Source organism: Ursus americanus, chromosome 26 (genome assembly GCF_024610735.1).
Source record: "Ursus americanus isolate L20-20 chromosome 26, mUrsAme1.1.p, whole genome shotgun sequence".
Taxonomy (NCBI): Eukaryota; Metazoa; Chordata; class Mammalia; order Carnivora; family Ursidae; genus Ursus; species Ursus americanus.
Window position 1 is genome coordinate 45,184,769 of NC_142152.1, and position 279,800 is coordinate 45,464,568.

At 57.5% G+C, this 279,800-nt stretch overlaps 1 protein-coding gene, 3 long non-coding RNA genes and 7 gene segments (V, D, J or C); 1 reads left to right on the forward strand and 10 right to left on the reverse strand.

Annotated features, from left to right (window-relative positions):
• Nucleotides 1-14,526: 14,526 nt before the first annotated feature.
• TMEM121 (transmembrane protein 121) lies at nucleotides 14,527-17,954 on the forward strand. Its single transcript, XM_045799288.2, has 2 exons — nucleotides 14,527-14,584; nucleotides 16,519-17,954. Exon 2 carries the CDS (start codon nucleotides 16,674-16,676, stop codon nucleotides 17,628-17,630), a length of 957 nt encoding a protein of 318 aa, XP_045655244.1. The 5' UTR covers nucleotides 14,527-14,584; nucleotides 16,519-16,673; the 3' UTR covers nucleotides 17,631-17,954.
• Nucleotides 17,955-54,377: 36,423 nt separating this feature from the next.
• Nucleotides 54,378-213,633, reverse strand: LOC123793498 (Ig alpha-1 chain C region-like). The segment is given in 4 exon segments: nucleotides 54,378-54,817; nucleotides 54,971-55,321; nucleotides 55,512-55,817; nucleotides 213,576-213,633. Coding segments are annotated over 4 exon segments (1,095 nt in total).
• On the reverse strand, nucleotides 67,108-68,886 carry LOC123793499 (immunoglobulin heavy constant epsilon-like). The segment is given in 4 exon segments: nucleotides 67,108-67,560; nucleotides 67,633-67,953; nucleotides 68,044-68,367; nucleotides 68,547-68,886. Coding segments are annotated over 4 exon segments (1,311 nt in total).
• LOC123793496 (uncharacterized) lies at nucleotides 76,790-80,139 on the reverse strand. Its single transcript, XR_006780015.2, has 2 exons — nucleotides 79,936-80,139; nucleotides 76,790-77,996 (listed from the first exon to the last, which is right to left on the reverse strand). It is a non-coding gene; the product is annotated as an uncharacterized LOC123793496 (long non-coding RNA).
• On the reverse strand, nucleotides 81,883-213,302 carry LOC123793501 (Ig gamma chain C region-like). The segment is given in 7 exon segments: nucleotides 81,883-82,363; nucleotides 82,472-82,795; nucleotides 82,930-82,974; nucleotides 83,263-83,541; nucleotides 212,404-212,643; nucleotides 213,046-213,166; nucleotides 213,252-213,302. Coding segments are annotated over 7 exon segments (1,392 nt in total).
• Nucleotides 111,807-116,646, reverse strand: LOC123793503 (uncharacterized). The gene is made up of 2 exons (XR_006780016.2): nucleotides 116,267-116,646; nucleotides 111,807-113,047 (listed from the first exon to the last, which is right to left on the reverse strand). It is a non-coding gene; the product is annotated as an uncharacterized LOC123793503 (long non-coding RNA).
• On the reverse strand, nucleotides 117,855-122,794 carry LOC123793502 (Ig gamma chain C region-like). The segment is given in 5 exon segments: nucleotides 117,855-118,332; nucleotides 118,441-118,758; nucleotides 118,894-118,935; nucleotides 119,222-119,500; nucleotides 122,728-122,794. Coding segments are annotated over 5 exon segments (1,020 nt in total).
• LOC148107735 (uncharacterized) lies at nucleotides 147,519-151,796 on the reverse strand. The gene is made up of 2 exons (XR_015721936.1): nucleotides 151,661-151,796; nucleotides 147,519-148,761 (listed from the first exon to the last, which is right to left on the reverse strand). It is a non-coding gene; the product is annotated as an uncharacterized LOC148107735 (long non-coding RNA).
• Nucleotides 153,211-159,979, reverse strand: LOC123793510 (Ig gamma chain C region-like). The segment is given in 5 exon segments: nucleotides 153,211-153,688; nucleotides 153,795-154,118; nucleotides 154,249-154,314; nucleotides 154,602-154,880; nucleotides 159,913-159,979. Coding segments are annotated over 5 exon segments (1,050 nt in total).
• LOC123793508 (immunoglobulin heavy constant delta-like) lies at nucleotides 188,803-198,098 on the reverse strand. The segment is given in 8 exon segments: nucleotides 188,803-189,074; nucleotides 189,375-189,523; nucleotides 193,926-194,237; nucleotides 194,351-194,677; nucleotides 194,897-194,965; nucleotides 196,338-196,427; nucleotides 196,728-197,018; nucleotides 198,071-198,098. Coding segments are annotated over 8 exon segments (1,275 nt in total).
• LOC123793509 (Ig mu chain C region-like) lies at nucleotides 203,243-211,995 on the reverse strand. The segment is given in 5 exon segments: nucleotides 203,243-203,773; nucleotides 203,876-204,193; nucleotides 204,454-204,792; nucleotides 204,873-205,190; nucleotides 211,890-211,995. Coding segments are annotated over 5 exon segments (1,413 nt in total).
• Nucleotides 213,634-279,800: the final 66,167 nt, after the last annotated feature.

The window sequence follows — 279,800 nt, forward strand, 5'->3', positions numbered from 1 at the left end:
ACTTCCAAAACCTGGGGCCCCCGGCAGAACGTTCTCTCAGTGGCTCTTCCTGCCTGGCTGGGGGTGTGCTGCAGCAACATCTGGGCTGGTCTCAGCCACCCCGGCCGCCTCCCCGTCCCTTGGGGCCCTCCCTCGGCACTGGTCAGACCAGGCACACTGGTCAGGAGTGCATCCCTGACCTCCTCATTGGCCTGGACCCTGGAGAGTCTCTGGCCTGGGGTCCCTCCCTCCCTCCAAACCACAGCCCCCCTCCCAGCTCCTCCTCGGGGCTCCAGCTGTGCTCCAGGGCACACGGGGCCCCGACCCTCTGCCTGCCGACCTCCAAATGTCTGAAGTCCCTTCTGGAGTCCCTGCGGCCGGCCCTCTCCGCCTGCCATGCCCTCAGCTGTCCTGACCACCGGATGGGACCCTTCTCATCTTGGAAACAGTGCACTCAAAACTCCCTGCCGTCCAGGGACTGCTGTTGAGCCAGGACACCCGTTGGCCCCTGGGAGCTTGACGTTTAGAAGCCAAATGCAAGCTCGGTGTCATGGAGCTGCCGCCCTTGTCAGACCCATCTGCGGATCCAATACAACCCCACTCAGAACCCCATGCGTGTCTGTGCGGCTTTGGTGTGGACTCTGGGTCACATGGGGTGGGACAGGCCCCGGGAGGCCCAGTCTGTGGGGGGCGAGGCGCGCTGAGGTGGCCCAGGGAGCAGGTGCACTCTGGCTGCTGAGGACACCGCGGGAAGGTGGCACACGCTCCGTGGCTTCAGAAGCACAGATGAAGGGTTGCCTTTCTGTAGGCGGTAGGAGGCGCAAGACCAGCCACGTCCGTCCCCCCGCAGGCTGCGGTCTGTGACGCTCTCCCGCCTCCCCTGTGGTGACACCGCAGGTCCACAGGCCTGAGGCAGCCCCTGGGGCAGACGCAGGTGCCGAGCTTATGGGCACACGGCGGCCCGGCCAGCGGGGGCAGCAGGGGGCAGGCGGGTGTCTGTGAGCACGGCTCCCCAGGGAGACGTGCAGGGCTGCGCAGCCTGCGGGAGGCAAGGGCACCACACCCCAGAAACCCGCTTCTCAGAAGACCCCACAGAGACAAGGAGGGCCGAGCCAGAGCAGAATCCCCGTGACGCTGTGAGGACCCAGCGTGGCGGACACAGGCAGGCACCCCACAGAAGAGGAATCGGGATCATCGTGTGACCCAGACCCGCTGGGTGGGCGCAGGGCCTGCGCAGGGCAGGGGTGGGCTGCTCCGTGACCTGTGAACTTGCCCCGCACAGCAGCCGCCTCAGTAAGAGGACCAGGCCTCTGGGGAACGTGAGAGGAAGGACCTACGAGGAGGCCCTCAGAGCGAGGAGGGGCCTCCGTGGCGTGGCCCGCCGGCTTTGCAGACCTGTGTGCCGTACCTGTGCTGGCCTCTTCGGCGTTTTATCGGATACGGCGCCAGCAGGTGCGTCCGCTTCATCTCCGGCACCCGCGGCTACCTTTCCCGTGCCAGCTCCCGCCTCCTGGCCCTGACCTCACCACCCACTGGCCAGCTTCCTGTCCCTTCAGGTCAGGGTCTTCTCACGCTGTTGGTTGACCTTGGCCAGACCTGGGCTTGGGGCGGGGTGCGGCTGGCTTGGCCGCCGGCCGGTCAGGACGCCTTCGGGTGGACACCTGTGGGCGGGGTGTTTCCAGTGTCCTGCTCTCAAAGTCCAGATTCCGGGGATGCGACGCTTCTCGGCGGCACATAGGAGAGAAATCCAGCCGGAAGGGCACAGCTGGTGGCCTGGTCCACACCCAGCCCCTCGCCCCCTGCCCGGGTCCTGCCCTGCCAGTTGTCGCCCCCAGCCCTGCCTGGGCCCCACGCTCCTGTGTCCCCCACAGGGTCTTGGGTACTGAGTGTGGCCAGCCGCCGCCCTCCCCTCTCTGCCCCTGCTTGGCTGAGCTGGCTGTTCCCCACTCATCCGTCAACCAGGATTCACGCAGTGCCCTGGGGTGCAGAGAATGACCCTCATGAACAGGGCGGCCGTGGCCGTGTGATTGGGGTTGAGGTGTCAGAGAGGGTGGTGGTTGGAAGCCTGGAGGATGGGCACTGGTGACCACGGAGGATGGTCAGACAGAGGAAGCAGGGTCTGTGTGGAGGGGGGCAGCACAGCAATGAGGGGGGACAGGGAGGGGCAGGGGCTGCAGACTCTCCCGGCCGTTGGGCTCTTCCTGAAGGCCCCCTGTGCTGCTGGGTGAGATGTGCTGGGGGTCACCGCGGGGGCGGTGGGGGGGGGCAGGCTGGGGTCGGGCGGGTTCCGGTAGATTTGAGGTCCGGGGTCGTGGCTGTCTAGGTTGTGCGGCATGTGAGCTGACAGCGCTCTTGTTTTCCCGTCTGGTTTATTCAGATGATTATTTATAACAGCCAAGATTTGTTCCCTCCCCTTTTGGGGACAGTTTTAAATTTTGGTGGTAAAAAGCTAGCATTAAATTTACCATCTTAACCATTCTTACGTGTATGGGTCAGTACTGTTACGCACATTCACCCTGCTGTGAATTAGATCTCCGGAACCTTCTCACCTTCCCAAAGTGCTGCCTGGCCCCATCAACACGCAGTCCCCTCCCCAGCACTTTGTGTGGACTGGATTCCTCTAGGGACGTCCGAGGAGTGGAGCACACAGTGTCTGTCCTCCTGGGACTGGCCGAGGTCACTCAGCATGATGTCCTCGCGGTTCGTCCTCACGGTAGCAGGTGTCAGTCTTCCTCCCTTAAAGTAAGACTGAAGAAGATTCCATTTATGGACAGACCACATTTTCTTTCTTCTCCTTCTTCCAGCTGTTGGCTATTGTGGATAATGCGGTGGTGAACGTGGGTGTGCAAATACCCCTCTTCTGCTTTAGTTTTAGGGCTGCCTGGATCGCCAGGGGCCAGATGTGGCCATGAGGGAGGGCAGCCCCCGCGACGCTGGGCCGTGCGCAGGTGCAGGGACCAGACGGGCCTGGGGCTTGTCTCCCTGGGGGGGAGCTCGGCAGCAGCAGGCGGTTCTCCCCCAAGGTCACGTCCTGGGGTCTGGCGTTGCCCTCCCTCAGGGCTCTTCACAGGAGAAATGTCTAACATTTCCTCAGGGCCCAGCAGTGTAACATGTATTTAGTCCTAACACCACAGCCGCAGTTCAGAAAAAAGCAAAAACCCAACTACCCGCACACTGAAAACACGAACTCTTGCGTCACTAGACTGACCTGCGTAGGATAGCAGGAACTGTGAGGCTCTGCGCGCCTCTGGAACCTCAGTCAGGTCGCGCGCGCCGTCGGAACCGCCGGCCTTGCTGACTCGGGCTGGTGTTTGCTCTTCAGCACAGATGACGGCAAGGGCCGTGAAGCTAGGTTTGTGCAGGTGCCGTAGGAGGGAAAGCAGTGCTGCGCCTTCCTGGACTCTGAGCTGTCTGGTAATTCAAATACCTTGCGGTGCCCCCGAGAATTCGCTGTGGCACCTTTGGGTGCCTTGGCACACAGTCTGGGAACTGTGGGTCTAGGCAATGCAAGTTTTTGTGTTTTCCCCTTCTGTTTCCCTCCACTGGTGTCATGTTTTCAGATCTGTCCTTGAAGCTGTGTGTTCAGCCCATCCCTGCTTCTGTCCAGTGGGTGACAGCCCACAAGTACCTGTCCACTTCCCACGGGGGGACACCTGCTGCCACCAGCTCTGCCACCACAGAAGACGCCGCCCTCCGACGAGCCTGGGAGCCCAGGAGCAGAGCAGCGGAGCCCTGCACTTGGCTGGGGACACCTGGTTGGGCTCCCTTCCCGCCCACACTCCCACCAGCTGTGACATCCTTGTCCCCGAGACCCTCCCTCAGCATCGTCCGGCTTCCACAGGTTTGCAGGGGAATGGGCATTAAGTGGTCTCCGAATTTACCTGACATCTGTCCACTCACTGCCCGTGAGCATCTTCGCCTGCACTTCTCAGGTTCCCTCCGATGCGGCTGTCTGCTCGAATCCTTGGGTCCCTTGTGTCTGGGACGGCACACCCCTGACTGGTTTTACTCATCACAAGTATGGTCTCCATTCTGCCATCTGGTTAAACACTCGCTCATGGTTTCCCTTTGCTGAACAGAGAACTTACATTTTGTTTTCACCCAATCGATCATCTTGTTGCTTCTTGGTTCTCACGGCGAGCGTCTGGAGACACGCCGCCTCTCCTACCTCATATTCTCCTGCGTTTCCTTCTCTCGGATTTTTCCTTCACGCTCACGTCTTCCCTCGTCCAGAGTCCACCGCGTGGATGGTGTCATGGTTTCCTACACGTGAGCCAGTGCCCAATACCGTCTCCACACGGACGCGCCCTTTCCTCATTGATCTGCGCTGCCACGTCCTCCAAACTCAGTTCCTATCTGTCCCAGGGCTCTGTTTCTGCGTCAGGACGCACCTGGAGGGCACAGGCTGGAGGGGCTCCGGCAAAGGGACGGAAAGCCTCTGTGGCGGCTGCAGTCTCGTTCTGGCCACGTGGCTAACACTCCACCCATCAGCAGCGGGACGGCAGGCGTCCCTATGTCCCTCTGCCAGGACGCATACCCAAGGCTTCCCCATTAACTGCTGCGCTCACTGGGTGCTTTCTGTGGAGTTTTGGGACTGTTAGAAAGTTTTCTTCTGCTCTTGTTTTCCGAAGAGCTTTTTTAGATCATAGATTTCAAATGCTTTGTCTTCACAAATCAAGACAATCACAGGATTTTCTCCTTCTCCCCTTTGTAATGAAATACATTGCATTAACTACACCAACACTCTTTCGCACGTCGAGCCATCCTTGCATTCCTGTAAAAAGCCCTATTTTAACTTTTTTTTTTTTTAAGATTTTTTTTATTTATTTGACAGAGAGACAGGCAGCGAGAGAGGGAACACAGCAGGGGAGAGGGAGAGGAAGAAGCAGGCTCCTAGCCGAGGAGGCCGATGTGGGACTCGATCCCGGAACGCCGGGATCACGCCCTGAGCCGAAGGCAGACGCTTAACGAGTGCGCCACCCAGGCGCCCCCTTAACTTTTTTTTTTTTTAAAGAAAGATTTATTTATTCAAGAGAGAGAGTGAGCATGGGGGGAAGGGGGAGGAAGGGTCAGAGGGAGAGGGAGATGCAGGCTTCTTGCTGAGCAGGGAGCCCAGCGTGGGGCTGGATCCCAGGACCCCGGCATCATGACCTGAGCCAAAGGCAGACACTTAACGACTGCGCCGCCCAGGTGCCCCATGAATGTGTTTTCTTTAAGATAACCGTAAACTTTACTGAAACCATGAGTACCCTTACGAGTCTCTTAGATTCGTTTCTGCTTTTAATCCAAACATGTTTTCAAGTAATCCTGTCGTGACAAACTTTCTGGGCCCCTTCGTGCCTGAGAATACCTTTGTTCCCCCCCCCCATGTGAGTGAAAACCTGCTTGGATATAAAATTCTAGGTTCATAGTTATTTTCCTTTATTATTGTTGTTATTTTTAAACATGTTGTATTTTCTTTTTTTTTTTTTTAAGATTTTATTTATTTATTCGACAGAGAGAGAGACAGCCAGCGAGAGAGGGAACACAGGCAGGGGGAGTGGGAGAGGAAGAAGCAGGCTCATAGCAGAGAAGCCCGATGTGGGGCTCGATCCCAGAACACCAGGATCACTCCCGGAGCCGAAGGCAGACCGCTGTGCCACCCAGGCGCCCCTAAACATGTTGTATTTTCAAGTGATCTCTACACCCTCCCCAGGGCTTGAACTCACGACTCCGAGATCATGAGGCGTATGCTCCACCACTGGAGCCCGCCAGGCACCCAGTTATTTCACTTTAATACTTAAAAACGTTTTATCCACGTGGCGCCTGGGGGCTCCGACCGCAGGTGAAGCATCTGCCTTCGGCTGAGCTCATGATCCGGGGTCCTGGGACCCGGCCCGTCAGACGCGGGGAGCCTGCTTCTCCCTCTGCCCCTCCCTCCCCTGGTCTCTCCCTCTCTTTCTCTCTCAAATAAATAAAATCTTTACAAAAATGTTTTATCCATTGTCTTCTTTCATTAATCTTTTCCTTGGTGCGTTTTATTGTGGGCGACGGCACGCGCGGGTACGGAAAGCTGCGGATACTCGGCGCGGAGCTCAGCGAACGAGCCCCGGGGACTTCGCATGGCACGGCCGGCGGCAGGGGAAGGACACCGCGTCCGGGGCGCCAGCGCTTTTCCGCACGGCGGACAGCGAAGCTCGCACCTGGCAGCGCCGTCCCTTAGCTCCGTCCGGCTTTGAGCTCTACGAAGTCCTACGCTCAGCTTCCCCGTGTCCTTTCCCCAGCGACGTGCTTGTGGGCTTCAGGCGCGCTGCTGCACGGAGCCGCCATCCCTACCGCCGGACGGAGCGGCCCGGCTCGCGCTGGGGACGTGGGGCTGCTCGCCGTTTTCAGCGATTTCGGGCAATGCGTCTGCGGACACCGGCGGCTCATGCGCGCACGCCGTGCCGCCCTGCAGTCGCACCGCGGGCCTGCGCTCAGCGGCAGGGGCGAGGCCCGTTTTCCTAGGCGGGTGCACCGGCTCGCACCCCATCGGCGTGCACGGCTGCCACGGCTCCAGACCCCGGCCCGCACTTGGCCCGCAGCCGCGCCCGGGGCTGTGCGCTGGGGTCTCACTGCGGCCCCACCCACGGCGAGGTCTTGGCCATCTGCTCACTGACACTGCGGGACGTGCCTGTTTGCGTTCCCCCCATTTCCCCGTTGGGCTGCCTGTCCTCTCTCCGCTATGCAGAGGCTGCTACTGCGTTCCACACGGGGGTCCCCCGTCCCTCGTGCTGCAGAGAGCGCCTCCCGCTCTGAGACCGGCCTTCTCGCCGCGTCGGCGGGGCGCCTCGGTGCCCGGGCGCGTCCGCCGCTCTCCCCGCCCCCGTGAACGCGCGCTGGTAACCACTCCGGCCTGACCACCGTCTCCACCCCGTTAGCTAAGTTCGTCATCCTGCTCTGCCTCACGGAGGTTGTTCTGTTTCGTCTTTGTTTTAAGCAGGCTTCACGCCGTGGAGCCCAGCGCGGGGCTTGAACTCACAATCCTGACATCAAGAGTGGGACGCTTAACCGACGAGCCACCCAGGCTCCCCCTTCACGAAGGTTTTGAGTCTGCCTGGCCCTTTGCATCTCCATACACATTTTATAATCAGTTTCTCAACTATTGGGGAAAAACTGTTGGCTTTTCGCTTGCAATCCCATGGAGCGTATAGATGCGTTTGTGGAGACGTGACCGGTTTATAACGTTGCTCCTTCCAATTTATGAACACATCCTAGGTGTGGCGATCTCATTAATGCTTTCTGGTTTTCAGATAGAGCTGAAATACCTCCTTCGTTAGATTTGTTCCTCAGGATTACAAACAGCACGTGTAAATACGTGTGCATGGATGTGATACACAAGCACATATGTATGTTATACACACACACAGATTTTCTAAGTCTGCTGAAAGCTACAGAAATACAACTCACCTCTGCGTACTGACCTGGTATAAACGATCTCGCTAAACTCACTTGTCAGTTGTGAACACTTTCCTATGGTTCTTTGGACTTTCCGAAGCACCCAGTGATATCACCTGCAGCAACTGAGGGCTTCATTTCTTAATCTCCAATTCCTATTCCTTTGGTTTCTTTTTCTTGCTTCCTGAGAGAAGGGGCTGCTTCCGGGAGCTCCTAGCACAATGCTGAGTCGACGCGGCCGACAGGGCCATCGCCGGCGTCTGTCCGCGTGTGGCTCAGAGAGAGGTTCCAGCTCCTTACTGGGACTGCTCTTTGCGACGGATTCTTGTAGACGCGTTTTATCGGATCAAAGCATTCCCTTCCACTCTTAGTCCCCTGAAGGTTTTTTTAAATACGTCACCAACAGTTATTGAATTCTCTTAAGTGTCCCTTCTGCATCTATTGATATAATCTTATTTTTTCATTTAATTTGTTAATGTGAAGAATTACGTTTAAGAAATCATTTCAAATAAAAAGCCTGCAGCGGTATACCCATACCTTCCGTACGCCTTCACCCAGATTCCTACACTTTACCCCTTTGTTCTCGGTCTGCACACGCATGTAACACGTACACACGTGTGATAGGTGCGGTATGTGTACGTTCACGTGTGTTTGTACACATGTGCTTCTTCTGTACCTTCGGGGAGCAGGCTGCAGTCACACGTCTGTTCCCCTTACACCTCGGAGTATTCCGGAAGCAAAAGGACTTTCTCCTACATAACCTCAGTTCCACCTTCAGAATCAGGGAAACACCGGGACCCAGCGTCCCCGTCTATTGGCAGAGGCCACGCAGACTCCCCCACGGTGCTGCCGACACCCTTCGTGGGTCTGTGACCAGGCCTGGCTCGTGTGTGCATCTGGCCGCCACCGCTCCCTCGTGTCCCTCCACCTGGAACGCTCCTCCGTGTGTTCCTGACTTCCATGACCAGTCTGTAGGATGCCTCTCCATCGCGTCCCCGACTGGTGGGCATGGATATTGCTCGAGGGAGGCCGTGCCTTCTCAGTGCGCCAGCTGGGGAGCCCACGGGGGGGCCAAGCTGTCCCGCCGTTGGTGCCACTCATTTTTATTACTCGGTGAGAAAGGCATCTGACGGATCCCTCTACTGTAAAGTTAACTAAAATGTACGTTGTCCTGGTTAATTCATACATAATTAAGGCAAAGCATTCAGTGCTTCTGTGTCGCGTCAGCTGTAGCTTTTTCTGGTTTGGTTTCGTCGTTGCTTTTTGTAGGTGCGCCTCTGTCTCCTCTGCTGTGAGCACTTGTCATGGACGGGCGTTGGATTCCGTCAGGAGCTTTCTCCGCAGCGATCGCTAGGATCACACGCTTTCTCCTTTTGACTGTTAACATGGTGGTCACGCTGATGCGTTTCCTGGATTGAACCAGCCTTGCATTCCCCGAACACCAGCCACGTGGTTGTGCTACTTTTTTTGTCATGTGGACTGATTCTGTTTGCTGATGTTTTGTTAGGGTTTTGTCCCATTGGCCCTGGTGGCTTTAGATTTCCGCTTCCCCTGTGGGTTGGATTTTCCTGGTTCTTCACATGCAGAATCATTTTGGATTGTATCCTGTGCATTCAAATATTATGTTATGAATACCCGATCTTCTGAAAATCCCACTGAGAATGTTGATGTATTTTTTAAAAAATATTTTATTTTTTTGATAGAGCACAAGCAGGGGGAGCTGCAGAGGGAGAAGGAGAAGCTGACTCCTCGCTGAGCAGGGAGCCCGATGGGGGACTCGATCCCAGGATCCTGGGATCATGACCTGAGCCGAAGGCAGACGCTTCACCATTGAGCCCCCAGGCGCCCCAAGAATGTCGATATTTTTGGTTTAGCACACGATCAACCCAGCCTTCTGTGGTGTGGTTTCAGCATCCGCTCTGTTTTCAAACCCTTTTCAGTGTTACTTGGATGGTCCTGTGTGAGCACGACCTGGTGGCCAGTGTGGAACCGGGCCGTGGTCTGTCCCGTGGCTCCACGTGCAGACTGGGCACGCGTGCACGGTCTGGGCGCAAATGCCACGGGGATGCTTTCTGGAGCGCCTTCCCCTCTGCCGTCTCTCCAGGAATTCCTGGCTCCCTGGGGCTCCCCTTTCCAATCCTCTGTCAGAAGTCTGGGGCTTTAGTCACCGCCCCCGCCCCGACTACACACTCCCCGTGACCGTGCCTGCATTTGCAGACAGAGAGCAGGGCTTGGCTCTCTGCCCTTCCCCTCGGGCAGGAGGGTCTCACCCTCTGGGGACCACGTCTCCTCCCACGGGAGATGAAGGTCGTCCCCCTAAAGGCGCTGGTGAGACTGTGTCTCCATTGCCGGCTGGGTGGGGTCGCCTAGGGGCAGATGTGAGGGACACCCCGACCCTCTGCCTGCAGCTCCCTCAATCTCCGTGGGCTTCGGGTTGCCCCTTTCATTCCTGCCCCCTGGGCCACCCTAGAGGGCTTCCCTGGAGCTTTCCCCGCCCCGGTCCCCACCCTGTTCTGGCTTTCAGGGTGGGCTGAGGCCAGGCCGGGCAGTTGGAGGACGACCCTGAGACCCACCTCAAATTCTGGCTCTCCCCACAGCCTGCCTGTTCTTATGCGCTTTCCAGAGTCCCCTCAGCCCCACTCACCGTGTTCTTTCAGAGCTGCGCTGGGTGGGAGAGGCAGGGCCGACGGCGTCTGCTTCGTCTCTCCTGGGGAGGGAACCCAGGACATGAGAGGAGCAGCGCAGGGAGCAAGCCTGCGGCCCTGGCTTGGGTTCAGCAGCTCTTACGCCCGAGCCCCACGGGGCTGATCCTGACTGGCGCCTGCGTGTCCTAGGCCTCGTGGAAGTAAAGCGCGGGCACCGCGTCACCCTGAACACTCGTCACGCACCACTCAAGAGCGGGAGTGCTCTCAGCAGGCGCGAGGCCGTCTGCGCACCGACGGCGGAAGCCCTCCCGTGCACCACGCTTCCTCCTGCGAACGTGAGACGACGCCTCTTCCTTCCCTCCTCGTGGTTTACATGCGTCCCTGGTAAACGGATGCATTTTGTTCTTTAAACAAAACTCAGACTGACCGTCTTGGCCTTTCCGTGGGCACGTTCAGGCCATTCACATCGGATGTGATCCCTGCTAGGTTAGCGTTCAATCTGCCATTTTAAACGCAGCCGCTTCCTCCCTCTCCCTCCCTCTCTTTTCTTCGGGCTGACTCTGAGGACACTTCCACGGGGCTCTCTGCGCTCCCCTCCCCAGAGCTCGCTGACACCCTCTCCTGTTTGTTTTTGGCCTTAGATGCCGCGGCCGGTCATGCTTTAATTCTGCGTTTTCCACACATCCTCATCCCTCAGCATTTCATCACAACGACCACATGCTCTCAGCTCTTCATTCGTCCTTGCCCCCCCCCCCCCCCCAGCCTCGTTCTGCAATTATTTTCTTTGCCGGGACGGCATCTTTTACACTTGTCTTGCCGCTGACGCGCTCGGTTCCTGTTTGAGGGAAGAACTGTTGTAGGCCGGCAACCACGTGGCTTACCTGTCGGTGCTGTAACGCGGGCCACACGTGGCCCACACTGAAAGCAACAGGACGGACTGACCCCCTTGCAGGTCTGGGGGTCAGCAGTCCCACTGGGCGAAAATCCTGGCCGCTCCTTCTGGAGGCTTTGCTGTCCTGCCCTCCCAGCTTCCAGTCACATTCCTCGGCTCTTCCCCGCACCGCGGAGCCCTCACGGGCTCTGACGCTCCCAGGACAATCGCCCGTGTCAGGGCCGTACTCCCATCACAGCCGCGGCATCCCGGCTGCCGTGCAGAGCCAGCTGATCCCAGGTTCTGGCGGTTGGGACGCGGACGTCTCTGGGGCCGTTATTCCCCTCCAGCGGAGTGAAGACATCACCCCGTTGTCGGGTGGGCTCTGCTGTTGCAGCCGAAAAGTCAGCCGTCAGAGAGCTCTCAGACCTCCGACGTCCGGCCGCTTTCAAGATTCTGCCTCTGGTTTTCACCAAAGACAGATTGTATGAGGGGACCAGCTCTGGTTTTTTTTTGTTTTTTGTTTTGTTTTTTAAAATAATGCTAGGGGTTGGCTGGGCTACTTGGATTCGGGGTTTGGCCGCTTTCAACAGACAGAAACGTCTCAGCCACGTCCTCAGAGTGCCGCTGTGCCTTGGTCGGGGCGCTGGGCTTCCAGTGACATGCGGGGTAGAGCTTCCTGCCACTGCTCTCCATCCTCTCCCCTCCGTGGCCCCCGCCCCTGCCCTCCATGCCGCCCTCCCTCCATCCTCGGGGCTCACCCAGGCATCCACTCTGCTCGTAATGCTTCCTCTGATCCTCAGTTTTGGTCACCGTGTTTCTGAGTCCCACCATTTCTGCTTAGTGCGTCTTCCCCATCTTGTCCGTGGCATCGACAGTTTCCAGGGCCGGGTCCTGGACCCCGCCTGGCACCTCCAGTCTCTGTTGGCTTCTGTCTGTGTTTCTGCTGGCTCGCTCCTGGAGCCCAGTGTGCTGGGCTATTGTGTTTGAACAATGACTTGTGGGACCAGTGAGGGCTGTGTGGAGATCCCTCCCTCCCTGAGCGATTCCACGTGCTTCTGCCGGGCCCTGGAGGTGAGGCCTGCCCCGGTCACCTGCAGCCAAGGTCAGGGCCCGAGACCCCAGCCCTCCAGGCCAAGCTGCTGTCACCCTGGGCCCTTCCAGAGCTTGATGACCCGCTCTCAGCTCATCTGGCATGGCCGCCAGAGATGTGGAGTTGCTCCTGCTCTCTCCTGAGGGACTCCGGGCACCGCGGGGCTCCCCGCGCTCTCTCTGTGGGCTTGGATCAGCTTCACCAGCCTTCCAGGCGGGCTGGGGGCATGGAGCCCATCCTGGTGACTGCATGGACTGATGGCCAGTGCGGAGGGGCTGCGGCTGGGGCAGGCAGCCAGACCCCAGAGCGGAGGCGGCAGCTGGCTGGAAGCCTGGCCCGGAGTGAGGTGCGTGGGGTCGGGCTTGCCGCCCAAAGCGAGGGGAGCCCCAGGACAATGTGTGCGGCAGGGAAACAAGACCTGGCCAGGCTACGAGGGCTGTCATGAGAGACATGGCTGGGGGGCTGGCAGGGCCAGAGCTGGCATGTGGGGGGACTTTAGAGCCAGGCCTAGGAGCTGGGGACGCACGGCAGTGAGGGGAGACAGACTGGCAGGCTGGGAAGGTGTTTCTGGGTTGAACTATGTCCCCCAAAGGTACGTTCAAGCGTAAACCCTGGCGTGTCCAAAGGCGACCTTGTTTGGAAACAAGGGCTTTGCAGATGTTGTCGAGTTACGATGAGGTCACTAGGGTGGGCCTTTCCAACATGACACGTGTCTTCACGACACGGAAAAGGCCCCTTGATGTCCAAGGCAGATGGGAGTGGTGCGTCCACAAGCTGAGGAAGGCTAAGCATTGCGGCTGAACCGGCAAGGAACAGACTCTGCCCTAGGAGCCCACCCTGCCCAGGGTCCCAGCCCCAACCACTCTGGGCCTGCCCTCAAGGGCCAGCCTGCACCCCCCACCCACTCACCGCTCCACCCCCCACCCGGAGAAGATGGAAACACAAAGAGTTGGGGGGAGCACCAGTGAGGTCAGCACAGACACGGGCCTGGGCGCTGCCTAACTGGAGACAAGAACAGGATGCTGGGGTGACGGGAGTAGGGATGCAGCCTTGCAGGTCTGGGGCTAAAGATGGGGCTTTTGAGCATGCCTTTGGGGGATGTGGGGGAGGGCAGAGGGAGAACGGCTGCTGAGAGGGGCAGGGGGACCTGGGGGGCAGCCCCTCCCTGAGAGTGGAGGACACAGGGAGGTGCTTCTGGCTCTCTTCCTACTCCACCTGCCCCTCCTCGGCCTCCTGGGCCTGCCAGGGTGGACCTGTCAGGGGGCAGCTGATGCTCCCTCCCCTCCTCCCTCCATATGCTGCATGTGTGGCCTTTCAATGCAGGTCCTTTGTCCCTTGAGGCGGGGTGGGGGGGGGGGCTTCTGGAGGCATCCCTGGGGGAGATGAACCATCCCCGAGGTTTGTGGGGGCTCTTCCCTGGGCACAAAGGCAGGGAAGGAGAAGCAGCTGTGTGAGTGGGTGTGGGGGCTGCTTTCCCAACCAGCTATCCCGAGGGTTTGAGCTTCTCACAGCACCTCAGCTGTGCTGCTCCTGGATGGCCATAGCGGCCAGCTATCCTCGCTTACCAGGGGCACCGACATGTCCTTGGCCCCCGGCGTGGACGGAGGGTGGCGGGCTGGGTCACCTGCACAGACCCAAGAACTGCTTAGGGCCTCGGTGTCAGCAGACGTGGGTGTGAGTCATGCTTCACCCCTGTGCATCAGGGGGATCCTGGGAGATCCTGCGTCCCCTCCTCTGTTGGAGGGATGGAGGCACCTGGAAGCGGCTCTGGGGAGAGCAGCAGGTGTACTCCCCTCCTCCACCCTAAGGGCAGATGGCTGGGGTGTGGGTGTGGGGGTTCAGGGTGGACAGGCTGGGGTTGGGGGAAAGCATGCCCCGGGATGCTGAAGATGAAGACCACCCAGCGGCCCTGCCTTCCACCCTCAGAAGAAACCCAGGACTCAACCTCCTACAATGCTAAGATCCTTTTTCCTACTATAGTGCTAGTACGTCTTACATGGGTATCAAAGCCTAACATAATCTGAATTAACACAACAACCTACAGCCTGCTTATCAGTGGGGCGTCTTTGAAAGGACACGGCGCGGCGCCCGGAGGCCCACCGCACTTCTCCGCCCTCAAAGGCCACTTGCAGAGGGCCAGTGGTCAGCACGGCCCCACGTCGCGATCAGCTAACGGGGTCCTCGGGCCATCTGTCGAAGGTGAGTGGGGTCACCCTGGTGGGCGGCCTGGGTGGGGCTGCAGTAGAATTTCAGGGGTGAGCAGGACTGAGGGCCCGCGGGGCGATCGATCCTGGCTGTGGGGTGAAGCAAGGTACAGAGGCTTCCCGGGGACGGCGCGCGGATCTGGCGTGATCCAGCTCCCCAGGGCCACCGGTCCCCGACCCCGCTGCGGTGCAGGGCTGTCGCCGTGGCAACGGGAGCTGCGGGGGGGGGGGGCGGGGCGCCGGGACCCCCATCGTGCGGGGCGGGGCCTCGGGCAGGGGCGGGGCCTCTGGTGGGGGCCTTGCAGAAGAGCGAGCCGAGCGAGCAGAGCGGAGGGAGCGCGGCCTCGGCCCGGCGCGGAGGCTCCGTGGGCCGGCGGTGGGTAGGCGCGGGGCCGGAGGCGGGAGCGGGGCGAGCGGGGCGAGCGGGGGCCCGGGCGCAGGGGCTGGGATGCGCAGCGATGCTGCAGGGCGGGCCCCGGCTGGGGGCGCCGGCGGTGCGGGCAGAAGGGCGGAGACGCAGCCTGCCGCGAGCAGCCTCGGTCTGGTCGGGGCTGGCGGCCCCTTCCTGCTGGCCCCCACCAGTGGGCACTGAGGAGGTGGCTAGGGGAGAGGGCGGGCAGGGGGCATGCAGGGGACTGCAGGGCCGGATCAGGACAGCCAAGGCGAGGGCCTGGGACCAGGTCTCCAGGGAGAGGCCGGGAAGGGTGTGCGGGAAGGGTGCTGAGGCCCTGGCTCCGGCTTCCTGGGGCAGGGGCGGGGGCTTCTCCTGCGAACTCCCGTCGGGACGGGGTCTGCCCTGGCATCCTCAGCCCGGGTTTGACGAGTGGCTAAGAGAGGGAACGAGAACGCTGAGGAGTAGAGGGGGAGGGATTAGCGGGGCAGCGGCTCTGGCTCTTCGGCTACGTGGCCTCGCCGGAAGGCTGCTGCGGCCCGCGGAGGCCCCAGGTGGGAGGGGTCTCCCACCTGGTGGGTGAAAATGGGGTGAGTGGGTGGGTGGGGAGCAGGAGCTCCTGGAACTGTGGAGGTAGCCGTATAGGGCGCTCCCCCAGATACCCTCCACTCGAGGTGTCTGAACTCAGTGTGGGGGTCCTGTGTGTGGCTGCAGGGTCCCCGGGGGGCGGGTGCTGGGTGGGGCAGCAGGCTTGCTGAGGTGGGGAATGGAGGTGCCTGTTTGGAGGAGGGCCTCCTTCCCCAGTCCTGGGGGCAGTGGTGTCACCAGGGGCAAGCTGAGCACTCGCTTCACAGTCACGGGTGACATTAAATTTTATGTTCTTGTCTAGACAGGGCAGTAAACAGAGCCCAGGGCCAGGGGTGCTGTGGAAGGAGGAGGCGGGGTGAGGGGGCCTGGCTGGAAGTGAGTGCAGGTGACGGTCAGAGGGTGCGGGCGGGCGTGCGGGCCCAGGTGTGAGGACCCAGTGGACTGTGGGACACCGACCAGCACAGTCACAACAGTCTGTGCCAAGGCTGGGAGAGGTGCAGGGGGCTGCAGAGCCCAGAGAAGGTCCGGGTGGGCGACAGTGGAGGGCGGGCTTCCTGAGATGGCCCCAAAGGTGCGGGGGGGGGGAGTGGCCAGGGTCCACCCCTTCACAGTAGCAGGGCAGTGTGGGTGCGCGGGCGCGCAGGCGGGGCCGTGCACCTGGCGGGAGACGCTGCTGGGACGCGAGCCTCTGTAGGCCGGGGGGGGGGGGGGGCTGGTGGGAGCGGGGCTGGGAATGGTCCACACGGCCTGGGGTGGGTGGACGGGTGAGTAGGGGACACTGAGTCGGCCGAGGCAGGGAGAAGAGATGCAAGGCTGGGGTAGGGAGGCTTGTGAGAGAGGGTCCTCAGTCCTGGACCAGAAAACATGCCGGGAGCGCGGCCGCCGCGCCGGGGATGGGGCCTGGGCCTCCGCGGGCCTCCGGCGCTCCCCGAGCGAGCGCGCAGAGCGGAGGCCGCGGGCCCGACTCCCCGCTTAAGCAAGGCGCCCGGGGAGGGGGAAAGGACGCCGGAGGGCCGGCGGCGTGGGCCCAGCAGGGACAAACCACCGGGGCCCCGGGACGCGCGCGGCGGCGAGAAACCACTTCCGTTCCATTTCCTTCCTGGCGGCGCGGGAACCAGGTCTCGGGTCTCAGGTGGGGCTGCAGCGCCCCCTGGAGGCCCTGCTCCCCCTCCCGCTCCCGGTCCCCCGCGCGCTTCGGCGCGTGCGTGCCACAGAGGCCCCGGGCGCCCGCCGAGGGGACAGCGCCCCGCGCAGGAAGCACGTAGCGGGGGCCCGGGAGGGCGGAGGCTGCCCCCGCACTGCGTCCTTACTGTCCCCTCTGGTCTCCCCAGGTTCCGAGCTCGGCAGTCGGCAGCAGTGGCGCCCTCAGAGCGGCTGGACAGGCCACGTCGCGCCATGCCCGCGGGCTGAGCGCCGCCGCCGCAGGGCCTCGTCCCGCCTCGCGTGGGGGCCAGGTGAGCCCAGGCCGGGGTCCCGGCGGCCGACCATGGTGCTGCCGCCCCCGGACCGGCGCCACGTGTGCCTGACCACGCTGGTGATCATGGGCAGCATGGCGGTCATGGACGCGTACCTGGTGGAGCAGAACCAGGGCCCGCGCAAGATCGGTGTGTGCATCATCGTGCTGGTGGGCGACGTGTGCTTCCTGCTGGTGCTGCGCTACGTGGCCGTGTGGGTGGGCGCCGAGGTGCGCACGGCCAAACGCGGCTACGCCATGATCCTTTGGTTCCTCTACATCTTCGTGCTGGAGATCAAACTCTACTTCATTTTCCAGAACTACAAGGCGGCTCGGCGAGGCGCGGCCGACCCGGTGGCGCGCAAGGCGCTGACGTTGCTGCTGTCGGTGTGCGTGCCCGGGCTCTTCCTGCTGCTCGTGGCGCTCGACCGCATGGAGTACGTGCGCACGTTCCGCAAGCGCGAGGACCTGCGCGGCCGCCTCTTCTGGGTGGCGCTGGACCTCCTGGACCTGCTGGACATGCAGGCCAATCTGTGGGAGCCGCCGCGCACCGGGCTGCCGCTGTGGGCCGAGGGCCTCACTTTCTTCTACTGCTACATGCTGCTGCTGGTGCTGCCGTGCGTGGCGCTCAGCGAGGTCAGCATGCAGGGCGAGCACATCGCGCCACAGAAGATGATGCTCTACCCCGTGCTCAGCCTCGCCACCGTCAACGTGGTGGCTGTGCTGGCGCGGGCCGCCAACATGGCGCTCTTCCGCGACAGCCGCGTCTCGGCCATCTTCGTGGGCAAGAACGTGGTGGCGCTGGCCACCAAGGCCTGCACGTTCCTCGAGTACCGCCGCCAGGTGCGCGACTTCCCGCCGCCTGCGCTGGCGCTGGAGCTGCAGCCGCCGCCCCCGCAGCGCAACTCCGTGCCACCGCCCCCGCCGCTGCACGGCCCGCCCGGCCGCCCCCACGGGCCCTCGCCCACGCGTGACGCCCTGGGCACGTGACAGTGCCCGCGAGGCTTGCATGGGATGGAGTGGGGGCGGGCTCCCCACAGGGCCCGGGGGCCGCGGCCACTTCTTCATCTCAGGAATCCCTCGGACCGTGGACTCGCAGCCCCGCTCCCCCAGCGCGCGGCCGCCCCAGTGCGTGGGCCCGTGTGTGCTTGGCCTGGGCGCACCCCTCCTGTGGGGGCCTGGTGGGGGGAAGGGAGAACAGAGCGGGCGGAGGTCCCGTCCCTCGGGGTCCCTTGGTGGGGGCCTCTGGCTCAGAGTTTGGGGCCAAGGAGGCCTCTCATTTTAAAGACTCGTGTTTACAGTTTTGTATCCAAAGCCGCCGTGCCCTGCGTGTTTCCTGAGCCTGTTTCTGACAGCCGGACTGGGTGGGAGGGGGACGTGGGGGGGGGGGCGGCAGCGGCGAGGGGTCTGGGCCAGCTCCTGGCTGCGCGACCATTGCTGCGCTGTCACAGAGACCCTGTCCCAGTTCACCGTCCCCACCCGCACAGGTGCCAGAACGCGGACTCTGGGCTTCCTGGGGTATCTTAACCACGTGCGCGCGTGCACACCTGAGGGCCAGAATTGACCCGAGCCCCGGGTTCTCTCCTCAGCGTCAGGGGTGGGAGGTGGGGTGGGAGGTGGAGGTGGGATGGGGGGGCGCGGTGTGGGACCAGGTGCCGGCTTTGCTCCCAGGTGGACCTCGTAGGCTGAGGCCAGGAGCACGGAGCCTGGCCCCACCTCACCTGGGCCTGGTGGGGACAGATACCCATGGAGCCCACAGCAGCGTGGCCCCAGTAGCTTGGTGCCCTGGTGGGGCAGAGGGGACGCCTCAGGCTGTCTGACCTGCCTCTGCCTGACACCAAGCCCTTGTGATGTGGCCCTGGGCACCCACCCGGCCAGGGACAGTCTCCATAGCGTTTGGGGAAGGGGCTCTTTGCCTCAGGGTTAGCAGGCTGTCGACGTGGCTGTTTGAGGACGCCTTGTGAGATTCCTGGCTGATGGCACCGTGAGGCTAGGCCTGCGCTCATGCATTCGCGTCCCTGCTGGGGGACAACGCCCACCACCCTGTTGCCTGACTGTGTCTAGAACCCACAGCTCCCAGAAGGGTTCAGAGGAGTGGGCGCAGAGCAGGGTCCTGTCCGAGCTCCCTTCCGCCAGCCGCTGGTCAGGGCTTGGCTGGCTGGTCGCTGGGCCCCCTTGGCAGGGTGTGGGTCCCCGCTCCCCTAATGTCTGGCCTCCCCCAGCTTGAGGACAGTCCCTGTCCTCAGATACGCAGGGACTACTCACGGCTACAACACTGCTCTTGTCTTCCAACGTGACCGCTCGGCCCCGCGCTCTGACCACAACCTCGGCAGTGTCTCTCTGAGCCTGGGGAGCCCAGCTGTGGAGCAGGGGTGCTCTGTCCTCCTGTGTTGGCAAGTAGAGGGGGGGAGGGAAGGGGGAGGAGGAGGTGGTGCAGAGGAGGTGCTAGTGGGGAGTTGCCCGGCAAAGGCCACAGGCGAGGCCCGGAGAGCGTGAGGGGCTGCAAGGGGTCCAGCCTGCGAGTGGGGCAGGGGGTAGTGGGGCAGGGTGTGGGTGCAGTCTTGGGAGTGTGTGGTCTGGGGTGGGGGCAGTGGGTGAGCTTCAGTGTTGCCCATCCTGTCCCCTCCGGTCTCTGTGGTGTGTCCTTGGTGAGTCTGTGGAAACAGGGATGCTGTGAGGGGTGCGTGGGGGGCTGACAAGTCTAGGCTCCTGCCACCCTCTCCCCGTGGCCTGTTTTGACTCTTACCCTGGAAGCCTGTTCTCAGAGGAGCCCCTGCTGGCCCTTGGGTTGGGGAACATTTTGGGGGGTCAGCTTTGCTGTGAGGCCCCTGCGTCCAGTGTCAGAAGTGAGAACTGGTCAGACTCCCAAGTAAACCCTCAGCACTGGTCACTGCCTCCCATCTCTGCCTCCGTTGGCCTCCCCAGGCCATTGAGTGCCGAGGACACTGTCCCCACCCCATCCTGACTTGGTTTCCCATGTGCCCTTCCGATGGTCTCTGAGGGCATCTGGACAGATGTGGAGGATGCGAGGGGCCCCTGGCTGCAGTGAGGCCTGTGGCCGGCGTCCACTGTTTTCATGACAGAGCTGGGCTCTGGCTGCAGCAGGTCTGGGAACCGGGGGCGTTTGGAAGGCTTGTGGCCTGAGGTGTCTGTTCTCTGGGGTCTGCCTTGGCAACAAGATGCGGACGGCCGAGTTCCAGCCTGCCCTTCTCTGGCTTCCTGAGGTGGCCTGCGTGGCCAGATGTGGCAGAGAAGCCAGCCCCTGGTCCCTTGCCCCTCGTCCTCTTGCTGGTGAGCTCCCAGGTCCTGATGCAGTTCTGCAGTGGCTGAACTGACCAGCCCTGTGCTGGTCCTGGTGCTGAGCCCAGGCAGAGGCTGTCCCTGTGTAGGTGGGGGGCGGACTTGGGGGGCGGCCAGACCCTGCGGGACACTCTTGGAGGGAGAGGTCGGGTCTGGGAAGAGCGGGGAAGCCGTCCTCAGACGGTGTAGGGGCTGCAGTGAGGGTGGTGGGCTCTGGGCCAGCAGGGCAGGGACTGAGAGGTGGGCCGGGGGATGTGGGGTGGACTGACGTCCATGGGCCCCCGGGAGACCACTGGCGACTTGATAAAACTGCATCCATGGATTTTGGGTGGCGGCTGGTCTGGGCTGCTCAGGTAGGAGTGGGAAGGAGAATGAAGAGGGGTGAGGCCAGCTCCGTGGGGAGGGGCAGCAGGGGGGCAGAGGGGAGGACCTGGGCAGTGAGGTCCAGAGAGGGGGTGTTTCTGGGAGCCGTGCCCCTCCCATGGGTCTAGCCTGCCTGTCTTGCAGCCCCTTCCTGCCGGGCCAGGTCAGATGCCCCGCCCTTCCCCACCCTCTGCCAACGGGAGAGTCCATGGAGGGTCCTAGGAGAAAACCCCGATATGGTAACGGCTGGACTGCGATCTGCGCCCATGCCCCAGACTGGGGATGCCCTCCTCCCAGCGTGGGCTGTCCTAGCCAGAGAGACCCCCAGTTCCAGCTGCCTGGGGAGCTGGCCCCAGCAGGATCTGAGGTGCCGTCCCGAGCCCACCAGAGGTGTCGTGCCTGGACACGTGAGGTCCCCAGCAGGGCCTCGCTGCTCACCGTGCTGCTCCAGCCCTAGCTCTGCGGTCACCTGGGACGTCAGGGCCACTGGTCCCGCTCTGAGAAGGCCCCAGCCTGATAACCTCCAACGAGAGCTCGGGCTTAGCTTGCTTCAGGTGGGAAGGTCAGACTGTGGCCCTGAGGACATCGGTCACCTTGTTCGGAGTTTGCGACCAGCCCTCCCAGGGTGTCTGCAGCAGGTTGGCCACGTCAGGCAGCAGCAGGCTCTGTCTGACTACTTCGCGTTTTGGAGGGTTGGCGATGTCTCCCTGGGTCGTCCCAAGGTCCACACAGCACCATGCAGACATCTTCTCAAGAACAACGTCCAAATGCAGGAAGAAGAGGGCTGAGGCCCCTCCTGTTGGTAGGAAAATCTTTCTCTGGTTCCCTTGGGCCCCACGGTCCAGCTCTGGCTCCTGTGACAGCCCCTCCACTGAGGGCTGGCTGTGGGGCCTGGAGGCCGTGACTGGCCGGCTCCCCGGGTCCGAGACAGGGGACTTCATTACGGCGCAGCAGGAGCTCCAGCTTGCCACCTGGTCCCTCTGCCCATGGCCCGTGGGGGGGCGCGGGGAGGGCCCGGTGGGTGTGGCACCCTCCCTTTGATGTCTCGGTGGCATCCGAGGTGTTGGCCCGGGGGCCCAGCTCCCCCGCAGAGGCCGGGCGTGCGCGCACTGCCTTTGACCGGGTCAAAGCCGTACTCATCCCCGGTTCCATTGCTGAGACTTTCCGCGTGATGCCAGCACACGTCCAAGTCCCCAGACGAAGAAATATGCAGGGAAGCCCCCAAAGGGCCCCTCGCTGTGCAGGTCGCCCACCGTGTGAATCACGCCCCTTCCCGAGTGCTCCCAACAGCAAGACTGGAACTGCTGCTGGGCCTCTGGGCGGTCCTGGGGTGTCCCTGGCTGGAGCCCCACCCACCTCCGAGCCCCGTCCTCCCCTGGGCTGGGGGGCAGGCCCACCTTCACCTGCCTGTGGGGTCACTCGGAAACAGAAAACATGAACGTCTGACTCTCCACATTCCACCCAAAGCACATTCACACTTTCTGTAGCAAAACGGCCTCATAACAGTAGAACAATTTAGCAAAATTGAACCCACTCGTGTTAAGTGACACCTGACACCTCACACCATCAGGTTCATTTTGTGCGGCCGGTACTAGCGCTCCACTCGCCGACGGCACAGGAAGAAAAGCCGCCAGCACCCCTGTCCAGCTCAGGATGGCCCCGTGTCTTCTGCCTCCCGTGGCGGGGGAGGGGGCGGGGCTGGTGGCCCCAGGCCAAGGACGAAGGACACTGTGGTCACCTTGCCAGTCTTGGCAAGGTCACTGCGTCTAACCAGCGAGACTAAGAAGACACAGCCCGACCAGAGTACTGCGCGAGGGGGTCAGCCTGGGCTGGGGGCTCTGATGCGTGAGCAGCCGCGTTCAGAAGGATCCCTTCTGGGAGCTGGCTGCAGGGAGGGCTGCGCCGGACGCTGAGAGCGGAGGGGCAGGGGCTCCGGAGGTGGGCCTCAGTCAGCGTTAGGCGGAGACACAGCCACTGGGACAGATGGAGACACACAGAAAGAGATGTGATGAGGACCTGGGCTCTGGGACATCCCCCCGCCCCTGCCGAGTCTGCCAGGTGGGGTCCGACTCAGTCCAAGCCCGAAGGTCTAGGGACCAAGGGCCCCAGTGTCTGTCCGAGGGCAGAAGACGGGGTCCCAGCTCCAGCACGGAGTCCTCCCTTCTCAGAGCCTTCTAGCCCTTCCTGGTGCTGGGTTGGGCGGGGCTGCCCGTGCTGGGAGGGCTGCCTGCTTCACGCTGTCCACGGACGTGGTGCCCATCGCTCGTGGAGGCACCCTGTCTGACGCGCCATCCTCACACCCCGGGGCCCTGACACATACGAGTAAGCTGCACAGGTGCGGAGGGAGGACCGTGGGGTTGGCAGCCCACGCGCGGACGGCACACCAGAGGGAAGACTGGGTGCTGGAGGAAGGTCGGCGCGGGTGATGCCCGCTGGGCTGTGAGTCGGGCATTGCTGTGGATGCCCCGTGGTCACCCCTGCGTCTCTCCTCAGCCCCGTGGTCAGTGTGGGACCCTCTCCATCCTCTCCAGTGATCACGGCTCTGTCTGTCAGTCACTAGGAAAGGTGCACTAGCCTCCCACTGACTGTGGCCTCGTCCATGTCCCCTGGGATGGTGGTTGCTCAGTGACGTGCACATTCACACACCTCTCGCATGCGAGTCTGGCAGGCTGTCCAGGCTGCTGTCCCCCCCAGCCTGGCAAGGACACACTCCTCTGTGCGAGGCCTGCTCCCACGGTTCACCTTGAAAGGGACCCTGGTGGGATGTCTGCGTGGCTCTCGGAAGTTGGGGAGAGGCCCGTGGCTTTCACCCCACTGTCCTGAACGTGGACACGTGGGCACATTGAGCTGCGGGGTGCCCAGGTGTCCAGGTGACATTCTGCTTCTGGGTGGGGGGCACTTACTGGTCTGCAAAGGAGCAACACCTCAGAATTTGACCCCAGTTTTTAGTTTTTTCCCTCCAAAATCTTTGTCCTCATTTACGGTCTCGGTGGGAGAGTGTGGGGGTTCCAGCAGCTCCGCCCCGCCCTCGCCTGGCCTTGAGAGTTCCGGAGGGCGAGCATCTGTGCCTCTGGAGACACCCCCGCCCCGCATGAGTCTCGATAATAACTGCATGGAGCGAGCCTTGTTCACCCCGAGGCCAGGAGCCTCCTTCCGCACAGACCGAATCCATAAGCATCCTCGCGAGCCGGCCTTGGTGCCAGCTGCTTCTGGCTTCCTGGAAAGGGTGTCGTGCTCTCTGTGTCCTTCTGTGACTCATCTCTTCCGTCCGTGTTTTACGAAGATGTGCCCGTGTTGCCTGGTGTCTGGGTTAATTCCACGGCATGCTCATTCTCCTCTGGTCCACTCTGTCCCCGGGGCCGGCCGTGGATCTGCCTGTGGTTTTGCCGGTGTCAGCAGCGCTGGGCACTGCAACGGTGAACAGCCCTCCTGCGGGCGAGCTTTCTTGGTGGCACACGTCCAGCAGTCCGTCAGTCTGTCTGCCAGGACGCAGGTAAGGGGATGGTACCCGTCCCGAAGCAATGCCACGTGGCTTCCCAAGAGTGCTGCGTCAAGGGACACCCGGCATCGTGCATGGAGCCCGCGGCCCCGCCATGCTCTCAGACATGGTATTTTTGTCATCCGTGTTGCTGTCGGAAACTCTCCGGTGAGTCTGAGTCTTGAGTCTTCGTGGGGAATGTGTCTGCCGTGGTCTCGGATGTGCCGTGCTGTGCGCAGCTCTGCTTCTCTCCCCCGTTGGGCCTGATGTCTCTGTGCCAGGAATCGAGCGGCGGTGAGGTTCCGAATGCCATCGGTGCCAGTTCTGCTGTCTGAAGGACGGGTCTTGGTTTTGGGCAGAAAGCTCCCGTGAGATCGCGGGTGTCGTGCTCGGTGTGGTTTGCTGTGAGCTCCTCACGGGTTCAGCTCCAGGTCCCTTTGTTACGGTGAGCGTTTGCGGCGGTCCCGGTTTCCCCGGCTTCGGCCTCTGCCTGAGCTCTGCCCACCAGCTTGGCTTCCCCTGGAGTTCGCACAGCAGACGGGTCCCACCCTCTGCCTCAAACGCTGTGCTCCGGGTGGAGCGCCTGTGTCTGGAAGCCACAGCCGAGTCGGTGGCTGTCTTGCCAGGGTTCTTACGGCATGCCGTTTGGGAGAGAGCACGAGTGACGCACACGGTCAAGCCTTTAGGCCCTACTGGGAGTCTCAGAAAACAAACTTTCAACCTTTTATTACGTCGCAAAGGAATATCGAGCATGAAACGGTAAACGCATCGACTGACCGACGGAGTGTTAAGTCCGCACACAGGAACGCTTGTTCCGCCAGGCCTCGGCAGGGAGGCCACAGTGTCTTCCCGGAACTCAGTGCTGCAAGATTTGCCCAGGAAGGTCGCACTGGGCAGTCACGGCGGCTGCAAAAGAAAGCTCACAGTGACAGAAGCCTCCATTTGGCGAGACGGGGTGTGAGTGGACGCTGGCTGCGAATCAAGTCCTCACCGTACACTTGATAAGGAAGAGAACCGTTATTATTTTAATGAATGTGGGTGACAACGGAGGGTACTGGGAGTGGCGTGAGGGCAGTGCGGAGAGAGCCGAGGACGGTGGCTTCGCTCCAGGAAATGCCTCCCTGGGAGAGCGGCGTGAGCGGTTGGTGCCCCATCCAGGCGGCTGTGAGCAAGGAGCCCAGCCCACGCTCAGATCCCACCCCGGCCTCCCGCCCGCCCTGGGGCCCTGAGCCACACACGCGTGTGTGTGTCCCCCAGGCTTGGCTAGAACGCCCCTGAGGCCCCGCCCCCGTCGCCTCTGGGCGTTGAGGTTGTGCTGATTGTCACTCCCGGGGAGGTGAAGCTCTGGGCCTGGGGGAGACACGTCTCGTGCAGGCGGGTGGCCAGTGCGATGCAGGGGAGAGCAGGGGCGTCATCCCCACTAGGGGATGCTTTGCTGGGGCTGGACCAGGGGGGACAGGGGGCACGGTGGGGGGGAACCTTGTCCTGCACACAGCTCAGGGGCCCCGGGGCCCCAACCTGCAGGCAGATCATGCAATGGCTCAGGCTGGCCACAAGGGGGCTCCAGAGCCTCATCTCTGCCAGGCTGGCCTGTGAGTCACAGGCCACAGGTGCACCTGTCAGTGAGACCCTGACTCTGGTCTGCGCGGTGGTCGCCGGACCCCCGTCTGCTGCCCTGTTGCAGCGAGGCCTGGCCAAAGGGCTGAGGACAGAGTGGTGCGTATGTCACATCTGGGCTGATGTGTAAGCTGTCAGCCATCTTGTGACCTGCGATGTTGTGAGCTTGGGGGTCCGCAGAGGAAGGGCGACCTCCTCATCCTGGGCCCCAGAGGGGCCATGTGGAGCTGATCCTGCAGACCCCTGCCAGACACGGACCCAGGGCAGGAATACACCTGGTTGTTTCTGCCTGCGTGTGTCTGTGTGTCCGTGTGTGAGCGTGTGAGCCTGCGTGTGTCTGTGTGTCCATGTGTGAGCGTGTGAGCCTGCGTGTGTCTGTGTGTCCGTGTGTGACCGTGTGAGTCTGTGGCTTGTCGCCCGACCGACCCTCATCATAGACCAATCCCCTGAGCTCAGCTGAACATGGACTTGATGCTGGTCATGCCTGAGCTGGAACCCTGGCCGTGGACGTGGCGTTCGTCAGCCCTGGCGTCCGTGGCAGCATCTTAGCTGTGCCCTGCAGAATGCTAGTGGCGGGGCGCTGTGCGTGCTGGGTGGAGTTCTGTGTAAGCACACCTGAGGTTTAGGGCATGTGCTGAACTGCCCACTGGACCCGGTTTCTCACTGGTGTCGGGCGACGGGCTGCCCGATGGTGATGGTTCCTTAAGTGCCACCGTGTTGGACAAGTCTTAGCTGACCTAGCGAGTTCCTTCCCAGTACAAGTCTGGGTGATGAGTGACAGCACGAGTGCAATCTGGTGACCCCAGTAACCTGCACGCACAGAGCTCAGGGCGTGGTAGTGAGTCAGCAACGGACACTGCGGTCAGTGCACGGTGGCCCCCTGGCCTCCCCGCCAGGCCCGCCCGCCACGTGACCGTCCCTCCTGGGCGTGTCCAGGGCCCCGCCCCGCGCCCTGCTGCGTGTCCGGGTGCGGCTCCTCCGGGTCCGCTGTCCGCTCGGGCTTCAGGGTTTTCTCGGGCGCCGTCTTCCTGGCTTCGGGCACACCGTTGGTCGTGTGAAATGTCCGCTTTTGTCCGGTTCGCGTAGGCGGCTCTGCGGGGCGTGGGCGGTGGCCGCAGCAGCCCCCTGACCTGTCTGGCTGGCGAGGGGCACGTGCGGTGGCGCAGGATGGCCACCGGGGGGCGCCCGAACCCCACGGTGTGGCCGCGGTGACCCGGACTGCTGTGCATGGGGCCCTGGCCGCGCAGGCGGGTGACCGAGCGGACTGAGCCCTGGCTGCCCCAGCCTCAGCCTGACCCCCGCACGGCCTGTGCCCAGAGCCCGATGTTGGGCCACGGTCTTCCGTTTGGCCTGTCCTGGCCCTCTGAGCTCCTGGGACACTCGGAGGTGTGAGGCCATGGACTGTACTACTGCAGGTCTTCCCTGGGGCTGAGCCCCTATGCCCCCTGCCCCTGGTCTAAGCCCGCTGCCCCTGGTCTATGCTCCCCGACCCTGGTCTGTGCCCCTGGCCCCTGGTCTATGCCCTCAGCCCCTGGTCTATGCCCCCTGCCCCTGGTCTATGCCCGCTGCCCCTGGGTATGCCCCCTGCCCCTGGTCTATGCTCCCTGCCCCTGGTCTATGCCCCCCCGCCCCCTGGTCTATGCCCCCTGCCCCTGGCCTATGCCCGCTGACCCTGATCTATGCCCCCTGCCCCTGGTCTATGCCCCCTGTCCCTGGTCTATGCCCGCTGCCCCTGGGTATGCCCCCTGCCCCTGGTCTATGCCCCCTGCCCTGTGTCCCCTAGTCTATGCCCCCTGCCCCTGGTCTATGCCCCCTGCCCCTGGTCTATGATCTGTGCCTCCTGCCCCTGGTCAGTGCCCCCTGCCCCCTAGTCTGTGCCCCCTGCCCCCTGGTATGCCCCCCTGCCCCCTGGTCTATGCCCCCCTGCCCCCTGGTCTGTGCCCACTGCCCCTTGGTCTGTGCCCCCTGCCCCTGGTCATTGCCTCCTGCCCCCTGGTCTATCCCCTGCCCACTGATCCATGCTTCCAGCCCCTGGTCTATGCATCCTGACCCTGATCTATGCCCCCTGCCCCCGATCTATGCCCGCTGCCCCCTGATCTATGCCTCCTGCCCCTGGTCTGTGCCCCCTGCCCCCTGGTCTATGCCCACTGCCCCCTGGTCTGTAGCTCCTGCCTCCTGGTCTATGCCTCCTGCCCCCTGGTCTGTAGCCCCAGGTCTGGGAACACCTCTGGTTGGCAGCGTGCATGCAGTGCTGCTGATGGCCACATGAGGGCAGCAGAGCTTGGCGCGCGCAGGTGCCTGAGGTCCAGCTTCCCGGACTGCTGTGCTGGGCGCCATCTGGGAGTGGGGCAGAGGGGAGGCTGCACTGAGGCCAGTACCAGGCCCACCTGACCAGGACCCCAGGTCCCCCAGCGCAGGCACCAGCTGACCTGACCCAGGCCCCAGGTCCCCCAGCTCTGGCCCTGGTCAGGCCAAGCTCAACGGCCCTTGGCCTTGCATTGAGCAGTGTGCACCCTGAGGGCTGTGGTTGGACACCTCTGGGGACGCTGGGCCCCTGGGCACTGACGTTGGTGCTTGGTAAACAGGGTGGAGGGACCCCACTCCTGGTCACATGTCCTGGGCTGGGCCCTTCAGGGTGGGGGTCCCAGGAGGGCAGGAGGAGGAAGTCTGGGCCTGTGGGGGCCGCTTGGGCCTCCAGGGGAGGGTCTGGTTGGTCAGACCCAGAAGGGAACCAGCTCCTATGCGTCAGGAGCTCTGGGGCCCCCAGGGATCCAGGTCTCAAGTTGTGCACATCTGCACACAGCTGTGGGGTTTGCCCTTCCGAGGGCCAACAATTCGAGCTGAGAGTGCCGCTCTTGGTTCTAGAACAGTAGTGCCGAGTCATAGCTTGTACGGCTGCGAAGGCTCTGACAATTACAGCGCCTTGCACGTGCATGAAGAGGAGGACCGTCTGCGTCTTCCGTGGAGACGCCGGCTGACCTCTGGTGACACACGCGGGCTCTGGACGCTGCATCACCAGCGGCCCGGTCTCCTGTCTGAGCCGCTGCCCCGCATCAGTCTCAGGGGTGTGGACAGGGCTTCAGGCTTCGCTGGCATCGAGTGCGGGTGCTTGCTGGTGGCTGGGTCCTCTGAAACCCAGGCCGGCTCTTCGGGGCCTCCCACCCCCAGTGTCTCCGGCTGGGAGTCTGGCAGCTCACACAGCAGGCCGCGCGCGGTGTTGCGTCGGCGGCTCTCCGCTGCAGACAGCAGGGGAAGGACGCCGCCTTGAGCCCCCCGTAGAGGGGGTCACACTCGTAGTCCATTTGCGAGAACGGGCCCCGAGGAATGGCAGTGCGCGCGTGCACACTGAGATCATTTCAAAGTTCAGAAACTTTGCAGGCACTTTACAAACATATATGCCATTTATTGATTACTGCCCCGGGACTGGGCAGAGCCAGGGTGAATACACGCAGAGACGCAGGCACACGCACGCAGGCGTACCTGTGCGGGGCTTGCTCCGCGGAGCTGGGGCCGGACCAGTCTCCGCGCACCACCTGCCCCGCCCGGTAGGGCATGCAGTGACGCAGGACGGCCACAAGGGGCGCTCTGCGGGAAAGACGGTCTGACAGTGAGGTTACCTCCCGGGAAGCCCATGGTCCGCGGAAAACGTCCTAAACCAGAGATGCGTGCCCCACACTCACCCTGCTGGGCATCACAGCCCGCTTTCCACGCGCTCAGAGTGCTCACAGCGCACAGCTGAGCAAAACGCTCTAACTCGGAGCCTACGCCTGGTGAGCGCACGCTGAAGGCCCCCGCGCGCCCCCGTACGGTCCGCTTGGTCACCTGCCCTAAAGCAAGGGGAGCAGGATTATCACGCACGGTCGCGGCCCCAAACTCAGCAACGTCTTGCCGCGCGGTTAGCCTGCTTGAGGGGCCGGAGAGCGAGGGGTCTGACGGCTGGCTGCACAAACCCTGCCCTTAGGAGGGGACGCATCCGTGAGTCCTGGGGCCCCGCAGCCCTCGCCGCTCCTGCTGGCCCTCTGACCACCAGCTGACCGGAGGGCCGCCACCCCGCGCTCTGCACTGAGCCGGCGGCCCCGGTCGTGACCTTGAGGTGCCGGGGAGACAGCGCACCCACAGTTCAAAGGGTGCTTTTCCGAGTGCGTAAGGCTTCCACACCGTCGCACAGTCGGAACATCTCAGGGGCAGGCATCTAGGGCGGGGCGGTCTGTGCCCTTTGGGCAGCGCAGAGGGGAGCACTCGCTCGACAGCCCAGCGGGAATTAGGGGCGTCAGTCCTGCCAAGAAGCAGAGACGAGCGAGCGGCGGCTCGCTGCAGAACGGCACGCGCAGCGGGACAGGTGAATTCCAGGGCGCACCACACCCCCTCCCGCAGCCGCCCACCCAAATTGTTTGGATTCCCAGCCCGGAAGATCTGTGTCTCCCGCTCAAGGAATCTTGTATTCCAGGATTTGCTTCCAGCAGGGCGGGCGCGGCAACTACTTTATGCTTTGGGCTCGTCCCGGGCATGACCAGAAGGGACGCGCATGCTCCCAGCCTGGCCCCGGGGGCGCATCGGCTGGGGCCCGGGTCACTAGGCTGATGGACACTGCGGTCAGTGCACCGTGGCCCCCTGGCCTCCCAGCCAGGCCCGCCCGCCACGTGACCGTCCCTCCTGGGCGTGTCCAGGGCCCCGCCCCGCGCCCTGCTGCGTGTCCGGGTGCGGCTCCTCCGGGTCCGCTGTCCGCTCGGGCTTCAGGGTTTTCTCGGGCGCCGTCTTCCTGGCTTCGGGCACACCGTTGGTCGTGTGAAATGTCCGCTTTTGTCCGGTTCGCGTAGGCGGCTCTGCGGGGCGTGGGCGGTGGCCGCAGCAGCCCCCTGACCTGTCTGGCTGGCGAGGGGCACGTGCGGTGGCGCAGGATGGCCACCGGGGGGCGCCCGAACCCCACGGTGTGGCCGCGGTGACCCGGACTGCTGTGCATGGGGCCCTGGCCGCGCAGGCGGGTGACCGAGCGGACTGAGCCCTGGCTGCCCCAGCCTCAGCCTGACCCCCGCACGGCCTGTGCCCAGAGCCCGATGTTGGGCCACGGTCTTCCGTTTGGCCTGTCCTGGCCCTCTGAGCTCCTGGGACACTCGGAGGTGTGAGGCCATGGACTGTACTACTGCAGGTCTTCCCTGGGGCTGAGCCCCTATGCCCCCTGCCCCTGGTCTATGCTCCCCGACCCTGGCCTATGCCCCCCGCCCCCTGGTCTGTGCCCCTGGCCCCTGGTCTATGCCCCCTGCCCCGTGTCCCCTATTCTATGCCCCCTGCCCCTGGTCTATGCCCGCTGCCCCTGGGTATGCCCCCCGGCCCCTGGTCTATGCTCCCTGCCCCTGATCTATGCCCCCCGCCCCCTGGTCTATGCCCCCTGCCCCTGGTCTATGCCCGCTGCCCCTGGGTATGCCCCCTGCCCCTGGTCTATGCCCCCTGCCCCTGGTCTAACCCCTGTCCCTGGTCTATGCCCCCTGCCCCTGGTCTATGCCCGCTTCCCCTGGTCTATGCCCCCTGTCCCTGGTCTATGCCCCCTGTCCCTGGTCTATGCCTTGTGCCCCCTGGTCTGTAGCGCCAGGTCTGGGAACACCTCTGGTTGGCAGCGTGCATGCAGTGCTGCTGCTGGCCACATGAGGGCAGCAGAGCTTGGCGCGCGCAGGTGCCTGAGGTCCAGCTTCCCGGACTGCTGTGCTGGGCGCCATCTGGGAGTGGGACAGAGGGGAGGCTGCACTGAGGCCAGTGCCAGGCTCACCTGACCGGGACCCCAGGTCCCCCAGCGCAGGCACCAGGTCCCCCAACCAAAGCCCAGCTGACCTGACCCACCCCAGCCTTACCAGACCCAGGCCCCACCCTTACCAGACCCAGGCCCCACCCTTACCAGACCCGGGTCCCAGCCTTACCAGACCCAGGTCCCAGCCTTACCAGACCCAGACCCAGTCTTACCAGACTCAGGCCCCAGCCTTACCAGACGCAGGTCCCAGGCTTACCAGGCCCAGGTCCCAGCCTTACCAGGCCCAGGTCCCAGCCTTACCAGACCCAGGTCCCAGCCTTACCAGACCCAGACCCAGTCTTACCAGACCCAGGCCCCAGCCTTACCAGACCCAGGCCCCACCCTTACCAGACCCAGGTCCCAGCCTTACCAGACCCAGACCCAGTCTTACCAGACCCAGACCCAGTCTTACCAGACTCAGGCCCCAGCCTTACCAGACCCAGGCCCCAGCCTTACCAGACCCGGGTCCCAGTCTTACCAGACCCGGGTCCCAGCCTTACCAGACCCGGGCTCCAGGCTTACCAGACCCGGGCTCCAGCCTTACCAGACCCGGGTCCCAGCCTTACCAGACCCAGGTCCCAGCCTTACCAGACCCAGACCCAGTCTTACCAGACCCAGGTCCCAGCCTTACCAGACCCAGGTCCCAGCCTTACCAGACCCAGACCCAGTCTTACCAGACCCAGGCCCCAGCCTTACCAGACCCAGACCCAGTCTTACCAGACTCAGGCCCCAGCCTTACCAGACCCAGACCCCAGCCTTACCAGACCCAGACCCAGTCTTACCAGACCCAGGCCCCAGCCTTACCAGACCCAGACCCAGCCTTACCAGACCCAGGCCCCAGCCTTACCAGACCCAGACCCAGTCTTACCAGACCCAGGTCCCAGCCTTACCAGACCCAGACCCAGTCTTACCAGACCCAGACCCCAGCCTTACCAGACCCAGACCCAGTCTTACCAGACCCAGGCCCCAGCCTTACCAGACCCAGGTCCCAGCCTTACCAGACCCAGACCCAGTCTTACCAGACCCAGACCCCAGCCTTACCAGACCCAGACCCAGCCTTACCAGACCCAGACCCCAGCCTTACCAGACCCAGACCCAGTCTTACCAGACCCAGGCCCCAGCCTTACCAGACCCAGGTCCCAGCCTTACCAGACCCAGACCCAGTCTTACCAGACCCAGGTCCCAGCCTTACCAGACCCAGGTCCTAGCTTTACCAGACTCAGGCCTCAGGCTTACCAGACTCAGTCCCCAATCTTACCAGACCCAGGCCCCAAGCTTACCAGACCCAGGCTCTAGATTACCAGACAAAAGTCCCAGCCTTCTGAGAACCAGGTCCCAGCCTTACCAGACCCAGACCCAGTCTTACCAGACCCAGGCCCCAGCCTTACCAGACCCAAACCCCAGCCTTACCAGACCCAGACCCAGTCTTACCAGACCCAGGTCCCAGCCTTACCAGACCCAGGTCCCAGCCTTACCAGACCCAAGCCCCAGCCTTACCAGACCCAGGCCCCAGCCTTACCAGACCCAAGCCCCACCCTTACTAGATTCAGGCCGAAGTCTTACCAGACCTAGATCCCAGGCTTTCCAGACCCAGGTCCCAGCCTTACCAGACCCAGGCCCCAGCCTTACCAGACCAGGTCCCAGTCTTACCAGACCCGGGTCCCAGCCTTACCAGACCCGGGCTCCAGGCTTACCAGACCCGGGCTCCAGGCTTACCAGACCCGGGTCCCAGTCTTACCAGACCCAGGCCCCAGCCTTACCAGACCCAGGTCCCAGCCTTACCAGACCCAGACCCAGTCTTACCAGACCCAGGTCCCAGTCTTACCAGACCCAGGCCCCAGCCTTACCAGACCCAGGCCCCAGCCTTACCAGACCCAGGCCCCACCCTTACCAGACCCAGGCCCCACCCTTACCAGACCCAGGTCCCAGCCTTACCAGACCCAGATCCAGTCTTACCAGACTCAGGCCCCAGCCTTACCAGACCCAGGCCCCAGCCTTACCAGACCAGGTCCCAGTCTTACCAGACCCGGGTCCCAGCCTTACCAGACCCGGGCTCCAGACTTATCAGACCCGGGTCCCAGCCTTACCAGACCCAGGTCCCAGCCTTACCAGACCCAGACCCCAGCCTTACCAGACCCAGGCCCCACCCTTACCAGACCCAGGCCCCAGCCTTACCAGACCCAGGTCCCAGCCTTACCAGACCCAGACCCAGTCTTACCAGACCCAGGTCCTAGCTTTACCAGACTCAGGCCCCAGCCTTACCAGACCCAGGCCCCACCCTTACCAGACCCAGGCCCCAGCCTTACCAGACCCAGGTCCCAGCCTTACCAGACCCAGACCCAGTCTTACCAGACCCAGGCCCCAGCCTTACCAGACCCAGACCCCAGCCTTACCAGACCCAGACCCAGTCTTACCAGACCCAGGTCCCAGCCTTACCAGACCCAGGTCCCAGCCTTACCAGACCCAAGCCCCAGCCTTACCAGACCCAGGTCCCAGCCTTACCAGACCCAAGCCCCACCCTTACTAGATTCAGACCGAAGTCTTACCAGACCTAGATCCCAGGCTTTCCAGACCCAGGTCCCAGCCTTACCAGACCCAAGCCCCAGCCTTACCAGACCCAGGTCCCAGCCTTACCAGACCCAGGTCCTAGCTTTACCAGACTCAGGCCTCAGGCTTACCAGACTCAGTCCCCAATCTTACCAGACCCAGGCCCCAAGCTTACCAGACCCAGGCTCTAGATTACCAGACAAAAGTCCCAGCCTTCTGAGAACCAGGTCCCAGCCTTACCAGACCCAGACCCAGTCTTACCAGACCCAGGCCCCAGCCTTACCAGACCCAGGTCCCAGCCTTACCAGACCCAGACCCAGTCTTACCAGACCCAGGTCCCAGCCTTACCAGACCCAGGTCCTAGCTTTACCAGACTCAGGCCTCAGGCTTCCCAGACTCAGTCCCCAATCTTACCAGACCCAGGCCCCAAGCTTACCAGACCCAGGCTCTAGATTACCAGACAAAAGTCCCAGCCTTCTGAGAACCAGGTCCCAGCCTTACCAGACCCAGACCCAGTCTTACCAGACCCAGGTCCCAGCCTTACCAGACCCAGGTCCCAGCCTTACCAGACCCAAGCCCCAGTCTTACCAGACCCAGGCCCCAGCCTTACCAGACCCAGGTCCCAGCCTTACCAGACCCAGACCCAGTCTTACCAGACCCAGGTCCCAGCCTTACCAGACCCAGGTCCCAGCCTTACCAGACCCAAGCCCCAGTCTTACCAGACCCGGGTCCCAGCCTTACCAGACCCAGACCCCAGCCTTACCAGACCCAGACCCAGTCTTACCAGACCCAGGTCCCAGCCTTACCAGACCCAGGTCCCAGCCTTACCAGACCCAAGCCCCAGCCTTACCAGACCCAGGCCCCAGCCTTACCAGACCCAGGCCCCAGCCTTACCAGACCAGGTCCCAGTCTTACCAGACCCAGGTCCCAGCCTTACCAGACCCAAGCCCCACCCTTACTAGATTCAGGCCGAAGCCTTACCAGACCTAGATCCCAGGCTTTCCAGACCCAATTCCCAGGTTTACCAGATCTAGACCCCAACCTTACTAAACTAAGTCCCAGGCTTACCAGAATGAGATCCCAGCCTTACCAGACCCAGACCCCAGCCTTACCAGACCGAGGCCTCAGCCCTACCAGACTCAGGCCCCACTCTTACCAGATTCAGGTCCCAGCCTTACCAGACCCAGGTCCCAGCCTTACCAGACCCAGGCCCCAGCCTTACCAGACCGAGGTCCCAGCCTTACCAGACCCAGACCTGAGCTTTACCAAACCCAGGCCCCAGCCTTACCAGACCCAGGTCCCAGCCTTACCGGACCCAGGCCCCAGTCTTACCAGACCCAGGCCACAGCCTTAACAGACCCAGACCCCAGCCTTACCAGACCCAGATCCCAGGCTTATCAGACCCAGGTCCCAGCCTTACCGGACCCAGGTCCCAGCCTTACCAGACCCAGGCCACAGCCTTACCAGACTCAGTCCCCAATCTTACCAGACCAAGGTCCCAGGCTTACCAGACCCAGGTCCCAGTTTTACCAGACCCAGATCCCAGGCTTACCAGACCCAGGCCCCAGGCTAACCAGATACAGGCCCCAATCTTATCAGACCCAGGCCCCAATCTTACCAGACTCAGGCCCCAATCTTACCAGACCCAGGTCCCAGCCTTACCACATCCAGGCCCCAGCCTTACCAGACTCAGTCCCCAATCTTACCAGATCCCAGTCTTACCAGACCCAGACCCCAGCTTTACCAGACCCAGATCCCAGTCTTACCAGACCCAGGCTCCAGCCTTACCAGACCCAGGCTCTAGAATTACCAGACCCATGTCCCAGCCTTATGAGACCCAGGTCCCAGGCTTACCAGACCCAGGTCCCAGGCTTACCAGGCCCAGGCCCCAGGCTAACCAGGCCCAGGCCCCAGGCTAACCAGATCCAGGCCCCAATCTTACCAGACCCAGGTTCCAGCCTTACCAGACCCAGGTTCTAACATTACCAGACCTAGTCCCAGCCTTATTAGTCCTAGGTCCCAGCCTTACCAGACCTTTCCCCATGCTTACCAGACTTCTGTCCCAGGCTCACCTGGTCCAGCCCCCACCTTACCAAACTAGGTCCCAGCCTTACCAGACTCAGGCCCCAGCCTTACCAGACCCAGGCTCCAGACTTACAAGACCCAGGCTCTAGGCTTACCAGACCCAAGTCCCAGCCTTACAAGACCTCTGCCCCAGACTTTTCAGGCCCAAGTCCCAGCCTTATCAGACCCTGGTCCTAATTTTACCAGACCCAGGTTCCAAGCTTACCAGTCCCAGGTCCCAGGCTTACCAGACCCAGGTCCCAGCCTTACCAGACTCATGCCCCAGGCTTACCAGACTCAGTCCCCATTCTTACCAGACCCAGTCCCCAGGCTTACCAGACCCAGGCTCTAGAATTACCAGACCCATGTCCCAGCCTTATGAGACCCAGGTCCCAGGCTTACCAGACTCAGGTCCCAGTCTTACCAGACCCAGATCCCAGGCTTACCAGACCCAGGCCCCTGGCTAACCAGATTCAGTCCCCAATCTTATCAGACCCAGGCCCCAATCTTACCAGACTCAGGCCCCAGTCTTACCAAACCCAGGTCCCAGGCTTACCAGACCCAGGTCCTAGCCTACCAGACCTAGGCCCCAGCTTTAGCTGACCTCTGCCCCAAGCTAACCTGATCCAGGCCCCATGTCAATCAACCAGGCCCCACCTGATCTGACCTAGGCCCCAGGCTTAACAGACTTCTCCCCAGATAGGGCCCTGGGAGGGAGTCCTGAGCCCATGGGGTGTTAGGGTTGGAGTAGGGGGCTGTTCCAGAGACCCTGGTGGAGACACAATGCTACTGCCTGTGTCTAATTATATTTGGAAAGGTATCACACTGGATGCGTGGAAAAGGCTGGAGGTGTGCTCTCCAGTGAGGACACCCCTGGGGGCTTGTCTTCCTTTCCCTTCAGGACATTGGATCGCAAATGGTGCACATGTCTGCAACTTGTGGTATATGGTGTCAGAGTTTTATGAGAGCAGTGTTGGAAGTTAGTGTTTTCTTTTCTTTTTTCTTTTTTTTTCTTTTAATGATTTTTTATTATATTATGTTAGTCACCATACAGTACATCCCCGGTTTCCAATGTAAGGCTCAATGATTCATTAGTTGTGTATAATACCCAGTGCACCATGCAATACGTGCCCTCCTTACTACCCATCACCGGTCTATCCCATTCCCCCACCCCCCTCCCCTCTGAGGCCCTCAGTTTGTTTCTCATAGTCCATAGTCTCTCATGTTTCATTCCCCCTTCTGATTACCCCCCCTTTCTTTATCCCTTTCTTCCCCTACCGATCTTCCTACTTCTTATGTTCCATAAATGAGAGAAATCGCATGATAGTTGTCTTTCTCTGCTTGACTTATTTCACTTAGCATTATCTCCTCCAGTGCCGTCCATGTTGCAGCAAATGTTGAGAAGAAGTTAGTGTTTTCAACACAGAGAAATATGACACAACATCGGTGTTCTAACCGTGCAGGGAGAGCCTGAGGCAAGGCCAGGTGAGCAGCCCCCATTCAGTTTCAGGATGGCGGTTCCTCCTCCAGCCAGTCCTGGGGGTGTCCCAGGGCTCCTGTGTCATATGCATCCCCTCCCTCTCCTGGGTGGAGCAGGGCCGGGGGCTAAGCAGGAGGTTTTGGAGGGGGGCACCCTCCACTCCCAGGGTCACCAGAACTTCCTTCCCATCAGCCAAGGGACAATGGGGGAAGGACTGGTGGGGAGGAAAGAGCCGAGAGTGGGGCTTTCTGGGCGGTGCCGTGACCCGCCATCCCATGGGACCCTTTGAAGTCTCCCCTGGCCCCAGCCTGCCAAACTCACTGAAGGGGACCCGGGTTGGCAGCCCGTGCTTCTGCTCTGCCCAGGATGGGCTTGTCTTCCTTTTCTCTTATCTTAAAGAATAGAAGTCCCTTTTTGTTGTGAAATGTCCCATTCTCACAGCACGGTGCCCCAAGCCAAGACGCACACCCACCCCTGGCCCAGCTGGAGCAGCCCCATCCTCCCAAAGCACCCAAGCCTTCATGGCTTCAATTTCTGAGGGGCCCTTGTACCCCTCCAGTCCCCTGGAGCCTGTGGGCACAGGTGACTGTGGGAGAGCTTGGCCTCTGCTTGGGTAGTGGTGGCTGGTGACGAGGAAGCTTCCTGCACCAGGGTCCAGGCTGGCTGGAGGGCAGCAGGAGGGGACCAGAGGCAGTGGTGATCATGCCTGCACCTGCTGCCCTCGGCTGGGGCCCTCACAGCTCCATGCACAGACCTTGCTTCAGAGACCCCACCAGCACTGGTGTGTGGAACCAGGGGGCTGAGGGTGGCTGTGCAGGAGGGCAGGGCTTGGCCAGGATTCACCCCAAGAGTGCTGGAGGCCATGGTCTGCTGTGGGTTCTGAAACAATCCCCAGGGTGGCAGATAGGAGTCAGGGGTGCTGCAGGCTGAGAGCCCTACAGGGAAAGGGTCAGTGTGGGTCCATGGCGAAGTGCAGAGCCTAGCTGTGGGGAGACACACACTCAGGGTCTGAAGTAGACTGACTCAGGACAGCTGGACCGTGAGCCGGAACTGCTCGGCCCCTCGGGACTGCTGGGGTCTCAGGGGCTGCTGGCCAGCCAGCTGGGCTCTGTGTGTGCAGGGTGGACATGTGTTCACAGCCCGAGCCATCGCCAACTCTCTGGGTGTGGACCCCATGCTGGTGGATGTGTGTCTGAGGGGCTCTGGGTGTGGGGTTGGGGCACTGTGTGTCCCGTTCTGGAAGTCCATCTCTGGGCCCGTGTTCCCAGAATGAAGCCAACGGGAAGATGTGGGACAACAGGCCTGGGGGTCTCTGGGCTCAGCAGCTTCTCCCTCGGGCTCCTCAGGAAATCCATGGCTATACCCACCCCAAGCTGCATGTGCGTCTCTGGAGAGAGAGTGTGTGTGTGTGTGTGTGTGTGACCGTGTGAGCCTGCGTGTGTCTGTGTGTCTGTGTGTGACCGTGTGAGCCTGTGTGTGACCGTGTGAGCCTGTGTGTGTCTGTGTGTGACCGTGTGAGCCTGTGCGTGTGTGTGTCTGTGTGTGACCGTGTGAGCCCCTGTGTGTGTGTGACCGTGTGTGAGCCTGTGTGTGTCTGTGTGTCTGTGTGTGACCATGTGAGCCTGCATGTGTCTGTGTGTCTGTGTGTGACCATGTGAGCCTGCGTGTGTCTGTGTGTCTGTGTGTGACCATGTGAGCCCCTGTGTGTGTGTGACCGTGTGTGAACCTGTGTGTGTCTGTGTGTCTGTGTGTGACCGTGTGAGCCTGCGTGTGTCTGTGGGACTCTGTGTGACCGTGTGAGCCCCTGTGTGTGTGTGTGACCATGTGTGAACCTGTGTGTGTCTGTGTGTCTGTGTGTGACCGTGAGAGCCTGTGTGTGTCTGTGGGACTGTGTGTGACTGTGTGAGCCTGCGTGTGTCTGTGTGGGACTGTGTGTGACCATGTGAGCCTGTGTGTGTCTGTGGGACTGTGTGTGACTGTGTGAGCCTGCGTGTGTCTGTGTGGGACTGTGTGTGACTGTGTGAGCCTGTGTGTGTCTGTGGGACTGTGTGTGACCGTGTGAGCCTGTGTGTGTGTGTCTGTGTGTGACTGTGTGAGTCTGTGTGTGTCTGTGTGTCTGTGTGTCTGTGTGTGAGCGTGTGAGCCTGTGTGTGTCTGTGTGTCTGTGTGTGACTGTGTGAGCCCCTGTGTGTCTGTGTGTAACCGTGTGAACCTGTGCGTGTCTGTGTGTCTGTGTGTTACCGTGTGAGCTGCGTGTGTCTGTGGGACTGTGTGTGACCCTGTGAGCCTGCGTGTGTCTGTGTGTCTGTGTGTGAGCGTGTGAGCCTGTGTGTCTGTGGGACTGTGTGTGAGCGTGTGAGCCTGTGTGTGTCTGTGTGTCTGTGTGTGAGCGTATGAGACTGTGTGTGTTGGTGGGACTGTGTGTGACTGTGTGAGCCTGTGTGTCTGTGTCTGTGTGTGACCATGTGAGCCTGCGTGTGTCTGTGTGTCTGTGTGTGAGCGTGTGAGCCTGTGTGTCTGTGGGACTGTGTGTGAGCGTGTGAGCCTGTGTGTGTCTGTGTGTCTGTGTGTGACTGTGTGAGCCCCTGTGTGTCTGTGTGTAACCGTGTGAACCTGTGCGTGTCTGTGTGTCTGTGTGTTACCGTGTGAGCTGCGTGTGTCTGTGGGACTGTGTGTGACCCTGTGAGCCTGCGTGTGTCTGTGTGTCTGTGTGTGAGCGTGTGAGCCTGTGTGTCTGTGGGACTGTGTGTGAGCGTGTGAGCCTGTGTGTGTCTGTGTGTCTGTGTGTGACTGTGTGAGCCCCTGTGTGTGTGTGTAACCGTGTGAACCTGTGCGTGTCTGTGTGTCCGTGTGTTACCGTGTGAGCTGCGTGTGTCTGTGGGACTGTGTGTGACCCTGTGAGCCTGTGTGTGTCTGTGTGTCTGTGTGTGACTGTGAGCCTGTGCACCTGTGTGACTGTGGTGTGTTTGTGGGAGCCTGTAGGACTCGTGGCCGTGGCAGGCTATGTGACTGCCGCTCTGTGAGCCTCTGGTACCTGTGTGTGTCTGAGTGTATGTTCATGTGTGCTTGTGCACGTGGCTGTGACTGAGTGTGTCTCCGAGTGTGGTCAAGTGGCTGGGAGGTGTCTGTGTGTGTCTGTGTCCGTGTGTCTGGTCAGTGGGCACCTCTGTGTGTGGAAGCCTGTGTACATATGCGTGTGTTTGTCTCTAAGAGTGTGTCTCTAAGAGTGTGTCTCTGCCCTGTGTGTGTGTGTGTGTCTGTGTGTCTGTCCATGTGGCTGTGTGATTCTGTGTGGCTACGTGTGTGGGAGACTATGTGGAAGGGCCACCACACTGACCCCCGTCATCTAGGCCACAGTTGGACACCCTCCCGGAGACCTGGGTCAAGTTTAGGTCTTCTGTGGAGGGTTCTGGCCTGGATGGGGAGGTGGGTGCAGGCAGAGACCCCTGTTCTAGGTGGCCGAGGTGGGGACCGGCCCGCCCAGTCAGGACACTGGGAGCCCACGTCCTGGAGCTGGGCCTCCGCAGGGTGTCCCTCAGCACGGTTGTCATGCCCGTGCCGGTCCTCCAAGGCTCTCAGGCAGGGGTGCTGGCACCAGGGGCAGCTCTGTGTGTGCAGCTCACGGGGCCTCCACAGCCCACTTGGGGCAAGGGCAGGCCTGCATCCAGGGTGGCCAGCTGGGGCAGGCCCTGAGGGTCTCTGGGCCGGGGTGGGAGGGGTGCCCTCAGCAAGGGGCTGCCTCCTGAAGGCACACACATTGGCCATGGAGGGGGCAGCCCGTATTCTGGGCACAGCGGGGACAAAGGTTGGGGGCAGGATGGACTGTGAGGGGCCGTGCAGGTTGGAGCTGAGGGGTGGGTGGAAACTGGCTATGGGCCAGGGGCTTTGTCCCCTCCCGCCCCCAGCAAAGGGAGGCCCCTTCCAGCAGACAGTCCTCTGGGAGGCACCCCGGGGGCCTGGCCACTCTGGACCTGGTCCCCTGGGGGGATGGCCAGGGCAGGGGGACAGTGGTCAGGAATCGTCCCAACTAGCAGCCAGCTGGCACCAGCCTCCCCCCCTCCCCAATGCAAATGCTGCAGGGTTCTGGCCGGGCTGTTTCAGTCTCAGGGGCCAGTGGGGCTTTCCATCCCGGCCCCCACCTGCTCTGCGGTTCCTGACCTTGGTGTTTTTAGAAATATTTGCAAGTGTATGTTTGTGCCCATGTAGGGTGTGGTCGGGAGCCGCACCAGTGCCCACGGGGTCATGTTTTTCAGACTGGGCTGGGGGGAGGGGAGTCCTGCATCCAGCCTCCACGGGGAGGGCAGTGAGGGTCCTGGTGAGGCCCCAGGGTGTGTGTCTCCACTCTGGGCAGCAAGTGGAGCCCAGGCCTGGGTTGTGTCTTTGGTGGGGAGGCCCTAGGGGCCAAGGTGCCCGTCCTGGGTGTGGCCCAGGGCCCTGCCACCCAAAACCTTCCAGAAGCACTGTGTCCCTGGGCTGAGGGACAGAAGGAAAGTGAGCCTCAGTGGCAGGCAGGTCCCAGCTGCACACTCATAGCCCGTGCATGTGCACACACTTGCTGCACCGGCCTCCTGGGTGTCCTTGAGGTGAGGGTGACAAGAGCTGGCCTCTTGCCGTGGCCGCACAGCTCTGACCTCGTCTCTGACCACGGAGACCCAGGGGGGCCACTGTGCCCACTCAGGCAGACTTCCTGCCCCAGGGACGGACCTCAGCTCCACAGTGCTGCTCGTGTGAGCGCGAGTGTGCAGTGAGCACACGAGTGTGTGTGCCGAGAGTGGGGCGAGCAGGGCCCGTGGGCATGCGTGCGTGTGCACAGATATACACAGGGGCTTGCGGTGTGGAGGGTGTGCAAGATGTGTGCAGTGAGTGTGTGCACAAGCCGGCGGTGGGCGCCCCTCTCACTCTCCAGGCTGGCTCATCACCACACTGCCTCCGGGACAACCCTGGGTCGTCCTGGTTCTCCCTGTGCCCCCCAAGCCCCGTGGGCAGTGACAGGGCTGGGCTGGTGGTCAGGGCCATAGCCAGGCAGGGACAGAGGCACTCGGTCAGCTGTGGAGCCCTGGGGGGCAGGGTGAGTGGAAAGGGTAGGGTGGGGGGCCCTGTGATTCAGCCTCCTGGGGGAGCCTGGCTCAGGTCAGGTGGCCCAGACCTACACAGAGATGGATACTTGGAACCCACTCCCCGTACACACCACACGAAACATGCAGAGACACTCAGCCCCCACCCACCCTCCAGCTCCAGGCCCTGGGGGCTCAGGGGGTCCCTCGCTCAGGCCTGGCCACTCCCTATAGGGCTGAGCAGCACACCCAGGTGTCTGGGGCCCAGCCTCACCACTCACGAGACCTGCACCCTCGTCCAGCCTTGGCGTCCCATCTGTGAGGTGGGCACATGCCCTCTGCGCAGGGAAGGCCCCCCCCCCCCCGGCCAAACGGTGCAGGAGCTCGTGGGCAGAGGTCAGCCAGCAGCGGGGAGCAGCCGAGCAAGCCCTGGGACAGAGCCAGGGGGCTGTGTGCAGGTGCGGACAGAGCAGCTTGGGGACCCCAGTGCCCCTCGGGGGTCCGGCCCCCACGGCCGCTGGGATGCCCACCCAGCCCCGTGCGCTCTGCACGGTCACTGCCGGCCTGAGCAGGCCCTGGAGCCTTGGGAAGAACCCCGCAGGCCTGCCTGAGTCCCCAGCAGGGGGCTGGGAAGAGGGGGCCCCCGAGGCAGGGGAGGCACTGGGACTCCAGCTGCGAGGCTCAGGCCTGGGGCCAGTGCAGGTTTCCCCACAAGGAGCTGACAGCCAGGGCCGTGGGCCTGCTGCCCTTCTGGCCGGTGCCTGGGGGACAACCAGAGAGCAGGACGACCACACAGCACAGCCTGAGGACAGGGATGGACGCTGGGAGGTCATCAGGCCAGAGGGACGGGGTGACTCCCAGAGTGCTGGGGGCCCTGGCAGGGCCATGTGTGGGGTCGGTGTCCGTGGGAGGGGTCCAGGAGCAGCCCAGAGTGGCCAGGCTGGGTGGGGAATGGGGGCAGAGGAGCAGTGAGGCGGGGGCCTCTGGGGGAGGCTGACCTTGCTGGCAGGGAGCTCAGGCCCAGAGGGGCTGCCACGTGGGGAATAGCCCTGGAGCGCGGGTGGGGGCAGGGGCATCGTGGGCAGCGGTTGGGGGTCCGGTGGACTGCAGGGGCGCGGGGCGGGGGCCAGACCGGGAGGGAGTGTGGAGGTCAGCGGGGGTTTGGACTGCTCAGAATGGGTGTTTCAGACGTGCCCCAAGAAGAGCAAGCTGGTGGTGGCGGGGGCAGGGGCGAGGGTCAGTGGCATGGATTGAGGTCACGGGGATGAGCGCCCAGCGCGGGAGTGTTCTCACGGGCACGGTGATGGCGGAGTGGGGCATGGGTGCCGCCTGCACTCCCCAAGGGGAGCGTGAGTCCTGTGCAGACCTGGGTGGACTTGTGCCGTCACCCTGTCCCGCACCTGACACCAGCGGGACGTGGTGTGTCAGCTCGGCTCCGTAGGAAGTAGAGCCTGCCCCAGCCCAGGTCCCACCACCTCGCATGTCAGAGTCCCTGCAGCCCCTCCTCTCCTCCTCCGCACCTTTGGAGGCCCATCCGAAAACCCTTGCTGAGGAGGGCGCGTGGCGGGGGGCTAAGGGTCAGGGCATGCCCGGGCTCACACCCTGCCCGCAGCCCCAGACGCCCCAGAGCTCACCTGCGAACCCTCCGCGTGTGCCTCTAAATCCCGGGGCCTTTGCAGGCAGCCAAGCTGTGCTGTGCTCACTGCTCCCAGTGGCGACCCCTGACTTCCCGGTGTCCCCCAGGCCCACTCACATTCCCCCTCCGTCCGGATGGAGTCCGGTGGCCGCCCCCCTCCCACCCACCACATGCACGTCGTGTCCCCTGTCCTTGGCGGTCCCACCCGGACCCTCGCCCTGGTCCCCTGTCCCTGCCCTGCCGTTCCGGGGGTGGGTCTGGGCACGGGGGCAGCCCCGGCTCCTTGGACCCTCCATCCCATGTGGTGAAACCCCAGCTCTCTCTCGAGCTCACGGAGCTGCAGGTTTGGGCATGGTGGCCACTGGCCATCGCTGCCCCGCCGTGCCCCAGACTGGCCCACCGGGTGGGTCGGCATCAGGAGACTCTAGAGTCCCCCGTCAGGACCACTGGCCTCGGACACTGTCACCAAGGGCCACACGACGCCTTGGGGCGTGACCCTGCTGTGACCCCATCCCTTGGCTGCCATGTGCAGCAGGGACCCGGGGTCCAGGCAGAGGCAGGGACACCCTTTCATTGAGGGTCGGGGGTGGGGTCTCCCACTTCATTCCCTCTCTGTGTGTTAGCCAGGAGCCCTCCAGAAGAAGTTCCCTCGTCTGCTGAGCCCTCCAGAAGAAGTTCCCTCGTCTGCTTTCTAGCTGGTGGTTGTGGAGCCCAGATCCTTCTGGAAGGCGCGCTCTGAGCCGCTGGGATAAGGCTGCCTTCCCCCCACTCATCAGTTTGAGACATGAAGAGACACCACTGGAGAGAGACAGATGTGCAGAGAGAGACAGAAAGACAGAGACAGAGAGATAGAAAGAGACAGACAGAGAAAGAGGGAGACAGAAGCAGAAAGACACAGATAGGGAGAGACAGACATATAGAGAAGGACACAGGGAAAGAGAGACAGAGAGAGGCAGAGACAAAGAGACAGAGAGACAGAGGCAGAGAGAGAAGGGGTGAGAGGTAGAGGGGAAGACAGAGAGAGACATGGGCAAGGAAGAGGCAGAGCCAGAGGTTCAGATGCAGGCAGGGTGTGGACAGGTGGGATGGGGACGAGGACAGGCCCAGGCAGGGACAACAGGCTGACCCGGGCTAGGTGCTGTGGACACCCATGGGCCCACAGGCTCGGGGGCCCTGGTGCCCATCCCCACGTGACCTCAGGCCAGCTCCGTGGCCCTGCCGAGCCTCCCTCTCTTGGTGTGTAGCGTGAGGACTACCAAGCTGATGGGGTGGCCGGTGCACGGGGCACAGGGCCCCTGGGCTTGTCCTCAGCACACCTTCTCCTCACCCCCTCTTGCTCCCTCTACACCCCACCCACACTGGAGCTTGGAGCACCCCAGTCTGGCCTCCGGGGCGCCTCCCTGGGGACCCTGGTCACAGAGAGGAGACACGCTGAGAACCATCTTAACTCACTAAAGGCACCATTTGCAGGGCAGTTACTGTGTCAGTAACCCAAGGTGGGCCTCTGCCAGCTGGGAGGGGTGGAGGGCTGCCCCGAACCCTGAGGCCGGGGCTAACCTGGCCGTGCTGTGGGGCGGTGGCTGGGGCTGCAGGTGGGGATGGGTGCAAGCTATTTCTGGAAACAGCCCCCGCGGGTGAGAAAGATGTTTTTCAGTGTGGAACAAACAGCCATTTGCATGTCCCCTTCAGGGCCAACTTTGCCCAAAATGAGTAACTCGGGGAGACACGGAGGCTGGAGCCCTGACACCTGTCTTGGGTGGGGGTGGGGTGGCAGGGGTGGGCGCAGTGTCGGAGCCTGGTGTGGGGACCGGAGACCCTGACGGTGCAGCCCCAGCCCCGCACAGTCGTGCCGGCTCAGCCCAGGGCCTCAGAGGCCGACTTGGGCTGGGACCAGGCCACGCTAAGCCGTGGCCTCGCTGCACGCCCGTGGCCAGCCAGGATGTGGCACCCTCAGGGGGCAGGGCAGTCAGAGGGAGCAGCCGTGAGACCCCGGCTTGCCCTCTGGGGCTCCCAGGCAGAGTGAGGGTGGGGCGCGTGACCAGCGAGGGTGTGAGGAGGTGGGGGTCCTCAGGCACCGCCTCAGCACTCGGGTCTGTGGGACCCCGGCCGGCGCGGCTCCCCCAGCAGCAGTTGTCGCTGGTCCAGACGCAGGGCCGTGCCCAGTGCGGGCGATGGGAAGGCAGGGAGGCCAGAGGGCTGGCTTGAAGGGGGGCACCATGGCGTTCATGTTCCAAAAGTAACCCTTGACACTTGGGACCTGATTCCTTGTTGTGAAAACACGAGTGGGGGGAAGGCAGCCTTATCCCAGCGGCTCAGAGCGCGCCTTCCAGAAGGATCTGGGCTCCACAACCACCAGCTAGAAAGCAGACGAGGGAACTTCTTCTGGAGGGCTCCTGGCTAACACACAGAGAGGGAATGAAGTGGGAGACCCCACCCCCGACCCTCAATGAAAGGGTGTCCCTGCCTCTGCCTGGACCCCGGGTCCCTGCTGCACATGGCAGCCAAGGGATGGGGTCACAGCAGGGTCACGCCCCAAGGCGTCGTGTGGCCCTTGGTGACAGTGTCCGAGGCCAGTGGTCCTGACGGGGGACTCTAGAGTCTCCTGATGCCGACCCACCCGGTGGGCCAGTCTGGGGCACGGCGGGGCAGCGATGGCCAGTGGCCACCATGCCCAAACCTGCAGCTCTGTGAGCTCGAGAGAGAGCTGGGGTTTCACCACATGGGATGGAGGGTCCAAGGAGCCGGGGCTGCCCCCGTGCCCAGACCCACCCCCGGAACGGCAGGGCAGGGACAGGGGACCAGGGCGAGGGTCCGGGTGGGACCGCCAAGGACAGGGGACACGACGTGCATGTGGTGGGTGGGAGGGGGGCGGCCACCGGACTCCATCCGGACGGAGGGGGAATGTGAGTGGGCCTGGGGGACACCGGGAAGTCAGGGGTCGCCACTGGGAGCAGTGAGCACAGCACAGCTTGGCTGCCTGCAAAGGCCCCGGGATTTAGAGGCACACGCGGAGGGTTCGCAGGTGAGCTCTGGGGCGTCTGGGGCTGCGGGCAGGGTGTGAGCCCGGGCGTGCCCTGACCCTTAGCCCCCCGCCACGCGCCCTCCTCAGCAAGGGTTTTCGGATGGGCCTCCAAAGGTGCGGAGGAGGAGAGGAGGGGCTGCAGGGACTCTGACATGCGAGGTGGTGGGACCTGGGCTGGGGCAGGCTCTACTTCCTACGGAGCCGAGCTGACACACCACGTCCCGCTGGTGTCAGGTGCGGGACAGGGTGACGGCACAAGTCCACCCAGGTCTGCACAGGACTCACGCTCCCCTTGGGGAGTGCAGGCGGCACCCATGCCCCACTCCGCCATCACCGTGCCCGTGAGAACACTCCCGCGCTGGGCGCTCATCCCCGTGACCTCAATCCATGCCACTGACCCTCGCCCCTGCCCCCGCCACCACCAGCTTGCTCTTCTTGGGGCACGTCTGAAACACCCATTCTGAGCAGTCCAAACCCCCGCTGACCTCCACACTCCCTCCCGGTCTGGCCCCCGCCCCGCGCCCCTGCAGTCCACCGGACCCCCAACCGCTGCCCACGATGCCCCTGCCCCCACCCGCGCTCCAGGGCTATTCCCCACGTGGCAGCCCCTCTGGGCCTGAGCTCCCTGCCAGCAAGGTCAGCCTCCCCCAGAGGCCCCCGCCTCACTGCTCCTCTGCCCCCATTCCCCACCCAGCCTGGCCACTCTGGGCTGCTCCTGGACCCCTCCCACGGACACCGACCCCACACATGGCCCTGCCAGGGCCCCCAGCACTCTGGGAGTCACCCCGTCCCTCTGGCCTGATGACCTCCCAGCGTCCATCCCTGTCCTCAGGCTGTGCTGTGTGGTCGTCCTGCTCTCTGGTTGTCCCCCAGGCACCGGCCAGAAGGGCAGCAGGCCCACGGCCCTGGCTGTCAGCTCCTTGTGGGGAAACCTGCACTGGCCCCAGGCCTGAGCCTCGCAGCTGGAGTCCCAGTGCCTCCCCTGCCTCGGGGGCCCCCTCTTCCCAGCCCCCTGCTGGGGACTCAGGCAGGCCTGCGGGGTTCTTCCCAAGGCTCCAGGGCCTGCTCAGGCCGGCAGTGACCGTGCAGAGCGCACGGGGCTGGGTGGGCATCCCAGCGGCCGTGGGGGCCGGACCCCCGAGGGGCACTGGGGTCCCCAAGCTGTTCTGTCCCCACCTGCACACAGCCCCCTGGCTCTGTCCCAGGGCTTGCTCGGCTGCTCCCCGCTGCTGGCTGACCTCTGCCCACGAGCTCCTGCACCGTTTGGCCGGGGGGGGGGGGGGGCCTTCCCTGCGCAGAGGGCATGTGCCCACCTCACAGATGGGACGCCAAGGCTGGACGAGGGTGCAGGTCTCGTGAGTGGTGAGGCTGGGCCCCAGACACCTGGGTGTGCTGCTCAGCCCTATAGGGAGTGGCCAGGCCTGAGCGAGGGACCCCCTGAGCCCCCAGGGCCTGGAGCTGGAGGGTGGGTGGGAGTGTGGCTGTATGCATGTGCGTGTCTGGATGCCCACGTGTGTGGACAGGAGTGTGGGAGCTTGAGAGTGAGGAGGTCAGTGTGTTCAGAGGCACGTCCGTGAGTGCACGCATAGCAGGGCGCGGGTGTGTGAGTGTACATGGGTGGGCTGGTGCTTGCGGGAGGGGCTTGCCCCGGGGCCTGTACCCGGCCCTGCCCCTCTGTCTGTGTGTCCTGGTCCTTGACCTTTCCTTTGTGGCTCTCCAGTCCTTTCTCCTTTCCCATCTCTGCGTCTCTCTCCCTTTCTGTCTCTGTCTCTCCCATTCCCTTCCTTCCTGGACCCTCAGCGTCCCCAGGTGTGGGATGTGGGTCTTGCCGTGAGCCTCATGGAGAGTGTGCCTGTCCTGGTCCACAGCCCAGGCTGTGTGCTGTGCCCACCATCTGCCCTTGGTGGGAGAGAGGGAAGGGTGCGTGGGTGCAGGACCAGCAGAGGTCAGTGCCAGGCTGTAATGCCAGGGTCCCAGCCAACCTGGCTGCTCTGTGGGCACAAACCTCACAGCCCGTGGGGGCCGCATGCTGATGAGTCCTGTGGCTGTGAGAGCCCCACTGACCTGGCCTGAATGCCGTGGATGTCAGAATGATCTGCCCAGATCCTAGCGCGACCTTGGCTGAATCTGGGCTGACCCTGGTGGACCCTGCTGACACTGGCGACCTAGGATGACTTTCGTCTAATTCTGGCTGAACTTGGCCTCTCTAAGGCCTGACCCTGGTGCACCCTGGCTGATCCCAGACTGATGTTGGCTATCCAAGGTGATCCCAGCTGACCGTGGACGGACCCTGGCTGACCCTGGCTGATGGGGGCCCACGTGAGGTGGGGGCTGGGGCGTTCTGCAGTCTTTGGGAACCTTCCTGCCACCACATTGCCCTCTGGGCTCCAGCCCGCCGCCCAGGCCCCAGGCCCATCTGGCCAGGTCTCGGTTTTCGGGTCTGATTCTGGGAACAGCGGTCTCGGGTGGGGACACCTGGGCCAGGCCGCGCTCACAATGACTCAGCCTCCCCAAGGCTATTTTGGGTGTTCAGCAGGTGAAGCCTGAGAAGAAAGAGAAAAACAAGAGAACGCAAACACCATCGCCTCTACCCCTGTCCCCACCCCTGCACCTGAGCCCTCTCCCCTGGTAACAACCTCCGTATGGGTGACCCTCATGAACTGGGGGTCTGGCTCATGTCCCCCTGGGCCCTGGACTTGGGCCGATTGTCTTTTCCTCAAGTCTGCACCTATATGCCCCTCTGGGCCGTGGAAATGGTGAAACCAGACGTGGGGGTCAGCACCTCATTCTCCATCCAGTGCCCAGGCCAGGAGGGTCTTGGGCCTCCCGGGAGGCTCCCTCTCCTTCATGTGGTCACTTCTGATGAGGGTCAGGACTAAGGACCCAAAGCATGGGGACAGGACTCCAGATCTAAGTGTGATGCAGGCCGTGAACAAGGGCTCCTATTCAGAATAAATGGGCATTGGGTCAGGACTACACCCTGTACTGAACACTAAGACCCAGTTTTTAGGACAAGGGCTCAGTGACCAGGAATTGGGATTAGTGACCAGGACCAGGGGAGAGTGACTGGGACCAGCACCCATTGATCAGGACTAGGGCTCAGTGATCAGACCAGCACCCATTGATCAGGACCAGGGCTCAGTGACCAGGCCCAGGCCCAGTGATAAGAACCAGGGCTCATTCATGAGGACTAGGGCTCAGTAACCAGGACCAGAGCTCAGTGACCAGAACCAGAGCCCAGTGATAAGAACCAGGGCTCATTCACAAGGACTAGGGCTCAGTAACCAGGACCAGAGCTAAGTGACCAGAACCAGGGCCCAGTGATGAGGACCAGAGCTCAGTGATCAGTACCAGGTTTCAGTGACCAGAACCAGGGTTCAGTGACCAGAATCAGGGCTCAGTGACCAGAACCAGGGCTCAGTGACCAGAATCAGGGCTCAGTGACCAAGACCAGAGCTCAGTGATCAGAACCAGGGCCCAGTGATGAGGACCAGAGCTCAGTGATCAGTACCAGGTTTCAGTGACCAGAACCAGGGTTCAGTGACCAGAATCAGGTCTCAGTGACCAGAACCAGGGCCCAGTGACCAGAACCAGGGTTCAGTGACCAGAATCAGGGCTCAGTGACCAGAACCAGGGTTCAGTGACCAGAATCAGGGCTCAGTGACCAGGACCAGAGGTTAGTGACCAGGACCAGGGCTCAGCGACCAGAATCAGGGCTCAGCTACCAGGACCAGGGCTCAGTGACCAGGACCAGGGCTCAGCTACCAGGATCAGGGCCCAGTGGTCAGGATCAGGGCTCAGTGACCAGGACCAGGGCTCAGTGATCAGGACCAGGTTCACAATGACCAGAACCAGGGCTCAGTGACCAGGACCAGGGCTCAGTGACCAGAACCAGGGCTCAGCTACCAGGATCAGGGCCCAGTGGTCAGGATCAGGGCTCAGTGACCAGGACCAGGGCTCAGTGATCAGGACCAGGTTCACAATGACCAGAACCAGGGCTCAGTGACCAGGACCAGGGCTCAGTGACCAGGACCAGGGCTCGGCTACCAGGATCAGGGCCCAGTGGTCAGGATCAGGGCTCAGTGACCAGGACCAGCACTCAGTGACCAGGACCAGGGCTCAGTGATCAGGACCAGGTTCACAATGACCAGGACCAGGGCCCAGTGGTCAGGACCAGGGCTCAGTGATCAGGACCAGGGCTCAGTGACCAGGATCAGAACCCAGTGATCAGGACCAGGGCTCAGTGACCAGGACCAGGGCTCAGTTACCAGGAACAGGGCCCAGTGGTCAGGACCAGGGCTCAGTGACCAGAACCAGGGCTCAGTGGTCAGGATCAGGGCCCAGTGACCAGGACCAGGGTCCTAGGTACAGTGCTTGGGAGTGGTCTTGCTTCATACTATCCCTGGTGAAGGATGGCTCTTGTCCCGTGTCTGTGCCTTATGCAAGACCAGATCAGGTGGGCTCTAGGTGAAGGGGGCCTCCCTTTGGGCCATGAGGCCAGTGTTCCCCTCTCCCAAGCCTCTGTCCCTCTCCTTTCCCTTCCTCTCACTCAGACTCTGAGAACTTTTGTCTTTGGTATCACTTTATTGCACCAGCAGGGCCTGTGTGTGGGGTGGGTGGGCAGCTTCTCAGCAGGGCTGAGCTCTGGCGTCCAGCTGGGGTTCCAGAAGGCTCCTCCGGACTCCTCCCTGCAAACACAGTGGGGTCAGGGCCCAGGGGAGCTCCTGGGCCTTGTCCCCAACCCTGCCTGCCTCAGGGGAGATGGATTGAACCCTGCAGTGACTGCCCCTAAGGTTGCTAACTCCCAGATCCTGCTGGGGGACATTTCAGCTCTGCCCCCAGGACTGCCTGTATTCACAGCGTCTACGAGGGGGGACTACCTCCTTGGAAAGTCAGATGCCCAGGGGTGGGGAGCAGGCAGATGCTCTGGTGGCCGAAATCCCTGCCCCAGCCAGCCCAGGGGTCTGCCTCCTCACCCCTACCTGTGCCTGGCTGGCCTCTGCTCAGTACTGGGGGCCCTCTCTGCTGTCGGCTGGGCCCCGCACACTTGTCACCGTCAGTGCTGTACTGTAGAAGAGACTCAGTAGGAAGAGGGTGAGCAGGGTGACGGTGGTGGGCCACAGGCTGGCTCCTGGGGTGTCTTCCTCCAGGTCCTCCTGTGGCAGGTCCAGCACCAGCCAGGGACGTGGCTCCTGGCAATCTGCAAGACACTGTGGGTCTGCCAGACCCATGCCTGTGTGGGTGGGGGCCGAGCCAATGCCTTCCCCTCCCACACACCCTCAGGGTCGGGACAGGGGCAACGGGGGTGCCATTTTTCAGGTCTGAGTCTGCCTCAGGGAGGATGAGATGACAGATCCCCAAAGGACACCCATGTTTAAAGGAGTCCTGGCAGAACCTTAGGGAGAGAGGCCTGGGCACTGGCTTTGCTGCTCTAAATAGAGCCCAAGCCCAAGGACTCCTGGGCCCCAGCCCCATGGACATGCTCAGCCAGCCCTCACCAAGCCCTTGCTCTTGCTTGGCCTTGGTCTGGACCCTGGCTGTGGTCAGAGAGGACCAGACATGGACCCTGAGGGTGCTCCAGGTTGACATCTAAATCTGCGACTGGGGTTCAGTGTGCCAAGGGCTGGACGGGCATGCTGCCTTTCCAGGGAATGTGGCTGATGAACTACAAGGAGCATGAGGGAGACCCAGGTGAAGGCCACAGGCTGTTTCCAGAATCCCAGGCCCCAGACCTTCTATGTTAAATGGGATTTGGACCCACTTGTCATATGCTGACACATCCAATCATCCATCCATCCGTCCATCTGTTTGTCCATCTGTCCATCCATTCATCCATCCGTCCATCCATCCATCCACCCATCTGTCCATCTGTCCACCCATCTATCTGTCCGTCCATCCATCCATCCATCCATCCATCCATCCGTCCATCTATCCATGTATCACCCGTCCATCCATCTATCCACCCATCCGTCCATCCATCCATCCATCCATCCATCCATCTATCCACCCATCCATCCATCCATCCGTCCATCTATCCATGTATCACCCGTCCATCCATCTATCCACCCATCTATCCATCCATCCATCCATCCATCCATCTATCCATCCATCCATCCATCCATCCATCCATCCATCCATGCTTCCATCTGTTATGTGTCTTATGATCTGTCCATGTGCTGCCCACCCATCTATGGACCCTTCCTCCCCTCCCCATCTCTCTAGAATACTCTTTCTATGGGCCAGGTGCTGGCTCCCTTGCTGGCTGGAGTACCTTCTCTATGGCAGCACTCCCCCCAATTTACCTGTTGCTTCCCCTATTGTCCTGTGGAGACTGGACCCTTGAGAGGCAAGCAGTGGGCATGCGGGTAGGGGTCCCCACCTCACTTTGGTCTTGGGAGCAGAGGGAGGAAGCCAGAAGGCCAGGTCCCCTGGGGAAGCCAGAAGGTGTCTGAGACAAGAGCAGGGGCCCCGCTGCCCCCTTGTGGGAACTGTGCTGCCAGCTGCCCCACGGTGGCCACGGTTCTGCGTCTATGCTCCGTCTCCCCAAACCTCCCTTTCTGCCAGAAGCCTCCAGTAGGAGCTGTAGAGGGGCCCTGGGTGGGGGCTGTGTCTGCTGACCTCTCCCCAGCCTGTCTCCCCATCTATGGTTTGGACCATCCTTGGGCTCAGGGAGGGGTGGGAGACCTGAGTCTGGGGTCAGGCAGGGGGCAGGGGCTGCCTGGGTGGGGTCTGTGGAATTGGGCCCTGAGCTGTGCCCAGCGGGGCACACAGGGAAGGGCCTGGGCAATCTGGCTGGGGCTGGGTCTGGGTCTGGGCCGGGCACTCCCTGCACCTGGCGGGCACGCGAGCACGAGCATGGGGGAGACCGTGTGTGCAGAACAGTGTGGAGCAGGCTGGCTCCCTTGTCTAGTGCACCGGTGGAGCCGTCCCACAACTGTGTGCGCTGCACCCACCGAGGGCGGGGTGGGCCCTCCTGGAATCCTGCCCTCCCCCCCATTCCTGCCATGACCCCTGACAGGGACACCGGCCCCTGCTCCCCTGCCTCCCTCGGGTCCCTCATGGCTGCCCCTAGAGGCATTTTCTGAGATACAAGCAACCACGTCCCTGCCCACGGAGGGCTTTGCTGGCGCCCCTGCTCTCAGGACCCCCTGCTGTGCCCCTCGCTGATGGTCAATCCCAGAGTTTGCTCGCGGCTTGCCTGCCATGGACCACGCGCTCACACTAATGCTCACACACTCACACGCACACGAGCCCACGGTGTGAAGGCTGGGCCAGGCGAGTGAGGCCCAAAAGGGTCGGGGAAGCAGATGCCCTTTCCTCCTCGGGCCCCCCCCGCCTCAGTGTGCCACAGACCCCGAGTATGGACAGACAGTGGCCTCATGGAAGCACGGGGCTGCTCCGGGCGAACATGCAGTTTATTCAGGGAGGGGCGGGCGGGCGTTTCAGTAGCAGACGCCGTCCACCTCTGCCATGACCACAGACACATTGACGTGGGTGGGTTTACCCGCCAGGCGGTCGATGGTCTTCTGGGTGAAGGACAGGGACAGGGCCTCATGGCCCACCATGCAGGAGAACTTGTCTCCCTGCTTCCAGGCCTCGGCGTCTACCCGCAGCACGCTGGTCACGGAGAAGGTGGGGACGCTCTGGCCGGGCTCCTTCAGGGGCTTCCAGGTCACGTACTTCTCTGGGGGCAGCTCCTGGGTGCCCTGCAGCCAGCGGATCAGCACGTCCTCGGGGCTGAAGCCCCTCACAAGGCACGTCAGGGACACCAGCTCGTTGAGGGCCAGCTCCTCCGACGGCGGCGGGAGCAGGTGGACCTGGGGCCGGAAGGTGTTTCCTGGAGGGCAGAGAGCCTGTCAGGGATCTGGGCGGGGCCTCAGTTTCCCTTTGTGAGCTGTGGGTGGGAGCCCCCAAGCCCAGGGGGAGAGGGAGGAGGCGGCCTCAGGAGCCGCCTCAGAAACTTATGGCTCCGGGCAGGGTCTGTGCTCACCTGTGGGTTTCTTGATGGTGGCGGTTAATGAGCTCTTGGACTCAGGGTGGGTGGCCGCGCAGGAGAAGGTGTCCCCACGGTTCCACTGCTCCGCACAGCCCGGCAGCACACTGGTTACGCTGTAGCAGCCGCAGGAGTCTTGCTCAGGGCTCCTCTGGATGGCGTCCTTCCCGCCTGAGGGCTTCCAGGTGAAGGAGGCTCCCGTGGGGTCTTTCAGGCCACTCAGTGTGCACGTGAGGCTGGCGTTGGAGCCCAGAAGCAGATCCTCGAGTGCGGGCTGGCGTAGTGACAGGCGGGGCTGGTCGCACGAGGGACACTTACAGGGGGGAACAACCGGACACGGATCTGGAACTGAGAGAGAGATTGGAGCAGATCAGTGGGGCCCTCTGCCCGCCTGCCCTCCGACCCGCGGCTCCTTCCTGGGGGCCCCATCTCGGCAGCCCACCCTCGTCCCAGTGGAGCGCCCTCAGGGACGGTCCCAGGTGGCCGGTCAGAGAGAGAAGGTGGTGGCCCCGCCACCCTCCCCAGCCTGCCCTCTGACCTTTGCAGGGCACAGACACAGGTGGGAGGGTGTTGGAAGAGTGCTGCACTTGGCACTTCAGGACCGAGTCGTCAGGGCACTGGTTGGCCGGCAGGGTCAGCTGGCTGCTCATGGTGTACGAGGCCCCCGCCTCGGCCTTCACGGGAGGGAAGTTCCTGACGGTTGCATTCTCGTTGCTGGGGCTCCAGGTCACGCTCACGGGCTCCGGCGGGAAGAACCCCTGCACTAGGCAGGCGATGACCACGTACTCGGCTGCGGCAGCGCTGCAGAGGCCCAGCGGAAAGACACTGGGGCTGGTTTTGGGCTCTGCAACACAGGACGCTCTGTGAGGCCGGGGCCCGAGTGCGGCCCGGACCCCTGACGCAGCCTCACAAGCCTGGCACGGAGCTGGTTTCTTCTGTGCACTGGAGGAGACTTGCACAGAGATGGCCAGTGAGTGCCCCAAGGTCACGCAGCTCACGTGCCAAGCTGGGGTCAGAACCAGATGCCTGAGTCCAGCTGTGCTGTTTCTGAACGTGGTCCTCAGGGTTCTCGCACGACCACCTGGACAGGCTCCTCGGGGAAGGCCTCGGGCACAAGCCACTCCCACACAGGATCCGGGCGCACGTGGCCCTCCCACGCACTGGCTGAGTCTGCAGGAGCTGCTGGGGCCTCAGTTTCCCGTGTGCAGCGGGCACAGACACACTTTCTGCTGGGCTTTGGGGCTCATGAGAGGTGGGCCCTGAGGGAGGGCACAGGCCAGGACAGAGCTTGAAGCGAGCCTGCGCCTCGGCCTCTTGGGCTGTGCAGGGGGTGGCACAGGGGAGGAGAGAGCCCGCTCCTCCTGGGACCCCCTTGCCACTTCCCAGTCAGGCTCCCGGTTGAACCACTCACCCCTCACTAATCCCACCCCCAGCTTCCCTGTTAGCGACAGTTGACCTCTGGTCTACGAGGTTTTGGAGGTCAGAGGCCCAATTCCAGCTCGGTTAGAGGATGTCCCTGATGGAAAAGCCAGAAAGACAGTGTGTCGTCTACCTACGTGTACAGGACCAATTCCCTTCAGGGCACAGGGGAGGGGAGAGACAGCATCATGGGTACAGCCTAAGTAGCATGCCCCCATGCACCCCTTAGAACACAGGGAACAGCCTGGCTGGAGACTCGATCTCGGGGGTGGGTCACAAACCCAACCTGCCCCTTCCCATTCACCTCGGTCACTAGCCCACTACAGCCCAGCCCAGCCAAGCCCAGCTCAGACCATTTCAGCCTAGCTGCCCAGCCCAGCCCAGCCCAGCCCACCTGAGCCCAATTCAGCCCAGTTCAGCCCAGCCCAGCCCAGCCCAGTTCACCCCAGCTCAGCCTGTTTCAGCCCAGCTCAGGCCAGTCAGCTCACCCCAGCCGCCCACCCCAGCCCAGCCCACCTGAGCCCAATTCAGCCCAGTCCAGCCCAGCCCAGCCCAGTCCACCCCAGCTCAGCTCGTTTCAGCCTAGCTCAGGCCAGTCAGCTCACCCCAGTCCCCAGCTCAGCCCTGCCCAGCTCAGCCCAGCTCAGCCCAGTTCAGCCCAGCTCAGCCCAGTTCAGCCTAGTTCAGCCCAGCTCAGCCCAGTTCAGCCTAGTTCAGCCCAGCTCAGCCTAGTTCCCCAGTTCAGCCCAGCTCAGCCCAGGTTAGCTCAGCCCAGCCCAGACCAGCCCAGCTCAGCCCAGTTCAGTCCAGTTTAGCGGAGTTCAGCCCAGTTCAACCCAGCCCAGTTCAGCCCTACTCAGCTCAGCCCAGTTCAGCCTAGTTCAGCCCAGCTCAGCCCAGTTCAGCCTAGTTCAGCCCAGCTCAGCCCAGTTCAGCCTAGTTCAGTCCAGCTCAGCCTAGTTCCCCAGTTCAGCCCAGCTCAGCTCAGCTCAGGTTAGCTCAGCCCAGCCCAGCCCAGCCCAGCCCAGTTCACCCCAGCTCAGCTCGTTTCAGCCTAGCTCAGGCCAGTCAGCTCACCCCAGTCCCCAGCTCAGCACTGCCCAGCTCAGCCCAGCTCAGCCCAATTCAGCCCAGCTAGTCTAGTTCAGTCCAGTTCAGCTGAGCTCAGCCCAGTTCAGCCCAGCCCAGTTCAGCCCTACTCAGCTCAGCACAGTTGAGCCCAGCTCAGCACAGCTCAGCCCAGCTCAGCCCAGTTCAGCCCAGCTCAGCCCAGTTCAGCTCAGCTCAGCCCAGCCCAGTTCAGCTCAGCTCAGCCCAGTTCAGCCCAGCTCAGCCCAGTTCAGCTCAGCTCAGCTCAGCTCAGCCCAGTTCAGCTCAGCTCAGCCCAGTTCAGCCTAGTTCAGCCCAGCTCAGCCCAGTTCAGCCTAGTTCAGCCCAGCTCAGCCTAGTTCCCCAGTTCAGCCCACCTCAGCCCAGGTTAGCTCAGCCCAGCCCAGCCTAGTCCAGTTCAGCCTAGTTCAGCCCAACTCAGCCTAGTTCCCCAGTTCAGCCAGCTCAGCCCAGTTCAGCCCAGCCCAGTTCAGCTCAGCTCAGCCCAGTTCAACCCAGCCCAGTTCAGCTCAGCTCAGCCCAGTTCAGCTCAGCTCAGCTCAGCCCAGTTCAGCTCAGCTCAGCCCGGTTCAGCTCAGCTCAGCTCAGCCCAGTTCAGCTCAGCTCAGCCCAGTTCAGCCCAGCTCAGCCCAGTTCAGCTCAGTTCAGCTCAGTTCAGCCTGGCTCAGCCCAGCTTAGCTCAGCTCAGCCTAGCCCAGCCCAATTCAGCCCAGCTCAGCCCAGTTCAGCCCAGCTCAGCCCAGTTCAGCTCAGCTCAGCTCAGCCCAGTTCAGCTCAGCTCAGCCCAGTTCAGCCCAGCTCAGCCCAGTTCAGCTCAGTTCAGCCCAGCTCAGCCCATTTCAGCCCAGTTCAGCTCAGCTCAGCCCAGTTCAACCCAGCCCAGTTCAGCCCTACTCAGCTCAGCACAGTTGAGCCCAGCTCAGCCCAGCTCAGCCCAGCTCAGCCCAGTTCAGCCCAGCTCAGCCCAGTTCAGCTCAGCTCAGCTCAGCCCAGTTCAGCTCAGCTCAGCCCGGTTCAGCTCAGCTCAGCTCAGCTCAGCCCAGTTCAGCTCAGCTCAGCCCAGTTCAGCCCAGCTCAGCCCAGCTCAGCCCAGCTCAGCTCAGCTCAGCCCAGTTCAGCCCAGCTCAGCCCAGTTCAGCCCAGCTCAGCCCAGTTCAGCTCAGCTCAGCTCAGCCCAGTTCAGCTCAGCTCAGCCCAGTTCAGCCCAGCTCAGCCCAGTTCAGCTCAGTTCAGCCCAGCTCAGCCCAGTTCAGCCCAGTTCAGCTCAGCTCAGCCCAGTTCAACCCAGCCCAGTTCAGCCCTACTCAGCTCAGCACAGTTGAGCCCAGCTCAGCCCAGCTCAGCCCAGCTCAGCCCAGTTCAGCCCAGCTCAGCCCAGTTCAGCTCAGCTCAGCTCAGCCCAGTTCAGCTCAGCTCAGCCCGGTTCAGCTCAGCTCAGCTCAGCTCAGCCCAGTTCAGCCCAGCTCAGCCCAGCTCAGCTCAGCTCAGCCCAGTTCAGCCCAGCTCAGCCCAGCTCAGCCCAGCTCAGCCCGGCTCAGCTCAGTTCAGCCCAGCTCAGCCCAGTTCAGCCCAGCTCAGCCCAGCTCAGCCCAGCTCAGCCCAGCCCAGCCCAGTTCAGCCCAGCTCAGCCCAGTTCAGCCCAGCTCAGCCCAGCTCAGCCCAGCCCAGCCCAATTCAGCCCAGCCCAGCCCAATTCAGCCCAGCTCAGCCCAATTCAGCCCAGCTCAGCCCAGTTCAGCCCAGCCCAGCCCAGTTCAGCCCAGTCTAGCCCAGCTCAGCCCAGCTCAGCCCAGTCTAGCCCAGCTCAGCCCAGCTCAGCCCAGTCTAGCATAGCCCACAGTAGCCGTAATTGTGCTCATTCTAGTTTTCTGTTCTGTGATGTCTATGGCCTCCCAGCGAATCTTCCTTCCTTCCTCGGCTCTGATGTGGTGCCTGTTCTCCATCCTCTTGGGCCCAGCAGGGTTCAAGACGGTCTGACTGAGGAGATAAGGTCTGAACCACATTGGGACCCACCTGCTCGAGACTGCCCGGGGGTCCATTACCTCTGAGAGGCCAGGCCTGCCTCCCTTTGCCCGGTGGCCCAGTGCTGCACGTCCACCGGCCTGCCTCCCCAGAGGATTGGCGTGAGGATGGAGGCCACGGCCTCCTGTAGGCCGCATGGTGGCTCTGTGGTCTCAGCAGCCCCCCGCCCTGCTCTGGGGTATTTGCTGCTGTAGGCCAGCTGAGGCTGTGAGGGGTGGGCTGGGAGGGTTTGCATGACTGCGTCTGGCCCACAGATGGGGTCACTCGCCCACTTCCTGTCCCACCAGTGGTGGCTGCTCGCCTCCACGTCATGTCTGGTCTGTGGTCTGGCTGTGGCGGGGCCAGGTGTATGTGGCCTGGCCTGTGCGACCCCCGGGAGCCTGGCTCTGGTCTGAGGCCATGTGGGTTCAAGGCGGGTGCCCCGGTGGAGGTCATGGCTCCATGCGACCGGCTGGGGACGAGATGCAAGGAAGCAGAGGCTGAAGTGGACACTGCGAGGGGCTCAGGGACACTGGGGTAGAGACGCTCTAGGAGGAGGGGATGGAGAGGCGGCTGGCAGGGGTGGGGCCTGGAGGGACACGGTTTACCCAGAGTGACCCCCTGGCGAGCCAGCAGGCCTCAGTGGACCTTATGGCCACAGGTGAGGATGTGAGGGTGAGGAACCGCTCCAGTCTGGCCGTGACCAGTGGCTGCCCTTCCTCGGCCAGCTCTCCGGCAGCTGGGGTGGGTGGGGGGCAGTACCGGTGTCTGGGAGCCTGGAGCCCAGGGGGGCGGGGCAGCTGAGGGGCCCCCCGTGCCCCATGCTTCTAGCCCAGGGCTTTCCCGCCAGTGCCCGAGCCGCACCATGTTGACTGCCCCCCGGACCCTGCCTTGCCCTCCCAGGGGCAGCGTGGGTCCAGCTGGTGTCTGTGCCCATTTGATCCTTCACTTCTTCAAGCACGCCCGGGAGCCGATGGTCTGCCCCCAGGAAGGACACCACCAGGGGAGCGGCGACAAGCTTCAGGGTGAATGGAGGTCTCTGCCAAGCATGCTTCTTCCCTGTGGACTCGGGCGGCCTGGTCATGGGAGAGGAGGAGACGGATGCAGGGAAGGGAGCCCAGGGGGGTGCAGACACCCTGTGGCCTAGCTCAAGGGAACTCTGGGGTACTATTATAAACCTGGGATCCCCGCAGCATCACCGTGAGGGACACCCCCGCACACCCTTGTGAACACCTGTCTGTGTTGCAGGTGACTGCCCCTGGAGCTCGGCCTTGCAGCCCGCCTGTGAGTCCCTGGGCTCTGCACCCTCTGAGGCTCCAAAACACTCAGGACCCCCAAAGCAGTCACCGCCCCAGGGACCAGGAGGAATGAGAATCAGCTTGGGCAGCACCCAGTGGTTGGGCAGACGTGGTGGGCCGCCTTCTCCCTCAGCCTCACTGCTCCTCAGCCCAGACACTCCCATGCGTCATGGGCACACGAAGCCTGGAACACAGGGCAGACGAGGTGTCGTTTGGGCTGAGATATGACGTCATCGTATCGCCCACCTGCCTGCAGCAACGAGTGGAAATAGCTGGAACTCAGGAAAGAGGTCTGACGTGCATTCTTCTAAGATTGACCCAGCACCTTCCACGGGTCAGGGTCCGTGCCCAGCGTGACCCAGCGCCTTCCATGGGTCAGGGTCCGTGCCCGGTGTGACCCAGCACCTTCCACGGGTCAGGGTCTGTGCCCAACGTGACCCAGCACCTTCCACGGGTCAGGGTCACCTCTGGGCTTCTGTACCCACTCTTCCCTCCCGTGTCTCCATCTTCATGGGGCTTCTCCTCTGTCTGTGTCTCTCCTCCCCAGCCTCTTGTAAGGACACCTACCATCAGATTTAGGGGCTGGACCATCTCACCTGAAGGTCCTTAACGTCAATCACATCGGCAAACACCCTTTTGCAAAGGAGGTCGCATTCACAGGTTGCAGGGATTAGGCAGTGGACATAGCTTTTGGGGTCAGCATTGAGCCCACTGTGCTGGGTTCATAACAGAAGGAAAGCAAGTGGGTCTGTGGGACCCTGAGAAGGGAGCCCCTTCCTGCTGGGAGGGACCGTGAAGGCAGCATCCCTGGCAGTGTCCACCCTGCGGCCTGCTCTCAGGCTGTGATCCCCTTGTGCCAGGACCCCGCTGGCCCTCCTGACCAGTGACAGACACACTGGCCTCCCAGGCTTGTGGGAGATGCATTCTGCCATGTGCAACGGCCTCTGGCTCTCAGGGCCGGTGTGAGGGAGCCCTTGTTTTCCTTGTGCTGGGGTCCACGGGCCAGGTCTCCTGACCTGGGGCACCAGTCGAAGAAGGAAGACAGTCAGCTCTGCCCTTGGGGGACCGTCAGTCCAGGAGATGGGAGGAAGGCACCCAGGCCTGAGTTCGGAGAACCTTGCTATTGGGTGTGGGTCTTGTCAGCTCCAAATGAACAAAACTCCCTTAAAATTGTATTATTTCTATCATCTATCATCTATCTATCTATCTATCTATCTATCTATCTATCTATCTATCTATATCATCTATCTATCTATCTATCTATCTATCTAATCTATCATCTATCTATCATCTCTCCATCCATCCACGTATTATCTATCTTCTATTTGTATCTATCTATCATCTTTCTATCAATCATATATCTATCATCATCATCTATCTATCATCTATCTATATACATGTATCTATCTATCCATTTAGCTACGTATCTATCATCTGTCCATCCATCCATCCATCTATCTATACTTCTATCATCTATCTATCTATCTATCTATCTATCTATCTATCTATAATCTATCATCTCTCCATCCATCCACGTATTATCTATCTTCTATTTGTATCTATCTATCATCTGTCTATCCAACCATCCATCAGTCCATCCATCTAACCATCTCTCTCCATCTAGCTATCTCTCTATCTATCTATGTGTAGTTTTGGGCGTTATCCAGGTTCCAGGTCCGTGGTACTTTCCTCCCCCCTTGCTGTGCTCTCATGGGCCCTAGAGCCCGTGGGGAGAATACAGGGCATGTTCTAGCATGCACCCCCTTTTAAAAACTGTAAGGGAGAAGGAGAAGCATTTTCCTGGAGGCCCAGTGAGGACAGCCCTGGGACCCGCGCTGGCCCTGGCAGCAGCATTTAGGGCAGGGTTTCTCCCATCGGAGGTACAGATCTTCGTGACCAAGGACATTCCAGAAAGCTCCAGATCATCTCTTGTTGCGTCTGTGCGAGGCTGCATGGCTCCGACGTTGTGAGGACTTATCTGGATGTTTCCTGCAGGTTGTCCACAGCCAAAGCTGACATGCAGAGTGTGCTGGGGGCAGAGATGGAGCCCCTGCTCTGAGGTCTGGTCACATCCCTGTGACTCTGGTCCCAGTTAGAGTAGAGCCTGGCTGGGTGCTCCAGAATGGCCTTAAAGCTGAAAATCTCCTTTATTTGATCAGTGTGGGGTGGGTTTCCTGAGACGGCGTGTGTCCCTGCATGAGTGCCGGGTGGGGCCGTGCCGTGGCCTCGTCCTGTTTTCAGCCCGCACCCCTGCTTCCCTGATGTTCTATTTAGACCAAACCCTCCAGGTCTGGGAATGAGCCTCGGAGCTGCCGGGTCCTGGGAGTTGTGCCCCGGGTGGGAGGCCAGCGGCCAAGGTCCGACCCCCGTCAGCCTGCACGCTAGCCTCGCTCACTTCCCTCCCTGGTCCGGGACCGAGTCCGCCTCTGAGTCTGTGTGACAAGCGTCAGGGATGGAGCCTGTCTCCAGAGGGCCGTCCCCACGTGTGGAATCTCCCGTCCAGAGGACTGGGGATTTGTGCGCTGGACGTGTGGCCACGGGCCCTGAGCCGTGGTACCTACAGTTCACGCGCCCCAGACAGGGCCCAGAGGGCGCCCCGGGCTGCTCACGTCTTTCCTTGTCTTGGGTCCTGAGCACTCTTGGTAGATGAGGGAATCCTGCCTCTCATCACGCGTGTTCACATAGTCTCCCCGTTTCCAGTGGACTTTGCAGAGACCCGAGTGGGACGGGGTCTCCAGGCCGGGAAACCACCTCTTTCTTCTGAGAGGGGCGCAGCCTCAAGCCCAACACTGCCTGGCCAGCTGGCCGTCTGTCCCGCACCTTGGCTCCTGCGTTCTGGGCTCTTCAGGCCTCTTCTTGAGGACGGCGGTGGCCAGCCCCCGACAGCTCTTGCTTCGTGTCTCGCTCAGCTCATGGGGACCTCCAGGCTGGCTGGCGGGATGGGGGCCCAGGCTTGGTCTGTGTGTGTGCGCTCAGGGGGTGGACAGCTGGGGGGACGACCGGCGGTCCCTGGAGGCCCATGGTGGCTCTGGGCTTGGTGCTTGTGCAGCTGTGTTCCTATGGCCTCCTGCGCTGACCACGGAAGTAGCTGCTTTGGGTGTGTCCAGGGGAGACCGTGCCTTTCATGTCGGCGTGGGAAAGGGTGGTGAGTCTTGGCTGGAGACCAGGAGAGCAGGTGCAAGGGACTGAGCTGGGTGCCTCTGGGGGTGTCAAAGGGACTGTCGCAGGGAGCAGCCGGCTGGCCACCTGGGCCTTCTGCTCCCTTCCCTCTGGACGCTTGTCCACATCGTTGGGGGGGCCCGCCCCCCAGCCCCACAGGTCGGTGGATACCTCTCCCAAAGCGTGCTCGGGCGGCATGGGATTTGTAAAAAGGAACTTTACTGAGGGACTCAAAAGGAAGGCAACAGGGCTGCCAAGCTCGGAGTGAGAGGGGAGGCCAGGGTGGATGGGGTTGGGCGCTGCTGGCTGAGGCGGGACCCCTGGGAAGCTCCTTCTGCTGGGAGACCCCTCCTCCCACCCCAGGAGTCCTGGCCACAGCCCCGAGCCGTCCCGTGGCTTCTCCCCAGCAGCTCTTCTCTGTCCTGGCATTGTGCAGGGTGGGAGCTGCCAGTGGCCGGCAGGAGGGCTGGGCAGGGGCCCGGGGCTGGGCAGGGGCAGGGCACTTGGACCCGGTGCCGGGGAGGTGGGAGTCAGTGTGGGAGCCGAGGTCCCGCACTGGACTTGGACTGTGAGTCCCGGTTTGGCTCTGGACTCTGAGTGGTGGGCGGGCCATGGGCTTCCCCCTCCCTGTGCTCTGGGGGCTGTTCCGTGAGAGCAGAAGTAGCCCTGACCCCCAGGACCAGGGAGAGCCCAGGGGCCAGCACCCGTGCCCAGCTCAGGTCACTGCGTGGGAGGGGCTTGTCCCAGAGCGGGCTGGGGTCGGGGCTGTGATTGGCAGGTGCCCGTGGGGCCTGGGGCCTTGGAGCTGAGCTGGAGCCGTCTGCGTGTCTGCGTGCTGGTCAGCGTGTGTTGGCTGTGGCCTCGCCTCCCACGGCGGGCAAGCTGACCGCCTGCGACACGGGGAGGGGAAAGCAGGGCCTCGTTGCTCTGTGCCCGGGCCTAGTCTGCGGGCCGCACGACGTTGGCGTAGTCTCGGCTGGCCTGGGGCTTCTCCTGCAGGACGGCGGCCAGGACCCACCTCACCTGGGGGCAGGGCACGCGCGTGAGGACGGCTCCTTCGGGCGCGCTCCCTCCCTCCGGGCCTGCCCCGCCCTGGCCGCGGGCCTCCAGGCTCCCACCTTGAACAGGCTGGCGGTGGCTCCATAGCTGACGCTGACCAGGAAGAGGATGACGAAGACCAGCAGGCTGGCCCACAGCTCGTCCAGCTCCGTGCTCTCGGCGGCATCCGCACAGAGCTCCTGGAGCTCCAGCTCTGCGGGCACGGGCCGGTCAGCCGGCCCCGGCGCAGCCTCCGCACGGGCTGGTGGGGACGGCAGGCCTGGCCCCCCACCCCGAGGAGGGGAGAGCATCATGACGCCCTGGCCTCCGCCGTCCTGCTGGTGGCTGCAGTGGCAGGCCGGCCAGTCCAGCCGCCCAGCCCACCCGCTCTGCATCCGGCCCTGGTGGCCGGGGTCCGATGCCCCGCGGGGCTGCAGGTGTGGCAGGGACCCGCTCTCTGTGGGTCCCCACCCGCAGCCCTGGCCCAGACCGCCCAGCGGCTCTGCTGTCCCTGCACGGCCCGTGGCCCCCGGCCCGTCCCCCAGCCCCGTCCCCACTCAGTGTTACTCCCGCCAGCCTGAGGACCTCTGTGACGTGTACACGCATTTGCAGCCTGCCCGGAGCCCTGAGGGGCTCAGCTGTGTAGCCGAGCTCACAGGACCTGGGGTAGCCCCGCGAATCCATGACGTGGGTGCTCCGGGGGGCTGGCTGGTCCGTGCGGACCTCGCGGAGGCCCGAGGTGCCCAGAGCTGCCCCCGGCCCTATCCCGGGCCCCCGGTGTCCCCGGGCTCTTCCTCCCTGGCCCACCGTCCCCTGCACAGTGGGCTTCCACGCTGATGAGTGAGGGTGTGGCGTGTGCAGGGCCCTGGGGCTCCCGCGTGGCGCGTCGGAGCCGGGTGCCTCCGACCTTGTGTGCGTGGAGTGTGGGCCAGGTGTGTGCCGCTTTTCACATGGACGTGTGTGTGTGTGTGTGTGTGTGTGTGTGTGTGTGTGTGAGCACGGCTGGAACACGGGGCCTAGGGCTGTCGGAGACTTGCACAGAGGCGTGGTGACGGCAGGGGTGGGCTTGGAGCCTGGCTCTGGCCCCTCAGCCTCCTGCCCTGGGATGGGGCCCGTGGCCTGTTTGGGGTGTGGTGCAGTGAGGGAGGAGACAGAGTCCACACTCTAGCCATGTGCGTGTGGGTGTGGGTGTGTGTGTTGGTCCCTGGGGAGAGGATGACAAGGAGGGTTTGGACTTGGGAGGCCAGGGTTTGGAGGAGACTGCCAGGTGGGGGTAGGAGGCCTCTCCACGTCCATCATGGATGCATTGGTCCAGGTGTGACAGTGAGAAAGGGCTAGGGAGTAGCCTGGGTGACAGGACAGGCCGTGGGAGGCCACGAGTGACCACGTGGGTGCTGGTGGTCCGTGGCGATATTGGAGCTTCCCTAGGACTTGGTGTGGTTGAAGGGAGACTCGTGTGAGCCCTGGGGGTCCCGGGATCCATCAGGGTGGAACGGCGGTGAGCAGAAAGCAGGGCAGAGGGTGTTGACCCCGCCTGGGTGACCAGTAGGCAGGCAGGATGCGGCTGGAGGTGGGGTGTGGGTCTAGGCTTGGCACTGGCCACAGTGTGCGGTCAGAGGCCTGCCCGGTCCGCGTGTAGGAGGGAGGTGACAGCGAGGGGACGGACAGGTGGGGCAGTGGGGTTTCTGCGTGCAGGTACCGGTGTGGGGGTGTGACTTGGTCCATTTCTCCACTCAGAGGGCCTGTGTGCAGCTGGGGCTGGCGATGGGGACTTGTCTGTGTCCAGAGGGCTGGCAGGAGACTGGGGAGGGGGCTGGTTGGAGGCTGAGGCCTCTGGGCCTTCAGGAGAGGGAGGGGCTATGGGGTCTGTAGTCTCTGGTCCCTCTGCGGGGACCCCAGCCGCCCCAGCTCTTCGGACTCCTTTGAGTGGGCATGACCCCTAGTGGGGTGGCAGGGAAGGCCCCATGACTTGGATGGCGATGGTGGGCCGAGCCCGGCCTCATCCCTGCTGCGCCCCCTCCTGTCCCCTCTGCTGGGGGCCCCTTCCTCTGTGCCAAGACCTCCCTGCTTGCGACCCTGCCTGCCCGCAAGAATGGCTGTGCCCGGGGCTCTGAGCGGACACTGCAGTATTTATTGAGAATGAGGGAGGGAGGCCTGGTCAGCCCCGCCCCTGCCCCAGCAGGAGGGAGCCGGGAGGGGGGCAGCGGGTGGGGGAGGGGCGTCATTTACCGGGGGTCTTGGACACTGTTTTCTTGAGGATCCTAGAGTCGGACAGCGCCTCGTGCACCACTTGGCAGGTGAAAGCGTTCTGCTCTTCCCAGTCCGCCCGGCTGACCTCCAGGCGGCTGAACACGAAGAAGGCGGGCCTGGAGCCCGGGACCTTGTGGGGCCACGTGGTGGCGTCCTGGTCTGTCTGAAGGGGGCTGTCGTTCCGAAGCCATTGTACCGAAATGTCCGCAGGGAAGAAGTTCTGGATCAGGCACGTGAGGGTGACCTTGTCCTTGGTCCCCTCGTCCTCCTCCGGGGGCAGGAACACGTAGACCTCCGGGGCGGCACGTTTGCCTGGGGACAGGTGTGGGGTCAGCCCAGGCTCCCGCCCGGGAGGCCCACCCCTGCCCTGGGCCTGTGGCTCACCGGGGGCCTTGGCGATGGAACGCACGAGGTCCTTGGGCAGGTCTGGGTGGGTCACCGTGCAGTGGTAGGTCTCGCCCTCGATCCAGTCCTCCGTGTCCACTGGCAGGGTGGACGTGACGCTGATTGTCCCGTTGAACTGAGCCCTCTCCTCCGGTTTGCCTGGGTGCACGGGTTCCCCACTCTCCCGGGACCAGGTCAGGCTCATGCCCTCCGTGCTGGCCAGGTCCACCACCAGGCAGGTGATCTTGGGCGACTTGTGGACGTACAGGTCAAGGGGGCTGGGCGGGGTCAGGTAGCTGCTCACGCCTCGGGGGTCGGACTCTGCATGTGTGGGAGGGGCTGCGTGAGGGCGTGCGGTGGCCCCTCTCTGAGCCCGAGTGTGTGGGAGTCGGTGGGGGTGGGGGGCCGTACCTGTGCACTTGCGAGCGTTAGCATTAAAGGTCAAGCCTTGATAGACGACCTGGCAGGTGTAGGTTTTTTGGGACACCCACTCGCCCTGGGTGATGTTGAGCTCGCTGTGGGTAGAGGTCACGTTGCCCTCCTGTGTGCCGGGCGCGGTGTATGAGAACATGTTTGTGGCCTTCTGCCCGTCCACCAGCCAGATGACCTCCATGTCCCCCGGGACGTAGCCGGAGACGAGGCACAGCAGCTGGATGGTGGTGTGGGTGTCGCCGAGGGGGTTGCAGGAGGAGTGGAAGAGCTTCACGGTGGGCGGAGTGAAGCTCCTGGCACATGCTAGGGTAGAGGTGGCAGCATGGCGTTGGCCTCCCTGAGCCCAAGGACTCGCCCGCCAGCCTAGGCCCCATGTGGGCCGGGCACTACCAGGCATGGCAGTGTGGGAGCCCACGCACCGCTCCCGTTCAGCCGGTCCCTCCTCCCTCCGGGGTCGTGTGGGCAGCCCAGGCCTGGCTCACCTCGGAAGGTCTTGTTGATGGCGGGGGACCCCGCGTGAGCCACGCTGCAGGTGAACGTCTGCTTGGCCCACTCGCCCCAGGTGGTCACCTGGCCGATGGCGCTGTGGAGGCCGGAGGTCTGGTGGAAGGTGGTGGGGAGGGTGGCAACACTTTTGTTTAGGGACCCTGTGTCCCAGGTCACGGTCACCGGCATCGGGAGGTAGCCCGAGACCATGCAGCCCAGGGTCACCGAGGGGGTACTGGCGATGTCACAGCAGGAGGCCAAGGGGAACACGGACAGGTCCCGGCTGGAGGCTGTGGGGATGGGGCCAGTGTCAGTGCCCATCTTGGCACGATCACCCCGTCCAATGCCGGGCCCACGGCTGACCTGGGGCGTCCCGCTCCCAGGCCCCTGGGTGGGGGTCTGAGAAGAAGCATGGGGCAGAGTGGAGGAGGCTCTGGGACCCCTTGTCCATCCTGGGGGGAACCTCCCTTATTCCCGGAATCTGCTGGGAACCGGCATTCCCTGCCCTCAGCCCTGAGGGGCAGGAGTGTGGGGTTCTTGGGGAGTGGAGGTGTGTGACCCCTCCTCTCCTGACCAGCTAGGCCTCTCTGGTCCTTGCAGGGCTTTCAGGGAGCCTGACTAGTGGCCCCGTTCACAGAGGAGAAGACACCATAGCACTCCTCCCCCAGCTGGTGACTTGGGTTTGCAGCCTGCCTGTGCTCCCTTGGCCTTGGAGCTCAGACCCCAGCTCATGCTGGCCCTGCCCCTCAGCTCCACTCTGCCAGCCTGTGCAGGGAGGCCAGTCCCATGGCCTTGTGTGTGCACCGCGGAGACCAGTGAGACAAACCAGCCTCACTAGCTCTGCCCGATTCAGGTCAGCTAAGGTCAAGGGGCCCACCTTGGTCTAGCCTGGCCCAGGTCAGCCCAGGATATCCCATTTCAAGCAAGACAACTCATCCGAGTTCAGTCCACAAATTCAACCAGATTCATTCAGCTCGGCCCAACTCAGCCCACCAGCCACGTTCATCCCACCTGGTCGGTTGCAGTCGTGTTGTTCCCATGACCCCAACCACTGGGCCTACACCACCCTTTGTGCCTCAGGGAGCCCGATGCAGCCAGGCCAAACCAACCAGCTGAACCCAATTTAGCCCAGCTAAGCTCAGTTCAGCACAGTTCAGCCCAGATCAGCCCAGTTCAACCCAACCCTGTTTAGCCTAGCTCACCTCAGCCCAGTACAGCCCAGCTCGGCTCAGTAGAGCCCAGCCCAGCCCAGCCCACTTCAGCCCAGTGTAACCTAGCTTAGCTAAGCCCAGCTCAGCCCATCACAGACCAACCGAGCTCAGCCCAGTGCAGCCCGGCTCAGCCCAGTTCAGCCCAGTTCAGCCCAAGTCAGCTCAGCTCAGCCCAGTTCAGCCCAGCTCAGCCCAGTTCAGCCCAGTTCAGCCCAAGTCAGCTCAGCTCAGCCCAGTTCAGCCCAGCTCAGCCCAGTGCAGCCCAGTGCAGCCCATGTCAGCTCAGCCCATCCCAGACCAACCCAGCTCAGTCCAGCTCAGTCCAGCTCAGCCCAGTTCAGCCCAAGTCAGTTCAGCTCAGCTCAGCTCAGCCTAGCTCAGCCCACCCAGTTCAGGCCAGTGCAGCCCAGTTCAGCCCAGTCCTGCTCAGCCCAACTCAGCCCAGCCCTGCTCAGCCCAACTCAGCCCAGCTCAGCCCAGCCCAGTGCAACCCAGCTCAGTCCAGCTCAGCCCAGCTCAGCCCAGTTCAGCCCAAGTCAGTTCACCTCAGCTCAGCTCAGCCTAGCTCAGCCCACCCAGTTCAGGCCAGTGCAGCCCAGTTCAGCCCAGTCCTGCTCAACCCAACTCAGCCCAGCTCAGCCCAGCCCAGCCCAGTGCAGCCCAGCCCAGACCAACCCAACTCAGCCCGGCTCAGCCCAGCCCAGTGCAGCCCAGCTCAGCCCAGTTCAGCCCAAGTCAGTTCAGCTCATCTCAGCTCAGCCTAGCTCAGCCCAGTTCAGCCAAGTTCAGCCCCGCTCAGCCTAAGTCAGCCCAGTGCTGCCCAGCTCAGCCCAGTGCAGCCCAGCTTCTGCCCAGCTCAGCCCAGTGCAGCCCAGTTCAGCCCAGCTCAGCCCAGTGCAGCCCAGCTCAGCTCAGCCCAGCCCACCCAGTTCAGCCCAGCTCAGCCCAGTTCAGCCCAGCTCAGCCTAGCTCAGCCCAGTGCAGCCCAGCTCAGCCTAGCTCAGCCCAGTGCAGCCCAGTTCTGCCCAGCTCAGCCCAGTGCAGCCCAGTTCAGCCCAGCTCAGCCCAGTTCAGCCCAGCTCAGCTCAGCCCAGCCCACCCAGTTCAGCCCAGCTCAGCCCAGTTCAGCCCAGCTCAGCCTAGCTCAGCCCAGTGCAGCCCAGTTCAGCCCAGCTCAGCCCAGCTCAGCCCAGTGCAGCCCATCTCAGCTCAGCTCAGCCCAGCCCACCCAGTTCAACCCAGCTTAGCCCAGTTCAGCCCAGTGCAGCCCAGTTCAGCCCAGCCCAGCCCCGTGCAGCCCACCCAGTTCAGCCCAGCTCAGCCCAGCTCAGCCCAGTTCAGCCCAAGTCAGCTCAGCCCATCCCAGACCAACCCAGCCTAGCCCAGCTCAGCGCAGCTCAGCCCAGTGCAGCCCAGTTTAGCCCAGTTCAGCCCAGACCAGTGCAGCCCAGTTCAGCCCAGCTCAGCCCAGCTCAGCTCAGCCCAGCCCACCCAGTTCAACCCAGCTCAGCCCAGTTCAGCCCAGCTCAGCCCCGTGCAGCCCACCCAGTTCAGCCCAGCTCAGCCCAGCTCAGCCCAGCTCAGCCCAGTTCAGCCCAAGTCAGCTCAGCCCATCCCAGACCAACCCAGCCTAGCCCAGCTCAGCGCAGCTCAGCCCAGTGCAGCCCAGTTTAGCCCAGTTCAGCCCAGACCAGTGCAGCCCAGTTCAGCCCAGCTCAGCCCAGCTCAGCCCAGTCCTGCTCAGCCCAGTGCAGCCCAGTTTAGTCAGCACAGCCCGGATGAGGCAGCTATGCCCACGTCAGACAGGCTCAGCTCATTTAGGTCTAGGTAGCCCCTTTTTTTGCCAACCTCGTCTTGCTGGTCCCTGGTTAGGTGGCCCAGGTTTTCCTGACTCAGCTCTGCTCAGCAATGCTGTGTGCAACACAGTTCAGGTTAGCCTCGTTCAGCTAGTTGAGCCAAGGTGAGCCAACCCAGGACTGTCCTTCCAGGCTGCCTCAGATCTCCTCAGTTAAACCTGCCTGCCCTATCCATCCCAGTTAGCCCAGCCCAGGACGGTCCCCACCGAGGAGAGCATTTCACCTGGGTCAGGCTCTATCCACCCAGCTCGGCTCAGATCACCTTGGCTCCGGAGAGCCCAGCTCAGGCGCGAGTGCCCAGGCTGGTCAAGCCAGGCTTATGCAAGGCCAGGGTTTCCCACCCCACCCTGTCCACCAAGCTCACCCCAGCTTAGCTCAACCCAGCTTCCCCTAGCCCACCTGGTCCTGTAAAATCAGCCCAGCCTGGCCCGTCTCAGTCCAGTTGGGGCAGCACAGCTTAGCGGAGCCCAGAGAGACCAGCCTGGGCCCACTGAGCCAGGGATAGGTCAACCCCTTCCACATAACTCCTTCTACTCCAGCTGCATGGGGCCTAGCACAGACAGCCTGGCCCACCTTGTTTAGGCCGGCTCAGGCCAGCCAGTTCACACACCTGAGGATGGGCGCCAGTCCAGCCTGCCACCTAGTCCAGCATAGGGATAGCTCCCTGGTGCTTTCCCCTGGCCTTGGGCTGGCGGTCATTGCCCTGCTTGGTTGCAGGCAGATCCATGCTCAGGGCCCCGTCCACGCCCTCTGCGCGGTCCTTGACCGTCTCAGCCCTGGGTGCTGCCCTAGCCCTGTCGTGTCCGAGGTTCTCAGCCCCTCGTCTTCTCCAGGTCAGCTTTGGGCAGTCTCTTGCTCCCATGTAGCCATGTGCAGGGAAGAGACATCTGGGAGATGAGCAGTGACCAGAAGGCTCTGTCCCTGCTGGGCGGGCAGGGGCCTGGTGGGATACCTGAGGTTCCCGGTCCTCCATTGGGGCCCGGCCTGGCTGTCTGCAGCTCCCTGGATGGGCTCCGGGAAGGATGAGGTGAATCATTAGTAACCATGGCTGTTACTTTTGCGTCCAGATAATAGGGCCTGGGGGGAGGGGAGCTCTGCCTCAGTGCCCTGGCTAAAAATGGGGTGGGAACCCCCAGGGGCCTCAGCAGCCCTGGAAATTCCCCTTTCTTTAAGTTCTTGGGAAGTCAGTCTAGCAACATTGGAGTCACAGGTGAGGCCCCTGTGCCGTGGACGCAGTGGGCTCCTGTCCGTGGCCCCTGCTGCCCAGCTGTGGCCTCTGTCCCTCGATGGCACGGCTGACTCGGTGCCCTGTGACACACGCTGGTGGTCACTGGGGTGCCCCAGGAAGGGGGGACATGGGCACGAGAAGCCACAGCCTCGTGGCCACGTGCCTGAGACGTGGATGCAGGGGTCCTTGTGGCACGTTCCCTTGTTCCTGTGTCCCACTGCCTGGAGGAGAGGCTCTGGGGGTGAGTGTGCGGGGCATGAGTCCCCTGGGGACAGGCGGCCCCCCCTGGCCTGGCGTCCCACTGGCAGGGGACCTCAGCCATTGCCCGCACACTTCTTCCCGAGTCCGTGTCCTGCAGCCGGGTTCTTCCTGGGGCTGCACCCGGGCGGTGTGTCCAGGGAGGGCCGGCCGGGACTGTGGGCAGGCTGGACCGGCTGTGAGGCTGGCCGGTGGCTCTGGAGGACGGCTGTTGTGCCGCAGCCCGGGGTGCACTGTGCCGTGGGTGTGTTCTGTGGGTGCTCACCACGGGGGGCGTGGACGGGCATCTGGCTCGGGTGTGCTGGGGCAGCTGTGAAGCGCTGTTCTGGGCCTCACCCTCATGGTGCACTCATGTCCTGCAGGCCTGTGCGTGCCCACAAACCCCTGCCCGCCAGCCTGGGCACACATGCAGGGGAGGCCACGGGGACCTGCCAACCCCGTTCACAGCGCGAGTTCCTGCGAGGCCTTGTGCCGAGTTTCGCAGCGGGACATATCAGGATCCCTCCCTCCTGACCCAGGATGCCCAGGGCCAGCAGTCCCTGTGCGGGAGGCTGCGTGGAGGTGGCCTCGTCAGTCCTGGTGCCCTCGGAGGGCCATTTGGGCTCATTCAGATGACGTGGACGGGCTGCTGCGGGGTTCGGCCGGGAGGCATGGGGCAGAGCCAGGGCTCTGGGAGGCCTGGACATGAGGCCTGGGAGAGACAGGGCCCAGCCCGACATCCCTGCCCCCCAGGGCAGTGTGTCCCGGTCTGTCCCACCCCGCCCTTGGCCCTGGGGACAGGTGCTGCGTGGGAGGCAGAGGGGGGAGCGCCCAGTTCCTTGGAAGGGCCCACGATTCTGAGAGAAACCACAGGGCAGGCAGAGCCCCACCCCGGAGCCTGCTGCCCCCGTGGGCCCAGGGCTGGTGCTGCCAGGCCCTGCAGCCTGCTCATAGGGGAACAGGCTGTGCTTGGGCTCCGCTGGCAGCCCTGGCCACCCTGGCGTCCCCCTACTCCTTCTTCCCCTGGTGTGGGGCCGAGGGCTCCGTGCCCAGCCGGTCTCCTGACTCTATGCTGAAGGTGCAGGATGCATCCTCTTGCTGCTGGTGGGCCCTGTCTCTAGTCTGGACCAGCTTGGGGTCCTTGGTCTTGGAGGAGAATGGCTCTCATGTCTTCCCCATTCGCATAAGGGTGCTCAGCTCTGAGCATTTGAGTCTGTGCTGTCCCCGCTCTGCTGCTCTCTGGGGCTGTGGCCCTGTCCTGGCCTCCAGGAGCCACTCTTGCCCATGCCCCCTTCTGTGCTGGAGTAGACCTGGCTGTTCCACCCAGAAGACACCGTGCCCTCAGCCTCCAGGCTGCCCTGCTCTGGCATCACAGCTTCCTACCTGCACAGTGCCCTACAAGGCCCCACAATGCTGCTCCTTTATTCACTGACCTGGAACAGACTCTGCATCTGAACGTGTTTCTCAGCTGTGCTCGTGTGTGTGTGAGAGCCTGTGTGTGTGTGTGCGTGTGTCTCTGTGTGCACGTGAGCCTGTGTGTGCGTGGGAGCCTGTGTGTGCGTGTGTCTCTGTGTGCACGTGAGCCTGTGTGTGCGTGGGAGCCTGTGTGTGTGTGCGTGTGTCTCTGTGTGCACGTGAGCCTGTGTGTGCGTGGGAGCCTGTGTGTGTGTGCGTGTGTCTCTGTGTGCACGTGAGCCTGTGTGTGCGTGGGAGCCTGCGTGTGCGTGTGTCTCTGTGTGCACGTGAGCCTGTGTGTGCGTGGGAGCCTGTGTGTGTGTGCGTGTGTCTCTGTGTGCACGTGAGCCTGTGTGTGCGTGGGAGCCTGCGTGTGCGTGTGTCTCTGTGTGCACGTGAGCCTGTGTGTGCGTGGGAGCCTGCGTGTGCGTGTGTCTCTGTGTGCACGTGAGCCTGTGTGTGCGTGGGAGCCTGCGTGTGCGTGTGTCTCTGTGTGCACGTGAGCCTGTGTGTGCATGGGAGCCTGCGTGTGCGTGTGTCTCTGTGTGCACGTGAGCCTGTGTGTGCGTGAGAGCCTGCGTGTGCGTGTGTCTCTGTGTGCACGTGAGCCTGTGTGTGCGTGAGAGCCTGTGTGTGTGTGTGTCTCTGTGTGCACGTGAGCCTGTGTGTGCGTGGGAGCCTGTGTGTGTGTGCGTGTGTCTCTGTGTGCACGTGAGCCTGTGTGTGCGTGGGAGCCTGTGTGTGTGTGCGTGTGTCTCTGTGTGCACGTGAGCCTGTGTGTGCGTGGGAGCCTGTGTGTGCGTGTGTCTGTGTGCACGTGAGCCTGTGTGTGCGTGAGAGCCTGTGTGTGCGTGTGTCTCTGTGTGCACGTGAGCCTGTGTGTGCGTGGGAGCCTGTGTGTGCGTGTGTCTCTGTGTGCACGTGAGCCTGTGTGTGCGTGAGAGCCTGTGTGTGCGTGTGTCTGTGTGCACGTGAGCCTGTGTGTGCGTGAGAGCCTGTGTGTGCGTGTGTCTCTGTGTGCACGTGAGCCTGTGTGTGCGTGGGAGCCTGTGTGTGCGTGTGTCTCTGTGTGCACGTGAGCCTGTGTGTGCGTGGGAGCCTGTGTGTGCGTGTGTCTGTGTGCACGTGAGCCTGTGTGTGCGTGAGAGCCTGTGTGTGCGTGTGTCTCTGTGTGCACGTGAGCCTGTGTGTGCGTGAGAGCCTGTGTGTGCATGTGTCTCTGTGTGCACATGAGCCTGTGTGTGTGTGCATGTGTCTCTATCTCCTACCCGTCTTCTGTCTCCTCTTGGATCCTCGTGGTAGGACAGCATTGGAGGGTCTCAGGTGGGAGCCTCAGGGCCTGGTGGGTGGTAGTTCTCAAAGAGTGGGCATTCTCGCCCCGAGGGCGAGGGCACAGTTGTGCCAGTGCCTGTTGCTCAGCCAGGAGAGCATGGGGTCCACCTGTTGTGGGAGATCCTGGCATTCGCATGTGGGGGGGTGGGATGGAGGCTGATGTGTGGTCCAGGGGATGGGAGTGGGGGTAGCCCTGGGACCGAGAGGAAGAGGGGGCTGGGCAGGCCGCGTGGTCCATCGGCAGATTGGCTTCTAGGTAGATGTGTAGGGCGAAGGGGATGGAGGGTGTGGAGTGACCCTAAGAACGGCAGCCTGAGCCCCCAGGGTCCCTGAGGGTTGGAATGTTCTCCCGTCCCACAGCTGTCCTAAATTGTGCCCCCAAATTCGAGTCTTGAAGCGCTGACCCCAGGACCTCAGAATGGGACAGTATTTGGAGATGGGGTCTTTGGAGAGGTGATAAGGTAAAAGGAGGTCATTAACCAGCCCAGTGTGGCTGGTCCCCAGTGCGGCCTCCTGCTCTTGTAAGAGCAGACGACGAGGACACAGACACACACGGAGGACCGGCCACGTGAGGACAGGGGCAGAGACCCCAGGAGGCGCCCGCTCTGCGAGGCCTGCCTCTCTCCCTGCTAGCTCCCAGGATTGTGGAAACAGACACGCATGAGGTTGAAGCCGCCAGACTGTGGCTCTTTTGCCCGGCAGCCCGTGCTGACTAATGCACACCTACCACATGTCTCTTGCTTCTGTCCACGGCCCAGGCGGCCCCTGGCCCTGCACTGTTCCCGGCTGCCTTCCTCACCCACTGGGAGCCCAGAGCTGTGGGGTGCTGGCCCCCCACGGCGGGAGGGAGCCAATGCACGGCGCAGCCAGGCTGGGCATCCCACCAGGCGCATCGACAGAGGAAGACTTTCCCCAGCGAGTGCTGGAATTTTTAGGATGTTTTATTGTCATTAAAGAAAGGGAGAAGCAGCAGTAAAGGACATTATTACACTCCAGAAATTTCAGGAGAAGAAAAGAACTACCCAAGCTACAGCAGTGGGTTTCCTTTGAGTGGTGGGTGTGCATTCTCCCCCAGGGGGCATGGGGGCTCCGCTTCTCCTGCCCTGCACAACCGTCTCTCCCATGCAGGGGCTCCGACCTGGCACTCGCTCTAAGCCCGGGCGGAGATCGTCCTGGGGGTCCGCCTGTCTCAGGCCCCGAGGCCACGGGCACTCTCTGGTCATCTTGTCTCTGCCCCCATTTCCCCGGAGCAAGCAGGCATTCCTGCCCAGCGTGCCTCGGGGCCGGGCCACAGGACGGTGCGGGCTGGGCCTGCTGTCCTGGCCTCCCAGCACCCGTCCACCTCTGTGCACCGAGGCTGCGTCCTGCCTGCCTGGCGACCAGGTCAGCAGGTGCCTCTGCAGGAGGCCCATCTGGCTGCCGTCACTCCTTCCCCGGATGGTGCCGCCTGTCCCTGTGGGCTCTTGCAGTGGCTGCAGGCCCGGGGCCTTTTCCGCATGTTCTCCACTGGTGGAGAAGGTCTGACTGACCATTCATGGCACGTCGGAAGCTTCTCTGTGGGGCGATGGTGGCCCGTGGTTTCCTCAGGATCTGAGACAACGTGCCTGCTCTGGGGGTGTCCTGTCCTCTGGAGCCTGGCCGGGACGGGGCTGCACGAGGCCGGTCCCAGCCAGCCAGACCCTGGGATCGCGGGCCGTCCACCTCCTCCAGGATGACCGCGGATGCCAAGCCCGGGGTCGTCCCGGTGAGGGCCATCCTGCCCCGATGGGGAGGGGTCAGCCAGTGTCTGTCAGCTCAGGTTGGGGGCACAGCCTGCTGTCGCGTTGATCCTCCAAATGGGGGGTCTGGGGCAGGGTGCAGCCCACGGTGTCCACGAGCCCGGAGGGTGGAGGGGCAGGCCCAGGGTGGCGGTGGGGACAGAGGGTGGTGAGGTGGGAGGGCAGAGGAGCAGGCCTGGCAGCAGGCTGAGCGGCATGAACGGATGTAGCTGGTTCCTGTGTGGGGTCGAGGGCAGCCCTGGACACCTGCTGCAGAGGGCCGGCCCTAGGCCCCCTGCCCGATCATGTTCCTGTAGTCGGGGACGATGGTGCGCTTCAGCTCCACCACCGAGGAGAAGATCCACTTCACCTGCAGCGGGCGGGCCAGGGGGTGAGCGAGGCCTGGACCCCACGGACCGCCTCCCACCAGAGCCTGCCACCCACACCCGGGACCGCGAGAGTGCGTGGGGTGCCTGGTGGGGAGGGCATGGGGACAGCGAGGGGGCAGTGGTGGGCAGCGGGGGGACAGCGGGGGGCAGCAGTGGGGCAGCGGGGGGGACAGTGAGGTGGACAGCAAGGGGGCAGCGGGGGGGACAACAGGGGGACAGTGATGTGGACAGCGAGGGGGCACCTGTGGGACTGCGGGGGCACGGGGCGGGGGAAGGCGGAGGTATAGCAACTGTGCAACGAGGTGGAGAGCGCAGGGACAGTGGGGGGGCAGTGGGCGGACTGTGAGGGGACAGTAGGATGCAGTGGAGGCCAGCGAGGGGGCAGCGGGGGGACAACGGGAGGACAATGGTGCCACATGATGGGGCAGTGAGGGGACAGCAAGGGGGTAGCAAAGGGGCAGCTGGGGGACAGCGGGGGGACAATGGGGGGACAGTGGGGGGCAGTGAGGGGCAGCAAAGGTACAGCAAGGGGACAGTGGTGGGCAGTGGGGGGACAGCGAGGGGCAGCAGTGGGGGAGTTGGGAGGACAGTGAGGTGGACATCAAGGGGGCAGCGGGGGGACAATGGGGGGACAGTGATGTGGACAGCGAGGGGGCAGCTGTGGGACTGCAGGGGCACAGAGGGGGGAAGGCGGGGGGATAGCAACTGGGCAACTAGGCGGAGAGCACGGGGACAGCGGGGGCGCAGTGGGCGAACAGTGAGGGGACTGCAGGATGCAGTGGGGGCCAGTGAGGGGGCAGCGGGGGGACAACGGGGGTACAACGGGGCCACATGATGGGGCAGTGAGGGGACAGCAAGGGGTCAGTGAGGAGTCAGTGAGGGATCAGTGTGGGGAGAGTGGGGAGAGTGAGGGCATAGTGAGGGGACAGCGAGGGGACAGTGAGGCAGCAGTGAGGGGTCAGTAGTTTGGGAGAGTACCTGACAGTGAGGGGACAGCAAGGGGACAGAGGGGCAGCGAGGGGATAGCATGGGGACAGCATGGGGACAGCATGGGGACAGCATGAGGACAGCATGGGGACATGTTGGGATAGCATGTGGACAGTGTGTGGACAGCGTGTGGACATCGTGGGAACAGCATGGGGACATGTTGGGACAGCGTGGGGATAGCATGGGGACAGTGTGTAGAGAGCATGGGGACAGCGTGTAGACAGCATGGGGACAGCGTGAGGACAGCATGGAGACATGTTGGGACAGCGTGTGGACAGCATGGGAACAGCATGGGGACATGTTGGGACGGCATGAGGACAGCATGGGGACAGTGTGTAGACAGTGTGGGGACAGCGTGGGGACAGCATGGGGACATGTTGGGACAGCGTGAGGACAGCACGAGGACAGTGTGTGGACAGTGTGGGGACAACGTGAGGACAGCATGGGGACAGCGTGTAGACAGCATGGGGACAGTGTGGGGACAGCATGGGGACATGTTGGGACAGCATGAGGACAGCACGAGGACAGTGTGTGGACAGCGTGGGGACAGCGTGAGGACAGCATGGGGACAGTGTGTGGACAGCGTGTGGACAGCGTGAAGACAGCATGAGGACAGTGTGTGGACAGCGTGGGGACAGCATGGGGACATGTTGGACCAGCATGGGGACAGCATGGGAACAGCAAGAGAACAGCATGGGAACAGCATGGAGACATGTTGGGACAGCGTGGGGACAGTGTGTGGACAGTGTGTGGACAGCGTGTGGACAGCATGGGAACAGCATGGGGACATGCTGGGACAGCGTGGGGACAGCACAAGAACAGCACGAGGACAGCGTGGGGACAGCATGGGGACATGTTGGGACAGCGTGGGGATAGCACAAGGATGGCGTGGGGACAGAAGGCCACAGTGAGGGGACGTGTGGGGACGCCCACCTTGAAGAGGGTCACAGTGGCACTGTAGCACACGCTGAGCAGGAAGAGGGTGATGAAGATTGAGATGGTGGTCCACAGCCCGTCCAGCTCCCCGTCCTGGTCCTCGGCACAGCTGTCGTCCAGGAGCAGCTCTGGACAGGAAGGGGGTGGTCAGTGCCGTGCCTGCCCGTGGGGGTGATTCCCTGGGGGACAGTCAGAGCCCTCTGCAACCTCAGGGTCCAGCCTCAGCACCCCCAGCTCTCCAGCTTGGGACTGGCCAGTAGGGGACCCCCTCCCTCTCTGCTCTGCCCTGTGCTGGGGACCCCTGGGGGAAGGCGCCCTGACTGCCTTGTGGCCTCTTCCCCTGGGGGCCAGGTCCAGAGGGTGGGAGGGTCAGCAGAGTCCAGGGAAGGGCTGGTCAGTGTCAGGGAGTGTCCTTGAGAATGAGTAGGTGGGAGTGTCAGGACAAGCTGGGTGTGGGGGTTTTGTGGGTGTTGGGAGGGGTGCAGGTGCCCTGGGGTAGAGGAGGGCTGGTCAGTGTGGTCAGGGTGTGGATGAGCTGCTGAGCAGCTGATGGGTGTTGGAGGGGGTAGGGAGCAGGCTGGTGTCCATGGTGAGGGTTCCCGAGACCGGCTCTGGTCTGGGCCCATGCCAGTTGTCCCGTGTGAAGCCCAGTGTGTAAGGCCTGTGTGCATGGACGTGCATGTGTGAGTGTGCAGCATGTAGCATGTACCCGAGTTTGTGCATGCATGTATGTATGCATGAGTGTGCACACATGTGTGAGTGTACATGTGCGTGTGTGTACACATGAGTGCACATACACGTGTGCATGTACAATCGTGTGTAAGTGTGCATGTGTGCATGTCTGGGTGTGCACAGTGTACATGTACAGGCGTGTGAGTGGGCATGTGCACGTACATGTGTGTGAATGTGAGTGTGCATCCATGTGTGTACATGTACGATCACGTGTGAGTGTGCATGTGTGTACGTCGTGGTGTGCACACGTGTGTGTGCACATGCACGTGAGCGCGCACACATGTGTGCATGGACGTGCGTGTGTGAGTGTGCGTGAGTGTGCACCCATGTGTGTGCATGTACAACAACATGTGAGTGTGCACGTCACAGTGTGCACATGTGTGCATGTACATGCATGTGAGTGTGTACACACATGTGTGCATGGACATGTGTGTGTGAATGTGTGTGAGTGTGCACCCATGTGTGTGCATGGACCCGCATGTGCACATGTGTGAGTGTGTGTGTGCGTGCAGGTGGCGCTGCTCAGCAGGACAGGCTTGTTTTCAGTGGGTGTGGACTCAGCGTCCAAGTGGGCCTCTGGGGTGGTCCCTCCCCTGGGCACGCAGGGCCCCCTGCCTCTGCACCTCTGGGGTTTGAGGAGGAGTGTCCCTACGAGTGGACAGGCCTGGCCCCAGGCAGGATGAAGCCAGGCAGGACCCCCGCACTTGAGGGAGGGTGGGGACCTGTTCGTGGAGTGCTGAGGGCAAAGGAGGGCCTGTCCCCACACACGGGTCAGGCACGGCTACTGCATTGGCACAGAGCTGGCACACAACGTCTCAGGAGGCCCAGGGGACAGGGGGCCCAGGGCAGGAGGACAGGCCAGCATCCCACAGCTTGGGCTGGTACAGAGGTGGGAAAGAGCGTGCGCTCATTTCCCTGGGGGCTCTGGAGGGGCTTCTGCAATCCCTGTCCACACCCTCCAGCCCTGGGTAGCCCCTGGCCTGAGGGATGGCCCGGAGCGCCTGCCACCTCTGAGAAAGTCCCCTCTCCTGCCTCAGGCAATCCTGGCCACACGCTGTGGCAGCCTGTGCAGACCTGCCCACTCGGGGTCCCTGCCCCCGTGAGTCCCGCTCTCTGCCACCAGTGGTGACCCCTTAGCCTGGGAGCCGGCCTGTCTGTGCCGCCCAGAGGCCTGGGTGTCCTGAGCCTGCCTCGGAAAGAACCATGACAGTGTCGCAGGGTCCCAGGGCAGTGCTGGGTGCTTTATTTCATGCAGGGGTGCCTGCCCGGGAGGTATGTACACAGGGGTGGGGGCTGCGGCATCCTCATGGGACCCTGAGAGCCCGTGGGTGGTGGGCTTGCAGGGGTGCTGGGCATGTTGCTCATTTACCCGGAGACTGGGAGAGGGACAGCTCTATGTGGTGGTTCTGTAGGGCTTCATGGAGCACCGCACATGAGAAGGTTTCTCCCTGCTGCCAGCGGTTCTTGTCCACCGAGAGCTTGCTGTAGAGGAAGTAGGTCCCATCCGCGTCCAGCTGGGGTGGGGTTGTTTGGATATTGGTCTCTGGTTCTTCCTGTCCATTACTCAGCCACTCGACATCAATGTCAGGTGGGTAGAAGTCTTTGACCAGGCAGGTCATGCTGACAGTGTTCTTGGATGCTATCTCCTTCGGGGATGGCGGCAGGACGTACACATTGGGCTGTTGGGCCTGCCCTGTGGGTCAGAGGTCAGCACACATGGTCACTCCGAGGATGAAGGGCTGGTCTTGGTCTGCAAGGCCCCCACCCCGGACCCTCCCTGCACCCCCACCCTGCTGCCCACCTCTGGCCTTGGAGATGGTCTTCACGATGGGGGATGGGAGGGCTTTGTTGTTGACCTTGCAGGTGAACTCCTTCCCCTTGAGCCAGTCCTGGTGCTGGATGGGAAGGACACTGACCACACGGTAGGTGCTGTTGAACTGCTCCTCGCGTGGATTCGTCTTGGCCGTGCGCACCTCCTGGTCACCCACGAACCAGCTGATCTGGACCTCAGGGTCTTCTCGGCCCAGGTCCAACACCACACATGTGACCTCAGGGGTTCGGGCAATCTTGAGGATGTCCTTGGGTTTCGGGGGGAAGATGAAGACCGAAGGCCCTCCCAGCAAATCTGGGATGGTAAGGGAGACAGAGTGCAGGGGTCAGCGTGTGGGTGGGCTTCCTCTTGAACATCCATTCCCCCCACCAGGCTGTGGTGTGTGTGGGCCATCTGCTTGGGTGGAGAGCAAGGCCCTGCTGACTCACCTCGGCATGGGGGCTGTGGGGTCACACAGTTGCAGTCTTGGATCACTGTGGAGAGAGCAGACTGGGCGTTACTGGAAGCCTGGGGTGGGCACAGGTTGGGGTGGGTGTAGGTGACAACCAGGTCTTGGGGGGTTCCCAGATCAGGGACTGCAGTGGGGGTAAGCCGCCTGTGCTCTCAGTGGGCCAGGCTGCAACACCCAGAGGACCTCCTCCCCGATTTGGGAGGCCTTCAGGTGGGGGAGACAGCGGTGCCTCCCCTGTGCCCTGGGGTGCAGTGGGCCAGCCGACCTGGCCTGTCTTCCAGCAGACACACTCCCAATGGCCCATCCTCACCTTTCTTGACAACGTTGGTGTTACTGGCCGGATGGGCCACGGTGCAGGTGAAGGTGTCACTGGGCCACTGGCTGGAGGGCACTGTTACCATGCTGCTGAGAGAATAGAGCCCTGAGGACTGCAGGACGGACGGGAAGGTGGTCACGGAGCCGGAGTTCCAGGACACGGTCACTGGCTCGGGGAAGTAGCCGGACACCAGGCAGGCCAGGACCACTGTGGAGCCGGTCGTGGCCCCGCAGCCGGAGGCCAGTGGGAAAACCGATGGGGCCGTGGTGGAGGCTGCAAGAGAGGAGGCTGTGTGAGCACCAGAGTCTCACCCCTGCCAGGGTCAGGGCAGGACAGCAGCCGCCCAGGCCTGGGGTATCCCTGGGCCCAGCGCCCATGTGCTTCCTGGATGTCTCCAGACCAGCTGCCTGGCTTAGCTCTCTGGGGCCACAGGTGCCAGACTCATCAGCCCGGTCAGCTCTGGGTGACCACCTGGGTCAGTGCTGTGGGCCTCAGGCTTCCTCTGGGTGTCCAGCCTGACCAAGCCCTCTGTCTGAGCCCTGACCTGTGGCCCTTGTTCGCAGCCAGCTCCTGCTGGTCCCCTGAGGCCACTGCCCTGCTGTCCCCTCCTGATTCTGCCTTGGACCAGGGGGAACGTGTGTCCACCCACTGCCCGTGACCCCTAGCCCAGAGCCCTCGTCAAGGTCTGCCGACTGGCCTGCAGACCCCACATCTTCTGCGTCGGCTGTGCAGCCAAAGCAGCCAGGCCCCAGCCCCTGTCCCTGCCCCGAACCCACTGGTCCCTCCTCAGGCCTTCCAGGCATGGCCTCCCGAGCTCACTGAGGGCCCCTCCCATCAGTGCCCCCAGCCTTGGCCATCCCTGCTCTGGGGCCTTTCCAGCTCCTTGCCGTCCCCAGAGTCCTCCTTCAGCCGATGTCTTCCCTGAGCCTGTCTGACCCTCAGCGTGGTGGAGGGGAGCCTTGCCGTGCCCTGGCTGTCCTCCCCTGCGTGGTGCCAGCACCCCAGGGCACCTCAGACCCCCAACCCCAGCCAGGCCTATGCCCTCTGACCCAGATCCCCTCTGCTGAGGCCGAGGGTCCTGCCTGACGTCCCATCCCACCCACACCCCAGGCTTGCAGCCCTGCCTCTAGCTCCGATCCGGCCCCTGATTCTCTCCTCCACTGGGCCCACTGCCCCGTGCCTCCCCGCTGGCATGGGCGTGTCGACCCTCTGCTCCTCGGCCCCAAGAGCGTCAGGCACAGGACTCAGGCCCTGGGACAAAGACCTGTGGTCACCCTCGGCGCCTCAAAGGTGGCCACTCCTGCCCCTTCTGCCCCAGAGACCTTCCCACCCAGGCTCTAGTCTCCACCCTAACGTGTCCACCTGGCCCGGCCAGCTCACCCTGTACCGCATGTGCAGGGACGCTCACCTGGGCCCGAGCCCTCAGCTGTCTCTGTCCCCTGCACCTGCTCAGCTCACAGCAGGTCCAAGCTCCTGTGAGCTCAGTCCTTCTGCCTTCATACCCGGAGCCCTCCGGGGGCAGCTCTGTCGCCCCTGCCCTCCCAGCTCACTGTTCTCTGCAAAAGCAATGCCTGCTTCCCTGAGCCCCTGGAGCAGCCCCCTACCCCTCCTGCTCTCCCACCCGCCCCTGCTCACCTGCACAAGCTCTGGTGCTCCCCTGAGCCCCTGGGGCAGCCGCCTGCCCCTCCTGCTCTCCCACCCACCCCTGCTCACCTGCACAAGCTCTGATGCTCCCCTGAGCCCCTGGGGCAGCCCCTGCCCCTCCTGCTCTCCCACCTCCCCTTCTCACCTGCACAGACTCTGCCTGCTCCTCTGAGCCCCTGGGGCAGCCGCCTGCCCCTCCTGCTCTCCCACCTCCCCTGCTAACCTGCAGGAGCTCTCCCTGCTTCCCTGAGCCCTGGGGCAGCCCCCTACAACTCCTGCTCTCCCACCCGCCCCTGCTCATCTGCACAAGCTCTGCCTGCTCCCCTGAGCCCCTGGGGATGCCCCGTGCCCTTCCTGCTATCCCACCCGCCCCTGCTCACCTGCATGAGCTCTGCCTGCTCCCCTGAGCCCCTGGGGCAGCCCCCTGCCCCTCCTGCTCTCCCACCTCCCATGCTCACCTGCACAGGCTCTGCCTGTTTCCCTGAGCCCCTGGGGCAGCCCCCTGCCCCTCCTGCTCTCCCACCTGCCCCTGCTCACCTGCATGAGCTCTGCCTGCTCCCCTGAGCCCCTGGAGCAGCCTCCTACCCCTCCTGTCTCCCACCCGCCCCTGCTCACCTGCATGAGCTCTGCCTGCTCCCCTGAGCCCCTGGGTCAGTCCCCTGCCCCTCCTGCTCTCCCACCCGCCCCTTCTCATCTGCACAAGCTCTGCCTGCTCCCCTGAGCCCCTGGGGCAGCCCCCTACCCCTCCTGCTCTCCCACTGGCCCCTGCTCACCTGCAGGAGCTCTGCCTGCTCCCCTGAGCCCCTGGGGCAGCCCCCTGCCCCTCCTGCTCTCCCACCTGCCCCTGCTCACCTGCACAGGCTCTGCCTGTTTCCCTGAGCCCCTGGGGAAGCCCCCTGCCCCTCCTGCTCTTACACCCTCCCCTCCTCACCTGCAAGAACTCTGCCTGCTCCCGTGCACCCCTGACAGCCCCCTGCCCCTCCTGCTCTCCCACCCGCCGCTGCTCATCTGCAGGAGCTCTGCCTGTTTCCCTGAGCCCCTGGGGAAGCCCCCTGCCCCTCCTGCTCTCCCATCCGCCCCTGCTCACCTGCACGAGCTCTGCTGGCTGCCTTGAGCTCCTGGCCCATCTCCTGCTTGTGTTGCCCTGTCAGGCCCTTGCTCACCTCCAGCTGGTCTTCCCTAGTCCTTGGAGCTCATGGACCACAGCAGCCCCCTGCCCCTCCAGCCCTATGGTCTTTCCCACACAGGTCCCTGAGCTCAGCCCCAGACTTCCTTGTGTCCCTAGGCCTCCCTGGCCTCTGCCTCCCGTCCCAGACCCTTTAGCCCAGGTCAGGCCTCTGACGCCGACACCTGGGGCTCCTGCAGCTGTTGAGCTCCCTGCTCAGCCTCTGTGCTGTCTGGGCTCTGAGCCCACGGGAGCCTTGCCAGGCCCTCCTGCTCTGCTCTGCTCTTGTCCTATTCATGGGATGCAGCCCAGGGTCCCATAGGCAGCTCCTCTGACCCTGTCATGGGGCTTCAGCTGGTTCCCTTGGCCTGGACAGGACCATTAGCCCACTTGGTGGCCTCTGCATCCCCTGTGCTGAGCCAGCCCCTCCCTGTGTCCTCACCTCAGACCCATCTGTCCGCCTTGGCATTCGTCCTACAGTGGTCAGGCTGGTCCAGCCCCTGGGCTGCCAGCACCGGTGGGTAAGGGCAACCCTCAGGCTTCTGTCGACCGTGCCTGTCATGGTTGGACGGTCCCCGTCCTGGGTTCCTTCATCAGCGTTGGTGCGTCCAGCAGTGTTGGCGTGGGTGAGCCCCTCCCCTGCCTCCCTCGTGCCTGCCCTGGGTTGGTGCCACGGACCCCGGGCAGCCTGCCTTCCCTGTGTTGCTTCAGCTGCTCCAGCCCCTGCATGGGGTCCTGAGGGCCTGGTCTCCCGTCAGCTCCTGTAGCTGGTTCTGCTATCCCACCTCACTCCCGCGGTCCGGGCTCCGTGCAGACCCCACTCACCATGGTCGCAACTGTGGAAGCGGCTCCCCTGCAGGCATGCTCGCCCCTGCATGCTGCCTCCTCCCTGCCGTGGTCCAGGCACACGTGGCTGAGCTCTGTGCCCACAGCCCTGCTTCCTAGCGTCCAGGCAGCCCCGGGAAGACTAAGAACAGGATTGAAACCAAGAGGCATGGTTTGCTTCCTGAAGTTCCCTTTTTTTCTGGGTGTTTTCTGTCTCAGAGGGCCTGGGGGGAGTCCGGGCACGGCCAAGGCTTCCCCAGGTGGGCGTGTGGGGTGGGGTGTGGCGGGTGCCCGGGGGCCCAAGTGAGAGCAGAGGAACCTCCCACCATGTGCTGCTCTTGCTCTCTGCCTCCTGCAGGGATATGCCTGCTTCCTGTTCCCCTGCAGACGAGTCCACCCTGCTCTCAGCTGAGCCCTGAGCTGCCCCAGCCCTGGTGGGCTCCTCCTTGTGCCCCGGCCGACCCGCAGCCTGGGCGCACACGGTCCCAACCGTAGTCTGCGGACCAGCCCCGGGCTTGTCCTGTCCACACAGCAGGTTGGTCCCCCAGGTAGAGTTCTGTCCACCTCGGGCTCTGTCCATGGCTGCAGCTCGAAATTACGTGACCTCAAAGTGCATGTTTGGAGGGCGGCGTGTCTGAAGCCGCCGTGGCCCGGGTCCCCTCAGCCAGTGGAAACCGTGGCAGCAACCTCTGTGGGTCTCGCCGTGCCCCCCGAAGCAGAGCTGGGAGGCCCGTGGGAGGGTCTGCCCTTGCCCCCCGACTCCCCTGATCTGGGAGCCTGTGTGGTTGGAACGCCCCCCGCCCACCGGAAGCGCGTGGGCCGGCGGCTCCCCCTGGGCCTGCCCTGCGGCCCAGTGCCGGTCTGTCCACGCCTTTTAGAGTCTCCAGGAGAAAGAAGGAGCGATTTGCTCGAGGGCACGTGGGGGCTGCCCGGGACACCTGCCTGCAGCTGTTAGACCGTGTCTGGAGAAGGAAGGCCTCGCACGGGCTTTTGGACTTCCTTGCCCCGCCAATGCTCCGGAGCGTGCCGGGTAGCACGGAGGCAGGGATCCGGAGTGTGCGTGGAGGAGCGCAGGAGGAGGAGCCTGCCGAGTGTGGTAGGGACAGCGGGGTCTCCCTCGGACACCGATTTGGAAGGCGGGTGCGCAGTGCACGCGTGGGGGCCGGACTTCGGGCCTCGGGGGAGAGCAGCCTGTGCCCCTTCGTGCTGACGGGGAGAGAAATCCACCGTGGCTTCCCTTCCGCGTCAGGCCGCTGGGGTTTTCTCTCTTCGGGATTGACGGGGGCAGAATCCGTATGGGCTCCCGAAAGCAGCTCCTCTTCCAAGCAGTGGCCGTGGGCTTGGATAGTGGATATTCCCCCCACTGGGAAGCGAGTGTTCTGTGGCGAAGGTGGAGCAGGGCTCCCGCGGCCAAGGCCCCCGCACGCCAGCCTCCTCAGGCCCGTTCCTGAGGAGCCGCCCGGGCCCTCAGCCCCCGTGGGCACATGTGGACCCCACTCTGGCCGCGGCGTCCCGAGTCAGGGGCCGGCTGGAGAAGGCTCCACGCTGCCCCATCCCCATGCACCACGTCCGGGAAGCACGCTAACCACGAGGGCAGAGGAGGCGTTTCCGGGCTTGGGCGGCAGGGCGAGGAGGGGACGGGGAGCAGAGGGAGCTTCTGTGGAGGGGGATTGCTGCGGAGGCAAGGAGATGGGGCAGCTCGACCGGGCAGCACCACGGACAGTGCCCTGCAGGCCGGGGCCCGGGCGGGGGGGCACGGGGTGCCTTGGTCAGGCTCACCGTCGGGGCCACCACAGGTGCTGAGCCCAGCGGCAACCGTGGGCTTCGGCGCCCCGGGATCTGCTTAGGCCGGCTCAGCGTTGGTAGCAAACGTAGCGTGACGCGAGCGCGTCGTCCCGGCGGAGTCTGGGACATGGAAGGCTCCGGGGTGTGTGGAAACGCTCGTCCGTGCTCCTTGTCTGTAACCGAAACTTGTGTGAAGGAACACGGCCTTCCGGTCGTAAGAGAAGGAAGTCACGGGGGTGACGGCACAGTGATGGCGGAGTGGGGACGGGTGCTGCCTGCACTTTCCGAGGGGAGCGTGAGTCATGTGTAGACTTGTGTAGACTTGGGCCATCACCAGGAAGTAAGGAAGGAGATTGGATGTGCACTTTGTTCTCATCGACTGGAACCGTCCACGGGTCAGCGTCCGCGCCCGGCGTGACCCAGCCCCTTCCATGGGTCAGCGTCCACGCCTGGCGTGACCCAGCGCCTTCCACGGTTCAGGGTCTGTGCCCGGCGTGACCCAGCCCCTTCCACGGGTCAGGGTCTGCGCCGGCGTGACCCAGCCCCTTCCACGGGTCAGGGTCCGTGCCCGGTATGACCCAGCGCCTTCCACAGGTCAGCGTCCATGCCTGGTGTTACCCAGCGCCTTCCACGGGTCAGGGTCTGTGCCCGGCGTGACCCAGTGCCTTCCACGGGTCAGGGTCTGTGCCCGGCGTAACCCAGCGCCTTCCACGGGTCAGGGTCCGTGCCCGGCGTGACCCAGCGCCTTCCACGGGTCAGCGTCCATGCCTGGCGTTACCCAGCGCCTTCCACGGGTCAGGGTCACCTCTGGGCTTCTGTACCCACTCTTCCCTCCCGTGTCTCCATCTTCATGGGGCTTCTCCTCTGTCTGTGTCTCTCCTCCCCAGCCTCTTGTAAGGACACCTACCATCAGATTTAGGGGCTGGACCATCTCACCTGAAGGTCCTTAACGTCAATCACATCGGCAAACACCCTTTTGCAAAGGAGGTCGCATTCACAGGTTGCAGGGATTAGGCAGTGGACATAGCTTTTGGGGTCAGCATTGAGCCCACTGTGCTGGGTTCATAACAGAAGGAAAGCAAGTGGGTCTGTGGGACCCTGAGAAGGGAGCCCCTTCCTGCTGGGAGGGACCGTGAAGGCAGCATCCCTGGCAGTGTCCACCCTGCGGCCTGCTCTCAGGCTGTGATCCCCTTGTGCCAGGACCCCGCTGGCCCTCCTGACCGGTGACAGACACACTGGCCTCCCAGGCTTGTGGGAGATGCATTCTGCCATGTGCAACGGCCTCTGGCTCTCAGGGCCGGTGTGAGGGAGCCCTTGTTTTCCTTGTGCTGGGGTCCACGGGCCAGGTCTCCTGACCTGGGGCACCAGTCGAAGAAGGAAGACAGTCAGCTCTGCCCTTGGGGGACCGTCAGTCCAGGAGATGGGAGGAAGGCACCCAGGCCTGAGTTCGGAGAACCTTGCTGGTGGGTGTGGGTCTTGTCAGCTCCAAATGAACAAAACTCCCTTAAAATTGCATTATTTCTATCATCTATCTATCATCTATCTATTATCTATCTATCTATCTATCTATCTATCTATCTATCTATCTATCTATCATCTATCTATCTATCATCTATCTATCTATCATCTATCATCTATCTATCTATCTATCTATCTATCTATCTATCTAATCTATCATCTATCTATCATCTCTCCATCCATCCACGTATTATCTATCTTCTATTTGTATCTATCTATCATCTTTCTATCAATCATATATCTATCATCATCATCTATCTATCATCTATCTATATACATGTATCTATCTATCCATTTAGCTACGTATCTATCATCTGTCCATCCATCCATCCATCTATCTATACTTCTATCATCTATCTATCTATCTATCTATCTATAATCTATCTATCATCTCTCCATCCATCCACGTATTATCTATCTTCTATTTGTATCTATCTATCATCTGTCTATCCAACCATCCATCAGTCCATCCATCTAACCATCTCTCTCCATCTAGCTATCTCTCTATCTATCTATGTGTAGTTTTGGGCGTTATCCAGGTTCCAGGTCCGTGGTACTTTCCTCCCCCCTTGCTGTGCTCTCATGGGCCCTAGAGCCCGTGGGGAGAATACAGGGCATGTTCTAGCATGCACCCCCTTTTAAAAACTGTAAGGGAGAAGGAGAAGCATTTTCCTGGAGGCCCAGTGAGGACAGCCCTGGGACCCGCGCTGGCCCTGGCAGCAGCATTTAGGGCAGGGTTTCTCCCATCGGAGGTACAGATCTTCGTGACCAAGGACATTCCAGAAAGCTCCAGATCATCTCTTGTTGCGTCTGTGCGAGGCTGCATGGCTCCGACGTTGTGAGGACTTATCTGGATGTTTCCTGCAGGTTGTCCACAGCCAAAGCTGACATGCAGAGTGTGCTGGGGGCAGAGATGGAGCCCCTGCTCTGAGGTCTGGTCACATCCCTGTGACTCTGGTCCCAGTTAGAGTAGAGCCTGGCTGGGTGCTCCAGAATGGCCTTAAAGCTGAAAATCTCCTTTATTTGATCAGTGTGGGGTGGGTTTCCTGAGACGGCGTGTGTCCCTGCATGAGTGCCGGGTGGGGCCGTGCCGTGGCCTCGTCCTGTTTTCAGCCCGCACCCCTGCTTCCCTGATGTTCTATTTAGACCAAACCCTCCAGGTCTGGGAATGAGCCTCGGAGCTGTCGGGTCCTGGGAGTTGTGCCCCGGGCGGGAGGCCAGCGGCCAAGGTCCGACCCCCGTCAGCCTGCACGCTAGCCTCGCTCACTTCCCTCCCTGGTCCGGGACCGAGTCCGCCTCTGAGTCTGTGTGACAAGCGTCAGGGATGGAGCCTGTCTCCAGAGGGCCGTCCCCACGTGTGGAATCTCCCGTCCAGAGGACTGGGGATTTGTGCGCTGGACGTGTGGCCACGGGCCCTGAGCCGTGGTACCTACAGTTCACGCGCCCCAGACAGGGCCCAGAGGGCGCCCCGGGCTGCTCACGTCTTTCCTTGTCTTGGGTCCTGAGCACTCTTGGTAGATGAGGGAATCCTGCCTCTCATCACGCGTGTTCACATAGTCTCCCCGTTTCCAGTGGACTTTGCAGAGACCCGAGTGGGACGGGGTCTCCAGGCCGGGAAACCACCTCTTTCTTCTGAGAGGGGCGCAGCCTCAAGCCCAACACTGCCTGGCCAGCTGGCCGTCTGTCCCGCACCTTGGCTCCTGCGTTCTGGGCTCTTCAGGCCTCTTCTTGAGGACGGCGGTGGCCAGCCCCCGACAGCTCTTGCTTCGTGTCTCGCTCAGCTCATGGGGACCTCCAGGCTGGCTGGCGGGATGGGGGCCCAGGCTTGGTCTGTGTGTGTGCGCTCAGGGGGTGGACAGCTGGGGGGACGACCGGCGGTCCCTGGAGGCCCATGGTGGCTCTGGGCTTGGTGCTTGTGCAGCTGTGTTCCTATGGCCTCCTGCGCTGACCACGGAAGTAGCTGCTTTGGGTGTGTCCAGGGGAGACCGTGCCTTTCATGTCGGCGTGGGAAAGGGTGGTGAGTCTTGGCTGGAGACCAGGAGAGCAGGTGCAAGGGACTGAGCTGGGTGCCTCTGGGGGTGTCAAAGGGACTGTCGCAGGGAGCAGCTGGCTGGCCACCTGGGCCTTCTGCTCCCTTCCCTCTGGACGCTTGTCCACATCGTTGGGGGGGCCCGCCCCCCAGCCCCACAGGTCGGTGGATACCTCTCCCAAAGCGTGCTCGGGCGGCATGGGATTTGTAAAAAGGAACTTTACTGAGGGACTCAAAAGGAAGGCAACAGGGCTGCCAAGCTCGGAGCGAGAGGGGAGGCCAGGGTGGATGGGGTTGGGCGCTGCTGGCTGAGGCGGGACCCCTGGGAAGCTCCTTCTGCTGGGAGACCCCTCCTCCCACCCCAGGAGTCCTGGCCACAGCCCCGAGCCGTCCCGTGGCTTCTCCCCAGCAGCTCTTCTCTGTCCTGGCATTGTGCAGGGTGGGAGCTGCCAGTGGCCGGCAGGAGGGCTGGGCAGGGGCCCGGGGCTGGGCAGGGGCAGGGCACTTGGACCCGGTGCCGGGGAGGTGGGAGTCAGTGTGGGAGCCGAGGTCCCGCACTGGACTTGGACTGTGAGTCCCGGTTTGGCTCTGGACTCTGAGTGGTGGGCGGGCCATGGGCTTCCCCCTCCCTGTGCTCTGGGGGCTGTTCCGTGAGAGCAGAAGTAGCCCTGACCCCCAGGACCAGGGAGAGCCCAGGGGCCAGCACCCGTGCCCAGCTCAGGTCACTGCGTGGGAGGGGCTTGTCCCAGAGCGGGCTGGGGTCGGGGCTGTGATTGGCAGGTGCCCGTGGGGCCTGGGGCCTTGGAGCTGAGCTGGAGCCGTCTGCGTGTCTGCGTGCTGGTCAGCGTGTGTTGGCTGTGGCCTCGCCTCCCACGGCGGGCAAGCTGACCGCCTGCGACACGGGGAGGGGAAAGCAGGGCCTCGTTGCTCTGTGCCCGGGCCTAGTCTGCGGGCCGCACGACGTTGGCGTAGTCTCGGCTGGCCTGGGGCTTCTCCTGCAGGACGGCGGCCAGGACCCACCTCACCTGGGGGCAGGGCATGCGCGTGAGGACGGCTCCTTCGGGCGCGCTCCCTCCCTCCGGGCCTGCCCCGCCCTGGCCGCGGGCCTCCAGGCTCCCACCTTGAACAGGCTGGCGGTGGCTCCATAGCTGACGCTGACCAGGAAGAGGATGACGAAGACCAGCAGGCTGGCCCACAGCTCGTCCAGCTCCGTGCTCTCGGCGGCATCCGCACAGAGCTCCTGGAGCTCCAGCTCTGCGGGCACAGGCCGGTCAGCCGGCCCCGGCGCAGCCTCCGCACGGGCTGGTGGGGACGGCAGGCCTGGCCCCCCACCCCGAGGAGGGGAGAGCATCATGACGCCCTGGCCTCCGCCGTCCTGCTGGTGGCTGCAGTGGCAGGCCGGCCAGTCCAGCCGCCCAGCCCACCCGCTCTGCATCCGGCCCTGGTGGCCAGGGTCCGATGCCCCGCGGGGCTGCAGGTGTGGCAGGGACCCGCTCTCTGTGGGTCCCCACCCGCAGCCCTGGCCCAGACCGCCCAGCGGCTCTGCTGTCCCTGCACGGCCCGTGGCCCCCGGCCCGTCCCCCAGCCCCGTCCCCACTCAGTGTTACTCCCGCCAGCCTGAGGACCTCTGTGACGTGTACACGCATTTGCAGCCTGCCCGGAGCCCTGAGGGGCTCAGCTGTGTAGCCGAGCTCACAGGACCTGGGGTAGCCCCGCGAATCCATGACGTGGGTGCTCCGGGGGGCTGGCTGGTCCGTGCGGACCTCGCGGAGGCCCGAGGTGCCCAGAGCTGCCCCCGGCCCTATCCCGGGCCCCCGGTGTCCCCGGGCTCCTCCTCCCTGGCCCACCGTCCCCTGCACAGTGGGCTTCCACGCTGATGAGTGAGGGTGTGGCGTGTGCAGGGCCCTGGGGCTCCCGCGTGGCGCGTCGGAGCCGGGTGCCTCCGACCTTGTGTGCGTGGAGTGTGGGCCAGGTGTGTGCCGCTTTTCACATGGACGTGTGTGTGTGTGTGTGTGTGTGTGTGTGTGTGTGTGTGTGAGCACGGCTGGAACACGGGGCCTAGGGCTGTCGGAGACTTGCACACAGGCGTGGTGACGGCAGGGGTGGGCTTGGAGCCTGGCTCTGGCCCCTCAGCCTCCTGCCCTGGGATGGGGCCCGTGGCCTGTTTGGGGTGTGGTGCAGGTCTGCCCGGGCCAGCCCATTCCTGCCTAGCTTGGTGCATCTGAGCCCAGCTCAGCAGGGAGCAGCTCAGCTTGGCCAGCATGGGTGGAGGGGAGCTCTGCCTCAGTGCTCTGACTCAAAATGGGGTGGGAACCCCCATGGGGCCTCAGCAGCCCTGGAAGTTCCTCTTCCTTTATGTTCTTAGGGAGTCTGTCAGCACCGTCAAGGTTGTACGTGAGGCCCCTGTGCCGTGGACGCAGTGGGCTCCTGTCCGTGGTCCCTGCTGCCCAGCTGTGGTCTCTGTCCCTCGATGGCCGGCTGACTCGGTGCCCTGCGACACACACTGCTGGTCACTGGGGTGCCCCAGGAAGGGGGGTCACGGGCACGAGAAGCCACAGCCTCGTGGCCACATGCCTGAGACGTTGATGCAGGGTTCCTTGTGGCACGTTCCCTTGTTCCTGTGTCCCACTGCCTGGAGGAGAGGCTCTGGGGGTGAGTGTGCCGGGCATGAGTCCCCTGGGGACAGGCAGCCCCCCCCCGGCCAGGCGTCCCACTGGCAGGGGATCTCGGCCATTGCCCGCACACTCCTTCCCGAGTCCGTGTCCTGCAGCCGGGCTCTTCCTGGGGCTGCACCCGGGCGGTGCATCCAGGGAGGGCCGGCCGGGACCGTGGGCAGGCTGGACCGGCTGTGAGGCTGGCCGGTGGCTCTGGAGGACGGCTGTTGTGCCGCAGCCCGGGGTGCACTGTGCCGTGGGTGTGTTCTGTGGGTGTTCACCACGGGGGGCATGGACGGGCATCTGGCTCGGGTGTGCTGGGGCAGCTGTGAAGCACTGGGCTGGGCCTCACCCTCACGGTGCACTCATGTCCTGCAGGCCTGTGCGTGCCCACAAACCCCTGCCTGCCAGCCTGGGCACACACGCAGGGGAGGCCACGGGGACCTGCCAACCCCGTTCACAGCGTGAGTTCCTGCGAGGCCTTGTGCCGAGTTTCGCAGCGGGACACATCAGGATCCCTCCCTCCTGACCCAGGATGCCCAGGGCCAGCAGTCCCCATGCGGGAGGCTGCGTGGAGGTGGCCTTGTCAGTCCTGGTGCCCTCGGAGGGCCATTCGGGCTCATTCAGAAGACGTGGACATGCTGCCGTGGGGTTCGGCTGGGTGGCATGGGGCAGAGCCAGGGCTCTGGGAGGCCTGGACATGAGGCCTGGGAGAGACAGGGCCCAGCCCGACCTCCCTGCCCCCCAGGGCAGTGTGTCCCGGTCTGTCCCACCCCGCCCTTGGCCCTGGGGACAGGTGCTGCGTGGGAGGCAGAGGGGGGAGCGCCCAGTTCCTTGGAAGGGCCCACGATTCTGAGAGAAACCACAGGGCAGGCAGAGCCCCACCCCGGAGCCTGCTGCCCCCGTGGGCCCAGGGCTGGTGCTGCCAGGCCCTGCAGCCTGCTCATAGGGGAGCAGGCTGGGCTCGGGCTCCGCTGGCAGCCCTGGCCACCCTGGCGTCCCCCTACTCCTTCTTCCCCTGGTGTGGGGCCGAGGGCTCCGTGCCCAGCCGGTCTCCTGACTCTATGCTGAAGGTGCAGGATGCATCCTCCTGCTGCTGGTGGGCCCTGTCTGCATCTGTCTGAACTTGCTGTTTCTTAGCTGTGTCTCTGTGCGTGTGTCTCTATGGGCATGTGAGCATGTGTGTACGTGGGAACCCGTGTGTGTGTGTGACGTGTGTCTCTATGTGCATGTGAGGATGTGTGTGCGTGGGAGCCCGTGTGTGTGTGTGCGTGTGTCTCTATGTGCATGTGAGCATGTGTGTGCGTGGGAGCCTGTGTGTGTGTGCCTGTGTCTCTATGTGCACGTGAGCATGTGTGTGCATGGGAGCCCGTGTGTGTGTGCCTGTGTCTCTATGTGCATGTGAGGATGTGTGTACGTGGGAGCCCGTGTGTGTGTGCGTGTGTCTGTACGTGCATGTGAGCATGTGTGTGCGTGGGAGCCTGTGTGTGTGTGCGTGTGTCTCTATGTGCACGTGAGCATGTGTGTGCGTGGGAGCCTGTGTGTGTGTGCCTGTGTCTCTATGTGCACGTGAGGATGTGTGTGCGTGGGAGCCTGTGTGTGTGTGTGCGTGTGTCTCTATGTGCATGTGAGCATGTGTGTGCGTGGGAGCCTGTGTGTGTGTGCCTGTGTCTCTATGTGCACGTGAGGATGTGTGTGCGTGGGAGCCTGTGTGTGTGTGCGTGTGTCTGTACGTGCATGTGAGCATGTGTGTGCGTGGGAGCCTGTGTGTGTGTGCGTGTGTCTGTACGTGCATGTGAGCATGTGTGTGCGTGGGAGCTTGTGTGTGTGTGCGTGTGTCTCTATGTGTACATGAGCATGTGTGTGCGTGGGAGCCTGTGTGTGTGTGCGTGTGTCTGTATGTGCATGTGAGCATGTGTGTGCGTGGGAGCACGTGTGTGTGTGCGTGTGTCTCTATGTGCATGTGAGCATGTGTGTGCGTGGGAGCCTGTGTGTGTGTGCCTGTGTCTCTATGTGCACGTGAGCATGTGTGTGCGTGGGAGCCTGTGTGTGTGTGTGCCTGTGTCTCTATGTGCATGTGAGCATGTGTGTGCATGGGAGCCCGTGTGTCTGTGCATGTGTCTCTACATGCATGTGAGCATGTGTGGGCATGGGAGCCTGTGTCTGTGTGTGTGTGTGTGTCTCTATATGCATGTGAGCATGTGTGTGCGTGGGAGCCTGTGTGTGTGTGCGTGTGTGTCTATGTGCATGTGAGCATGTGTGTGCGTGGGAGCCTGTGTGTGTGTGCGTTTGTCTCTATGTGCACGTGAGCATGTGTGTGCGTGGGAGCCTGTGTGTGTGTGTGTGTGTGTCTCTATGTGCACGTGAGCATGTGTGTGCGTGGGAGCCCATGTGTGTATGTATGCCTGTGTGTCTCTATGTGCATGTGAGCATGTGTGTGTGTGGGAGCTTGTGTGTGTGTGTGTGTGTGTCTCTATGTGCATGTGAGCATGTGTGTGCGTGGGAGCCTGAGTGTGTGTGTGTGTCTCTATGTGCATGTGAGCATGTGTGTGCGTGGGAGCCCATGTGTGTATGTATGCCTGTGTGTCTCTATGTGCATGTGAGCATGTGTGTGTGTCGGAGCTTGTGTGTGTGTGTGCATGTGTCTCTATGTGCATGTGAGCATGTGTGTGCATGGGAGCCCTTGTGTCTGTGCATGTGTCTCTACATGCATGTGAGCATGTGTGGGCATGGGAGCCTGTGTCTGTGTGCGTGTGTGTCTCTATGTGCATGTGAGCATGTGTGGGCGTGGGAGCCTGTGTGTGTGTGCCTGTGTCTCTATGTGCATGTGAGCATGTGTGTGCATGGGAGCCCGTGTGTCTGTGCATGTGTCTCTACATGCATGTGAGCATGTGTGGGCATGGGAGCCTGTGTCTGTGTGCGTGTGTGTCTCTATGTGCATGTGAGCATGTGTGGGCGTGGGAGCCTGTGTCTGTGTGCGTGTGTGTCTCTATGTGCATGTGAGCATGTGTGTGCATGGGAGCCCATGTGCGTGTGTGTGCATATGTGTGCGTGTGTGTCTAAGTACATTGAGCATGTGTGTGGGCTCCTCGGTCTGTGTTTCAGAAGCTGGCCCTCTGTTCCTTGACTTCCTGGCTGCCATTCCTGCTGGGCCCTTCTTAGTTTCCTTACGGCTGCCCAGTCAAGGGATCAGCCCAGGGCTTGTGGAGCGTTTACATGCAGAATTTGGGGTTCCCCCTAGGTGGCTTCCTCTCCTGAATTCCCAGCAGCTCGTGAAGTGTGGCCCCGAGCCGCATGCCTTGGACCCGGGATGGCGGGGTTTCTGCCTGCCCTCTGGCTGCACCTGCCGCCCCACCGGGCTTTGCCTTCAGAACATCTTTGCAGGGAGCGATCTTCTCCAGTGTCGGCTTGCTTCTGGTGTTTCTCTACTGTCCTCAGACCTCTGCTGGCCGAGCAGTGTCTCCGGGTTATACTCGCTGCCTGCGACGTTCACTCCGGTAGAAGCTGCTCCATCGCTTTTGGAAGGAGAACCGCTTTCTCTCCTGCGGTTTCCCAGCAATGATCACTTCCTGTGTAACGGGGGGGCCCAGCATCCTTCCCATATGTGTAACGGCCGTTCGGATCTGTTGTGAAACGTCTGTTCAATTCTCGTGTCCATTTCTCTCTCGACTTGTGTGATTTTGCCAACTGATTTGCAGGAGTGCTCTGTGCATCCTGGGCGTTCTGTCAATGACAAACGATTACAGGGATTGTTGTGCAAGACTCTGAATCGGACCCAAAGATGACCTCTTACGTCGTCAGTGGAAATCAAGGCCTTGTGTCCTACACCCTTCCAGGTGGGCTGATTCACTGGGGCTCTGAGCTTCTCACCGTCTTCGAGCTATCTTACAATCCCATGAGTTGTAGGCAATGCAAAGTGTCTTCTGGGGAAGCATGGTCCATTCTTCCTGTCTCCCAAGGAGCCAACCGGATGCCTTTGAAAGTGCAAAGAGTAGACATGCTTCTTAGCATTCTTGATTCAACGATAGGAATGAGATACTTTGATTCTACTGAATTAATGAGCTAAATAAACATTCGAAAGGCATTTGTTGTGTGTCCATGTGGGAGTCAGGAGCATACCGTGTTTTGGAAACTATCCTGTAACGTGGCACACAGGTCTTCTCCCAGATGGCCTCAGTTCTCCTGGGTGCAGGAGGGTCTGTGTCCTGGGCGGGCAGGAGACCAGGTGCAGGGGAGCGGCCCCGGGGCAGCGGCACTGCTTCCTCCAGGGGCTCTAGTCAGGGTGCTCCCTGGGAATGTGGGGTCTTCTGTTAGGGGAGCCTCAGGACCCCGGTGCTCTCCACGCACGGCACTTGTCACGATGATCCTTACTTGTTTGTGGAATGAGTGACTTAACGTCTGCCTTTGCCCAGGTCTGTCAGTCCCTGGTGCCCAGAGACCGTACGTGACTCATTGGCACAGTGTGCTCGGGGCTGGTGTTGACAGCACAGTTGCCCTCTGGTAAGTCCTTATCCCGTAGATCAAGAGATGGCATCTTCAGAGGCTTTCCAGGGCTTCTGTCCTCTCCCAACATCTCTGGGCTCCAGGGACCTCCTCCTGTGACCCGTCCGCAAAGGCAGGGATCGGACTAGGAGGTTGTTCCAGAGCCTCTCCAAGAGACAGTGTGGACAGTGGACAGCACAGGAGCGTTGGGGTCAGAGGACATGGTGCAAACCCTGGCATCCTCCCTGCAGGCAGGGAGCTGAGGCCCTCTAAGGCTGCAGTTCCTTCCAGGTAAGACCGAGACAGTGACCCCACCTCTTGCGTTGTGAGCACGAAGTGAGAGGAGGTCCAGGTAACGGTCAGTTTCCCACGCTCACTCAACCGGGCTATTCGACCAGATGGCGTTCTCCCTGTGCAGGTGAATCAGTGCCCTTGAGGGAGAGGACATTATCCTCCATAATGTGGGTGGGCCTCATCCAATGTCGAAGGACTGAAGAACAATCCCTGAGGTTTCCTGGAGAGGAAGGAATTCTGCCCCAAGACGGCAGTGTTAGCTCCTGCCTGAGATTCCAGGCTGCTGGACTGCCCTACAGGTTCCCGGTGTGCAGGCCGACCCCCCAAGCACGTGAGCCAGTTCCTGGAAAGAGATCCTGGTACGTCTTTGTGTCTGTCTCCAGCTTAGTTTAGCTGTATTTGGTGCAGTGTCTCCATGTCTCACCTCCCATCTCCCTCCTCCTCGTTCTGATACTCTGGGTCTCTCTCTCCTACCTGTCTTCTGTCTCCTCCTGGTTCTGATACTCTGGGTCTCTCTCTCTCTCTTTTTTATGAGCTACAACGTGATGCTGTTTTTTATTATGTTCAGTTAACCACTGTATAGTACATCATTAGTTTTTCATGTAGTGTTCCATGATTCATAGGTGGGTATAGCACCCAGGGCTCATCACAGAATGTGCCTTCCTTAATACCTATCACCCTGCTACCCCATCCCCCCAGTCCCTCTCCTCTGAGACTCTCAGTTAGTTTTCCAGGGTCCATAGTCTCTCATGGTTCATCTTCCTCTCTGATTTCTCCCCTTTCAGATTTCCCTCCCTTCTCCTATGGTCCTCCACACTATTCCTTCTATTCCATATATGAGTGAAACCATATGATTATTGTCTTGCTGTGTCTGACTTATTTCATTTAGCATAATCCCCTCCAGTTCCGTCCATGTTGATGCAAATGTGGGTAATCGTTCTTTCTGATGGCTGAGTAATATTCCATTGTGTATATGAACCAATCTTCTTAATCCAGTCATCTGTGAAAGGACATCTCGGCTCCTTCCACATTTTAGCTATTGTGGACATTGGTGCTATGAACATTGGGGTGCATGTGGCCCTTCTCTTCACTATGTCTGTATCTTTGGGGTAAGTACCCAGTAGTGCAATTGCTGGGTCGTAGGGTAGGTCTATTATTAATATCTTGAGAAACCTAAATATTGTTTTCGAAAGTGGCTGTACCATCTTGCATTCCCACCAACAGTGTAAGAGGGCTCCCCTTTCTCCACATCCTCTCCAACATCAGTTGTTTCTTGCCTTGCTAATTTTTACCACCCTAACTGGTATAAGATGGTATCTCAATGTGGTTGTGATTTGAATTTCCCTGACGGCTAATGATGTTGAACATTTTATCATGTGTCTGTTATCCATTTGTATGTCTTCATTGGAAAAGTGTATGTTCATATCTTCTGCCCATTTTTTGATTTGATTATTTGTTTCTTGGGTGTTGAGTTTCAGAAGTTCTTTGTAGATCTTGGATACCAGTCTTTTATCTGTAGTGTCATTTGCAAATATCTTCTCCCATTCCATGGGTTGGTTGCCTCTTAGTTTTTTTGACTGTTTCCTTGGCTGTGCAGAAGCTTTTTATCTTGATGAAGTCCCACATGTTCATTTTTTCTTTTGTTTCTCTTGCCTTTGGAGATGTGTCATGAAAAAGGTTGCTTTGGCTGATGTCGTAGAGGTTGCTGCCTATGTTCTCCTCTAGGATTTTGATGGATTCCTGTCTCACACCGAGGTCTTTCATCCATTTGGAGTTTATCTTTGTGTATGGTGTGAGAGAGTGGTTGTGTTTCATTCTCTGCGTGTAGCTGTCCAATCCTCCCAGCACCATTTATTGACTACATTGTCTTTTTTCCACTGGAAGTTTTTTCCTGCTCTGTCAAAGATTATTTTGACCATAGAGTTAGGGTCCATTTCTGGGCTCTCTATTCTGTTCCATTGGTCTATGGGTCTGTTTCTGTGCCAGTACCATGCTGTCTTGGTGATCACAGCTTTGTAGTATAGCTTGAAATCAGGCAACAAGATGCTCCTAGCTTTGTTTTTCTTTTTCAACATTTCCATTGAGATTCGGGGTGTTTTCTGATTCCACACTAATTTTAGGATTGTTTCTTCCCCATTTTGAAAAATGTCATTGGTATTTTGATCGGGATGGCATTGAAAGTATAGATTGCTCTGGGTAGCATAGACATTTTAACTATGTTTATTTTTCCAATCCATGAGCGTGGAATATTTTTCCATCTTTTTCTGTCTTCATCAATGTCTTTCATCAGTGTTCTGTAGTTTCTAGAGTATAGATCCTTTACCTGGTTAAGTTGATTCCCGAGATTATCTTATGGTTTTTGGTGCTATTGTAAATGGGATGGATTCCCTAATTTCTCTTTCTTCAGTCTCATTGTTAGTGCATAGAAATGCAACTGATTTCTATACATTGATTTTTTATCCTGCCACGTTACTGAATTGTTGTATGAGTTCTAGTAATTTTGAGGTAGAGTCTTTTGGGTTTTCCACATACAGTATCATGTCATCTGTGAAGACAGACAGTTTGACTTCTTTGCCAATTTGAACACCTTTTATTCCTTTTTGTTGTCTGATTGCTGTTGCCAGGACTTCTAGTACTATATTGAATAATAATGGCGAGAGTGGGCATCCTTGTTGTGTTCCTGATCTTAAGGGAAAGGCTCTCAGTTTTTCCCCATTGAGAATGATATTCGCTGTGGGCTTTTCATAGATGTTTTTTATGAGATTGAGGAATGTACCCTCAATTCCTACACTCTGAAGACTTTTAATCAGGAAAGGATGCTGCATTTTGTCAATTGCTTTTTCTGCATCGATTGAGAGGGCCATACGATTCTTGTCTCTTCTCTTATTAAGGTGTTCTGTCACACTGAGTGATTTGCAAATGTTGAACCACCCTTGCATCCCAGGGACGAATCCCAGGGACTTTGACCCAAACATTCTTAAGCAGGATGGTTCTTAGCTTCTAAGTGTTTGAGTTTCTTCCAAATTTTTTCTTGTGATTGAGCTCCAGTTTCAAAGCATTGTGGACTAAGAATATGCAGGGAATAATCTCAGTCTATTGGTATCGGTTGAGACATGTTTTGTGACCCAGTTTACCGTCTATTCTGGAGAAAGTTCCATGTGCGTTCAAAAAGAATGAGTATTCAGTTGTTCTGGGGTTTAGTGTTCTATATATGTCTATGAGGTCCATCTGGTCCAGTGTGTCATTCAAAGCTCTTATTTCTTTGTTGATTTTCTGCTTAGATGATCTGTCTATTGCTGAGAGTGGAGTGTTGAAGTCCCCTACTGTTAATATATTATTATCTATACATCTCTTTATTTTGGTTACCAGTTGGCTTATGTAGTTGGCTGCTCCCATGTTGGGGGCATAGGTAATTGTTATTGTTAGATCCTCTTGTTTGATAGACCCTTTAAGAATGATATAGTGTCCTTCTGTATCTGTAACTACAGTCTTTGGCTTAAAATCTAATTTGTCTGATATATGAATTGCTTCCCCAGCTGTTTTTTGAGATCCGTTGACATGAAAAATGGTTCTCCATCCCTCACTTTCAGTCTCGATGTATCTTTCCATTCAACGTGAGTCTCTTGTAGACAGCATATGAATGGGTCATGTCTCTATATCCAATCTGCAACCCTGTGGCATTTGTGGGAGCATTTAGGCCATTCACGTTGAGAGTGGTTATTGAGAGATACGATTTTAGTGTCATGATGTTGTCTGTGAAGTCCTTGTCTATAGATTGCCTCTGTAGATGTCTGTTCTGTATCAGTCTTGGGGTCTTTCTTCCTTTAGTGAACCCCCCTTAATATTTCTTGCAGAGCCAGCTTGGTGGTCACATATTCTTTCAGTTTCTGCCAGTCTTGGATGCTCCTTGTCTCTCCATCCATTCTGAATGACGGCCTTGCTGGATAAAGTATCCTTGGCTGCATGTTCTTCTCACTTAGAGCTCTGAATATGTCTTGCCAGCCCTTTCTGGCTTTCCAGATCTCTGCAGACAGGTCTGATGTTATTCTGATGTTCCTCCTTCTGTACATGAGGAATCTCTTCCCCCTGGCCACTTTCAAGATTGTTTCCTTGGATCTAAGATTTGTGAATTGTACTGTATGTTGTGGTGTCTGTCTTTTCTCATTGATGTTTGGAGTATTCCTCTCTGTCTCTTGGACACGAATACTTGTTTCCTTCCCCAGATTAGGTAATTTATCAGCTATGATTTGTTCAATTATATTTAATAGACCTCTCTCTTTCTACATCCCCTCAGGGATCCTGATAATTCTGATATTGAAATGTTTCATTGAGTCAGTAATCTCCAGTATTCTAATTTCTTGAAATTGGAGTTTTTTAAGCCATGTTCCCTCTTTTTCCTTCTTTTCTGTCATCTCATCTAATTCGTTCTTCTGCCTCATTTTCCCTGGCTGTGAGAACATTCAGTTTAGACTTCAATTGATTCCTAGCATTCTTAATTTCTGCCAGATTTGCTCTCATTTCCACCCTTAGAGATTCTATATTCTCGTTAATATTTTTATTAATATTTTTTTCAAGCCTACACATCATATTGACCATTGTTACTCTGAATTCCATTTCTGACAATTTGGTTATATCCCTATCCATCAGTTCTGTGGCAGAGGCCATCGTCTACGTTTCTTTCCTCTGCTGGGGGTTCCTCCTCCTTGTCGTTCTGATGAGGAGAGGTTGTGGGGATGTACAGAGCCCAAATTATTGACCGGGACCCAAGAAAGGTGCACTTGCTTTATAGGGACTTTAGGGATGTGGGCTTCTTGATTTTTCAGCCTGCCTTCTGGGGAAGGGGCCCGCCGCGCTGATACTCAGGCAACCCTGTTTGGGCAGAGTTGCCCTGCCCCCGGTGGGGGATGGGCTCAGTGAGAACCGTTTTTTGGGGGCTTTTGTCCTCCAGCTGCTTTCCCTGGCAGCTTTCTGTGTCTCTTCTGAGATTCAGAGCAGCAGTGACCATATCCAAGCCTCCGTCTCAGAACAGAGAGATCACGGTATGCTCTCCACTGTGCTATCCAGGCCACTCTGATTCCGTTTCTTTCGGTGCTGCTACGAACCCGCAGCGTCCCAGGTTGTGCGCCCCACAGCTGCTCTCCTAGTTCTCGCTCCCAGGGCCAGCATGCCTCTGCCCTTTGTGCTGCTACAACCGCCGGCCGCCCCTGGTTTGCACACTTGCTACTGAGCTACAGGTTTCAGTCTGGTGCGGTGTCCTAAAGACCTTTCCCCGTTGCTACTGGTCTGTGAGTCTGTGCCCTGCTCCAGCGCGGGAGGCTTTTGCCTTCCTGGAGCAAGAGCATGGAGGCTCCCTCGCCTTTCCCTTTATCTTCCGATATCTGCCCACAGAATCTTGGCTCTCCACTTCATACCTCGAGACCAACTGCCGGAGGTGTTCTGTTTGTGGAGATCCAGATATATCTTCTTACACCTCAGGCTGATTTCATGGATGTTCAGGATGGTCTGGTAGATATCCAGCTCGACTCAGGGCACCAGTTGAAATAGGGTGTCCTACTCCTCCGCCATCTTTACCCCTCCAAATCAAGCTTTTCTTTTATTGGAACTAACTCGAGAGAGCCTCTGTTCTTGTTAAAAGAAGGCGTTGCTACAGTGTAGGGTGTGAAAATCTCAGGTGTGACCCCTGGCTGTCAGGTCAGGACAGGGCTGCACCCCTCCCATGGGGTCCTGGAGAGGACGTTGTCTTTTCTTTTTTTTTTTTCCATTGGATATTTTTTCCTGATTTGTCAAAGATTAGTTGACTATAGAGTTGAGGTTCCATTTCTGGAGTCTCTATTCTGTTCTAGTGATGAATGTGTCTGTTTTTGTGCCAGTACCATGCTGTCTTGGCGATCACAGCTTTGTAATAGAGCTTGAAGTTGGGCAACCTGATGCCCCCAGCTTTGTTTCTCTTTTTCAACATTTCCTTGGTGAACTGGGGTCTTTTCTTATTCCATACAAATTTTAGGGTAGTTTGTTCCAGCTCTGTGAAAAATGTCAATGGTATTTGGATAGGGATTTCACTGCAAGTGTAGATTGCTTTGAAAGGGAGGATAGACATTTAAAAATGTTTATTCTTCCAATCCATGAGGAATGTGTTTCCATCTCTTTGTATCTTCCTCAATTTCTGTCATAAGTTTTCTGTAGTTTCTAGAGTATAGATCCTTTACCTCTTTGGTTAGGTTTATTCCTAGGTATCTTATGGTTTTTGTTGCTATTGTAAATGGAATCAATTGCTTAATTTCTCTTTCTTGAGTAACATCGTTAGTGTATAGAAAAGCAACTGATTTCTGTGCATTGATTTTGTATTCTGCCACATTGCTGAATTGCTGTATGAGTTCTAGTAATTTGGGGTGGAGTCTTTTGGGTTTTCCACATAATGTATCATGTCATCTGTGAAGAGAGACAGTTTGACTTCCTCTTTGCCAATTTCAATGCCTTTAATTTCTTTTCGTTGTCTGAGTGCTGAGGCCAGGACTTCCAGTACTATGTTGAACAATGGTGAGAGGAGGGATCACTGTCGTGCTCTGACCTTAAGGGAAAAGCTCTCAGTTTTTCCCCATTGAGGATGATATTACTGTGGGCTTTTCATGGATGGTTTTCATGATACTGAGGAATGTTCCTTCTATCCTTACACTCTGAAATGTTTTTTTTTTAATTTTTAAATTTTTATTTTTTTTGATGTAAAGTTCGATGATTCATTAGTTGCATATAACACCCAGTGCACCATGCAATACGTGCCCTCCTTACTACCCATCACCAGCCTATCCCCATTCCCGCACCCCGTCCCCTCTGAAGCCCTCAGTTTGTTTCTCAGAAGAGTTTTAATCAGGGAAGGATGCTGTATTTTGTCAAATCCTCTTTCTGCATCAATTGAGAGGATCATATAGTTCTTGTCTTTTCTTATATTAATGTGGTCTATCAAGTTGATTGATTTGGGAATGTTGAACCACCTTTGCATCCAAGGGATGAATCCCATTTGGTCATGGTGAATAATCCTTTTCATGTACTGTTGGATCCTACTGGCTAAGATCTTGTTGAATATTTTGGCGTCCATATTCATCAGGGATATCAGTCTGTAATTCTCCTTTTTGATGGCGTCTTTGCATGGTGTTGGGATCACGGTAATGCTGTCCTCACAGAACGAGTTTGGAAGTTTTCCTTCTGTTTCTATTTTTTGAAACAGCCTCAGTAGAATAGGTATTATTTCTTCTTTAAGTGTTTGGTAGAATTCCCCTGGGAAGCCATCTGGCCCTGGGCTCTTGTTTTTTGGGAGCTTTTTGATCACTGCTTCAGTTTGTTACTGGTTGTCAGTCTGTTCAGACTTTCTACCTCTTCCTGTTTCAGTCTTAGTAGTTTATAAGTTTCCAGGAAGGCATCTATTTCTTCCATGTTGCTCAGGTTGTTGGCATATGGTTGCTGGTAATAATTTCTAATAATTGCTTCTATTTTCCTATTGTTAGTCGTGATCTCTCCCCTTTCATTCATGATTTTATGCGTTTGGGTCCTTTCTCTTTTCTTTTGGGTAAGTCTGGCCAGAGGTTTATCGATCTTACTAATTCTTTCAAAGAACCAGCTTCTAGTTTCGTTGATCTGTCCTACTGTTTTTCTGGTTTCTATTTCATTGATTTCTGCTCTAATCTTTATTATTTCTCTTCTCCTGCCTGGCTTAGGTTTTATTTGCCATTGTTTCTCCTGCTCTTTTAGGTGTAAGGTTAGCTTGTGCATTTCAATTTTTCTAATTTTCTGAGAGAGACATGGATGGGTATGTATTTCCCTCTTAGGACCACCTTTGCAGTATTCCATAGGTTTTGTACTGAAGTGTTTTCATTGTCATTAGTTTGCATGAATTGTTTAAGTTCTTTAATCTCCTGGTTGATCCAATCATTCTTTAGCAGGATGCTCTTTAACTTCCAAGTGTTTGAGTTCCTTCCAAATTTCTTCTTGTGGTTGAGTTCCAGTTTCAAGGCATTGTGGTCTGATAACATGCAAGGAATAATCTCAATCTTTTGGTGTTGGCTGAGACCCGATTTGTGACCCAGGACGTGGTCTATTCTGGAGAAAGTTCCGTGTGCATTTGAGAAGAATGAGTATTCTGTTGTTTTAGGGTGGAATGGTCTGCATATAACTATGAAGTCCATTTGGTCCAATGTGTAATTCAGAGGTCTTGTTTCTCTGTTGATTTTCTGCTTAGATGATCTGTCCAGTGCTGAGAGGGGAGTGTTAAAATCTCCTACTATTAAAGTATTATTATCAATATGATTGTTTATTTTGGTTAACAGCTGACTTACATAGTTGGCTGCTCTTATGCTGGAGGCATAGATATTTACAATTGTTTGATCCTCTTGTCGGAGAGACCCTTTAATATTGATATAGTGTCCCTCTGCATCTCTTAATACTGCGTTTGGTTTAAATTCTAACTTGTCTGATATGAGAATTGCTACCCCAGCTTTCTTACGAGGTCCGTTGGCATGAAAAATTGTACTCCATCCCCTCACTTGCAGTCTAGAGGTGTCTTTAGGTTCAAAATGAGTCTCTTGTAGACGGCATATGGATGGGTTTTGTCTTTTTATCCAATCTGCAACCCTGTGCGGTTTCATGGGAACATTTAGTGTGGTCACGTTGAGAGTAACTACTGAAAGATATGTATTTATTGCCATCCTATTGTCTGTACAGTCCTTGTTTCTATGGATTGTCTCTATAAATTTCTGGTCCATATTACTCTTGGGGTCTTTCTTCTTTGATAGAATCCCCCTTAATATTTTTTGCAGGGCTGGCTTGGTGGTCACATATTCTTTCAGTTTCAGGCTGTCCTGGAAGGTCTTTAACTCTCCATCAATTCTGAATGACCACCTTGCAGGATAAAGTATGCTTGGCTGCGTGTTCTCATTTAATACCCTAAATATGTCTTGCCAGGCCTTTCTGGCTTTCCAGGTCTCTGTGGATAGGTCTGACATTATTCTGATGTTTCTCCCTCCTTAGGTAAGAAATCTCTTCCCCTTTGCTGCTCTCAGGATAGCTTCGTTGGTTCTATGATTTGCAAGTTTTACTATTATATGTCAGGGCGTTGGTCTGTTCTCTTTGATCTTGGGAGGGGTCCTCTCTGCCTTTTGGACACGAATGCTTGTTTCCTTCCCCAGATGAGGGAAGTTCTCAGCTACAATTTGCTCAAATATATCTTCTAGCCCCCCCTCCACCCCCTTGGGGATCCCAATAATTCTGACAGTGGACTGTTTCATGGCCTCATTCATCTCTTTAAGTCTGTTCTCATGGGCTTTTACCTGTTTATCCCAGATCTCCCTGGCTTCGTTCTTTTCTATCAGCTTGTGTACTAGATCACTAATTCATTTTTCTGCCTCATTTTCCCTAACTGTTGGAATATCCAGTTTAGACTGCATCTCATTCATAGCGTTTTTATGTTTGGTCTGATTAGATCTCATTTCTGCCCTTAGAGATTCTATATTGTCACTAATGGTTTTCTCAAGCGTGGCCATTGACTTCATGATTACTATTCTGAAGTCTATCTCTTACATCTTGCTTATATCCATATCCATTAGGTCTGCGGGAGAGGCCACTGTCTCTGGTTCTTTTCTTTGTTGGGAGTTCCTTCTCCTACTCATTTTGTTGAGAGGTGGTTGAGGGAATGTGCAGAGCCCAAAATTCAACCACGACCGGGCAAGATGTGCCCTAAAAAAGTCTGGAGTGGTCAGAAGCCACCGCTGAAAAAGCAAAGCCAAAATGAAACCCAAGAATAACATTCATAAAATTATTTTTTTTTACAATTAAAAATAAAAAAAAGGAGAAGAAAAAAAGAAAAAAAGAGAAAAAGGGTTGGTGAGGGGAGCAGGGTCTATTATCTCTCAGTGTGGGCGAGGTGCGGTGTTTACGTTCTTCCTGGGTGTATTTTGTTCTGTTTGTTAGAGGACACTACTTCCCAGAGTTACAGGGAAAATAAAAGTGGTGTATATATAAAGATAATATACATAGGGAAAAAAGCACTATATTGAAGCATGGATCTCTATAAAAAATAGAGGTGTGAAAAAAAACAAGGTAAAAAGTACTACGAAATATGTTATTTTAAACATCTAGTTGAAATGAGAAAAGGGTAAAAAGAAAAAATCAGAAGAAACATAAGAGAAAGAAGAAAAAGAAGAAAAAGAGTTGTATCTGAAAAATACACAAGCTGTGAGGAAATACCTGGAGCTCAATATACTATTTTCCCCTGGTGTTGGGGTTTTACAGTTTTGTGGGGGCCCCCGGGTTGGCGTGTTCTTGTTCTTCCAGCCCATGTTCTGGAGGAGGGGCCTGCTGCGCTGTTTCTCAGGCAACCCCGCTTGGGCAGAGTTGCCCTGCCCCCGTGTGTGTGGGGGCACTGGGCTCGCTGGAAACTGGTGTTCTGAGCTTTTGTTCTCTGGCAGCTTTCCGTGCTTTTTCTAAGGAAGAGACCAAAAAAATGGCTGCACGCAGACCTCTGTCCCAGAAGAGAGAAATCATGGTGTGCTCTGCTCTGAACCCTCCAGAGCACACGGTCCCCGTTTTCATAACCGCTGCTGAGAACTGCAGCCTCCCGCGGGCAGTGCGTGCCCACAGCAACCTCCTCAGCCGTCGCCCCACCAGCAGCACTGTCTCTGCCCTTTGTGCTTCTAAAACTGCGAGCGGTCCCGGTTCCGGAGCACGCCCCACAGGTCCTGGATCATGTTTGAGCACTATTAGAAAGCCATTCCTGGCCCTGCCGCTCTGGGAGTTACCGCCCGGCCCCCGGTGTGGGATGCTTTTGCACTCCAGTGTTATATCACTGTCCGGGGTCGGCTTGTGGCGGATCCGTCCCCCTTCTGCTTATCTTCTGATATCGGCCCACAGATTCATGACTCCTTCCTTCCTATCTTGGGATAGGGGGTGTTTTTCTGTGTGTAGAGATCCAGATATATATTCCTACATCTCAGGCTGTCTTTGTGGGTGTTCATGATGGTTTGCTAGATATCCAGCTAAATTCAGGGGACCGGTTGAAATGGAGTCCCCCACTCCTCTGCCACCTTGCCCTGCCCCACTCTGTGTCTCTATCTCTTACCTCCCATCTCCCTCCCCCTGGTTCTGATACTCTGGGTCTCTATCTCCTACCCGTCTTCAGTGTTCTCTTGGATCCTCATGGTAGGACAGCATTGGAGGGTCTCAGGTGGGAGCCTCAGGGCCTGGTGGGTGGTAGTTCTCAAAGAGTGGGCATTCTCGCCCCGAGGGCGAGGGCACAGTTGTGCCAGTGCCTGTTGCTCAGCCAGGAGAGCATGGGGTCCACCTGTTGTGGGAGATCCTGGCATTCGCATGTGGGGGGGTGGGATGGAGGCTGATGTGTGGTCCAGGGGATGGGAGTGGGGGTAGCCCTGGGACCGAGAGGAAGAGGGGGCTGGGCAGGCCGCGTGGTCCATCGGCAGATTGGCTTCTAGGTAGATGTGTAGGGCGAAGGGGATGGAGGGTGTGGAGTGACCCTAAGAACGGCAGCCTGGAGCCCCCAGGGTCCCTGAGGGCTGGAATGTTCTCCCGTCCCACAGCTGTCCTAAATTGTGCCCCCAAATTCGAGTCTTGAAGCGCTGACCCCAGGACCTCAGAATGGGACAGTATTTGGAGATGGGGTCTTTGGAGAGGTGATAAGGTAAAAGGAGGTCATTAACCAGCCCAGTGTGGCTGGTCCCCAGTGCGGCCTCCTGCTCTTGTAAGAGCAGACGACGAGGACACAGACACACACGGAGGACCGGCCACGTGAGGACAGGGGCAGAGACCCCAGGAGGCGCCCGCTCTGTGAGGCCTGCCTCTCTCCCTGCTAGCTCCCAGGATTGTGGAAACAGACACGCATGAGGTTGAAGCCGCCAGACTGTGGCTCTTTTGCCCGGCAGCCCGTGCTGACTAATGCACACCTACCACGTGTCTCTTGCTTCTGTCCACGGCCCAGGCGGCCCCTGGCCCTGCACTGTTCCCGGCTGCCTTCCTCACCCACTGGGAGCCCAGAGCTGTGGGGTGCTGGCCCCCCACGGCGGGAGGGAGCCAATGCACGGCGCAGCCAGGCCGGGCATCCCACCAGGCGCATCGACAGAGGAAGACTTTCCCCAGCGAGTGCTGGAATTTTTAGGATGTTTTATTGTCATTAAAGAAAGGGAGAAGCAGCAGTAAAGGACATTATCGCGCTCCAGAAATTTCAGGAGAAGAAAAGAACTACCCAAGCTACAGCAGTGGGTTTCCTTTGAGTGGTGGGTGTGCATTCTCTCCCAGGGGGCATGGGGGCTCCGCTTCTCCTGCCCTGCACAACCGTCTCTCCCATGCAGGGGCTCCGACCTGGCACTCGCTCTAAGCCCGGGCGGAGATCGTCCTGGGGGTCCGCCTGTCTCAGGCCCCGAGGCTGCGGGCACTCTCTGGTCATCTTGTCTCTGCCCCCATTTCCCCGGAGCAAGCAGGCGTTCCTGCCCAGCGTGCCTCGGGGCCGGGCCACAGGACGGTGCGGGCTGGGCCTGCTGTCCTGGCCTCCCAGCACCCGTCCACCTCTGTGCACCGAGGCTGCGTCCCGCCTGCCTGGCGACCAGGTCAGCAGGTGCCTCTGCAGGAGGCCCATCTGGCTGCCGTCACTCCTTCCCCAGATGGTGCCACCTGTCCCTGGGGGCTCCTGCAGTGGCCGCAGGCCCGGGGCCTTTTCCGCATGATCTCCACTGGTGGAGAAGGTCTGACTGACCATTCGTGGCACGTCGGAAGCTTCTCTGTGGGGTGATGGTGACCCGTGGCTTCCTCAGGATCTGAGACAACGTGCCTGCTCTGGGGGTGTCCTGCCCTCTGGAGCCTGGCCGGGACGGGGCTGCACGAGGTCGGTCCCAGCCAGCCAGACCCTGGGATCGCGGGCCGTCCACCTCCTCCAGGATGACCGCGGATGCCGAGCCCGGGGCCGTCCCGGTGAGGGCCATCCTGCCCTGATGGCTCGGTGCGGCCCCAGCCGTATCTCGGTGGCTGCTTGGGAGGAGTCAGCCGGTGTCCGTCAGCTCATGTTGGGGGCACAGCCTGCTGTCGCGTTGATCCTCCAAACGGGGGGTCAGGGGCAGGGTGCAGCCCACGGTGTCCACGAGCCCGGAGGGTGGAGTTGCAGGCCCAGGGTGGCGGTGGTGACAGAGGGTGGTGAGGTGGGAGGGCAGAGGAGCAGGCCTGGCAGCAGGCCGAGCGGCATGAACGGATGCAGCCGGTTCCTGTGTGGGGTCGAGGGCAGCCCTGGACACCTGCTGCAGAGGGCCGGCCCTAGGCCCCCTGCCCGATCATGTTCCTGTAGTCGGGGACGATGGTGCGCTTCAGCTCCACCACCGAGGAGAAGATCCACTTCACCTGCAGCGGGCGGGCCAGGGGGTGAGCGAGGCCTGGACCCCACGGACCGCCTCCCGCCAGAGCCTGCCACCCACACCCGGGACCGCGAGAGTGTGTGGGGTGCCTGGTGGGGAGGGCACGGGGACAGCGAGGGGGCAGTGGTGGGCAGCGGGGGGACAGCGGGGGGCAGTGAGGGGCAGCGAAGGGACAACAAGGGGACAGTGTTGGGGAGCGGGGGACAGCGAGGGGCAGCAATGGGGCAGCAGGGTGATAGTGAGGTGGACAGCGAGGGGGCAGCGGGAGGACAATGGGGGGACAGCAGGGGGTAGTGGGGGGATAGTTGGGGGTAGCAGGGGGACAATGGTGGGACAGTGAGGGGACAATGTGGGCACAGCGATGGGGCACTGAGGGGAGAGCAAGGGGGTAGCTGTGGGACTGTGGGGGCACAGAGGGGGGATAGCGGGGGGATTGGTGCAGCTGTGGGACAGTGGGGGGCCAGTGAGGGGCTGCTGTGGGACAGCGAGGGGACAGTGGTTGGCAGTGGGGCCAGCAAGGGGGCAGTGATGTGGACAGCGAGGCCAACACGCGGACAGCAGGGGGAGAACAAGGAGGCAGCTGTGGGACTGCAGGGGGACAGAGGGGGGACAGCAGGGGAATTGCCACTGGGCAATAAGGTGGAGAGCGTGGGGACAGTGGGCGGGCAGTGGGCGGACAGTCAGGGGACAGCAGGATGCAGTGGGGGGACAGCGAGGGGGCAGCGGGGGGACAACAGGGGGACAGCGAGGGGACATCAAGGTGGAGACAGCGATGGGGCAGCAAGGGGGACAGTGGGGGGACAACGGGGCCACACAATGGGGCAGTGAGGGGACAGCAAGGGGGTAGCAAGGGGGCAGCGGGGGGGACAGTTTGGGGACAGCAAGGGGTCAGTGAGTAGTCAGTGAGGGGTCAGTGGGGGGACAGTGAGGGGGCAGCGGGGGACAACGGGGGACAGCGAGGGGGCAGCTGTGGGACTGTGGGGGGATAGAGGGGGGACAGCGATGGGGCAGTGATGGGGCAGCTGTGGGACAACAAGGAGGCAGCATGGGGGCAGCGAGGGGACAGTGGGGGACAGTGATGGGGCAGCGAGGGGGACAGCAAAGGGGCAGCGGGAGGATGGTGAGGGGACAGCAGGGGGACAGCAAGGGGCCAGTGGGGGGATAGTGATGGGACAGTGGGGGGACAGCAGGGGGCAACGAGGGGGCAGTGAGAGGGCAGAGAGGGGAACAGTGGGGGGACAGTGTGGGGAGAGGGAGTGGACAGCGAGGGGTTAGTGAGTAGTCAGTGAGGGGACAGTGAGGGAACAGTGAGGGGACAGTGAGGGGGCAGTGAGGGGACAGAGAGAGGACATTTTTGGGTCAGTGAGGGGACATCAGGGGCAGTGAAAGGGCAGTGAGGGGGCGGTGAGGGGGCAGCAAGGGGGCAGTGAGGGGACAGCGAGGGGACAGTGTGGAGAGAGTGAGGGGACAGCAAGAGGACAGAGATGGGACAGTTTTGGGTCAGTGAGGGGGCAGCGAGGGGACATTTTCGGGTCAGTGAGGGGACAGTGAAGGGGCAGCAAAGAGGCCATGAGGGTTCAGTGAGGAGAGACTGAGGGGATAGTGAGGGGACACTGAGGGGACAGTGATGGATGTCAGGATAGCGAGGGGGCAGTGAAGGGACAGCAAGGGGATGGGGAGAAGTGTGGGGGCAGCTAGGGGACAGGGAGGGGATAGCAAGGGGTCAGTGAGGGGGACAGCGAAGGGGCAGCGAGGGGGCAGTGAGGGGTCAGTGTGGGGATAGTGAGGGGACAGTGTGGGGACAGTGTGGGACAGCAATGGGAGAGTGTGGGGTGTGTGTGGGGACTGTGGGAACAGCATGGGGACAATTTGGGACAGTGGGCCATAGTATGGGGACAGTGTGGGACATCGAGGGGACAGCAAGGGGGCATTGAGGGGTCAGTGTGGGTATAGTGAGGGGGCAGTGTGGGGACAGCGAGGGGACAATGAGGGGGCAGCGAGGGGGCAGCGAGGGGGTAGTGAGGAGCAGCAAGGGGACAGTGAGGGGTAAGCGAGGGGACAGTGAGGGGTAATCGAGGGGACAGCGAGGGGACAGTGAGGGGTCAGTGAGGGGTCAGTGTGAGGAGAGTGATGGGACAGCAAGGGGACAGTGAGGCAGCAGTGAGGGGTCAGAGGTGTGGGAGAGTGAGGCGACAGTGAGGGGACAGCAAGAGGACAATTTTGAGTCAGCGAGGGGGCAGTGAGGGGACAGTGTGGGGACAGTGTGGGACAGCAATGGGAGAGTGTAGGGTGTGTGTGGGGACTGTGGGGACAGCATGGGGACAATCTGGGACAGTGGGCCATAGAATGGGGACAGTGTGGGGACAGTCTAAACTGCAATGGGACAGCATGGGGATAGTGAGGGGCCAGTGAGTAGACAGTGCAGGGTCCATGTGGTGACAGAGAGGGGACAGTTTTGGGCCAGTGAGGGTATAGTGTGGGGACAGCGTGGGGTTAGTGTGGGAACAGCATGAGGATAGTGTGGGGACAGTGTGGGGATAATTTTAGGTCAGTGGGGTCAGCATGGGGTCAGTGTGGGGACAGCATGGGGACATGTTGGGATAGTGTGGGGACAGCGTGGGAACAGCATGGAGACAGCATGAGGACAGCACAGGGACAGCATGGCGACAGCATGAGGACAGCATGGGGACATGTTGGGGCAGCGTGGGGACAGTGTGGGGACAGCATGAGGACAGTGTGGGGACAGCATGGGGACAACATGAAGACAGCATGTGGACTTTGTGAGCACAGCGTGTGGACAGTGTGTGGACAGCATGGGAACAGAGTGGGGACAGCGTGGGGACAGCATGGGGACAGTGTGTGGACAGCGTGGGGACAGCATGGGGACATGTTGGACCAGCATGGGGACAGCATGGGAACAGCAAGAGAACAGCATGGGAACAGCATGGGGACATGTTGGGACAGCGTGGGGACAGTGTGTGGACAGTGTGTGGACAGTGTGTGGACAGCATGGGAACAGCATGGGGACATGTTGGGACAGCGTGGGGACAGCACGAGAACAGCACGAGGACAGCGTGGGGACAGCGTGGGGACATTTTGGGACAGCGTGGGAATAGCACGAGAACAGTGTGTGGACAGTGTGGGGACATGTTGGGAAAGCGTGGGGACAGAAGGCCGCAGTGAGGGGACGTGTGGGGACGCCCACCTTGAAGAGGGTCACAGTGGCACTGTAGCACACGCTGAGCAGGAAGAGGGTGATGAAGATTGAGATGGTGGTCCACAGCCCGTCCAGCTCCCCGTCCTGGTCCTCGGCACAGCTGTCGTCCAGGAGCAGCTCTGGACAGGAAGGGGGTGGTCAGTGCCGTGCCTGCCCGTGGGGGTGATTCCCTGGGGGACAGTCAGAGCCCTCTGCAACCTCAGGGTCCAGCCTCAGCACCCCCAGCTCTCCAGCTTGGGACTGGCCAGTAGGGGACCCCCTCCCTCTCTGCTCTGCCCTGTGCTGGGGACCCCTGGGGGAAGGCGCCCTGACCGCCTCGTGGCCTCTTCCCCTGGGGGCCAGGTCCAGAGGGTGGGAGGGTCAGCAGAGTCCAGGGAAGGGCTGGTCAGTGTCAGGGAGTGTCCTTGAGAATGAGTAGGTGGGGGTGTCAGGACAAGCTGGGTGTGGGGGTTTTGTGGGTGTTGGGAGGGGTGCAGGTGCCCTGGGGTAGAGGAGGGCTGGTCAGTGTGGTCAGGGTGTGGATGAGCTGCTGAGCAGCTGATGGGTGTTGGAGGGGGTAGGGAGCAGGCTGGTGTCCATGGTGAGGGTTCCCGAGACCGGCTCTGGTCTGGGCCCATGCCGGTTGTCCCGTGTGAGGCCCAGTGTGTAAGGCCTGTGTGCATGGACGTGCGCGTGTGAGTGTGCACCCATGTGTGTGTGCATGTACAACCACATGTGAGTGTGCACGTCATGGTGTGCACACGTGTGCATGGACATGCATGTGAATGTGTACGCGCATGTGTGCATGGACACACGTGTGTGAATGTGTGTGAGTGTGCACCCATGTGTGTGCATGGACCCGCATGTGCATACGTGTGAGTGTGTGTGTGCGTGCAGGTGGCGCTGCTCAGCGGGACAGGCTTGTTTTCAGTGGGTGTGGACTCAGCGTCCAAGTGGGCCTCTGGGGTGGTCCCTCCCCTGGGTACGCAGGGCCCCCTGCCTCTGCACCTCTGGGGTTTGAGGAGGAGTGTCCCCACGAGTGGACAGGCCTGGCCCCAGGCAGGATGAAGCCAGGCAGGACCCCCGCACTTGAGGGAGGGTGGGGACCTGTTCGTGGAGTGCTGAGGGCAAAGGAGGGCCTGTCCCCACACACGGGTCAGGCACGGCTACTGCATTGGCACAGAGCTGGCACACAACGTCTCAGGAGGCCCAGGGGACAGGGGGCCCAGGGCAGGAGGACAGGCCAGCATCCCACAGCTTGGGCTGGTACAGAGGTGGGAAAGAGCGTGCGCTCATTTCCCTGGGGGCTCTGGAGGGGCTTCTGCAATCCCTGTCCACACCCTCCAGCCCTGGGTAGCCCCTGGCCTGAGGGACGGCCCGGAGCGCCTGCCACCTCTGAGAAAGTCCCCTCTCCTGCCTCAGGCAATCCTGGCCACACGCTGTGGCAGCCTGTGCAGACCTGCCCACTCGGGGTCCAGGCCCCCGTGAGTCCTGCTCTCTGTCACCAGTGGTGACCCCTTAGCCTGGGAGCCGGCCTGTCTGTGCCGCCCAGAGGCCCGGGTGTCCTGAGCCTGCCTCGGAAAGAACCATGACAGCGTCGCAGGGTCCCAGGGCAGTGCTGGGTGCTTTATTTCATGCAGGGGTGCCTGCCCGGGAGGTATGTACACAGGGGTGGGGGCTGCGGCGTCCTCGTGGGACCCCGAGAGCCCATGGGTGGGGGGCTTGCAGGGGTGCCGGGAGTGTTACTCATTTACCCGGAGACTGGGAGATGGATTTCTGTGTGTGGTGGTTGTGTAGGGCTTCATGCATGACCGCACACGTGAAGACATCTCCGCGTTGCCAGCGGTTCTTGTCCACCGAGAGCTTGCTGTAGAGGAAGTAGGTCCCATCCGCGTCCAGCTGGGGCGGGGTTGTTCGGATATTGGTCTCTGGCACCTGCTGTCCATTGCTCTGCCACTCGACATCAATGTCAGGTGGGTAGAAGTCTTTGACCAGGCAGGTCACGCTGACTGTGGTCTTGATCATCTCGTCCCGGGGTGGCGGCAGGACGTACACATTGGGCTGTTGGGCCTGCCCTGTGGGTCAGAGGTCAGCACACATGGTCACTCCGAGGATGAAGGGCTGGTCTTGGTCTGCAAGGCCCCCACCCCGGACCCTCCCTGCACCCCCACCCTGCTGCCCACCTCTGGCCTTGGAGATGGTCTTCACGATGGGGGATGGGAGGGCTTTGTTGTTGACCTTGCAGGTGAACTCCTTCCCCTTGAGCCAGTCCTGGTGCTGGATGGGAAGGACACTGACCACACGGTAGGTGCTGTTGAACTGCTCCTCGCGTGGATTCGTCTTGGCCGTGCGCACCTCCTGGTCACCCACGAACCAGCTGATCTGGACCTCAGAGTCTTCTAGGTCCACCACCACACATGTGACCTCAGGGGTTCGGGTAATGGAGAGGGTGTCCTTGGCTTTCGGGGGGAAGATGAAGACCGAAGGCCCTCCCGAGAAATCTGGGATGGTAAGGGAGAGAGAGTGCAGGGGTCAGCGTGTGGGTGGGCTTCCTCTTGAACATCCATTCCCCCCACCAGGCTGTGGTGTGTGTGGGCCATCTGCTTGGGGTGGAGAGCGAGGCCCTGCTGACTCACCTGGACATTTGGGACATTCCTTGCAGAGACATTTTTTGGGCACTGTGGAGAGAGCAGACTGGGGGTTACTGGGAGCCTGGGGTGGGGACAGGTTGGGGTGGGTGTAGGCAAGGACCAGGTCTTGGGGGGTTCCCAGACCAGGGACTGCAGTGGGGGTAAGCTGCCTGTGCTTGCAGTGGGCCAGGCAGCAACACCCAGAGGACCTCCCAGAATTGGGGGCCTTCAGGTGGGAGAGACAGCGGTACCTCCCCTGTGCCCTGGGATGCAGCGGGCCAGCTGACCTGGCCTGTCTCCCAGTGGACACCCTCCCTGATGCCCGCCCTCTCACCTGTCTTTTCCACCCTGGTATTACTGGCCGGATGGGCCACGGTGCAGGTGAAGGTGTCACTGGGCCACTGGCTGGAGGGCACTGTTACCATGCTGCTGAGAGAATAGAGCCCTGAGGACTGCAGGACGGACGGGAAGGTGGTCACGGAGCCGGAGTTCCAGGACACGGTCACTGGCTCGGGGAAGTAGCCGGACACCAGGCAGGCCAGGGCCACTGTGGAGCCGGTCGTGGCCCCGCAGCCGGAGGCCAGTGGGAAAACCGATGGGGCCGTGGTGGAGGCTGCAAGAGAGGAGGCTGTGTGAGCACCGGGGTCTCACCCCTGCCAGGGTCAGGGCAGGACAGCAGCTGCCCAGGCCTGGGGTATCCCTGGGCCCAGCGCCCATGTGCTTCCTGGACGTCTCCAGACCAGCTGCCTGGCTTAGTTCTCTGGGGCCACAGGTGCCAGACTCATCAACCCGGTCAGCGCTGGGTGACCACCTGGGTCAGAGTCCTGTGGGCCTCAGGCTTTGGGTCCCCACCCAGGCTTCCTCTGGGTGTCCAGCCTGACCAAGCCCTCTGTCTGAGCCCTGACCTGTGGCCCCTGCTCGCAGCCAGCTCCTGCTGGTCCCCTAAGCCCACTGCCCTGCTGTCCCCTCCTGATTCTGCCTTGGACGAGGGGAAACGTGCCTCCACCCACTGCCCGTGACCCTCAGCCCGGGGCCCTCATCAAGGCCTGCCGACTGGACTGCAGACCCCACATCTTCTGGGTCGGCTGTGCAGCCAAAGCAGCCAGGCCCCAGCCCCTGTTCCTGCCCTGAACCCGCTGGTCCCTCCTCAGGTCTTCCTGGCATGGCCTCCTAAGCTCACTGAGGGCCCTTCCCATCAGTGCCCCAGGCCTTGGCCATCCCTGCTCTGGGGTCTGTCCAGCTCCTTGCCGTCCCCAGAGTCCTCCTTCAGCCGATGTCTTCCCTGAGCCTGTCTGACCCTCAGCGTGGTGGAGGGGAGCCTTGCCGTGCCCTGGCTGTCCTCCCCTGCGTGGTGCCAGCACCCCAGGGCACCTCAGACCCCCAACCCCAGCCAGGCCTATGCTCTCTGACCCAGATCCCCTCTGCTGAGGCCGAGGGTCCTGCCTGACGTCCCATCCCACCCACACCCCAGGCTTGCAGCCCTGCCTCTAGCTCCGATCCGGCCCCTGATTCTCTCCTCCACTGGGCCCACTGCCCCGTGCTTCCCCGCTGGCTTGGGCGTGTCAACCCTCTGTTCCTCGGCCCCAAGAGCGTCAGGCACAGGACTCAGGCCCTGGGACAAAGACCTGTGGTCACCCTCGGCCCCTCAAAGGTGGCCACTCCTGCCCCTTCTGCCCCAGAGACCTTCTCAGCCAGGCTCTAGTCTCCACCCTAACGTGTCCACCCGGCCCGGCCAGCTCACCCTGTACCGCATGTGCAGGGACGCTCACCTGGGCCCGAGCCCTCAGCTGTCTCTGTCCCCTGCACCTGCTCAGCTCACAGCAGGTCCAAGCTCCTGTGAGCTCAGTCCTTCTGCCTTCATACCCGGAGCCCTCCGGGGGCAGCTCTGTCGCCCCTGCCCTCCCAGCTCCCTGGTCACTGCAAAAGCCCTGCCTGCTCCCCTGTGCCCCTGGGGCAGCCCCCTGCCCCTCCTGCTCTCCCACCTCCCCTCTTCACCTGCAAGAACTCTGCCTGCTCCGGTGCACCCCTGACAGCCCCCTGCCCCTCCTGCTCTCCCACCTGCCCCTGCTCACCTGCAAGAGCTCTGCCTGCTTCCCTGAGCCCCTGGAGCAGCCCCCTACCCCTCCTGCTCTCCCACCTGCCCCTGCTCACCTGCAAGAGCTCTGCCTGCTCCCCTGAGGTCCTGGGGCAGCCCCCTACCCCTCCTGCTCTCCCACCTCCCCTGCTCACCTGCAGGAGCTCTTCCTGCTCCCCTGAGCCCATGGAGCAGCCCCCTGCCCCTCCTGCTCTCCCACCTCCCATGCTCACCTGCACAGGCTCTGCCTGTTTCCCTGAGCCCCTGGGGCAGCCCCCCACCCCTTCTGCTCTCCCACCCGCCCCTGCTCACCTGCACAGGCTCTGCCTGCTCCCCTGAGCCCCTGGGGCAGCCCCCTGCCCCTCCTGCTCTCCCACTGGCCCCTGCTCACCTGCACAGGCTCTGCCTGTTTCCCTGAGCCCCTGGGGCAGCCCCCCACCCCTCCTGCTCTCCCACCCGCCCCTGCTCACCTGCAGGAGCTCTGCCTGCTCCCCTGAGCCCCTGGGGCAGCTCCCTACCCCTCCTGCTCTCCCACCCTGCCCTCCTCACCTGCACAAGCTCTGCCTGCTCCCCTGAGCCCCTGGGGCAGCCCCCTGCCCCTCCTGCTCTCCTATCCGCCCCTGCTCACCTATACAAGCTCTGCCTGCTCCCCTGAGGTCCTGGCGTAGCCCCCTGCCCCTCCTGCTCTCACACCCTCCCCTCCTCACCTGCAAGAACTCTGCCTGCTCCCGTGCACCCCTGACAGCCCCCTGCCCCTCCTGCTCTCCCACCCGCCGCTGCTCATCTGCAGGAGCTCTGCCTGTTTCCCTGAGCCCCTGGGGAAGCCCCCTGCCCCTCCTGCTCTCCCATCCGCCCCTGCTCACCTGCACGAGCTCTGCTGGCTGCCTTGAGCTCCTGGCCCATCTCCTGCTTGTGTTGCCCTGTCAGGCCCTTGCTCACCTCCAGCTGGTCTTCCCTAGTCCTTGGAGCTCATGGACCACAGCAGCCCCCTGCCCCTCCAGCCCTATGGTCTTTCCCACACAGGTCCCTGAGCTCAGCCCCAGACTTCCTTGTGTCCCTAGGCCTCCCTGGCCTCTGCCTCCCGTCCCAGACCCTTTAGCCCAGGTCAGGCCTCTGACGCCGACACCTGGGGCTCCTGCAGCTGTTGAGCTCCCTGCTCAGCCTCTGTGCTGTCTGGGCTCTGAGCCCACGGGAGCCTTGCCAGGCCCTCCTGCTCTGCTCTGCTCTTGTCCTATTCATGGGATGCAGCCCAGGGTCCCATAGGCAGCTCCTCTGACCCTGTCATGGGGCTTCAGCTGGTTCCCTTGGCCTGGACAGGACCATTAGCCCACTTGGTGGCCTCTGCATCCCCTGTGCTGAGCCAGCCCCTCCCTGTGTCCTCACCTCAGACCCATCTGTCCGCCTTGGCATTCGTCCTACAGTGGTCAGGCTGGTCCAGCCCCTGGGCTGCCAGCACCGGTGGGTAAGGGCAACCCTCAGGCTTCTGTCGACCGTGCCTGTCATGGTTGGACGGTCCCCGTCCTGGGTTCCTTCATCAGCGTTGGTGCGTCCAGCAGTGTTGGCGTGGGTGAGCCCCTCCCCTGCCTCCCTCGTGCCTGCCCTGGGTTGGTGCCACGGACCCCGGGCAGCCTGCCTTCCCTGTGTTGCTTCAGCTGCTCCAGCCCCTGCATGGGGTCCTGAGGGCCTGGTCTCCCGTCAGCTCCTGTAGCTGGTTCTGCTATCCCACCTCACTCCCGCGGTCCGGGCTCCGTGCAGACCCCACTCACCATGGTCGCAACTGTGGAAGCGGCTCCCCTGCAGGCATGCTCGCCCCTGCATGCTGCCTCCTCCCTGCCGTGGTCCAGGCACACGTGGCTGAGCTCTGTGCCCACAGCCCTGCTTCCTAGCGTCCAGGCAGCCCCGGGAAGACTAAGAACAGGATTGAAACCAAGAGGCATGGTTTGCTTCCTGAAGTTCCCTTTTTTTCTGGGTGTTTTCTGTCTCAGAGGGCCTGGGGGGAGTCCGGGCACGGCCAAGGCTTCCCCAGGTGGGCGTGTGGGGTGGGGTGTGGCGGGTGCCCGGGGGCCCAAGGGAGAGCAGAGGAACCTCCCACCATGTGCTGCTCTTGCTCTCTGCCTCCTGCAGGGATATGCCTGCTTCCTGTTCCCCTGCAGACGAGTCCACCCTGCTCTCAGCTGAGCCCTGAGCTGCCCCAGCCCTGGTGGGCTCCTCCTTGTGCCCCGGCCGACCCGCAGCCTGGGCGCACACGGTCCCAACCGTAGTCTGCGGACCAGCCCCGGGCTTGTCCTGTCCACACAGCAGGTTGGTCCCCCAGGTAGAGTTCTGTCCACCTCGGGCTCTGTCCATGGCTGCAGCTCGAAATTACGTGACCTCAAAGTGCATGTTTGGAGGGCGGCGTGTCTGAAGCCGCCGTGGCCCGGGTCCCCTCAGCCAGTGGAAACCGTGGCAGCAACCTCTGTGGGTCTCGCCGTGCCCCCCGAAGCAGAGCTGGGAGGCCCGTGGGAGGGTCTGCCCTTGCCCCCCGACTCCCCTGATCTGGGAGCCTGTGTGGTTGGAACGCCCCCCGCCCACCGGAAGCGCGTGGGCCGGCGGCTCCCCCTGGGCCTGCCCTGCGGCCCAGTGCCGGTCTGTCCACGCCTTTTAGAGTCTCCAGGAGAAAGAAGGAGCGATTTGCTCGAGGGCACGTGGGGGCTGCCCGGGACACCTGCCTGCAGCTGTTAGACCGTGTCTGGAGAAGGAAGGCCTCGCACGGGCTTTTGGACTTCCTTGCCCCGCCAATGCTCCGGAGCGTGCCGGGTAGCACGGAGGCAGGGATCCGGAGTGTGCGTGGAGGAGCGCAGGAGGAGGGGCCTGCCGAGTGTGGTAGGGACAGCGGGGTCTCCCTCGGACACCGATTTGGAAGGCGGGTGCGCAGTGCACGCGTGGGGGCCGGACTTCGGGCCTCGGGGGAGAGCAGCCTGTGCCCCTTCGTGCTGACGGGGAGAGAAATCCACCGTGGCTTCCCTTCCGCGTCAGGCCGCTGGGGTTTTCTCTCTTCGGGATTGACGGGGGCAGAATCCGTATGGGCTCCCGAAAGCAGCTCCTCTTCCAAGCAGTGGCCGTGGGCTTGGATAGTGGATATTCCCCCCACTGGGAAGCGAGTGTTCTGTGGCGAAGGTGGAGCAGGGCTCCCGCGGCCAAGGCCCCCGCACGCCAGCCTCCTCAGGCCCGTTCCTGAGGAGCCGCCCGGGCCCTCAGCCCCCGTGGGCACATGTGGACCCCACTCTGGCCGCGGCGTCCCGAGTCAGGGGCCGGCTGGAGAAGGCTCCACGCTGCCCCATCCCCATGCACCACGTCCGGGAAGCACGCTAACCACGAGGGCAGAGGAGGCGTTTCCGGGCTTGGGCGGCAGGGCGAGGAGGGGACGGGGAGCAGAGGGAGCTTCTGTGGAGGGGGATTGCTGCGGAGGCAAGGAGATGGGGCAGCTCGACCGGGCAGCACCACGGACAGTGCCCTGCAGGCCGGGGCCCGGGCGGGGGGGCACGGGGTGCCTTGGTCAGGCTCACCGTCGGGGCCACCACAGGTGCTGAGCCCAGCGGCAACCGTGGGCTTCGGCGCCCCGGGATCTGCTTAGGCCGGCTCAGCGTTGGTAGCAAACGTAGCGTGACGCGAGCGCGTCGTCCCGGCGGAGTCTGGGACATGGAAGGCTCCGGGGTGTGTGGAAACGCTCGTCCGTGCTCCTTGTCTGTAACCGAAACTTGTGTGAAGGAACACGGCCTTCCGGTCGTAAGAGAAGGAAGTCACGGGGGTGACGGCACAGTGATGGCGGAGTGGGGACGGGTGCTGCCTGCACTTTCCGAGGGGAGCGTGAGTCATGTGTAGACTTGTGTAGACTTGGGCCATCACCAGGAAGTAAGGAAGGAGATTGGATGTGCACTTTGTTCTCATCGACTGGAACCGTCCACGGGTCAGCGTCCGCGCCCGGCGTGACCCAGCCCCTTCCATGGGTCAGCGTCCACGCCTGGCGTGACCCAGCGCCTTCCACGGTTCAGGGTCTGTGCCCGACGTGACCCAGCCCCTTCCACGGGTCAGGGTCTGCGCCGGCGTGACCCAGCCCCTTCCACGGGTCAGGGTCCGTGCCCGGTATGACCCAGCGCCTTCCACAGGTCAGCGTCCATGCCTGGTGTTACCCAGCGCCTTCCACGGGTCAGGGTCTGTGCCCGGCGTGACCCAGTGCCTTCCACGGGTCAGGGTCTGTGCCCGGCGTAACCCAGCGCCTTCCACGGGTCAGGGTCCGTGCCCGGCGTGACCCAGCGCCTTCCACGGGTCAGCGTCCATGCCTGGCGTTACCCAGCGCCTTCCACGGGTCAGGGTCACCTCTGGGCTTCTGTACCCACTCTTCCCTCCCGTGTCTCCATCTTCATGGGGCTTCTCCTCTGTCTGTGTCTCTCCTCCCCAGCCTCTTGTAAGGACACCTACCATCAGATTTAGGGGCTGGACCATCTCACCTGAAGGTCCTTAACGTCAATCACATCGGCAAACACCCTTTTGCAAAGGAGGTCGCATTCACAGGTTGCAGGGATTAGGCAGTGGACATAGCTTTTGGGGTCAGCATTGAGCCCACTGTGCTGGGTTCATAACAGAAGGAAAGCAAGTGGGTCTGTGGGACCCTGAGAAGGGAGCCCCTTCCTGCTGGGAGGGACCGTGAAGGCAGCATCCCTGGCAGTGTCCACCCTGCGGCCTGCTCTCAGGCTGTGATCCCCTTGTGCCAGGACCCCGCTGGCCCTCCTGACCGGTGACAGACACACTGGCCTCCCAGGCTTGTGGGAGATGCATTCTGCCATGTGCAACGGCCTCTGGCTCTCAGGGCCGGTGTGAGGGAGCCCTTGTTTTCCTTGTGCTGGGGTCCACGGGCCAGGTCTCCTGACCTGGGGCACCAGTCGAAGAAGGAAGACAGTCAGCTCTGCCCTTGGGGGACCGTCAGTCCAGGAGATGGGAGGAAGGCACCCAGGCCTGAGTTCGGAGAACCTTGCTGGTGGGTGTGGGTCTTGTCAGCTCCAAATGAACAAAACTCCCTTAAAATTGCATTATTTCTATCATCTATCTATCATCTATCTATTATCTATCTATCTATCTATCTATCTATCTATCTATCTATCTATCTATCATCTATCTATCATCTATCTATCTATCATCTATCATCTATCTATCTATCTATCTATCTATCTATCTATCTATCTATCTAATCTATCATCTATCTATCATCTCTCCATCCATCCACGTATTATCTATCTTCTATTTGTATCTATCTATCATCTTTCTATCAATCATATATCTATCATCATCATCTATCTATCATCTATCTATATACATGTATCTATCTATCCATTTAGCTACGTATCTATCATCTGTCCATCCATCCATCCATCTATCTATACTTCTATCATCTATCTATCTATCTATCTATCTATCTATCTATCTATCTATCATCTATCTATCATCTCTCCATCCATCCACGTATTATCTATCTTCTATTTGTATCTATCTATCATCTGTCTATCCAACCATCCATCAGTCCATCCATCTAACCATCTCTCTCCATCTAGCTATCTCTCTATCTATCTATGTGTAGTTTTGGGCGTTATCCAGGTTCCAGGTCCGTGGTACTTTCCTCCCCCCTTGCTGTGCTCTCATGGGCCCTAGAGCCCGTGGGGAGAATACAGGGCATGTTCTAGCATGCACCCCCTTTTAAAAACTGTAAGGGAGAAGGAGAAGCATTTTCCTGGAGGCCCAGTGAGGACAGCCCTGGGACCCGCGCTGGCCCTGGCAGCAGCATTTAGGGCAGGGTTTCTCCCATCGGAGGTACAGATCTTCGTGACCAAGGACATTCCAGAAAGCTCCAGATCATCTCTTGTTGCGTCTGTGCGAGGCTGCATGGCTCCGACGTTGTGAGGACTTATCTGGATGTTTCCTGCAGGTTGTCCACAGCCAAAGCTGACATGCAGAGTGTGCTGGGGGCAGAGATGGAGCCCCTGCTCTGAGGTCTGGTCACATCCCTGTGACTCTGGTCCCAGTTAGAGTAGAGCCTGGCTGGGTGCTCCAGAATGGCCTTAAAGCTGAAAATCTCCTTTATTTGATCAGTGTGGGGTGGGTTTCCTGAGACGGCGTGTGTCCCTGCATGAGTGCCGGGTGGGGCCGTGCCGTGGCCTCGTCCTGTTTTCAGCCCGCACCCCTGCTTCCCTGATGTTCTATTTAGACCAAACCCTCCAGGTCTGGGAATGAGCCTCGGAGCTGTCGGGTCCTGGGAGTTGTGCCCCGGGCGGGAGGCCAGCGGCCAAGGTCCGACCCCCGTCAGCCTGCACGCTAGCCTCGCTCACTTCCCTCCCTGGTCCGGGACCGAGTCCGCCTCTGAGTCTGTGTGACAAGCGTCAGGGATGGAGCCTGTCTCCAGAGGGCCGTCCCCACGTGTGGAATCTCCCGTCCAGAGGACTGGGGATTTGTGCGCTGGACGTGTGGCCACGGGCCCTGAGCCGTGGTACCTACAGTTCACGCGCCCCAGACAGGGCCCAGAGGGCGCCCCGGGCTGCTCACGTCTTTCCTTGTCTTGGGTCCTGAGCACTCTTGGTAGATGAGGGAATCCTGCCTCTCATCACGCGTGTTCACATAGTCTCCCCGTTTCTAGTGGACTTTGCAGAGACCCGAGTGGGACGGGGTCTCCAGGCCGGGAAACCACCTCTTTCTTCTGAGAGGGGCGCAGCCTCAAGCCCAACACTGCCTGGCCAGCTGGCCGTCTGTCCCGCACCTTGGCTCCTGCGTTCCGGGCTCTTCAGGCCTCTTCTTGAGGACGGCGGTGGCCAGCCCCCGACAGCTCTTGCTTTGTGTCTCGCTCAGCTCATGGGGACCTCCAGGCTGGCTGGCGGGATGGGGGCCCAGGCTTGGTCTGTGTGTGTGCGCTCAGGGGGTGGACAGCTGGGGGGACGACCGGCGGTCCCTGGAGGCCCATGGTGGCTCTGGGCTTGGTGCTTGTGCAGCTGTGTTCCTATGGCCTCCTGCGCTGACCACGGAAGTAGCTGCTTTGGGTGTGTCCAGGGGAGACCGTGCCTTTCATGTCGGCGTGGGAAAGGGTGGTGAGTCTTGGCTGGAGACCAGGAGAGCAGGTGCAAGGGACTGAGCTGGGTGCCTCTGGGGGTGTCAAAGGGACAGTCGCAGGGAGCAGCCGGCTGGCCACCTGGGCCTTCTGCTCCCTTCCCTCTGGACGCTTGTCCACATCGTTGGGGGGGCCCGCCCCCCAGCCCCACAGGTCGGTGGATACCTCTCCCAAAGCGTGCTCGGGCGGCATGGGATTTGTAAAAAGGAACTTTACTGAGGGACTCAAAAGGAAGGCAACAGGGCTGCCAAGCTCGGAGTGAGAGGGGAGGCCAGGGTGGATGGGGTTGGGCGCTGCTGGCTGAGGCGGGACCCCTGGGAAGCTCCTTCTGCTGGGAGACCCCTCCTCCCACCCCAGGAGTCCTGGCCACAGCCCCGAGCCGTCCCGTGGCTTCTCCCCAGCAGCTCTTCTCTGTCCTGGCATTGTGCAGGGTGGGAGCTGCCAGTGGCCGGCAGGAGGGCTGGGCAGGGGCCCGGGGCTGGGCAGGGGCAGGGCACTTGGACCCGGTGCCGGGGAGGTGGGAGTCAGTGTGGGAGCCGAGGTCCCGCACTGGACTTGGACTGTGAGTCCCGGTTTGGCTCTGGACTCTGAGTGGTGGGCGGGCCATGGGCTTCCCCCTCCCTGTGCTCTGGGGGCTGTTCCGTGAGAGCAGAAGTAGCCCTGACCCCCAGGACCAGGGAGAGCCCAGGGGCCAGCACCCGTGCCCAGCTCAGGTCACTGCGTGGGAGGGGCTTGTCCCAGAGCGGGCTGGGGTCGGGGCTGTGATTGGCAGGTGCCCGTGGGGCCTGGGGCCTTGGAGCTGAGCTGGAGCCGTCTGCGTGTCTGCGTGCTGGTCAGCGTGTGTTGGCTGTGGCCTCGCCTCCCACGGCGGGCAAGCTGACCGCCTGCGACACGGGGAGGGGAAAGCAGGGCCTCGTTGCTCTGTGCCCGGGCCTAGTCTGCGGGCCGCACGACGTTGGCGTAGTCTCGGCTGGCCTGGGGCTTCTCCTGCAGGACGGCGGCCAGGACCCACCTCACCTGGGGGCAGGGCACGCGCGTGAGGACGGCTCCTTCGGGCGCGCTCCCTCCCTCCGGGCCTGCCCCGCCCTGGCCGCGGGCCTCCAGGCTCCCACCTTGAACAGGCTGGCGGTGGCTCCATAGCTGACGCTGACCAGGAAGAGGATGACGAAGACCAGCAGGCTGGCCCACAGCTCGTCCAGCTCCGTGCTCTCGGCGGCATCCGCACAGAGCTCCTGGAGCTCCAGCTCTGCGGGCACGGGCCGGTCAGCCGGCCCCGGCGCAGCCTCCGCACGGGCTGGTGGGGACGGCAGGCCTGGCCCCCCACCCCGAGGAGGGGAGAGCATCATGACGCCCTGGCCTCCGCCGTCCTGCTGGTGGCTGCAGTGGCAGGCCGGCCAGTCCAGCCGCCCAGCCCACCCGCTCTGCATCCGGCCCTGGTGGCCGGGGTCCGATGCCCCGCGGGGCTGCAGGTGTGGCAGGGACCCGCTCTCTGTGGGTCCCCACCCGCAGCCCTGGCCCAGACCGCCCAGCGGCTCTGCTATCCCTGCACGGCCCGTGGCCCCCGGCCCGTCCCCCAGCCCCGTCCCCACTCAGTGTTACTCCCGCCAGCCTGAGGACCTCTGTGACGTGTACACGCATTTGCAGCCTGCCCGGAGCCCTGAGGGGCTCAGCTGTGTAGCCGAGCTCACAGGACCTGGGGTAGCCCCGCGAATCCATGACGTGGGTGCTCCGGGGGGCTGGCTGGTCCGTGCGGACCTCGCGGAGGCCCGAGGTGCCCAGAGCTGCCCCCGGCCCTATCCCGGGCCCCCGGTGTCCCCGGGCTCCTCCTCCCTGGCCCACCGTCCCCTGCACAGTGGGCTTCCACGCTGATGAGTGAGGGTGTGGCGTGTGCATGGCCCTGGGGCTCCCGCGTGGCGCGTCGGAGCCGGGTGCCTCCGACCTTGTGTGCGCGGAGTGTGGGCCAGGTGTGTGCCGCTTTTCACATGGACGTGTGTGTGTGTGTGTGTGTGTGTGTGTGTGTGTGTGAGCACGGCTGGAACACGGGGCCTAGGGCTGTCGGAGACTTGCACACAGGCGTGGTGACGGCAGGGGTGGGCTTGGAGCCTGGCTCTGGCCCCTCAGCCTCCTGCCCTGGGATGGGGCCTGTGGCCTGTTTGGGGTGTGGTGCAGGTCTGCCCGGGCCAGCCCATTCCCGCATAGCTCGGTGCAGCTGTGCCCAGCTCAGCAGGGAGCAGCTCAGCTTGGCCAGCATGGGTGGAGGGGAGCTCTGCCTCAGTGCTCTGACTCAAAATGGGGTGGGAACCCCCATGGGGCCTCAGCAGCCCTGGAAGTTCCTCTTTCTTTATGCTCTTAGGGAGTCTGTCAGCAACGTCAAGGTTGTACATGAGGCCCCTGTGCCGTGGACGCAGTGGGCTCCTGTCCGTGGTCCCTGCTGCCCAGCTGTGGTCTCTGTCCCTCGATGGCCGGCTGACTCGGTGCCCTGCGACACACACTGCTGGTCACTGGGGTGCCCCAGGAAGGGGGGTCACGGGCACGAGAAGCCACAGCCTCGTGGCCACATGCCTGAGACGTTGATGCAGGGTTCCTTGTGGCACGTTCCCTTGTTCCTGTGTCCCACTGCCTGGAGGAGAGGCTCTGGGGGTGAGTGTGCCGGGCATGAGTCCCCTGGGGACAGGCAGCCCCCCCCCGGCCAGGCGTCCCACTGGCAGGGGATCTCGGCCATTGCCCGCACACTCCTTCCCGAGTCCGTGTCCTGCAGCCGGGCTCTTCCTGGGGCTGCACCCGGGCGGTGCATCCAGGGAGGGCCGGCCGGGACCGTGGGCAGGCTGGACCGGCTGTGAGGCTGGCCGGTGGCTCTGGAGGACGGCTGTTGTGCCGCAGCCCGGGGTGCACTGTGCCGTGGGTGTGTTCTGTGGGTGTTCACCACGGGGGGCATGGACGGGCATCTGGCTCGGGTGTGCTGGGGCAGCTGTGAAGCACTGGGCTGGGCCTCACCCTCACGGTGCACTCATGTCCTGCAGGCCTGTGCGTGCCCACAAACCCCTGCCTGCCAGCCTGGGCACACACGCAGGGGAGGCCACGGGGACCTGCCAACCCCGTTCACAGCGTGAGTTCCTGCGAGGCCTTGTGCCGAGTTTCGCAGCGGGACACATCAGGATCCCTCCCTCCTGACCCAGGATGCCCAGGGCCAGCAGTCCCCATGCGGGAGGCTGCGTGGAGGTGGCCTTGTCAGTCCTGGTGCCCTCGGAGGGCCATTCGGGCTCATTCAGAAGACGTGGACATGCTGCCGTGGGGTTCGGCTGGGTGGCATGGGGCAGAGCCAGGGCTCTGGGAGGCCTGGACATGAGGCCTGGGAGAGACAGGGCCCAGCCCGACCTCCCTGCCCCCCAGGGCAGTGTGTCCCGGTCTGTCCCACCCCGCCCTTGGCCCTGGGGACAGGTGCTGCGTGGGAGGCAGAGGGGGGAGCGCCCAGTTCCTTGGAAGGGCCCACGATTCTGAGAGAAACCACAGGGCAGGCAGAGCCCCACCCCGGAGCCTGCTGCCCCCGTGGGCCCAGGGCTGGTGCTGCCAGGCCCTGCAGCCTGCTCATAGGGGAGCAGGCTGGGCTCGGGCTCCGCTGGCAGCCCTGGCCACCCTGGCGTCCCCCTACTCCTTCTTCCCCTGGTGTGGGGCCGAGGGCTCCGTGCCCAGCCGGTCTCCTGACTCTATGCTGAAGGTGCAGGATGCATCCTCCTGCTGCTGGTGGGCCCTGTCTGCATCTGTCTGAACTTGCTGTTTCTTAGCTGTGTCTCTGTGCGTGTGTCTCTATGGGCATGTGAGCATGTGTGTACGTGGGAACCCGTGTGTGTGTGTGACGTGTGTCTCTATGTGCATGTGAGGATGTGTGTGCGTGGGAGCCCGTGTGTGTGTGTGCGTGTGTCTCTATGTGCATGTGAGCATGTGTGTGCGTGGGAGCCTGTGTGTGTGTGCCTGTGTCTCTATGTGCACGTGAGCATGTGTGTGCATGGGAGCCCGTGTGTGTGTGCCTGTGTCTCTATGTGCATGTGAGGATGTGTGTACGTGGGAGCCCGTGTGTGTGTGCGTGTGTCTGTACGTGCATGTGAGCATGTGTGTGCGTGGGAGCCTGTGTGTGTGTGCGTGTGTCTCTATGTGCACGTGAGCATGTGTGTGCGTGGGAGCCTGTGTGTGTGTGCCTGTGTCTCTATGTGCACGTGAGGATGTGTGTGCGTGGGAGCCTGTGTGTGTGTGTGCGTGTGTCTCTATGTGCATGTGAGCATGTGTGTGCGTGGGAGCCTGTGTGTGTGTGCCTGTGTCTCTATGTGCACGTGAGGATGTGTGTGCGTGGGAGCCTGTGTGTGTGTGCGTGTGTCTGTACGTGCATGTGAGCATGTGTGTGCGTGGGAGCCTGTGTGTGTGTGCGTGTGTCTGTACGTGCATGTGAGCATGTGTGTGCGTGGGAGCCTGTGTGTGTGTGCGTGTGTCTGTACGTGCATGTGAGCATGTGTGTGCGTGGGAGCTTGTGTGTGTGTGCGTGTGTCTCTATGTGTACATGAGCATGTGTGTGCGTAGGAGCCTGTGTGTGTGTGCGTGTGTCTGTATGTGCATGTGAGCATGTGTGTGCGTGGGAGCACGTGTGTGTGTGCGTGTGTCTCTATGTGCATGTGAGCATGTGTGTGCGTGGGAGCCTGTGTGTGTGTGCCTGTGTCTCTATGTGCACGTGAGCATGTGTGTGCGTGGGAGCCTGTGTGTGTGTGTGCCTGTGTCTCTATGTGCATGTGAGCATGTGTGTGCATGGGAGCCCGTGTGTCTGTGCATGTGTCTCTACATGCATGTGAGCATGTGTGGGCATGGGAGCCTGTGTCTGTGTGTGTGTGTGTGTCTCTATATGCATGTGAGCATGTGTGTGCGTGGGAGCCTGTGTGTGTGTGCGTGTGTGTCTATGTGCATGTGAGCATGTGTGTGCGTGGGAGCCTGTGTGTGTGTGCGTTTGTCTCTATGTGCACGTGAGCATGTGTGTGCGTGGGAGCCTGTGTGTGTGTGTGTGTGTGTCTCTATGTGCACGTGAGCATGTGTGTGCGTGGGAGCCTGTGTGTATGTGCGTGTCTCTGTACGTGCATGTGAGCATGTGTGTGTGTGGGAGCCCATGTGTGTATGTATGCCTGTGTGTCTCTATGTGCATGTGAGCATGTGTGTGCGTGGGAGCCCACGTGTGTATGTATGCCTGTGTGTCTCTATGTGCATGTGAGCATGTGTGTGTGTGGGAGCTTGTGTGTGTGTGTGCATGTGTCTCTGTGTGCATGTGAGCATGTGTGTGCATGGGAGCCTGTGTGTGTGTGCCTGTGTCTCTATGTGCATGTGAGCATGTGTGTGCATGGGAGCCCGTGTGTCTGTGCATGTGTCTCTACATGCATGTGAGCATGTGTGGGCATGGGAGCCTGTGTCTGTGTGCGTGTGTGTCTCTATGTGCATGTGAGCATGTGTGGGCGTGGGAGCCTGTGTCTGTGTGCGTGTGTGTCTCTATGTGCATGTGAGCATGTGTGTGCATGGGAGCCCATGTGCGTGTGTGTGCATATGTGTGCGTGTGTGTCTAAGTACATTGAGCATGTGTGTGGGCTCCTCGGTCTGTGTTTCAGAAGCTGGCCCTCTGTTCCTTGACTTCCTGGCTGCCATTCCTGCTGGGCCCTTCTTAGTTTCCTTACGGCTGCCCAGTCAAGGGATCAGCCCAGGGCTTGTGGAGCGTTTACATGCAGAATTTGGGGTTCCCCCTAGGTGGCTTCCTCTCCTGAATTCCCAGCAGCTCGTGAAGTGTGGCCCCGAGCCGCATGCCTTGGACCCGGGATGGCGGGGTTTCTGCCTGCCCTCTGGCTGCACCTGCCGCCCCACCGGGCTTTGCCTTCAGAACATCTTTGCAGGGAGCGATCTTCTCCAGTGTCGGCTTGCTTCTGGTGTTTCTCTACTGTCCTCAGACCTCTGCTGGCCGAGCAGTGTCTCCGGGTTATACTCGCTGCCTGCGACGTTCACTCCGGTAGAAGCTGCTCCATCGCTTTTGGAAGGAGAACCGCTTTCTCTCCTGCGGTTTCCCAGAAATGATCACTTCCTGTGTAACGGGGGGGGGGGGCCCAGCATCCTTCCCATATGTGTAACGGCCGTTCGGATCTGTTGTGAAACGTCTGTTCAATTCTCGTGTCCATTTCTCTCTCGACTTGTGTGATTTTGCCAACTGATTTGCAGGAGTGCTCTGTGCATCCTGGGCGTTCTGTCAATGACAAACGATTACAGGGATTGTTGTGCAAGACTCTGAATCGGACCCAAAGATGACCTCTTACGTCGTCAGTGGAAATCAAGGCCTTGTGTCCTACACCCTTCCAGGTGGGCTGATTCACTGGGGCTCTGAGCTTCTCACCGTCTTCGAGCTATCTTACAATCCCATGAGTTGTAGGCAATGCAAAGTGTCTTCTGGGGAAGCATGGTCCATTCTTCCTGTCTCCCAAGGAGCCAACCGGATGCCTTTGAAAGTGCAAAGAGTAGACATGCTTCTTAGCATTCTTGATTCAACGATAGGAATGAGATACTTTGATTCTACTGAATTAATGAGCTAAATAAACATTCGAAAGGCATTTGTTATGTGTCCATGTGGGAGTCAGGAGCATACCGTGTTTTGGAAACTATCCTGTAACGTGGCACACAGGTCTTCTCCCAGATGGCCCCAGTTCTCCTGGGTGCAGGAGGGTCTGTGTCCTGGGCGGGCAGGAGACCAGGTGCAGGGGAGCGGCCCCGGGGCAGCGGCACTGCTTCCTCCAGGGGCTCTAGTCAGGGTGCTCCCTGGGAATGTGGGGTCTTCTGTTAGGGGAGCCTCAGGACCCCGGTGCTCTCCACGCACGGCACTTGTCACGATGATCCTTACTTGTTTGTGGAATGAGTGACTTAACGTCTGCCTTTGCCCAGGTCTGTCAGTCCCTGGTGCCCAGAGACCGTACGTGACTCATTGGCACAGTGTGCTCGGGGCTGGTGTTGACAGCACAGTTGCCCTCTGGTAAGTCCTTATCCCGTAGATCAAGAGATGGCATCTTCAGAGGCTTTCCAGGGCTTCTGTCCTCTCCCAACATCTCTGGGCTCCAGGGACCTCCTCCTGTGACCCGTCCGCAAAGGCAGGGATCGGACTAGGAGGTTGTTCCAGAGCCTCTCCAAGAGACAGTGTGGACAGTGGACAGCACAGGAGCGTTGGGGTCAGAGGACATGGTGCAAACCCTGGCATCCTCCCTGCAGGCAGGGAGCTGAGGCCCTCTAAGGCTGCAGTTCCTTCCAGGTAAGACCGAGACAGTGACCCCACCTCTTGCGTTGTGAGCACGAAGTGAGAGGAGGTCCAGGTAACGGTCAGTTTCCCACGCTCACTCAACCGGGCTATTCGACCAGATGGCGTTCTCCCTGTGCAGGTGAATCAGTGCCCTTGAGGGAGAGGACATTATCCTCCATAATGTGGGTGGGCCTCATCCAATGTCGAAGGACTGAAGAACAATCCCTGAGGTTTCCTGGAGAGGAAGGAATTCTGCCCCAAGACGGCAGTGTTAGCTCCTGCCTGAGATTCCAGGCTGCTGGACTGCCCTACAGGTTCCCGGTGTGCAGGCCGACCCCCCAAGCACGTGAGCCAGTTCCTGGAAAGAGATCCTGGTACGTCTTTGTGTCTGTCTCCAGCTTAGTTTAGCTGTATTTGGCGCAGTGTCTCCATGTCTCACCTCCCATCTCCCTCCTCCTCGTTCTGATACTCTGGGTCTCTCTCTCCTACCTGTCTTCTGTCTCCTCCTGGTTCTGATACTCTGGGTCTCTCTCTCTCTCTTTTTTATGAGCTACAACGTGATGCTGTTTTTTATTATGTTCAGTTAACCACTGTATAGTACATCATTAGTTTTTCATGTAGTGTTCCATGATTCATAGGTGGGTATAGCACCCAGGGCTCATCACAGAATGTGCCTTCCTTAATACCTATCACCCTGCTACCCCATCCCCCCAGTCCCTCTCCTCTGAGACTCTCAGTTAGTTTTCCAGGGTCCATAGTCTCTCATGGTTCATCTTCCTCTCTGATTTCTCCCCTTTCAGATTTCCCTCCCTTCTCCTATGGTCCTCCACACTATTCCTTCTATTCCATATATGAGTGAAACCATATGATTATTGTCTTGCTGTGTCTGACTTATTTCATTTAGCATAATCCCCTCCAGTTCCGTCCATGTTGATGCAAATGTGGGTAATCGTTCTTTCTGATGGCTGAGTAATATTCCATTGTGTATATGAACCAATCTTCTTAATCCAGTCATCTGTGAAAGGACATCTCGGCTCCTTCCACATTTTAGCTATTGTGGACATTGGTGCTATGAACATTGGGGTGCATGTGGCCCTTCTCTTCACTATGTCTGTATCTTTGGGGTAAGTACCCAGTAGTGCAATTGCTGGGTCGTAGGGTAGGTCTATTATTAATATCTTGAGAAACCTAAATATTGTTTTCGAAAGTGGCTGTACCATCTTGCATTCCCACCAACAGTGTAAGAGGGCTCCCCTTTCTCCACATCCTCTCCAACATCAGTTGTTTCTTGCCTTGCTAATTTTTACCACCCTAACTGGTATAAGATGGTATCTCAATGTGGTTGTGATTTGAATTTCCCTGACGGCTAATGATGTTGAACATTTTATCATGTGTCTGTTATCCATTTGTATGTCTTCATTGGAAAAGTGTATGTTCATATCTTCTGCCCATTTTTTGATTTGATTATTTGTTTCTTGGGTGTTGAGTTTCAGAAGTTCTTTGTAGATCTTGGATACCAGTCTTTTATCTGTAGTGTCATTTGCAAATATCTTCTCCCATTCCGTGGGTTGGTTGCCTCTTAGTTTTTTTGACTGTTTCCTTGGCTGTGCAGAAGCTTTTTATCTTGATGAAGTCCCACATGTTCATTTTTTCTTTTGTTTCTCTTGCCTTTGGAGATGTGTCATGAAAAAGGTTGCTTTGGCTGATGTCGTAGAGGTTGCTGCCTATGTTCTCCTCTAGGATTTTGATGGATTCCTGTCTCACACCGAGGTCTTTCATCCATTTGGAGTTTATCTTTGTGTATGGTGTGAGAGAGTGGTTGTGTTTCATTCTCTGCGTGTAGCTGTCCAATCCTCCCAGCACCATTTATTGACTACATTGTCTTTTTTCCACTGGAAGTTTTTTCCTGCTCTGTCAAAGATTATTTTGACCATAGAGTTAGGGTCCATTTCTGGGCTCTCTATTCTGTTCCATTGGTCTATGGGTCTGTTTCTGTGCCAGTACCATGCTGTCTTGGTGATCACAGCTTTGTAGTATAGCTTGAAATCAGGCAACAAGATGCTCCTAGCTTTGTTTTTCTTTTTCAACATTTCCATTGAGATTCGGGGTGTTTTCTGATTCCACACTAATTTTAGGATTGTTTCTTCCCCATTTTGAAAAATGTCATTGGTATTTTGATCGGGATGGCATTGAAAGTATAGATTGCTCTGGGTAGCATAGACATTTTAACTATGTTTATTTTTCCAATCCATGAGCGTGGAATATTTTTCCATCTTTTTCTGTCTTCATCAATGTCTTTCATCAGTGTTCTGTAGTTTCTAGAGTATAGATCCTTTACCTGGTTAAGTTGATTCCCGAGATTATCTTATGGTTTTTGGTGCTATTGTAAATGGGATGGATTCCCTAATTTTTCTTTCTTCAGTCTCATTGTTAGTGCATAGAAATGCAACTGATTTCTATACATTGATTTTTTATCCTGCCACGTTACTGAATTGTTGTATGAGTTCTAGTAATTTTGAGGTAGAGTCTTTTGGGTTTTCCACATACAGTATCATGTCATCTGTGAAGACAGACAGTTTGACTTCTTTGCCAATTTGAACACCTTTTATTCCTTTTTGTTGTCTGATTGCTGTTGCCAGGACTTCTAGTACTATATTGAATAATAATGGCGAGAGTGGGCATCCTTGTTGTGTTCCTGATCTTAAGGGAAAGGCTCTCAGTTTTTCCCCATTGAGAATGATATTCGCTGTGGGCTTTTCATAGATGTTTTTTATGAGATTGAGGAATGTACCCTCAATTCCTACACTCTGAAGACTTTTAATCAGGAAAGGATGCTGCATTTTGTCAATTGCTTTTTCTGCATCGATTGAGAGGGCCATACGATTCTTGTCTCTTCTCTTATTAAGGTGTTCTGTCACACTGAGTGATTTGCAAATGTTGAACCACCCTTGCATCCCAGGGACGAATCCCAGGGACTTTGACCCAAACATTCTTAAGCAGGATGGTTCTTAGCTTCTAAGTGTTTGAGTTTCTTCCAAATTTTTTCTTGTGATTGAGCTCCAGTTTCAAAGCATTGTGGACTAAGAATATGCAGGGAATAATCTCAGTCTATTGGTATCGGTTGAGACATGTTTTGTGACCCAGTTTACCGTCTATTCTGGAGAAAGTTCCATGTGCGTTCAAAAAGAATGAGTATTCAGTTGTTCTGGGGTTTAGTGTTCTATATATGTCTATGAGGTCCATCTGGTCCAGTGTGTCATTCAAAGCTCTTATTTCTTTGTTGATTTTCTGCTTAGATGATCTGTCTATTGCTGAGAGTGGAGTGTTGAAGTCCCCTACTGTTAATATATTATTATCTATACATCTCTTTATTTTGGTTACCAGTTGGCTTATGTAGTTGGCTGCTCCCATGTTGGGGGCATAGGTAATTGTTATTGTTAGATCCTCTTGTTTGATAGACCCTTTAAGAATGATATAGTGTCCTTCTGTATCTGTAACTACAGTCTTTGGCTTAAAATCTAATTTGTCTGATATATGAATTGCTTCCCCAGCTGTTTTTTGAGATCCGTTGACATGAAAAATGGTTCTCCATCCCTCACTTTCAGTCTCGATGTATCTTTCCATTCAACGTGAGTCTCTTGTAGACAGCATATGAATGGGTCATGTCTCTATATCCAATCTGCAACCCTGTGGCATTTGTGGGAGCATTTAGGCCATTCACGTTGAGAGTGGTTATTGAGAGATACGATTTTAGTGTCATGATGTTGTCTGTGAAGTCCTTGTCTATAGATTGCCTCTGTAGATGTCTGTTCTGTATCAGTCTTGGGGTCTTTCTTCCTTTAGTGAACCCCCCTTAATATTTCTTGCAGAGCCAGCTTGGTGGTCACATATTCTTTCAGTTTCTGCCAGTCTTGGATGCTCCTTGTCTCTCCATCCATTCTGAATGACGGCCTTGCTGGATAAAGTATCCTTGGCTGCATGTTCTTCTCACTTAGAGCTCTGAATATGTCTTGCCAGCCCTTTCTGGCTTTCCAGATCTCTGCAGACAGGTCTGATGTTATTCTGATGTTCCTCCTTCTGTACATGAGGAATCTCTTCCCCCTGGCCACTTTCAAGATTGTTTCCTTGGATCTAAGATTTGTGAATTGTACTGTATGTTGTGGTGTCTGTCTTTTCTCATTGATGTTTGGAGTATTCCTCTCTGTCTCTTGGACACGAATACTTGTTTCCTTCCCCAGATTAGGTAATTTATCAGCTATGATTTGTTCAATTATATTTAATAGACCTCTCTCTTTCTACATCCCCTCAGGGATCCTGATAATTCTGATATTGAAATGTTTCATTGAGTCAGTAATCTCCAGTATTCTAATTTCTTGAAATTGGAGTTTTTTAAGCCATGTTCCCTCTTTTTCCTTCTTTTCTGTCATCTCATCTAATTCGTTCTTCTGCCTCATTTTCCCTGGCTGTGAGAACATTCAGTTTAGACTTCAATTGATTCCTAGCATTCTTAATTTCTGCCAGATTTGCTCTCATTTCCACCCTTAGAGATTCTATATTCTCGTTAATATTTTTATTAATATTTTTTTCAAGCCTACACATCATATTGACCATTGTTACTCTGAATTCCATTTCTGACAATTTGGTTATATCCCTATCCATCAGTTCTGTGGCAGAGGCCATCGTCTACGTTTCTTTCCTCTGCTGGGGGTTCCTCCTCCTTGTCGTTCTGATGAGGAGAGGTTGTGGGGATGTACAGAGCCCAAATTATTGACCGGGACCCAAGAAAGGTGCACTTGCTTTATAGGGACTTTAGGGATGTGGGCTTCTTGATTTTTCAGCCTGCCTTCTGGGGAAGGGGCCCGCCGCGCTGATACTCAGGCAACCCTGTTTGGGCAGAGTTGCCCTGCCCCCGGTGGGGGATGGGCTCAGTGAGAACCGTTTTTTGGGGGCTTTTGTCCTCCAGCTGCTTTCCCTGGCAGCTTTCTGTGTCTCTTCTGAGATTCAGAGCAGCAGTGACCATATCCAAGCCTCCGTCTCAGAACAGAGAGATCACGGTATGCTCTCCACTGTGCTATCCAGGCCACTCTGATTCCGTTTCTTTCGGTGCTGCTACGAACCCGCAGCGTCCCAGGTTGTGCGCCCCACAGCTGCTCTCCTAGTTCTCGCTCCCAGGGCCAGCATGCCTCTGCCCTTTGTGCTGCTACAACCGCCGGCCGCCCCTGGTTTGCACACTTGCTACTGAGCTACAGGTTTCAGTCTGGTGCGGTGTCCTAAAGACCTTTCCCCGTTGCTACTGGTCTGTGAGTCTGTGCCCTGCTCCAGCGCGGGAGGCTTTTGCCTTCCTGGAGCAAGAGCATGGAGGCTCCCTCGCCTTTCCCTTTATCTTCCGATATCTGCCCACAGAATCTTGGCTCTCCACTTCATACCTCGAGACCAACTGCCGGAGGTGTTCTGTTTGTGGAGATCCAGATATATCTTCTTACACCTCAGGCTGATTTCATGGATGTTCAGGATGGTCTGGTAGATATCCAGCTCGACTCAGGGCACCAGTTGAAATAGGGTGTCCTACTCCTCCGCCATCTTTACCCCTCCAAATCAAGCTTTTCTTTTATTGGAACTAACTCGAGAGAGCCTCTGTTCTTGTTAAAAGAAGGCGCTGCTACAGTGTAGGGTGTGAAAATCTCAGGTGTGACCCCTGGCTGTCAGGTCAGGACAGGGCTGCACCCCTCCCATGGGGTCCTGGAGAGGACGTTGTCTTTTCTTTTTTTTTTTTCCATTGGATATTTTTTCCTGATTTGTCAAAGATTAGTTGACTATAGAGTTGAGGTTCCATTTCTGGAGTCTCTATTCTGTTCTAGTGATGAATGTGTCTGTTTTTGTGCCAGTACCATGCTGTCTTGGCGATCACAGCTTTGTAATAGAGCTTGAAGTTGGGCAACCTGATGCCCCCAGCTTTGTTTCTCTTTTTCAACATTTCCTTGGTGAACTGGGGTCTTTTCTTATTCCATACAAATTTTAGGGTAGTTTGTTCCAGCTCTGTGAAAAATGTCAATGGTATTTGGATAGGGATTTCACTGCAAGTGTAGATTGCTTTGAAAGGGAGGATAGACATTTAAAAATGTTTATTCTTCCAATCCATGAGGAATGTGTTTCCATCTCTTTGTATCTTCCTCAATTTCTGTCATAAGTTTTCTGTAGTTTCTAGAGTATAGATCCTTTACCTCTTTGGTTAGGTTTATTCCTAGGTATCTTATGGTTTTTGTTGCTATTGTAAATGGAATCAATTGCTTAATTTCTCTTTCTTGAGTAACATCGTTAGTGTATAGAAAAGCAACTGATTTCTGTGCATTGATTTTGTATTCTGCCACATTGCTGAATTGCTGTATGAGTTCTAGTAATTTGGGGTGGAGTCTTTTGGGTTTTCCACATAATGTATCATGTCATCTGTGAAGAGAGACAGTTTGACTTCCTCTTTGCCAATTTCAATGCCTTTAATTTCTTTTCGTTGTCTGAGTGCTGAGGCCAGGACTTCCAGTACTATGTTGAACAATGGTGAGAGGAGGGATCACTGTCGTGCTCTGACCTTAAGGGAAAAGCTCTCAGTTTTTCCCCATTGAGGATGATATTACTGTGGGCTTTTCATGGATGGTTTTCATGATACTGAGGAATGTTCCTTCTATCCTTACACTCTGAAATGTTTTTTTTTTAATTTTTAAATTTTTATTTTTTTTGATGTAAAGTTCGATGATTCATTAGTTGCATATAACACCCAGTGCACCATGCAATACGTGCCCTCCTTACTACCCATCACCAGCCTATCCCCATTCCCGCACCCCGTCCCCTCTGAAGCCCTCAGTTTGTTTCTCAGAAGAGTTTTAATCAGGGAAGGATGCTGTATTTTGTCAAATCCTCTTTCTGCATCAATTGAGAGGATCATATAGTTCTTGTCTTTTCTTATATTAATGTGGTCTATCAAGTTGATTGATTTGGGAATGTTGAACCACCTTTGCATCCAAGGGATGAATCCCATTTGGTCATGGTGAATAATCCTTTTCATGTACTGTTGGATCCTACTGGCTAAGATCTTGTTGAATATTTTGGCGTCCATATTCATCAGGGATATCAGTCTGTAATTCTCCTTTTTGATGGCATCTTTGCATGGTGTTGGGATCACGGTAATGCTGTCCTCACAGAACGAGTTTGGAAGTTTTCCTTCTGTTTCTATTTTTTGAAACAGCCTCAGTAGAATAGGTATTATTTCTTCTTTAAGTGTTTGGTAGAATTCCCCTGGGAAGCCATCTGGCCCTGGGCTCTTGTTTTTTGGGAGCTTTTTGATCACTGCTTCAGTTTGTTACTGGTTGTCAGTCTGTTCAGACTTTCTACCTCTTCCTGTTTCAGTCTTAGTAGTTTATAAGTTTCCAGGAAGGCATCTATTTCTTCCATGTTGCTCAGGTTGTTGGCATATGGTTGCTGGTAATAATTTCTAATAATTGCTTCTATTTTCCTATTGTTAGTCGTGATCTCTCCCCTTTCATTCATGATTTTATGCGTTTGGGTCCTTTCTCTTTTCTTTTGGGTAAGTCTGGCCAGAGGTTTATCGATCTTACTAATTCTTTCAAAGAACCAGCTTCTAGTTTCGTTGATCTGTCCTACTGTTTTTCTGGTTTCTATTTCATTGATTTCTGCTCTAATCTTTATTATTTCTCTTCTCCTGCCTGGCTTAGGTTTTATTTGCCATTGTTTCTCCTGCTCTTTTAGGTGTAAGGTTAGCTTGTGCATTTCAATTTTTCTAATTTTCTGAGAGAGACATGGATGGGTATGTATTTCCCTCTTAGGACCACCTTTGCAGTATTCCATAGGTTTTGTACTGAAGTGTTTTCATTGTCATTAGTTTGCATGAATTGTTTAAGTTCTTTAATCTCCTGGTTGATCCAATCATTCTTTAGCAGGATGCTCTTTAACTTCCAAGTGTTTGAGTTCCTTCCAAATTTCTTCTTGTGGTTGAGTTCCAGTTTCAAGGCATTGTGGTCTGATAACATGCAAGGAATAATCTCAATCTTTTGGTATTGGCTGAGACCCGATTTGTGACCCAGGACGTGGTCTATTCTGGAGAAAGTTCCGTGTGCATTTGAGAAGAATGAGTATTCTGTTGTTTTAGGGTGGAATGGTCTGCATATAACTATGAAGTCCATTTGGTCCAATGTGTAATTCAGAGGTCTTGTTTCTCTGTTGATTTTCTGCTTAGATGATCTGTCCAGTGCTGAGAGGGGAGTGTTAAAATCTCCTACTATTAAAGTATTATTATCAATATGATTGTTTATTTTGGTTAACAGCTGACTTACATAGTTGGCTGCTCTTATGCTGGAGGCATAGATATTTACAATTGTTTGATCCTCTTGTTGGAGAGACCCTTTAATATTGATATAGTGTCCCTCTGCATCTCTTAATACAGTGTTTGGTTTAAATTCTAACTTGTCTGATATGAGAATTGCTACCCCAGCTTTCTTACGAGGTCCGTTGGCATGAAAAATTGTTCTCCATCCCCTCACTTGCAGTCTAGAGGTGTCTTTAGGTTCAAAATGAGTCTCTTGTAGACGGCATATGGATGGGTTTTGTCTTTTTATCCAATCTGCAACCCTGTGCGGTTTCATGGGAACATTTAGTGTGGTCACGTTGAGAGTAACTACTGAAAGATATGTATTTATTGCCATCCTATTGTCTGTACAGTCCTTGTTTCTATGGATTGTCTCTATAAATTTCTGGTCCATATTACTCTTGGGGTCTTTCTTCTTTGATAGAATCCCCCTTAATATTTTTTGCAGGGCTGGCTTGGTGGTCACATATTCTTTCAGTTTCAGGCTGTCCTGGAAGGTCTTTAACTCTCCATCAATTCTGAATGACCACCTTGCAGGATAAAGTATGCTTGGCTGTGTGTTCTCATTTAATACCCTGAATATGTTTTGCCAGGCCTTTCTGGCTTTCCAGGTCTCTGTGGATAGGTCTGACATTATTCTGATGTTTCTCCCTCCTTAGGTAAGAAATCTCTTCCCCTTTGCTGCTCTCAGGATAGCTTCGTTGGTTCTATGATTTGCAAGTTTTACTATTATATGTCAGGGCGTTGGTCTGTTCTCTTTGATCTTGGGAGGGGTCCTCTCTGCCTTTTGGACACGAATGCTTGTTTCCTTCCCCAGATGAGGGAAGTTCTCAGCTACAATTTGCTCAAATATATCTTCTAGCCCCCCCTCCACCCCCTTGGGGATCCCAATAATTCTGACAGTGGACTGTTTCATGGCCTCATTCATCTCTTTAAGTCTGTTCTCATGGGCTTTTACCTGTTTATCCCAGATCTCCCTGGCTTCGTTCCTTTCTATCAGCTTGTGTACTAGATCACTAATTCATTTTTCTGCCTCATTTTCCCTAACTGTTGGAATATCCAGTTTAGACTGCATCTCATTCATAGCGTTTTTATGTTTGGTCTGATTAGATCTCATTTCTGCCCTTAGAGATTCTATATTGTCACTAATGGTTTTCTCAAGCGTGGCCATTGACTTCATGATTACTATTCTGAAGTCTATCTCTTACATCTTGCTTATATCCATATCCATTAGGTCTGCGGGAGAGGCCATTGTCTCTGGTTCTTTTCTTTGTGGGAGTTCCTTCTCCTACTCATTTTGTTGAGAGGTGGTTGAGAGAATATGCAGAGCCCAAAATTCAACCACGACCGGGCAAGATGTACCCTAAAAACGTCTGGAGTGGTCAGAAGCCACTGCTGAAAAAACAAAGCCAAAATGAAACCCAAGAATAACATTCATAAAATTATTTTTTTTTACAATTAAAAATAAAAAAAAGGAGAAGAAAAAAAGAGAAAAAGGGTTGGTGAGGGGAGCAGGGTCTATTATCTCTCAGTGTTGCCGCGGTGCGGTGTTTACGTTCTTCCTGGGTGTATTTTGTTCTGTTTGTTAGAGGACACTACTTCCCAGAGTTACAGGGAAAATAAAAGTGGTGTATATATAAAGATAATATACATAGGGAAAAAAGCACTACATTGAAGCATGGATCTCTATAAAAAATAGAGGTGTGAAAAAAAACAAGGTAAAAAGTACTACGAAATATGTTATTTTAAACATCTAGTTGAAATGAGAAAAGGGTAAAAAGAAAAAAATCAGAAGAAACATAAGAGAAAGAAGAAAAAGAGTTGTATCTGAAAAATACACAAGCTGTGAGGAAATACCTGGAGCTCAATATACTATTTTCCCCTGGTGTTGGGGTTTTACAGTTTTGTGGGGGCCCCCGGGTTGGCGTGTTCTTGTTCTTCCAGCCCATGTTCTGGAGGAGGGGCCTGCTGCGCTGTTTCTCAGGCAACCCCGCTTGGGCAGAGTTGCCCTGCCCCCGTGTGTGTGGGGGCGCTGGGCTCGCTGGAAACTGGTGTTCTGAGCTTTTGTTCTCTGGCAGCTTTCCGTGCTTTTTCTAAGGAAGAGACCAAAAAAATGGCTGCACGCAGACCTCTGTCCCAGAAGAGAGAAATCATGGTGTGCTCTGCTCTGAACCCTCCAGAGCACACGGTCCCCGTTTTCATAACCGCTGCTGAGAACTGCAGCCTCCCGCGGGCAGTGCGTGCCCACAGCAACCTCCTCAGCCGTCGCCCCACCAGCAGCACTGTCTCTGCCCTTTGTGCTTCTAAAACTGCGAGCGGTCCCGGTTCCGGAGCACGCCCCACAGGTCCTGGATCATGTTTGAGCACTATTAGAAAGCCATTCCTGGCCCTGCCGCTCTGGGAGTTACCGCCCGGCCCCCGGTGTGGGATGCTTTTGCACTCCAGTGTTATATCACTGTCCGGGGTCGGCTTGTGGCGGATCCGTCCCCCTTCTGCTTATCTTCTGATATCGGCCCACAGATTCATGACTCCTTCCTTCCTATCTTGGGATAGGGGGTGTTTTTCTGTGTGTAGAGATCCAGATATATATTCCTACATCTCAGGCTGTCTTTGTGGGTGTTCATGATGGTTTGCTAGATATCCAGCTAAATTCAGGGGACCGGTTGAAATGGAGTCCCCCACTCCTCTGCCACCTTGCCCTGCCCCACTCTGTGTCTCTATCTCTTACCTCCCATCTCCCTCCCCCTGGTTCTGATACTCTGGGTCTCTATCTCCTACCCGTCTTCAGTGTTCTCTTGGATCCTCATGGTAGGACAGCATTGGAGGGTCTCAGGTGGGAGCCTCAGGGCCTGGTGGGTGGTAGTTCTCAAAGAGTGGGCATTCTCGCCCCGAGGGCGAGGGCACAGTTGTGCCAGTGCCTGTTGCTCAGCCAGGAGAGCATGGGGTCCACCTGTTGTGGGAGATCCTGGCATTCGCATGTGGGGGGGTGGGATGGAGGCTGATGTGTGGTCCAGGGGATGGGAGTGGGGGTAGCCCTGGGACCGAGAGGAAGAGGGGGCTGGGCAGGCCGCGTGGTCCATCGGCAGATTGGCTTCTAGGTAGATGTGTAGGGCGAAGGGGATGGAGGGTGTGGAGTGACCCTAAGAACGGCAGCCTGGAGCCCCCAGGGTCCCTGAGGGCTGGAATGTTCTCCCGTCCCACAGCTGTCCTAAATTGTGCCCCCAAATTCGAGTCTTGAAGCGCTGACCCCAGGACCTCAGAATGGGACAGTATTTGGAGATGGGGTCTTTGGAGAGGTGATAAGGTAAAAGGAGGTCATTAACCAGCCCAGTGTGGCTGGTCCCCAGTGCGGCCTCCTGCTCTTGTAAGAGCAGACGACGAGGACACAGACACACACGGAGGACCGGCCACGTGAGGACAGGGGCAGAGACCCCAGGAGGCGCCCGCTCTGCGAGGCCTGCCTCTCTCCCTGCTAGCTCCCAGGATTGTGGAAACAGACACGCATGAGGTTGAAGCCGCCAGACTGTGGCTCTTTTGCCCGGCAGCCCGTGCTGACTAATGCACACCTACCACGTGTCTCTTGCTTCTGTCCACGGCCCAGGCGGCCCCTGGCCCTGCACTGTTCCCGGCTGCCTTCCTCACCCACTGGGAGCCCAGAGCTGTGGGGTGCTGGCCCCCCACGGCGGGAGGGAGCCAATGCACGGCGCAGCCAGGCTGGGCATCCCACCAGGCGCATCGACAGAGGAAGACTTTCCCCAGCGAGTGCTGGAATTTTTAGGATGTTTTATTGTCATTAAAGAAAGGGAGAAGCAGCAGTAAAGGACATTATTACACTCCAGAAATTTCAGGAGAAGAAAAGAACTACCCAAGCTACAGCAGTGGGTTTCCTTTGAGTGGTGGGTGTGCATTCTCCCCCAGGGGGCATGGGGGCTCCGCTTCTCCTGCCCTGCACAACCGTCTCTCCCATGCAGGGGCTCCGACCTGGCACTCGCTCTAAGCCCGGGCGGAGATCGTCCTGGGGGTCCGCCTGTCTCAGGCCCCGAGGCTGCGGGCACTCTCTGGTCATCTTGTCTCTGCCCCCATTTCCCCGGAGCAAGCAGGCGTTCCTGCCCAGCGTGCCTCGGGGCCGGGCCACAGGACGGTGCGGGCTGGGCCTGCTGTCCTGGCCTCCCAGCACCCGTCCACCTCTGTGCACCGAGGCTGCGTCCCGCCTGCCTGGCGACCAGGTCAGCAGGTGCCTCTGCAGGAGGCCCATCTGGCTGCCATCACTCCTTCCCCGGATGGTGTCGCCTGTCCCTGGGGCTCCTGCAGTGGCCGCAGGCCCGGGCCCTTTTCCGCATGTTCTCCACTGGTGGAGAAGGTCTGACTGACCATTCGTGGCACGTCGGAAGCTTCTCTGTGGGGTGATGGTGGCCCGTGGCTTCCTCAGGATCTGAGACAACGTGCCTGCTCTGGGGGTGTCCTGCCCTCTGGAGCCTGGCCGGGACGGGGCTGCACGAGGCCGGTCCCAGCCAGCCAGACCCTGGGATCGCGGGCTGTCCACCTCCTCCAGGATGACCGTGGACGCCGAGCCCGGGGCCGTCCCGGTGAGGGCCATCCTGCCCTGATGGCTTGGTGTGGCCCCAGCCTTATCTCAGTGGCTGCTGGGGAGGGGTCAGCCAGTGTCCGTCAGCTCAGGTTGGGGGCACAGTCTGCTGTCACGTTGATCCTCCAAATGGGGGGTCTGGGGCAGGGTGCAGCCCACGGTGTCCACGAGCCCGGAGGGTGGAGGGGCAGGCCCAGGGTGGCGGTGGGGTCAGAGGGTGGCGAGGTGGGAGGGCAGAGGAGCAGGCCTGGCAGCAGGCCGAGCGGCATGAACGGATGTAGCCGGTTCCTGTGTGGGGTTGAGGGCAGCCCTGGACACCTGCTGCAGAGGGCCGGCCCTAGGCCCCCTGCCCGATCATGTTCCTGTAGTCGGGGACGATGGTGCGCTTCAGCTCCACCACCGAGGAGAAGATCCACTTCACCTGCAGTGGGCGGGCCAGGGGGTGAGCGAGGCCTGGACCCCACGGACCGCCTCCCGCCAGAGCCTACCACCCGCACCCGGAACCGCGAGAGTGCGTGGGGTGCCTGGTGGGAAGGGCACGGGGACAGCGAGGGGGCAGTGGTGGGCAGCGAGGGGCAGCGGGGGGGATAGGTTGGGGACAGCGAGGGGTCAGTGTGGGGACAGTGAGGGGACAGAGAGGGGATAGCGAGGGGATAGTGGGGGAACCGCGACGGCTCAGTGGGGGGTAGCGGGGGGTAGTGAGGGGGCAGCGAAGGACAGCCATGGCACGGGGGTTCCATGATGGGACGGTGGGGGACTGTGGGGGGACAGCGAAGGGGCAGCAAGGGGACAGCCAGGGGACAGCAAGGGGTCAGTGTGGGGAGAGTAAGGGGGCAATGAGGGGACAGCCTGGGGACAGCGAGGGTGCATTGAGGTGACAGCGAGGGGATAGCGGGGAGACAGCAGTGGGACAGCGAGGGGGCAGTGAGGTGGACAGCGAGGGGGCAGCGGGGGGACTGCTGGGGGACAGTGGGGGGACAGCGGGGGGGACAGTAAGGGGACAGCGGGTGGCAGTGGGGGGACAGTGAGGGGACAGTGAGGTGGACAGCGAGGGTCAGCGGGGGGACTGTGGGGGACAGAGGGTGACAGCAGGGGGCAGCAGGGTGTCAGTGAGGGGACAGCGGGGGGACAGTGGGGGGGCGGCTGTGAGACAGCGAGGGCAGCAGGGGTGCAGCGAGAAGGCAGTGAGGGGGACAGCAAAGGGGCAGTGGCAATACAATGAGGGGACAGCAGGGGGATAGCGATGGTGTAGTGGGGGGACAGTGGGGGGCAACGAGGGGGCAGTGAGGGGGTAGTGAGGGGAACAGCGGGGGGACAGTGAAGGGACAGTGAGGGGCATTTTTGGGTCATTGAAGGTTCAGTGAGGGGACAGTGAGGGGGCAGCGAGGGGACACCAGGACGTCAGTGTGGGGAGAGTGAAGGGACAGCAAGGTCTTAGTGAGTAGTCAGTGAGGGGACAGTGAGGGAACACTGAGGAGACAGCGGGGGACAGCGAAGTGTCAGTGTGGGGAGAGTGAGGGGACAGCAAAGGGGTAGCAGGGGACAGTTTGGGGACAGCAAGGGGTCAGTGAGTAGTAAGTGAGGGGACAGTGAGGGGGCAGTGAGGGGACAGTGAGTAGTCAAGGAGGGGACAGAGAGGAAACAGAGAGGGGACAGGTTTGGGTCAGTGAGGGGACAGCAAGGGGCAGCGAGGGGGCCATGAGGGTTCAGTGAAGAGACAGTGTGGGGAGAATGAGGGGACACTGAGGGAACAGGGGTCGATGTCAGGACAGTGAGGGGGCAGTGAAGGGACAGCAAGGGGATGGGGGAAATGTGGGGGCAGCTAGGGGACAGGGAGGGCCAGCAAGGGGTCAGTGAGGGGACATCAAGGGGGTAGTAAGGGGCAGCGAGGGGTCAATGTGGGGAGAGTGAGGGGACAGTGAGGGGACAGCGAGGGGACAGCGAGGGGTCAGTGAGGGCATAGCGAGGGGACAGCGAGGGGTCAGCAAGGGGTCAGTGAGGGGGTAGTGAGGTGACAGTGAGGGGACACTGAGAGGACAGTGTGGAGATAGCAAGGGGACAGTGAGGGGTCAGTGTGGGGATAGTGAGGGTACAGTGTGGGGACTGTCTAGGACTGCAATGGGACAGCATGGGGACAGTGTAGGGACAGTGAGGGGGCAGTGAGTAGACAGTGAAGGGTCCGTGTGGGGACAGAGAGGGGACAGTTTTGGGTCAGTGAGGGGATAGTGTAGGGACAACGTGGGGACAGTGTGGGTCAGCGAGGGGACAGTGTAGGGATAGCATGAGGATAGTGTGGGGTCAGTGTGAGAACAATTTTGGGTCAGTGGGGTCAGCATGCGGTCAGTGTGGGGACAGCGTGGGGATAGCATGGGGATATAGTAGGAACAGTCTGTGGACAGTGTGGGGACAGTGTGGGGACAGCATGTGGACAGCGTGGGGACATGTTGGGACAGCATGGGAAGTGTGGGGACAGCATGGGGACAGTGTGGGACAGTGTGTGGACAGTTTGAGAACAGCGGGGGACATGTTGGGACAGTGTGGGGACAGTGGGGGGACAGTACGAGGACAGCATGGAGACAGCATGGGGACAGTGTGGGGACAGTGTGGGGACAGCATGTGGACAGTTTGAGAACAGTGGGAGACATGTTGGGACAGTGTGGGGATACGTTGGGACAGCATGTGGACACTGGGGGGACAGCACAAGGACAGCATGGGGACAGCATGTGGACAGTGGGGGGACAGCACAAAGACAGCATGGGGACAGCATGTGGACAACACGGGGACAGTGTGTGGACAGTGTGGGGACAGCATGGGGACAGCATGTGGACAGTGTGGGGACAGCAAGAGGAAGGCATGGGGACAATGTGGGGACAGCATGGAGACAGTGTGGGGACAGCATGGGGACAGTGTGGGGACAGCATGTGGACAGCATGGGAACAGCGTGTGGACAGTGTGTGGACAGCGTGGGGACAGCGTGTGGACAGTGTGGGGACAGCACGAGGAAGGCGTGGGGACAGCACAAGGACAGCGTGGGGACAGCATGGGGACATGTTGGGACAGTGTGTGGACAATGTGTGGACAGCGTGTGGACAGCATGGGGACAGCATGGGGGCAGCATGGGGACATGTTGGGATAGCATGGGGACAGCATGGGGACAGCACGTGGACAGCGTGAGGACAGCATGGGGACATGAGGACAGCATGGGGACATGTTGGGACAGCATGGGGACAGCACGAGGACAGTGTGTGGACAGCGTGGGGACATGTTGGGAAAGCATGGGGACAGAAGGCCACAGTGAGGGGACGTGTGGGGACGCCCACCTTGAAGAGGGTCACAGTGGCACTGTAGCACACGCTGAGCAGGAAGAGGGTGATGAAGATTGAGATGGTGGTCCACAGCCCGTCCAGCTCCCCGTCCTGGTCCTCGGCACAGCTGTCGTCCAGGAGCAGCTCTGGACAGGAAGGGGGTGGTCAGTGCCGTGCCTGCCCATGGGGGTGATTCCCTGGGGGACAGTCAGAGCCCTCTGCAACCTCAGGGTCCAGCCTCAGCACCCCCAGCTCTCCAGCTTGGGACTGGCCAGTGGGGGACCCCCTCCCTCTCTGCTCTGCCCTGTGCTGGGGACCCCTGGGGGAAGGCGCCCTGACCGCCTCGTGGCCTCTTCCCCTGGGGGCCAGGTCCAGAGGGTGGGAGGGTCAGCAGAGTCCAGGGAAGGGCTGGTCAGTGTCAGGGAGTGTCCTTGAGAATGAGTAGGTGGGAGTGTCAGGACAAGCTGGGTGTGGGGGTTTTGTGGGTGTTGGGAGGGGTGCAGGTGCCCTGGGGTAGAGGAGGGCTGGTCAGTGTGGTCAGGGTGTGGATGAGCTGCTGAGCAGCTGATGGGTGTTGGAGGGGGTAGGGAGCAGGCTGGTGTCCATGGTGAGGGTTCCCGAGACCGGCTCTGGTCTGGGCCCATGCCGGTTGTCCTGTGTGAGGCCCAGTGTGTAAGGCCTGTGTGCATGGACGTGCATGTGTGAGTGTGCGTGAGTGTGCACCCATGTGTGTGTGCGTGTACAACCACATGTGAGTGTGCACGTCACGGTGTGCACACGTGTGCATGTACATGCATGTGAATGTGTACACGCATGTGTGCATGGACCCGCATGTGCACACGTGTGAGTGTGTGTGTGCGTGCAGGTGGCACTGCTCAGCGGGACAGGCTTGTTTTCAGTGGGTGTGGACTCAGCGTCCAAGTGGGCCTCTGGGGTGGTCCCTCCCCTGGGTACGCAGGGCCCCCTGCCTCTGCACCTCTGGGGTTTGAGGAGGAGTGTCCCCACGAGTGGACAGGCCTGGCCCCAGGCAGGATGAAGCCAGGCAGGACCCCCGCACTTGAGGGAGGGTGGGGACCTGTTCGTGGAGTGCTGAGGGCAAAGGAGGGCCTGTCCCCACACACGGGTCAGGCACGGCTACTGCATTGGCACAGAGCTGGCACACAACGTCTCAGGAGGCCCAGGGGACAGGGGGCCCAGGGCAGGAGGACAGGCCAGCATCCCACAGCTTGGGCTGGTACAGAGGTGGGAAAGAGCGTGCGCTCATTTCCCTGGGGGCTCTGGAGGGGCTTCTGCAATCCCTGTCCACACCCTCCAGCCCTGGGTAGCCCCTGGCCTGAGGGATGGCCCGGAGTGCCTGCCACCTCTGAGAAAGTCCCCTCTCCTGCCTCAGGCAATCCTGGCCACACGCTGTGGCAGCCTGTGCAGACCTGCCCACTCGGGGTCCAGGCCCCCGTGAGTCCCGCTCTCTGCCACCAGTGGTGACCCCTTAGCCTGGGAGCCGGCCTGTCTGTGCCGCCCAGAGGCCTGGGTGTCCTGAGCCTGCCTCGGAAAGAACCATGACAGTGTCGCAGGGTCCCAGGGCAGTGCTGGGTGCTTTATTTCATGCAGGGGTGCCTGCCCGGGAGGTATGTACACAGGGGTGGGGGCTGCGGCGTCCTCGTGGGACCCCGAGAGCCCATGGGTGGGGGGCTTGCAGGGGTGCCGGGCATGTTGCTCATTTACCCGGAGACTGGGAGATGGATTTCTGTGTGTGGTGGTTGTGTAGGGCTTCATGCATGACCGCACACGTGAAGACATCTCCGCGTTGCCAGCGGTTCTTGTCCACCGAGAGCTTGCTGTAGAGGAAGTAGGTCCCATCCGCGTCCAGCTGGGGCGGGGTTGTTCGGATATTGGTCTCTGGCACCTGCTGTCCATTGCTCTGCCACTCGACATCAATGTCAGGTGGGTAGAAGTCTTTGACCAGGCAGGTCACGCTGACTGTGGTCTTGATCATCTCGTCCCGGGGTGGCGGCAGGACGTACACATTGGGCTGTTGGGCCTGCCCTGTGGGTCAGAGGTCAACACATATGGTCACTCCAAGGATGAAGGGCTGGTCTTGGTCTGCAAGGCCCCCCCTGGACCCTCCCTGCACCCCCACCCTGTTGCCCACCTCTGGCCTTGGAGATGGTCTTCACGATGGGGGATGGGAGGGCTTTGTTGTTGACCTTGCAGGTGAACTCCTTCCCCTTGAGCCAGTCCTGGTGCTGGATGGGAAGGACACTGACCACACGGTAGGTGCTGTTGAACTGCTCCTCGCGTGGATTCGTCTTGGCCGTGCGCACCTCCTGGTCACCCACGAACCAGCTGATCTGGACCTCAGGGTCTTCTAGGTCCACCACCACACATGTGACCTCAGGGGTTCGGGTAATGGAGAGGGTGTCCTTGGCTTTCGGGGGGAAGATGAAGACTGAAGGCCCTCCCAGCATTTCAGGGGCTGGTAAGGAAGAGAGGGTGCAGGGGTTAGCATATGGGTCGGCTTCCTCTTGAACATCCATTCCCCCCACCAGGCTGTGGTGTGTGTGGGCCATCTGCTTGGGGTGGAGAGCGAGGCCCTGCTGACTCACCTGGACATTTGGGACATTCCTTGCATGTTGTACTGCCACCATGACCGCCGCCTCTGGTTTTGGGCACTGTGGAGAGAGCAGACTGGGGGTTACTGGGAGCCTGGGGTGGGCACAGGTTGGGGTGGGTGTAGGTGACAACCAGGTCTTAGGGGGTTCCCAGACCAGGGACTGCAGTGGGGGTAAGCTGCCTGTGCTTGCAGTGGGCCAGGCAGCAATACCCAGAGGACCTCCCAGAATTGGGGGGCCTTCAGGTGGGAGAGACAGCGGTACCTCCCCTGTGCCCTGGGATGCAGCTGGCCAGCTGACCTTGCCTGTCTCCCAGTGGACACCCTCCCTGAAGCCCGTCCTCTCACCTGTCTTTTCCACCCTGGTGTTACTGGCCGGATGGGCCACGGTGCAGGTGAAGGTGTCACTGGGCCACTGGCTGGAGGGCACTGTTACCATGCTGCTGAGAGAATAGAGCCCTGAGGACTGCAGGACGGACGGGAAGGTGGTCACGGAGCCGGAGTTCCAGGACACGGTCACTGGCTCGGGGAAGTAGCCGGACACCAGGCAGGACAGGGCCACTGTGGAGCCGGACGTGACCCCGCAGCTGGGGGCCAGTGGGAAAACCGATGGGGCCGTGGTGGAGGCTGCAAAAGAGGAGGCTGTGTGAGCACCAGGGTCTCACCCCTGCCAGGGTCAGGGCAGGACAGCAGCCGCCCAGGCCTGGGGTATCCCTGGGCCCAGCGCCCATGTGCTTCCTGGACGTCTCCAGACCAGCTGCCTGGCTTAGCTCTCTGGGGTCACAGGTGCCGGACTCATCAGCCTGGTCAGCGCTGGGTGACCACCTGGGTCAGAGTCCCGTGGGCCTCAGGCTTTGGGTCCCCACCCAGGCTTCCTCTGGTTGTCTAGCCTGACCATGCCCTCTGTCTGAGCCCTGACCTGTGGCCCCTGCTCGCAGCCAGCTCCTGCTGGTCCCCTGAGCCCACTGCCCTGCTGTCCCCTCCTGATTCTGCCTTGGACGAGGGGAAACGTGCCTCCACCCACTGCCCGTGACCCCCAGCTCGGAGCCCTCGTCAAGGCCTGCCGACTGGCCTGCAGACCCCACATCTTCTGCGTCGGCTGTGCAGCCAAAGCAGCCAGGCCCCAACTCCTGTCCCTGCCCCGAACCCGCTGGTCCCTCCTCAGGTGTTCCTGGTACGGCCTCCTGAGCTCACTGAGGGCCCCTCCCATCAGTGCCCCAGGCCTTGGCCATCCCTGCTCTGGGGCCTGTCCAGCTCCTTGCCGTCCCCAGAGTCCTCCTTCAGCCGATGTCTTCCCTGAGCCTGTCTGACCCTCAGCGTGGTGGAGGGGAGCCTTGCCGTGCCCTGGCTGTCCTCCCCTGCGTGGTGCCAGCACCCCAGGGCACCTCAGACCCCCAACCCCAGCCAGGCCTATGCTCTCTGACCCAGATCCCCTCTGCTGAGGCCGAGGGTCCTGCCTGACGTCCCATCCCACCCACACCCCAGGCTTGCAGCCCTGCCTCTAGCTCCGATCCGGCCCCTGTTTCTCTCCTCCACTGGGCCCACTGCCCCGTGCCTCCCCGCTGGCATGGGCGTGTCGACCCTCTGCTCCTCGGCCCCAAGAGCGTCAGGCACAGGACTCAGGCCCTGGGACAAAGACCTGTGGTCACCCTCGGCCCCTCAAAGGTGGCCACTCCTGCCCCTTCTGCCCCAGAGACCTTCCCAGCCAGGCTCTAGTCTCCACCCTAACGTGTCCACCCGGCCCGGCCAGCTCACCCTGTACCGCATGTGCAGGGACGCTCACCTGGGCCCGAGCCCTCAGCGGTCTCTGTCCCCTGCACCTGCTCAGCTCACAGCAGGTCCAAGCTCCTGTGAGCTCAGTCCTTCTGCCTTCATACCCGGAGCCCTCCGGGGGCAGCTCTGTCGCCCCTGCCCTCCCAGCTCGCTGTTCTCTGCAAAAGCAATGCCTGCTCCCCTGAGCCCCTGGGGCAGCCCCCTGCCCCTCCTGCTCTCGTACCCTCCCCTCCTCACCTGCAAGAACTCTGCCTGCTCCCCTGCACCCCTGACAGCCCCCTGCCCCTCCTGCTCTCCCACCGGCTCCTGCTCACCTGCACAGGCTCTGCCTGCTTCCCTGAGCCCCTGGAGCAGCCCCCTACCCCTCCTGCTTTCCCACCCTCCCCTGCTCACCTGCACAAGCTCTGGTGCTCCCCTGAGCCCCTGGGGCAGCCCCCTACCAATCCTACTCTCCAACGTGCCCGTGCTCACCTACACAAGCTCTCCCTGCTCCCCTGAGCCCCTGGAGCAGCCCCCTGCCCCTCCTGCTCTCCCACCCACCCCTGTTCACCGGCAGGAGCTCTGCCTGCTCTCTTGAGCCCTTGGACAGCCCCCTACCCCTCCTGCTCTCCCACCCAACCCTGCTCACCTGCAGGAGCTCTGCCTGCTCCCCTGGGCCCTGGGGCAGCCCCCTACACCTCCTGCTCTCCCACCCACGCCTGCTCAACTGTAGGAGCTCTGCCTGCTGCCCTGAGCCCCTGGGGCAGCCCCCTACCCCTCCTGCTCTCCCACCCGCCCCTGCTCACCTGCACAAGCTCTCCCTGCTACCCTGAGCTCCTGGGGCAGCCCCCTACAACTCCTGCTCTCCCACCCGCCCCTGCTCACCTGCACAGGCTCTGCCTGCTCCCCTGAGCACCTGGGGCAACCTCTTGCCAGTCCTGCTCTCCCACGGGCCCCTGCTCACCTGCAGGAGCTCTGCCTGCTCCCGTGAGCCCCTGGGACAGCCCCCTACCCCTCCTGCTCTCCCACCAGCCCCTGCTCACTTACACAAGCTCTCCCTGCTCCCCTGAGCCCCTGGAGTAGCCCCCTGCCCCTCCTGCTCTCCCACCCACCCCTGCTCACCTGCAGGAGCTCTGCCTGCTCCCCTGAGCCCCTGGGGCAGCCCCCTGTCCCTCCTGCTCTCTCACCCACCCCTGGTCACCTGCACAAGCTCTCCCTGCTCCCCTGAGCCCCTGGAGTAGCCCCCTGCCCCTCCTGCTCTCCCACCCACCCCTGCTCACCTGCAGGAGCTCTGCCTGCTCCCCTGAGGCCCTGGGACAGCCCCCTACCCCTCCTGCTCTCCCACCCACCCCTGCTTACCTGCAGGAGCTCTGCCTGCTCCCCTGAGCCCCTGGGACAGCCCCCTACCCCTCCTGCTCTCCCACCCACCCCTGCTCACCTGCACAGGCTCTGCCTGTTCCCTGAGCCCCTGGGGCAACCTTTTGCCTGTCCTGCTCTCCCACTGGCCCCTGCTCACCTGCAGGATCTCTACCTGCTCCCCTGAGCCCCTGGGACAACCCCCTACCCCTCCTGCTCTCCCACCCGCCCCTGCTCACCTACACAAGCTCTGCCTGCTCCCCTGAGACCCTGGGGCAGCCCCCTACCACTCCTGCTCTCCCACCCGCCCCTGCTCACCTACACAAGCTCTGCCTGCTCCCCTGAGACCCTGGGGCAGCCCCTACCACTCCTGCTCTCCCACAGACCCTGCTCACCTGCACAGGCTCTGCCTGCTCCCCTGAGCCCCTCCAGCAACCCCCTACCCCTCCTGCTCTCCCACCCACCCTGCTCACCTGCACAGGCTCTGCCTGCTCCCCTGAGCCCCTCCAGCAACCCCCTACCCCTCCTGCTCTCCCACCCACCCTGCTCACCTGCACAGGCTCTGCCTGCTCCCCTGAGCCCCTCCAGCAACCCCCTACCCCTCCTGCTCTCCCACCCACCCTGCTCACCTGCACAGGCTCTGCCTGCTCCCCTGAGCCCCTGGGGCAGCCCCCTACCCCTCCTGCTCTCCCACCTGCCCCTGCTCATCTACACAGCTCTGCCTGCTCCCCTGAGCCCCTGGGGCAGCCCCCTACCCCTCCTGCTCTCCCACCCACCCTGCTCATCTGCACAGGCTCTGCCTGCTCCCCTGAGCCCCTGGTGCAGCCGCCTGCCCCTCCTGCTATCCCACTGGCCACAGCTCACCTGCATGAGCTCTGCCTGTTTCCCTGAGCCCCTGTGGCAGCCCCCTGCCTCTCCTGTTCTCTCACCCGCCCCTGCTCACCTGCAGGAGCTCTGCCTGCTCCCCTGAGCCCCTGCCGCCCCCCACTGCCCCTCCTGCTCTCCCACCCGCCCTTGCACACCTACACAAGCTCTCCTTGCTTCCCTGAGCCCCTGAGGCAGCCCCCTACCCCTCTTGCTCTCCCACTGGCCCCTGTTCACCTGCAGGAGCTCTGTCTGTTCCCCTGAGCCCCTGGAGCAGCCCCCTGCCCCTCCTGCTCTCCCACCCGCCCCTGCTCACCCACACAAGCTCTCCTTGCTCCCCTGAGCCCTTGGGGCAGCACCCTACCCCACCTGCTCTCCCATTGCCCCTGCTCACCTTCACAGGCTCTGCCTGTTTCCTTGAGCCCCTGGGGCAGCCCCCTGCCCCTCCTCCTTCCCACCTGCCCCTGCTCACCTGCATGAGCTCTGCCTGCTCCCCTGAGCCCCTGTGGCAGCCCCCTGCCCATCCTGCCCTCCCACCTGCCCCTGTTCACCTGCACAAGCTCTGCCTGCTCCCCTGAGCCCCTGGGGCAGCCCCCTGCCCCTCCTGCTCTTACACCCTCCCCTCCTCACCTGCAAGAACTCTGCCTGCTCCCGTGCACCCCTGACAGCCCCCTGCCCCTCCTGCTCTCCCACCCGGCCCTGCTCATCTGCATAGGCTCTGCCTGTTTCCCTGAGCCCCCGGGGAAGCCCCCTGCCCCTCCTGCTCTCCCACCCGCCCCTGCTCACCTGCACGAGCTCTGCTGGCTGCCTTGAGCTCCTGGCCCATCTCCTGCTTGTGTCGCCCTGTCAGGCCCCTGTTCACCTCCAGCTGGTCTTCCCTAGTCCTTGGAGCTCATGGACCACAGCAGCCCCCTGCCCCTCCAGCCCTATGGTCTTTCCCACACAGGTCCCTGAGCTCAGCTCCAGACTTCCTTGTGTTCCTAGGCCTCCCTGGCCTCTGCCTCCCGTCCCAGACCCTTTAGCTCAGGTCTGGCCTCTGACACCCACACCTGGGGCTCCTGCAGCTGTTGAGCTCCCTGCTCAGCCTCTGTGCTGTCTGAGCTAGAGCTCACGGGAGCCTTGCCAGGCCCTCCTGCTCTGCTCTGCTCTTGTCCTATTCATGGGATGCAGCCCAGGGTCCCATGGCCAGCTCCTCTGACCCTGTCATGGGGCTTCAGCTGGTTCCCTTTCCTGGACAGGACCATTAGCCCACGTGGAGGCCTCTGCATCCCCTGTGCTGAGCCAGCCCCTCCCTGTGTCCTCACCTCAGACCCATCTGTCCGCCTTGGCATTCGTCCTACAGTGGTCAGGCTGGTCCAGCCCCTGGGCTGCCAGCACCGGTGGGTAAGGGCAACCCTCAGGCTTCTGTCGACCGTGCCTGTCATGGTTGGACGGTCCCCGTCCTGGGTTCCTTCATCAGCGTTGGTGTGTCCAGCAGTGTTGGCGTGGGTGAGCCCCTCCCCTGCCTCCCTCGTGCCTGCCCTGGGTTGGTGCCACGGACCCCGGGCAGCCTGCCTTCCCTGTGTTGCTTCAGCTGCTCCAGCCCCTGCATGGGGTCCTGAGGGCCTGGTCTCCCGTCAGCTCCTGTAGCTGGTTCTGCTGTCCCACCTCACTCCCGCGGTCCGGGCTCCGTGCAGACCCCACTCACCATGGTCGCAACTGTGGAAGCAGCTCCCCTGCAAGCATGCTCGCCCCTGCATGCTGCCTCCTCCCTGCCGTGGCCCAGGCACACGTGGCTGAGCTCTGTGCCCACAGCCCTGCTTCCTAGCGTCCAGGCAGCCCCGGGAAGACTAAGAACAGGATTGAAACCAAGAGGCATGGTTTGCTTCCTGAAGTTCCCTTTTTTTCTGGGTGTTTTCTGTCTCAGAGGGCCTGGGGGGAGTCCGGGCACGGCCAAGGCTGGCCCACGTGAGTGTGCGGGGGGTGGGGTGTGGCGGGTGCCTGGGGGCCCAAGGGAGAGCAGAGGAACCTCCCACCATGTGCTGCTCTTGCTCTCTGCCTCCTGCAGGGATATGCCTGCTTCCTGTTCCCCTGCAGACGAGTCCACCCTGCTCTCAGCTGAGCCCTGAGCTGCCCCAGCCCTGGTGGGCTCCTCCTTGTGCCCCGGCCGACCCGCAGCCTGGGTGCACACGGTCCCACCCGTAGTCTGCGGACCAGCCCCGGGCTTGTCCTGTCCACACAGCAGGTTGGTCCCCCAGGTAGAGTTCTGTCCACCTCGGGCTCTGTCCATGGCTCGGCTCTTTGCCTGCAGGCCAGTGCCGTGCCCCTGGTCGTAGGGAAGCTAACATCCCTGCCACACTGGTGTTGCACAGGACAGAGAGAAACCTGATGTGCGTGGACAGAGTTCCTGGTGGTCATGGGGCCTGAAAATGTCCCTGCCACTGCATAACAGTGTGTAGGGCCCGTCCTGTCCTGTGCGGGCCGAGTCCCAGCTGCCCCACAGGGGACAGGAACCCTCAGTTTCTTGTGTTTTGGAGGGCCACAGAGTACAGCCCTGGGCTGTCCCTTACATCCACGGTAGGCCTTGGATGGGCCCCTTGGGAGCCCTGTGGTTCCCTTCCTGGACGTGCCAGGGGCCAGGGAAGGCAGGTGGGGGCAGGCTGGCTGTGGCTCCTTCCCAGGGCTGGCCAGTGGGGGCTTGTGCTGCAGCCCCTGTTGCCGCTCCCTGGGTCTGGGTCTCCTCCAGCACCATGTCCAAGTGTCAGATGCTGGTCTGCTGGTCTGTGGGTGTGCCCGGGCTCTTGGCCTGTAGCCAGGGGTCTGGGGGTGGAGGACCCTCCTCTCTGCTCTGCTCACACTCTCGTTAGTGAGGACTCTAGGCTCCTCCTGGAGTCTGGGGCCTGGGCTGGCAGCACCCTGCCCCCCAGGCTGCCTTGGACCCCGGGACTCCCTGGGACTCCCCGAGCTACGCATTAGCGGGACTGCAGCACGGTGCCCGGGGCCTGACTCCCAAGAAAAGTCACGTCTCCTAAGGCCGTGATCTTAGAGAGGCGGCGGTGGCCCCTGTCCCCAGGGAGGCAGTCACACAACCCCTGGGTTTCTGAGGAGGGGAGCGGGCCCCCGTCTGCTTGGGGCAGGGCATGGCGGTGGAGGAGCCCGTGGTCCCAGAACCATGTTTGCGGCCACTTTGCAAAATACCGTTGGCCACAGCCTTGGTGACAGGAGTGCCCTCTGGCCCCGGCGGCTGGCACACCCCTGGTAGAGCCTCCCCACACTCCTGGCTGGCGCGGCCCGGCCACGCTGCTGGCCACGATCTAGCCCCACGCTGCAGCGTCAGTGTCTCTTGCGGGCGCTCAGGGAGCAGCTCCATCTTCACAGCCTCTGGTCGGATTGGCACTACTGATGAGTTTGGCCAAGCCCCAAGAATGTCCAGGCTCCCGGGTGTGGGGGACGGAGAGCCCACTTGCACCTGTAAACCCGGGAGTTCCGCAGGACAAACTGGCAGACCGTGGGCTTCGCCTGCAGTGTTTGTTACCTCCCCTGGCCCCAGGCCATGCCCCTGGGTGTGGTGCTGGGCTTGGGTCACTCTGGGGGTCATCGCTGCACTCAGGCACCAGGCCCTGCTGTCCCTGGTCAAGGTGGGGGGGCAGCTGCTTTGGCTGCTGAGGGCGTGGTCATGTGATGTGGACAGTCAAGGCCCCGGGCTTTATCAGAGACCACACACCTGTCCCCAGCCCAGTTCCCAGAGTCCGAGCTTTCCAGAATAATCCTTTCACAAGAACGTTGGTGAGGCCATGATTTCACCTTGTGTTTATTGAATTCTGGGTTTGACTTTGAGGAAGAGTCACCCTATGGTTACAAGAACAAGGAGAAGCTTTGAAAGTGTTCATGGCTGTCCCTTTGTAAGGCTTTTCCGGAGCCGAGATGTCAGAGCCTGAGGTGGTCATCATCCCTGTTGCAGACCCTCTGGGACACCAGCCTGGCCCTTGCCCTAGCTTAGGGTCACGGCAGCTCCTCCCCCTCCCACACCTTTATCTGTCTCCTGCAGGTGACCCCTCAGTCGGCCACAGGCAACTGGCATCTTCCGTTCAGCCGGTCGTGACCGTGGCCGCTTCTGGGGCGGGTCAGGCATGCCAGGGTCCACCCTTGAGTCTTGCTTGTCAGAAGTACCTCCTGCCCAGTGCTGTGCAGGCCGGCGTGGACACAGAGGCCACCCCCCGCCCCAGGCATTCCAGGTGGGAGCCGAGGTCCCCGGGGAGGTCAGATGCACGTGAATTCTAGCAGGGGCAGGCAGACGGTGGCCGCTTCCGGAGGTGCTGAGGCCTGGGGTCCCAGGCAGGCACACTGTGCTCGGCGGGTCAAGGACCCCTTGGCAGGACCCTCAGTACTGATCTGCAGGAAGCCCCCAGGACATTCCTCTGCGGCTTGCGGGCCAGCCCAGCTGTGTGAGCGCCCCGTGAGGACCGGGAGGTGTGGGTGGGGCCCATGGTCCTCTCCGCGGGGCTGAGGCACAGCGGTCACTGGGAGGACTCCCTGCTGTTCTGCTGCTCTGCCCGGGGCCTGGGGAACCCGCTCTGTGCCCAGGTGCTGTTTCGGGGCCCACCCCTCTGTCCACCGCCGCCTGCGCTCCACCCTGCCCCACGCGTGTGCTCTTCAGCTCCACTTGTGTTCAAACACAGCTGTTCGTCACCGCGAGCGTGAGCTGTCGTCGCGTGGCCCAGGGCTCCCGGCAGGACCGTCCAACCACCCCGGGGGGGGGGGGGGGTGGAGGGGAGCAGGCAGAGGCCGTTTCCTCGGAGCCGCTGCTCGCAGGGACCGGGTCAGCACCACCGGCCCTTGACAGAGTCCCCAGGCAGACAGGCAGGCGAGTGGGAGCGCGTTATAGTTTCCATGTGCGTGTCCGCGGTCCTTGTCACCGGGGCCTCAGTGTTCTGTGGGTGGATGCCGCCTGCGCAGGTGGAGTGCGTCTGTACGTCCTCTCTGGGGTTGTTGCTGCGTGTGTGATACCATGTGCCTGTACAGGAGGCCTTCGTGCACGTGCGTCCGTGTTACGTGACGCGTGTCTGCTACACACGCGTGCAGATGTGTGGGTCCGTGGTCACCGCGGAGATACAGGGTGCGTATGTGACTGTAAGGCGCACGCGCAGCACAAACACGGACGCCGTAGAACAGGTCTGTCGGAGCCCTCCAATGTCTTGCATGTGTGAAAGCTTTGTTGCAGGAGACACGGGGGCTCCAGGGTGCGCGGCGGGGCGGGGGCAGCGCATGGCTGCTTGGGGCGCGCACTTGGGTCCTCGCTTGGAAACGGCACAGAGATTATGGACGCGGTCATCGGGCGCCGGCCGCGTGGGCCGTGAGACAGGGCGGCCGCCTGGCTTCCCGCCGCAGGCTGAGCTGCCGCGTCTGCCGTGGAGACAGCATCCCGGGCGGCCCCACTTCTGTCTTCCTACGTGGGGGTCGTCAGTCCCGCGCCACAAACCCCACCTGGCGTCTTCCGAGTGTGAGGCTGGCGGGTACCGAGTATCTCCAGCGTGTGCTGTGGAGCTGGCCCCTGGGGACACGAGTCCTGAACCGCCGGCGCAGGGGTGGGGCGTGGGCGGCAGCGGCGCTGCTCCCAGTCTGGGGCTGCTGGGCTCACCGGCCCACGGCTGTGTCCTCGCTCGCGCCCAGAACGAACCAGAGCCTGTCCCGCTGTGCGGGCACTTGAGACGTTGATTCGGAAGGGAAAGCTGTTTCAAAGGTCTCTCTCTTGTGCTAATAAAATGCCCACAAAAGCAAGGGCCCCTCTTCTTCAGTGGAGAGGTTCCCTGAGCCCTGCGCTGCCCCCGCGACGTTCTGCTGTAAGCTCCAGGCTGTGCTGGACACGCCGTCCTGATCCTGGACACCCAGTTTCCCTTGCGGTACCGTGTCCAAAGCCATGTGGCGTGGCTCCGGCCCGGTGTGAGGACCCCACTGACCCCTGACCTCAGAACAGCTCAGCGAGGTTCCGGCCCAGCTGGACGGACCCCCGGCCTCCCGGCTCCACAGCCCCTTGTCATCCTCCAGCACCTTCGGTGTTCACCCGCGACTCCCCAGAGCCTGGGGGTGAATGGAAACTCGGGGGTCCTGCCGCACGTCACCCCCACATCACCTTGGAAGCAATATGGGACGTCACGACATGTCTCCCTCCATGCAGGGCATTCTAGCGACGCTAGAGGAGCTCAGGGGAGGGGTGGTCTCTCCCCCGGGGGTCCAGCCCCTGTCGCTGGAGCAGGTTGTCTTCCAGATGGGAGTCCGCTCGGGTCATCCAACAGCCCCTCAGTTCGCACAGGCCTGGCCCCGGCCTCTGTCCAGCTGGGGACCTCGGGACTCAGGACTCGTCCCTCAGGCTGTGCATGCCAGGTGCCCGGCTCTGCCAATGTCCCCCGCCCGCCCCACTGCCCTGTCCGCAGGCAGACTTGGACCTGGCTGTGGGACATGACCCGGAGGCCGAGAACCCCCTGGCTCTGTTTCTGCAGGGCTGCCCAGGGCTCACCCCCCCGCCCCCCCAGCAGGCTCCCCTCAAGGGGACTCCCCATGAAGGTCCCTCCCCTGCCCCTCCCCTACTCCCTCAGGGTCGAGGGAGGGGCTGGCCCTTGCCGGGAAGGACCCCCTCCCTGGTCTTAGGTTCATTGGCTGGGCCCTGACAAGCAGGCTAAGAAGAGACGGGCCCTGCATTGTGCAGGCTGCTGTGGCCTCCGACGGGAAGGGGAGAGCATTTTGGAGCCGTGGCAAGAGGAGGGGTGAGGCGCAGAAGTCCAGAGAGCGAGGTGTGTATGGTGTGGCTGGGAGCCTCCTGCTAGAAAGAGGGGGGCAGGGCTTTAATCATGGCTGCAGCTCGAAATTATGTGACCCCAAAGTGCATGTTTGGAGGGCGGCGTGTCTGAAGCCGCCGTGGCCCGGGTCCCCTCAGCCAGTGGAAACCGTGGCAGCAATCTCTGTGGGTCTCGCCGTGCCCCCCGAAGCAGAGCTGGGAGGCCTGTGGGAGGGTCTGCCCTTGCCCCCCGACTCCCCTGATCTGGGAGCCTGTGTGGTTGGAACGCCCCCCGCCCACCGGAAGCGTGTGGGCCTGCGGCTCCCCCTGGGCCTGCCCTGCGGCCCAGTGCCGGTCTGTCCACGCCTTTTAGAGTCTCCAGGAGAAAGAAGGAGCGATTTGCTCGAGGGCACGTGGGACGCAGAACCAGCCCCGAGTCCTCTGGGTACACGCGGCACAGCCCCTGTCTGGTGAGGAAGAGGCGGCCCCGTGTACAGCAAAGTGGTTTTACGTAAGAGTTTACAGAATAAGAAAACATCTCTAGGGGCACCTGGGGGCTCCGTCGGTGAAGCATCTGCCTTCTGCTCAGGTCATGATCCCGGGGTCCTGGGTATCGAGTCCCACATCGGGCTCCCTGCTCGTGCTCTTTCTCTCTTGCTCACGCTCTTCCTCAAATAAGTAAATAAAATCTTTAAAAAAGGAAACCATCCGGACCATCATCTCATGGTCTCATGTATCTTAAGGTCATGGACTATGTCCCCTTTTGCATCCTGAGTACCTGGCACAAGGCTTGGAGTCCTATCCCAGGAGTGAGTCTGCCCCGAGTGCCTCACAGAGAAGACTGGATTGATCCAGAGTGTGGGAGGGGGAATTCTAACATGGTCCCTTATTTTATATGACATTTCTATGTATATTAACTCTTTTCTTTCTTTTTTCTACCTTCGCTTTTCTGTACCATCTAATGTAAGATGCATTAAAGGTGACTGACCGTCTCTCAGTATTTAATTTGCAAGATATCCAAGTTTCAGTGTTATTTATCAAGAGAAGAGATTAAGGTCATCCCAAAATATTTAAAGTGATGTATTGGACTTTGTATCCTCTTTTGGGAAGAGGGTTGGTGTGTTTTAAATTGTATGTGGGATAGGGGCGCCTGGGTGGCACAGCGGTTAAGCGTCTGCCTTCGGCTCAGGGCGTGATCCCGGCGTGATGGGATCGAGCCCCACATCAGGCTCCTCCGCTATGAGCCTGCTTCTTCCTTTCCCACTCCCCCTGCTTGTGTTCCCTCTCGCGCTGGCTGTCTCTATCTCTGTCAAATAAATACATAAAATCTTTTTAAAAAAATAAATTGTATGTGGGATAATTTCACTATGTTAGGTGGAAGACAATTTTGCTATTCTTTTTTATTTGGAATAAAAGTGGCTCAAAGAGGCATGTTTGGTTGACAAGGAGTGGATTGTGGTGGTTTGGGCCTATGTCAATTTAGCTGAGATCTAAGTACATTTCCTAGAATTCCTTCCCCTCTGTGTTGCTGCAGGTTATGGTTGACCGTAAGAAGAATTTACATAATTTTTGGAAAGCAAACACGAAGCATCCGTTGTTACGTCTGGAAGGCTGGTGCAGACCCCAGGTGTGGGCAGCACTCACGCATGCTGTAGCCGGCACACAGATCCGCTCCATTCAGATGGGGCGGCTGGTCTCCCAGCTCCCCCAGACCTCCGTCCACGCGCCTGGGTCCTGGGCCAGCCAGACCTGCAGCTCCATCCCGAAGGTCACCAGTTTCTTTTACTGGCGAGAGAGACACAGGTTTCAGATGTTCCTGAAGGACTTCAGTTTTCTTTGTGGGTTACAGTTTTCTCTTGTTTTGCTCTGCTTAAAATATGTGTTTATTACTGATGATGTACTATATGTTGGCTAATTGAATTTAAATAAAAAATGTGTTTATTGTGGTAAAATATGCAAAGTTTACCGTCTTAAAACTTCTTACGTGTACTGTCTGGAGACATCGAGTGCATCCGTAATGTTGTGAAACCACCAACACCGTCCACCCCCATCTCTTTTAATCTCATAAAACTGAAGCAATAATTCCCCCCATTCCTACCACCCCTACCAGCCCCTGGCACCCCCTGTCCCATTCCTGTCTCTGTGAATCTGACTACTCTAAGGGCCTCACACAGGTGGACTCATACAGCGATTGTCTCTCCGACTGGCTTATGTCACTCAGCACAGTGTCCTCCAGGTTCACCCATGTTGTCTCGCGGCTCAGGATGTTTTTCCTATTTAAGGTGGACTAGTGCTTCACTGTGTGTATAGACACATTTTGCTTATCTGGGCATCCATTGAGGGACACCTAGATTGTTTCCACATTTTAGGCACTGCAAATAACGTTGTTATGATCATGGGTGTACAGATATTTCTTCAAGACTCCTTTTTTCAATTCCAGCACATACCAGATGTGCAATTGCTGGATCTTAAGGTATTTCTATTTTTATTTTTTTCCTTCTATACTGTTTCCCATGGTGGCGATTCATTTTACACGACCACAAACAGTGCACAAGGGTTCCAATTTCTCCATATCCTCACTAACATTTGATATTATCTGTTTTTTTTAAATAATATCCATCCTTCCCTTCCTTCTCCTATTGTCCTCCTTGCTATTCCTTATGTTCCACAAATAAGGGAAAACATGTAATTGTCTTTCTCTGCTTGACTTATTTCACTAAGCATGAAGACTGGGGGAAACAGACTGAGGGTTTTGGACGGGAGCATGGTGGGGGGATGGGCTAGCCTGGTGATGGGTAGTAAGGAGGGCACGTACTGCATGGAGCACTGGGTGTCACACGCAAACAATGAATCATGGAACACTACATCAAAAACTAATGATATACTGTATGGTGACTAACATAATATAATAAAAAAATTATATTCATCCTAATGTATACAAGGTGGATCTCATTGCATTTTTGGTTTGCATTTTCTTAATGATTAGTGATATCGAGCTCCTTTCCATGTGCTTAGCAGCTGTCTGTATATTTTCTTTGGAGAAATGTCTGTTCAAGTCCTTTGCCCATTTTTGCTTTGGGTTGCTGTTGTTTTGTTTAGAGTTTTAGGAGTTCTCTATGCATTCTGGACATTAATCCCTTATCAGATACGTGATTTACAAACATTCTCTCCCATTCCATGGGTTAGATTTTCACTCTGTTGATGGTGTATTTTGATGCACAAAATTTAAAAATTTTTATAAAGTCTGATTTGGCTATTTTTTCTTTTGTTGCTTGTGTTTTCTGCGTCATATCCAAGAAATCATGACCAATCCTGATGTGAAATTTTGTGCTCTATTTTCTTCTAAGAGTTTTATAGTTTTAGGTCTTGCCTTACATCCTTGATCTATTTTCAGCTAGTTTTTGTACACAATATTAGACAAGGTTCCAACTTCATTCTCTTGTGTGTGGATATCCAGTTTTCCCAGCACTATTTATTGAAAATATTTTCTCTCATTGAATGTTCTTGGCACTCTTGTCAAAAACCATTTGACTTTGTATGTGAGGGTTCATTTCTGGACTCTTTACTGTATTCCATTGGTTTATATGTTCGTCTTCATGCCAGGACCACACTGTTTTGATTGCTGTACCTTTGTGTTAAGTTTTGAAATCATGAAGTGTGAGTCCTCAAACTTTGTTCTTAATTTGCAAGATTGTTTTGGCTATTCAGGGTTCTTTGAGATTCCATATGAATTATGGGATGGCTTTTTCTATTTCTGCAGAAAATGTCATAGGGATTTTCATAGGAATTGCACTGAGTCTGTAGACCACTTGGGGGTAATACTGACATCTTTACAATATGAAGTCTTCCCATCCATGAACAGCCATGTGTTTCCATTTATTTAAGTTTTCTTTAATTTCTTTCAGCAACAGTTTGTAGTCTTTACGAGTCTTCCATCTCTTTGGTTAAGTTTATTCCTAGTATTTTATTCTTTTTGATGCTTTTGCAAATGGAATTGTGTTCTTAGTTTCCTTTTCACATTCTTCATCGTTAGTGTATAGAAATGCAACTGATTCTTGTGTGTTGACTTTGTGTCCTACTACTTCACTGAATTTATTGTTCTAATGGTGTGTGTGTGTGTGTGTGTGTGTGATCTATAGGGTTTTCTACATATACGACCATATCATCTGTAAACAGAGATAATCTTACTACTTCTTTTCCCATCCGGATGCCTTTTGTTTCCCGTTCTTGCCAATTTCCTGGTGAGAACGTCTAGTATTATGTTGAATAGAATTGGTGAAAATGAACAGTCTTTCTTGTTCCTGATTTTAGAGGAAAAGTTCTCAGTCTTACCACCCTCGAGTATGATGTTTGCTGTGGGTTTTTCACACGTGGCTTTTGATACGTTGAGGTAGTTTCCTTGTTTCCCTGGCTTGTTGAGTGGTTTTTCAAATCATGTATGTGTGTCCAATTTTGTCCAATGTCTTTTCTGCATCAGTTGAGGCGATCATGTGTTTTTCTCGCCTTCATTATGTAAATGTGGTGTATTACATTGATCAATTTTTGTATGTTGAAATATTCTTACATTCCAGGAATGTATCCCACTTGGTCGTGGTGTATAATCCTTTAATATGCTGCTGGATTTGGTTTGCCAGTATTCATTGAGGATTTTTGCATCAGTGTTCCTCAGGGATATTGGTCTGTGGTTTTCTTTATCGTCTTTGGCTTTGGTATAAGGGTTATGCTGGCTTCATAGAACAAACTAGGAAGTGCTCCTTCCTCTTAAATATTTTGGAAAGGTTTGAGATTAGTATTTGTTCCCCTTTAAATGTTTGGTAGAATTCACCAACAAAACCATTAGGTCCAGAGCTATTATTTGTCAGGATATTTTTTGATTAACAGGTCCAATTTCCTTATCAGTTATAGATCTGTTCAGGTTTTTTGTTTCTTCATTATTTAGTCTTAGTAGGTTGTGAACTTCTAGGAATTAACCATCTCGTGCAGGTTACCCAGTTTGTTGGTGTATTGCTGTCCGCAGCATTCTCTTAAGATCCCGTTTATTGTGTTTTCAATTTCATTAATCTTGAAGTATTTTCTAATTCCCCTTGTGATTTCTACTTCGATCCACTGGTTGCTTAACAGCGTGTTGTTTGAGTTACGCAAATGTGTGTATTTTTTCACTTTTACTGTTGTTGATTTCCACCTTCATCCCACTGTAGTCAGAGAAGATACCTTGTATGAAATCTAGCTTTTAAAATCTATTGGGACTTAATCTGTGGCCTAACTTATGGTCGTACCTGGAGAATGCCCCATGTGCACTTGACAAGAAGATGTGCGTGTGTTGTTAGGTGGGGTGCTGTGTGTGTGTGTGTGTGTGTGTGTGTGTGTGATCTGGTTGGTTTATTGTGTTGGTCGAGTCCTGATTCTTTACTTACCTTCTGACTGGTTCTATCCATTATTGGAAGTGGGGTATTGAAGCTTCTGACGATTATTGTAGAAATGTCTGTCTCTCACTTTAATCCTGCCCATTTTGCTTCTCCACAAAATGCTCCTGCATATTTTGCTGGTCTGTGATTAAGTGTGTAAATCTTCAGAATTGGTGCATCTTTTTTTTAAAATTATATTCAGTCAGCCAGCATATAGTACATCATTAGTTTTTGATGCAGTGTTCAACAATTCATTAGTTGTGTATAACACCTGGTGCTCATAACACGTGCCCTCCTTAATACCCCTCCCCCTGCTACTCCCTCCCCCCACCCCTTCCCCTCTGTAACCCTGTTTGTTTCCCAGAATCCAGAGTCTCTCATGGTTTGTCTCTCTGATTTCATCACATTCAGTTTTCCCTCCCTTCCCTTATGGTCCTCTGCACTATTCCTTATGTTCCACATATGAGTGAACCATATAATAATTGTCTTTCTCTAATTGACTTACTTAGCATAATCCCAGTTCCATCCATGTCAATGCAAATGTTAGGTAATCGTCCTTTCTGATGAATGAGTAATATTCCATTGTATATATGGACCACATCTTCTTTATCCACTCATTGCATTGTCTTGCTGTGTTGAATCTTTTATTGATACATATTTTTCTTTGTTTTGTAAACTTTTTTGGTTTAAAGTCGATTTTAGCTGATAAGTAGAGCTATTCCTGTTTTCTTCTGGTTATTATTTGCATAGAGTATTTTTTCACTTTTTTTCATTTAATTTAAATTCCACTAGCCAACACATAGTACATCATTAGTGTCAGATGTAAGGTTCAACAATTCATCAGTTATGTATAACACCCAGCGCTCATCACATCATGTACCCTTCTTAATGCCCATCACCCAGGTGCCATCCTTCCACCCATCTCTCCTCCAGTAATTCTCAGTTTGTTTCCCAGAGTTAAGAGTCTCTTATGGTATGTCTCTCTCTCTCTGATTTTTTCCCATTCAGTTTTTACCTCCTATCCCTTATGATCCTCTACCCTGTTTCTTATATTCCACATATGAGTGAAACTGTATGATAATTGTGTTTCTCTGCTTGACTTACTTCACTTAGCATAATACCCTTCAGTTCCGTCCACATCAATATAAATGGTATGTATTCATCCTTTCTGATAGCTGAGTAATAGTCCACTGAATATATGAACCACATCTTCTTTATTCATCTATCAGTGGACATCTTGGCTCCTTCCACAGTTTGGCTATTGTGGACATTGCTGTCATGAACATTGGGGTGCATATGGCCCTTCTCTTCACTATGTCTGTATCTTTGGGGTAAATACACAGTAGCGCAATTGCTGGATCATAGGGTAGCTCTTTTTTTTTTTTTTTTTAACTTTTTGAGGAACCTCCATACTGTTTTCCAGAGCAGCTGCACCGACTTGCATTCCCACCAACAGTGTAAGAAGGTTTCCCTTTCTCCACATCCTCTCCAACATTTGTTGTTTCTTGCTTGTCAATTTTTGCCATTTTAACTGGTGTGAGGTGTTATCTCACTGGTTTTGATTGAATTTCCCTGATGGCTAATGATGTTGAGCATTTTTTCATGTGTCTGTTAGCCATTTGTATGTCTTCATTGGAAAAATGTCTGTTCATATCTTCTGCCCATATTTTGACTGGATTCTTTTTCTCTTGGGTGTTGAGTTTGAGAAATTCCTTATGGATCTTGGATACCAGCCTTTTATCTGTCGTGTCATTTGCAAATATCTTCTCCCATTCTGTGGGTTGCCTCTTAGTTTTGTTGACTGTTTCCTTTGCTGTGCAAAAGCTTTTTATCTTGATGAAGTCCCAAAAGTTCGTTTTCGCTTTTGTTTCCCTTGCCTTTGGAGACGTCTCTTGAAAGAAGTAACTGTGGCCAATGTCAAAGAGGTTGCTGCCTATGTTCTTCTCTAGGATTTTGATGGATTCCTCTCTCATATTTGAGTTTATCTTTGTGTATGGTGTAAAAGAATGGTCCAGGTTAATTCTTTTGCATGTAGCTGTCCAATTTTCCCAACACCATTTGTTGAAGAGGCTGTCTTTTTTCCATTGGACTTTCTTTCCTGCTTTGTCAAAGATTAGTTGACCGTAGAGTTGACGGTCCATTTCTGGGCTCTCTATTCTGTTCCATTGATCTGTGTGTCTGTTTCTGTGCCAGTACCATACTGTCTTGACGATCACAGCTTTGTAATATAGTTTGAAATCAGGCAATGTGATGCTCCCAGCTTTGTTTTTCTTTTTCAACATTCCCCTGGTGATTTGGGGTCTTTTCTGGTTCCATACAAATTTCAGGATTGTTTGTTCCAGCTCTGTGAAAAATGTCAATGGTATTTGGATAGGGATTGCATTGAAAGTGTAGATTGCTCTGGTCGGCATAGACATTTTCACAATGTTTGTTCTTCCAATCCATGAGCATGGAATGTTTTTCCATCTCTTTGTGTCTTCCGCCTACATTCCTTTCATTAGTGTTCTGTACTTTCTAGAGTATAGATCCTTTCCCTCTTTGGTTAGGTTTATTCCTAGGTATCTAATGATTTATGGTGCTATTGTAAATGGACTCGATTCCTTAATTTCTCTTTCTTCAGTTACATTTTGTTAGTATATAGAAAAGCAACTGATTTCTATGCATTGATTTTGTATCCTGCCACATTGATGAGTTGCTGTATGAGTTCTAGCAATTTTGAAGTGGAGTCCTTTGGGTTTTCCACATGAAGTAACACATCATCTACAAAGAGAGAGAATTTGACTTCTTCTTTACCAATTTGAAGGCTTTTTAATTCTTTTTGTTGTCTGATTGTTGAGGCTAGGACTTCTAGTATTATGTTGAACAATAGTGGTGAAAATGGGCACCCCATCGTGTTCCTGATCTTAAGGGAAACTGTGCCAGGGAAAACTGGCACAGTTTTTCCCCATAGAGAATGGTATTCACTGTGGGCTTTACATGGATGGTTTTATGATATTGAGGTATGCCTCTATTCCTACACTGTGAAGAGTTTTAATTAAGAAAGGATGCTGTATTTTGTCAAATCCTTTTTCTGCTTCAATTGAGAGGATCATATGGCTCTTGGCTTTTCTTTTATTAATGTGCTCTATCACATTGATTGATCTGTGAATGTTTTTGTGAATGTCCTTGCATACCAGGAATAAATTTCACCTGGTCGTGATGAACAATCCTTTTCATGTACTGTTGAATCCTATTGGCTAGAATCTTGTTGAGTTTTTTGGCATTGTGTTCATTAGTGATATTGGTTTGTAATTCTCCTTTCTGATGGGGTCTTTGTCATATTTTGGGATCAGGGTAATGCTGGTCTCATAAAATGAGTTCGGAAGTTTTCCTTCCTATTTATTTATTTATTTATTTATTTATTTATTTATTTATTTTAAAGATTTTATTTATTTATTCTACAGAGATAGAGACAGCCAGCGAGAGAGGGAACACAAGCAGGGGGAGTGGGAGAGGAAGAAGCAGGCTCCCAGCGGAGAAGCCTGATGTGGGGCTTGATCCCATAACACCGGGATCACGCCCTGAGCCCAAGGCAGATGCTTAATCGCTGTGCCACCCAGGTGCCCCTATTTATTTATTTATTTATTTATTTATTTATTTATTTATTTGTTATGTTATGTTAGTTTTTGAAACAGCTTCAGTAGAATAGGTATTATTTCTTCTCTAAGTGTTTGGTAGAATTCCTCTGGGAAACCATCCGGCCCTGGACTCTTGTTTTTTTGGGAGGTTTTTGGTTACCACTTCAGTTTCCTTGTTGGTTGTTGATCTGCTGAGATTTTCTACATCTTCCTGTTTCAGTCTTAGTAGTTTAGAAGTTTCCAGGAAGGCATCCATTTCTTTCAGATTGCCTAATTTGTTGGCATATAGTTGCTCATAATATGTTCTAAAAATTGTGTGTATTTCCTCGGTATTGGTCGAGATCTCTCCCCTTTCGTTCATGATTTTATTAATTTGGGTCCTTTCTCTTTTCTTTTGGATAAGTCTGGCCAGAAGTTTATTGATCTTACTAATTCTTTCAAGGAACCCACTTCTAGTTTCATTGATCTCTTCTACTGTTTTTCTGGGTTCTATTTCATTGATTTCTGCTCTAATCTTTATTATTTCTCTTCTCCTGCTTGGTTTAGGCTTTATTTGCTGTTTTTTCTGAAGGTCCTTTACTTGTAGGGTTAGCTTGTATATTTGGGATTTGACTAATTTTCAAATAGAGGCTTGGATGGCTATGTATTTCCCTCTTAGGACCACCTTTGCTGTGTCCCATAGGTTTTGAACTGATGTGCTTTCATTCTCATTAGTTTGCATGAATTATTTAAGTTCTTTAATATCCTGTTGACCCATTCTTTTTAAATAATTTTTTATTATGTTATGTTAGTCACCATACAGTATATCCTTAGTTTTCAATGTAGTGTTCCATGATTCATTATTTGCATATAATACCCAGTGCTGTTGACCCATTCTTTAGCAGGATGCTCTTTAACTTCCAAGTGTTAGAATTCCTTCCATATTTCTTCCTGTGATTGAATTCCAGTTTCAAAGCATTGTGGTCTGAAAATATGCAGGGAATAATCTCAATATTATTTTATTGGTTGAGACCTGATTTGTGACCTAGTATGTGATCTATTCCAGAGAAAGTTCCAAGTGCACTAGAGAAGAATGAGTATTCTGTTGTGTTAGGGTGGAATGTTCTGTATTTATCCGTGAAGCCCATCTCGTCCGGTGTGTTGTTCAAAACCCTCGTTTCTTTGTTGATCTTCTGCTTAGATGATCTGTCCATTGCTGTGAGTAGAGTGTTTATTTTTATTTTTTTATTTTTTTTATTTTTAAAGATTTTATTTATTTATTTGACACAGAGAGAGAGGCAATGAGAGAGGGAACACAAGCAGGGGGAGTGGGAGAGGAAGAAGCAGGCTCCCAGCGGAGGAGCCCAATGCGGGGCTCGATCCCAGGACCCTGGGATCACACCCTGAGCCGAAGGCAGACGCTTAACAGCTGAGCCACCTAGGCGCCCCATGAATGAGAGAGCAAAATAAAAAATATCAACCATGAGCCAAGTGAAATACACAGTAGAGAAATTCAAAGAGGTCAGAAACCCAAAATAAAAGAAAAAGAAAAAAAAAGGTGGGGAGAGAATGTAATGTCCCAGGTGGACAAAACAGGGTGATCCACTTGGTACTGGGTGTATTTTGGTCTGTGTGTTAGAAGACACTAAATTCCAATATTGTAAAGAAAGAAAAACATATATATATATACAAAAATGAAATTGAATACAATGAAAAGAAGCAAAAAATGAAGAACACATCTATAAAATTTAAATGTAAAAATAAAAGTTAAAAAAGACTTAAAAACAAAGAATTGATTAAATAAGATTCTAGTTGAAAAGGAAAAAAGAAAAAAGAAAAGGAAAATTTTAAACCGAACAATGAACGAATCATGAGAAACACCCTCGAATTCTATCCACTATTTACCCCGTCGCTGGAGTTCAGCTGTGCTGTGTGCTCTGTAAACGTGGTGACCTCTGCTCTTCCCATTGGTCCTCTGGGGAGGGGTCTGCTGCGCTGATTCTCAGGAGAGGTCTTTGCCTTCACAAAGTGGCAGACCCCTTGCCAGGGGCCGGGACTCAGTGCAAGCTGGTGCTGGGTTTCTATGTGGGTTTTGCTCCTGAAGCGTTTCTGTACCGCTTTAGAGTGTGGAAAGGAAGTGGTGGTGCCCCAGTCTCCAGCCCTGGAGCTCCAAGAGCCCGGCCCCACTCTTCAGCAACCCCGCAGGGATTGGGAGTCTTCACTTTTGTGTGCTACAGTCTACAGTCTCTGCAGCACTCGCTCCGATCCTCCCGGGGGAAGCCAGCGTGTTGCTGCATCTCTGCCCTTTGCAGGCCCCCACATGGTCCGTGGTCCCCTGATTGTGCTACGGTTTGGGGTTTATGGAGAACTGAGTGGAGAGCCCCCTCCTGGGCTCGCTGATTGTGTGCTGTGTTCCCGACCCAATGCCGAGGAACTCCACAGGCTCAGGCACCCCTGTTCTCTCTGTGACCCTGGGGATCCTGAGACCACACGGCCCCACTTTGCCCCCTGAGCACCCCTCAGGCAGGGACGCCGCTCACTGGGGTAGACCCTACAAGCTCTGACTTTGTGCGCTGCTACTGGAGGACTTACCGGTAGCTGGCTTACTGAGTCTCCCTCCCCCCACCATTTATCTTCTGATATAGTCCCACAGTCACTTCTCTGCACCTCCTACCTTGCAAAAAGTGGTCGCTGTTCTATTTGTAGAACTCCAGCAATTCTTTTCTTACATTTTGGGTTGAATTCATAGATGGTCAGAATATTTGACAGTATCAAGCTGAATTCAAGGGACCAGAGGAAATGAGGTCCCCAGTCCTCTGCCATCTTTCTAGTGCAGTTTTCGTGTCAGTTATCGTAGTTTTCATTTCCCACATTTCTCCTCGGTTTCTTTTTAGATTTTCTATTTCTTTATCGATATTTGCCTTTTGTTCATCCATCATTTTCTCGAATTTCTCCACATCGGCCTATAATTCTTTTTAAAAAAAGATTCATTCAATCATTTATTTATTTGAAAGAAAGAGAGAGAGCATGCTCATGAGTGGTGGTGGAGGGGCAGGCGGAGGGAGAAGCAGACCCCGCTGAGCAGCGAGCCTGACGCGGGACTCCATCCCAGGACCCTGGGGTCATGACCTGAGCCGAAGGCAGCCGCCTCACCGCCTGAACCACCCAGGCGCCCCTGCATATAACTCTTTGAGCATCTTTAAGATGATTGTTTTAAATCTTTAGTAGATCTGCCATCAGTTCCTTTTTGGGAACAGTTTCTGTCGATATGTTTTTTTTCCTTTGAGTGGGACATACTTTCCTGTTTATTTGTATGACTTGTGATTTTTGTGTTGTTGTTGAAAACTGGACATTTGAATTCAATTTGTTAACTCTGGAAGTCAGATTCTTCTCCTTCCCCAGGCTTATTTTTGGGGTTGTTTTTGTTTATTGTGTTTCTGATTGTTGGAGGTTGTCTCTGGGTCATGGGTCAGCCTGAGCTGTAAACTTAATGTCTTCTCAAGTCTCTTCTGAGCCTGAGGCTTTCCCTGGGTCTTTGTGGTCACTTCCTAATTTTCCTGGTATATGCACTTGCTTTTCAATGTCTTAGTCTTTGATGCCTGGTTCCCAAAAATTGAAAAAGAGAGAAATAAAGTGGGCAGAGGAAGGTCAAGCCCTTTACGTCTGCTGGAAGTCACTTCAGCCTGAAGAGGAGGGGAGAGGCCAGGATGACTTCCCTCTTCTTTGTCTGCACTCTGATCGGAGCACAGATCCCTGGTATTTGGAGGACAGGGTCCTTTGGGTCAACCCTGGGTCCTGCAAGTCGTGCATAGCGTGCTCCGGGCACGTGTGCACAGCCGCCTGCCATGGGGCTGTGGCTGGGGCCGGGGTAGCTGCTATCATGTTAAGAGCTAAAATTGACCAAACTTAAGGACATTTGCCATCCAAGACTTCTCTTAGAAACTGCAAGCCTTCAGCAGACTGCAGAGTTCCAAGATGGCGACATCAGACAGATTTTGTGGGAGCAAATGCCCAGATGGGGAGACGGATTCCTGGTGCCTCCTGCTCCACCATCTTCCCAGAACACTCTTCTCTCTCTGCTCTTTATTCAACTCTTCCTTCCACCTGCCTGCCCTGATCAATGACAGAGTCTCGAAACCCTCTGCCAGGTGTAGAGGTAGGAGTCTTCCACAGCCCTCATCAACGAGTCCCCCCAGGGTTTCTGGTTGGGGAGTTTTCTCTGACGGCGCAGTGGACCCTACACAGCTCTGCTTTTGCCGGCTTCTCCCCCACTTGTGCAGAGTCGAATCCCTGGCACCCTATATTCCCTGCCCCACACGGTGACCCTGCCCTCACGATGGAACCCTAGCCCGTCTGACTGGTTCGCTATAGGTGTTTCCTGGTGTATTTGTACAGGGGGGCTCTCCAGCAAGTACCGAGTGGTGAAGCGGTTTGGTGATGGACTATGGAACTCTGGACGGTTGGAGGCAGTGATAGGCTGTTTCTGAAGCCTCTCCTCGGTCTGACTCCCCGCCAACAACGCATGCATGACAGATGCCGCGGACCCACATCCTAACACTTGGTGCGGTCAGACTTCTCCATGGTGGCTAGTATCACTTTGCTAAGGCGGTACCCCATTCTGCTCTTGATTCAAACGTTTTCTGATTGTTGGTGACGTTGACATGCCTTCATACGATTCTTGACTTTATGTACTCCGCTTCTCTGAAATGTCTGTGCCTCTTGGCCTTGCTTTCTGTTGGACTGCTTGTCTTTTCTTGCTTTGCAGCAGCTGTTCGCGTCTTACTGACAACATCCCTTTGTCAGGTACAGGTGTTGCAAAGATATCTTCCCAGGTTGTACCTCGTCTTTTATTTTTTTTAAAGGTATCTTTTGATGGACCTCGCTTCATTTTAATATAGTCAAATTTACCAATAGTGTCTTTTATAGTTTACGTCTTGTGTGAACAGGTTGATATTTGGGCTTGGGGTGGAAACAACTCTACTGTCATGTAACCTGCCCCCCACCCCCCGTGGCTCTGTCACATCCCATCTGAAGTAGACCCTTTGTAAAGAAGGCCCCTTGAATGCTCATAATGGGACATGGGCAGGAAGGGGGTGCACCTTGTGCAATATCTCTAGCCTTTGAAAGACGTGGGGCAATGGGCATCATCAGACCGGTGGACACAGTGGTGACTATGATAATGGAGCAGCCTGCTTGGTGTGCGTGAGATGCAGAACGACGATGGCTTTCCTGTCAACTCGGGGAACAGAGTGAGCACCAGAAATCCCCTATGACAGCATTTTAGGAGGCCCCATACTGTGCAGCCAGAGGACGAGAATGAGGCCCAGCACCCGATGGAAGAGTGGTAAGCATTGCGGAGGAGGCTGAATTCAAAAGCCCAGAGATCCCTCCCACGAAAGGAAGGGTCTAGAGTGAAGGAGTGGGACCCGAGACCTGGGATGAGCACAGCTGGATTGGGGTCGAGGTCATGCAGAAAGGGAGGTGTGGGTCTGTCCACTGGGTACAGACCCCATCCCACAGAAGTGCTGGCCAAGCCCGAAGGAGACGACATCCGTCAAGGCGTGACGGTGCCACTGTCCCCACGTAAGTAAGCTCACTCCATCTTTGGGAACGCGCTGGGTCTTCTTTTATGGCCGCGGTACGGAACAGTGAGTGGGTGTGCTGCAAGGCTCGGGGCGCGTGGGCTGCTGCAGTGGCTCGTTCCAAGGCCTCGGTGCGCCCGGCGGGTTGGATTATTGACGCAGGGCTGACACGAGGTGCATCCGTACTAATGCTTGTCCTCTGGTTCTGCGCCTGCCGAGAGGGCAGTGTTCACGCCTCCCTCGACAACGGTGAGTCTGTCGTTCTTCTGCAGGCATTTCTGGCTTTAGAATCTGAGAGCTGCAGTCCGGTGTGCACACTGAGTGCTGTCATCCCTCTTTGTGCCACTAAAGCTTCTTGCCTCTACGTCTCTCTCCCTTGAGACCAGTGTGGCCGCAGCAGCTTTCCTTGGGTGAGCACCACTGAGCTTAACCAGCTTCACATTTTATATTAAAACATAGACCATGAGGGGCCCCTGGGGGGCTCAGTCGGTTACGCGTCTGCCTTCGGCTCAGGTCGTGATCCCGGGGTCCTGGGATCGAGCCCCGCGTCGGGCTCCCTGCTCAGCAGGAAGCCTGATTCTCCCTCTCCCTCTGCCCACCTCCCACCCTGTTCGTGCTCTCTCAAATAAATAAATGAAAAAAAACCATGAACACAAAAACACATTATATATAGAAATACCCCCCACACTGTTGACATTTACGTAGAGCATTGAGCCCGGTTATATCAGCGTTCGTGAGCTTCCCGTGTGTGTGGATTCATGCACGTCCTCAAAGTTGGAAAGCTTTTGGCCATTATTTAATCTATTATATGCGGGTATATTTGTCTCGATATACTCGAAACCGTGAATTCAAACTGATGCACCCAACCCACCTCCAGCACAGGCCCTGTCTAGTTCTCTCGCCCTCGGGGACTGTGGTTCCCTCCTCTCCTCCAGCACAGGCCCCGTCTAGTTCTCTCGCCCTCCGAGACTGTGGGCCCCTCCTCTCCTCCAGCACAGGCCCTGCCTCGTTCTCTCACCCTCGGGGACAGTGGTTCCCTCCTCTCCTCCAGCACAGGCCCCGACTAGTTCTCTCGCCCTCGGGGACTGTGGTTCCCTCCTCTCCTCCAGTCTTCTGTTCACTTACTTGGTGGCTCCCGGTGCACCGGCTTCCAGTCCCTGCTGACACAGACACCTTCCTGTCATCTCCGGGGCGCAGGTCTGGGCTGCCTTCGTGGAACCTCCGGACCCTGCTTCAGACCTCACTCCCTGCCCCCGCCGGGGCCCTGAGCTCTGACTCTGCATGTCCCCACCCCTGCGGGGGCACAGACCTGCCCACCTAAGAGCTTCAGGAGTTCAGGACAGGAAAAGATCCTGGGTTCAATAGTGTCCCCCCAAAATTCATGCCCAGTCAGAGCCTGTGACTGTGACCACATTTGGACATGGGCTCCTTGCCGAGGTTATCAAGTGACGATGAGGCCATATATGAGTGGGTGGGCCCTCCATCCAGTATGACTCTTGTCCTTCTAAGAGGAGGGACATGTGGACCCAGCGACACGGGCCAAACGCCACGTGAGGCAGAGATGGGCGCGACGCGTCCAAGGCCGAGGCATGCTGTGTCTCCGGCAGCCACCCAAAGCTGGAAGGGGCAGGGGGTCATCCCCTCGAGGTGCTGGAGGAAGCATGGCCCTCGCACACCACGACGTCAGACTTCGAGCTTTGAGAACTGTGCAAGGGCGGCCCTGTGGCTGTGTGACGGGAGCACGGTCCCTCCGGCGGACCCGTGCTTTTGAAGATGGCGCTGCCTTCTCTTGGTTCCGTTGCTCCCGCTGGGGACCGTCTGTGTCACGCTGCCCAGAAGACGATGCAAGTGTGCCCCTCCCGCGGCTGCTGGTGGGGGGAGGGCGGCTCACGTTCCTGTCGCGCCCAGTCTTTTCCTAATGCTTCAGCTTATTCAGTAAATACAGTGCTCTTGAGTTTTTCTCCTCTTGACTCATGTTTGATAAGACGCTGCTCCGGGGTTTTCCATTTGATCTCAACATTAGTGGAATACGTCGATCCATTCCTTCCTCTTCTGCTTCTTCATCAAGCAGCAATTATCTCTCTGTTCTCGTTCGTTCTTTATGCACGTTTTGTCCCCTCCCCCGTCCTCCTGACCCCTCCCCTCAGAGGGCTGTGCTTTTTATTTTTAATTTTTTAAAAATATATTTATTTATTTATTTGACAGAGAGAGACAGCCAGCGAGAGAGGGAACACAAGCAGGGGGAGTGGGAGAGGAAGAAGCAGACTCATAGCGGAGGAGCCTGATGTGGGGCTCGAACCTAGAATGCCGGGATCAGGGAGGGCTGTGCTTTTTAAGAAACAGTTTACTTGCTGTGCCTCGCAGTTCTTTCTTGTCTTACCTTTTATTCATGTTTTTTGTTTATAGGATGATTGTCTCCTTTCTTGTTTTGTGTTTCTTCTGTTGCTCTTTTTCCAACTTGTAAATCTGGGCTCTTCATTAACTCGGTGTTTTCTCTTTTCCAGACACTTCAGGCTGCGGATTCCTCCTCGGACCTGACGTGAGACGTGGGCCAGTCACTCACCTTGTGACGTAGACTCCTGTCCCCTTTGCGGTGTTGTCAGGGAGCTTGCTGCATCGTAGGACCCAAACATTTCAAAATTTACTGCGTTGTGACCCGCGCCCAGAAGTTGGTGGTCTCTACAAGTTTGCTGTGTATTTAACGAGTAGTTCTCCTTGACTTCTGGGTCGGAATCCCATGAAGTCTGCTGGCCCATGCCCGTGGTTCTGCTCTCGTCTGTCTGCATGGCTCTTCTCACTTCTTGCACCCAGTCTGCTTGGGCCTGGACCCCACCTTGTCACTGACACCGCTCTTGGGGGGGCAGCATGACTTCTGCTGTGCCCAACCAGGGGGTCGTCCCCAGCCCCATGACAGGACCCGTCGGAGACGCCGGATGCAGCTGGAGCCCCTCCCTCTCTGACTCCTGCTTCCAGCCTCGGCCGACGAGGCCCCTGCTCCTGGCCTCTGGCACTTCCTGCCTCCCAGCTTGGCCTTCTCGTCTCTGCACACTCCATCCTTGCTCATCCCTGCCATCCCGTGAGAATGAACGCCAGCCCTGGTGGTTCCAGATCCAAGTCCCCATCCCTGGTCTCTTCCTAAACATGGCAGTCCCAGGTCTTGCTGTCGGACCCGGCCCCAGTGTCCCTTCTTGGATGTCCAGTTGGCAGCTCAACCCACCGTCCCAGGAAGGGAGCTCTTGTTTCCCTGATCTTGGGAAGTGGCAATTCCATCCAAGCTGTGGGTCAGGAGGCCCCGTGGGTGCAGTTCTGCCTGCGTGCAAACATGTCAGGTCCTCCCCCCACCACGATGTGGGTGATCTGAGCCCTGGTCTCTGGTGCCACTGCCCCCAGCCCACTGCCTCTGCCTCCCGGTCAGCCTTCCGCAATGGTCACCACCTCAACCCTTCTGGGGTTTTCTCATCCCCTCATCCCCTCGGAGTGAGGCCCCGGGCTCATGCCTGCCCCAGGACCCTCTCACCTGCTGCCCCTTCTGCCTGCAGTGTGCCCCGACCAGCTCCTTGCTGACCCTGCAGGTCAGTCACCCCCTCCAGGAAGTGTCCTGGTCATCGGCCAAATAGCAGCAGACGTTGATGTCTGCGTCCGGCCTCCTTATCTTTTACGGGGCATTTACTGTGCTGTTTGTCCCTCATTGGGACACTGGTGCCGCAGAGTGGACACCTGTCTGCACGGCGGGCTGGCAGGGAGCAGCGGCTACCTGAGTGGGTGGTCAGCAGTTGGAAGCTGCTTTCCTCTGATTATTTGTGACCATTAGCAATTTCATGCATGTCCTTGGTTATTTGTGTTTAAACCCACTGGGAATGATCTTCCCCTTCCACCTTCTGCTGAAAACTTTTCCTCGAAGGTCAAGTTTCTCCCGCTCTCTGCATCATTGCACCACTCATTCACTGGGACCCCGTGATGGTCAGCTTCACGGTTAACTTGACCAGGCCGTCGTACTCAGATGTCTGGCCAAACATGAGTCCAGAGAGTGAAGGTATTTTAAAAATGTGATTAACATGTAAATCAGTGGACATAGAGGAATGCTGATTACCTCCATGTGACGGTGGGCCTTGTCTAATCAGTTGAAAGCCTTGAGAGAAAAAAGGCTGAGGTCCCAGGAGGAAGAGGGGCTTCTGCCCCAGACGTCTTCTGACCTGACCGCAGCATCCACTCCGGGTCTCCGGCTGCGGGCCTGTCGTAGGTTTTGGGCCCACCAAGCCTTCACAGTCATGGGATCCAGTTCCTTAAAATAACCCCCCATATATATATATATATATATATATACACATATAAAAGTAAAAGTAAGATTTTAAAATAAGATTGAGAGATTTACCTGTCATCACGTGCGCACACACACACACATCAATCGTCTATCGATCACCTATCAATCATCTGTCTATCAGTCATCTATCTATCTGGTCTGTCATTGTTTATTCTCTGAAGAACTCTGACCTGTACTCCTTTTGATGTCGGATGCCTTGGCCACCGTCTCGCGTCCTTTTCACTTTGTTTAATGGAGACTCTGCCCTGACAGATACTTAATCTTTGCTCTGTGGGCAGACCTGCCAATCTTATTTTTTGAAGTTCCTGGCTCTGCTGTCACTCCGAGAAAGTGCTCATTCACCTCGAGAGAGTGTAAACGCCTCCCCACAGTTCCTCTGGTCCAATTGTTGGTCCGTATCGGTCAGTAATGCTGGTCGGACTTTGCCTTCGTCCTGACCGTGGGAGCAGGGTCCTGTCTCTGTGCTGACGGAGTCTTGCTGTGGCTGTTTGTCTTCCAGAATGACCTCAGCAAGCCTGGCCCCGGCTGCGGGTCGGGAACGGACATCAGGTTGCAGAACAGAACTCTGCCTTCCGCCTGGGTACCGGGAAGCCTCAGTGCACAAGCCCGGGGGGCGGACGCCAAGAGAGGGGGGTCGGTGGGGCCCCACGCAGGTGGCCGGGGGGAATTCCACACCGCAGGACCAGGCTTGTCAAGCCTTGATTTAGGTGCGGGAGGCGGCTGTGTCCTGTTGATCACACCGCTGGAAACAGATGTTTCTGCCCAGGGCGGGCGGCGTGCAGGCCCGCGAGGCTGCGGTGGCGCGGGTGAGCTGCAGAGCGTGCTGGGAAACGGCCCCGGCCTGCGCCTCGCTGGGCTGCGCTAGGGCTTGTGGCCACAGCACTGGGGAAGGGCCCGAACGCATTGGTTGCATGGAGGGAAGTGGCCCGGCCCGGGGCCCCACGGGGGCGGTCACATGCCGCCAGCAGACAGATTTCTGTAGTTGGGCAGAGGTCAGCTGGGGCTTATTTAAGACGAAAGGGGAAGTCGGGGTAGAAAGCCGCCCACTGGATTCTTCTGTTGCAGAAATCCGCCTGACTGGCCAGGAGGGGCTGGGGCCACATGCGTTAGGGAAATGCATTTTAGGGCATTTTATAAGTATGTTTCCTGGACAGAAGGAAACTCAAATACAGACTCCCTGGGCCCAACCAGGTGCCCACCACGCTCAGGGGAAGATGCGGGTCGGGGGCTTGGTGCCCGGCCCCCGCCCATTCTCCCCGGGGCCTGCGGATGGGGCCCCACGGTGTCGCTCCAAGGCTGTGGGAAAAGCCAGGGACTTCCTTGGAAACAGCTGGGGTCCCATGGGGGCTTCTCCAGGAGCTGCTGGGCTGCAGGACGTGCCTTAGGTCTGAAGGCCCAGGGGCATGTCCTCCTTGAGGCCGGCCAGACCATTCATTCATTCCTTCTGCTACTATGGATGCTGCTGTGTGCATGGGGCCTCGAGGCCAGGCTGGGAGGTGGACAGAACAGGGGTCAGGGGGCCTGGACGGCTGTGAGGAGGTTGGTGCTGGGCAGGCCTGGGGCTCCGGGCTGGGCTGGGCCAGCTAGGTTGGGGGTGCGGAGCCCCGACCTTGTTCCTGGTGTAAAAGGAGCCCATCAGTGGGTTTGAGCCGGGGCTACCGGGACACATGTAGGTCCTCAGGAGACGGCGAGGGCTGTGGGGGGAAGCCTACAGGCTGACCGGACAGCAGGGAGCTCTGGGTGGGGGTGACGTGGCTTGCAGCGTGCGGGAAGATGGTGGTGATGGCTTTGAGGTGTCTTTTGGGGTCCACGTGGCAGGAGGTCATTTACGGAGATGGAAGGTGGGGGAGGGTAGGCTTCTGAAGGATCTGTAAACCGGTGATGTGTGCAGGTGGAAGTGCCGGGAGGTGAAGGCGGTCCTGTGCAGCAGGTGGACACGCTCATTCACTTGGCAACTGCTTGCTGAGCACTTACTATGCGCTGGACTCTGCTCTGCGTGTAGGGGGTCGTCAGGGAGTGACGGGAACACTGTGCTCTCGGCATTAACTTTCTCGGGGAGCTGAGACATAACCACCCAGTATGACGAGAAAGGGAGCCATGGAATGTGCCAGAAGGAGCAGAGAAGAAACTCAGCGGGGGCCGGGCAGAGGACAGGGGGCGTAGCTGCCACAGGCCCCGTGTGCGGATCCTCAAGCCCTGTGGGAGACTGAGGCCTCCTCTGACTTCTGGACGCAGGGCTGCCCTTGCCGCTGAGAGGCTGCCGAGGGCAAGGTGGGCAGGGTGGCCCCATGGGATGCGACCAAGGGTGGGCTGTGTGCACACCAGGGCGGTGGCTGGCCAGTGCCAGACACGTGACCTCTAGACCGTGTGCCATGGGGCTGGGACGGCAGGATGCCTGCAGAGATGCATGGCCTGAGCCCCTGGAAGGTGGGGCCCCCTGGGCCAGGGGGGGTCAAAGTCTGACAGCAGCCCTGGGCCAGGGTCCGGCATGGGCAGGCAGCCCCTCCGGAGGCTTAGCCCGTCTGGGGGCTTCCTGCTTTGAGAGCAGCACCCCGGCTCGTGCCCCTTCCCCCACCGCGTGGCCGCAGCAGGCCGTCTTGCTCTGGTGTCACACTGCCTTCTCCTGTGGGTGCTGTGACAACGCTGGCCCCTTCGGCCAGGACCTTGAACTCTGACCTTGACGCTTCTGCAAGTGTCTTTGCCCTGGAGGTCACGTGCAGAGCCTGCAGGGTCCTGTGTGCATGTTTTCGGGGCTGTGAGTCAGCCAACAACAGCCCCACGTCCAGCTGTGGCATGTTCCATGTTAGTGGGGGTTGAGCTCCCGTGGAGACACGTGGCATCAAAGTCCACATGGAGGGACGAGGCGTGAGCTGGAGCCATGAGGCTGGAGGAGGGTGGGTGAGGATGGAGGAATGAGACAGCGTGGCATGGGGTGCTGGCGGAGGTGCTGCTGCAGACTGGCTGGGGTGGGGAGGCTGGGCTTGGCAGTGGCTCCCCCTCACTCTTGCCCCTGGCCAGTGGGTGGGGAGGGCAGGGAGCACAGGAGGCGTCCACCACGCTCTCCTGCCCGCTGTGACCACTCCCTGTCCTGCAGCCGGGGACCCTGCGTGACGGCAGGACCTCCAGTGCTGATGGTGAGCTGAGCCATGCCAGGGTCTTCTCAGAACCCCTTCAGGCATGATGGCATTTACTGCTCACCCCATTCCACGGGGGAGGTGTGCTCCTGCCCACGGCACTGGAGGGACCTGATACAGGAAGGCCTGGGGTCGTGCCTGCAGCTGTGGGGCCGGGCACCCATGAAAAGGCTCCATGTGGGGGCTGTCCCAACTCCTACCACTTAGGGCTGTCTTCTAATAGTGTGTGTGAGCCTGTGTGTGTGCATGGGCACGTGTGTGTGTATGTGTGCCCGCACACGTGTGCCTGCAAGTATGAGAGAGGCACCTCCCCGTGCACATGTGTAAGCATGTGTGTCTGCACGTGTGTGCCCGCAAGTACGGGAGCGGCACCTCCCGTGCACGTGTGTAAGCATGTGTGTCTGCACGTGTGTGCCCGCAAGTACGGGAGCGGCACCTCCCTGTGCATGTGTGTAAGCATGTGTGTCTGCACGTGTGTGCCCGCAAGTATGGGAGCGGCACCTCCCGTGCACGTGTGTAAGCATGTGTGCCCGCACGCGTGTGCCCACAAGTACGGGAGCGGCACCTCCCTGTGCATGTGTGTAAGCATGTGTGCCCGCACGCGTGTGCCCGCAAGTACGGGAGCGGCACCTCCCGTGCACGTGTGTAAGCATGTGTGCCCGCACGCGTGTGCCCACAAGTACGGGAGCGGCACCTTCCTGTGCACGTGTGTTAGCGTGTGTGCCCGCACGCGTGTGCCTGCAAGTACGGGAGCAGCACCTCCCCGTGCACGTGTGTAAGCATGTGTGCCCGCACGCGTGTGCCCACAAGTATGGGAGCGGCACCTCCCTGTGCACGTGTGTTAGCGTGTGTGCCCGCACGCGTGTGCCCGCAAGTACGGGAGCGGCACCTCCCCATGCACGTGTGTAAGCATGTGTGCCCGCACGCGTGTGCCCACAAGTACAGGAGCGGCACCTCCCGTGCATGTGTGTAAGCATGTGTGCCCGCACGCGTGTGCCCGCAAGTACGGGAGCGGCACCTCCCCATGCACGTGTGTTAGCGTGTGTGCCCGCACGCGTGTGCCCGCAAGTACGGGAGCGGCACCTCCCGTGCACGTGTGTAAGCATGTGTGCCCGCACGCGTGTGCCCACAAGTACGGGAGCGGCACCTCCCTGTGCACGTGTGTTAGCGTGTGTGCCCGCACGCGTGTGCCTGCAAGTACGGGAGCAGCACCTCCCCGTGCACGTGTGTAAGCATGTGTGCCCGCACGCGTGTGCCCACAAGTACGGGAGCGGCACCTCCCTGTGCACGTGTGTTAGCGTGTGTGCCCGCACGCGTGTGCCCGCAAGTACGGGAGCGGCACCTCCCCGTGCACGTGTGTAAGCATGTGTGCCCGCACGCGTGTGCCCGCAAGTACAGGGAGCAGCACCTCCCTGTGAACATATGTAAACATGTGTGCCCACATGCCTGTGCCCGCAAGTACGGGAGCAGCACCTCCCCGTGCACGTGTGTAAACATGTGTGCCCGCACGTGTGTGCCCGCAAGTACGGGAGCGGCACCTCCCTGTGCACGTGTGTTAGCGTGTGTGCCCACACGCGTGTGCCCACAAGTACGGGAGCGGCACCTCACATTCCCTTCAGGGCAGAGAGGCCCCACCAGCTTCTTCCCATGGGGCAGCTCCCACTGTGCTCCCTGTCTCTACCGCATCCCAGTCCTGGGTGTGAATCCCTGGACGCTTGCCCTCAGCCCCCTGGGTCCTCTGACCCGAGGCAGACCCAGATGACTGAGACGGGGAGACAGGAGGCAGGTGGAATGAGCAAGGTTGTTTATGGGGCCGGCTGGCAGGTGAAAAGGCAAGGGGCTGCAGTGAGGACTGCTGGCTTGGGGACGTGCAGGGAATGACACCCTCCTCTCTGGGTCTGGTGGCTGAGCTCTGGACAGAGGTGGACAGAGGTGGGCCTGGGGTGGGCAGAGATGGGGCTGGAGTCCAGGGTGGGCCCCTCTGCCCTTGGCGACAGCATGGAGGCCGGGCCTCCCTTCTCTGCAGATGCCGGGCGTCTACTCTCCTGGGGTCACTTCACCTGCAGTAGGAGCCCGGGGTCAGGAAGGGGGCGGGTGTGAGGGGCAGGGTCCCCAGAGGCCAGGCCCCAGGCCCCTGAGTCCTGCCAGCCAAGTCAGACGTGAGCAGGAGCCCAGCATCTGTTTCCACAGGAGGAGGGCGGAGGCCGCGGGGCGGGGGGGTCTCCGCTGTCTCAGGGCTGAGAGGCCCGGGCCTGTGCCGTGGCCCCTGATGGCCGTATACACCCCCGCTGCCCGTGGGCTCCCTGGGCCAAGCCCAGAGTGTCCCCCAGCCTTGCACACAGGGGTGCTGGCTGCCTTACCTTGAGGAAGGTGACAAAGCCGCTGTAGAGCAGAGTGAGGAGGAAGAGGGCTGCGAACGTGGGCCACAGTCTGCTGGCGTCCTCCAGGTCCGTGGAGTCCCCGCCGCTCTCATCGTGGCTCTGGGGGGCTGGGGGGGCCACGGCCAGACCTGGGGAGCAAGGGCCCCGGTGAGAAGGTTCAGCCTGCCCACGGCGGGCTGCCCAGGGACAGGCGGCGGCTCTGGGCGCCCCTCTCCTGACGTAGCGCCCCCCCTGACGCGTGTCTGTGAACTTTCTCCCTGCCACCCCTCCCCCCGACACCGGGGCTCCGTGGAGCCAGGCGGGCCCAGCATCGCCGAGCGGCGCAGATGGACTGCCACCCAGCAGGCTGCCACATAAGTCAGCACATCCCCGTGACGAGTGTGGGTGGGAGATGGGTGGCACCCAGCAGGTGTGGACACACGGGGACCCTGCCAGGCCGCGGTGGAAGCCCCCGTCAGGAGCGGCTGCTGTGATGAGCGGGGCCAGACGGACCGGGGACAGCACTCTACGCGGAAGGAGCGCCATGCTCTGGGACGCAGCCTGACGCCAGGAGGGCAGAGGGGCCCCGTGTAGCTGGAGTGGGGAGCTCGGAAGGGGAGCCGGGGCTGTTTGGGGTCCTTCAGAGCAACAGGGAGCCCCCCAGGGCCTTGAAGCAAGGGCCTAGCACGTCCAAGCATCCACTGCACGGGGGCCTTGGGGATGGGTCCAGCCGGCACACTCCCTCCCCTGGCAGGAAGTCCTGACGGAACCATCGCCGGCGGACGTGCTCCTGGCTGTTCCCCTACACGCATTTTCTGAGGCTCCGCTCTGGGCTTGACCAGGGCTGCCGATGCTGGGTCTGGGGCGGTGTGGCCCAGGACCCGCGTGCCGTGTCATGGGCGCAGGAAGCAAGCGTGGAGACCGTGTGGGCTTGCCAACTGGAGCAGTCTGCGGGTCTAGTAACAAGACGGGCACGTCTGCGTTCCGTTCATTTCATTTTTCTAGTAATTACGCCCGACTGTTCTCTGGAAGGTATCGCTCCGTGGTGGACACGACACGTTCAGGAAGGCAACCGTCCTCGCTCCAGATAATTCGGGAAAGCCTGTTCCAGGCAGGTGGAAGGTAGTGGGGAACAGCTGAGGCTCAGCCAAATGTGACAATGGTCGCCCGTGGACAGAGCGTCGTCCAGGGAAGGCCGGGCGTTCCGGTCCCCCACGGGGGCAGCAGCCGAGCCCTGCAGTGGAGAGGGCTTGACAGAGGACAGGGGAGGGTGGGGGACATGCCTCCTTGGCAGCCTCCACTCCGCGTGGCAGCACACACCAGCGGGCAGTCCGTGGCGCACAGCCTGGAGAAGCGCTAGACGGGGCCTGTCTAACCAGGACTCGAGCCAGTCGGGCTGGCAGGAAGTGGCTTCCACTCGTGTCTGGGGTGGGGTCAGGACCCTCCCTCCACGGGGGCTTTATGGTGTAAACACCACGCAGGACGGGAGATCTGACCCAGCTCGGCCCCCTGCTGTGGACACGGAGCAAAGGTCCTGTGTGGGGCAGTCAGTGGCAGAGAAGATGCCATTGGGTTCATCCCTCCACCCACTCCTCATGTCAGCACGTGCGGACGGTAAAGCCTTGACTGATTCCCTCATGCGTCTCTCCTCCCTGGATGCCCACACCTCTGTCCCCCGTGCCCAGGGTGGGGCTCGCGTCCCTCTGTCCCCCGTGCCCAGAGTGGGGCTCGCGTCCCTCTGTCCCCCATGCGCAGGGTAGAGCTCGCGTCCCTCTGTCCCCCATGCCTAGGGTGGGGCTCGCGTCCCTCTGTCCCCCGTGCGCAGAGTGGGGCTCGCGTCCCTCTGTCCCCCGTGCGCAGAGTGGGGCTCGCGTCCCTCTGTCCCCCGTGCCCAGGGTAGAGTTCACGTCCCTCTGTCCCCCGTGGGCAGGGTGGGGTAAGGTGGCCGACAATGTTCTCTTTCTAGGAGCCAGGTCAGCTGGACCTCTGTGTGTCCCCATCTTTAGTGGCTTTAACTAAGGAAGCACGTTTGTAGGGTGTACGTGGTGTTGCCCGTCTGTCCCTGCGGCCTGGCTGTCCTTCCTCATCTCCTGCATCGTGATGGCAGGCTCGGAATTCCCTCTGCTGTTGAACGAGGCTGGGCTGTGGGAAGCCTCACAGCAGGAGGCCAGCAGCGGGCACTGTGATTAGCTGCGGAGGGCCCGGAAGGGGCTGGCAGAGAAGCAGAAGGGCTGGAGGTGTCTGGGTGCTGGAGAGCCCCAGGCTTCTGTCTGTGGGACCTCCTCACGCGAGCTGTGGAGCAGGACCGGGTCAGGAGGAGGGGGATGTGTTATTTTCCAGCGACAACGCGGAGCACAAGTGTCCCCAGCATCGTGGCTGCCCGCGTGCCGGGCCTGTGCTGAGTGTGCCACGGCGCCACCCTGCTTAGGAACAGGGGAGCTGTGCTAGGCTGAGAGGCAGGACAGGCCTGTGGGTGCAGGACGGGGGAGCCCGGGGGTCCTGCGGGGAGAGCAAGCAGGACCCCAGAAGAAGCAGAGCACAGCCGCAGTACAAGGATGAGGGTGCTGGGCCGCAGAGAGGAAGCGGCTGAGGCCTCGCTGAGCGCGGAGCACGGGCTCATTCCGCGGGGTTGAGGTTGCCCTCCTGGCTGGAGGAGGGGTCCAGGAGACACGGGCAGGGCCCCAGCTGCCTCCCTGAGCAGGCCTGTCTGTAAGGCCCAGCCCTTAGTGGGCTGGTGAGGGCTTGGCCTGCCCGGAGGAGGGCTCTCTCCCCATCTGCTCCCAGGGGGCCCTGGGGGTCAGGCTAGGCCCCCTGCACCCTCTGAGTGTGTGACCCTGGCAAGTGGGTGTACTTCTGTCCCTGCAGGAAGATTGGTGTGTTTGGGCCCTGGAGGCTCCAAGTCCACGGTTGGGGAGGGACGCACAGCTGCAGGCACAGGGTGAGGGCAGTGCTGGGCCCTGGGGAGGCTTGGCCGTGTGCGGAAACTGGGAGAGGCCTGGCCGAGGACCCATGGCAACCAGAGGCATAGAAGCCACGGCCCAGGGGAAGGGAGCGCAAGAGCCGGGACGCCTCATTCGAGCTGAGCCCTGGCCCCTGGGCTGTCTGGCCTCTCCCATGCTGGGCACGGGTGTGTGCTCGGTGACCCAGGTGCGCACGTGCACCCACACCTGGAGCCCGTAGCCGGGGCTCCGTGCATGAGGGAAGATCAGTGTCCAGCCTGGGTCTGGGTCTGCCCGGGGGCTGGTCTGGCCTCACCTGTGACATCAGACCTTGGAGAGCCTGGGTCTGTGCCTCCGGGCAGCTGGGTGAAGGAGAGTGGAGCCAGGAGGAGCGTCAGTGTGGACCTGGCCCTCAGGGAGTCCAGGGGAGGGAGGAGAAGCAGGGCCAGGAGACTACTGTGGGGGCTGGAGAACATACCCGGGGGCCATGAACCGTGACAGGCGGCCCAGGGCAGGTGGCATCCAGAGGGTTAGGGTGCAATGCCTGGAAGTTGGGCTGAGGACAAGGGGTCCCAGCCTAGGTGGGCAGACAGGGCTGGCCCCGCGCCGAACTTCGGGGGAGGCACGCTGGGGTAGAGGCAGGTGGGCTGGGGGACCCCTTCAGGCTGCTGCCCACCGGGATGCCCCCACTGCCGAGCCGGTGGGAGGAGGTGGTGGGGTCAGCGCTGTTTGGGTATCTGCTCCATTGTGGACGGATGCTCATGGCAGGATGTGGGCTGTTGGCGGGGCGTCCGAGCCAAGGAGCCCGACCAGCCTCCCCGCATGGCCCCCACATTGCTGCCATGGCCTCCACTGGGCATCTTCCCCCAGCTCCCGAGGGCAGTCTGGCGCCCGGACCACCTGCTGCCTCTCCATAAGCGGGAGGAGGGAGGTGTCCTGCGGCCTGCTCGGCCTAAGGTGTCCAGCACTGTCCCACCAGGGCCTTGCTGGGCCGGGAGGGGGCTCTATCAGGGTGCTGCTCCCCGATGGGCTGGCAAGGGGGTCTAACAAGGGCCTCGGAGGGGAGAGTTAGCTCTAACCCTCCACCATGAGCTCCCACCCCGGAGGGCCCACCCGCTGCCCCCTCGGCGGCCTGCAGTCAGGGGCTGTTGTGGGCGTGTGCTGGTCAGATCCCCGGCACCGGGAGCAGCTCCCCTTCTGGGTGTGCCTGGCTCCGAGGTGCTGACTGCTCTCCCCGACCACCGGGCCTCCTGGGGCTCGGGGAGGGTCAGACGTCCCTGGAGGGTAGGGTCTGGGACGACCCCCTCACCAGGGGAGGCCCGTTCCGCACCCAGCAGTGCGGCATGTCTTGGGGGGAGATGGTTGCTCTTTGGGGCCTGGCGGGGGAGACAGCACCTCCCAGCCCTCCTAGTCCAGCGTGCGGTGTGCAGACAGGGTTCAGGGGGCCGGTGTCAGGGCATCCACAGCCCACTGCAGACGCCCGGCAGACACCGAGCAGGCCAGTGGCACAGCCCTGGGGCCGTTTGGCTCCTGGGGGCTGCCCCTCCCCCCAGCCTGTGCTCGCGGAGGCCGGGGGGGGGGGGGGACACCCTCGCGTCCGTGTGTGACTCACCCGTGTCCAGGCTCCAGCTGGCGTTGAGCACCTTCCGGGAGGCGTCGTGCCTGACCACGCACGTGTAGGTGGCCGGGAGAGGGCCCTGGGCCGCGAGGACACGCAGGACACTCCAGGTCTGGAACGTGGTGTTCCCAGGCTGGGGCATGGGCGGTGCAGTGCCAAACCCTGTGGCGTCCACCTCCGCGTGGCCCCTGAGCCAGGTGAGGAGGATGTCGGGGGGCGAGAAGCCAGACACCTCACACAGGAGCCAGGAGGCCGCGGGGGGCACGGTCAGGACGCGGACGGCGAGGCTGCTGGGCGCCGTGGCAGCTGCGGGGACAAGCCCTGTCATGCTGGGGCCACCCGCGGCCTGGGCGAAGCTGGGTGGGGTGTGTGTGTGGGGGCGGGCAGCCTCCCTGTCCCCGGGCCTGGGAGCGGCTTACCGTGCTCTCTAGGCACTGCGGACGCCAGCTGGGGGGGCCTGCTGGGGCGGCTCAGCGCGCAGGCGATGCTGGCCCCCGAGGCCCACAGCGACACGGGCAAGGACAGACGGCTGCTCAGGCTCTGGGAGCCATTGACGTGCTCCTCCAGCGACCCCTCCTCCACGGCCCCGCTGGGGGGCGCCCCGGCCACCTCCCAGGACAGGCGGGCCTCCTGCAGGTCATCCCCCACGGCCAGGCAGGTGAAGGAGGCCTCTCCCTGGAGCCACGGCCCCCGCAGGGGAGGGCGCAGCACGTAGAGGCTGGGAGGGTGTGTGTGGTTCCAGCAGTCTGCAGAGGGGAGTGCCCTGGGTCAGCGGGGGACCTCGGTGCCTGGGGGCAGTGCCAGGCCCAGGCCCGCTGGCTCCCCAGTGCAGACCCCCCCCCCCTTTGTTGCTTCCTGGCCTCCCACTGCTGGGCTGGGGGCTGGGTTGCAGGCCGGGATTTCCCCAGGGTCCCCCCAGGCCGTTCTTCCCCTTCTTCCCTGGCTCTGCGTCCCAAGGAACTGGCCTCTGCGCATGGCATCCCCTGGGCTTCCTGGCTCCGCGGCTTGCGTCTGGGTGTGGCTGGTGGAGGGCACTGCAGGGGAAGAGGGCGTGAGACCAGCGGGACTCGTAGTCGGGGCCGTGGTCTCCCTGGGCCCCTCAGCCTTCCTGCTCTCTGGGGTCCGGAGACGTATCCGCACCTGCTGCTGGCCCTTCCTCAGGGCTCCTGAGTGGTCACCATGCCACACTCACCCCTACAGTTAGAGCGAGAATGGCCAGTAAGTTATCAGGCCTTAGGTTTGGGACTGACTAGGGGCCTGAAAGTTTGTTCTGTTAAGGGTCAGACGGTAAATATTTAGGTTTTGCAGTCACATGGGGCCCCTGTGTCTCCACCCTCCCCCACCCCCCATCCCACTAAAACTGCAAAGACCATCCCCAGCTTGTAGGAAACAGGCTCTGGGCTACGGGCCGTGTGGCCTTCCCAGGTGGAGAGTGCTGGCCTGTTGGGAGGGCTGGGCTCATGGGGCCAGCACAGCTGTCTGCCCCACGGAGATCATCTTCCCGTGGAGGCCCTCCCGGCCTGCCTGCAGCGAGTCCCCGGAGCTCTGCCAGGGCCGGGGTCCCCGTCAGCCAGGCTCCCCATGGACGGGGTCTGGCACGTACCCCTGCCCCAGGTCAGGGTGGCATTCTGCATCCTTGCCTGGAGGACTGACCTCTCCTTGATGTCCCATCCCTTTGGGTCTGACCGGGCTGTGCTGAGCCAGGGAACTGGCAGTATTCAGAGATGGGGTCGTCACGGGTGGGGCGGGCTGTGGAGGGCCCACGGAGGGGCCACACAGACCACAGTTTCTGCCCCTCGTGTGGGCCACACCGATGCCCCAGAGGGCTGGCGCTGGGGCTTCCCTTCTTTGCAAACATGGCTTGCTGCCCCACTTGGAGGAGTGAGCCCTGGACCCTTCCCCGAGGGCCAGGCAGGCAGCTGTGACCCTCGGAGAGGCAGCCGGGTGGAGGGGCAGCTCACTGAGAGGGGGTCCTGCTGCAGGGACCCCCGGGTCCACTGTCACGGCTCCTGAGCCTTAGGGTGACATGCTACAGCTCTGTAAGAGTCATAGGCCAAGTCCCGTCCTTCTGGCCACATCGGCCACATGTCCTCACACGAGGCTCTGGGACAGACTCACGTCTGAGCCCTGTCCACTGGGCCAGGTGAGTCCAGTGCTGGTCTGTGGCCCCGCCCCTGTCCGCTGTGCTCTCTGCAGGGTGTCTGGTGGGGGGTCTCCTGTTCACAAGGGGTCTGAGGGGGCATCTGCTTGTGCCCAGCACAGGGCCTACTGTGTGGTCAGGGCTCCGTAGACCCCGCCTCAGTGCCTGCCCGTCCTGACCCAGAGAAGTCACAGAGGACTGCCTGAAGGAGTCAGCCTAAGGGACGGGAAGGCAGGAGGGGGCACGCTGGGGTGGGGGCTCCTCACCTGGGACCCTGGCAGTGCTGAGGGTGTTGGTGGGCTCCTCTGACAGGGATGGCCTGCGAGTCGACAGGGAGGTCTTCACTTTCCGGGACTCTGAAATCGGAGGGAGAGTGGTGGGGGAGGGTCAGACGGTGTGTGCACCAGGGGGAGGCTGCTCGGCGGCCAGGAGGACCTGGGGACGGCAGGAGGGAGGGCCGAGTGGGCTGCAGGGTGCAGAGGTGGGGACAGGGCCATGGGAGGCCTCACGTTCCGCCACAGACTCTCTTGCACGCTGGGCACAGGGTCTGTGGGGACAGGATTTGAGGGGCCCGGGTGCCGGCCTCGTCCTCGTCCTCTGGGTGGCAGGTGCGGGAGACCCTGCAGGCCATCCTCGGGGGTCCGGGGGCCGCCCACCTGGCCACTGGATGGGCTTCTCCATGTGGTGGCTGGGGCTCCAGCTGACAGCGTTGCAGTGGTACGGGCCTGGCTCCTGGGGGGTGACCAGTAAGGACAGCTGAGTGTGTCTTCTGTCCAGGACGATCAGTTTGGTCTCTTGGATCTGGTCCTGCCCCTCCAACTTCAAGGTGATCTGCACGGACTTCAGGGAGGGTCCCTTTGCCAAGCAGGCCAGGACTACGTGGTTGTCTTCCTGTGGGGCTTCACATCTCGAGACCAAGGGAAATAGATCCAGCGGGGTTACGGGGTCTGGAAGACAGACAGGGGTTGTGAGACTGGGGGCCCTGGAGGTTCAGGGTGGTGGGGGAGGGGGCTCAGGTGTGGCCCGTAGCTCCTCCTGTCCTTCGAATCCAGTAACGGGTGCTTCCCCCACTGTAGAGCCCGTGTTGCCTAGACCCCAATTCAAGGTACACCCTGGTGATGGGCCTGGGGCCATGTCCCCCCCCCCCCAGGCCTCCAAATGCTGGCCCTCGGCCAACCTGCAGGAGGCCTGGGACCCCTATGCCTGCAGAGGGGCCTCGTGGCTGGACTTCCGTGTGTTTCCCTGAGGAGTGGGCGGGATCAGACGCTGCCCTCCCCAGTGCCTGGCCCCAAGGCCTCTGCTACTTGGGGTCCAGGCCCATGAGTGCTTTGTCTTCACAGAAGGCCTTCAACCATGCCCTGGGGTGGGGCGCAGGTCGCCCTGCGGTGCTCTGGGCCCATGGGCTGTCACTCATGGACACTGGGTCCAGAGGTGGCAGGTCCCTGAATGAGGCTCCCTAGTGGGCTGGCTGCAGTCCCCTTGTCCTCTTCCTGGGGACATGGCTGGCCAAGAGTGGCCGAGTGAGCGGGGGTCCCTGCCTGTTTCCCTGACAGCTCTGCCGCCGTAGTCTGTGGCCCCTGTTCCGTGCCAAGCCCCCCAGACACCATGCTGCCTTTGCTCAGAGAGGACCAGACATGCCCATTCTCCAGCCGCCCACTCCATGGGTCCCTGGGGCAGGACCCACCTCTCTACTCTCCCAAGTACCCGGCCAGCCTGCCCCTACCTTTTCCTGGGCTTTCCCAACAGGACTATCTCCCACCCACGTCCCAGGGGCCCCTACATAGCATCCCCGGCATTCCCTCGCGCCCTGCCAGGACTCCCACACCACACCATGGGGCAGATGCCGGGCGTGGGTGGGTTGCGGGCCCAATTGTGTCCTAACCCCTGCTCCGCAGAACGTGACCTCATTTGAAGATAAGGTCCTAGTGGGTGAATTAATGATTCAGAGAGGTCATACTGCCGGAGGGTGGGCTCCAAACCCCCTGTGCCTGGTCCTTACGAAAGGGGACGCACAGCACACGCACCATGGGCGGATGAGGGGGTTTGGAGGGATAGGCGACAAGCCAGGGAGGCACAGGTAGCCCAAAACCGGCAGCCACCAGGGTGTGGAGGTACGGGACCCAGGGAGTCTAACCCCCATAGCCTGATTTTGGGCTCTCGGCCCCCAGAACGGACACAAGTAATGTCTGTCGTTCCAGCCGCCCGCAGGAAACAAAAGCAGGTTTTGGAACCAGAAGTGGAGTTTGCTGCAACCAACAGCTAGAAATACGGACGTGGCCTTGGAGCCGGCTGGCTGGCAGAAGTGGCGCCTCGAGGGGCATGTCAGGAAAAGGCAGACTGTCCTGAAGACTGTTGGCAGAAGTGTGGATGTGAAAGGTGACCCTCGTGAGGACTCAGAATGGAGGGAGAGCCGGGCAGACAGCGTCTCTCATCTGGGAGAGCTCGGGTGCCGCCACGGAGACGGCGCCACGGAGACAGTGCCACAGAGACTGCACCACGGAGACGGCACCACGGAGACGGCGCCACGGAGACGGCGCCACGGAGACGGCGCCACGGAGACGGCGCCACGGAGACGGTGCCGCTGTGCTTGGTGTGGAGCAGGCCTGCAAGGGCCGGGCGTGGGCACTTGGCTGAGGAGCTGTCCACGCACAGTGCAGAGGGCCCGGCCTACGCTCGCTGCTCCTGGGGAATGCAGGAGGAGGCGGCACACGGGAGCCAGAACTAGACGCTTCGGGAAGGTCTCTGCCACCCTGGACGCGGGGCTGGGGTCTGGCCAGTCCTCCTCCCGCTGGGGGGTCACGCGTGTGGTCCCATCAAGCGTCTGGGAGGAGCTGGCAGCAGCCACGTGGTTCCCCGGGAAAGGTCCGCGCAGGGCCGTCTTGCCCATGGACTGTAGGGGAGGCCGACAGGGTTTCTGGGAGTTCTACGGGAGCACAGAGGTGCCTGCCTGAGGGACGTGGAGGAAGGCTGGCGTTCAGGACAGCGTCGTGGACGCGGAGGGCGCAGAGGACCCAGGCCTCGGGGCGCCGCTGCCCCGTGGTGGGGCTCGGAGGGTGGGCCTGCTGCACCTGGCTCTGCAGACAGAGCGTGGAGCTGAAGTGGATTCTTCTGGAGCCTTATCATCGGATGGGGAGCCCTGCTGGACCTGGCCTGTCTTCCTTCGGATCGCTCCCTGCTGGCCCGCACGGTCCACCCCGCACCTGCCCCAGCTCCGTGTCTGGAGGTCTGGAGGCGGACAGACCTGTGCCCCGCGGTCGGTCGCACTCCTGTCCCCCCTCTCGCTGACTCAGCTGGTATTTGGGTGAGATCTCGAACATGGGGTGACTTCAGGACTCTGGCACGGGAGCAGGACGTGAACGTCGGGGGCCAGAGGGTGGACTGCGACGGCTTGAATTGTGAGCCCCGGTGTGCGTACTCACGTCCCGTCGCCCCAGCACCGCAGAACGGGGCCTTGTTTGGGAACAGGGTCATGGAGACTGAGACCCTAATCCCACATGATGGACACCCTCGTCGAAGGGGATCTGGACACGCGCACACACGGGGACGACACCATGTGTGCGGGAAGGCAGACAGCAGAGACGCACCTACAAGCCGAGGACGGTGGCAGCCCCTCCTGCAGCACGTGCTCCCTCCCGGGCCCGGGGGGCCGGCCCTGCCGACACCCCCATCTGACACCTGACTTCCAGACGACTGAGTTTCTGTTATGTGCGCCCCCCGTCGGGGGTCCTGGTGCACAAACGCAGTGCAGGGGCATCCCCGCTTGGGGCCCCCCTCAGCTGTGGCGCTGGGCCGGGGTGGGGTCCACGTAACCAAGACGAAGCCGGAGCCGCGAAGTGCCCACCTGGAGCGTCCACGGGGTGCAGATGTCCCGGGACCCTCGAGCAGCCGGCTCACAGCCATGCTCGCCGTTGCCTCCCCGACCCCTCAGGTGTGCAGGTCTGCACCTCCCCTCTCTGCCTCCTCCCCACCCGCCCCTCCCAGACCCTCGCTGCCACGGCTCCACGGCCCGTGGGCCACCCTGGCCATCTGCATGGAGGCCAGCGAGCCCCCGACACGGTTCCACAGGCCCTTGGCTGCGCTCTGCCTCCTCCGAGGTCCTGGGCCTGGCACCGCCTGCCCTTCGAGCGCAGAGACGTGGGCGCGCAGTGCCGTGCCCCCGCGCCTCTCCCTGGCAGGTACTCTCCTCACCGGTTCAGCAGAAACTGCTGCTCCTGTCCACACACCCGTCAGGGATTAGTCCGACGGCGGGGTGCGCGCCCTGTGCTCCTGCCGCTCTTCAGTCCCACCCCCGACACCGCAAAGGGTGGGACAAGCCTGTGGGGCAGCCAGGCGGGCTGGGGATGGAGACGGGGGCCACGCATGGTGCGGGGACCCATCGGCGGAGGCCCCGCGGGTCACACACAAACCCCCCGAGCCCCAAGCCTGGCTCCTGGTTCCCGCCATGTGTGGGAGATCAGGCCTGGGCCTGCGTCCCGCTTGGCCGTCGTCCTTCAGCAGACGGGACATGCCCGAGACCCTGGGACCCACTGCAGGGCCCCCTTCCCCAGAGTGTCCCCTGGCAGGCCTGTGTGCAGACGGACCTCCCTTTCCCACGGGCCCTCGACACACACACAGCACACGAGGAGTGCACCTTGGGACAAAAACCTGCACAAGGGAGCATTTCGTAAGATCAAATATACACGTTTATTTGAAGGCGACACACGTGTCCGTTGCAAAGCAATGCTCGGAGTGGACTCGGGCCTGTGGGCTCCACACACAGTCCGGCACTCGGCTGAGTCTTCGAGCTGGAAGGGGGAGGGGGCGACGTGGGAAAAGTCCGAGGACAAGTGGACGGGCTCCGCGAGCTGCCCCCTGGGCTCCAGGTCCCGGGCCTCTGATGTCCTTCGCGGCCCGGTCATTTCACCTGCAGACGACATACTGCGTGAGCTCCTTTCCCACTGCCCGGTGCTGCACGCGCCTCCCCCTCCCGCGGCAGCCCCGCCGCTACCTTGAACAGCGTGACCGTGGTACTATAGAAGACGCTGAGGAGGAAGAGGACGATGAAGGTGGACGCCATGGTGTTCAGGTTCTCGAAGCCTTCCTCCTCGGCACCCACCTCCCCCTCTGCAGGGAACACAGCACAGAGGGGTCAGGCCGCGCTCCAGCAAGGCCCAGCCCCAGGCCCGCCCTCGGGTCTCGGCTGTGCTGCCCCAGGAGGGCCAGGCGGGTGGGGGCAGTGGGAGAGGATGCACGTGGCTCCCCAGCCCCACAGGCACTGCCTTGCGGGTCGAGGGCCCCGGGCTCAGTCGGGAAGGGTCTGAGCCAAGCATTAGCTGGGCCTCGGCAGCCCGAGGCGGTGGGTCAGGGCGAGGCAGGACGTGGCCAAAGCAGAGCAGGGGGTGACCCCGAGCACCTCGTGGAGTTGCTGTGGGGTGGCAGAGCGACACAGACACAGGGGTATGGCCGGGCTGGGGCGGCTCACGGTGTCCCGAGCGCTCCTGGTGGCAGGGGCCATACAGCCAGGGCCGCCCGGGAGAGAAGCAGGGAGCAGGGCCTTCTGCCAGCTGTGGACTGGGGGTGGGTGTGCCCCTGGCCACTGAGGCCAGCGAAGATGGCAGCGGGGGGCTGGCATGTGTCTGGGCCAAGGGGGCGCTCCTTGCCTCTCCGTCTCAGAGTGCGTGGCACACGTGAGAGCCCATGTGGGGCCCTAGCTGGCTGTCTGCCCTGCCAGTTCTCTGGGGCTAAGGGGTCAGATAGAACCCTGAGGCTCCAAGGAGGGTGACACTGGGGTAGACAGGCTGAAGACATTCAGTGGGGTCAGCAGCCCCTGCATAACTGGGCCTTTTGGGGCATCTCAAGCTCAGGCTCCTAAGGGCCTGGTGTGCAGAGAGGGTCTCGGAGGCAGCCTGGAGGGGGCTGTGCTGCCTATGGCTGTTGGCAGAGGAGATCCCACTCAAGCCCCTGCCCCTCTCTGCCCACCGGGCTCTGTACTCCCTCACTCCTGCTCCTGGGGACCTCGTTTCCCACCATTTCCAGGGCTAGGTGTTCTCTGGGGCTCTCCACTCAGATCAGGTGCTCTGCAGCCTACCCCTGCAAGTAAGAGCCTCTCTGCCTCTGGGGCCGATGTCCAGGCACGCCTGCGAGTCAGGACAGGCCAGGCCCTGTTCACCTATGGGCGCTGGGGTTCTGCTGCCTTCAAGAGCCTGGGCACGGGCAGGGGTTTTCCTTGGCCCCAGACCCGGGAGTGGTGGCCAAGGTCAGAGTCCAGACCTCCAAGCTGAGACAGAGGGACAAGCAGAGCTTGGGCACGAAGCCCTGCAGAAAGTGACACGGCCGGACAGGGCAGCAGTTCCTGCCAGAGGGACCACAGTGTGCGAGGGCTGGCACCTGCGTGTGTGTACGTGCGTGTATGTGTCCGTCTGTCTGTGACTGTGTGCATGTGTCTGTCCGTGTCCGTGTGTGTGGGTGTGCGTGTACACGTGTGTCTGCGTGTGTGTCTGTGACTGTGTGCGTGTGTGTCCACGTGTGCATGTGTCTGTCCGTGTCCGTGTGTGTGGGTGTGCGTGTACACGTGTGTCTGCGTGTGTGTCTGTGACTGTGTGCATGTGTCTGTCCGTGTCCGTGTGTGTGGGTGTGCGTGTACACGTGTGTCCATGCGTGTGTGTCTGTGACTGTGTGCATGCGTGTCCACGTGCGCATGTGTCTGTACGTGTCCGTGTGTGTGGGTGTGCGTGTACACGTGTGTCCATGCGTGTGTGTCTGTGACTGTGTGCGTGTGTGTCCACGTGTGCATGTGTCTGTACGTGTCCGTGTGTGTGGGTGTGCGTGTACACGTGTGTCCATGCGTGTGTGTCTGTGACTGTGCATGCGTGTCCATGTGTGCACGTGGCTGTACGTGTCCGTGTGTGTGGGTGTGCACGCACACATGTGTGTCCCTACGCATGCATCTCTGTGTGTGTCTGTGTCTACATGCAGGTGCATCTGTCTACATCACGTGTGTGCACACGTGTGAGTATGTCTTGCACAGTCATGTGGCTGTGGGAGGAATTACAGGAGTGGTGAGCATGGACTCGGTCTGCAAGGAGCACAGGGACGTCCAGAGGCTGGGTGGGGGCAGGGAGGGTGGTCTGGGGGTGCAGACAGCACAGCCATGGCCCCGGCAGGCGAGAGCATGGCTTACTCAGGACGAGCATCGTTTGAATGGATGTTTTTATTTCTAATTTTGATAAATGCCACATGCCACCCCATTGACAAGGGTAGTTTGCACACAAGCACACACAGCGATCAGCCAGGGGCTGTGGGATCCACCGGAGGGGGCGGCCCCGTGGTCAGTAGCAGGTGCTGGCCGTGTCAGACAAGACCAGGGACACGTTGTACAGGGTGGGTTTACCGGTGGACTTGTCCACACTCCTCTCGGTCACCATGTGGGGCAGGGCCTCGTGGCCTACAACACAGGTGTAGGTCTCCCCGGCACTCCAGTCCTCCTCGCTCACGGTCAGGGTGCTGTGGACAAAGTAGAGGCCGGGGGCTTGGGGCTCGGGCGTCGGGGCGCTGGTCACGTAGCTGTCGGGGGACATGGGTTGCCCCTTCTGCAGCCACTGCACGAACACGTCTGGGGGTGAGAAGCCCTTCACCAGGCAGGTGACCGAGGCCGACTCCCGCAAGCTCAGCTGCTCCCGGCTTGGCGGCAGGACGTACACAGATGGCATGTGCTTGGCGACCTCTGTGGGAGGAAAGACAGTGGTGAACTCAGGCCGGGGCCCGGTGGGGAGGGACTTCCAGCGGCCGTGGGAGAGGCCTGGGCTGCGGAGGAGCCAGTCCCTACCCTTGGGCCTGGAGATGGTCTTCTTCAGCGGTGAGGGCAGATCTGTGTGGGTCACTGTGCAGGTGAACTGCTCCCCCGACTCCCAGTCCTCCACACAGACGGTGGCCTCCCCCATGGCGCTGAAGGTGATGTTGGGGTGGCTCTCGGAGATGTTGGTGTGGGTTTTCAGAGGCTCGCCATTCTGGCGGGTCCAGGAGATGGTCAGGCTGTCATAGGTGGCCAGGTCTGTGACCAGGCAGGACAGCTTGGCCGACTTGGTGAGGAAGATGCTGGCAAAGGAGGGGGGGATGGTGAAGATGCTGATGCTGACAGGTGAATCTGGATCAAGAGAGAATTTATGTCAGTGACCGGCTGGATGCGAAGCAGGCAAAGGTGGAGATTTTCCCCAAAGAACATAGACTGACTTCACAGAGAGCCTTCCTGAGCCCCGAGGCCCCACTGGAGGGGAATGCTGGGCCCCCACCTCCCTGCCCTTGGCCTCTCCAGGAAGCCAAGGCTCAGGGAGTGGTGGGCCTGAGTGGACAGCTGTGCATGTGAGGGATCCCATGAGGGGCTGCATAAGGGGCCAGACCACTCACTGGGGGTGCACATGGAGGACACGTTCTTCTCGGAGACAACCCCGTTGTGCTCCACTTGGCAGGTGAACACGCTCTGGCTGAGCCAGGCGCTCTCGGTGATGGTCAGCATGCTGAGGACCTTGTAGGTCACAACCCCGGACACCTTGTCATCGGCCTCCACCCTGCCGGTGTCAATGCCAGACTCGAGCCGCTTTCCATCACGAAGCCAGGACACGGAGATCTGCTGGGGGCTGAAACCCTTGGCCTGGCAGACGAGCTGGGACGTGCGCTGGCCGTTGCCAGAGAAGGCGTCGCGGGGTGGAATGAAGACAGTCACGTTGGGGGGCAGCTCTGCAGGCACTGCAGGGAAGGGACAAGGCGTCAGCCCACCTGGCCCCACCCTGCCCACCTGGCCACGGGTAGGAGGGCCCGGCTCTCACCTAAGATGGGCACTTTCACTGACTTTTCACCATTGGAGTGCTTGACCTTGCACGTGAGGTACTCATCGGAGCCTTGGAGGACGTCCACGGAGGGCAGGAACACCTGAGAGGTAGCTACATACTTGCCCTCTCTCAGAACCGAAGGGAAGTTCTTGATGTCCCGGTTGCCGACCTCACTGGTGTTCTGGTAGTTCCAGGAGAAGGTGATGGAGCTGGGCAGGAAGTCCCGGGCCAGGCAGCCCATGGCCACCAGGGTCTCATCGGACTGGAAGCTCTCACAGGTGATGAGGGGGAAGAGGTTTGGAGGGGACGGGTTCTCTGAGAACCAGAGAGGGACAGGAGATGAGTGAGAAGGGCTCTTCTTCCCATGTTCCTCCAGGCGGGCCAGAGCCAGCCCTATGGCTCCCTCACCCCACTGCCACAACGGCTGGCCTCTTGTCCTCCCCAGCCTGGACCAACAGTCGGTGGCTGGCTGAGGCCGAATCCAGCCAGGAAGGGGAGGCACGGCAGCCCCCACCCTGCTGCAGAAGCCCAGCTCTGGAATGCTGGGAAGTTGGGGGGAAGACGTGGCCTCTGCCTTGTCCTCGAGCAGTCTGCTACCCTGGCTCCCAGCTCAGGATGGCTCGGCCTCAGCCACTGCTGCCTTCCCTTTGAGACATGGGAGCCAGGCCGCTACGCTCAGCCACAAGCCCCATGAGCCGTCTGTGACACAGCTTGACAGCAAGAAGAGGAGCCCCCAGCCAGCCCCCAGCCCTGGCCAGTGTGTCTGGGGTCAGCGGAGGGGTGTATGTGAAGAGTCGGACCATGCAGACTCCCCTTCGCCCATCCTTAGCACAACCAGGTCATTGAGGTCAGACCAATGTTAGTCAGGACGGTCCAGCAAGGCCAGCTCAGCCCAACAAGAACTAAATGGCCCAATGCAAACGAATCTAGCCCACACCAGGACATCAAACTCCTCTGAGCCAAGCCAGCTTATCTAGTCCATGTCTGCTGGGCCAGCTCAGTGACCCTGGCTAATGAGTCCAATTCAGCCCAGCCCAGCTCAGCTCAGCTCACCCCAGCTCAGGTCAGCTCACCCAGCCCAGTTCAGCTCAGCTCAGCTCAGCTCAGCTCACCCAGCCCAGTTCAGCTCAGCCCAGCTCAGCTCAGCCCATCTCAGCCCAGCTCAGCTCAGCTCACCCAGCCCAGTTCAGCTTAGCCCAGCTCAGCCCAGCTCAGCCCAGCCCAGCTCAGCTCAGCCCAGCTCAGCCCAGCTCAGCCCAGTTCAGCTCAGCTCAGCCCAGCTCAGCTCAGCTCACCCAGCCCAGTTCAGCTCAGCTCAGCCCAGCCCGGTTCAGCTCAGCCCAGCTCAGCTCAGCTCAGCCCAGCTCAGCCCAGCCCAGCTCAGCCCAGCTCACCCAGCCCGGTTCAGCTCAGCCCAGCTCAGCCCATCTCAGCCCATCTCAGCCCAGTTCAGCTCAGCTCAGCCCAGCTCAGCTCAGCTCAGCTCACCCAGCCCAGTTCAGGTCAGCCCAGCTCAGCTCAGCTCAGCTTACCCAGCCCAGTTCAGCTTAGCCCAGCTCAGGTCATCTCAGCCCATCTCAGCCCAGCCCAGCCCAGCTCAGCCCAGCTCACCCAGCCCGGTTCAGCTCAGCCCAGCTCAGCTCAGCTCAGCCCAGCTCAGCCCATCTCAGCCCAGCTCAGCTCAGTTCACCCAGCCTGGTTCAGCTAAGCCCAGCTCAGCCCAGCTCACCCATCCTGGTTCAGCTCAGCTCAGCTCAGCTCAGCCCAGCTCAGCTCAGTCCAGCTCAGCCCAGCTCACCCATCCCGGTTCAGCTCAGCTCAGCTCAGCTCAGCCCAGCTCACCCAGCCCGGTTCAGCTCAGCTTAGCTCAGTCCAGGTCAGCTCAGCCCAGCCCAGCTCAGCCCAGCTCAGCCCAGCCCAGCTCAGCCCAGCTCAGCTCAGCCCAGCTCAGCCCAGCTCACCCAGCCCGGTTCAGCTCAGCTCAGGTCAGCTCAGCCCAGCTCAGCCCAGCCCAGCCCAGCTCAGCCCAGCTCACCCATCCCGGTTCAGGTCAGCCGAGCTCAGCTCAGCCCAGCTCAGCCCAGCTCACCCAGCCCGGTTCAGCTCAGCTTAGCTCAGCCCAGCTCAGCTCAGCCCAGCTCAGCCCAGCCCAGCTCAGCCCAGCTCACCCATCCCAGTTCAGGTCAGCCCAGCTCAGCTCAGTTCACCTCAGCCCAGCCCAGCTCAGCCCAGCTCAGCCCAGCTCACCCAGCCCGGTTCAGCTCAGCTTAGCTCAGCCCAGCTCAGCTCAGCCCAGCTCAGCCCAGCCCAGCTCAGCCCAGCTCACCCATCCCGGTTCAGCTCAGCTCAGCTCAGCTCAGCCCAGCTCAGCCCAGCCCAGCTCAGCCCAGCTCAGCCCAGCTCACCCAGCCCGGTTCAGCTCAGCTCAGCTCACCCAGCCCGGTTCAGCTCAGCCCAGCTCACCCAGCCCGGTTCAGCTCAGCTCAGCTCAGCCCAGCTCAGCTCAGCCCAGCCCAGCTCAGCCCAGCTCACCCATCCTGGTTCAGCCCAGCTCAGCTCAGCCCAGCCCAGCTCAGCCCAGCTCACCCAGCCCGGTTCAGCTCACCTCAGCTCAGCCCAGCTCAGCCCAGCTCACCCAGCCCGGTTCAGCTCAGCTCAGCTCAGCCTAGCTCAGCTCAGCCCAGCCCAGCTCAGCCCAGCTCACCCAGCTCAGCCCAGCTCACCAAGCCCGGTTCAGCTCAGCTCAGCTCCAGCTCAGCCCAGCCCAGCTCAGCCCAGCTCACCCATCCCGGTTCAGCTTAGCTCAGCTCAGCTCAGCCCAGCCCAGCTCAGCCCAGCCCAGCTCAGCCCAGCTCACCCAGCCCGGTTCAGCTCAGCTCAGCTCAGCCCAGCTCAGCCCAGCTCACCCAGCCCGGTTCAGCTCAGCTCAGCTCAGCCCAGCTCAGCTCAGCCCAGCCCAGCTCAGCCCAGCTCACCCAGCCCGGTTCAGCTCAGTCCAGCTCAGCTCAGCTCAGCCCAGCTCAGCCCAGCTCACCCAGCCTGGTTCAGCTCAGCTCAGCTCAGCCCAGCTCAGCTCAGCCCAGCCCAGCTCAGCCCAGCTCACCCAGCCCGGTTCAGCTCAGCTCAGCTCAGCCCAGCTCAGCTCAGCTCAGCCCAGCTCAGCCCAGCTCACCCAGCCCGGTTCAGCTCAGCTCAGCTCAGCCCAGCTCAGCTCAGCCCAGCCCAGCTCAGCCCAGCTCACCCAGCCCGGTTCAGCTCAGCTCAGCTCAGCCCAGCTCAGCTCAGCCCAGCCCAGCTCAGCCCAGCTCACCCATCCCGGTTCAGCTCAGCTCAGCTCAGCCCAGCTCAGCCCAGCTCACCCAGCCCGGTTCAGCTCAGCTCAGCCCAGCTCAGCCCAGCTCAGCCCAGCTCAGCCCAGCCCAGCTCAGCCCAGCTCAGCCCAGCCCAGCTCAGCCCAGCTCAGCTCAGCTCAGCTCAGCCCAGCTCACCCAGCCCGGTTCAGCTCAGCCCATCTCAGCCCAGCTCAGCTCAGCTCAGCCCAGCTCACCCAGCCCGGTTCAGCTCAGCCCATCTCAGCCTAGCTCAGCTCAGCTCAGCCCAGCTCACCCAGCCCGGTTCAGCTCAGCCCATCTCAGCCCAGCTCAGCTCAGCTCACCGAGTCCGGTTCAGCTCACCCAGCCCGGTTCAGCTCAGCTCAGTCCAGCTCAGCCCAGCCCAGCCCAGCCCAGCTCACCCATCCCGGTTCAGCTCAGCTCAGCTCAGCCTAGCTCAGCTCAGCCCAGCCCAGCTCAGCCCAGCTCACCCAGCTCAGCCCAGCTCACCAAGCCCGGTTCAGCTCAGCCCAGCTCAGCCCAGCTCAGCCCAGCCCAGCTCGGCCCAGCTCACCCAGCCCGGTCCAGCTCAGCTCAGCTCAGCCCAGCTCAGCCCAGCTCACCCATCCCGGTTCAGCTTAGCTCAGCTCAGCTCAGCCCAGCCCAGCTCAGCCCAGCCTAGCTCAGCCCAGCTCACCCAGCCCGGTCCAGCTCAGCTCAGCCCAGCCCAGCTCAGCCCAGCTCACCCAGCCCGGTTCAGCTCAGCTCAGCTCAGCCCAGCTCAGCCCAGCTCACCCAGCCCGGTTCAGCTCAGCTCAGCCCAGCCCAGCTCAGCCCAGCTCACCCAGCCCGGTTCAGCTCAGCCCATCTCAGCCCAGCTCAGCCCAGCTCAGCCCAGCCCAGCCCAGCCCAGCTCAGCCAGCCTGGTTCAGCTCAGCTCAGTGCAGCTCAGCCCAGCCCAGCCCAGTCCAGCTCAGCCCGGCTTAGCCTGGTTCAGCTCAGAAGTGCCAGTTCAAAATGGTTTGGTCCAGCTCAGGTGAGGACTGCTTTGGGCAGCCCAGGGTAGTACTGTAGAGTCAGTCCCGAGAGCTCGGTCCTGAGACTCACTAGAAAGTTTGAGACCACCGGACCTCCTTGCCTTCAAGCTAAAGCCATCGTATCCAGGAACCCTGTGTAGACAGGCCTGGCTCCGGGTCAGTCCCTTCTGGTGCTAACCCCTGCCTTTTACACCCTTGTGTGTCCTTGTGGATTTCTCCACTGGGACCCCTATTTTGTCATGGCCTCAGTCTGAGCTGGCTCTTGGTGCCCAAGCATTATCAATCGTTCCCATCTCGGCGTCCTGGGTAAAATACTTCCTGGCCAGTTAAAATTCATCAGGACATTTTACAACGATTGAGTGTTTGCTGTCATCAGCGGGAAAAGGCCATGTCTTTGCAGCGCTGCTTCTCGGCTGAGATTGCAGTGCCCAGGGCTCTCCCCTCTTGTCCTTCCCCCTCCTGGCACTTGCCCGTAGCGGAACTCCTGCCTTCTGGGTCTAAAGTAGGCCCCCGACTTTAGCTAAATTCCCTCCAAACAGAAATCATCATTAAATATGACCAAAAATGTAACTTATCTGAGTTTGCACTTCTCATTCTGCTCTTTATCATAAAGCTCTTTTACAAGGCAGTAGGCAACTTTCAAACGCACAGTAACGACCTCGCTCCCAAAGCTGCATTTACCACCAGAACACAGCGTAAGTGGCGCCCTGCGTATGCCAGAGCGTCTGCGCCCTCGGATGGATAGCTAAGAAGCCACAGGGCAGCCCTTCCATCTGTGTCCTTGAAACATCCTTAGAGAAAGTTACATGGGAGGGACCAAGACGACGGTCGCTCAGGCACTCATACAGATAAATCTCCTTGTTTCACGGAGCAGTCGTTAAAGACCGAGTCCTCACCACGCAGAAACCAAAACACCAAATACAAAGTTCTCTCTTACCAGCTCTGCTCCCTGGTCACCGTGGGGGTCTTTGAAGAATTCCTCCAAATCCATTAAAATCGGCTGGCTGCTGCATAGCCGGTTGGCCTGGTGGCGGAAGCCACGACTGCTGCCCCCAGCCACGGCGGGCCCCGGGGGACCCCCAGCCACGGGGGGCCGGGGGCGCCGGGCAGACACTCCACTGGGGCTCCGTCAGCGCGGGAGCCCGGCAGAGCTCCTTTCTGATTCGAGACCTGACTGGATTTCCTCTTAGTCCAACAAGCAACACGCTTCACTGAACTCATTCAGGACAATCACTCAGGTTTCACCTAAAATTTGTCCCAACAGGAATGCTTGAAAAGTGGTCTGCAAGCATGCGGACGGGAAGGCCATGTTATCAGAATATCTAAGCGCCTCTTCATCACAAAGAGAAAATCGTCTCGCTTAAAATACTGCAAACGCAGTGATTGCAAGAACCGTGCGTGGGGGCACCGGAGGGTGCTTTGAGGTCAACAACCATTTGCAGGGACAACAAATTAGACAAAACTTACACGGACGCATTGTAAACTGTCCCTAACACCAGTTTAATTTCTTAAACATCTCATTTTGGAAATGAGCGTAATTGAGATGTTGGTGAGCTAAGACCGAAAAATTAAACTCAGCTGAAGAAGGAAGCGGCGGGCTCCTGCAGTGTCTTGGCCTTATTTTAGAAATGCAAATCACACAGGTGTTGTTTTGCAGGGCGGCTGTGTTCAGCCTCGCAGGGCTGGGCAAAACCACCCGAAAACCACTTCTGCTAGCCACAAACTATAAATTTGCCAAGTGTGTTTTCTGGCTCCCTAAAATAGACAGCCCGCGTGACCTGCTTCCTGCCACCTGCAGCCTGGCCCCTCGCCGCGCCTCAGCTAACTCAGCACTTGCAGAACCGCTGAATTAAATACAAAAATAACCCTAACTTATCAACATCAAAACCGCTCCGGCAGGGGGGCGACAGCACCGCGGCCCTACTTCTTGTTTGACTCCAGAAAGACGTGATTCTGGGTTGTTAATTGCCTGATACAATTAAAAAAGTCTAATATCCTTGAAAATCTCAACATGGCAAAGTCACAGTTTTGTGAACTCTTTTTCTCAGGAGCCCTTCAAAGACGCCCTGTCCTTCGGAGTTTAGGAAGCATGCACTTAGGACGAGCAGCCGCCTCTCCCTGAGACGCTGACTGCCCCAGCCCAGCTCCCTGGCCCCCAGACCCGCCGTCCGGGCAGCAGGACTCCGTGTCCCTCCTCGCCCGGGTGGCTCCGTTCCTGACCAAGAATCGTCAACAGTCCAGCACAGAACATCAGCCCTCATTCTGAGGACAGTCTTTCACCCCACACTCCAGCTGTGGTGTCCTGCTCGCTCTGCAAACACAGCTAGCCCTGCACACTCCTCAGCCGACACCAGGGCTCTAAGACCCGGGTGGCACCAACCACAGCCGCTCGGCCCTGTGGCCGCGGGGGTCCTGGCCCACACGTGGCCCGCCTGGCCTCCAGGCCCCTCTGCAGGGGCTCAGTTACTCCACAGGGTATGCAGGCATTACTCTAGTTTTAGGAAGACATCAGGAAACCGAGAGGCTCCAAAGTCCCGAAGGCACCCGGCCCTCGTCCCCTCCCGGCCAGCCTGCCCCTGGGGGCATGTCCCAAGGACCCTCCATCGATGCTCAGAAAACCCCAGGAAAGGAGCAGAAAATAAGGGCCCTGGCAGGGCCGCTCTTACCTGACGACACGGTGACTGAGGTCCCCTGGCCCCAGTAGTCCATACCGTAATAATCACAGTGGTGAAATCGCCATCCGCACCCCACCAAAACCCCCGGGCCCGGCCCGGCATTGCCCCGACTCAGAGTCTGCACGGTCTCCGGGCCACACGGACGCCGATCATCCAAGTCACCCCCACTGCCCCTGAGACCCTGTGGAAGCCAGACCGCGGCCTGCCTGGGCGGCCTGACTGCAAGCCAACAGCCCCTAACAGGGATTCCAAAGTCCAGTCCACCCCAAGGGCCACGGCCCTGGAGAGCCTGATGCCACCGGCTGCTCTCCCACAGTCGCGGCGGCGGCCGAGAAGGCCTGGACTGTGTGGCCGGACCAGCCAAAGAGCTGCCTTGTCCCTGAGTACAGCCGTCCTCAGGGCGACCTCCAGGCCCCTGTCTCTGCCCGCCTCCCTGGCCTCCAGAAACCCCAACAGCCTGACCCCCTCCGAGTGCAGCCAGCCTGGGGAGGCTGTGAGGACCCACCTGAGGAGACGGTGACCAGGGTCCCCTGGCCCCAGTAGGCGAACCAGTTGTCACAATGTGACAACTGTGTGGGGACCCCGGACAAGAAGTTGGGTCCGGCTAAGGCCTTGGACCTCAAACCCCACCGGTGGGGCCGACGGGACGGCCCCAGGAGGCAAGGGTGGCTGAGAGCCAGGAGGGGAGGGAGCCGCTGGCTGCCAGCCCCTTCCCGAGCCCGGGCTGCCCCCAGTCCTTCCAGATCTCAGACCCAGACACCCTCATTTTTTCCCCCAAATGCAGCAAAAAGCCCCGGAGAGAGAGAGGAGAGCAGGGCTGTGAGGACTCACCTGAGGAGACGGTGACCAGGGTCCCCTGGCCCCAGTATTCAAAGTTATCACATTGCCAAGGGCCCCGTTACGGGGCGTACAAAAACCTCACGGCTGCCCAGCAGCCCGGCCACGGCCGACGCCCTCAGTCCTCAGGGCTGCGAGCCCCGGACACAGAGCCCGCTCTGGCAGAGCCCGCTCCCCACAGAGAGGCCTCACAGGGCGAGGACCTCACAGCCTCAGAAGCAGCCCGCTGGGCTCCCCAGACGGCCCCGCAGAGACCGGGGAGTTTCGGGAAACTTCTGCCCCAGGGATGGGACAGAGGGGCCAGTCTTACCTGAGGACACGGTGACCAGGGTCCCCTGGCCCCAGTAACCAAAAGCATCGCACAGAGACACAGCCCTGCTTCTGCTCTGACACAAACCCTCCTGGCCCCCGCAGCGTCCACACCTTGGCACCTGAGTGTGCAGAGCAGACCGCGGGCTCCCCTGCCCCCAGACATACCACCCAGAGCACGAGCGAGGCCGGCAGGGGTGCAATTACCTGAGGAGACGGTGACCGGGGTGCCCTGGCCCCAAACATCCAAGTAGTCATGGCCACACTGATGCAGGTGCCCAGCCCCACCCCACAGAAAGCCCGGCCCCACACTTCTCCTTCCCGGCCAACGCCTATGCCCTGTCTGCCTGGCCCTCGGCGTGCTTGCCCCCCAGGAGCTCTGCCAGCTCCGAGTCTCGTCCCCATGGGGCCCAGGAGCCAGTGGAGACCCTGCTGTCCTGCAGGGTCCCGGGCTGGACCCCAGGCTCGGAGCTACGGCCGGACCCAGGGACCTGGCCCGATGCTCACAGAGCAGCTGCAGGGGACACTCACCTGAGGAGACGGTGACCGGGGTGCCCTGGCCCCAGTAATCCATACCCCAGGAGCACAGCCTCTGTCCAGCTGCGTCACCCATACAAAAACCCACTTGACCTCCATCCCGAGTGGAGACACAGCAGCACGCTAGCCTTGGCTCAGCGTGGGCTAGCAGACTCACCTGAGGAGACGGTGACCAGGGTGCCCTGGCCCCAGCTGTCGAAGTAAGCATATGCACAGTGAGCTGTCCCTGTGCTGGGGCCTCTGCAGAACCCCCCCGCCCAGGGTCCCCAGGGAGCCCCGGGGCCGGAAAGTGTGCTCTTTGCTGGAAGAAACAGCCCGCCCTGTGCCCCCGCATGTTCCCTCCTGCCCCCAGTGCCCTGGCCTGGCATTGGATGTCCTTCTCGACACCTGACTCCTGTTGGTCCTGAGGTCATGTTCTCCCTGCACAGCCCTGCAGCGGCCCTGACTGCTCCGGGCCCAGGCTGCGCGCCCTGCCCAACCCCCGACCAAGCTGCCACGCCTGCCTCCCTGTATCCAGGCCGCTGCACACAGCCCCCCTCCCCGAGCCCATCAGGGACCCAGGCCGTCCCCCAGGCTGTGACTTGCAAAGTCCCTTCACCTTCTGAGGCGACTAGGCACCCCGCTGCCAGCTTTCTCAGGCTGCCCGTCGACGCCCAGCGGGTCTGCAGGGAGCTGGAGGACGAGCACCGGCCCACCCCTGCAGTGCTCCCCCACCAGGTTTCTGCAGGGCTGTGAATCACTGTGGTCCCAGTTAGCACTGTGGTTCCTGGCTCAGCCAAAACCCCAGGGCCCTAAGGCAGGCGAGGGGAGCAGGCAGGGCCACAGACCCCCTCCTCCGGCCGTTCCTGACAACACGGCGGCAAACAGCTCACCGCCACTAACAATAATCAATATTGAAGGCCTTCCTCCGGCCGTTCCTGACAACACGGCGGCAAACAGCTCACCGCCACTAACAATAATCAATATTGAAGGCCTTCCTCCGGCCGTTCCTGACAACACGGCGGCAAACAGCTCACCGCCACTAACAATAATCAATATTGAAGGCCTTCCTGCATCATTTTTCCTTTTATCTTTCAGAAATAAGAGTAGATCCAGGGCTGTGCCCACAGGCCGCCTGCGTTCGAGCCGTGGGTCCGAGAAGGCCGGGGGCAGCTGCCGGCAGGGGCCGTACCCAGGGCCATGGCTGACCTGAAAGGCGGATGACTCCTGCCAGGCGGGCCCTGGGGGACCTTCCATGAGGCCGCCTTCCCTTTAGCCACGTCTGTGGACCTCGTGAACCCTGCCTGTTCACTGTCCCCCACGCACAGCCTCCGGGGGGCCGGAGCTGTGCCCGCCCGCCGGGACTGTGAGTCCTGGAGGAGGGTTCTCAGCTCTGCACGCCCCTGGCTGTGGGGCAGCTGCAGGGCAAGGGGCGTGATGGTCCACGGGGAGCTCCCCCCACCTGTACGGGCTGCTCTCCCTGACCCCACACATCAGGCCTGGGGCTGGGCGCTGGGACCCGCAGGTTCACCAGGTGTGGCCTTCAGGGAGGCAGAGACCCACATGGGCTCCCACGGGCTGATGTGAGTGTGGCAGCTGAGACCACGCAGGGGCAGCGGCCAGGGGCACGGAGGCAGCCGGCGGTAGGGAGGGAATGATGACCCCCTGGGGCGTGCTGACAGAGGGGGTGGGTGAAGAGTGTGTTGGAAGTGGTGTGTGTGTGTGGGGGGGTGGGGATTCCACGCAGAGGGACAGCTGAAGCCAAGACCACAGGCTGGCCGTGAGCCTGGAGAGGAGTGGCTTGCTGTGGCTGGATTCCAAGGTGGCCTTTTTGCCCCTCAAAGACGGGGAGGGATGTGCAGGCCTGGTTCAGAGTCTCTTTCTGGAAAGTTCTGTCTAGTACAGTGTGGACAATGGATCTAGGCTTCCCTGGGGGCAGTAGGAGCAGGAAGCTTGGGTGCTGAGAGAGGATTAGGGAGCCCCTGGGTGGCAGGTAGGTCACGCGGGCTCCCGTGGGACGGGGTGAGGGGCAGGAGGCAGAGAGAGCAGGGGAGTGTCTGAGGTGGTACTCCCAGGATTCGGGGCTAAGGGTGGGGCTCCAGGCTCCTGGCCTGGTCTCGGGGAAATGGGGAGAAGCTGGGGAGTGCAGTGCAGGCGCAGCGAGGGGTGCAGCTGGTGATGTCGACCTCCGGCAGGCTGATGTGAGGTGCTGGGGAGACCCCGCCGTGATGCTGGGGCGCAGGTCCCCTCTAGACATGGCTGGACACCAGCCCATGAACAGTGTCTGGGTCTGGGGCAGTGAGGGATGAGCCTGGGGAGCACAGTGGGGGTGCCCTGTGTAAGGGCAGACCAGCACAACGGCCCCAAGTTACCTGTGGAGGAAGCAGGTGGGGGAGAGGAGGCAGGGGTGAGGCGGGGAGCCTGGAGAAAGAGCAGTGGCCTGTCACTGGGAGGAGGTGATCCTATGGCCTGTGTGAGAACTGGCTGGCCCTGGGGGCCTGGGGTTGGGGGCAGGGAAGTTGAGGAGTGGGTCATGGCCTGTGGTTCCTCCCCACCACCATGCCTGGGCCTCCCGAGCCCACCCTCCGGGGCCCATGGGGTGGCTCCTGGCTTGCAGGCAGGGCTTCCTCCAGCCCTACCCCCTTGCTGGGGTCTCTGTGCTGTGGTCTCAGCCCTGGGACCTGCTGTCTCCTCTTAGGCGATGAAGGGTAGGGTCTGCTCTGGCTTTCTAGGCTCTTCAGTTCCTGGCTGGGGGAGGGAAGGTGCCCTCTAGGCCTGCCGGCCCCTTTCCTCCACCTTCCAGCCCCAGTCCCCAGCCCTGCCTCTTCACCATGGCAGAGAACCAGTCAGGCTGCAGCACCCTCTGGCCTGCAGAAGACCCAGTCCAGCTCTTGCAGATCAGCGAGTCCTATCGGTCCCCGTGGAGGACAGGACCTAACCTTGGCAGAGTGCTTGAGCCCTGCACAGAGAACTCTGACCTGCCATCCCTGGTTCTTCCTGGCAATGCTGTGTGGAGTTTGGGTCAGGGCAGCTGGGCTGGGTCCAGAGCCTGCAAACCATATGTCTGGCCATGCTCATGCCCAGGCTGGCCTCCTTCTGCAGCATCCCATGGCCTGGTTCTGGGATCCTGCCCCTGCCCTCCAGGGAAAGGACACAGGTGTCACAGGTGTGTGCCCCAGTGAGTGCCAAGTGTGGTATTTGGATCAGTGTAATGGGGTGGCCAGAACTGGGCTCACTGGTGGGTCTTCCAGCCTCTGCCCACAGCTGCAGGCTCCTGGGGCCCTACCCCTTCCAGAACGGTGACTGGGAAGGTGTCTCCTGGCTTACTTAGCTGCCCTGAGCAAGACTTGGAGTTGAGCTGGAGGCCAAACCCCTGCGGCAGGTGGGGAGGGCATCCTGTCAGTCAGGACACGTCCATGCAATTGCTTCTGAAAATGGTGAGCTAGGAGTGGCTGGCAAGGGGCCTTGATGTCCTTCCAGGCCTGTGGTGCCACCGTGCCTTGATGAGGTAATCACACTCCAGGGTTGTGTTCCCCCAGAGTCAGGCATGGCGGTAGACCAGATGACCAGAAAGCAGGTGCGCTCTCACCAGTACCAAGAGTATCCCTTACACTCCTGGGGAGAAGCATTGTAGCTGATATTTGACCTCCGATGGCCTCCACCATTGGGGAGCTGGTTCCTGAGCACCTTACTCCAGAAGGAAGGGCCTCACGGGCAAAAACACAAGAGGACCGTCTTCTTGCTTCGCTTCTCAGGCCAAAGCTGTAAAGAGCAAGTGACTGCTGTTGCTGACAAACCAGCAGTTGTGAGAAGCCACCAGAGGGAATAGAGAGGAATAAGAAACAGAATTTCCCTCCTCTGAGGCCCTGTGACATGAGCAAAAAGGAGTAAAAACCAGAAAAAAAGGCAAGAGGTTACAAACAAAGATGAAAAAGCAATGGGAAGGAGCACCAAGTCCTGCAACGGAAAGAGCAAAAGACCCCTTTGGCTCCCGGCAGGGTCCCCACCTCATCCCTGCAGCCCAGAGAGGTGGGAGGGGTGCTTAACAAAGCCCCAGGAAGGTGGCTCCTATGTTCCCCAAGTTCCTGAGAGAAGGGACTGGCGGGGGCGGTCATAATGCTCTATGGGAGGGAGCACCTTCAATGCACACGACAAAGGGTTGACGACAGGGTAGCCAGGGCTGACGTTGGTCTCCTCACTGACTGAGGAGTCAGGACGGGTACTTGCCCAGCTGCTGAGGTATGGGGTGTTGGGCAGGTGTCTCTGTGAAGGCCGTTCCTTCATGGCGGGAGAGGGGCTGTCACAGTCACTGGTACCTGAAGCAGGAGGGGTGGGCAGGAGCTAATTGCTCATTGCCAATCTGGCTTTTTGTGCAAGAAGGGAAGCCCCAGCTTCTTCTGCATTTCCTTGTCCAGAGTGAATCCTGTGTCCATCTTGGGCCTCCCTGATACTCTCGTCTCCTGGGCGTGGGAGTACTCTTCTTTCGCCGGGGTCTAAGGAGCACACACTGCTGGACACACGTCATGTCAACCTGCTCTCTGGCTGGCAAGGAAGAGCTGCTTGTGAGCGCTGCCTTGGGAAGGAGTGGGTGGCCATGATGGGTCTTTCACGATGGAAGCAGTAGCTCCAGGGCTCAGGTCCTGAGGGCAGCATCCTCCCCACCCCCAAGAGCAGGACATTCCTGTGCCTTCAGGTGAGTCCCTGCAATAACCTGGACATTGACAAAGCCTCAGAGATCATGACACCTCATTCACCTTCTTTACCTTGAGGCTGGAGTAAATCGAGTCAAGCTCAATACTCAGCCACGTATACCCAGAGGGATGATCACAGCCCAAGGTCACACTTGCTGTAACCCTTGTCATTGTTGGCATGCTCTTGTGGGCATTTCCAGCCATAGACACTTTTGTTTTTAAATAATTATTTATGTTACGTAAGTCACCATACAGTACATCCCAAGTTTTTGATGTAAAGTTCCATGATTCATTACTTGGGTATAACACCCAGTGCACCATGCAATACGTGCCCTCCTTACTACCCATCACCAGCTTATCCCATTCCCCCACCCCCCTCCCCTCTGAAGCCCTCAGTTTGTTTCTCAGAGTCCATAGTCTCTCATGGTTCATTCCCCCTTCTGTTTACCCCCCCTACCTTCTTCCCTTTCTTCTCCTACCAATCTTCCTATTCCTTATGTTCCATAAATGGGTGAAACCATATGATAATTGTCTTTCTCTGATTGACTTATTTTGCTTACCATTATCTCCTCCAGTCCTGTCCATGTTGATGCAAATGTTGAGAAATCGTTCTTTTTGATAGCTGAGAAATATTCCATTGTATATATGGACCACAACTTCTTAATCCAGTCATCTGTTGAAGGGCATCTCGGCTCCTTCCACAATTTAGCTATTGTGCGCAATGCTGCTATGAACATTGGGGTGCATATGGCCCTTCTCTTCACTACTTCATGGCGGGAGATACATGTCTGTATCTTTGGGGTAAATACCCAGTAGTGCAATGGCTGGGTCATAGGGTAGCTCAATTTTTAACTTTTTAAGGGACCTCCACACTGTTTTCCAGAGTGGCTGTACCAACTTGCATTCCCACCAACAATGTAAGAGGGATCCCCTTTCTCCACATCCTCTCCAGCATTTGTTGTTTCTTGCCTTGTCAATTTTTGCCATTCTAACTGGCGTAAGGTGGTATCTCAATGTGGTTTTGATTTGAATTTCCCTGATGGCTAATGATTTTGAACATTTTTTCATGTGTCTGTTAGCCATTTGTATGTCCTCATTGGAAAAGTGTCTGCTCATATCTTCTGCCCATTTTTTTTTTTTGATTTGATTATTTGTTTCTCGTGTATTGAGTTTGAGAAGTTCTTTGTAGATCTTGGATACCAGTCTTTTATCTGTAGTATCATTTACAAATATCTTCTCCCATTCCGTGAACTGCCTCTTAGTTTTTTTGACTGTTTCCTTGGCTGTGCAGTAGCTTTTTGTCTTGATGAAATCGCACAAGTTCATTGTTCTTTTGTTTCTCTTGCCTTTGGAGATGTGTCATGAAAAAGGTTGCTGTGGCCGATGTCGTAGAGGTTGCTGGGTATGTTGTCCTCTAGGATTTTGATGGATTCCTGTCTCACATCGAGGTCTTTCGTCCATTTGGAGTTTATCTTTGTGTATGGTGTGAGAGATTGGTCAAGTTTCATTCTTTTGCACGTAGCTGTCCAATTTTCCCAGCACCATTTATTGAAGACACTGTCTTTTTTCCACTGGATGTTTTTTCCTGCTTTGTCAAAAATTAGTTGCCCAAAGAGCCGAGGGTCCATTTCTGGGTTCTCTATTCTGTTCCATTGGTCTATGTGTCTGTTTTTGTGCCAGTACCATCCTGTCTTTTTGATCACAGCTTTGTAGTACAGCTCGAAATCCGGCATTGTGATGCCCCCAGCTTTGTTTTTCCTTTTCAACACTTCCTTGGCAGTTCAGGGCCTTTTCTGGTTCCACACAATTTTAAGGGCTGTTTGTTCCAGTTCTTTGAAAAATGTCATTGGTATTTTGACCAGGATGGCATTGAAAGTGTAGATTGCTCTGGGTAGCATAGACATTTTAACTATGTTAATTCTTCCAATCCATGAGCGTGGAATATTTTTCCATCTTTTTGTGTCTTCTTCAATGTCTTTCAAGAGTAATTTGTAGTTTCTAGAATATAGGTCCTTTACGTCTCTGGTTAAGTTAAATCCAAGATAACGTATGATTTTTGGTGCTATTGTAAATGGAATGAATTCTCTAAGTTCTCTTTCTTCAGTCTCATTGTTTGTGTATAGAAATGCAACTGATTCCTGAGCATTGATTTTGTATCCCGCCACATTACTGAATTGCTCTATAAGTTCTAGTAGTCTCGGAGTGGAATTTTTTTGGTTTTCCAGATAGAGTATCATGTCATCTGTGAAGAGAGACAGTTTGATTTCTTCTTTGCCAATTTGGATACCTTTTATCCCTTTTTGTTGTCTGATTGCTGCTACAAGGACTTTTTTTTATTTTAATGTTTTTTTATTATATTATGTTAGTCACCATACAGTACATCCCTGGGTTTTGATGTAAAGTTCGATGATTCATTAGTTGCGTATAACACCCAGTACACCATGCAATACATGCCCTCCTTACTACCCATCACCAGTCTATCCCATTCCCCCACCCGCCTCCCCTCTGAAGCCCTCAGTTTGTTTCTCAGAGTCCATAGTCTCTCATGTTTCATTCCCCCTTCTGATTACCCTCCTTTCTTTATCCCTTTCCTCCCCTACCAATCTTCCTGGTTCTTATGTTCCATAGATGAGAGAAATCATATGATAATTGTCTTTTCTGCTTGACTTATTTCACTTAGCATTATCTCCTCCAGTGCCGTCCATGTTGCAGCAAACGCTGAGAACTCGTTCTTTCTGATAGCTGAGTAATATTCCATTGTATATATGGACCACATCTTCTTAATCCAGTCATCTGTTGAAGGGCATCTCGGCTCCTTCCACGATTTAGTTATTGTGGACATTGCTGCTATGAACATTGGGGTGCATATGGCCCTTCTCTTCACTACGTCTGTATCTTTGGGGTAAACACCCAGTAGTGCAATGGCTGGATCATAGGGTAGCTCAATTTTTAACTTTTCAAGGGACCTCCACACGGTTTTCCAGAGTGGCTGTACCAACTTGCATTCCCACCAACAATGTAGGAGGGATCCCCTTTCTCCACATCCTCTCCAACAATTGCTGTTTACTGCCTTGTCAATTTTTGCCATTCTAACTGGCGTAAGGTGGTATCTCAGTGTGGTTTTGATTTGAATTTCCCTGATGGCTAATGATTTCGAACATTTTTTCATGTGTCTGTTAACCATTTGTATGTCATCATTGGAAAAGTGTCTGCTCATATCTTCTGCCTATTTTATGATTAGTTTATTTGTTTCTCATGTATTGAGTTTGAGAAGTTCTTTGTAGATCTTGGATACCAGTCTTTTATCTGTATGTCATTTGCAAATATATTCTCCCATTCCGTGGGCTGCCTCTTAGTTTTTTTGACTATTTTCTTGGCTGTGCAGAAGCTTTTTGTCTTGATGAAGTCCCACAAGTTCATTTTATCTTTTGTTTCTCTTGCCTTTGGAGATGTGTCATGAAAATGTTGCTTCGGCCAATGTTGTAGAGGTTGTTGCCTATGTTCTCCTCTAGGATTTTGATGGATTCCTGTCTCACATTGAGGTCTTTCATCCATTTGGAGTTAATTTTTGTGTATGGTGTGAGAGATTGGTCAAGTTTCATTCTTTTGCATGTAGCTGTCCAGTTTTCCCAGCACCATTTATTGAAGAGACTGTCTTTTTTCCACCAGATGTTTTTTCCTGCTTTATCAAAGATTAGTTGCCCAAAGAGCTGAGGGTCCATTTCTGGGCTCTCTATTCTGTTCCATTGGTCTATGTGTCTGTTTTTGTGCCAGTACCATGCTGTCTTTGTGATCACAGCTTTGTAGTACAGCTCGAAATCCGGCATTGTGATGCCCCCAGCTTTGTTTTTCCTTTTCAACAGTTCCTTGGTAATTCGGGGCCTTTTCTGGTTCCATACAAATTTAAGGGCTGTTTGTTCCAGCTCTTTGAAAAATGTCCTCGGTATTTTGATCGGGATAGCATTGAAAGTGTAGATTGCTCTGGGTAGCATGGACATTTTAACTATGTTAATTCTTCCGATCCATGAGCATGGAATATCTTTCCATCTTTTTATGTCTTCCTCAATGTCTTTTAAGAGTGATTTATAGTTTCTAGAATATAGATCCTTTACGTCTCTGGTTAAGTTAATTCCAAGGTAACGTATGGTTTTTGGTGCTATTGTAAATGGGATGGATTCCCTAATTTCTCTTTCTTCAGTCTCATTATTCGTGTATAGAAATGCAACTGATTTCTGAGCATTGATTTTGTATCCCGCCACACTACTGAATTACTCTATAACTTCTAATAGTTTGGGAGTGGATTCTTTTGGGTTTTCCATATAGAGTATCATGTCATCTGCGAAGGGAGACATTTTGACTTCTTCTTTGCTGATTTGGATACATTTGATCCCTTTTTGTTGTCTGATTGCTGTTGCAAGAACTTCTAGTACTATGTTGAATTATAATGGTGAGAGTGGGCATCCTTGTCGTGTTCCTGATCTTAAGGGAAAGGCTTCCAGCTTTTCTCAATTGAGAATGATATTTGCTGTAGGCTTTTCATAGTTGGTTTTTATGAGATTGAGGAATGTACCCTCTATCCCTACACTCTGCAGGGTTTTAATCAGGATAGGATGCTGTATTTTGCCAAATGCTTTTTCTGCATTTATTGAGAGGATCATATGGTTCCTGAGTCTTTTCTTGTTGATATGATCTATCACACTGATCGATTTGTGAATGTTGAACCACGCTTGCATCCCAGGGATGAATCCCACTTGTTCGTAATGGATAATCCTTTTAATGTACTGTTGGATCCTATTAGCTAGGATCTGGTTGATAATTTTGGCGTCCATATTCATCAGGGATATTGGTCTGTAATTCTCCTTTTTGATGGGGTCTTTGCCTGGTTTGGGGATCAAGATAATACTGCCCTCATAGAATGAGTTTGGTAGTTTTCCTTCTGTTTCTATTTTTTGAAACAGCTTCAGAAGAATAGGTATTATTTCTTCTTTGAATGTTTGGTAGAATTCCCCGGGGAATCCGTCAGGCCCTGGACTCTTGTTTTTTGGGAGGTGTTCGATCACTGCTTCAATCTCTTCATAATTAATTGGCATGTTTAAAAAATCCATTTCTTCCTGTTTCAGTCTTGGTAGTTTATAGGTTTCCAGGAAGGCATCCAGTTCTTTCGGGTTGTTAAATTTATTGGCATATAGCTGTTGATAAAAGTTTCTAATGATCCTTCCTATTTCATTGGTGTTGGTTGTGACCTCTCTGTTTTCATTCATGATTTTATTAATTTGGGTCCTTTCTCTATTCTTTTGAATGTCTTGCCAGTGGCTTATCGATCTTATTTATTCTTTTAAAGAACCAGCTTCTAGTTCTATTGATCTGTTCTACTGTGCTCCTGGTTTTTAATTCATTGATCTCTGCTCTAATCTTGATCAATTGCTTTCTCGTGCATGGGTTAGGCCTGTCCTTCTGTTCCAGCACCAGCTTCTTGAGGTGAGAATATAAAAACTGCATTTTAGATTTTTCTATACTTTTGAGTGAGGCTTGGATGGCTATGTATTTTCCCCTTAGGACTGCCTTTGCAGTGTCCCATAGGTTTTGGACTGCTGTGTTTTCATTCTCATTGGTCTCCATAAATTGTTTAAATTGATTTTTGATTTCCTGGTTTACCAAATCATTCTTGAGCGGGATGGTTTCTAGTTTCCAAGTTTTTGAGATTCTTTCAAATTTTTCCTTGTGATTGAGTTCCAGTTTCAAAGTATTGTGGTCTGAGGATGTGTAGGGAATAATCTCAGGCTTTTGGTATCATTTGAGACCTGTTTTGAGACCCAGCATATGGTCAATTCTGGAGAAAGTTCCATGTGCATTCGAAAAGAATGAGTATTCTGTTTTTCTCGGGTGTAGTGTTCTATATATATCTGTGAGGTCCATCTGGTCTAGTTAGTCATTCAAAGCTGTTTCTTTGTTGGTTTTCTGCTCCAGTGCTCTGTCTATTGCTGAGAGTGGAGTGTTGAGTTCCCCTACTATTAACGTATTATTATCTACATGTCTCTTTATTCTGGTAAAGAGTTGGCTTGTGTATCTAGCTGCTTCCCTGTTGGGGGCATAGATATTTATCATTGTCATATCCGCTTGTTGGATACTTCCTTTAAGAATAACATAGTGTCCTTCTGTATCTCTAACTACAGTCTTTAGTTTAAAATCCAATCTGTCTGATATGAGAATTATTATCCCAGCTTTCTTTTTTTATAATAATATTTTTTATTGTGTTATGTTAGTCACCATACAGCATATCCCTGTTTTCTTTTTTTAAGATTTTATTTATTTATTTGACAGAGAGAGACGGTAAGCGAGAGAGGGAACACAAGCAGGGGGAGTGGGAGAGGAAGAAGCAGGCTCCCAGCGGAGGAGCCTGATGTGGGGCTCGATCCCAGAACACCAGGATCATGCCCTGAGCCGAAGGCAGACACCCAACAACTGAGCCACACAGGCGCCCCCATCCCTGGTTTTCTTTTTTTAAAATTTTTTTTATTATATTATGTTAGTCACCATACAGTACATCCTTGTTTTTGATGTAAAGCTCGCTGATTCATTAGTTGCGTATAACACCCAGTGCACCATGCAATATGTGCCCTCCTTACCACCCATCACCAGTCTATCCCATTCCCCCAACCCCTCCCCTCTGCAGCCCTCAGTTTTTTTCTCAGAGTCCATAGTCTCTCATGCTCCATTCCCGCTTCTGATTACCCCCCCTTTCTTTATCCCTTTCTTACTGTACCAATCTTCCTAGTTCTTATGTTCCATAGATGAGAGAAATCATATGATAATTGTCTTTTCTGCTTGACTTATTTCACTTAGCATTATCTCCTCCAGTGCCATCCATGTTGCAGCAAACGCTGAGAACTCGTTCTTTCTGATAGCTGAGTAATATTCCATTGTATATATGGACCACAACTTCTTAATCCAGTCATCTGTTGATTGGCATCTCGGCTCCTTCCACAATTTAGCTATTGTGGACAATGCTGCTATGAACATTGGGGTTCATATGGCCCTTCTCTTCACTACGTCAGTATCTTTGGGGTAAAAACCCTGTAGTGCAATTGCTGGATCATAGGCTACCCCAGCTTTCTTTTGAGGTCCATTATCATGAAAAATGTTTTTCCATCCCTTCACTTTCAGTCTGGATGTATCTTTAGGTTCAAGGTGAGTCTCTTGTAGACAGCAAATGGATGGGTCATGTCTTTTTATCCAATCTGCAACCCTGTGGCGTTTTATGGGAGCATTTAGGCCATTCACATTGAGAGTGATTATTGAGAGATATGTTTTTAATGATATCATGTTGCCTGTGAAGTCTTTGTTTCTATAGATTGTAAATTTCTGTTCTGTGTCACTCTTGGGGACTTTTTACTTTTATAGAACCCCCCTTTATATCTCCTGTAAGGCTTGTTTCGTGGTTATCAAATTGCTCAGTGTCTGCCGATCTTGGAAGGTCCTTATCTCTCCATCAATTCTGAATGACAGCTTTGCTGGATAAAAGATCCTTGGCTGCATGTTTTTCTTTGAAAGAGCTTTAAAAATGCTCTCCCAACCCTTTCTCTCATTCCAGGTCTGTGTAGACACATCTGACGTAATCCTGATACTTTTTCCTCTGTATGTGAGAAATCTTTTTTGCCCTGGCTGCTTTCAATACTGTATCCTTGGATCTAATATTTGCTAATTGCACTATGACGTGATGTGGCATAGGTCTGTTGTCATTGACCTTGGGAGGGGTCCTCTCTGCCTCTTGGACATGAATGCATGTTTCCTTTGCTAGATTAGGGAAGTTTTCAGCTACAATTTGTTCAAATATTTCTTCTAGGCCTCTCTTTTTCTCCATCCCCTCGGGGATGCCAATGTTTCTGACATTGGAACGTTTCATTGAGTCAGTAATCTCCCGTAACCTACATTCTTGAGAGTGGATTTTTTTGAGCCACGTTTCTACTTTAGCTTCCTCTTCTACTAACCCATCCTCCAATTTGCTGATACATTCTTCTGCCTCATGTACCGTGGCCGTCAGAGCCTCTAGTTTAGACTGCGTTTGATTCATAGCATTTTTAATTTCTGCCAGATTCGCTCTCATTTCCGCCCTTAGAGATTCTATATTCTCATTAATATTTTCATTAATATTTTTTCAAGTCTACACATCATCTTGACCATTGTTACTCTGAACTCCATTTCTGATAATTTGGTTATATCCATATCCGTTAGTTCTGTGGCAGAGGCTGGGGGGAATTTCTTCTTCTTATCATTCTGATGAGGAGAGGTTGAGGGGTTGTCCAGAGCCCAAATTATTGACCAGGACCCATGCAGTGTGCTCTTGTTTTATAGGGACCTTAGGGATGTGGGCTTCTTGATTTTTCAGCCTGCCTTCTGGGGGAGGGGCCTGCCGCGCTGATACTCAGGCAACCTGTTTGGGTAGAGTCTCCCTGTCCCCTGCGAGGGGGGATGGGGATGGGCACAATATGAGCTGCTATTTCTGGTCTTTTGTTCTCTGGCAGCTTTCCCTGGCGGTTTGCTGTGTCTCTTCTGAGAGTCAGAGCAGCAGTGGCCGAATCCTAGCCTCTGTCTCAGAACAGAGAGATCACAGTCCGCTCTCCACTGAGCTCTCCTGGCCTCTTTAACTCTGTTTCTGTCAGTGCTGCTGAACACCCTGCAGCGTCCTGTGTTGTGCGCGCCACAGCTGGTGTCCCAGCCCTCACTTCCAGGGCCGGCACTTTTCTTTCCTTTGTGTTCTAACACCGCCAGCCACCCCCGGTTCCCACGCGTGCTCCCAAGCTCTCTGTTTCAGTGTGGTTTGTGCTCACTCCGGAGCTCCCGGTATCAGTGTGGTTCCAGTGAGCTCTCCGGAGCTCCGGTTTTCAGACTGGTTGCGTGCACTCCCAGGCTCACAGTCTCAGTCTGCTCTCTCACGGGTGCTGGTCTGAGAGTCCGCCTGCTCCCCAGTGCAGGTGGCTACCGCTTCCCCGTGCCTGAGTGCAGGACTCCCTCCCCCTTCCATTTCTCTTCTGATATCTGTGTGCGGATTTTCAGCTCCCCACTTCGTACCTCAATACTCAGCACTGGAGGTGTTGGTATGTAGAGATCCAGACATACCTTCCTGCATCACAGGCTGATTCCGTGGGTTTTCAGGATGATCTGGTACCTATCCAGCTCAACTCAGGGGACCGGCTGAAAAAGGGGACCCCTTCTCCTCCACCATCTTTTCCCCCTCCACATATCTCCTTTTCTACATACAGAGTTGCTTCCCTTATTTCCATCAGCCTTCACTACATTTAGAAGAGTTTTGCAGTCTTAGAAACCTTAGTCTCCAGTGAAAGCTAAGAAATTACCAACTACAAACTGTTCTACCAACTACAACCAGGTGGTGCAGGAAGAAGGGGGAGGGGAGACAGTAGGGGCAGAGTGCTGCCAGAAGGCAGAGAAAGGGTTCCCGGTTCTAGAGCTCACCAGCTCCAACAGGAGCAGATGCCATGTTTTCCCACCAACAAGGGGGAATAGGCAGTCCATGTCGGGCCAGAGAAGACAGGGAATTTCCCCAAAACAAAGGGCATTTCAGCAGCTGGTTGGGAATGTGCCTTAAAGTCCCCATCCCAAGGGAGACTAACCACAGATGGCTCCAGTTATAGCCATTAACCCGGGAAATGAGTGAGGGAGAAGCCCCCACAGCTGTTAGAAGGAACAGTGAGAGAAGAGAGTCAAGAGTCCCCTTTGTGTGGGATGGCCTGTGTTTCCTCCAGCAACCTGGGTTTACTCGGAGGAGGCCTACTTAGATAATTATCATCCAATATGTCAGGAGAGAGTTTACTAGCTGACCCATTCGGGCAAACACATTCTGCAAGAGGCCCTTAGGTCGGGGTCCTGGTGTAGAGCAATGAAGGAAGGGGTACGAGGAATGAAGGTACCCTAGGTGCATCTGCCCTGTTCCTTACAGAAGAGATCTAACCGATAGATCCCACTGAGGCCATGCAGTGTTACAGGAAATCAGTGCTTTCCTAAATTTTGCAATCCGAATTGTTTCCAATGGGTTAGAAGGCACCCCAAGGGAGAGTCCTTGGCAACTGAAGAAGCAGCCTATTGAGGCCACGCTCAGAAAAGTAAAGAAGGTCCATTACCAAATCTCCCCCAACTCCCGGGTGGCATCCCACGCAGGATATGTCAGAGGTTCCCGTGTGTCAAAAGCGACCGGAGGCGTCCGTCAACAAAAATCGCTATTGATCACAATCCTGCCTTCCCGTGAAGGCATTCCTGCCGTAAAAGGCCCGTAGGAAGGATGCCGGTGTCCCTCCCCTACCCCATTGCATCCTAGCCTGCCAATGGGTGCCTGGTGAATGGACTGAAATACTATGCCTTGAAGGTCGTGCCGTGAAGGTCACGCCTTATTTTGTCTTGCCTTGAAAATATTTTACCTTGCCTTGAAGAACCAGCTGTTTTTAACCCATGGAGAACACTAGAAAAGTTTAACAAGGGGGAATTACCAAATTCTGTAGCCTAAGTAATTAGTAGAGGACATTGACTGAAAACAGTAAAGACAGAAATCCATCATGGTCTAAGCGACATTCCAACACAAGTGGTCCTTACACTCAACTTCCCTGGGAAACGGTCCCGGTTGGGTTGTAATTCCATTGGGTACTGGTTTCGGCCAGCTCCGAGTGGAGGTCCCGCGGCCAGAAGCGGCTAGACCAGGGATGTGGAGGGGATCGCATTAGATCCATCAGGAGGAAACCTCACACGGGAGTCTTAAGATTGGCAGCCCTGCTAGTCGCTTAGGTGGCTGTCCCGTGCCCAAAACAGACGACTTTGTATAAGGACAGCAGTAAAAAGAGGGCATCAAGTTACCATCCCAGCCAGGGTACTAACTTCCAGCCAAAAGGCAGGCTTTTTCCTCCCCATAGAGTAGCCACGGGCTAGAGGACTGCAGCCTGACCTATGCACATTAAAGTGTTCCAATAAGACCGTACTCCTTGAAGAGCCCCAGAAAGGAGAGTAGAGGAAGAGGGGAGAAAGTACTCACCAATTTTGCACGGAAGCTCAGAGTCCGGATGTAAAGGCTCAAAGCCCCACGTTGGGCGCCATATGATGAGGTTGGGGAATATCGGTGAGGTTCAGTGGGGTGCAGTCCGGAGCCGACGACCAAGAAAGAATTCTTGAGACGTCTTTGGTGCAAAATGGTGGTTTATTAAAGCACAGGGACAGGACCCGTGGGCAGAAAGAGCCGCTGCCCCGGGTTGTGAGGGGGGCTGATTATATACTATGGGGTTGGGGGAGGTCAGGAAAAAGGGAGGTTGAGGAAATACTTTCTTTTTTTTTTTTTTAAAGATTTTATTTATTCGACAGGATAGAGACAGCCAGCGAGAGAGGGAACACAAGCAGGCGGAGTGGGAGAGGAAGAAGCAGGCTCATAGCAGAGGAGCCTGATGTGGGGCTCGATCCCACAACGCTGGGATCACGCCCTGAGCCGAAGGCAGACGCTTAACCGTTGTGCCACCCAGGTGCCCTGAGGAAATACTTTCCTATGTTAAAGAAGACTTTCAGGATACTGGAGGCCTTGCCATTGTCAAGTGAGGGTTGTTTTTCCTTCTAACAATGCATTAGCATTGAGATGGTTGGGCGCTTCCTGGAGGAATATCACACTCTGCCCCTTCAAGTATCTGTCTATGGGCTGCAGGTTGTAAGGACATTTAGTTGTATCTACATTTCCTTCTGGAAGCTAGGTTAGTGATAGGAATGCTTTGTTCTTGTAGACTGCTAAGACATTTGTAAACTGAGGGACTAAAGTCTTGCAGGATTGTGGTCCCTACAGGTTAACTGTTTCTTTGTCCTTTAGGGCAGCCGGGGGTGCCTGAGGAATGTCACGTACATCCCATGGGTGGGGGGGGTGGGGGGTGTCAGTTTCTGCTTTGTCCTCAGCTTGCCTTTCATGCCCTTGTCACCTGAACCTTGCTCATCTGGGTCCCCGTGGGTCCCCCACCCCGTCCATCACTGTCTGGGACCATGGTTCCTGACAGCAGCCCGGCCCAGCACTGTCTCCGGCTCCAGCTGGTTCCTGAGCTCCAGTGCTGGTCTCCAGGGACTCAGACCCCTCAGGCTCCCCCACCTGAGGCTCCCTGTCCTTCCAGAGCGTCCTCGATGCCCATCCCCATCGCCAAGTCCTGTGTGCTTCCCCTCTCCACGTGCAGCTAAAGTGCCTTGTCCTCCAGGGGAGTCACCCTGACTGACCCCAGCAGACTGGTAGAGCTTCCCCCCGCCCCCCGTGCCTCCCGGTCTCAGCCGCATGCTGCACGTGAACAAATGTCTGCACGCCAGCTGTGGGCACACCCCAGGACCTGCGTCTCTGCGGTGACGCGTGAGTGAACCAGCAAACGAGGGACTGAGGGATTGTGGTGTTGGGAGCGAGTGAAGAAATACTGTGCAGAATGAAATTGCAGAGAAACCCAGGCAGGGAAATCCCAGCTGTAAGTGAAAACTACTGAGAACCTCCCAGACTTGAGTGCAGGGAGGGCAGGGAGGGGAGGGGTGTGGAGGGGTGGGACCAGGGCAGGAAGGGGAGCAGGCCTCCTCGATGCCCTGGAGCTTATCTGCTTCCTGCCTGTGAGCATGTGGTGCAGGCCCTGGGCACCTCGGGAGAACAGGGCGCTTGGGGGCACGGCTGTCCTTCAAGCCCACCGCTCCCCACATGGCCAGCACTGGCCAGTGGGGGGACCCCACATGAGAAGCCTTCACCCGGGAAGGAACCCTGTGAGTGCCGCCCCAGCACCTGCCGCAGTGGGGCTCCGGACCCTCTGGAGACTGGCTCCAGGGTGACGGGTGGGTGGGTGCAGGTCGGTGGAAGGTCCGGTGCGTGCAGAGCTCCCCTGGCTCTGCAGTGGGCTCGGGCCCTTGGGAGTCCTGCTGTGGGCTGGGCACCCTGGCTGACCAGGGTGGCCAACTCCTTGGTGCTGGGACAGTGGCCCTTGAGGACCTGGCGGGCTGCATCATGGACGCTCCAGGGAGGACGCTGCCTGGATGACCATCCCCACAGAGGAGGGCAGAGGGGGCTCAGCTGGAGATGGACAGAAGGAGCGCGGGTCTCCCTGGGTGGTCTTCCTGGTGCTGCCCTGCCTGGTGCCTGTCAGCTGACCTGCACTGTGTCTGTGGCCCGCCTGCTGCATATTCCTCAAGGCGCCTGAAGCCCGGTCGGGCTGTGTCCAACCATGGCAGCTGCAAGTCCGTTCCCGGGGAGCTCGCGCTCAGCCAGCCTTGGCAGGGGGCAGAGGATGGCGGTCTGTGCTCTGGGCATTGGCTCTGGATGGCTTACTTGAGGGGTCATGCCTGCTGACCCCTGCCCTAGGGCGGTAGTGGCAGCAGCAGATGTTTCCCTGAGGGTCGCTGGCCTGGAGGGTTGGCCCTGGCCAGGGGCCCCGGAGCAGGGGCGGGAGGCAGAGGACAGGACCCGCCGCACACTGACCGGCCCAGCCTCCTGTCCTCACCATGAAATGGGTTGCTGAGGGGCATCCCGGGCTGTGCGGTTCCCCGAGGAGCCTGCGGTCACTGCCTGGCCGGGGGCAGGGCTCCACTGTCTGACTGCTAGTCTGGGGCCACGGGGGCCGTGTTGGCCACGGCCAAGCTCCGCGCTGGTTCCTGCAGGCCCGCGGTGCCTCGGGCTGCTCCAAATCCTGCAGCCCCCCCTCGGACTTGGGGCCTCCACTGTGAGGGGGCTGCTGGGCAAAGTCTCCTGTGTGGTGGGGCCTGTGGATAGGTTTTCATGACTGGCCTGGGGCACGGTGGGCCCCATCCGCTAATGCTCACCCTGCTTCAGGCCTGCACAAAATCTGCCAAGTGTCCGGGGTGGGGGGGCCGCTGTGGCTCCTGCGGGGTTGTGTCGGGCAGCCCATCTCCTAGACCGGGGCCCGTGCTCGGGCTGTCACTGGCCGCTGAGGACACAGGGCGAGGGCGTGGGGGTGTCTGCGGGCTGGGAGCGCCGGTGCTGCACCCTCTGCTGGGGGCCCGCTTGGGGACCGGGGTTTGTGGCCTGGAGAGTGTCACCGTGGTACCAGCTACTGCTGTAGCACCGTGACACAGACAGGACCAGAAACCTCCCTGCTTGCTGGGGCCTCTCTGACGGGGTGGGGGTGGCTGGAGCTCCGTGGGTGAGGATTCCGAGGGGGCTTCCAGCCCAGTCTGCCGTCAAGTTGAGCGCCCTGCGGGTGGGTGGGCCCTGAGGCAGAGGCCGGCCCCCCCCCACCTCCCGCCCGCCCCACCTGGAGCAGCTCCACCCCTGCGGCCTCAGCCCTGCTTCGCTCTGGGCCCCCTGGGCATGCTGGGTCCGTCCTGTCGGTGAGCGGTCTGCTCCTCAGCCCTGCTGGCCGGTCACTGCGTCAGTGGGCGTGGGATCCCCGAGGGCAGAGGGACAGAGGGCTGAAGGAGGGGCTCTGGGTCTGTCCTGAATTACAGTGGGGGGCTCGGTGCCGAATCTCCCCCTGCCTGTTCCCCCAGGTGTGCGGTGGGGGCTGGGGTGGGGGCGGGGGCATGGTGTCCTCAGCTGAGCTCCCCCTGCAGCTGCCCCAGCCACTCCCCTGCCTCTGTAGCACCCTCTGCACCTGCCCTCCACTAGGCAGGTGGGACCTGGGAGACAGGCCTGCACCCGGGGCTCATGGAGAGCTCGGGGGAGTCAGCTCGGCCCCAGGTCCGGTCCCAGGCCTGACCTCCCCCACCCCAGGCACTGCCTGGCATTTGTGCTGAGGCTCATCCCCGTGGTATTGGGTATCCTCACCGTGGTAGAGCCCCGCTCCGAATCCTTGGCAGCGAGCCCTCCCCAGAGGGAGTCCTGGCACAGCAAGGGTAGAGGAGGAGAGCAGACGGAGCAGGCAGAGGACGTGAGGCTGGGGGCCATGGGCAGGGGGCTCTCCAGAGAGGACCTGCCAGCCAACCATCCCCCCTGCCCACCTGCCCAGGCCTGAGCCCAGGGTGCAGGGAGGGCCTCTCGTGTGTGGCAAGAAGTCCATTCTATCCCCCTGTCCTGGGGGCAAGACAGGGCAGGTGTGAAGATCGGAGGGGGGTAGAGGCCAGGCCAGTGCTGTGCACATCCTCTCCCCACGGTGTGCTTGCCCTGACCCCGGCGCTCAGTCTGCTGCGTCCCTGGGTCTGCCCTGGTGCTGCTTGGTGCTTGCGACAGGAGCTGACTTGAGCTCACCAGCCCCCTATGACGGGGCGGGGGGGGGGGGGAGGACAGCATGAGGGGACAAGGCCCAGCCCGTAGCGGGGGCCAGTGGGCCCGGAGAGGGCAGCTGGTTTTGAACACAGGCCATGTCACTGTGGGAGGTACTACTCCAGTACCCACAGTGACAGAGGCTCAGACAATATGGCCTGTCCCCAGGGCCTGGGGGAGGGCCCAGCTCACAGCTGCCCACCCCGTCCTGGTGGAGGCCAGGGCCCCTTCAGCCTGCCTTGGAGAGACAAGCTGAGGCAGCTGTCACCTGGGCTGCTGAGTGCAGGTGGGCTGGGAGATGGGGCCTGATTGAGGGGATGCTGGGTCCCCCTGGGGTCCTGACCCTGGCTCACCTGCAGTTGATGGAGAAGAGCCTGGCGTCTCCAGGAGTGGCCCCTGGGGCCTGGTGCAGGGGCTCTGGGGCAGGCACAGGGCTCTGGGCACCCCCCCCCCGGGCTCCCAGCCTTCTGCATAGCTGGGTGGGCCTGCCCAGGGCCTTGGTCCCCGCACGGGGGAGGGGGTGCTGACGGAGCCTCTACAGAGGGACAGATGGGCAGAGGAGGGGTTGACTTGAGCCAGGCCCATGGAGCCCAGCCTGGGGGCTCTGCACTCACTGTCCTTGGGGGGCAGAGGGGCTGCTGGGCTTGGGCTCTCTGTGCACCGAGGCCTGTGGTTTCCTCCTTACCTGGCCCCAACACAGCCCCTCTGGCCACACTGGACGCGGCCTCATCATTTAGAATCAGTCAGCCCCGGAGGCCCTAGCACAAGGGGCCCATCCCCCCAGAGCCCAGAGCCCCAGGTTCAAAGGGGTCAGAGGGTGGGCCCCAGGGGGCAGAGGACCCTGGTTGGTGCTATGGGAGGCATCACTGTGGTACCCGTCGTCATCTAGACCACTGTCTGACGCCCCATGACAATAACCCGGGCCCGGCACCTGGAGGCGGGGCTGGCAGGAGGAGCCTCCTCAGGAAAGGGGGTGTCGGGGGGCCACCAGTGCTGTGGAGGCTGGGAGCTGCCCTGCGACCCATGCCAGTTGCTGGGGTGGGAGACTGAGGCTCCAGTCTGCAGGCCCTGGGGTGGACTGGGAGGGGAGAGGCAGCACCCAGGATGCCGGGGTCCTGCAAGGTGGGCGCCACATCTGTGATCCTCTTGTCTGTGGACGCCAGGCCTGAGGCACCTGGCCAGGCTGGACATGGAGGTGTGCGGTCTGGTGCATTGGTGGGGCTCCGACCTGCTGCCCCAGGGCGGGGGCCGGGCGCTGGCTGGTGAGCACCTGTCCCCGCGGGGGAACCTGGGTGGGCTGGCAGGGGCCTTGGGCTGCGCTTGGGCTCAGGTTAAGGGACGCTGGGTGGGGTGGATGGTGGGGGAGGAGAGCGCTGGCTCCCAGCCAGGCCCTGTGGCGGGGCTGTCCCCAAAGCCACGGCCCTTTGCCTGTGCTCGCCAGGCTGCCCTTTAGAAGATGTGGGCTGGAACCTTCGGCGGTGACATACCCCCATGTAGAATCCCTGCCATGCTGCGGCCACCCTCCCAGGAAGGTCCACCCAGTGGACTCCCTGCCCCAGGAACGCAGCCCCTGGGGAGAGAAGCCTGACGTGGACAAGGGAGTGTGCAGCAGGGGCAGAGCTGGGGGGATGGCCGTGTGCCTGAGAGCCAGATGAGGCCCCGGACAGTGTCGGGCCCCCGAAGCCCAGCAGGTAAGGAGGGCAGCACAGCTCCGGGCACCCCTGCACAGCCTGGGCTGGGCGGGGTGGGCACCCACACTGCTGGGCGGGCTGGCTTCTCCGAGGGGCTGTCCTGGGGCCGCTCACTCTGGGTGGATTTCTAGCACACAGCGGCTCCTGGCCATGACCAGCACAACACCCGACACCCAGAGCCTGCGCAACCCATGCCCTGGGGTAGAGGCCCTGGACCCCGTGGCAGGGATGGGAACAAGACCCACTGCCCTCAGGATGGCAGGGGGCCGCGACGTGCACTGCCTCCCGTGAACCTCCCTCTGCCTCGAACCTCAGGGAGCTCCGAGTATGGGCCTAGCTCCAGCGTCCACTCCTGTTAGCCTGCCCAACGGTCTCTAGGGGTGCTGCCTATGGGGAGCTTGACCCCTGAGAGGTGGCCGCTGGAGGCTTGATCCTTCCTGACTCCTCCTGCCATAGTGCGGAGAGCCATGTCCATGCCCGCCACCTTGCTGGGGGTTGTGCCGCCGTTCCCGGCCCATGAAGGCCCTGGCTATGGGAGGACATTGTAGGTCGACACAAACCCACGGGCTGAGCTGGCAACTGCTGGTTCTGGAGGCCCAGGGTCCCGGCTCTGACCCTCAGGAGCCATGCTTGAGGGCCGCGGGTTCAGGCTGGTTTTCGCTGCTGGGTCTATCACTGTGGTAGCCATCGTAGTAACACAGTGGGACGTTCCTTGTCAAAAAGCCCAGGCGGGTGGCAGAAGGAGTCCTGCCCTGATGGAGGCTCCTGGTCCTGGTGCCCCAATGGGTCTATCTGAACAGGTGTCCCGTGCACCTGCCCCACACTACAGAGCAGCTGGGGGGCGGGGGTCTGGCCGGCCCCTCCTGCGCTGTCTCCCCGGGGAGGAGGTGAGGCCCCAGTGCAGGGGTGAGCTGATGCCAGGCTCCGTGGGTGGGCACAGATGTTGTGGGGGCTGCTCGGGTCCCTTGGGGGCTCTGGGTGGACCAGGGCTATGGGGGCAGCCTGGGGGCTCAGCCCTGTCTCCTTCGGACAGTCCCCCGCCCCCAGACTCGGGGTGTGTGCCCACATGTGCCAAGGACCGGCCTGGCCGAGGGTGTGCTCTTCCGGAAGCCTCCGGATTCAGGGTGTGGATCGAGGGTCCCAGGGGTGTCCAGGTGAGGTCAGGTTTGGACCAGACTGAGGGGGCCCTGAGCACTGGGATGGACGGTCCAGACACATGGGTCCCAGAGACATGGGCCCGAGGGTCCAGCCCTCCCCCTGGAGGAACTGTTTTCAAACCGTAGTGGATCAGCCGCCCTGAAGGGGCTCATACGCGGCCCACCGTCCCGGTTCCCACAGGGCCTGGCGCCATCCCGCTGGGCCTCACACAGGGAGCCGGTGGTGTGGGAACGGGGTCGCACGGGGTTGGGCTGTGTGGGGTGTGTGATGGGCTCTGTGATGCTGTGGTCGTAACATATCCCAGCAGTGCAATAATACCACAGTGACACAGACCCACCCCGAATCCTTCCTCCCTGGGGGGCCACCTGCCTGTGGGCCCAGCTGGGGAGCCTCCTGGGAGGCTGAGGCTGAAGCTTGGGATGGAGGCCGAGCCCGGGGAGGTGGTGGGCGGGCCCAGAGCTGCAGGTGTGCTGCTGGAGCCCGGGAGGCCTCTTGGGCTCCGGTGGGGCTCCCTGGCGGGGCGCAGCGCTGTGGGGCTGGTGTGTGCCCACCTTGGAAGCAACGACATTGTGACAGCCTTCTGGGTTGACACGCTGCCCCACGGTGTGGGGGTCACTCTGGGGCCCTTCGTGCCCTGGGGCCAGCAGGTGGCTCCCAGCCAGGGAGGCCAGAGGTGGGAGGAGAGGGCAGGTGTCTCTCCTGGTGCCGCTGAGCCTTGGGACTCTGGTCTGAGTCGTGCTCCGTGGCCTGCGAGGGCGTCTGGAAGGGCGGGGCCGGCTTGGCCCACCTGGACCCGGGCCTCTGGCTGTGCCTCTGACGCCCAGCGGCTGTCTCCCTTGCCATCTCCCCGTGGGCCCCTCGTCTCTAGAGCCTCTGTGGGGATGGACCCAGAGCCTCTCCAGGCCCAGAGGACCTGTGTCCCAGGTGTTGCTTTGGTCCTTTCAGGTTCCCGCCGGACCTGGAGCAGCTGCAGGTGAGCAGGTGCAGGTGCAGGCAAGGCCCGGATAGAGGCGCCATGGTTGTCCAGACCCAAGGAGGGCCAGGTGCAGGGGCAGGGGAGGTCCAGACCCAGGGAGGCCCAGGGTCAGGGGCAGGGGAGGTCCAGACCCAGGGAGGCTCAGGTGCAGGGGCAGGCGAGGTCCAGACCCAGGGAGGCCCAGGTGCAGGTCATGGGGACATCCAGATGTAGTTTAGGACCAGTTGCACATGTAGGGGATGTCCAAGCTCAGGGGAGGCCATGGGGAGTTTCATATCCAGGGAGGCCCAGGTTCAGGTGCTTGGGAGGTTCCTACCCAGGGCAGCACAGGTAGAAGTGAAAGTGATGTCCAGACCCAAGGAAGCACGGGTATAGGTCAAGGGGAGGTTCAGACCCAGGACAGGTGCAGGTGCATGGGAAGGAGATATCCAGACCCTGGTTAGGGCCAGTTACAGGTGCAAGGGAGGCCCAGGTGAAGGTGAGGCCCAGGTTAAGGTACTGTGGATGTGTAGCCTCAGGGAGGCTCAGGAGATGCCCAGATGTTGTAGTGAAGTGTATTCCAGTCACAGGGGAGTCCCAGGTCCAGGTGCAGTTGAGGCCCAGGTACAACAGAGTCCAGATCCAGGGGAGGCTGAGCAAAGGCCCATGTCCGGCCCAAGCTCAGGTGAGGTGAATGTGCAGGTGCAGGTAAGGCCCAGGCCCCCGGACAGCCCAGGTGCAGAAAATGTTCAGGTACAGGTGAAGTGGTAGCCAGACCCAGGGGAGGCCCAGGAACATGTGCAGAGGGGATCCTGACCATGGGACAGCCAGGTAGGTGCAGGGGAGCCCAGACCCAGGGAGGCCCAGGTCCAGGTATTTGGGAGGTCCGTACCCAGGGCAGCACCAGGTACCAGTGAAAGTGATGTCCAGACCCAGGGTAGCCCAGGTATAGATCATAGGGAGGTTCAGACCCAGGACAGGGGCAGGTGCATGGGAAGGAGATATCTAGACCCTTGTTAGGACCAGTTACAGGTGCAAGGAAGGCTCAGGTTCAGGTGAGGCCCAGGTTAAGGTACTGTGGATGTCAAGGCCCAGGAGAGGCCCAGCAGAGGCCTAGATGTTGTAATGAAGTGTATTCCAGATCCAGGAAGTCCCAGGTGCAGGGGCAGGGGAGGTCCAGACACAGGGAGGCCCAGGTGCATTGGAAGGGAATATCCAGATCCAGGTTAAGACCAGTTACAGGTGCGGGAGAGGCCCTGGTGCAGGTGAGGCCCAGATTAAGGTGCTGTGGATGTCAAGGCCCAGAGGAGGCCCAGAGGAGGCCGAGACCTGGAAAGCCCAGGGTCAGGTTTGGTGAGGTCCAGCCCCAGGGGAGGCCCATGTCCAGCAGCTGGGAGGGCTAAACCCAGGGGAGGCCTGGGTACATCCAGTCAGAGGTGTGGCTCAGGTACAGGTGGAAGAGACGTCCAGACGCAGGAGAGGCTAAGGTGCAGGTGAAGGGGAGGTCCAGGTACAGGGGAGGCCCAGATACAGGTGAAGTGGTAGTCCAGACCCAGGGAGGCCCAGGTATGTGTGCAAGGGAGGTGTAGACCAAGGGGAAGTCCTGGGGAAGTCCAGTCCCAGGAGAGGCCTAGGTGTAGTTGAGGGGGAGTCCAGACCCAGGGGGAGACCCAGGTAAAGGTGGAGGGAGGGTTTATACCCACTGGAGCCCCAGGTGAGGACTCAGAGGAGGCCCAGGCCCAGGGAGGCAGAGGGGAGCCTCAGAGGTTGCCCAGGAGCAGGGGAAGTGTATTCCAGTCACAGTGGAGGCCTAGTTAGAGGTGCAGGAGAACCCCCGTTTCAAGTTTGGTGAGGCCCAGGCCCAGAGGAGGTCAAGGGGAGGCCCAGACCCAGGGGAGGCCCAGGCCCAGGTGCAGGGGAGGTCTAAACCAAGGGGAGGTCCAGGGGAAATCCAGTCCCAGGAGAAGCCCGGGTGCAACTTAATGGGAGGTCCAGACCCAGAAGAGACCCAAGGATGGTCGGGGGAGGGCCAGACTCATGGAAGGCCCAAGGGAAATCCAGATCCAGGTAAAGGTAGAGGGAGGGTCTGTATCCAGTGCAGGTGCAGGGAGGGCTCAGGCTCAGGGAAGCCCCATCCAGGCCCCGATAGGGGTGATGTGCATTCAGTCCCAGGGGAGGCCCAGGGTCCTGGCTCTGACCCTCAGGAGCCATGCTTGAGGGCCGCGGGTTCCAGCTGGTTTTCGCTGCTGGGTCTGTCACTGTGGTAGTTGTAATCATAGTTACACAGTGGGACGTTCCTTGTCAAAAAGCCCAGGCGGGTGGCAGAAGGAGCCCTGCCCTGATGGAGGCTCCTGGTCCTGGTGCCCCAATGGGTCTATCTGAACAGGTGTCCCGTGCACCTGCCCCACACTACAGAGCAGCTGGGGGGCGGGGGTCTGGCCGGCCCCTCCTGCGCTGTCTCCCCGGGGAGGAGGTGAGGCCCCAGTGCAGGGGTGAGCTGATGCCAGGCTCCGTGGGTGGGCACAGATGTTGTGGGGGCTGCTCGGGTCCCTTGGGGGCTCTGGGTGGACCAGGGCTATGGGGGCAGCCTGGGGGCTCAGCCCTGTCTCCTTCGGACAGTCCCCCGCCCCCAGACTCGGGGTGTGTGCCCACATGTGCCAAGGACCGGCCTGGCCGAGGGTGTGCTCTTCCGGAAGCCTCCGGATTCAGGGTGTGGATCGAGGGTCCCAGGGGTGTCCAGGTGAGGTCAGGTTTGGACCAGACTGAGGGGGCCCTGAGCACTGGGATGGACGGTCCAGACACATGGGTCCCAGAGACATGGGCCCGAGGGTCCAGCCCTCCCCCTGGAGGAACTGTTTTCAAACCGTAGTGGATCAGCCGCCCTGAAGGGGCTCATACGCGGCCCACCGTCCCGGTTCCCACAGGGCCTGGCGCCATCCCGCTGGGCCTCACACAGGGAGCCGGTGGTGTGGGAACGGGGTCGCACGGGGTTGGGCTGTGTGGGGTGTGTGATGGGCTCTGTGATGCTGTGGTCGTAACATATCCCAGCAGTGCAATAATACCACAGTGACACAGACCCACCCCGAATCCTTCCTCCCTGGGGGGCCACCTGCCTGTGGGCCCAGCTGGGGAGCCTCCTGGGAGGCTGAGGCTGAAGCTTGGGATGGAGGCCGAGCCCGGGGAGGTGGTGGGCGGGCCCAGAGCTGCAGGTGTGCTGCTGGAGCCCGGGAGGCCTCTTGGGCTCCGGTGGGGCTCCCTGGCGGGGCGCAGCGCTGTGGGGCTGGTGTGTGCCCACCTTGGAAGCAACGACATTGTGACAGCCTTCTGGGCTGACACGCTGCCCCACGGTGTGGGGGTCACTCTGGGGCCCTTCGTGCCCTGGGGCCAGCAGGTGGCTCCCAGCCAGGGAGGCCAGAGGTGGGAGGAGAGGGCAGGTGTCTCTCCTGGTGCCGCTGAGCCTTGGGACTCTGGTCTGAGTCGTGCTCCGTGGCCTGCGAGGGCGTCTGGAAGGGCGGGGCCGGCTTGGCCCACCTGGACCCGGGCCTCTGGCTGTGCCTCTGACGCCCAGCGGCTGTCTCCCTTGCCATCTCCCCGTGGGCCCCTCGTCTCTAGAGCCGCTGTGGGGATGGACCCAGAGCCTCTCCAGGCCCAGAGGACCTGTGTCCCAGGTGTTGCTTTGGTCCTTTCAGGTTCCCGCCGGACCTGGAGCAGCTGCAGGTGAGCAGGTGCAGGTGCAGGCGAGGCCCGGATAGAGGCGCCATGGTTGTCCAGACCCAGGGAGGGCCAGGTGCAGGGGCAGGGGAGGTCCAGACCCAGGGAGGCCCAGGGTCAGGGGCAGGGGAGGCCTAGACCCAGGGAGGTCCAGGTGCAGGGACAGTGGAGGTCCAGACCCAGGGAGGCCCAGGGTCAGGGTCAGGGGAGGTCCAGACCCAGGGAGGCCCAGGTATAGATCATGGGGAGGTTCAGATTCAGGACAGCTGCAGGTGCATGGGAAGGAGATATCCAGACCCTGGTTAGGATCAGTTATAGGTGTAAGGGATGCCCAGGTTCAGGTGAGGCCCAGGTTAGGGTACTGTGGATGTCAAGGCCCAGGAGAGGCCCAGTGGAAGCCTAGATGTTGTAGTGAAGTGTATTTCAGTCATAGGGGAGGCCCAGGTCCAGGTGCAGAGGTAGTCCAGACCAGGGAGAGGCCCAGTTACAGGTCCAGGGGAGGTCCAGAACCAGGAGAGGCCCAGGTGCATTGGAAGGGAATATCCAGATCCAGGTTAAGACGAGTTACAGGTGTGGGAGAGGCCCTGGTGCAGGTGAGGCCCAGATTAAGGTGCTGTGGATGTCAAGGCCCAGAGGAGGCCCAGAGGAGGCCGAGACCTGGAAAGCCCAGGGTCAGGTTTGGTGAGGTCCAGCCCCAGGGGAGGCCCATGTCCAGCAGCTGGGAGGGCTAAACCCAGGGGAGGCCTGGGTACATCCAGTCAGAGGTGTGGCTCAGGTACAGGTGGAAGAGACGTCCAGACGCAGGAGAGGCTAAGGTGCAGGTGAAGGGGAGGTTTATATCCAGGAGAGACCCAGGTACAGGTTGAAGGGAGGCTGGGCCCTGGGGAGGCCAAGGTACAGATGTAGGGGAGTTCCAGCCCCAAAGAGGCCTAAATACTGTTGCAGGGAAGTCCAGACCCAGGGGAGACATCCGTATAGGTGCCGGCCATGTCCAGACCCCAGGGAGGCCCAAGTGCAGGTGAAGGTGAGTCCCAGGTGCAGGGGAGTCCCAGGTGCAGGTGAAGGAGAGGTCCAGTCTCAGGGAGGCCCAAGTGCAGGTTTAGGCCGAGGCACAGGCAGAGGGGAGGCCCACGGGAGGCCCAGGTGCAGATGAGGCCCAGGTACAGGTGCATTGGTAGTACAGACCCAGGGAGGCCCAGGTATGTGTGCAAGGGAGGTGTAGACCAAGGGGAGGTCTTGGGGAAGTCCAGTCCTAGGAGAGGCCTAGGTGTAGCTGAAGGGGAGTCCAGACCCAGGGGGAGACCCAGGTAAAAGTGAAGTGGTAGGCCAGACCCAGGGGAGGCCCAGGCCCAGTGGAGGCCCAGATACAGGTGCAGGAGAATCCCAGGTTCAGGTTTGGTGAGGCCCAGGCCCAGAGGAGGTCAAGGGGAGGCCCAGACCCAGGGGAGGCCCAGGCCCAGGTGCAGGGGAAGGTCTAAACCAAGAGGTCCAGGGGAAGTCCAGTCCCAGGAGAAGTCCAGGTGCAACTTAATGCGAGGTCCAGACCCAGAAGAGACCCAAAGATGGTCGGGGGAGGGCCAGACTCATGGAAGGCTCAAGGGAAATCCAGATCCAGGTAAAGGTAGAGGGAGGGTCTGTACCCAGTGCAGGTGCAGGGAGGGCTGAGGCTCAGGGAAGCCCCATCCAGGCCCCGATAGGGGTGATGTGCATTCAGTCCCAGGGGAGGCCCAGGGTCCTGGCTCTGACCCTCAGGAGCCATGCTTGAGGGCCGCGGGTTCCAGCTGGTTTTCGCTGCTGGGTCTGTCACTGTGGTAGTAAGCACCGTAGTAACACAGTGGGACGTTCCTTGTCAAAAAGCCCAGGCAGGTGGCAGAAGGAGCCCTGCCCTGCTGGAGGCCCCTGGTCCTGGTGCCCCACTGAGTCTGTCTGCACAGGTGTCCTGTGCACCTGCCCCACACTACAGAGCAGCTGGGGGGCGGGGGTCTGGCCGGCCCCTCCTGCGCTGTCTCCCCGGGGAGGAGGTGAGGCCCCAGTGCAGGGGTGAGCTGATGCCAGGCTCCGTGGGTGGGCTCAGATGTTGTGGGGGCTGCTCGGGTCCCTTGGGGGCTCTGGGTGGACCAGGGCTATGGGGGCAGCCTGGGGGCTCAGCCCTGTCTCCTTCGGACAGTCCCCCGCCCCCAGACTCGGGGTGTGTGCCCACATGTGCCAAGGACCGGCCTGGCCGAGGGTGTGCTCTTCCGGAAGCCTCCGGATTCAGGGTGTGGATCGAGGGTCCCAGGGGTGTCCAGGTGAGGTCAGGTTTGGACCAGACTGAGGGGGCCCTGAGCACTGGGATGGACGGTCCAGACACATGGGTCCCAGAGACATGGGCCCGAGGGTCCAGCCCTCCCCCTGGAGGAACTGTTTTCAAACCGTAGTGGATCAGCCGCCCTGAAGGGGCTCATACGCGGCCCACCGTCCCGGTTCCCACAGGGCCTGGCGCCATCCCGCTGGGCCTCACACAGGGAGCCGGTGGTGTGGGAACGGGGTCGCACGGGGTTGGGCTGTGTGGGGTTTGTGATGGGCTCTGTGATGCTGTGGTCGTAACATATCCCAGCAGTGCAATAATACCACAGTGACACAGACCCACCCCGAATCCTTCCTCCCTGGGGGGCCACCTGCCTGTGGGCCCAGCTGGGGAGCCTCCTGGGAGGCTGAGGCTGAAGCTTGGGATGGAGGCCGAGCCCGGGGAGGTGGTGGGCGGGCCCAGAGCTGCAGGTGTGCTGCTGGAGCCCAGGAGGCCTCTTGGGCTCCGGTGGGGCTCCCTGGCGGGGCGCAGCGCTGTGGGGCTGGTGTGTGCCCACCTTGGAAGCAACGACATTGTGACAGCCTTCTGGGTTGACACGCTGCCCCACGGTGTGGGGGTCACTCTGGGGCCCTTCGTGCCCTGGGGCCAGCAGGTGGCTCCCAGCCAGGGAGGCCAGAGGTGGGAGGAGAGGGCAGGTGTCTCTCCTGGTGCCGCTGAGCCTTGGGACTCTGGTCTGAGTCGTGCTCCGTGGCCTGCGAGGGCGTCTGGAAGGGCGGGGCCGGCTTGGCCCACCTGGACCCGGGCCTCTGGCTGTGCCTCTGACGCCCAGCGGCTGTCTCCCTTGCCATCTCCCCGTGGGCCCCTCGTCTCTAGAGCCGCTGTGGGGATGGACCCAGAGCCTCTCCAGGCCCAGAGGACCTGTGTCCCAGGTGTTGCTTTGGTCCTTTCAGGTTCCCGCCGGACCTGGAGCAGCTGCAGGTAAGCAGGTGCAGGTGCAGGCAAGGCCCGGATAGAGGCGCCATGGTTGTCCAGACCCAGGAAGGGCCAGGTGCAGGGGCAGGGGAGGTCCACACTCAGGAGAGGCCCAGGTGCAGGGGCAGGGGAGATCCAGACTCAAGGAGGGCCAGGTACAGGTGCTTGGGTGGTCCCTACCCAGGGCAGCACCAGCTACATGTACAGGTGACGTTTAGACCCAGCGAGGCCCAGGTGCAGGGGCAGGGGATATCCAGATTCAGAGGAGGCCCAGGTGCATGTACAGGTGATGTCCAGACCCAGGGAGGCCCAGGTATAGATCATGGGGAGGTTCAGACCAAGGACAGGTGCAGGTGCATGCAAAGGAGATATCCAGATCCTGGTTAGGACCAGTTACGGGTGCAATGGATTCCCAGGTGTAGGTGAGGCCCAGGTTAAGGTACTGTGGAGGTCTAGTCCCAGGGAGGCTCTGGAGACACCCAGATGTCATAGTGAAGGGTATTCCAGTCACATGGGAGGCCCAGGTCCAGGTGCAGGTGAGGCCCAGGTACAACGGAGTCCAGATCCAGGGGAGATCGAGTGAAGGCCATGTCCGGCCCAAGCTCAGGTGAGGTGAATGTGCAGGTGCAGGTAAGGCCCAGGCCCAGGGACAGCCCAGATGCAGAAAATGTTCAGGTACAGGTGAAGTGGTAGCTCAGACCCAGCGGAGGCCCAGGGGAAGCCCAAGAGCAGGTGAGGCTCAGGTAAAGGTTCAGGGGAGGTCCGGACCTAAGGGATGCCCAGGTACAGGTGAAGGAGAGGTCCAGTCTCAAGAGAGGCTCAGGTCCAGGTGCAGGGGAGGCCCCGGTACAACTGAAGGGGAGGTCCAGGCCCAAGGGAGAACCAGGTAAAGGTGGAGGGAGAGTCTATACCTAGTGGAACCCCAGGTGCAAGTGCAGGGGGGTCCCAGGCCCAGGGGAGACCCAGGCCAGGCCCGGGTACAGGTGATGTGTATTTCGTCCCAGGGGAGGCCCAGGTGCATGTAGGCCCAGGTGCCCTCCTGCACACTGGCTGGGGCTGCTGCTGGAGCACCGGAGCCCCCGTGAGGGTGACGCTTCCTGTGGCTGCGCAGGACCCCACCTTCTCCCGAGGCCCCAGGAGTCTGACTGCTCTGTCCCCCTAGGGTCTCCCGGGCATTGGGATTGTGGGTGATTCCTACTGGGGCTAAATGGTTCCCTCTGGAGTATGGACCCTGGTTGTGTCTCGTCCCAGCGCTTCACCACTGGAGCCTCTAGACAGGCCTGGCCCACGCTGGCGTCCGAGTTTCTCCACTGCCCCGTGGGATTCTGGAGCAGGTGGGCTGGCCGTTTGCTGGACCCCCACTCCAGCTGCCGGGTCCTGTGGGGTCTTCAGGCCTTGATATCACTGCTGTGGGGGGGGGGTCCCCTCTGGGACTTGTGCCTCCCGTGAAGCTCAGCGTCCCTGCCCAAGGGGTCCATGTGGTGCCTTTGGTCCTTTGTCTCCTGGGGTGGGCGCTGCCCCTGGGACCCTGACCCTCCCGAGTCCAGTCCAGGGCCGGGTGGGGTTCCCAGCACCACGAGTGGTCAATGTTGAAGAGACATTTCCACGGGGTTCGAAGGTCTCAGTGCAAAGGTCGCGCCCATGGCACCAGTTGCAAGAGAGGAAGCCAGCGCGGGAAAGGCTGTGTCCCCACGTCCGGCCTCCCAGGCTGGACTCCCGCCCTGTGCTTATGGGTTTGCCACAATGTGTTCCAGTGACGCTGCCCCTCTGCACCCCGTCCGTCCCTGAGGTTGGGGTCGTGCAGTGCTGCCTTGCCTGGCACTGCCCGGAGGGAGGGCCCCCCAGAACCTGCCCCCACAGAGGGGGCAGCTGCCTCCCTGGCTGAGCCCCCAGACCCGGAGAGTGGACCCTGAGGAGCCCTGGGGGGAGCGGTGCCGCATGGGGGCCTGCTGGTCTCCGCTGAGCCCATCTTGGAGGAGGGGCTCCTTCCCACTGTGTCTTGCTGGGCACACAGCCCCTCTGTGGTCCTGAACTCACTTCAGTGAGCTCCTGTCCAGCATTGCTGCCCATCCTGACCGCCCTTCCCAGCCCCTGGGCCCCACGTTGTGTTCGGGTCACCCTGACCCCAGCTCTGTCCCTGTGGCGGGTCACCCCTGTGAGGACCGTCCCTGTGTCGTTCCCCCCTCCCCCCAACAGGCAGCATCTGGCCGGGCAGGGGCTGTGCGAGGAGCCCCTTGCCCCCCGTCTTACGTCTGAGAGGCAACGATGCAGCAGGGTTTTCACAGGCTGGGACCTGGAGCAGAGCCCGTGCAGCGGGAAGAGGAGGACTGCCCAGGACACATTGTGCAGAGGGAAAGGGTCATGTGGCCCAAAGTCAGCACCTCCACCTGGAGGCCCAGGTCTGGGGCTCGGGGACGGAAGCCTGGACGTCAGCCGCTGAGCAGCGCTGGGCAGCCAGCCCTGGGCTGCTGGGTGTCTCCCAGACCCCTGTTCCCCTCCTGTTCCTTGTACTCTGTACCCTGGGGCCAGGCACATCCAGAGCCGTGGGGATGGGGGTAGCAGTTTTCCTGCCACATGGCCCACATTCCCCTGCGCAGGGCAGCCATGGGTATCTTTTGGGGGTGGACCAAGTCTTCTGGTCCTGAAGCCTGATGTTGGCCCTCCTGCCATGGTCTGGGGTTGCTTTCCAGGGTTTGGGGGATTCCAGGCCTATTCGTGGGGAGATCTGACCCTTGTCAGTAAGAGATTGTTGCCTGACCCCTGCCTGGCCACGGTCCTGAGGAGGCCTTTTGTCATCAGAGGCCACCGGGCGAGGCCACCTGGGACTGTGGGCCATGGTGCCTGGGGCAGGGCGCGCTCTGGCCCTTGGTTGGTGGTTCCCAGTCAGGGAGGTGCTTGCACTGAAGGGAATAACAGGAATTCAGAACCACATCAACGTAGGCTCCGATTATGTTGCTGTGACCGTAGATTGGTCAAGCTCTCCGTCCGTCGGGGTGAGCACACGTGGAAAACAGTTCCCCGAAGCCTCTCGCAGGGCTGGGCGGGTGGGGGCTCAGTGACTGTCCACGCCCTCCCTCCTGCCTGGGAGCAGGGCCATGGTCTGCACGTCCCATAGGCCATAGCTGGGCGCTGATAGCCAGTCTTCCTGAGTGAGTCCTGTGAGTGCTGTCCAGCTCACAGCAAGCAAGGGGGCTCCCCGGTGGGTCCCCGCCTCACAGGCCCAGGCAAGCACCCGGGGCCCACACAGCCTGAACATGGTGTCGGTTAGCTCCATGGCCAGCTGCTGCTGGGGGCCAGGATTCCAAGGGCATCCTTGCTGGACACTCCCGACCTGGTGGGACTCTGTGCTCATGCGGGTCACTCACGGCCATCCTGTGTCACTCTCTGGAGACTGCCAGCCATGGCACGACCTCCTGACAGTTTTCCGTTCAGACTCCTAGAAACGGGAGATCAGCTGCCCTGACGCGGGGAGGAAGGCCTTGGAGGCCGAGGCTGTTCTGGCCCCAGGGTGGAGGCTTGGGGATCTGATCCTCTGGGCGGTGGCTCCTGGGGGCCCCGCCTCCCCCACCTGGGAGTCCCCGGGGGTCATTGCATCATGAGCTCCGTGGGGAGGACCTCAGCCCTGCTGCTGGGACTCACCCTTTCCAGGCTCCCCGTCCCCCCACTTCCCATCTGTCGGCCACGCTGATGCCGTGTTTATTGTATTTGCTGTTCTCTTGCAAGGGTGTGAAATCGGAAAGGACAGAGGGGACAGCTCATGGACCCTCAGCCTCCGACCTTGAGCCCCATAAGTCCACACAGGGACCTTAAGGAAGCGTTAACGCTTTCCCATGGCCCTAGGCGCAGAAGTCCAGAACAGCTTGCTTTTAGGAAATCAGTGCGAATGACATTCACATCGACGCATCAGGAAGAAAACATGGTAACAGCAGAGATATTCAGAGACACGTAAACAAAGGACATCGAAAACGTAATGAGGTTCCTTTGTAACACAAAATCCAATTGGTTTTTAAAAAGCTGTTGTGCAGATAATTGAGAGAAAACATGCTCTCTTTTTGAGATAAAAGTTTGGAGCCCGTTGCGTGGTTCATCTCCATGTGCCCCAGAAACCGCCACTATTATTCTTGTGCCACATCAGCACGCGGGGAGGCTGCCAGAGAGGATGCTTGTCAGCTGGGAGGTTCCCAGGTGATTTTGCTTTTGTTCCAACATTACCTTGTTTGGACCGTAGCTCATGACAGCCACCATGAGTTTGGGAAGGACCGGGTGTCCTATGTGCAGGTGGGGCGTGGGACCGGCTTAACACTGCCCCACACACTCACCTCTGGGGGGTGTTGCATTCTGCAATAGTGCCGGAAACACGACTGTGGAAGAAACACGGGGTCTGGGAGCGGAGCTGCCTGTCTGCAGGGTGCTCACGGGCTGGCTTGCATCTCTGTGCCTATGCTGTATGCATTACACACTCACGGCACACACGCGTCACCTTGGGTGTTTCTGTGTATAAATGGGACTCACACACACCTGTGACTTGCTTCTTCCATGTACGAACCCTCCTTAGGGTTCCTTCAGCACAGCTCTGTGTGAGCAACGGCACGTCTGCCCAGCCTGTTGCTCTGGATGGCCGCGTACTCTCACACAGGAGCTGCAGCAATATTGCACAGACAGTATTGCACTCCTCCCATTCTTTGGGGGCTGCTCCTGTGCCTTTTACTATCTGCATGATGTGAGAATTGACTCATAGACATCCTATTTGTATTACATTGAATTTCCAGGTTAATGTGAAAAAGGATTGCTTATATGCCTTTGCAATATGAAGATTTCTGCTGAGGATAATGTGGTGGTTCATGTTTATCCAGGCTTCCAGAGTCAGGTCTGTGAGTCTGCTTTCCATTCCTCTGATACATAGCACCGAACTCCTGCTGATCTCCCAGGACATGTGAGAGGCTAGTGTCAGAAGGCAGCCCAGGGGGGCTCTTTCCTCACCCACATCAAACTGGAGGCCCTGTGACAGCACCAGAGTGGGGACACCTGGAAAAGAGGGTCAGTGGGAAAGGAACTGGAAAGGGGACCCTACATGCAATGAGGGGCCAGGTTACGATGCCCCATTTCCATGGAGATAGATCAGGGTCAGTGGGAGGAGCTGGCTGGGGCTTTCCTTTATAGGGGCTCATCTGGGAACCCTGACTGTGTTCAGGGGTCCAAGAGCTCAGACCCCCAGAACAGCAGGAGCACCTTCCTGAGGGACACCATGCCCCCTGCCTCCCACCCCCCAGGCAGCACCAGCTGTCACAGTGGGGTTGCCACTGTACAGGGAAATGGCACACCAACAAAACAGAAGCCCTGAGAAGTACACTGCCTTTGGACCCATGGTGTGCAAAGTAGACCAGGCCTGCACACTGAACTGAAGGATGTAAATAGGACCACAGCCTCCTGATACAGCAGATGAAACCTTTGGGAGGCAGTAAAACAGTGCCCGTCATCAAGAAAAGTTAATTAAGGAGGGCACGTATTGCATGGAGCACTGGGTGTTATACACAAACCATCAACACTAATTGATGAGGGAACAGAGGGCAAGCTGAGGACAAAGCAGAAACTGACACCCCACACCCCCCCCCCACCCATGGGATGTACGTGACATTCCTCAGGCACCCCTGGCTGCCCTAAAGGACAAAGAAATAGTTCACCTATAGAGACCACAATCCTGCAAGACTTTCTCCCTCAGTTTACAAATGTCTTAGCAGTCTATGAGAACAAAGCATTTCTATCAATAACCTAGCTTCTGAAAGGAAATGTAAATACAATTGAATGTCTTTGTAACCTGCAGCCCTTGGACAGATACTTGAAGCGGCCAGAGTGTAATGTTCCTCCAGGAAGTTCCCGACTACCTTCCTGTTAATGTCTTACTAGAGGGAAAACAACCTTCACTTGACAATGGTGAGGCCTCCGGTACCCTGTGAGTCTTCTTTTACATATGAAAGTGCTTTCTCAACCTCCCTTTTTCCTGACCTCCCCCAACCCCATCGTATACAATCAGCCACCCCTCACAACCCGGGGCAGCAGCTCTTTCTGCCCATGGGTCCTGTCCCCGTGCTTTAATAAACCATCTTTTTGCACAAAGGCATCTCAAGAATTCTTTCTTGGTCGTCGGCTCCAGACTCCACTCCACCGAACCTCACCGATATCCCACAACCTCACCATTACTGATGTACTGTGTGGTGACTAACAGAACTTAATAAAAAAGAAAAAGCACGCTTGTCATGATGAGCCCTGGGTCACGTGTAGACTGTTGAACCACCCTACTGTACACCTGACACTAATGTAAGGCTGTATGCTAACTTACGTCAATAAAACACACACACGCAGTGCTTCAAAAGTCAATTGCAAATTTTATTGAAACAGATGAAAAAAAAAAATCCGGAAAAATCTAAGCAAAAAAAAAAAAATCTATAAAAAAGAACCAACTAGAAATTATAGAAAAGAAAAACACAGTAACCACAACAATAAACCCCGGTGATAGGTGAATAATAGAGCAGAGAGAGCGTCCACAGTCTGCAGACTTGAGGACGGATGAGTGGGGTTCACTCAGTCTTGACTGCAGAGAGAAAACAGAATTATGAGACCAGCCTGCTGGAAGCACGGGGCAATAACCCAACACCAGAGGCCCAGAAGGAGGGAAGCCAATGGGTAGAAAAGTGAAGAAATAAGGACTGAAAACATAACAAATTTGGGAAGGACACAAATGTTCAAAAAGCAAAAAAGGATAAGCTCAAAGAAATCATGACAAGACCTGTCACAATTAAGCCTTTTTTTTTTTTTTAATGATATGTTAGTCACCGTGATGAGGGAACGGAAGGCAAACTGAAGACAAACAGAAGCTGACACCCTGCACCCCCCCCATGGGATGTATGGGACATTCCTCAGGCACCCCTGGCTGCCCTAAAGGACAAGGAAACAGTCCTTACTACCTACAGCCCATTGACGAGTCCTTGAAACAGGCATGGTGACATTCCTCTAGGAACTCAGCTGCCTCGATGTTAATACTTCGCTAAGGGCAAAAGGCAGTGCTAGACTGACCCCCTCCCCTCCACCAAGATCCTGTAAGTCAACTTTAACGTATAAAAATTGCTTTGGAAACTTCCTTTATCTCTAACCCCCCAAGATACATATTGGCAATCATCGCCCAAGCATATGGCCCACCGATGTACATCTGAAGGGTCTCATGACTCAGGTTTTATTAGATGGTAATGAATGACCTTTTGCCAACAACAGCTAGCCCCCTCAAGGTCCTGGAAACCTTGCTTCCAAAATTCCTTAGAGACTTACGCTATCCCTAACCCCTCCCAACTTGAGGGTATACAATGGGCCATTCCTCACAACCCCGGGGCAGCAGCTTTTTCTGCCCATGGGTCCTGTCCCCTTGCTTTAATAAACCACCATTTTGCACCACAGATGTCTCAAGAATTCTTTCTCGGTCATCGACTCCGGACCCCACCCCACTGAACCTCATGTATATTCCCCAACCTCATCAACTGTACAGTACATTAAGCTTTTGAAAACTAAGGTCCAGGAAAAAGTTTTGAAAGCAAGAGAGAAATGACGTGCCACCTAGGGAGGTGTGCTGATTCAAGCACCTGCGGACTTCTTGTCTGAAACCATGGCAACCACGAGGAGAGCGTGCAGGATGTCCCAAGTGCTGGCCGGATATAGAAAGCACTGCTGGTTGTGGATACAGCATCCAAAGAGCCTGGCCTTCAGGAAGGGAGAGGAATAAACAGGTGCCCACATTTCCTGAAGGACCCACCACATGGTGTGTGCATGGCGTTCTTCAAGCATCAAGGAGATCACAGGAGAAAGTCTCTAGGGGTTTCATGAAGGAGCAGCAGAAAGACCAGGAGTGTCCACACAACTGATTCTCTTTCTCCCAAGAGTTTCACAAATCGTATTTGATAAAGGAAAGAGAAACCATGTGTTTAAGACAATGAGATTTCGTGGTGGGGAGGGTGTGGGGGCAGACAGGTGTGGATGGTGACCGGTTGCTGGCAGCAGATGCCCCACGTGTACAGGGAGATGCACCTGCTGTGAAAACTCTGTGCAAAGACACACTTTTCACTGTAAAGGTTTGAAGACAAGTAAACCCAGATGCACCCTAAGATACGTTCAAGTAACCACAGGAAGGCAACAAGAGAGAACAGAGAAATGAGAACTGGAGGAACCAAATAGAAAACAAATGTAAAGAGACTTGAGGGCTGATGTGTCAATAATTTCTTTAAATGCACGGTCAGACACACCAATTAAAAAACAGGTTGGGAAGACACTTCAGGGGGTAGTTTGAAGATGGAGGAGTAGTAGGGGGTCCTTGAACTTGCCTTGTCCATAGGATAGAGCTAGATCAACCTTCAACTATTTGAACAACTAGGAAGATGATGAGAGGAGTATGGAAACAATCTGCCCAGCTGGACGAGAGAATCTGGCAGAGGCGAGGTTCAGAGCCCTGAACTGGGGGTCGGGGAAGCCGTGTGGCTGGGAGGGGAGGAAGGCTGGTCCATGGAGCAACATCAGGAACAGGGAGAAAGTTGGAGAGAGCACAGGAGTTTGTGACCCCACAGTCAGCTGCGGGAAGGCATCCTGCGGTTGCTTAGGGAGAGATTGCTCCCCTTCCTGGAGGGCATTTGGAGGACCATATTTGTCCTTTCCTGAGACAAAGGGACAGCTGGGGAGCCCTTGAGTGGAGCTCAGCAGTGGGGTCAGAGGTGCAGGCAGATGGCAGAAAACCTCTTAACTTCTCGCTGAGAGCCACAATAGGCATAAACCTCCATGCACACACGATTGGCTGCTTTTCTCGGGTGACAGAGCAGAGGGCAGAGACAGGAGCAGACTGTGGATATGGCTGCTGCTCTTTGCTGTCCACCACAGTAGATTCAAGCCTCTGTGATGGCTTCTCTGGGACAAAGAGGAATAGGGGACTGATTCAAGTGCAATGGCTGATGACCTGGCTCTAGCTTTTTGCTGAGCATCACAATAAACTCTAGGCTCTGTGCACGCACACTGTGCTACGGCTTTTTGGGGACCGGCAGTGCTCAGCATACCCTGAGCCTCCCCAACAGTGATGGGAGTGGGCCAGCTCCTTACCCGGCCCTTTAAAACTTGAAGTTTTGAATCCCAGTCATTAGCCAGAGGTAAAATACAGATCTGTGGCTCTGGGTGTGCCGATGACCTGGGCACAGACAGGTTAGGGCAGGGAACTGACAAGGGTCTGGGTCACAGGAGATATCTCACTTTTCTAAGAGGACCTCCTGAGCAGTGGTTGCTGGGAGTTCCCCTCCCCAGGGACAAGAGGGCGAGGTGACTCCATATTCTACCACCTCCACCATCTCTCCCTCCTAATGCCCACCAGCACAGTTGGACTCCAGACAGAAACCCAGCACCTCTAGTGGAGGCTGGAGTCCATTACACTAAACCCCACCTCCCTAACCTGGCAGGAGCATCTTTGAAAGGGCCAATCAGCTTGTGAGCAAGCACAGCAGGCTATCCCTGAGATGACCAACACAACCCCAACATATACAAAGTCTCCTGATTAAAGAAAGCTCCAAAACATCAGCCTCTACCTTAACTTCACAAACAAACCAAAGCACACCTACTTAAAGGAGCAAACACTCCCCACTACAAGCAAGGAGGAATTGTGTGGAAGGACTAGTGGGAAAGAGCAGCCAAAACACAACAGCGGAGTGTACGCAGCATACATCAGAATCACTTCCTAAAGTTATTGTTGTTGTTGTAGATATTATTGCTGTTATTGCTTTTTCTTTTATTTATTTTTTAAATTTAATCTTTTATTTTTAATTTTTAATTTTTATTTTATTTTATTATCATGTTCAGTTAGCCAGCATATAGTACATCATTATTTTTTGATATAATGTTCAATGATTCTTTAGTTCCGTACAACACCCAGTGCTCATCACATCACATACCCTCCTTAATGCCCATCACCCAGTTACACCCTCCCCCTGCCTCCTCCTCTCTGTAGACCTCAGTTTATTTCCCAGAGTCCAGAGACTTTCATTGTTGTCTCCCCTCTGATTTCTTCCCACTCAGATTTTCCTCCCTTCCTCTGTGGTCCTCCGTGCTATTCCTTGTATTCCACATATGAGTGAAACCATATGATAATTGTCTTTCTCTGCTTACTTATTTCACTTAGCATAATCCCCTGCAGATCCGACCATGTCAGTGCAAATGGTAGGTATTCGTCCTTTCTGAAGGCCGAGTAATACTCCATTGTACATATGGACCACATCTTCTTTATCCATTCATCTGTTGTGGGACATCTTGGTTCCTTCCCCAGTTTGGCTATGGTGGACATCGCTGCTGTGAAAATTGGGGTGCAGGTGCCCCTTCTTTTCACTACATCTGTATCTTTGGTATAAATACCCAGTAGTGCAATTGCTGGGTCTTAGGGTAGCTCTATTTTTAACATCTCCAGGAACCTCCATACTGTTGTTGAGACTTCCTCCTCCTAGTCCTCCTTTTGAGGGGTGGTTGAGCAAATGAACAGAGTCTGAAATATCAACCACAACCCAAGCACAATGCACCCTAGTAAAAATCTGAAGTGGTCAGAATCCACCACAGAAAAGCAAACAAAACCAAAATGAAACAAAACAATTAAAAAAAAATGGTGGGGGGGAGGAGAGACTATAATCTCACAGACTGGACAAAGCAGGGTGATACACTTGCTCCTGATTGAATTTTGGTCTCTGTGTTAGAAGATGCTACATCCCAAAATTGCAAAGAAAGCAGAACTTATATATAAAAATAAAATTGAATAGAATGAAAAAAGGATTAGAATGAGGCATAAATCTATAAAAAGTAGATGTGAAAAAATAAAAGATAAAAAGTGACTTAAAAATGTAAGTTGGTGAAATAAGAATCTAGTTGAAATGGGAAAAAGATACCCCCCCCCCAAAAAAGGAAAATTTTAGACTGAAGGATAAACGAGTTATGAGGAAACACCCAGAGCTCAATATACCATTTTCCCCTGGCGCTGGAGTTTTACAGTCTTGTGGGATCCATAAGCTTGTTTTTCATTTGTTCTTCCAGTCTGCCTTCTGGGGGAGGGGCCGTCTATGATGCTTCTCAGGTGTCTTTGCCTGGGTGGAGTTGCCCCACCCCTCGTCAGGCAGATGGGCTCAGTGTGAACTGGTCCTCTGTGTGGGTTTTGTTCCCTGGCGGCTTTCCATGCCTCTTCAGAGGGTCAGAGCAAAACTGGCCATGCCAGGATCTCTGGCCCAGAGCCACAAGATCATAGTCCCCCCTCTTTAATAAGCTCCCTGGGTCAAAGCATCTCCACTTCTGTGTGCCACAAACTCAGCAGACTTCCATGGTTCATGCCCATTGCAATTCTCCCTGGGGAGAGTCCTAGGGAACTGCGAGCATCTCTGTGTTTTGTGTCTTTGTGATGGTGAGCAGTTATGGGCTTGCACATGCACCCTACTTTGCTGCTCCCAGGTCACCACTGGGTGCTGCCCTACCATTCTTTCCAGGGTGGCTGTCACCCTGAAAGCTATTGCCCAGTTGTGGGCACAGCCCTTTTGTCCCTGCCAGGGGATGGTAAATGGCCCACATGTTCCAGTCCTTTTCAAGGTGCTCAGGCGGAAAGGGGTCACCTGACCAGCCTGGCTCACAGTTTATGGTGACCAGAGCTGAGAGTCCCTTCTGGGCTCACTGACTGTAACCAGTTTCCCTTTTCCACTGCTTGAGCACTCTATCGGTTCAGGCACCCCCAATCTTTGTCCCCTGGGATCCTGAGACCACAATGATCCACCTAGAATTCTGCCCTTTCCATCTCCTAAGCCCCATTCAGAAAGGGATGTCCTTCACTGGAGCAGATTTCTAAGGGTTCTGATTTTGCACTCCTGTGTTCTATCACTTTCCAGTAGTCAGCTTATGGAGGCTCCCTCCCCCTCCACATATCTTCTGATATTTTCCATAGATTTGCAACTCCACACCTCCTACCTTGCAAAAAGCAGTTGTTTTTCTGTTTGTAGAGTTTCAAACGGATTTTCTTATATTAGGCTGAATTCATGGGTGTTCAGAATGGTTTGATAGATATCCAGCTAAATTCAAGGGAACAGATGAAACGAAGTCCCTAACTCTTCTGCCATCTTGCCTCCCCTTCTTTTTTCTTTTATTTCTTAATTTCCTTCTTTCTTTTCTGGATACAATGACTAGACGGAGAAATTCACAGAAAAAAAACCCAAAAAACCCAGAGGTAGTACTCTCTGCCATTGATTTCATCAATAGAGATATAAGTAAGATGTTGGAACTAGAATTCAAAACAACGATTATGAAGATACTAGGTGGGCTGGAAAAAAAAAGCACAGAAGACACTAAAGAATCTCTTACTGCAGAAATAAAAGAACTAAAAATCTCCTCAGGGCAAAATTCAAAATGCTATTACTGTGATGCAATCATAAATGGAAGCTCTAACTCCAGGATAAATGAGCCAGAAGAGAGAGTCAGTGATACAGAAGACAACATGATGGGAAGTAAGGAAGCTGAGAAAAAGAGATAAAAGCAATAACTGGACCATGAGGGGAGATTTTGAGAAATCAGTGATACCACAAAGTACAATAATATTCAAATAATAGGGGTCCAAGGAGATGAGGAAAGAAGGAGAGGGGCAGCAGGTTTATTTGAACAAATCATAGCTGACAACTTCCCTAATCTGGAGTAGTAAACAGGCATTCAAGTGCCAGTGGCACAGAGACCCCCTTCAATATCAATAAACATAGGTCAACAACCCGACCTATAATAGTGTAGCTTGCAAACTTCAGAGATAAAGAGAAAATCCTGAAAACAGCTCGGGACAAGAGGTCCTCAACCTACAAGGGTATACACATAAGGCTGGCAGCCGAACTGTCCACAGGGACCAGGCAAAAGGCCTGCCATGATCTATTCAATGTGCTAAATGGGAAAAATATGCAGCCAGAATACTTGATCCAGCAAGGATTTAATTCAACATAGAAGAGATAAAAGGCTTCCAGGACAAACAGAAAATAAAAGAATTTATGACCACTAAACCAGCCCTGCAAGATCACCTTTAAAGGTGATCCTTTAAGCAAAAAGACAGCCCAAAATAATAATAACCAGGAGACAATCTACAGAAAGTGACTTTACAGGTAATACAATGACACTAAATTCATATATTTGGATAATTAACCTGAATGTAAATGGACTAAATACTCCAATCAAAAGGCACAGGGTATCAGACTGGATAAAAAAACAAGACCCATTGATATGCTGTGTATAAGAAACTCATTTTAGACCCAAAGACACCTCCAAATTAAAACTGAGGGGGTAGAGAAGGATTTATTAGGGCAATGGAGGTCAAAGGAAAGCTGGCGTAGCAATCTTCATATCAGACAAATTAGATTTTAAACCAAAGACTGTAGTAAGAGATGAAGTGGGATACTATATCATAATTAAAGAGTCTACCAAACAAAAGGATCTAATAATTGTAAATATTTAAGCCCCTAATTTGGGAGCTGCCAATTACATCAACCAATTAATAATCAAAGTAAAGACAAAATAGATAAAACAATAATAGTAGGGAACTTCAACAAACCACTCACAGCAATGGACAGATCCTTAAAGCAGAAAATCAACAAGGAAACAAGGACTTTGATTGGTACATTGGAACAAATGGACTTCACAGATACATAAAGAGCATTCCATCCTAAAGCAACAGAATACACGTTCTTCTTGATTCCACATGGAATATTCTCCAGAATAGATCACATCCTGAGCCACAAATCAGGTCTCAAAGGATGCCAGAAGATTTGGATTATACCCTGCATATTTTCAGACCACAAAGCTTTGAAACTGGAACTCAATCACATGAGGAGTGTTGGAAAGAACTCAAATACATGGAGGCTAAAGAGCATCCTACTAAAGAATGAATGGGTGGACAAGGTTATTAAAGAATAATTTAAAAAATTCATGGAAACTAATGAAAATGAAAACACAGCTGTTCTAGACCTTTGGGATATAGCAAAGGCAGTCCCAAGAGGGAAGTATATAGCAATACAAGCCTTTCTCAAGGAACAAGAAAAGTCTCAAAAACACAAGCTAGGAAGGAGTTAAGATGGCGGAGGAATAGGGGACCCCTTTTTCAGCAGGTCCCCTGAGTCAAGCTGGATAGGTACCAGACCAGCCTAAATAACCACGGAATCAGCCTGAGATGCAGGATGATGCATCTGGATCTCTACAAATGAACATCTCCAGCGCTGAGTATTGAGGTACGAAGAGGGGAGCTGTAAACCGTGCACAGATATCGGAAGATAAACGGAAGGGGGAGGGAGCCGCCGCGTTTGGGCGCCGGGAAGCGGCAGCCACCTGCACGGGGGAGTGGGCGGACTCACAGAGGGCACCCGCGAGAGAGCGGACTGAGACCGGTGAGCCGGGAGCTCGCGCCACCAGGCATCTCCCGGAATACCGGAATCCCGGTGTGCTCACGGGATCCAGACTGAGACCGGGAGCTCCCGGATCGCGCGCCGGGCGGCTGGCGGCTGGCAGGCCACCTGCACGGGGGAGCGGGCGGACTGGTCGGCACCCGCGAAACAGCAGACTGAGACCCTGAACCGGGTGCACGCACCAACAGGCTTCTCACGAAACTCCGGAATCGAGGTGTGCTCACCGGGCATAGACTGAGACCGGGAGACCCGGGAGGGAGCGTGCGGGGCGGCCGGTGGCTGGCGGCATTAGAAACACAAAGGACAAAGACGCGCAGGCCCTGGAAGTGAGGGCAGGGACGCCGGGTTGGTGCGCACATCCCGGGACGCTGCAGGGTTGAGCAGCACCAACAGTAAAAGAGTTAAAGTGGCCAGAACATCAGTGGAGAACGGGCCGCAATCCCTCTGTTCTGTGACAATGCAGCCTCTGCTGCTCTGACCCTCAGAAGAGGCATAGCCAGCCGCCAGGGAAAGCCGCCAGAGAACAAAAGCCTGGAAATACCGGCTCAGAGAGTGCCCAACCCCATCCCCCCTCGCAGGGGACACGGAGACTCTACCCAAACAGGGTTGCCTGAGTATCAGCGGGGCAGGTCCCTCCCCCAGAACACAGAAGGCAGGCTGAAAAATCAAGAAGCCCACAACCCGAGGCACCTGGGTGGCGCAGTCATTGAGCGCCTGTCTCCGGCTTAGGGCGTGATCCCAGCGTTCCGGAAAGGAGTCCCTCATCGGGCTCTTCCGCTGGGAGCCTGCTTCTTCCTCTCTCACTCCCCTGCTTCTGTTCCGTTCTTGCTGACTGTCTGTCTCCCTCTCTCAGATAAGTAAATAAATAAAATCTTTAAAGAAGAAGCCCACATCTCTAAGATCCCTATAAAACAAGGGGCACGGCCTGGGACCCAGTCAATAATTTGGCCTCTGGACAACCCCGCAACCTCTCCTCATTAGAATGACAAGAAGGAGAAGCCCCCCCCCCCCCAGCAAAGAAAAGACAGTGAGTCTGTGGCCTCTGCCACAGAAATAATGGATATGGATGTAACCAAATTATCAGAAATGGAATTCAGAGTAACAATGGTCAAGATGATGAGTAGACCTGAAAAAAATATTAAGGAAAATGTTACTGAGAATATAGAATCCCTAAGGGTGGAAATGAGAGCGAATTTGACAGAAATTAAAAATTCTATGAGCCAAATGCAGGCAAAACTAGAGGCTCTGACGGCCAGGGTCACCGAAACAGAAGAAAGGGTTAGTGAATTGGAGGATGGGTTAATAGAGGAAAAAATAAAAATAGAAGATGGTCTTAAAAAAATCCATGTCCATGAATGTTGGCTACGGGAGATTACTGACTCAACGAAACGATCCAATATTAGCATCATCGGCATCCCCAAGGGGGTGGAGAAAAACAGAGGTCTAGAAGAGATATTTGAACAAATTGTAGCTGAAAACTTCCCTAATCTAGCAAGGGAAACAAAAATTCGTGTCCAAGAGGCAGAGAGGACCCCTCCCAAGCTCAACCATGACAGACCTACACCACATCACGTAATAGTGCAATTCGCAAATATTAGATCCAAGGATACAGTATTGAAAGCGGCCAGGGCAAAGAAATTTCTCACGTACCAAGGCAAAGGCATCAGAATTACGTCAGACCTGTCTACACAGACCTGGAATGAGAGAAAGGGTTGGGGGAGCATTTTTAAAGCTCTTTCAGAGAAAAACATGCAGCCAAGGATCCTTTATCCAGCAAGGCTGTCATTCAGAATTGATGGAGAAATAAAGACATTTCAGAATCGACAGTCACTAGCCAATTTCGTAACCACGAAACCAGCCCTACAGGAGGTATTACGGGGGGTTCTATAAAAGTAAAAAGGCCCCAAGAGTGATACAGAACAGAAAGTCACAGCCAATACAAACAAAGACTTTACTGACAACATGGCAGAATTAAAAGCATATCTCTCAGTACTCAGTCTTAATATTAATGGTTTAAATTCTTGCTTTAACAACACAGGGTTGCAGATTGGATAAAAAGAAATGACCCATCCATTTGCTGTCTACAAGAGACTCATTTCGAACCCAAAGATGCATTCAGACTGAGAGTAAAAGGATGGAGTACCATCTTTCACGCAAATGGACCTCAAAAGAAAGCTGGGGTAGCAATTCTCATATCAGATAAACTGGATTTTAAACTACAGACTATAGTTAGAGATGCAGAAGGGCACTATATTATTCTTAAAGGAAGTATTCAACAAGTGGATATGACAATTATAAATATATATGCCCCCAACAGGGGAGCAGCAAGATACACAAGCCAACTCTTAACCAGAATAAAGAGACATATAAATAAAAATACATTAATAGTAGGGGACCTCAACACTCCACTCTCAGAAATAGACAGAACACCCTGGCAAAAACTAAGCAAAGAATCAAAGGCTTTGAATGCCATACTCGACGAGTTGGACCTCTTAGATATATATAGAACACTACACCCCAGAACCAAAGAATACTCATTCTATTCTAATGCCCATGGAACATTTTCAAGAATAGACCATGTTCTGGGACACAAAACAGGTCTCAGCCGATACCAAAAGATTGAAATTATCCCCTGCATATTCTCAGACCACAACGCGTTGAAATTGGAACTCAACCACAAGGAAAAATTTGGAAGAAACTCAAACACTTGGAGACTAAGAACCATCCTGCTCAGGAATGACTCGATAAACCAGGAAATCAAAAATCAAATTAAACAATTTATGGAGACCAATAAGAATGAAAATACAACAGTCCAAAACCTATGGGATACTGCAAAGGTGGTCCTAAGGGGGAAATACATAGCCATCCAAGCCTCACTCAAAAGAATAGAAAAATCTAAAATGCAGTTTTTATATTCTCACCTCAAGAAGCTGGAACAGCAACAGAGGGACAGGCCTAATCCACGCACGAGGAAGCAGTTGACCAAAATTAAAGCTGAAATCAATCAAGCAGAAACCAGAAGTAGAGTAGAGCAGATCAACAGGACTAGAAGCTGGTTCTTGGAGAGAATCAATAAAATTGACAGACCACTGGCAAGACTTATCCAAAAGAAAAGAGAAAGGACCCAGATTATTAAAATTATGAATGAAAAAGGAGAGGTCACGACGAACACCATTGAAATTGGAAGAATTATTAGAAATTTTTATCAACAGCTCTATGCCAATAAACTAAGCAATCTGGAAGAGATGGAATCCTTCCTGGAAACCTATAAACTACCAAGATTGAAACCGGAAGAAACTGATTTCTTAAACAGGCCAATTAATTATGAAGAAATTGAGTCAGTGATAAACAACCTTCCAAATAACAAAACTCCAGGCCCGGATGGTTTTCCTGGGGAATTCTATCAAACATTCAAAGAAGAAATAATACCTATTCTCCTAAAGCTATTTCAAAAAATAGAAACAGAAGGAAAGCTACCAAACTCATTCTACTGAGGCCAATATTACCTTGATCCCCAAACCAGGCAAAGACCCCCTCAAAAAGGAGAATTACAGACCGATTTCCCTAATGAATATGGACGCCAAAATCCTCAACAAGATACTTGCTAATAGAATCCAACAGTTCATTAAAAGGATTATCCACCACGATCAAGTGGGATTCATACCTGGGATGCAAGCGTGGTTCAATATTCGCAAATCAATCAGCGTGATACATCATATCAACAAGAAAAGACTCAGGAACCATATGATCCTCTCAATCGATGCCGAAAAAGCATTTGACAAAATACACCATCCTTTCCTGATTAAAACCCTTCAGAGTGTAGGAATAGAAGGTACATTTCTCAATCTCATAAAAGCCATCTATGAAAAGCCTACTGCAAATATTATTCTCAATGGGGAAAAGCTGGAAGCCTTTCCCTTAAGATCAGGAACTCAACAAGGATGCCCACTCTCGCCACTATTATTCAACATAGTACTAGAAGTCCTTGCAACAGCAATCAGACAACAAAAAGGGATCAAAGGTATTCAAATCGGCAAAGAAGAAGTCAAAATGTCTCTCTTCGCAGATGACATGATACTGTATATGGAAAACCCAAAAGAAGCCACTCCCAAACTATTAGAAGTTATAGAGCAATTCAGTAACGTGGCGGGATACAAAATCAATGCTCAGAAATCAGCTGCATTTCTGTACACAAATAACGAGAACGAAGAAAGAGAAATTAGGGAATCCATCCCATTTACAATAGCACCAAAAACCATACGTTACCTTGGAATTAACTTAAGCAGAGACGTAAAGGACCTTTATTCTAGAAACTATAAATCACTCTTAAAAGACATTGAGGAAGACATAAAAAGATGGAAAGATATTCCATGCTCATGGATCGGAAGAATTAACATAGTTAAAATGTCCATGCTACCCAGAGCAATCTACACTTTCAATGCTATCCCGATCAAAATACCGAGAACGTTTTTCAAAGAACTGGAACAAATAGTCCTTAAATTTGTATGGAAACAGAAAAGACCCCGAATCTCCAAGGAACTGTTGAAAAGGAAAAACAAAGCTGGGGGCATCACAATGCCGATTTCGAGCTGTACTCCAAAGCTGTGATCACAAAGACAGCATGGTACTGGCACAAAAACAGACACATAGACCAATGGAACAGAATAGAGAGCCCAGAAATGGACCCTCAGCTCTTTGGGCAACTAATATTTGATAAAGCAGGAAAAAACATCTGGTGGGAAAAAGACAGTCTCTTCAATAAATGGTGCTGGGAAAATTGGACAGCTACATGCAAAAGAATGAAACTTGACCACTATCTCACACCATACACAAAAATAAACTCCAAATGGATGAAAGACCTCGATGTGAGACAGGAATCCATCAAAATTCTAGAGGAGAACATAGGCAGCAACCTCTACGACATCGGCCAAAGCAATCTTTTTCATGATACATCCCCAAAGGCAAGAGAAACAAAAGACAAAATGAATTTATGGGACTTCATCAAGATTAAAAGTTTCTGCACAGCCAAGGAAACAGTCAGAAAAACTAAGAGGCAGCCCACGGAATGGGAGAAGATATTTGCAAATGACACTACAGATAAAGGACTGGTATCCAAGATCTACAAAGAACTTCTCAAACTCAATACACGAGAAACAAATAAACAAATCAAAAAATGGGCAGAAGATATGAACAGACACTTTTCCAATGAAGACATACAAATGGCTAACAGACACATGAAAAAATGTTCAAAATCATTAGCCATCAAGGAAATTCAAATCAAAACCACACTGAGATACCACCTTACGCCAGTTAGCATGGCAAAAATAGACAAGGCAAGAAACAACAATTGTTGGAGAGGATGTGGAGAAAGGGGATCCCTCCTACATTGTTGGTGGGAATGCAAGTTGGTACAGCCACTCTGGAAAACAGTGTGGAGGTCCCTTAAAAAGTTAAAAATTGAGCTACCCTATGATCCAGCCATTGCACTACTGGGTGTTTACCCCAAAGATACAGACGTAGTGAAGAGAAGGGCCATATGCACCCCAATGTTCATAGCAGCAATGTCCACAATAGCTAAATCATGGAAGGAGCCGAGATGCCCTGCAACAGATGACTGGATTAAGAAGTTGTGGTCCATATATACAATGGAATATTACTCAGCAATCAGAAAGAATGAGTTCTCAACATTTGCTACAACATGGACGGCACTGGAGGAGATAATGCTTAGTGAAATAAGTCAAACAGAGAAAGACAACTATCATATGATTTCTCTCATCTATGGAACATAAGAACTAGAATGATCAGTAGGGGAAGAAAGGGATAAAGAAAGGGGGGGTAATCAGAAGGGGGAATGAAACATGAGAGACTATGGACTCTGAGAAACAAACTGAGGGCTACAGAGGGGAGGGGGGTGGGGGAATGGGATAGACCGGTGATGGGTAGTAAGGAGGGCACATATTGCATGGTGCACTGGGTGTTATACACAACTAATGAATCATCGAGCCTTACATCGAAAACCGGGGATGTACTGTATGGTGACTAACATAATATAATAAAAAATCATTATTTAAAAAAAAAAAAAAAGAAGTTGTGGTCCATATATACAATGGAATATTTCTCAGCTATCAAAAAGAACAATTCCACAACATTTGCAGCAACATGGACAGGACTGGAGGAGATAATGCTAAGTGAAATAAGTCAAGCAGAGAAAGACAACTATCATATGATTTCTCTCATCTATGGAACATAAGAACTAGAATGATCAGTAGGGGAAGAAAGGGATAAAGAAATGGGGGGGGGTAATCAGAAGGGGGAATGAAACATGAGAGACTATGGACTATGAGAAACAAACTGAGGGCTACAGAGGGGAGGGGTTTGGGGGAATGGGATAGGTCGGTGATGGGTAGTAAGGAGGGCACATATTGCATGGTGCACTGGGTGTTATACACAACTAATGAATCATCGAACCTTACATCGAAAACTGGGGATGTACTGTATGGTGACTAACATAATATAATAAAAAATCATTATAAAAAAACCCCCAAAAAACCAAAAAAACACAAGCTAATCTTACACCTAAATGATCTGGAGAAAGAACAGCAAATAAAGCCTAAACCCAGCAGGAGAGGAGAAATAATAAAGATAAGAGCAGAAATCAATGAAATGGAAACTGGAACAGTAGAACAGATCAACGAAACTAGAAGCTGCTTCTTTGAAAGAATTAATAAGATCGATAACCTCTGGCCAGACTTATCCAAAAGAAAAGAGAAATAACCGAAATAAATACTATCATGAAGGAAAGAGGAGAGATCAAAACCAATACTGAAGAAATACAAAAAATCATAAGAACATAATTTGAGTAACTATATGATAACAAATTAGGCAATCTGGAAGAAAGGGATGCATTCCTAGAAATTTATAAACTACCAAAACTGAAACTTGAAGAATAGAAAACCTAAATAGAGCCATAACCAGCAAAGAAATTGAAGCGGTAATCAAAATTCTCCCCAAAAACAAGAGTCGAGGGCCAGATGGCTTCCCAGAGGAATTCTTCCAAACGTTTAAAGAAGAAATAACGCCTATTATACTGATGCTATTTCAAAAAGTAGAAATGGAAGGAAAACTTCCAAACTTGTTCTATGAGGCCAGCATTACATTGATCCCCAAACCAGGCAAAGACCCCACCCAAAAGAAGAATTACAGACCAATATCCCTGATGAATATGGATGACAAAAACCTCAACAACGTACTAGCCAACAGAATCCAACAGTACATTAAAAGATTATTCACCATGACCAGGTGGGGTTTATTCCTGGGATGCAACGGTGGTTCAACATTCCCAAATCAATCAACGTGATAGATCACATTAACAAAAGAAGATACAAGAACCCTATGATCCTCTCAATTTATGCAGAAAAAGCATTTGATAAAATACAGCATCTTTTCTTAATTAAAACTCTTCACAGTGTAGGAATAGAAGGAACATTCCTCAATATCATAAAAGGCATCCATGAAAATCCCACAGCGAATATCATTCTCAATAGGGAAAGCCTGAGAGCTCTTCCCTTAAGGTCAGGAGCATGACAGGGATGCCTACTTTCACCACTATTGTTCAATGTAGTATTAGAAGTCCTGGCCTCAGGAATCAGACAACAAAAAGAAATAAAAGGCATGAAACAGGCAAAAAAGAAGTCCAACTCTCTCTGTTCACAGATGAAATGATACTTTATGTGGAAAACTGAAAAGACTCCACCCCCAAATTAGTAGAACTCATACAGAAATTCAGCAATGTGGCAGGATACAAAATCAATGCACAGAAATCAATTCCTTTTCTATACACTAACAATGTGACTCAAGAAAGAGAAATTAGTGAAACCATTTCCTTTACAATAGCACCAAATACTGTAAGATACCTCGGAATAAGCCTATCCAAAGAGGTAAAGTATCTATACTCTAGAAACTACAGAACACTAATGAAAGACATTGAGGAAGACACAGAAAGATGCAAAAACATTCCATGCTCATGGATCGGAAGAATGGGTATTAAGGAGGGCACATATTGTGATCAGCATTGGGTGTTATACACACTAATGAATCGCTGAGCACTACTACAAAAACTAATGATGTTGGCTAACTGAACATTAGAAAAATAAAAAAAGAAAAGAAAAAAGAGGTGTTATTTTATGCAAACCTATTACCTGTGTCTTTATTTCAGTATACTTGGACTCTTCAAACATTTCCCTAAACGACTGGGATCCTCATGAGAACATGATTCTTTGCTCCAAACTTCTGACACTTCGGTATAACGAAGGCAGGGGAATCCTTGTACTTCACCTCTCCTTACCCACCACCACTCCTGACCCCACCCCAGGGTTTCCGACACACCAAGGATGCGGGTTCTCACACTGTGTGTCCCCCACAGTGATACATGGCCATGTCCTCAGACCTCAGACTGCTCAGATCCATGTAGGCTGTGCTTGTGGACATGTCTGCCATCAGGGTGACTCTGCCTGTAACTTCTGTGCATAACTGGTGGCACCATCTTTGGGATCAATTCATCCCATCCACTCAAGCCCTTGTACAGGGGCCTGTCACACCCAGGGCATACAGTAGTCAGTGAACATGTATCCAGATGCCTTACAGGAGACCTTCCTGGATGTACTGGCTTCCTCACCTCAGCCCCAGACTGTACCAGCGGGATGTGTGCACACCCGTGGAGAGGAAACAGGTGGGGATGAAGACATCCTTGACTGGCCTTTGTCCCCTCCTCAGCCCAGAAACTGGGGAGTCCTTTATGTGTAGTCAGTGCCACCAGGAAGAAGATTCTCCAGCTCCATGCCAGGGTGAGGGGCTGTGCACTCAGTGGTTTCTGTAGGGGACGGGATGCAGTTGGGTGGTGCTTGCTCTCAGGGCACAGATAGTCCTACAGTTAAGTGAGTGAACCTCAGATAATTTGCATATTCATGAGACAAAGTATTTCATACTCAAAACCAGACCCATCAAGAGAAGGAACAGGTGGACACCACACAAACCATACTCAGTAGGACACTGAGGGCCCAAGTCCTAATTCTTGTTTGAGGACATGAGTACCCTGCCAAATCCCTGAACTGTGTGCAGACCTGAACCTGTTCTTGGCTCTGATATCTGAATGTCTTATTCCTGGATCAGTGTGTCACCAAATCCAGAATGTTGACAGCTACTTAAGTTTTACTTCGTGACTCAACTAGAGAAAAGAGAAAAGTCCAGGAGGTTTTGGGTTAATGAGAGGTTTTACCTCCAGTCCTGACATTGATATGACATTGTGCCAAATGTACCTGCTGCTGTGAACGCTGGTGTCCTGTGACAAGCTGCATCACTGACTCAGATGGTGATGTTCAAAACCTTGGAGGAGATAACCTTCTGTAGGCAACATTTTGATTTTTTCGTACACTTGTTAAAAGTGCTTCTGTTTCAAGTTTCTCCATTTAGTAGTAATTATAAAGCTAAAAGTAATTTTTATCTTTTTTTAATAATAATTTTTATTATGTTATGTTAGTCATCATACAGTACAGCCTTAGTTTTAGATGTAATGTTCCATGATCCATTATTTGCATACAACACCCAATGCTCCATGCAATATGTGCCCTCCTTAATACCCATCACTGGCCTATCCCAGTCCCCCAAACCCCTCCCCTCTGAAGCCCTCAGTTGGTTTTGCAGACTCCATAGTCTCTCATGGTTCATTCCCCCTTCTGTTTACCCTCCCTTCATTCTTCTGTTCCTTCTCCTACTGATCTTCCCACTTACTATGTTCCATAAATGAGTGAAACCATATGATAATTCTCTTTCTCTGCTTGACTTATTTCACTTAGCATTATCTCCTCCAGTCCTGTCCATGTTGCTGCAAATGTTGTGGAATTGTTCTTTTTGATAGCTGAGAAATATTCCATTGTATATATGGACCACATCTTCTTAATCCAGTCATCTGTTGAAGGGCATCTCAGCTCCTTGCATGATTTAGCTATTGTGGACAATGCTGCTATGAACATTGGGGTGCATATGGCCCTTCTCTTCACTACGTCTGTATCTTTGGGGTAAATACCCAGTAGTGCAATGGCTGGGTCATAGGGTAGCTCAATTTTTAACTTTTTAAGGGACCTCCACACGGTTTTCCAGAATGGCTGTACCAACTTGCATTCCCACCAAGAGTGTAAGAGGGATCCCCTTTCTCCACATCCTCTCCAACATTTGTTGTTTCTTGCCTTGTCAATTTTTGCCATTCTAACTGCTGTAAGGTGGTATCTCAAGGTGGTTTTGATTTGAATTTCCCTGAGGGCTATTGATTTCGAACATTTTTTCATGTGTGTGTTAGCCATTTGCATGTCTTCATTGGAAAAGTGTCTGTTCATATCTTCTGCCCATTTTATGATTTGATTATTTGTTTCTCATGTATTGAGTTTGAGAAGTTCTTTGTAGATCTTGGATACCAGTCTTTTATCTGTAGTGTCATTTGCAAATATCTTCTCCCATTACGTGGACTGCCTCTTAGTTTTTTTTGACTGTTTCCTTGGCTCTTCAGAAGATTTTTATCTTAATGAAGTCCCACAAGTTCATTTTATCTTTTGTTTCTCTTGCCTTTGGAGATGTGTCATGAAATAGGTTGCTTTGGCCGATGCCATAGAGGTTGCTGCCTATGTTCTCCTCTAGGATTTTGATGGATTCCTGTCTCACATCGAGGTCTTTCATCCATTTGGAGTTTATCTTTGTGTATGGTGTGAGAGAGTGGTCAAGTTTCATTCTTTTGCATGTAGCTCTCCAATTTTCCCAGCACCACTTATTGAAGAGACTGTCTTTTTTCCACTGGATGTTTTTTCCTGCTTTGTCAAAAATTAGTTGCCCAAAGAGCCAAGGGCCCATTTCTGGGTTCTCTATTCTGTTCCATTGGTCTATGTGTCTGTTTTTGTGCCAGTACCATGCTGTCTTTGTGATCACAGCTTTGTAGTAGAGCTTGAAATCTGGCATTGTGATGCCCCCAGCTTTGTTTTTCCTTTTCTACAATTCCTTGGCAGTTCAGGACCTTTTCTGGTTCCACACAATTTTAAGGGCTGTTTGTTCCAGTTCTTTGAAAAATGTCATTGGTATTTTGATCGGGATAGCATTGAAAGTGTAGATTGCTCTGGGTAGCATGGACATTTTAACTATGTTAATTCTGCTGATCCATGAGCATGGAATATTTTTCCGTCTTCTTGTGTCTTCCTCAATGTCTTTTAGGAGTGATTTGTAGTTTCTAGAATATAGATCCTTTATGTCTCTTAAGTTAATTCTGAGATAACGTATGATTTTTGGTGCTATTGTAAATGGAATGGATTCCCTAATTTCTCTTTCTTCAGTCTCATTGTTTGTGTATAGAAATGCAACTGATTTCTGAGCATTGATTTTGTATCCCCCCACATTACTGAATTGCTCTATAAGTTCTAGTAGTTTTGGGGTGGATTCTTTTGGGTTTTCCAGACCGAGTATTATGTCATCTGCGAAGACAGACAGTTTGACTTCCTCTTTGCCAATTTGGATACCTTTTATCACTTTTTGTTGTCTGATTGCTGTTGCAAGGACTTCTAGTACTATATTGAATAATAATGGCATCCTTGTCATGTTCCTGATCTTAAGGGAAAGGCTTCCAGCTTTTCCCCATTGAGAATGATATTTGCTGCAGGCTTTTCATGGATGGTTTTTATGAAATTGAGGAATGTAACCTCTATCGCTACACTTTGAAGGGTTTTAAGGAAGAAAGGATGCTGTATTTTGTCAAATGCTTTTTCTGCATCTATTGAGAGGATCATATGGTTCTTGACTCTTTTCTTGTTGATATGATCTATCACACTGATCGATTTGTGAAGGTTGAATCACCCTTGCATCCCAGGGATGAATCCCACTTGGTCATGATGGATAGTCCTTTTAATGTACTGTTGGATCCTATTAGCTAGGAACTTGTTGAGAATTTTGGTGTCCATATTCATCAGGGATATCAGTCTGTAATTCTCCTTTTTGATGGGGTCTTTGCCTGGTTTGGGGATCAAGATAATACTGCCCTCATAGAATGAGTTTGGTAGTTTTCCTTCTGTTTCTATTTTTTGAAACAGCTTCAGAAGAATAGGTATTATTTCTTCTTTGAATGTTTGGTAGAATTCCCCGGGGAATCTGTCAGGCCCTGGACCCTTGTTTTTTGAGAGGTTTTTGATCACTGCTTCAATCTCTTCATAATTAATCAGTCTGTTTAAATAATCAATTTCTTCGTGTTTCAGTCTTGGTAGTTTATAGGTTTCCAGGAAGGCATCCAGTTCTTTCAGGTTGTTTAATTTATTGGCATATAGCTGTTGATAAAAGTTTCTAATGATCCTTCCTATTTCATTGGTGTTGATCGTGATCTCTCCCTTTTCATTCATGATTTTATTAATTTGGGTCCTTTCTCTATTCTTTTGAATGTCTTGCCAGTGGCTTATCGATCTTATTTATTCTTTTAAAGAACGAGCTTCTAGTTCTATTGATCTGCTCTACCGTGCTCCGGGTTTTTAATTCATTGATCTCTGATCTAATCTTGATCAATTGCTTTCTTGTGCATGGGTTTGGCCTGTCCTTCTGTTCCAGCACCAGCTTCTTGAGGTGAGAATATAAAAACTGCATTTTAGATTTTTCTATACTTTTGAGTGAGGCTTGGATGGCTATGTATTTTCCCCTTAGGACTGCCTTTGCAGTGTCCCATAGGTTTTGGAAGGCTGCGTTTTCATTCTCATTGGTCTCCATAAGTTTTTTAAATTGATTTTTGATTTCCTGGTTTATCCAATAATTCTTGAACAGGATGGATCTTAGTTTCCAAGTGTTTGAGTGTCTTCCAAATTTTTCCTTGTGGTTGAGTTCCAATTTCAAAGCATTGTGGTCTGAGAATATGCAGGGAATAATTTCAGTCTTTTGATATCGGTTAAGACCTGTTTTGTGACCCAGTGTATGGTCTATTCTGGAGTAAGTTCCATGTGCATTTGAAAAGAATGAGTATTCTGTTGTTCTGGGGTGTAGTGTTCTATATATATCTATGAGGTCCATCTGGTCTAGTATGGCAGTCAAAGCTCTTGTTTCTTTGTTGATTTTTTGCTTAGGTGATTTGTCTATTGCTGATAGTGGAGTGTTGAGGTCCCCTATGATTAACGTATTTTTATCTATATGTCTCTTTATTCTGATTAAGAGTTGGCTTGTGTATCTTGCTGCTCCCCTGTTGGGAGTGTAGATATTTATAATTGTCATATCCATTCTTGGATACATCCTTTAAGAATAATATAGTGTCCTTCTGTGTATCTAACTACAGTCTTTAGTTTAAAATCCAATCTATCTGATATGAGAATTGCTACCCCAGCTTTCTTTTGAGGTCCATTGGCATGAAAAATGGTTCTCCATCCCTCCACTTTCAGTCTGGATGTTTCTTTCGGTTCAAGATGAGTCTCTTGTAGACAGGAAATGGATGGGTCATGTCTTTTTATCCAATCTGCAACCCTGTGGTGTTTTATGGGAGCATTTAGGCCATTCACATTGAGAGTGATTATTGAGAGATATGATTTTAATGACGTCATGTTGCCTGTAAAGACTTTGTTTCTATAGATTGTAAGTTTGTGTTCTGTATCACTCTTGGGGCCTTTTTACTTTTATAGAACCCCCCTTAATATCTCCTGTAGGGCTGGTTTCGTGGTTACGAAATTGGTCAGTGTCTGCTGATCTTGGAAGGTCCTTATCTCTCCATCAATTCTGAATGACAGCCTTGCTGTATAAATGATCCTTGGCTGCATGTTTTTCTCTGAAAGAGTTTTTAAAATGCCCCCCCCCAACCATTTCTCTCATTCCAGGTCTGTGTAGACAGGTCTGATGTAATTCTGATACCTTTGCCTTGGTACGTGAGAAATTTCTTTGCCCTGGCCACTTTCAGTACTGTACCCTTGGAGCTAATATTTGCGAATTGCACTATGACATGACATGGCGTAGGTTTGTCATGGTTGAGCTTGGGAGGGGTCCTCTCTGCCTCTTGGACATGAATGCTTGTTTCCTTTGCTAGATTAGGGAAGTTTTCAGATACAATTTGTTCACATATCTCTTCTAGACCTCTCTCTTTCTCCACCCCCTCGGGGATGCCGATGATTCTGACATTGGAATGGTTCATTGAGTCAGTAATCTCCCATAACCTACATTCCTGAGATTGGATTTTTTCGAGCCAAGTTCCTGTATTAACTTTCTCTTCTACCATCCCATCCTCCAATTCACTAATTCATACTTCTGCCTCATTTACCCTGGCCGTCAGAGCATCTGGTTTTGACTGCATTTGATTCATAGCACTTTTAATTTCTGCCAAATTTGCTCTCATTTCCGTGCTTAGACATTCTATATTCTTGTTAATGTTTTCGATAATATTTTTTTCAAGTCTACACATCATCTTGACCATTGTTACTCTGAATTCCATTTCTGATAATTTGGTTATATCCATATCCATCAGTTCTGTGACAGAGGCCACAGACTCATTATCTTTTCTTTGGTGTGGGGGATTTCTCCTTCTTATCATTCTGATGAGGAGAGGTTGCGTGGTTGCCCAGAGCCCAAATTATTGACCAGGACCAAGGCAGTGTGCACTTGTTTTATAGGGACCTTAGGGATGTGGGCTTCTTGATTTTTCAGCCTGCCTTCTGGGGGAGAGACCTGTTGTGCTGATATTCAGGGAACCCTGTTTGGGTAGAGTCTCCATGTCCCCTGTGAGGGGGGATGGGGATGGGCACAGTGAGCTGGTATTTCCGGGCTTTTGTTCTCTGGCAGCTTTCCCTGGAGGTTTTCTGTGCCTCTTCTGAGAGTCAGAGCAGCAGTGGCCGAATCCTAGCCTCTGTCTCAGACCAGAGAGATTGCAGTCCACTCTCCACTGAGCTCTTCTGGCCTCTTTAACTCTGTTTCTGTCGGTGCTGCTAAAAACCCTGCAGCGTCCTAGGTTGTGCGCCCCACAGCCAGTGTCCCAGCCCTCACTTCCAGGGCCAGCACATTTCTGTCCTTTGTGCTTCTAACACCGCCAGCCACCCCCGGTTCCCACGCGTGCTCCCGAGCTCTCTGTTTCTGTGTGGTTTGCGCTCACTCCGGAGCTCCGGTTTTCAGTCTGGTCACACGCGATCCCGGGCTCATGGTCTCAGTCTGCTTTCTGGCGGGTGCCGGTCCGCGCATCCGCCCGCTCCCCAGTGCATGTGGCTACTGCTTCCCAGTGCTTGAGTGTGGAGGCTCCCTCCCCCTTCCGTTTATCTTCTGATATCTGTGCATGGATACATGGCTCCCTGCTTCGTACCTGAATACTCAGCGCTGGAGATGTTCATTTGTAGAGATCCAGATGTAGCTTCCTGCGTCTCAGGATGATTTTGTGGGTGTTCAGGAAGGTCTGGTAGATATACAGCTTGATTCATGGGACCAGCTGAAAAAAGGGTCCCCTACACCTCTGCCATCTTTTCCCTTTCCCCAGGAAATTTTTATCTTCTGTGGGCCCTGATCCTGGACTCTCCAGGAGGCAATCCTTCAACATTTTACCCAGTGCAAAAAGACTGGGTAAAACCTCAAAGCATGGGCTCTATTTCTGCCCCAAGCACATATTGTCCATCTGCTTCGAGAAGAAAAAGATAACCAAAAAAGGCCATTGCAAACAAAGAGATAAGAAAAACAAAAGAACCTCTTTGGTTCCCATAAGATTAAAGTTATACTGACATCCACATACTGAAAACATAAGAAAAGTGTAACTTTCTGGAATCCCCTTCCTCATCATGTTGTGTAACTCAGTACATAAAACAAAACAGAACAAATACACAATCCTGCCCCAATGTTCCTTCCCAGGAGCACTCCCTTCCTTGTGAAGATTGTGTCTTCCCAGGCAGCTGTCCTGACTTGGGTTTGAATAAAACTCTCTTCATTTCTCTCTAAAATGTTTAAAAATGTTTGTTCATGTAGTGTTGACAATAACACGTTTATTTTAAGTGAAAAATAAATGTTGGTTCACAACTCCAACGGCAGAGAAGGGCACTGGTCTTCATCCTGGACGCTTCCCTGCAGAACAAAGCATGTGTATATGGATTCCAGCACAAATGGGCTCATCCTAGAAGGTAGCTTTGAAGGTCTGAGAAGCACTATCCACTCCATGGGTGAGACCAGAAGATGAGGTTGTTCCCGCTTAGAGCATTACTTTTTGGGTCTTAAAGTTGCCTTGGACATGCATGAAACCACTGCATTTCCTAAAGCCCAAGCCTGGGAGGGTCTGAGAGCAGCTGACCTTATCTGGAACCAGGCACACCCCTGCAGGGAGGACTGGTGCAGAAAGGGAAGGGGCAGGGCTCTGAGGGTGGTCTGCAGCTAAAGGAGTCCCCAGAAGGGGCCAGGTGTGTGTGGGGGGGCCCGTCCCATGACCCTACTCATGCCTGTGCCAGGAGTTGGGGTGAGGATGTGCCTCCTGGACCCCCTGCACTTGCAGGATTGCGGAGCAGGGGTTACCCGGCATCCACGGGGCTGAGGCACCACCCTCTGGGATCAATCACCGCATGGGGGTGGAGCTACGTCTCTGTGGGCAGACCTGGAGCTGCAGCGGGTTGCAGACCTGGGGCAGAAGAAGGGGCGCTGGGAGGGAGTGTTGCTCTGCACAGTTCCCGGTTGGTGAGTGAGTGCTGTGTGCTGGGGGGTGGGTTCAGGGCTAGGGTGTGCCCCGGCTGGGAGGCAGGGTTCTAGAAGGGCGCGTGGAGAGAGTTCATCATGGGGACTCGGGTGAGTTTTCTTTTCCTTGCAAGTCTCTTCTGCCCAATGTCCGTCAACTGGCCATATTCCCTAGACGCGTGAACTCCAGGACCTCCGCTCACCTGAGCTTTTGTGGGATGGGTTGCAGACATTTGAGGGTTTCTGGTATTCCCTGGGAAGAGTGCGGGTAAGGACCACATATAGTCCCCAACTTCAGTGGGTTGTCCCCCCGTCCCCTGACAGTGGAGATGATGGACCTTGAGCAGTACCCCGAGTTCAGCAGGGTGTTCCCTGCTCCCCTGGGCACAGGTGTGGTGGTAACAAGCCCCAGAGCAGTCCCTGAACTTCTGCATTATGTCCCGGGTGCCCCTAGGTTGGTAGTAATTGGCTCTTAGAATCGTACTGGAAGGTCCTCCAGGTTCCCACTGCCCCAGGCACAGGTGTGGCCGTAACAAGCCCCTGAGATGTCCCCCAACCTCACCCTCAGCATTGTACCCTGTGCCCCCGTGGCCCCGGGTTGGTGGTAATTGGCAGATAGAAATGTGCTGGAAAGTCCTCCAGGTGGGGGCCTGGAGGCGGGCATAAACCAGACCCCACTCTAGTTGCACTTGGAACAGATGAATTGAGGGTTTCTTTAGAAGAGTAATTCCACTTTCCAGAAAAGGCAAGGTCATTGGTGTATTTAGAATGAAGATAATTACTAAGAAACCAGTCTGTGTTTCCCTTCTCCCAGAGACCGAAGCAGGTGTGCAGGGTATAGGTCCGAGGTGCCTTCTTTTCCCCAGCTGACAGCACTTCTCTGCTCTGGCTCCACGAGACCCGAGGTTTTGAACGTCAGCATCTGAGTCAGTGAGGCAGCTTGTAGGACGCCAGCGTTCAGAGAAAGCAGCAGGAACGTTTGGTGCGATGTCATATCCATGTCGGGACTGGAGGTAAAACCTCTCATTATCCCAAAACCTCCTGGACTTTTCTCTTTTCTCTAGCTGAGCCATGAAGTAAAACTTACGTGCTGTCAGCATTCTGGGTTTGGTGCAAGAGTTACTTAGTTTCCCTGCAGGTAGAACTTTGCAGGGATCACAATTTCTCTGTTCCTTTACTGCTTTTGAATGTAATTTTGAACGTCCGTTTCCTAGAAACGCTCTTTTATTAGAAAGGGAAGGTGAGATTTACTCTTTATGTAGTTTTAACATATCATCTGTTCCTTAATCTAACAGTGTTCATTCAGTTGGGCTTAGGGTATGGATGAGTGGAAAACATCTAGAGTTTTGTCTGGCATTTTGTCGTCAGATACAGACTTGGATGATGTCTTGTCATTTGTCAAAGGTGATGTTTCATCATTGATTAGTCTTTTCATCCAAAGAGTTACAATTAGGGTCGAGGGAAAATTCAAAATTATTCAAAGCAGCCTTTTCCTGTTTAAAAGTTGAGCCTGACTATCTAGCTTTACTAAACGTATCATCTTGAAATTTTGAGGAGCCGTATTTTCTCTGTAGTTTCTTTGGTGGTGGAGTCAGAAGGGAATCTTTGGGAATTCCTTTGGATAGAGGCATGCTGGTGGCTTCAGGGGGCTTGGTGTCAGGGGCCCTGGGCTGAGTTCAGGAACTGCTTGCCTGACTCTGGGTGAGTCAGGTTATCGCACGGAGTTTCTGTTTCCTCCTTATGAGATTGCTGGAAGGTCATATCTATGGAAAGGCTTTTAATACAGAAACTGTTCTGCCTAATGAAGAGCAACTAAGAACGAGGTGATTTGGGCTGTATTATCCTGTAAGTAATAGTTTTAAAGCCCCCTGTCATATGGCTATGGTATTTTACTGCACACGGAGGCCTGAGAAGGCTGCAATGAAAGGTTGAGATCTCAGAGCACGTTCATGTTCCATGGATATGTCACCTACAGTTTGCACAGGTAGGAAGGTAAGTGGAGAGAAATATGACAGAAGGGGAAAGAAGGTGTGAACCATTCACTAGGTAGCCTTCTCCCTTTCTCAGGAAAGCCTTGGGCGAGTGTAATTTTGGAATAAGAGGGGGGGATCCTGGAGCTTTGCAGTAAACAGGGAGTTCCAGGTCTGGTTAAAGGGAGAGCTGAGTGCATTCTGCAGCAGGGTGTGGGCAGGGCGGGCTCCAGGGGTGACTGTGAGTCTCCCGTGTGACCGTTGTGACAGGTGAGGGCTGCAAGCGGGTTCCTGGCTGAGGACAAGTGAGGCACAGGTGGAGAGCTGGCAGAGCACCTTCGTCTGGGTCACCAGCCTCACCAAACACACACAGCCTCATCGTCTGTCCCTGTCACTCCAATTCAGACTCTCAGAGTTGCCAACCGAGATGTTTGTTGATGCTTCTTTCCTTCCATGTGTGTGAAGTTTCAGACCTGAGGTGATGGACGTGATGGGTCATCAGAACATCTGTTACCCTTTTATTTCCTGCTCTTCTTTGAATCCGTGAAGTGAATCAGACCTGCTAGTGGAAGGGGTTATTTGTGCATTTTTATTTCCTGGTTTAATTAAACAATGGGAAACCAGGCTTCTGAAATAGTAAAGGAATCCTTTGTGGGTGTTCATGTTTTTCTCTCTGCGAGCCACATTCTGATATTAGAAATTATTTGTTAAAGTAAAACAGCCCCAGAGCTGTCACAGCGTTTGGTGGCCTTTGTGGGATGGAGAAATGGAGAAGGAGTGTGGGTTCTTTAGGAGCTCGGGGAGTGGCACATTGTGCTCCCAAAGGAAATGGAGCCTCCTCTCAGCCTTCCCGGGGCGGGGGTGGGGGGGTGCTCCTTACCTGGAGGCTCCTCCTGGGCTCTGGAACCTTGGCCTGGTGAGTCATTTGTGACTTGAACTGGGAAATTGATGAAGAAAATAGGATGAATGCTGGAGGCTGCCTGTATCCTTTGGACTCAGACAACTCCATGTAGCAAAGGAAATCTTCACACGTGAGGCATGTCAGGATCCCTGAGGGTGTGGGGTTTGCTTCACGGGCTGAGGTTCTGTCTTCATCCTTATCTGGACCAGAGCCATGTTGTCTGGCTGTGGAGATCCAGACCCTTAGGTGACCATGTCATCATCATTATCATTATTATTACTTATTATCATCATTATTATTTATTATTATTATTATTTTAACAAAGCAATAGAGACATTGACTTTGATATAAAAATACTGAAAGGAACAACACAAGGTCAAATAGATACGTGATGATTGAACTTGTGGTGTCTCTCACTGGTGTGGGTCTTGTAGGGCTGCCCGAATGAGAAAGACCAAGGAATTCTATGTGGATAGAAGGGTGCTGTGCACAGGGAGTGTTTTATTCCATCATCTGACTTCTCTCTCTGAAGGGAAACTAGAGTGGTGTCTGGAGCTGGGTTTCTGATTGGAAGGACTGGGAGGCCAGTGAATTGAAAGAGGAGTGTTTATGCTGACATGGTGCTAGGCCCTAACCTTTTCCCTAATTTGGGTTCTGAGATGTCTATTCCCAGAGTCCTGGCCCTAAAACCCAGAGACTGGGCATCAGTTAGCAATACCAAAGGACTCAGGCTGACACGGAGAAGGATACCATGCCATATGGGACTCCAGAACAGATGCAGAGGAGGAGAAATCTGAATGTCTACCTGAGTCAATCCCCACAATTCCCCACGTTCACTGGCCCCCAGGACACAAATCCAGGCCTTCACACTCACCCCAACCCTTGCCATCAACACCCCTCACCCCCCAGCGAAATTCACCACACAGCCAGCAGATCAGAACTCCCATGCTCCTAGGCCTTACCCCAAACCTTCTTTCGGTTCTGAGAGGTCCATTCAGAGATACATGGCTCTAAGGCCCCAAAGATTTCCGGAAGCCTAAACAGTACCAGAGGACTCACCCTGCCACACAGAGGGAATCTTTCCATGTGGGACTCCAGAAAGGAGTCAGAGCAGGAGAAATCTGCATGCCCACCTGAGCCAATCCCAGCAGACTCACACTTTCAGCAGACCCGTGACCCCAAACCCTCAGACTGAAATACCCCAAACTACTGTCTCCACTCAGCCCCCAGGAGGGCCACCGTGCTGGTCAATCACACTTTCCACCCTCTAGACCCTACCCTAATTGTAGGTTGGGTTCTGAGAGGTCTACTCCCAGAAGCCTGGCTCCAAAGACATAGGAATTGGTAAACATGAGACATAAATGAGGCCTCAGCATGCCACACAGAAAGAAAGCGTGCCTTTGGGACTCCAGAAGCTATTTGGTGCAGGAGAAATCTCCATGTCCCACTGAGTCAATCTCAGCGAACTCCCGCATTCAGGGGACCCTAGGAACAACACCCTGGGCCTGACATTCACCACAACTCACCATCTCAAATTAGGCCCCAGGTATGATAAGC

What these genes read in the sequence shown, in the direction of transcription:
- TMEM121 (XM_045799288.2), top strand. Translation starts at nt 16,674, where the DNA reads ATGGTGCTGCCGCCCCCGGACCGGCGCCACGTGTGCCTGACCACGCTG.